Genomic DNA, 288,358 nt, shown 5'->3' with positions numbered 1-288,358 from the left:
TTTGGCCAGAGGTTTTGTGCTATTATCTGTAAATCCTGGTAAGCCACAAGGACAAGACTGAAAATGTAAAGGCGAGACTGTGCTGTTACTTCCTTCACTGTGTGGTAAAAACATGATGTGTTTATCCTTGAGAGCTGAATACGCTCTGCGCAGAATCTGTTATTATGCTTCTATACCTTTGCTTTGGGCACAAAAGACTGTTAGTCAGTACAGTCAATCAATACAGTGACCAATTCCTCCCAGCTTTCTCTAATTTCTCTCATTCTATGGCCGTTTAACTAATCACTTAATGGTACAGTAAATGTAAGCGACAGTATACAGGCCCGGAAGGGTAAGTAATTGCTTAGGGTCAAAGAAAAGCTATTATTTGAAAAATACAACAATATGCTTTGTGTTTCCTCTTGACAATAATTGGAAAGGTCATTGTTCATTCCTTTGGCTCTAGTTCGGTGTTTCGCGTATGGTGGATCAGCAAAGTGAACAGACATGATGAAATAGGCTAAGATGGGCTCTCAGTCATGCTTAAGTACAAACACATACAGTAAGGGGAAATCTTCCTATTTGTTTAGACTGTCACTTCCATCTTCCATACCTCTCAGAACCCTCCACAAGGAGATAATCTCAAGAGGTTTCCCGATTTAACAAGAAGTCAATTGGCATCTGTGTCGTTTTGAGCCGGAATGAAGAATAAATGCCTCTGCATGCATTAATATGCAAGTCATTGAATTTGATCCAGCATGGAACCCTTTGTATCCCCATACATCCTCGGGTGACTGAATTATGGAAATCAGAGCTCTGCAGTTTCCTCATGAAATCCTTTCTTACATGAGCCCAGAACATGTTAGCCTACGTATGCAACCAGCCCATGCACAGTCTGCAGGAAGTATAACCACAGACCTGATCAAGAATTAAACAGACCCCAGCTCCTACAATATTGATAGCCATTTGTCCATGAATCATTCATTAGATGTCTCCACTTCAACTTAGCACGTCTCGAGGAGGAATATTTGCCTCGCATTTGACTTGCTCAACTGCCACATTTTATTTGTCCTCAAATCTTTTACTTCTTTTTTTACCCCCAATTGTATCCCACTTCTTTCATTTCTTTCTCTTTCTCTGTTTTGTTACTGTGAGTGTTTGTGTTTAATTGCCGACACTGTGCTGCTTTGAGGGTTTCTTCTTCTTCGCCGTGCTAATTCCCGGCGAGGCAGTGTGTGGGTGGAGGTGTAAACGCGCACGTCAGTGGCGATGTGTGATGTTGCTAGGGTAGGGCTCGAAACACACGTGCACACACACACACACACACACACACACACATAAACACACACACACATATGCTGAGAGATAACACCAGCCGCAACCACAAACATGCAGCGCTTGACAAATAAAGCCCCTTCCAATCCTTTTTAATTGATAACACTGAATAGATGGGATGTTGATTACCATTTCTTCAGCCAATCATTCCAGTCACTGTTTTTTGAGTGTCTTGGTTGCTCGCCTTTGAAAAAACGGTATTTTATCTAAACCCCTTCCCATTCATCTTCAAACATAATTTTATAGCCTGATCCCTTACATATTCAGGAAAGTTACACAACCTTACACATACTGGTTGTGTCCCAAATGGCACCCTATTCCCTGTATAGTGCACCACGCTGTACAAATGAAGTGCTTTATAACACCAAAACTACTGGCAACTGAGCTGCCACCAACTTAAAGGAGACAATAATCCAATTTTGCTGGATTATTGAAACACATGGTCACATGGTTGTGAGGGAATTGGGAAAGAGTTAATGTGTACGGAAACATTCATCCTGAGGTATTTTGAAACATGACATTAGTAATTCCATAAGGTAAAATGGACAGTATTATGCTAAAAGAAAGAACACAATTTTTTCTAGGATAATGAGCAATGAGTACAAAAATTATTTTTCAAGACACGATTGAAGCTTCAAATGCTTTATATTTTATTAGCAAATTTTCACATGACAAAACAATGAAAGGTCTTGAACATGTTTTTATGGTTAAAGACAATTCAACAATCTGTAAGGTATTTACAGTGTCATATTCTTCAAAATCAGAAATGTGTCATATTCTTCAAAATCAGAAACGTGTCATTATATTTCACATTCATGGGAAAAAAAATACAGAAGTAGCACTCATACAAAACTTGTAAAAACTTCAGCCCAGGGCTCAATACCATCCACCAGTCATCCAATGTGCTAATTTCCTGACCTGAGTCTTTATATTCAGATGGTACATGGCATGGAAGGTTGTTCAGATTAATTGAATCATTGTACAGTTGTGTTAGATGATATGATTGACAGTGGACAGTTCAGTTGTGACCCTGGTTTTGATTGGCTTTTGTTAGGATTGGACAGCTGGTGGGTAACATAGTATGTATGTATGTACAGTACCAGTCAAAAGTTTGGACACACTACTCATTCTAGGGTTTTTCTTTATTTTTACTATTTTCTACATTGTAGGCTGTATCACAACCAGCCGTGATTGGGAGTCCCATAGGGCGGCGCACAATTGGCCCAGCGTCGTTAGGGTTTGGCCAGGATAGGCCGTCATCAGAATTTGTTCTTAATTAACTGACTTGCCTTGTTAAATAAATGTTAAATAAAATAAAATACAAAAGTTGATTTAACGTTGAATTAAAATTGACTACAGTCATCTTTTTTAAAATTCAGTCCATGTTAAGTCTACTTATCTCAAGTCTGAATCAGGCCCCGTGTGATCGCTGTAACAAGGGTGGTTCTGCACAACAGTTAACTCCTGAAGACTGGATTAGTGGACGAAGACAGTGTTTTGACAATAAGAGAACTGGGTTCACGTCCACCTTCTCACATGAATACCAGTGATGAAGGCTCACTTCATACATGTCACCTCTGATATAACTTAGATATCCCTAAACATTTTGATTCTAACATTATTTATAATCTCACAAAGTTGCCTGGCAACTGCAGCCTATAAATAGTACCACATTTTAACCTGGGATAAGTATTACATTCCCAGTGTTTTCTTTAAAATGTTGATAAATATATTTACTGATTATTCAATCAATATTTATGCTATAAACAATTAGCAATTTAGAAACATTTGATTATATGAAAGGCACAGTCACAATTATTTAGATTGAAGAACCACTTTGGACGGCTCAGAATACCATTCTTTTTTGAAATACGTTCAGTGTATTATAACGCTTACATTACATTATAACACCCTCCAAACACAAGGGCTGCGTTTCAAACTCACAAAAGACAAACACCCTCCTCCACGTACCCTCGCCTTATGCCCTTAGGTGAATCCCTGCGCCCATCTTTGTCGTCGGTCCAAGTGATTAGCGAAGCAAGGGAAGTCAGCCCTCGTTTTTGATTGAGTTTGCGAGTGTACAATTATGTTCACTCTGGGGCCTGAAACGCCCCATCATTTAATTCACGATGATTGTACATCTGCTAAGAAAAGTCTGCCAAAACTTAAATCCCAACATTAATATGGAGAATTCAACATACAAGCGGAATTAAAAATGAATGTAAATAAGTTAGAAATGGTGCTGCTAATGCACATGACGGCTCAAACACTTCATAAAAGTAATGATGTTTTTGTTTGGTTTGCTTTTAGATTTACCAGATATTGTTACGGCTGTGTATGGGAGGCAAAGTCGGGTGCAGGAGAGTGGAGTAAATTTAACAGGCGCACTTTTATTCCGGTCAAGAAATAGACACAAAATGACATCAAAGTGCCCAAAAGAAAACACGGAACATGTACAAAAGTATAGCGCGTGAACATCTCACATAACAATAAACAATTACACACAAAGACATGGAGGGGAACAGAGGACTAAATACATGCAGTGGGATTAGATAATGAAAACCAGGTGTGTATGGAAACAAGACAAAACAAATAGAAATATGAAAAATGGAGCGGCAATGGCTAGAAAGCCGGTGACGAGGATCGCCGAACACCGCCCGAACAAGGAGAGGAGCCGACTACGGTGGAAGTCGTGACAGATATGGTAGGATGGCTAACATTCGATGTCTGCAGATGCGTTGTCTTCTAGCCAAGATATGAAATGGAATCCTAATTGAATGTAGAGCATATAAGGCATACACAGCTACTGGTGGTTCCATGATGATCGGCAACACAACCGTGAGATGAAGGAGTGACACGTTTCCGGGCAAGAGAGGCCCATTTAAAATTGGTTCATTCTTCCCTCGCCCTACAAGTGTCAACTCGTCAGACGTCATGATCCGTCGTCAGTTGTGTCCACTTAACTTAAGGGCTGAGAGGAGAGGGTGTGTCTTTTAAGTGTTTGGAATGCAGCTCAGATCTTAGTTTAGGTGCAATACTTTTCATGGTTTTACTACGCAATGATGGAGTCTTTATATTTTAACTGTGTACTTATATACCCTATAGCCCTACACTTCTTTAAAATGAGTATGGAGTAGAAGTACAACAAAGTGTTGTACTTCCGGCGCCGACAGAGATGGCCGCCTCGCTTCACGTTCCTAGGAAACTATGCAGTTTTTTGTTTTTTTTACGTGTTATTTCTTACATTAGTACCCCAGGTCATCATAGGTTTCATTACATACAGTCGAGAAGAACTACTGAATATAAGATCAGCGTCAACTCACCATCAGTACAACCAAGAATATGTTTTTCGCGACGCGGATCCTGTGTTCTGCCTTTCAAACAGGACAACGGAATGGTTCCCATGCAGCGACCCAAAAAAACGACTCCGAAAAAGAGGGAAACGAGGCGGTCTTCTGGTCAGACTCCGGAGACGAGCACATCGTGCACCACTCCCTAGCATTCTTCTCGCCAATGTCCAGTCTCTTGACAACAAGGTTGATGAAATCCGAGCAAGGGTAGCATTCCAGAGGGACATCAGAGACTGTAACGTTCTTTGCTTCACGGAAACATGGCTCACTGGAGAGACGCTATCGGAGGCGATGCAGCCAGCGGGTTTCTCCACGCATCGCGCCGACAGAAACAAACATCTTTCTGGAAAGAAGAGGGGCGGGGGCGTATGCCTTATGGCTAACGAGACATGGTGTGATGAAAGAAACATACAGGAACTCAAATCCTTCTGTTCACCTGATTTAGAATTCCTCACAATCAAATGTAGACCGCATTATCTACCAAGAGAATTCTCTTCGATTATAATCACAGCCGTATATATCCCCCCCCAAGCAGACACATCGATGGCTCTGAACTAACTTTATTTGACTCTTTGCAAACTGGAATCCATTTATCTGGAGGCTGCATTCATTGTAGCTGGGGATTTTAACAAGGCTAATCTGAAAACAAGACTCCCTAAATTTAAATCAGCATATCGATTGCGCAACCAGGGGTGGAAAAACCTTGGATCATTGTTACTCTAACTTCCGCGACGCATATAAGGCCCTGCCCCGCCCTCCTTTTGGAAAAGCTGACCACGACTCCATTTTGTTGATCCCTGCCTACGGACAGAAACTAAAACAAGAGGCTCCCACGCTGAGGTCTGTCCAACGCTGGTCCACACTCAAGCTGACTCCACACTCCAAGACTGCTTCCATCACGTGGACTGGGAGATGTTTCGTATTGCGTCAGATAACAATATTGACGAATACGCTGATTCGGTGTGCGAGTTCATTAGAACGTGCGTTGAAGATGTCGTTCCCATAGCAACGATTAAAACATTCCCTAACCAGAAACCGTGGATTGATGGCAGCATTCGCGTGAAACTGAAAGCGCGAACCACTGCTTTTAATCAGGGCAAGGTGACTGGTAACATGACCGAATACAAACAGTGCAGCTATTCCCTCCGCAAGGCTATCAAACAAGCTAAGCGTCAGTACAGAGACAAAGTAGAATCTCAATTCAACAGCTCAGACACAAGAGGCATGTGGCAGGGTCTACAGTCAATCACGGACTACAAGACGAAATCCAGCCCAGTCACGGACCAGGATGTCTTGCTCCCAGGCAGACTAAATAACTTTTTTGCCCGCTTTGAGGACAATAGAGTGCCACTGACACGGCCTGCAACGAAAACATGCGGACTCTCCTTCACTGCAGCCGAGGTGAGTAAGACATTTAAACGTGTTAACCCTCGCAAGGCTGCAGGCCCAGACGGCATCCCCAGCCGCGCCCTCAGAGCATGCGCAGACCAGCTGGCCGGTGTGTTTACGGACATATTCAATCAATCCCTATACCAGTCTGCTGTTCCCACATGCTTCAAGAGGGCCACCATTGTTCCTGTTCCCAAGAAAGCTAAGGTAACTGAGCTAAACGACTACCGCCCCGTAGCACTCACTTCCGTTATCATGAAGTGCTTTGAGAGACTAGTCAAGGACCATATCACCTCCACCCTACCTGACACCCTAGACCCACTCCAATTTGCTTACCGTCCAAATAGGTCCACAGACGATGCAATCTCAACCACACTGCACACTGCCCTAACCCATCTGGACAAGAGGAATACCTATGTGAGAATGCTGTTCATCGACTACAGCTCAGCATTCAACACCATAGTACCCTCCAAGCTCGTCATCAAGCTCGAGACCCTGGGTCTCGACCCCGCCCTGTGCAACTGGGTACTGGACTTCCTGATGGGCCGCCCCAAGGTGGTGAGGGTAGGCAACAACATCTCCACCCCACTGATCCTCAACACTGGGGCCCCACAAGGGTGCATTCTGAGCCCTCTCCTGTACTCCCTGTTCACCCACGACTGCGTGGCCACGGACGCCTCCAACTCAATCATCAAGTTTGCGGACGACACAACAGTGGTAGGCTTGATTACCAACAACGACGAGACGGCCTACAGGGAGGAGGTGAGGGCCCTCGGAGTGTGGTGTCAGGAAAATAACCTCACACTCAACGTCAACAAAACTAAGGAGATGATCGTGGACTTCAGGAAACAGCAGAGGGAACACCCCCCTATCCACATCGATGGAACAGTAGTGGAGAGGGTAGCAAGTTTTAAGTTCCTCGGCATACACATCACAGACAAACTGAATTGGTCCACTCACACAGACAGCACCGTGAAGAAGGCGCAGCAGCGCCTCTTCAACCTCAGGAGGCTGAAGAAATTCGGCTTGTCACCAAAAGCACTCACGAACTTCTACAGATGCACAATTGAGAGCATCCTGGCGGGCTGTATCACTGCCTTGTACGGCAACTGCTCCGCCCACAACCGTAAGGCTCTCCAGAGGGTAGTGAGGTCTGCACAACGCATCACCGGGGGCAAACTACCTGCCCTCCAGGACACCTACACCACCCGATGTTACAGGAAGGCCATAAAGATCATCAAGGACATCAACCACCCGAGCCACTGCCTGTTCACCCCGCTATCATCCAGAAGGCGAGGTCAGTACAGGTGCATCAAAGCTGGAACCGAGAGACTGAAAAACAGCTTCTATCTCAAGGCCATCAGACTGTTAAACAGCCACCACTAACATTGAGTTGCTGCTGCCAACACACTGACACTGACACTGACTCAACTCCAGCCACTTTAATAATGGGAATTGATGGGAAATTATGTAAATATATCACTAGCCACTTTAAACAATGCTACCTTATATAATGTTACTTACCCTACATTATTAATCTCATATGCATACGTATATACTGTATTCTATATCATCGACTGCATCCTTATGTAATACATGTATCACTAGCCACTTTAACTATGCCACTTTGTTTACATACTCATCTCATATGTATATACTGTACTCAATACCATCTACTGTATCTTGCCTATGCTGCTCTATACCATCACTCATTCATATATCCTTATGTACATATTCTTTATCCCTTTACACTGTGTATAAGACAGTAGTTTTGGAATTGTTAGTTAGATTACTTGTTGGTTATTACTGCATTGTTGGAACTAGAAGCACAAGCATTTCGCTACACTCGCATTAACATCTGCTAACCATGTGTATGTGACAAATACAATTTGATTTGATTTGATGTGTTAGTACCACTACGCTGCTGTGCATTGATTATTGATTGCAATTACCATTACCATTAGTACCTATCTATTTCTCCTGCTACTGGTCACAAATACTCCTATTCACTTGTGCTGTGTATATTACCACTAGTATATTACCATAATATTAATATGTTCCTGCTACCAGTCACTTTTCAGCCCCGTTTAAATGCATATCCACCTATCACGCCTACACTTTTGCACAAACTCACTCACTCACTCACTCACTCACACGCTCACACAATCACTCACTCACACTCTTTCACTCACACATTCACACAATCACTCACACACACACTTATATACACTAATCCACCACTTAGGCTTCTGCCATACTGTTAACTATTGTTTGTATTATTTATCCTGCTACCAGTCACTTTCTCCTAATCCCCACCTACATGTACATATCTACCTCAAATATTTCAGTACGGCATCGATTACAGCCTCAGGTCTTCTTGGGTATGACACTACAAGCTTGGCACACCTATATTTGGGGAGTTTCTCCCATTCTTCTCTGCAGATCCTCTCAAGCTCTGTCAGGTTGGATGGGGAGCGTCACTGCTCAGCTATTTTCAGGTCTCTTCAGAGATATCAAATCAAAAATCAAATCAAATGTATTGGTCACATTCGATCGGGTTGAAGTTCGGGCTCTGGCTGGGCCACTCAAGGACATTCAAAGACTTGTCCCAAAGCCACTCCTGCTTTGTCTTGGCTGTGTTCTTATGGTCATTGTCCTGTTGGAAGGTGAACCTTTGCCTTAGTCTAAGATCCTGAGAGCTCTGGAGCAGGTTTTCATCAAGGATCTCTGTACTTTTCTCTGTTCATTTTTGCCTCGATCCTGACTAGTATCCCAGTCCCTGCCGGAGAAAACATTCCTATAGCATGATGCTGCCATCACCATGCTTCACCGTGGGGATGGTGCCAGGTATCCTCCAGTTCAAGTAGGTTTCATCAGACCAAGAAAGTCTTATTTTTTCATGGTCTAAGTGTCTTTAGGTGCCTTTTGGCAATCTCCAAGCGGGCTGTTTATCATCTATGCATCTATGCATAGTCACTTTAACTATGCGGCAGCGTAGAGCAGCAGGTGGTTAGAGCATTGGGTCAGTAACCGAGAGGTTGCTAGATCAAATTCTGTCTGGCCACTCTACCGTAAAGACCTGATTGGTGGAGTGATGTAGAGATGACTGTCCTTCTGGAAGGTTCTCCCATCTCCACAGAGGAGCTTTGGAGCTCTGTCAGAGTGACCATTGGGTTCTTGGTCACCTCCCTGACCAAGGCTGTTCTCCCCCGTTTGCACACGCCCAATTTTTCAGTTTTTGATTTGTTAAAAAAGTTTGAAATATCCAATAAATGTCGTTCCACTTCATGATTGTGTCCCACTTGTTGTTGATTCTTCACAAAAAAATACAGTTTTATATCTTTTTGTTTGAAGCCTGAAATGTGGCAAAAGGTCGCAAAGTTCAAGGGGGCCGAATACTTTCGCAAGGCACTGTAAAACAGGGAATTCTTACTCAGATTAAATGTCAGGAATTGTGAAAAACTGAGTTTAAATGTATTTGGCTAAGGTGTTACTTAACTTCTGACTTCAACTGTATATTTGATGACAGCTTTGCACAAAATTGGCATTCTCCCAACCAGCTTCACCTGGAATGCTTTTCCAACAATCTTGAAGGAGTTCCCACATATGCTGAGCACTTATTGGCTGCTTTTCCTTCACTCTGCGGTTCATCTCATCCCAAATCATCTAATTTGGGTAGAGGTCGGGTGATTGTGGAGGCCAGGCTCATTTTTCGGGGGACGCATGTCTCGACCTTCGCCTCCCGAGCCCATTGGGGAGTTGCAGCGATGAGACAAGATCAAAAACTAGTGCACTATAGGGGGCCTTTTGGGACTCAGCCAGTGATACACTTGAGACGGTTGAGGACAGAGTATGGGATCCCAGTGAGCTTCATGCTATCAACCCTCAACAAAAGCTCTCAGAATCACTCATGGAATGCCTAATTCAAACGGTGTGAAATTACATTGGAATCCTACTGAATCAGCGGGTGCTGAGCTACAGGTGCAGAGATCAAAACGAGTGTATCTGTCAGATGAACTCATTGTCAAGACTTTGGCTCTCCCACTCTGAACTCTGCCCAGAGGCTAAGAACAAACACCCATACTTCAATCATACTGTGATAGGGAAATATCCGCTGTGCTATGTGTTATAACTATGTTATAAATGTTGTAATAGAAACGTTTTTCTGTTCTTTAGTTCTCCCCCTATCTCGCACTCATTCGCCTTACCTTTCACTATAACTTGCTGTGTATTGATCTATATTTTTCTTAGTTTCTCTCTCTCTGTCTTTCTCTTGTAATATCCCCCTCTTCACTGTCAAGATGAGCAGCCTCCTAGCTGCCTCCAGGGGAAAATTGATGTTTCCCGACACGCTCTTTGAGCGTTCTGTCAGGGGAGACATGGACATCTAAAGGCATCTCGGATCAGAGGTCGGCCCCGCCCCACCCCACCTCTTACTTAAGGCATTTGTATCTTAGCACAGCAATCCTCCCAGACTGTCACTCTGTGATGCTTCTCTGTTGACATTACACTTCATTCACATCTTTTTGGCATTGGAAGGGAATGTACTCCAGCCATGACATCATGTGTATGTGTGTGTGAGCATAGTCTAAATTTAGAGTGCTAATTAATAGTGCTCTCAGTCCTCCACTGGTGGTTCCTGCAGGACAATTGGTTTGTTTCATCCAGGTTGCCCACCGCTCACCCCTAGCTCTTTCGATCCGTGCTGTAGACAGCCCTATATAAATATATGGTTTGGTCTGGATATTGGGACAGCTTTCACCTCCCACAACAAATGTATTATTTAGCAACAGTGTGAAGAGAATGCCACAGAGTCCATTGTAAATGTTCAGTTCTGTTCAGTTCATTTATTTGACCTTTTACAGGAATTTGTCTTGCATACAAGAGCATTGAGTTAAGAACATATGCCATTGTCTAGGTTGAACAACCAACTCAAAGGTATGAGTCTAATGTAGATACATTTTACTGTTATGGATGTCTCCCCATCCGCCACCCCAAGCTCAGTCATTAATTATTCATGTTAGCTCGTTAACGGTGCCCTTGATGAGAAAGGTGACCTTTTGCACCACCTGAAGACTTTTGGTGCCAACTCCAACATGGCAGGTTGCAATATCTCAGCTCATATTTCATATTTAGGTATCATCACACTCTGTGTGATAGCTGTATATAATTTAGTTTCAAAGTTCCTCTCCCTTTTCCTCTGAGCAGTGCAACTCCTCACTGCTTTAAACAAAGTTAAACAAAATTAATTTGAATTCCACGCTCAATAACAAAATGAAAGCTGTGGCGTGCCAAGGGTATTTGATTAGTGGTTGCCTAGCAACAGTGTATCGTGGCCATCTGTTGACTTGTCAGTCAGAAGAGGATACTGTATCGCCATCACGCCTGCATGTCGTTTAGTTAGCAGAAAACACACAGAATGGTAATAAATATATCTTTTACACTGGAACAAAAGTCTAAGGATTTGGTGATGATTTATTTTGTCTCAGCAAATCTCTGAAAACTGAATTCATGTTAGATCGATATCCATCAAATCAAAGTTTATTTGTCCCGTGCTCCGAATACAACAGGTGCCGACCTTACAGTGAAATGCTTACTTACAAGCCCTAACCAACAGTGCAATTTTTAAGGAAAAAACAATAGATAAGTAAAGTAACAATACATTTTTTTTAAACTGTAAAATGACAGTAGTGAGGCTATATACAGGGACAGAGTCAATGTGCAGGGCACCAGTTTGTCAGGCTTTTTGAGGTCATATGTATTGTTTTACCCTTATTTAACTAGGCAAGTTAGTTAAGAACAAATTCTTATTTACGATGACAGCCTAGGAGCACTGGGTTAACTGCAATGTTCAGGGGCAGAAAGACAGATTTTTACCTTGTCAGCTCGGGATTTGATCTAGCAACCTCTCGGTTACTGACCCAATGCTCTAACCACCTGCTGCTCTACGCTGCCGCATAGTTAAAGTGACTATGCATAGATGCATAGATGATAAACATTTGATTACCTGTTCAGGAGTCTTATTGCTTGGGGGTGAAAGCTGTTTAGAAGCCTTTTGGTCCTAGATTTGGCGCTACGGTACCGCTTGCCATGTGATAGCAGAGAGAACAGTCTATTACTGGGATGGCTGGGGTCTTTGACAATTTTTGGGGCCCTCCACTGACACCGCCTGGTGTAGAGGTCCTGGATGGCAGGCAGCTTAGCCCCAGTGCCTTAACGGTCGGAGGCCGAGCAGTTGCCGTACCAGGCAGTGATGCAACCAGTCAGGATGCTCTCGATGTTGCAGCTAAAGAACCTTTTGAGGATCTGAGGACACATGCCAAATCTTTTCAGTCTCCTGAGGGGGATTTGGTTTTGTCGTGCCCTCTTCACTACTGTCTTGGTGTGTTTGGACCATTCTAGTTTGTTGGTGATGTGGACACCAATGAACTTGAAGCTCTCAACCTGCTCCACTACAGCCGCGTTGATGAGAATGAGGGCGTGGTCCTCCTTTTCCTGTAGTCCACAATCATCTCCTTTGTCTTGATTACGTTCAGAGACCCGTCCAGGTCTCTGACCTCCTCCATGAGGCTGTCTCGTCATTGTTGGTGATCAGGCCTACCACTGTTGTGTCGTCTGCACACCTAATGATGGTGTTGGAGTCGTGCCTGATCAAGCAGTCGTGGTTGAACAGGGAGTACAGGAGGGGACTGAGCACGCACCCCTGTGGGGCTCCAGTGTTGAGGATCAGCATGGCAGATGTGTTGCTACAGTACCTACCCTCACCACCTTGCCCGTCAGGATGTTCAGGATCCAGTTGCAGAGGGAGGTGTTTAGTCCCAGGATCCTTAGCTTAGTGATTAGCTTTGAGGGAACTATGGTGTTGAACGCTCAGCTGTAGTCAGTGAATAGCATTCTCACATAGGTGTTCCTTTTGTCCAGGTGGAACAGGGCAGTGTGGAGTGCAGTAGAGATTGCATAATCTGTGGATCTGTTTGAGCAGTATGCACATTGCGATGGGTTTAGTGTTTCTAGGATAATGGTGTTTGAATTGATTCATTACCAGCTTTTCAAAGCACTTCATGACTACAGACTTGATTGCTACAGGTCTGTAGTCATTTAGGCAGGTTACTTTAGTGCTCTTGGCCACAGGGACTATGGTGGTCTGCTTGAAGCATGTTGGTATTACAGGCTCATTCAGGGACATGTTGAAAATGTCAGTGAAGATACCTGCCAGTTGGTCAGCACATGCCCGGAGAACACGTTCTGGTAATCCATCTGGCCCAGCGGCCTTGTGAATGTTGACCTGTTTAAAGGTCTTACTCACGTCGGCTACGGAGAGTGTGATCACACAGTCATCCTGAACAGCTGATACTCTCATGCATGCTTCAGTGTTGCTTACCTCAAAGTGAGCATAGAAGTGATTTAGCTCGTCTGGTAGGCTTGTGTCACTGGGCAGCTGGCGGCTGTGCCTCCCTTTGTAGTCTGTAATAGTTTGCAGGCACTGCCACATCCGACGAGCGTCGGAGCCGGTGTAGTACGATTCTTGTATTGGCATTTTGCCTGTTTGATGGTTTGTCAGAGGGCATAGCAGGATTTCTTGTAAGCTTCTGGGTTAGAGTTCCACACCTTGAAAGCAGCAGCTCTAACCTTTAGCTCAGTGTGAATGTTGCCTGTAATCCATGGCTTCTGGTTGGGGTATGTACGTACAGTCACTGTGGGGACCACGTCCTTGATGCACTTATTGATAAAGCCAGTGACTGATATGGTGTAGTCCACAATGCCATCAGAAGAATCACAGAACATATTCCAGTCTGTGCTAGCAAAACAGTCCTGTAGTTTAGCATCTGCTTCATCTGACCACTTTTTTATAGACCGAGTCACTGGTGCTTCCTGCATCCACACACTGAGCAGACACACATACTGTTTCTTACGAACTTCATTCGTTAGGAGAGCTTTAGCCTCTGTCATAGGCTTTTACCTCACCTTCGTGAGCGAAGCCTAGGAGCTGAGGACAGCTTTGACTGTGAAAAGTTACACATAATAAATCTGTTTTAAACACAGTTCATGGAGGCATCCCGAGTGGCTCAGGGGTCTAAGAAACTGGTTCGCAGTGCTTGCTGTGCCACTAGAGATTCTGGGTTTGAGTCCAGGCTCTATCACAGCCGGCCGCGACCAGGAGACCCATGGGGCAGAGCATAACTGGCCCAGCATCGTCCGGTTTAGGGGAGGGTTTGGCCAGGGTTTGTTTTTGTCCCATCACACACTAGCGACTCCTGTGGTTGGCCAGGCGCAGTGCATGCTGACATGGTCGGCAGGTGTACAGTGTTTCCTCCGATATATTGGTGCGACTGGCATCCAGGTTAAGGGGACATTGTGTCAAGAAGCTGTGCGACTTGGTTCGGTTGTGTTTTGGAGGATTCACAGCTCTCGACCTTCGCCTCTCCGGAGTCCGTATGGGAGTTGCAGCGACGAGACAATTGGAAACCACGAAATTGGGGAGAAAAAGGGTTAAAAAAATATATATATAAAAAGATGCAATTCATGACCAAAGGCATGTGGACACCTGCTTGTCGAACATCTCATTCCAAAATTCTGGGGATTAATATGTAGATCCCCCTGTTTTCTGCTATAACAGTCTCCACTCCTCTGTGAAGGCTTTCCACTTGATATTGGAACATTGCTATAGGGACTTGATTCCATTCAGCCACAAGAGCATTAGTGAGGTCGGGCACTGATGTTGGGCAGTTGGCGTTCCAGTTCATCCCAAAGGTGTTCAATGGGGTTGAGGTCAGGGCTCTGTACAGTCCAATCAAGTTCTTCCACACTGATCTCGACAAATCATTTCTGTATGGACCTCACTTTTTGCACGGTGGCATTGTAGAATGTCATTGTATGCTGTAGTGTTAAGAATTCCCTTCACTGGAACAAAGGGGCCAAACCCGAACCAAGAAAAACAGCCCCAGACCATTATTCCTCCTCCACCAAACTTTACAGTTAGCACTATGCATTGGGGCAGGTAGCGTTCTTCTGGGATCCGCCAAACTCAAATGGGTATGTCAGACTAGTGAAGCGGGATTTATAACTCCAGAGAACGCGTTTCCACTGCTCCAGAGTTCAATGGCGGCGAGCTTTACAACAGTCCAGCCGACGTTTGGCATTGTGCATGGTGATCTTAGTCTTGTGTGCGGATGCTCGGCCATGGAAACCCATTTCATCAAGCTCCCGACGAACAGTTCTTGACCTGACGTTGCTTCCAGAGGCAGTTTGGAGCAGTTCTTGTGTTGATGTTTGGAACTCGGTAGTGAGTGTTGCAACCGAGGACAGGCGATTTTTACGTGCTTCGGCACTTGGCTGTCCCGTTCTCTGAGCTTGTGTGACCTACCACATTGAGGCTGAGCCGTTGTTGCTCCTAGACGTTTCCACTTCACAATAACAGCACTTACAGGTGACCGGGGCAGCTCTAGCAGGGCAGAAATTTGACAAACTGACTTGTTGGAAAGGTGGCATCCTATGACGGTGCCATGTTGAAAAGCACTGAGCTCTTCAGTAAGGCCAAACTACTGCCAATGTTGTCTATGGAGATTCAATGGATGTGTACTCGATTTTATACACCTGTCAGCAACAGGTGTGGCTGAAATAGCCGAATCCACTCATTTGAAGTGGTGTCCACATACTTCTGTATGTAATAATTGAAATCCATCCATACACAGCCGCGTCTCCATACAATTTTTAAAAAGTAGCCTAGTAGTTAGAGAGTTGGACTAGTAACCGAAAGGTTGCAAGATCAAATCCCCGAACTGACAGGGTAAAAATCTGTAGTTCTACCCCTAAACAAGGCAGTTAACCCACTGTTCCTAGGCCATCATTGAAAATAAGAATTTGTTCTTAACTGACTTGCCAGGTTAAGTAAAGGTAAAAAACAATATTTAGCTATCTTTTTTTGTTAGGAGCTAACTTGACTCTGAAATGTTTCACACAATGAACCTGGTTGAATCTTGGTCTCACCAGCTCTTCAGCTATGTCTGCCTGAGTGACACAGGTAGTGTGCTGCTTAGGGTCTCTCATTGGGAATCCATCTATCTTATCCTCTGATGACATGACTCAGTACAGTGATAGAGAGTGGCTGACAGAGATGTACTTTATCATTATTGGATCCCTTTCACTCTTCGAGGTGATAGAGACTAGCTATAACAACGTCTGTTTCTGATCTCAGTGTACACACGTCAGCATCTGTTCCATCAGCGATGGCTTATTGGCTGAACAGAATACAAGCACTCATTAAATTCACCTTAACTGCACTGTATCGACAACATATCTGTAAATCTGGTAACCCGAAAGAGTGCTGCCTGCACTTTATCAATGACATATCTGGCAACCCCAAAGAGCCCTTTCATCATCAGAAGAAAGGGTGTAAATTACCACTCAAGCCTGCAGCCAATTTGTTCAGTTTACTGTGAGGGGAGTACTCTTTTTGCAAATGCTCAACTTTTCTCACGCTAAGAGAATCACAGAGAATCCCTCAGTGCTGAAACGATCTGGTTTCTAAGTCGGTAACTGAAGAGGCGGCTCATGGATGTGGGAGGTGAAATATGAGTTTATCGGAGTTTCATTTAATCTATTTTTAGAACATACCGGAAATACCTCCCACTGACTACACCATGGTTTTATTCTCTTCTTATTACTATTACTTACCTTCAAGAAGATTAGCTAGGCTTCTTTATATATTTTTCAAATGCCTTTTGCTCAAGTGATTCTAACATTTTGACATGACCGTTCCACATTAAATGATCATTGACATGATATCAAACCTCTAAATGCGTCTCGTACGGATTATTATGGGTGCTTAATTGATCAATGTGTCTCGTATTGATTATTACGGGTGTTTCATTGAGGATAATAAAGGAACGGAGGGTCGATGTCACGGAAGATACGCGTGTGGTGCATACGTCTTTAGGCTGTGACAGAGTGACGGCTATAAATTACAGTTTCATTGCTAGAGAGGATAGAGAGATGCATGTTGTCGATGAGGGTCACTGGTCTCTCTGTGGGATCACCAGGCAGAGCCATGTAGATAGCGTTCTCCAAGGAATCCTCTGAGCAGGCACATTTAATCACATCCCTTTACTAGACCCCCCACATCCTCCCTGACAGCTGCCCACAGACACACACCCACCCTGGGGACCATCTCTTCCTTTTCCCCCTGGTCCTCCAAGGTCCACTCAGTCTCTACTGGAAGCGTCTTCTAAATGAAAAAAGACAACACATTGATTTGAAATCTCTTCTCATTCGCAGACCCCCAATGAAGTGTCATGGACAGACCATTGGCTAACACTGGCCATTGACTACAATGGATCCTATCCTTACATCCTCTTTTTGTCTCCTCCAAGCCTGTGTAGGATAGGGTTTACCAATTTGGTCATTTAGCCTCGTTAATGGCTGTTCATTAAAATTCAATTGCTGAGGTGTTTTGATCTGTTTTGTTTTCCAGATCGAACAAGCACAATTAAAATGTAGTCAGTGAATCAATAGACATTATCTCTATGGACCTCTGAAGGGTTCTCGCCAAAAATACTAATTAGTGTCAGATTTCCATTGTATATTTATTTAGCTTTTTCCCCCTCGCCCAGACGAGCTCGGTGATCTCTAACGAGGCTTGTCTGGGCCTGGCGGAGGAGAGGAGGGGAGGGGAGGGGGGGGGGGGGGAGGGGAGGGGGGGAGGGGAGGGGAGGGGAGGAGGTGCAGGTGGCAGCTCTCTAATTACCTCCCGGTGGATGACTACATTTCCCATGATTCCTGGTCCTCTGACAGTGGTAAATTACAATCTTAATAAATCATTTCCTCATCAAGATTATCCATTGGGGAGGAAGAATCTGTTAACTGCGAATTCTTATAAAAGTTAACTGTGGCCTACGCAGATTTGTACATTACTCTCTGACATGTTTACACCCAGTAGTTGTCAATCAAAAGATAATGGTTGATATAACTGTAACCATAGAACATATATGTGTTCTATTTGTTATTGACTGTAATAACATAATTGATTATTGCAATAATAAGGCTGATCCCTGATTTAATCCAAAAATAATACAACTACTATAAAGCTACAAATTGTTGTATAAATGTGATACATTGATAAACAGAACATCTCCCACGTGTTGATGGTCTTTGTTTTGGATGTACCAGATTTGCACGATCCGATAGGGTTCATCGTCTATTGGTTGTGAATGGACTTGGGCCTAAACCTTGTTAGGCCACAGCAGTGTCTCAATGGTGTACTATGGAGCAAGCCGGGCCGTAGATATAGAGCTGCATCATCATCTCTGTAGTAGATGTTCTCTACTTTCTCACTGTGTCTGTGTGTATCCATTGCCTCACTCCAGCAGCATCTCTCACTCCCCTTCAGTCCCAAAATGTATATGTGTATATAAAAAACAATGTATTATTGTGTAGCTACTTTGTACAAAAGTACCATGAATGTAAAATGTGTTTATAATGTACATGTAACAAAAACACTGTAAAAAAAAACTACAACTATTGGAGGGCCAATAAAAAAATTCATGAAATACAAACAAAACCACTTTTTGCCCTCAAAACAGCCTCAATTAGTTGTGTGTCGAAAGCATTCCACAGGGATGCTGCCCTATGTTGACTCCAATGCTTCCCACAGTTGTGTCAAGTTGGCTGGATGTCCTTTGGGTGGTGGACCATTCTTGATATACACAGGAAACTTGTTAAGCGTGAAAAACCTAGAAGCTTTGCAGTTCTTGACACACTCAAGCTGGCACATATTACCATACCCTGTTCAAAGGCACTTAAATATTTTGCCTTGCCCATTAACACTGAATGGCACACATACACAATCCATGTCTCAATTGTCTTCATCTACACTGATTGAAGTGGTTTTAAAAGGTGACACCAATAAGGAATCATAACTTTCACCTGGATTTAGCTGGTCAGTGTTTTGTACACTCATATATATATATATATACAGTTGAAGTCGGAAGTTTACATACATTTAGGTTGGAGTCATTAAAACTCGTTTTTCAACCACTCCACAAATTTCTTGTAAACAAACCATAGTTTTGGCAAGTTGGTTAGGACATCTACTTTATGCTTGACACAAGTAATTTTTCCAACAATTGTTACCAGACAGAATATTTCACTTATAATTCACTGTATCACAATTCCAGTGGGTCGGAAGTTTACATATACTAAGTTGACTGTGCCTTTAAACAGCTTGGAAAATTTCAGAAAAGGATGTCATGGCTTTAGAAGCTTCTGATAGGCTAATTGACGTCATTTGAGTCAATTGGAAGTGTACATGTGTATGTATTTCAGGGCCAACCTTCAAACTCAGTGCCTCTTTGCTTGACATCATGGGAAAATCAAAAGAAATCAGCCAAGACCTCAGAAAAACAATTGTAGACTTCCACAAGTCTGGTTCATCCTTGGGAGCAATTTCCAAATACCTGATGGGACCACGTTCCTCTGTATAAACAATAATACGCAAGTATAAACACCATGGGACCACGCAGCCGTCATACCGCTAAGGAAGGAGGCGCGTTCTGTCTCCTAGAGATGAACGTACTTTGGTGCAAAAAGTGCAAATCTATCCCAGAACAACAGCAAAGGATCTTGTGAAGATGCTGGAGGAGACAGGTACAAAAGTATCTTTATCCACAGTAAAACTAGTCCTATATGTATTTATTTATCCGTTATTTAACCAGGTAAGTTGACTGAGAAATCATTCTCATTTGCAGCAACGACCTGGGGAATAGTTACAGGGGAGAGGAGGGGGATGAATGAGCCAATTGTAAGGAAGAAGCCACTGCTCCAAAACCGCCATAAAAAAAGCCAGACTACGGTTTGCAACTGCACATGGGGACAAAGATCGTACTTTTTGGAGAAATGTCCTCTGGTCTGATGAAACTGTTTGGCCATAATGACTACCGTTATGTTTGGAGGAAAAAGGGGGAGGCTTGCAAGCCGAATTAATACAGCATCATGTTGGCAGCATCATGTTGTGGGGGTGCTTTCTGCAGGAGGGACTGGTGCACTTCACAAAATAGATGGCATCATGAGGATGGAAAATTATGTGGATATATTGAAGCAACATCTCAAGACATCAGTCAGGAAGTTAAAGCTTGGTCACAAATGGGTCTACCAAATGGACAATGACCCCACGCATACTTCCAAAGTTGTGGCAAAATGACTTAAGGACAACAAAGTCTAGTTATTAGAGTGGCCATTATAAGCCCTGACCTCAATTCTATAGAACATTTGTGGGCTGAACTGAAAAAGTGTGTGCGAGCAAGGAGGCCTACCAACCAGGAGGAATGGGTCAAAATTCATCCAACTTATTGTGGGAAGCTTGTGGAAGGCTACCTGAAACATTTGACCCAAGTTAAACAATTTAAAGGCAATACTACCAAATACTAATTGAGTGTATGTAAAACTCTGACCCACTGGGAATGTGATGAAATAAATAATTCTCTTTACTATTATTCTGACATTTCTCATTCTTAAAATAAAGTGGTGATCCTAACTGACCTAAGACAGGATTTTTAAAATTTGGATTAAATGTCAGGAATTGTGAAAAACTGAGTTTAAATGTATTTGGCTAAGGTGTGTGTAAACTTAAAACTTCAACTGTATCTATAAACAGGGATGTTGTGTAGAAGCTGTTGGGTGGCACAGGGGGATCTTCAGTGGAGGTGATTTGTGTGGAGGGAGAGGGGTCCCATCTGTTCGTTGCCTCCCTAGGGGGAGGGGGGGGCATTGGGCTAGCTCGCCCCCGTGCCTCCCATCCCCCCACCACGCCCCTCCCTTCCACCCAAGGAGAGGATAATGAGGAGAGGGAGAAAGGTCGAGAGCGGATCCCTGGGGGTACGTGTGTCTGTGCTCCTGTCTCGCCCCTCTTCCCCATCAGATTGACAACAGGGCCTCAGCTGGCCTTGTGATCAAAGGAACCCCCAAGGCCGACCCTCATTGGACAGGCCCAATATGGACTCATGTCCCATTGGTTGTGCTTGTGCAATGGCCATAGGCATTATTCTGTTCATTCTGTTGATTGCTTTTCATGGTCATTGTTGATATATAACACACTGAACAAAACTATAAATTCCGCATATGAAGTATTGGTCCCATATTTTATGAGATTAAATGACTATCTGTGACCAGCAGATACATATCTGTATTCCCAGTCATGTGAAATCCAATCACATCAGATTGTTTTCAGAGCTGATCTGATTGGTCAAAAGACCAATTAGTGTAAAAAAAGATCAGAAATGGGCTGCCTGTGTGAACACAGAGATGGTATCTGCATGCAGAGGTATACCTGAATCTCCTGTCTTTGCTGCTCTGCTTTTTTCTCAGAGACTCTGGAGTCCCAAAGCAAATTTGCTCCTGCAGCTTTTAACCTTCATTTATCAATAGTTGATAGTTGCAGCGTGGATTACGATGTGATACACAAAGGTAAACCATTTACAAAGAGTGCACACCCATTACAACTCAAAGACCAGTGCTCCTGTTCAGGTTGATGCTCGACTACCTTCTTTTCTTTTCTATGAAAAGTATTATTGGTCTACCCCAGAGGCTGGCCAAACATGATGATATATTATATAGAATTTGTTTTTATTCGATTTGCCATCGTGCATTTCATACAATAATGCATTGATGCCTTTCCCTTTCATCCATTCTGATATTTTTATAACAAATGGATCCTTATGAATCTCTGACAGATGATGCAACTCATTTTGAGTCATGTTTCGACCCCACTGAGTCAGGCAGGATGAATCAGATACATGATGTCAAATTTACTTTGAGAGTTGGGCTTTAAATGAGATCATCTTTACTGTGTAATAGAGAATCAATCAATGGCGTCTCTCCCGCGAGAATGGCCTGGTCTGGAAGGAGTGGGCGTCAGAGTAAACATCGCCTGACATCACCTGACAACGCAGGGAGGGGTCATGACAAAGAGCCACACGGTTTGTGTTCTAATGCCCCCACAGGATGATGCGTTTCAGTTACCTCCTACCTCCTCTCTCAGTCACACATCGTGTGGAAGTCTGACAAAGGTGTCATTTTAAAGGCAAAACAGATCCTGGATCAGCACTCCTACCCTGAGACGATTAATACATACAGCCCCAAGATCCTAATTTGATTTGAAACATCAACGCCTGGACGCTTATTTGTTACAGCATGTTACTTATGTTGCAATTATCTCAGAACCTTGTTATAACCCTCCTCATCTTGTATTGCATAACTGTGTTGGATGTATAGTTTTCAGCTGGGTTGAGGTTTGACACCATGACCACTAGGCTAGCTAGAGCCGCGACAGCTTCACAGCTCGACTGCATGAGCAGATGTTCCCCCCTTACAGTCCCCCCCGATGACTGACAGCTCTGGCATCACACTCTCTGCTGGTCAGAAAACACACACACACGCATGTGTACACATGCACATGCACATGCACATGCACACACACAGACCCATACACGTAGATGTATGCCCATGCTCACACAGACACACGCGTGCACGCATGCGCCACACACGTGCACACACAGACGAACACATTCACCACACACACACACACACACAGAAAGTTCACACCATGTGCCCTTATGGGGTGGCGGACAGACAAAAAGACAGAGTTCCCTCCACCGTCTGTAAATGAGTCTCCTCGACCCCGCCTGCTGAACACACTCTGCTGAGATTTACACGTGTGAATGAATAATGAGTTTCCTCCTGGTGCCATGGCTCTCTCTCTCACACCTCTCTCTCGCCGCCTGTGTCCCAAATGGAACCCTATTCTCTACATAGTTCACATCTATTGACCAGGGTCCATGGGGTTCTGGTCAAAAGTAGTACACTGTGCATGGAATAGGGTGGCATATGGGACGTGTCCTTACTCTGTCACCCTCTCTAACCCTTTCTCTCCCCTTTGTGGTACACTCACTCAGCATTTATCCTATTTTCTAGCTCTGTGGGTAAAATTATGACCATCCCATCTCTCTCTCCATATCTCTCTGTCTCTTTCTGTCTCTCTCTGTCTCTCTCTGTCTCTGTCTCTCTCTGTCTCTCTCTCTCAATTCAATTAAATCCAAGGGGCTTTATTGTCATGCGAAACATATCTTAACATTGCCAAAGCAAGTGAAGTAGATAATATACAAAAGTGAAATAAACAATCAAAATGAACAGTAAACATTACACTCACAGAAGTTCCAAAATAATAAAGACATTTCAAATGTCATACTATGTCTACATACAGTGTTGTAACAATATGCAAATAGTTAAAGTAAAAAGGGAAAATAAATAAGCATAAATATGAGTTGTATTTACAATGGTGTTTGTTCTTCACTGGTTGACCTTTTCTTGTGGCAACAGGTCACACATATTGCTGCTGTGATGGCACACTGTGGTATTTTCACCCAGTAGATATGGGAGTTTATCAAAATCTGGATTGTTTTTCGAATTCTTTGTGGATCTGTGTAATCTGGAGGGAAATATTTGTCTCTAATATGGTCATACATTGGGCAGGAGGTTAGGAAGTGCAGCTCAGTTTCCACATCATTTTGTGGACAGTGTGCACATAGCCTGTCTTCTCTTGAGAGCCAGGAACATAAAATTGGCATAGAATGCCCTTCTTGCTTTGTCTCTCAGATCGTTCACAGCTTTGTGGAAGTTACCTGTGGCGCTGATGTTTTGGACAAGGTATGTATAGGTTTTTGTGTACTCTAGGGCAACAGTGTCTAGATGGAATTTGTATTTGTGGTCCTGGCGACTGGACCTTTTTTGGAACACCATTATTTTGGTCTTACTGAGATTTACTGTCAGGGCCCAAGTCTGGCGGAATCTGTGCAGAAGATCTAGGTGCTGTTGTAAGCCCTCCTTGGTTGGTGTTAGAAGAAGAAGATCATCAGTAGACATTTGACTTCAGATTTTAGTAGGGTGAGGCCGAGTGCTGTAGAAATTTCTAGTGCCCTCGGCAATTCGTTGATATATGTTTTGAAGAAGGTGGGGCTTAAGCTGCATCCCTGTCTCACCCCACAGCCCTGTGGGAAGAAATGTGTGTTTTTTTGCCTATTTTAACCACAAACCTGTTGTTTGTGTACTTGGATTTATAATGTTGTATGTTTTTCCCCTAACACCACTTTCCATTAATTTGTATAGCAGACCCTCATGCCAAATTGAAGGAGGATTTTTTAAATCAACAAAGCATGAGAAGACTTTGCCTTTGTTTTGTTTTGTTTGTTTGTCAATCATGGTGTGCAGCGTGAATATGTGGTCTGTCTTATGATAATTTGGTAAATAGCCAATTTGACATTTGCTCAGTACATTGTTTTCACTGAGGAAATGTACGAGTCTGCTGTTAATGATAATGCAGAGGATTTTTCCAAGGTTGCTGTTGACGCATATCCCACGGTATGGGTCAAATTTGTTTCCTCTTTTGTGGATTGGGGTGATCCGTCCTTGGTTCCAAATATTGGGGAAGATGCCAGAGCTAAGGATGATGTCAAAGAGTTTTAGTATAGCCAATTGGAATTTGTTGTCTGTATAGGGTTAGGGTTAGATAATTTAATTGAGGATACCATCAACACCACAGGCTTTTTTGGGGTTGGAAGGTTTGTATTTTGTCCTGTAGTTCATTCAAGGTAATTGGAGAATCCAGTGGGTTCTGGTAGTCTTTAATAGTTGATTCTAAGATTTGTATTTGATCATGTATATGTTTTTGTTTTTTATTCTTTGTTAGAGAAGTGGTTTACCCATACATCTCCATTTTGGAAGGATAATTCTTTGTATTGTTGTTTATTTAGTGTTTTCCAATTTTCCCAGAAGTGGTTAGAGTCTATGGATTCTTCAATTACATTGAGCTGTTTTTCTGACATGCTGTTCCTTCTTTTTCCGTAGTGTATTTCTGTATTGCTTTAGTGATTCACCATAGTGAAGGCGTAGACTCAGGTTTTCAGGGTCTCTATGTTTTTGTTTGGACAGGATTTTCAATTTCTTATTTTTTTTTATTTGTCATTGTTGTTCATTTTCTTTGGTTTTCTATTTGAGATGATAGGGAAGCTGAGAGGTCAAATATACTATGAAAATGTTCTACTGTGAAGTTTACATCTTCACTCTTACAGTGGAACGTTTTGTCCAGGAAGTTGTCTAAAAGGGATTGAACTTGTTGTTGCCTAATTGTTTTTTGGTAGGTTTCCTTCCATCTATAGCATTTCTTAATATTACTCAGTACCTGTGCCTTTGATGCCTCATGATTGAGTATTGCTCTGTTCTAGTCGACTGTGATTTTGCTGTGGTCTGATAGGGGTGTCAGTGGGCTGACTGTGAACGCTCTGAGAGACCCTGTGTTGAGGTCAGTGATAAAATAGTCTATAGTACTACTGCACAAGAGATGAGCTATAGGTGTACCTACCATAGGAGTCCCCTCGAAGCCTACCATTGACTATGTAGATAACCAGCATGCGACAGAGCTGCAGAGAGTTGAGACCTGTTTTTGTTGGTTATGTTGTCATAGTTGTGCCTAGGGGGGCATATGGGGGAGGGAATGCTGTCACCTCCAGGCAGGTGTTTGTCCCCCTGTGTGCTGAGGGTGTCAGGTTCTTGTCCAGTTCTGGCATTTAGGTTGCCACAGACTAGTACATATCCCTGGGCCTGGAAATGATTGATTTCCCCCTCCAGGATGGAGAATCTGTCTTCATTAAAGTATTGGGTTAAGATCATTTCTTTTTGAATTTCTAGCCAAATGTAAAATTGTCCTGTTTTGATGAATTTAATGGAGTGAGTTAGGTCTGCTCTCTCTCTCTCTCTCTATCTTTACTCTATCATCCTTTCTCTTTCCTGTTTTGCCAGTGGTTTTAGTCATTGACATGTACAAGAGAATTCAAATATCCTGCCTTATCTTGTCTCTCTATCAGTCCGCCACCTAACACTGTTCTCAGAACAGTACCATGTGAACACATTGAAATTAGAGCAGTGGGTCATCATGCCTCTACTGGGTCTGGGGTCAGATCATTATATTATATTATCATATCATAGTATATAATATTATTATCATTATATCTCTCTGTTTCTCTCTCTCTGTTTTTCGACCTCTCTTTCTGTCTCTCTGACTCTCTCTCTCTCTCTCTCTCTCTCTCTCTTTCTCTTTCTCTTTCTCTCTCTCTCTCTCTCTCTCTCTCTCTCTCTCTCTCTCTCTCTCTCTCTCTCTCTCTCTCCCCTCGTTCATGCACACACACACACACATTATGCCCATGCAGAGGCAGGGGAGCGGGCCATACCTACCCTCAGAGGTCATTCTGGGCCAGACAGTGGGAGGAGGTTTTCAGTCACTCCCGTCCCCCCCTAGTGGATTCTGAACACAACACCCTGTGGTTCCTCTACGCTTTAATCAGAGCCCCAGTGCAGAGTTCTCCTACAGACCTGCATCCTCTCACTTGGTGGGGGAGGAAAGGGGATACCTACCTAGTCAGTTGCACAGCTGAATGCATTCAACCAAAATCCTTTTCCCTAAATACACCACTTCGTACAAACACTCAAATCAAATTGTTATTATTTAATTTTTGTGGGGCATTTAACAGACACTCTTATCCAGAGCGGATTACAGTGGTGATTGCATTCATTTTCAGACTTTTTTCCTTACTGGTCCTCCATGAGAATCAAACCCACAAGCCTGGAGTTGCAAGTGAGCCATACGGGACTGTATATTCTTGAGTATGGGCATGGAAAGACTTAAGAGTTCCAATTCAAATTGACCCTCATCTCAACCTTTTATACAGAGATGGTTACTCATATCTTAAGATACCGCTTGAGATATGGCAAACAGACATTCACTTCAAATAAACCTTGAAAATAGGATGCTGTGTGGTTGCTTGGGCTGTTCTACCATCAAGTACATTGAACATTTCAAACTGACCATAATTTCATTCTTTCACACGAAGACTGTTACTAGGTCTCAGAAAGTGCATCAAGACACAATTGTGAAATAGGATATATGTTAATTTTAGACTCTGTGCTGACATGTCCATTCATTCTCCGGCTCAGCCCGCTCAGATAGCCAACTAAGTTGATAATGGCTGACCCTGGCCGTGACCCCACTCTCTGAGGGTGTCTCGGGAAGTTGGTACATGCAAAAAACACATTTCCAATTCCACCCCAAAAAGTCATTTTCCTCTCACTTTCTCACTCGTCATGTGGCATCCTACCTGTGTTTGAACCATAGAAATAGAATTAATAGAATAGTTCTGTGGGTTGAACTCATCGGCTTTCTGTCCAGGAAGGCAAGACAAGGAGGAGGAATACATGCTTCAAATCCATGCTGTGGTCACCAGCGTAAAAGGATCTGATGGAGATTCAATACAAAAAGTCTGCGAGAGGCTATTCAGCACAATTGAAGCAGGCAGCGACGCTGTCCATCTCAGAAATCTTAGAAAGACAGCAACCATCTCACTTCAACTAAAGGAAAACAAACATCTCCATTGTTCCATTGCATCTGTGTTTTGTCTGTGCATTCTGCTCTAACATCCTCTTGATACTAGAGTGCCAAAGCCCTGTATTCATTCATTTTTCGGGGGTCACGTTTTAGTGAGCGCATGTCCTCATAATCCGGGTTATTGGCATAGCTCTCATGTACCAATCAAATGCCTGCTTCTCCTCCCACATCCACTCGAATTCATTGTACAGCATAAAATCTCATTATGTTGTAATGAGTGAGAAGTCACATTCCACCAGAGAATATATGGTTGGTCACGTCACTCAGGAGCTGTGTCTAGATGTGCACTTTTCATTCCTTTTTCTTCTGTAGGACAAAGACAATAGTGTGAAATCAGGGTTGAATAGTTAAAATAGACACAATGACCCAAAAAAGGGTTGGACTCTGTTATTGTAGTCTTTCCACGAGTCACAAATCTACCTGTCTCTTCCCGGGGGAAGCAACCTCATAAAGGGAATCGTCTCTCTGTGTCCCAAATGGCACCCTATGACATCACCAGTCAAAAGTTTGGACACACCTACTCATTCAAGGGTTTTTATTTATTTTTACTATTTTCTACATTGTAGAATAATAGTGGACCTCAACGCTATGAAATAACATATGGAATCATGTAGTAACCAAAATAAGTGTTCAACAAATCAAAATATATTTTATATTTGAGATTCTTCAAAGTAGCCACCCTTTGCTTTGATGACAGCTTTGCACTCTCTTGGCATTCTCTCAACCAGCTTCACCTGGAATGCTTTTCCAACAGTCTTGAAGGAGTTCCCACATATGCTGATCACTTGTTGGCTGCTTTTCCTTCACTCTGTGGTCCAACTCATCCCAAACCATCTCAATTGGGTTGAGGTTGGGTGATTGTCGAGGCTAGGTGATCTGATGCAGCACTCCATCACTCTCCTTCATGGTCAAATAGATCTCACACAGCCTGGAGGTGTGTTTTGGGTCATTGTCCTGTTGGAAAACAACTGATAGTCCCACTAAGCGCAAACCAGATGGGATGGTGTATCGCTGCAGAATGCTTTGGTAGCCATGCTGGTTGTGCCTTAAAGTGTAGCCATGCTGGTTGTGCCTTAAAGTAGCCATGCTGGTTGTGCCATGCTAAGTGTGCCTTAAATTCTAAATAAATCACAGACAGTGTCACCAGCAAAGCACCCCCACACAATCACACCTCCTCCTCCATGCTTCATGGTGGGAACCACACGCGGAGATCCTCCGTTCACCTACTCTGCGTCACACAAAGACACGGTGGTTGGAAGCAAAAATCTCAAATTTGGACTCATCAGACGAAAAGACAGATTTCCACTGGTCTAATGTCCATTGCTCGTGTTTCTTTGCCCAAACAAGTCTCTTATTATTATTGGTGTCCTTTTGTAGTGTTTTTTTTGCAGCAATTTGACCATGAAGGCCTGATTCACGCAGTCTCCAATTAACAGTTGAAGTTGAGATGTGTCTGTTACTTGAACTCTGTGAAGCGTTTATTTGGGCTGCAATCTGAGGTGCCGTTAACCTTTTCTGTCGCGGTCCTCATGAGAGCCAGTTTCATCATAGCGCTTGATGGTTTTTGTGACTGCACTTGAAGAAACTTTTAAAGTTCTTTGACTGACTTTCATGTCTTAAAGTAATGATGGACTGCCGTTTCTCTGCTTATTTGAGCTATTCTTGCCATAATATGGACTTGGCCCAAATAGGGCTAATAGGGCTGGATACCATCCCTACCTTGTCACAACACAACTGATTGGCTCAAATGCATTAAAACCTCTTAGAGCTACCCCCCTACTTTTTTTTACATTTCTGCCTGAAGACATACCCAAATCTAACTGCCTGTAGCTCTGGCCCAGAAGCAAGGATATGCATATTCTTGGTATCATTTGAAAGAAACACTCTGAAGTTTGTGTAAATATGAATTGAATGTAGGAGAATATAACACAATAGATCTGGTTTAGATAATACAATGGAAAAAAACCACATGTTTTTTTTTTTATTGTTGTATCATCATCTTTAAAATGAACAAGATAAAACAAACATTCAGAGAGGATGATGGGGACAATTTCAGTGAAAAATATAAGAGATCAACAGTACTTGTGCAAAGTTTCAGAATGATAACTTCTAAAATGAGTGTGCTACATGACATTTATCATGAAGTCACCTTGGTGTCCCACACAAGTATCCCAAATGTACCCAAGTGGCCAAATTGGTGAAGTTATACATTTTGAAACAAATAACTATATACAAAATGCCAAAATTGTATTCTAACACACCCCCCCAAAAAATTGAGAAAAAAATATGGGAAAAAAAATATGAAGAAAAAAATATATACATTTACAAAATAACATGGGTAACTATTTACACACTTTCAATATTTGGAAGACCCTCAGTCCTCTATCAAATCAAATGTATTTATATAGCCCTTCGTACATCAGCTAATATCTCAAAGTGCTGTACAGAAACCCAGCCTAAAACCCCAAACAGCAAGCAATGCAGATGTAGAAGCACGGTGGCTAGGAAAAACTCCCTAGAAAGGCCAAAACCTAGGAAGAAACCTAGAGAGGAACCAGGCTATGAGGGGTGGCCAGTCCTCTTCTGGCTGTGCCGGGTGGAGATTATAACAGAACATGGCCGAGATTTTCAAACGTTCATAGATGACCAGCAGGGTCAAATAATAATAACCACAGTAGTTGTAGAGGATGCAACAGGACAGCACCTCAAGAGTAAATATGAACAGTTTAGGGTTCCATAGCCGCAGGCAGAACAGTTGAAACTGGAACAGCAGCATGGCCAGGTGGACTGGGGACAGCAAGGAGTCATCATGCCAGGTAGTCCTGACGCATGCTCCTAGGGCTCAGGTCCTCCGAGAGAGAGAAAGAGTGAATTAGAGAGAGCATACTTAAATTCACACAGAACACCGGATAAGACAGAAGAAGTACTCCAGATGTAACAAACTGACCCTAGCCCCCAGACACATAAACTACTGCAGCATAAATACTGGAGGCTGAGACAGGAGGGGTCAGGAGACACTGTGGCCCCATCCGATTCGACCCCCGGACAGGGCCAAACAGGAAGGATATAACCCCACCCACTTTGCCAAAGCTCAATACAATATTGTCTCTTTCTGCTGTAAAGCAGAGGGTCACCAAGCATGTGGCGCAGGTGATGGGGGACTTAATTTTGCAAAGAACACAGCGACGCCTCCATGCTGTGCCCTTTTGGCCCTGAGGCACATCCACAGCCTGTAGAAATACATTTGGGCAGATGAACACCACTTGTGGCAGGAGCTGGATGAACCAGCTTCAGTGGGGGATTGACACCTTGGCACTGGGGGCTCCCATTCGGAGTGAGTGTCACTGTGAAAGAAAATGTTCAGTTTGAATAGTTTCACATATGAGCCCTGTATCAACAGGTATAATAAACAGATATATATGAATATAGAGTACAGGGAACATAAGGTTGAATATATTATTATAGACCTGCTAGATCTACTGTCTCTTTTATATTATGACATTTCAGCTAGATTTACTGTCTCTATTATATTATGACAGACCAGCTAGATCTACTGTCTTTATTATATTACAACAGACCAGCTGTATCTACTGTCTCCATTTCACTTTGGCCATTGTTGTGGGCCTGCCCTCCCCTCAACAGCCTCAAATAGGCTAATTAATGTGGGTTGGGGTGGGGCGGCAGACACACGCATCTCACATTTCATTACATTACATTTTTATAAATTGCTTCTAAAATTTAAAAAAATCACAAATAATATTTTATATTATTAATTTCAAACAAGGGCATTAGCATGAGAAGAACTTACCAGTCCAAAACAATGTCCTCTCCGTTCAAAAAATATTCCTCCACTTGGGAATCGCTAAATGAATCGTCCTACAACTATCTCTGTCTCACTTTCCCAATCAATTTATTCAAAAATTGTGTGTACATCTGTATATCTAGACTTAGATTTAGCTTTCCCTGACTTAGTCGCCATACTGATTGATATATAAACAGCTGAATCTGCACGTTTACCAAAACAACGCTGTGCGTAATATGCGTTGCTCCTTCCGGTATGAAACTTCAATAGCGAATGACTCTCTTTACACCGGAGTTTACTACATGGGTTGGTCTTCCAACACATAACCATTGCATATTGCCGTTTACCTCAGCTCATTGGCTATCTACCCAGCTAGATTTCAAGACGATCAGTGGTCATTGGGTTAAAATACAGTCAATCAATGAAACAGTGGTCATATCATTGGTGCACAGTGATGTCATTACTTGTTGTCTTCAAATCGGTTTCTTTCAGTCAATACATCCCGCAAAATGGCCCATCAGGTTTGGTTGTGTTATAAAACAAACCAGTTGATTGCAATGAAACCAAACATGACTGGAAAAGTCACGTTTTGTGTGGGTATTTACCTCGAATGTGTCGTCGAAAATGGAATGAGACGGAATTCACGACACAAGCGGTTCACAAAATGTTTTGTGTTAGGCTTTTATCAAGCAAAAGATCATTCGTTGTGTAATAATGAGCATTGGGATTGCAAACAGATGAAGATCGTCAAAGGGAAACAATTTATTTTAATGCAGTTTGTGATTTTGTTATGCCTGTGCTGGTTGTTTTTTATGGGGCTCTATTCTTTCGCAGTAAATCCTTTTTTAAATTTGACAATGCAGTTGGATTAGCAAGATTCTATGATTTCGATACATGTGAGACACTTGTATTTTCATGAATGTTTAATATGACTATTTATGTAGCGATCACCGTATGTTGTGGAATTTCAGCCCGCTACCGGGTTCCGTGTGCAGAGAGGTTAAGAAGGAAAGAAATACCCCAAATTAACTATTAATAAAGGCACATATGTTAATTGAAATGCATTCCAGGTGATTACCTCATGAATATGGTTGAGAGAATGCCAAGAGTGTGCAAAGCTGTCATCAAGGCAAAGGGTGGCTACTTTGGAGAATCTCAAATATAAAATTTGTTTAACACTTTTTTGGTTACCACATGATTCCATATGAGTTATTTCATAGTTGTGATGTTTTCACTATTCTACAATGTAGAAAATATTCAAAATAAAGAAAAACTCTTGAATGAGTAGGTGTGTCCAAACTTTTGACATGTTGTGTATATGTAAAATGGTGCCATTTGTGACACATTATCTCTCTTTTTTCAGAGGTAATCCCTTACCCAAGAGTTCCCTGTGACGTCAGTCCAAAACAAATAAGGAAGTAGATTCTTACCCTGCCTTGTGTTCTCAGTGATCATAATGTCTCCTCAACTCTTGTTATGCAGTGGTTCTATGCTTGTGATGGCTCCCTTCTCTTTTTTGAAGAGTGAGGTAATGTGTTCTGCGAGGAACAGTAGACTGGAGAGATCGAGAAAGGGTGAGAAAAAAAAGAAGCCCTGGGAATAGCCACCTACAGATGAAAGAGCTTCTCTCGTTCTTTACATCTCTCAGAGTGAGGGAGGAGTGTGAAAAGAGATAAACTGAAGGGGAGTCTGCTCTTTCTCCCAAGTGGCGCAGCGGTCTAAGGCACTGCAGCTCAGTGCTAAAGACCTCACTACAGACCCTGGTTCGATTCCAGGCTGTATCACAACTTGCCGTGATTGGGAGCCCCATAGGGCGGCGCACAATTGGCCCGGCGTCGTCCGGGGTAGGCCGTCGTTGTAAATTAGCTGACTTGCCTAGTTAAATCAAGGTTAAATAAATACAAAAATAAAAGCTTGCGGTTGACCAGCCTGTGTCCCAAATGGCACCCTATAACCTTTATAGTGCTCTACTTTGGACTAGGGTTCATTTAAGAACGCATCCCGGGATGACTGACACCGGATGAAAAGGTCTCACAGTCGCCGAGGGTCATCGCCTCGGTGATAGCCCCCATTGCTGTGGCTACTCTCCGGTCCCCAGAGAGACGAGTGGTTTAATTCACAGTGCGCTCTCTTGGGTAGAGAGGCACCTCAACTCAAATCTCTCTGTGCTCACAGTGGGAGAGTGTCTAAAATAGAGTGCCTTCAGAAAGTATTCATACCCCTTGACTTATTCCACTCTTTTTGTTTGTTTTACAACCTGAATTCAAAATGGATTAAATATTGTAAAAATTCTCACCCATCATATTTTCACATTATTCTTTTGAAAATTCTTCAAGCAAGTTGGTTGTTGATCATTGCTACAGCCATTTTCAAGTCTTGCCATAGATTTTCAAACCGTTTTAAGTTAAAACTGTAACTAGGCCACTCAGGAACTTTCTAACTTTCTAACTTGGTGAGCAACTCCAGTGTATATTTACCCTTGTGTTATTGTCCTGCTGAAAGGTGAATTTTTGTCCCAGTGTCTGTTGGAAAGCAGACTGAACCAGGTTTTCCTCTAGGATTGTGCCTGTGCTTAGCTCTATTTCATTTATTAGCATCCTCAAAAACTCCCTAGTCCTTGCTGATGACAAGCATACACATAACATGATACAGCCACCTCCATGCTTGAAAATATGAAGAGTCGTACTCACTGATGTGTTCTGTTGGATTTGCTCAAAACATAATGCTTTATATTCAGGACATAAAGTTAATTTCTTTGCCATTTGTTATTTCAGTTTTACTTTAGTTTCTTATTGCAAACAGGATGCATGTTTTGGAATATTTGTGTTATGTACAAGCTTAGTTCTTTTCACTTTTTCATGTAGGTTAATATTGTGGAGTAACTACAATGTTGTTGATCCATCCTCAGTTTTCTCCTATCACAGCCATTGAACTCTATAACTGTTTTAAAGTCACCATTGGCCTCATGTTGAAATCCCTGAGCGGTTTCCTTCCTCTTCGGAAACGGAATTAGGAAGGACACCTGTATCTTTGTAGTGACTGGGTGTATTGATACACCATCCAAAGTATAGTTATATACTTCACCATACTCAAAGGGATTGTCACGTTCTGACCTTAGTTCCTTTGTTTTGTCTTTTGTTTTAGTAGGGTCAGGGCGTGAGTTGAGTGGGTTGTCTATGTGAATTTTTCTATGATTTTCTATTTCTATGTTCGGCCTGGTATGGTTCTCAATCAGAGGCAGCTGTCAATCGTTGTCCCTGATTGAGAACCATATTTAGGTAGCCTGTTTTCGATTGTGTTTGGTGGGTGGTTGTTTTCAGTGCGTCTACACCAGACAGAACTGTTCCGGTTGTGTCTTTGTTGTTTTGTTAGTCAGTGTTCAGTTTATTTTATTAAAAAGATGAACACGTACCACGCTGCGCATTGGTCCTCACCTTCTTCCACCAACGACGTCTGTTACAGGGATGTTCAATGTCTATTTTTTTCTTTTTTTAACCATCTGCCAATAGTTGCCTTTCTTTGCGAGGCATTGGAAAACCTCCCTGGTCTTTGTGGTTGAATCTGTGTTTGAAATGTACTGCTCAACTGAGGGACCTTACAGATCATTTTATGTGAGGGGCATAGAGATGAGGTGGTCACTCAAAAAGAATGTTAAGCAATGTTATTGCACACAGAGTGAGTCCATGCAACTTATTATGTGACTTGTTAAGCAAATCTTTACTACTGAACTTATTTAGGCTTGTCATAACAAACGGGTTAAATACTTATTTACTCAAGACATTTCAGCTTTCCATTTGTAATTCATTCGTAAACATTTCTAAATTCCACTTTGACATTATGGGGTATTGTGTGTGTAGGCCAGTGCCAGAGAATATCGACGTAATCCATTTTAAATTCAGGCTGTGACACAGCAAAATGTGGAACAAGTCCAGGGCTGTGAATGCTTTCTGAAAGCACAGTTTCCATGGACTTATTCTGTACCAGAAGCTGAGAGACAGACAGACAAACAGACAGATAGACAGCAGACAGACAGACAAACCAGGGCAATTTCTGCATAACCAAGGTGACTCACACAGCTACCATCTCCCAGTACAATCAAGAGGTTGAGTGTACCTGTAGTTTTGGATTGAATAGGGGCTGTCTAGAATATATTGTACATACTACAGAGGAGTATATTACTTTACTTCAGGTATAAAGGAAAACCTTGAGGGGAAAAAGGCTTGGTTCTCTTAATTGACAGCCCAAGGAAAGGACCATTTCTCAGGATAAAAGTGTACTTCTGAGATGAGAAATTACAGAGTTTAGGAAGAATCGCTGTGGGGATAGAGAAGTATCTCACCAGGAAAGGAATTGCTCACTCACATCACTCTCTGACACTAGTTCATAAATAATGAGATGGCTGGATTTTGCCCTGAGATTGAGAACTAAATTCGTCCATGATTTATTTACCAACAAGATCTCACAGTTTTACCAATTTGACTTCAGATACTGACGTTTAGCCACGTTTCTTTAAACGTCACATTTCAAAGTGTTTTTGACACCTTGGGTTGACTCCTACTGCTCTGCATAGTTCTGTTTCTCCAATATGTTTCATTTAAGGGTTAAGGTTTTGGATACCTTTGGATCCGGAGTGATTGGATTATTCCGAATGGTTAAGTTAAAGGTTAAGGTTTGGGATAGGGTTAAAACAAAAGCATTTAAAATGAATGTCTACCACTGGGATTGAACACGCAATCTGATGATCTTGGGATAGGGTTAACCTTCGGATCCGGAGACATTGGATTATGCCCGTATACTACCCCTTCCACAACACCCTAGAAAAACCCAAGCCTACTTGACGGTAATAGTGCTCACTGTTGCCCCTAATGGATGGTTTTGAAGGCATTTTCCGATGTCCTTAGGACATGGACAGATGCCAAATTTTTGAATTCAATCTTGAGCGAGCTGCCTTGTTATTTACACCTGATCTGTACTTCCTTTCAGAACCGAGCAAAGGCAGGTGAACCCACATCGATTGCATCTGTAACTACTGGCTGCTTTATTCACTGGGGTCCGCATCAGTCAACTCCAACACATTGTGGATTGATGTGAGGGAAGAGATGACGAACGGCTAGACTAGAAACGGCTTCTTTTTCTTGATTGAATAAAGTGACGCAGAGCTCTTATTTAAAAAGTAAGCTTCCCGCAGCACAACTGTATGGCTTATAAAGGAAAGTGTTTTCCGGTAGGCCTTCTCTCCTTTATCCGCCTATTTTCCCCCCAACTTTTGCACACCAGTAAATTGCTACCTCAGATATCTGTGGCATGGACCATGTGCTGTTATGCTCAGGACTGGGAATGTTGCCCACACAAACAACTCTGTGGATAACTTGATATATGTGTGTTTCTATGAACACACTGACCAAAATGTCTACTTGTAGAGGTGAAGGGCTTCTCTCCATGGCTTCTTGGTGGCAAATGTTTTTGTTTGTGTGTGTGTGTGTGTGTGTGTGTGTGTGTGTGTGTGTGTGTGTGTGTGTGTGTGTGTGTGTGTGTGTGTGTGTGTGTGTGTGTGTGTGTGTGTGCGCGTGCGTGCGTGCGTGTGAGAGTTGTCGGAGAGGACATGGTCTCTAATGATGCAAGGAGGTGACATGTGGGGGCAGCTGACAGCTGGGTAATGAGTACACGGTTCAGTCCCAATCCAGGAACCTGTTCCCTTACCCCTAACCTATGAACCCTGACTGCAATGACGAACCAGCGAGGATAATGTTAATTGGGTCATATCACTGCTCTCTATAAAAAAAAAAATATGCACTCACTATTGTAAGTCGCTCAGGACAACAGCCTCTACTAAATGACTAAAATGTACATGTAATTGAGAGAGAGAGAGAGAGAATCAGAGATATAATGATAATATTATAATAAGATATTAATACGTAATATAAGGATCTGACCGTGGACCCAGTAGAGACATGATGACCCACTGCTCTAATTTCAGTGTTAGGTGGTAAAGTCAGATGTTGGCTGATTGATGGAGAGACAAGACAAGGCAGGATATCTCGAGAAAAAGAGAAATATTGAGTCAAGGCAGTTGGAGAGAGACAGATCGAGATATTAATGTAAAAGTGGTGTTTCAATACTTCAAGTGGCAAGGCTCCGTATTGAACCCTTTTTTGAAAATAATACATTTACCAACACCTCTCCTTCACCTCAAGCTTCACCACGCAGACCCCTGGCAAGATATCTCACCCACTTCTCCTCACTCAGGACTACTAACAAGGCCTACTGTGTCTCTGGAAATGACTGAGATCGCTGCAGCCAATCAGCACCCAAGAACACAGACATGCAAGGAAGCACGCACAGAAGCATACATGCAGGGGCACATCTTTCACTAGGGACGGGGATGGGGAGTCACCCCCCACATTCTGAAATTGCATCCCCCAGTGGTTTCTAAATCCAGAGTGGCATGTTGAATTTGTTTTCTTGCTAGGAACTTAGCGCTAGCGTTTGAACGATTTGGGCTATTAGCCAAATAAGACCCCATCCCTGAAAGCTAAGGCTCTCAGGAACACATATGTGTCTTCTGTTTCCAACTGTTCACAAGTCGCACAGGACTCCGTAGAAACGACTGTGACAAAAACCGATCAGAATGACTGAAATACACTATTATCCTGGTGATCTTCCATCTGCTTTCTGAACTTCCGAATACCTGTCTGATGTGTTTTAACCACTTCAAAGCACATTTCATTCAGACTGAGAATTGGCATTAACCTGATTTGACATATTTTTGTGTTATTTATAAGGCAGATCCAAAAGTTTCATCAAATTATTTTTTACACAGTTGTTTCAGATACCCCCAAGTGTCCTATAATAGACAATAAAATAGTGCTATGGTCCATGTTATCGCTATCTTAAAACAAGCATTTGGTAATTAGGGCAGTAATGTAATACACAAAAAAACGAAGTATTCAGAAGAATGCATTGGACTTGAGCATTGTAAACGTCGGCCATGTCTGCCTCTGGCTTTCACCATCGCTAAAAAGTAGATCAGAGCCCTAATAAAGGTTCTTGTCAAGCCCGAAATACCAAGGTCGTCACAAAATGCAGCCTAAATCACACGAATAAGCCAAGAACTCCTCGTTCAGATAACGGATTATGGGGCGGCAGGGTAGCCTAGTGGTTAGAGCGTTGGACCAAATTTGTACCAGGTACAAATCTGTTGTTCTGCCCCTGAACAGGCAGTTAACCCACTGTTCCTAGGCTGTCATTGAAAATAAGAATTTGTTCTTAACTGACATGTCTGGTTAAATAGGCAAGTCTGTTCTGAGCACATAGACTCACCGTACGAAATGATATGTTGTTTAACTTAAGCTAACGTTACCGAAAAACAATGGCCAAGCTCACCATGTTCAAATTTGCATGACCAAATCAACTCAAAGATTTGGTTTGAAGTTACTTAGAGGTTATTTGGCCACAACGTTTGAACATGGTGAGCTTTCTCCTATCACTCACATTGTTTTGGGATTATTTTGGCTACAGTTCGCTCAAATTGGCAGTGGTTTTTGAAAAAAATTCTGATTCATGATTGTCTATCTCTCCTGGCCCCACAGATTACCTTCTGGGTAAATGGTAAAAACTTGAAATATTCTCTGACTAGCTAAATTGGATGACGTTTTATATTGAGAAAGTCTTTATAAAAACCATCAAAAGTGATATCTTTGTACGTTGCTTTTATTAAGAGGTTAAGGTGTGACACAATAGTCATTATTTAATTACCTTTGTTCTAGTTTGGTAATTCATCAATCAATCACTCAAACATTAATAATGATATCTTACCTAGCTTGATGACTAAGTCCATTTTAGCTTATTGTCATGTTAAATTGTGTAGAAATGCAGGAAAGCCCCCCACACACACATACAAGAAAACGCCCTACTCACACACACAACCCCCACTCCTCACATCGCAAACACAAACACCTCATGTAAGCCAAACACAGCTCTACGTTCCCCAAACACGTTTCCATCCATGCTGCATTGTTGAGCAGTCAGACTGGCAGCACCCAGAGGGAGGTGCTGATGAAAGGGCTGTGGCATGTGGATTCCCCTCCAGAAAGCTGTCACTCAGCCGGCCTCCACATGGCCATGGGGTTCCTCGGGTGGGGCGGAGATGTGTGGAGCAGGGGGCGGGGCGGGTGGGTTGAGGGGGGGTGGGGTAGAGGGGCTAGGCAGAGTGCATGATGACAACAATACTGTAACAACAAAGCAGTAGAGAGCGAGGAAAGACCTTTGTTGATCTCAATCCCCATCTCACTCTCTCTCATCTCGCTCTCTAGCTCTGGCTGTGGTATCTCTATCTCTTTGTATCTTTCTATCTCAATCTCTTTGTATCTTTCTGTCTCAATCTCTTTGTATCTTTCTATCTCAATCTCTTTGTATCTTTCTATCTCTTTGTATCTTTCTATCTATATCTCTGTGTCTTTCTATCTCTATCTCTTTGTATCTTTCTATCTCAATCTCTTTGTATCTTTCTATCTCAATCTCTTTGTATCTTTCTGTCTCTATCTCTTTGTATCTTTCTATCTCAATCTCTGTATCTTTCTGTCTCAATCTCTTTGTATCTTTCTGTCTCAATCTCTTTGTATCTTTCTATCTCTTTGTATCTTTCTATCTCAATCTCTTTGTATCTTTCTATCTCAATCTCTTTGTATCTTTCTGTCTCAATCTCTTTGTATCTTTCTATCTCAATCTCTTTGTATCTTTCTATCTCTTTGATCTTTCTATCTCTATCTCTGTATCTTTCTATCTCTATCTCTTTGTATCTTTCTATCTCTTTGTATCTTTCTATCTCAATCTCTTTGTATCTTTCTATCTCAATCTCTTTGTATCTTTCTATCTCTATCTCTTTGTATCTTTCTATCTCTATCTCTTTTCAGCTTTCTTTCTCAATCTGTGACAGGATTCAGTAATTGGAGGCAGGTTTTCTGGCCACACCCAGACATTGATTGGAGATCAATAAGTGAGTCAGTTAGATATATCTATTACAGAGCTGGAAGCAGGAATATTAAATATGAAAGGGCAAGCGAGAGGGAGCGGTAGCTAGGCAAAGAGACGGGGGAGAGAGAAACACAGTGGGGGGGAGGGAGAGACATGGAGGCTAGGAATAAAAGAGTGATATGCCTGTCACTGTTGAACCATTTAACCATGTTACTGTACACTCCACCAGGTAAAATAAAAAAGACAAATGAGAACAACGATAAATACATTCTCAAACTCCATGCCATAATGAAAGTTTGATCTACACATCCTTATTTTCATGGATTTTTCAGTAAACTACAAGGATATGAAACACTTCGGCTGCACATCAGGCTGGCGGTATAGAAAGGTAACTGTATCTCTGTATCTTATGCCTGTCTGAGCCTGTGTTTGTGTGTGGTTTGATGCTTTTGTCTCATTTTATGAAGCAGTGTATGGCTGTGGTTGTCTGCATACTGTAGTTGTGTGAAGCTGTGTGTGTCTTTGTGTGATTGTGCTACTAGGATATGACACTGAGGCTCTGTGGTGTGTCTGGGTGTGTCTGGGTGTGTCTGGGTGTGTCTGTGTGTGTGTGTGTGTGTGTGTGTGTGTGTGTGTGTGTGTGTGTGTGTGTGTGTGTGTGTGTGTGTGTGTGTGTGTGTGTGTGTGTGTGTGTGTGTGTGTGTGTGTTGTGTGTGTGTGTGTGTGTGTGTGCGTGTGTGTGTGTGTTGTTAGGATCTGGCACTACCTCTCTCTGCCTCTGAGAACCCATTCATCAATAGCCCCTCCCTGCTGCCATCAGAGCTGGTAAAACAGAGCGCGGCCAGCGCCGAGTCCACCGACAAAAGCCATTTGAGTGAAATATATCTAGTAGGATCTTCAGATGTCTATGAAGGCCACCACTGCCCCGCCCAGCTCCACCGCATCCCTAGTGCATCCTACTGTGGCCCGTTGCCTGGCAACACAGGCTGATTGGGTTAGCAGGGTTAAGAGGGGGTCTGGCACCGGGCTAGAGGAATCAGATCACTCCCATTGATCATCCTCTCTCCGCGCTCCACTGAGGTCCGGGGCTGGGAGGGAGGGGGTTATTATGCATGTAGGGTGAAAGGGGGAAGACACACCAGGCTTTATGAGGCTTTGGCGACAACCTCAACCTGACATCCTTACTGTACAGTTTGCCCTGCAGACGGTTTGTAACCGCGACTCCTCAATCTCCCATCGACTTCTGATGACATTTTAATTGAACCATTGTGGGGGAGAAAATGGCAGGTGGAGCAGGGCTGGGTTGGTTGGTCGTAGGCAGAGTCTGTGATGTCTGTGAAAGGTCCCTGGCCGTCCCTGCGGTGGCCACATAAAATGTGGGGGGCTCAGTTTGAGGTCATTAGCTCCAATCCGGCGCGACAGGCATTAAAAAGTTCCGCTGCCGTCCAGCTGGGGGGGTTCATGGTGGAATTCCAGGTACCTCTGAGAGGCACGACCCAGCAGGGGCACCACCTCACACCTCCACCCCCTTCTGGGGCAGACCCAGGGTGCCCCAGAGGGCACAGAGACAGTGGCCTGACACAGGACCCAACTCTGATTAGCATCACCACCGCAGTGGAACACAGTCAGGCCTCGTAATGCCACTCCACTGAGCACTAAGTCAACCATATAGATGAAACTCACCCAGAACACAGGTGTGGAAACAAAACTAAAAAAGGCAATCAACCAAAATAAGTCCAAACAGCATAGTACGTGCTTTTTTTTTTTTTTTACAGCACTTGATTCCTGTGACAACTCTTTTCGTACATATCATGTTCATTCCACACAAATCATGTGGTGCTCATTTTCACTTCTAAGATGGACGTGAAGGTCTGTCTTCTGTTGTCTTCTGCTTTGTTACTATGGGGACTGAGGCACTGGGTGTTCTTGTAGCTATTGTGGGACTGGACCCTTGACAAAGCAGCAACCCACAAGCAGCCTGTTAAGAGCCTGCCTGCCTGGGTATAAAGCTAGAATCCTTCATTTAAACCATAACAAAGCATATCCCTGCCCCTGTTTTGATAAAAAGCTACGGGGTGGGGCTGAATAAATGTAACCACTCTTAGATTCATAGACAGAGCTATGGCTGCCATCCATGAAATAAAATGTGTAGTTGTAAGTGTTTTGAGGCTATACCATGTTTGTTTACACTCACAACGTTTACGAACATTGTAGTCAAACAAGCTTATATTTTAGGTTCCAATGGGGTACGGCAGTTCAGCTGAGCTCATGAGGCATTTATAAGTTATATTCTTCAAGAATCAAAATTACATTACAAATTTAAAAGTCCAAAACTTGATATAAAATCAAAGGGCTCAATTCAGTCTGTATTGCTGTTTAAAGGTAATGACCTATTGAGCCGACATCTACAGCGTTTACCGTGAATGCAGTCTCCGCTAAGGCGGGAACACTGCCTTTAAATTTCAGTCATGAGAGCCCTAACGATTCTAGCTTTAATGTGTATGTGAAGTGAGTCATGTGTCTAAAATACATATTTACAGTTAAGTAAATAGTCTACATGACCAAAAGTATGTGGACACCTTTTTTCAAAATTATGGGCATTAATATGGAGTTGGTCCTCCCTTTGCTGCTATAACAGCCTCCGCTCTACTATGAAGGCTTTCCACTAGATGTTGGAACATTGCTGCTGGGACTTGCTTCCATTCAGCCACAAGAGCATTAGTTAGGTCGGGCACTGATGTTAGGCAATTAGGCCTGGCTCCCAGTTGGCGTTCCAATTCATCCCAAAGGTGTTCAGTTCAGGGCTCTGTGCAGACCAGTTTAGTTCCTCCACACCGATCTCGACAAACTATTTCTGTATGGACCTCGCTTTGTGCACAGGGGCATTGTCATGCTGAAACAGGAAAGGGCCTTCCCCAAACTGATGCCACAAAGTTGGAAGCACAGAATCATCTAGAATTTCAATGTATGTTGTAGTGGCCCCATACCATTATTCTTCCTCCACCAAACTTTATAGTTGGCACTATGTATTGGAGCATGTAGCGTTCTCCCGGCATAAGCCAAACCTAGATTCGGCCGTCGGACTGCCAGATGGTGAAACGTGATTCATGACTCCAGAGATCGCATTTCCACAGCTCCGGAGTGCAATGGCGGTGAGCTTTACACCACTCCAGCCGACGCTTGGTATTGCGCATGGTGATCTTGGGCTTGTGTTCGGCTGCTCGGCCATTGAAAACCAATTCATGAAGCTCCCGACGAACAGTTCTTGAGCTGACGTTGCTTCCAGAGGCAGTATAGCCCCAAGGACAGATGATTTTTACTTGCTACCCGCTTCAGCACTCGGCGGTCCCGTTCTGTGAACTTGTGTGGCTTACCACTTAGCAGTTGAGCCGTTGCTGCTCCTAGACTCTCACACTTCACAGTAACAGCACTTACTGTTTACTGGGGACGCTCTAGCAGGGCAGATATTTGACGAACTGACTTGTTGGAAAGGTGTCATCCTATGACGGTGCCACGCTGAATGTCACTGAGCTCTTCAGTAAGGCCATTCTACTGCCAATGTTTGTCAATGGAGATTGCATGGCTGTGTGCTCGATTTTACATACCTGTCAGCGACTGGTGGGGCTGAAATAGTCAATTCCACTAATTTTAAGGGGTGTCCACATACTTTTTTATATATAGTGTGTGTCTGATTCATCCATAACCTCACACTAAGATATGGAGCAACATGACGTTATTGATTAGTGTTGTGTACGGTAATATTGACTGCTTTGGATGGAGTTTCCAGCTTCGAGCCACCTCAGTAGCTACAGACACTTGTTGGATTGGCTATGTAGTATGCCATCTGTTTGCATACATTTCCATGTGTGTATTGGATATAACTTGTTGGTTGACTGTTTAGCATGTTGAGTTAACTTGGTGTTTTGCTATGTTTGTAAGGATGCAAAATGTTCTCTTTTACTTCAGTTTGCTCCTCAATTTGTGCACCTTGGTTGGAGAGGGAGGTAGTGGCAATGTTCCTTTTCCTTTGCTACGAGAGTAAAAATCTGTTATTGAGAATGGGAGGTATGGTATATACTATAGGCTTTTTAGAGATGCCACCATGGTCTGAGATCTTCGTCCGTGACGTCGTAGTCGGATGCTGGGTATAGCAGGACAGCAGTGGGTGGTACTGGTCGGGTGATCCCTCCCATGTCTGACCCTCCACTGGTGCCATCCCAAGGGAGTCTGGGGATATGGGGGTATGGACACACGGGCAAGTGAAGTGTCAGGGTTTCACAAAATTCACACCAAACAGCAATTTAGTGTTCTCTGATTCTCGGAAACCAGAGCAGAGGCAGCAGTCTGGCTTTTTCATCCTCATACCCATGATTCCTATGGGTAGTGGTATCTTATTGTAGATGTACTATTCACAGTAATTTGTTTATTTGTTTAGTAAGGCATCCACACTCAGCAAGGGAAATTGTTTTATACTTCTAGCAGCAGAACATGGACATGTTTAACACTGGTGCTTTTAGAAGAATGTAGTTATGGACACTTAGTTCCTTCTATATCCATTTGTTGTTTTTGTTTGTTGATTGTTTAAGATAATTATTTAAACCCCTATTTAATTCTGTGATACCCATTAGGTGCCTATTCTTTCATTTAGTCCTCTCCTCCTCTGTAATCTGTCTCTCTTTAGGCATTTTGGTGTGATGGGCTAGTGAAAAAGTACACCTATCGGACGGATGCACCATAATATCTGTGGAGTGGGACTAAGATTGGCTAACAATTACCGTGTATTGTTGTATAGAAATGGTACTGCAGAGTTATCTGTACTAGCATTCTCTCGTATGTGCTCAGGGAAACTACTTATAGTGTTATGTGTTTCAAAGATTAGACAAATTGTGTTGTTTACAAAAATTTATTCATACAAATCTTACAACACCTTTTTATTAGACATTTATAGACTTGACCCTTGACCCTTGCGGGTTCGCCATTTTTTCTTCTTCATTATAATAGTACTCTCTAATATCAATTTTCTACACAATAAATATATGTTTTAAGTTTAATCTTCACGTTTAGTAAGGCTGTTGGCGCTTTCAAAATGATACACATTATGGAGAGAGGGCAATCATGATGTTTGCAACTATCTATCACAATTATCTAAGTCTATGTGCTCTAAAAAAAATCAAAAACAACCACCAAAAGAAATGATCGCGAGCAAGAGTGCTCGGAGACTACACCGAATGGCACTAAAGATCCAATCAAATGTCTGCGCAACACAAAAACAACAACCAAAGGGTGGAATGTAAGCTGATGATGTGCAGCATTGTAGGGCTACTAAATAGCCATCTGTGATTCGTGGCGATTTTAAAGTCGGAGCAAGGCACCACAGCCGCAAGCTGCATCCTGCGTCACAAAGCCTGGAGGGGAATGCAGAATTAAAGAAAGATTGATTTCATACACACAGGCACAGATCGAAGAACTTTGTCCTACTGCTCAGTGTCACAAAGCTCAAACCTAACCTACATTGTCTGTAGAATCTGCCTGTTGCATTATTGGAGTTAGATCTCCCTGCTTTTTAGGCAAGTGGGCTAATGAGGTGTTGGGACCAGGAAGGGGAAGTATACTGTGGGGATTCAGAAGCAACATTTTTCATGATCTTATTAGCTATTTTTTTTATGCTGCCAAAACCCGGGATTGGCTATTACAGAAGTCGCTAACCCAATCATGCTTCTAGTTAGAAGAAGTGTGGCTTGTTCTGTCTGAGTAACCATTGTCTATATGTCACTGATGGGTGCAAGTGAGAAGAGAGGCTAGGTTCTTCTAATGAAGTGTGGAAACCTTTGCCTGGTAACTCCCTTTTAAAGCCAAAGACCACTGTTTTGCTCTCTCAAATTGATTGGTCATGGACTCTCCCCCTTTCTCTGTGTCCCTCTTTCTCTGTGTCCCTCTTTCTCTTTGTTCTCCTCTCTCACACCCACTATCCTCCTTCCTCTCTCTTCTTCCCACTCCTCTCATACTTGGGTCTATCTAGCACTCAACAGGTTCTCTGCTACTCTTCTTGTGATCATTTACATCAACAGCAAAGAGGCAAGTAAACTGAGGAGCTAGTTTGGGATTGGTGGTGTTCAGAATAGTACAGGCACGGTTCATTATGTTTAAGGCTTTATCTAACTGTTGATTAGGTAGAAGTTTTACTGTGCTGCGCTTGGGCTGCCAGGATAGGTCATTAAAAACAACGATCATTCAAGAATTGTTTTTGGCATATATTACATTTGGAATGTAACAAAATCTTGCCTCAAGTCCCATTGAGAAGAGACTAAAAGGACAACATGACAAGACTCTTTCTAAGAGCTTCTCCTCTGCAGTACATTCATCCGAGTTTCCTCGACAGAGGACAGGGGTCAGACGTTCAATCACACACGTTGTGCAGTAATGTTTGGGAAGAACAAAAACAAAACAACATCCAGAAACACAGATATGTAGATACGTCAATCAGTGAGCAAACAAAACCAGCCAATTGCAGTAGTTTGCACAGATTTTGTGGCTAGTGCAATTACTTTAATCATGCAGTCTAGCTTTACATTGGTTCACATGACAATAGAGGGGAAGCACAGTAGAGCAACCAGGAAGGTGCAACACATACGTCTTCAGATTACCTCTGCAATGTTCCTCATGAAAAATAACAACATTTGTGAAATTAAATGAAGCCATATAAAAAGTATCATGTTAGTCGAAACGGTCTGAATTTTTTCTTTCGAGTCTGCTAACATTCTAGGTTATTCTATGTTCATGATACTTCTTATGTGGCGAGAAGAGACATATGGAAAACCTTTAACAGCATTCCAGGTTTTCAAGATCTTTTCAAACACATGGATAGCACTAGAGAGGAACACAAGATAGATACTTTGCACAAAGTTCAAAAGTGTAAGCTTATTTTCGTTAACACTGAAGAAGAACAACCGGAAGAAAAGAAAAAGCTCAAAAGCACTCTGGTCCTCATCTTATATATCGGGGTCGTATAGGGGTCAAAGGGTCATTCTAACAAGTATTTCACTTTCGTGGCTGGATTACCACCATATGTAAGGCTTCTAAAGCCAGTTGGGTCATGTCTGTTTTGGTCTTAAATTATTCATTTCTTTATAATACTGTTTGACATCACATTATTATCCTACAGCCTATGATAGGATATTTATGGGGAATTTAAAAAAATATGTACAGTATATCGACACACGGTATATGTGTATAACATATCTATGCATCTATATTCACGTTCATACATATTCTGTACATGCATGCTTGACATGCATTATATAGGTGTGAATATAGTAGATACAGTATCTCTAGAGAGACAGGAGCACAATTGAGGAAAGGAGGCGATTGGGTTGTAATCAAGTATTTGGAGCGTAAGATCACAGGTTTAGGTTACGGTGAGAAAAAGAGGGAGAGACAGGAGACATCCCTCAAGACAAGGCCTCGGGAAAGAGCCTGGAACTCACCGGAAATTCGGGAGAGAACTGTTTCAGCCAGTCTCCCAAAATAGCCTCAAACTCATCCCCATCTGGGAGGGCATCAAAGTCTATGTCTTGTAGAATATGGTGAAAACCTAAGTCTTCAGGGCTGTTGTAAATAAAGACACTATTCTCTTAATTTCAGTTGCCAAAAATGTACATTCAATACATGAATTGTCTTTTAAACTATTTATTTTCCTCACATTCATATATTTAAATGTTTAAAAGACAGGGTAAAGAGCATATTGATCATTTGCTCATAATTTAATCTTATTTTATAAGTAGGTCTAAAAATAAATAAATATAGGCTATATTTAGGTTGAACAAAAAAGATTGGTCCATAAAGTAGATCTGTGCGTTCTCAAGTGCTAAAGTACAAAAGAAAAACAATATTATTATCAAAATATTCATTTTAATGGCTTTACTTCATACATAAATACATGTTTAAAGAACACAAGAGCGATCCACTGATTGATTGTTCAGTTATCTCAAAATGACTTGATCTGGGCTGTACACACATGGTAGTTTGGGTTAGCAACGCTACAAATACGCTAGCCGGCGTCCTTTGTTTCTATATCTCTGTCTATACCTTTTCCCAAGGACTGCCGCCAGGTATTTCTTGACTGCCATTTGCTTTCGGTAGCGGCTGTAGCTATCTGTGAAGATCCCATCCGAATGTCGCTTTGACAGAGGCTCTGTGTCGTCTTCCATGGTGCTCCCTCCACTAGAAAGGGGAAGAGTAGAAGAGTTCTCTCTGTTAGGAGACGTATACCCTGCCTCGGAGGACTGTAGCCCATAGGATGCGCTGCACAGTTCTGATTTAAACTTACGCTTTTAAATCAACCCTCCGAAATATATTTTTATTTCGATATCATCATGGTTAGGCTGGCTGGTTGAGGATATTGTAGGGAATAATTGAAGCCTATATTTATCTTCAACCCTTGGGACTAATCCACCACATTAATTATTCATAATGAAAAGTAAATGTATTCAGCCACGTGTATCATGTGCTTTGCTCCTTAAAGAGACAATATCAGCACTGAGATTCACCGATTCGATCTAATGCCGCACCCGGATTTGCACTCTTGAAGATTTTATCAAGTCAACCTACTCTGCGCGTCAAGGCGTCAAATTCAGGTGGGAAGACCACACACATAGACACACGGGAAAATTAAACGAAACAGAATGAATATCAGAGTTAAAAGAAAAACGAACACCAAAAAATAACTTAGATCACAAAATAAGAGACGACAACCAAAGAAGATGTCCTTACCCTACACGCTTTGCCATCAGAGAATGAAGATATTTTCTTGCTGATAACTGACCCAGCGCTTTCCTGTAGGCTTTATTAAACATTCCGTCTGCATGCCTTTCCGTTCTGGGATGATAAAACGCCAAACAATAAATGACCACACTCAACACACACCCAGCGTTAAGTGGCAACATTAATGTAGCCTATACCAAATCCAACTCGTCATATGAGCTGTTTTCCAAAATGTGATCTTAAATAGTGAATAGTTACTTTTATGACTTTGGAAATGGCCAGTTCAGATTAAAGGTGTTTCGTTATGCTTACATGTGCTCAGTAAATAGCCTACTTTCTACTACATTATACCACAAAAGCTTTCCGATCAGTTTCGTTGGAATACCAGGGTACCAGTACCACCGACCCCCCCAAAAAAAAAGGTTCTTCAACAAAATGTGATTATTGACAGTACAGTACATTTACTAACACACAACATATAACATAGAATAACAGAAATACGAGCCCAAATAATGAAATGTCTAGCAAGAACGTCAACAACATTACAAACAATAGGTTGAGAATAGTGATAATGATAGTCACCTTTTCTCTGGTGGGTAGTATAAAGTGTACAAGTCGTCAGCCACAGACGGGGGACTTCTTATAGCAATTTGATCGCTGTCAAAAGCCAAGGCCGGTAACGAATTCCCATCCTCGTCATAAACCTCATTTTCAAGTCTGAAATCGGAAATGCATTTGAATATTATATGCTTTTTGATCGTGCAATATCGTGACTAAACCAATTCTGAAAATAAACACATGAGTAAATGAGTAATGTATTTTTTAGATTGCAGCCTATATATTTTATATATACATGTTTGATACAATAGCCAACATGTATCTGCTTAAATTCTAAATAATTGTAATTGCTATCGGCCAATCCTAATTTGGCCACATCACTTTACAGAACAAATTTAGTCGAAACATGGGTTATAGCCCTTAAAAGGCAACCAAACCCCACCCCATCGGAAATAGGAAGAGAAAAACGTTTAATTTAAAATATTTGCCATTGTGAATGAAATAACATCATGACCTGATCTCAAAAAGAAAATGTAGAGTTGTCGTTCTAAAATAAAATGATGCAGATTATGACTTCTTAGTTAAGAGAATCACAATAAATCGATTTTGTTATTCTGTGAATTAGTGGCTCCTTCGTTTGCCTCATTCCTCAGAAAATTACGCCTCTCTGTCATTCCCATGGGACGCGTCTGCACGCAGAGCTACAGTTCTGTATCAGACGCTTGATCTACCAATAGCTGCTAATATGCCCTGTTCCAGTGACATGATTCCAAGTGCTCTAAAGCCCCTCATAACAAAATATTGCGGCATATTGATACTGAAAATAAAACACATTTACCAGTATCTTCCAATGTAGGCTATGGCATTAATTTTATACCCAAATTAATAAGATGCTCTGAAAATGTAAAAAATATTGCGTATTAATTTAGCTATAAACGAAATAAAAATTATACACACATTGATTGAACGAAAAAAAAATGTGTGTAGCATTAAATGGCATAGGTCTATATACCTATGTGGTTGCAGGTATAACTGATAAACAAACTGCTGTGCTCGTCCCAGGCGCTCAGCAGCAGAAACAATGCGTTTGCCAATGTTCAGTTTACAAATCCTTTACATGCAGAGATGCTCAGTTGAAGGAGGGGTGAACAGGTACCTACCTAAGGTTAGGATAGTTAAGCCCGAGAGGTGAGCAGTAGACACTGTAGTGCATTATGATTCCATAGATGAGTAAGGCTAAAGTCGCTTTACTAGACATTGTCCTGCTGTGGAAAAAAAATATCACAACGTTAAATGTGCGAAGGCTATCTAACATTTCCACAGTCAGACTGAGGAAAAACGAAATGAATGCATATTTTAAGAATGGATAGGTTATTCTTCAATTTTGGAGAATAATGTAATAAGCTTACAAAAATGATCAAAAACTCCCCATCTATTCAACAGTGCCTCAAAGTACCTAAAATGTGTTGACCCAAACATTCTAAAGTGTTAAACATTACCTCCAAACATTCTAAAGTACCCAAGCCTGTTGCTGTATTCTCGATTTGTGTGCGTAAAAGTTCGGAAAGCGTCACGTACCTATTGCAGTGTCGAAATAGACGCTGTATGCGATCCGGTTGCAACTACGACTGGGAGAGTGAGATAGTCTCTCTCTCTCTCCCTTTCTCTCCTTCCCTCTCTCTCTCCCCTTGCTTCTTCTGGAAAGCGTCTCTGCCGCCTCCTGTTGCTCCTTCAATTTGTCCAACCCTCCGTGCGGTCACACATAAAACGCGATTCTGGGATCTCTGTATGCACACAACCCCGGGAGAAAGAGGCCAAACATTTGTCTTCACAGAGGAAACTTTTTGTTCTGAAGACTTGCTTCCCTCGGCTTTTTTATTCTTGAATCGAATGGCATGCCTTTTTCACTAGTCACGTTAGGGGATACTATCTACGTCATCGCCCCCATCCTCTCCGAATGTAATAATGTAGTACTTTTCCTTTCCCGTCAATGAGATGGCCGGAGTCATAAAGTGCATATGCATGTTTAGTTCAATCACGTAATTGTGGGACAATGAATGAATGCTAATATTTGTCAACGTGACATAGATAGGCGGTATGCCAAGTGAGGTCAATGTGCGTGGTTCATTTCAATACCTCAATCAAATGACTAAAATCAAATCGCCCCCGTCAAACTTAAAACCAACCTGATCCACCCTTCAATTATAGCCATATATGGTGAAAATGATCAAGGTCAAGGGCGTGCATCTCCATTGGCCCATGATAGGTAGGCAACAGAGCGGGAGATGTCCAGTACTCAGGTGCTGAAACGAGGCAACCCTGGAACTAACAATGGTTGAATGGGCGCGTTTTAACAAGAATATGTGAAGGCTTGGGGTGCTTGTTGCACACAAAAAGTTGATTTGAAACAGGAAAACAGTATGTACATTCTCACTCTCTATTTAATGTTATTCTAAATGTTTTAGGACTTGATATAGCCTCCGTGCCTTCAACGCATTATACACCTAGACATAGGCTTTTCTCTGTTATGCACACGCTCGAACGAGTGGCGCAGCGGTGCTCCCGAGTGGCGCAGTGGTCTAAGGTACTGCATCTCAGTGCTAGAGGCGTCACTACAGACCCTGGTTCAATTCCAGGCTGTATCACAACCGGCCGTGATTGGGTGTACCATAGGGCGTCGCACAATTGGCCCAGCGTCGTTGGGGTTTGGCCGGGGTAGGCCGTCATTGTAAATAAGAATTTGTTCGCAACTGACTTGCCTAGTTTAATAAAGTAAAAAAATAAATAAATATATATATATATAGGGTTACTTAACAAGCCATAGAGGCCTATGACGTTTATTTACCATATGAGAATATTTGGATTTTTAGCATTTATTTGTTTATAAAACAAAGATTCCACAAGATGTCTAAAAAATACAACATGTACATTGTTGTAATTTGGATCTTCTACACAGATTCACAAATATTATTATATTGAAAATGATATCAAATGTTGTATCCAGTTTTTCAATATTATCTATAGGTGCTGAATGGAATTTTATGATGAGAAATAGCAATCAGTGGAAATGATAATGGAGAAGCAACATACTTTGTTTTATACAAAATCCCAAAGTTCCGCATGTTTTCATCATTCATGATTGACCATTGCCTGTCTGTCTATTTCACGCCCATGTCAGGATCATGTGTGGAATCTTTAGTGAATGATTCAGACCCTCACTCTGACGTATTGTGACGAACATTTAAGTACCGCTTGCAGATACTCGTGTACTTTTTGTATTTTTCATTCTAGGGATGAAACGAAAAGTTGCTCAGAAAAACGTCGCTTACATAAAGTGGCCGCTCCAAGCACCGCTGAGCGAGCACCGCTCCCAAGTGGTGATGTGGAGTAAGTGCGTCATAATGAGAAAGGTCGGTCATGAAGTTTGCCAACAATAAAGGCCCAGTGCAGTCAAACACGTGATTTTCCCGTGTTTTATATATATTCCCATAATACTGTGAAATTGTGAAAATAATGATAAAGCCCTTTTAGTGTAAAAACCGTTTGAAAAGACTGCCTGAAATTTCAGACTGACATCACCAGGCAGTAAATTAGTTAGCCTAATAGACAACTAAGAAAAAGAGTTCCAAACCTCTCTGTCAAGAGCTAGATTTCAGTTTCCCCACTCCACTCCCAGACAGTCATAGCAAAATTCTTGCTTGAGAAACTGCTTTTTACAAAGAAGCTATTTTTGTTTCTTTTTTTGACCATTTTAATGAAAACAATCACAGTAAGGTACTTAATTGTTACCCAGAAATGATTTGATATTGATTTAAAAAAATTAAAGGGCTGCATTGGACAGTAGATATTATTTTCATGTCTAATAACTATTCTAGACAGTTTGCCCTATGAATACAATGTTAACAATTAAATATAAGTATCCATGCTAATTCACTGTATGTAGACTATTTTGAACCACATGAAGGGAACATAAATATACTGCAGTTAAATATAATATAATCACTTTATTGTTCCCAGAGGGAAATGTAGATAAAGATATATATATATATATATATATAACAGCAACATTCACACATGACAGATTCAAATGCTATATGAGGCATGTACAACATAAACACAAGTCACAAAAAATCGATCATAAACGAATACTAAAGATAACGTTTCTGATCACCTGGCAGCTGAATACCTTTTTTATCAGAAAGATATAATTCCCAGAAATATCATCCAATTTTAGGAGGGGTGGAATCTAATAACAAGAACACAATCAATAACCCATCATCATTTCAGAAGTGCAGGGATAAAAAAAGGATGTGAATGCCTGTCAGGAAGATTGATGAGGTTATTTATATCCCATCATTTCTGAGTCATGCCATTAAGAGTTTACACAAAGTGCTTTGGCTACTTCCTGTCATAATATGTGGCCACTCTGAAACCAACCCGTTCTCACTTTGTTGACAAAGGTTTACTGTAAGTCACTCTGGATAGAGTGTCTGCTAAATGACTGAAATGTAAATGTAAATGTTTGTTTGGAATATCCACAAATCGTTAAGTGAAGCTAATGAACATTAGAGCCATTCCCAGCTGAGAGGGCTAATTGAGGTTGCAGCTGGCTGTTGTAACCATAAGCTTTTACTGCTACCAAAAACATGAAGTCAACTGTTATTAGAGGACAAGGCCTGACCACAATCTAGAAAACTCAGATGAGTTTGAATAAATGGTCTTTCTTTTGTTTAGAACAAATATAGTATTGTGTTTATACAAGGACAAACCCCTCACGAAAAGATATCAAGGGTGTGTCACAAATATCACCTATTCCTTTCATAGTGGACTACTGTTGACCAGGACCCAGGGGCGCTGGTCAAAAGTAGTACAATGTAGGGTGCTATTTGGTACGGAGCCCCCTGCTCAGCTCTTTCCAGGCTTTATTTGATGTGTAACTGACTCATACATTTTCACAGAGGGATGCAGATTTACTCGTGCTTTCTGATAGGATCAGAGTTTATACAGCCTTCATAACATCTGTAGCCAATATCACACTATACACAAAGGACAGAAGGAGTTTATATGAGGCACGGAACTCATCATTGGACCTGCACAATACCCCCCCTTGATCACCATGTCCACTGTTTGCCTGAGTAGATACACAAACAGTATTTCTGCTAAATCTCAATCTGTTAATGACTATACGACCCACATCCAGGAGTAGGATCATTTAAACCAGGCAATAGGGCACCTCTTATCGTATTGAGTGATAAACAAGGGTTACTAAAAAGGCATATCTGACTCACTGTAATAATAATAATAACCACTTCTGTTGACAATACTAGTGTCTTAATTATACAGGGTTAACAGGTACAATATTTTATTATGCAGTGGGCAGATATGTATCTCACTAGTGTGTTGTCTGTGTGTGTGTGGGTCTGTGTGTGTCTGTGTGTGTGTGTGTGTAATGAGTTTCTTACAGCAGGGGGATTTAATTAGATTTTGATTAAGAAATGTATCTTGATCTTCCATTCTTGAAATTACTAAATAAAGCTTCAATACATTTTTCACTGATAGAATATAGTAGCTTGATCTGTTTTAATCAAAATATCCAAACAGAACACGCATCAATGATAAAAATGATTAGATTAAAGCCAAAGCAAAAACACCAATGATGAAGACATTTCAGAGCAATTTTAAAGCATTATTGCAATTAATTGTTCATTGCCATATTGGTCGTTCCACGAATAGAGTACATTTTTTATTGTGTAACTTGGTAAGAAAAAATGTATTAATTGTTTCACCTAATTTGAACATTCTGTTCATGTTCATAAAAAACATGTTTTCACATCTCAAGGGGTGAAATTTAAAAAATCCGAAATGAAAGCAGTCAATTCAGGAAGGGTTTGAATTCAAAATTCAGAAATAAATAGCTTCTACTTGTCAGTTTATTTAATCTATTGTTTAATTGATGTGTACGCTGAGTGCTCTTTCCATGACAGACTGACCAGGTGAATCCAGACGAAAGCTATGATCCTTTATTGATGTCACCTGTTAAATCCACTTCAATCAGTGTAGATGAAGGTTAGGAGACCTGGTTAAAGGAGGATTTTTAAACCTTGAGACAATTGAGACATGGATTGTGTGTGTTTGCCATTCAGAGGGTGAATGGGCAAGACAAAAGATTTAGGTGTCTTTGAACAGGGTATGGTAGTCGGTGCACCGGTTTGTGTCAACAACTGCAATGCTGCTCGATTTTTCACACTCAACAGTTTCCCGTGTGTATCAAGAATGGTCAACCACCCAAAGGACATCCAGCCAACTTAACACAGCTATGGGAAGAATGGAGAAGAACGCTTTCAACACCTTGTAGAGTCCTGACAAATTGAGGCTGATCACAATATTAGGAAGGTGTTCTTAATGTTTTGTACACACTGTCTATAGATATGGTGGAATTGTTTTTTGACATGTTCATGCAGGGCTAATCTGCAAAAGAGCATCATGCCCTGGCTAAATAAATGTTTGTTTTTTGAATTCACTGAAAATACAACATTTTTGCAGTTAATGAATTGGAATTAGCTTGTTCTGAAATGACTCCCATTGTTCGAATTGACCCAAACCCTGCTATGGTAACAGGGTTGACGTGTTCTAGTATCAGCTCACCGGCTTTTACACTGATTTGACTGTTATGTGTTGCTTTGAAAAAAATATGTAAAGGAATAGTTTCACCGTATTAAAATCCTTAAGAGTACTGACACACCCGTGCCTCAGTCACAGCTTTAAGAAAATAAATACAAATCCACCACATCCTCCTATGTCGACCTTCCGCATCTGCGGTGAAAGGTGGCAGAGTTAGAGCGGAGTTTGTCAGACCATAACCCCCCCCGAAAATAAAGGACTGACCTTCAACTGAGGGACAGATGTAAATGAAACACTAATGACGTTCAATAATAATCTTCAGAAAGGACTTTGACATAGCAAGAACATAACCAGGGCTTTACAATAATGGTGAAAACTTGAAGAAAGTTTGGGTTAAATGGGTAAAAAAAAAAAAAAACTTCCTAGAAGTCGGACCAACATGATGAGGGACATTTATCGACTATTTTGTAAACGTGGATGCTGGGATTCGGGAAGCAAGTGCAGGTGGTGAGTTTAATAAACGGAACAATACAAGAAACACGAGTAGTGTACAGACATGAAACAGTCTATACTGCCTGTGGAATGAACCCAAGGGAGTGTAGAGGGACGGCCCCAAGGATGAGGAGATGGCCGGCAGCGATGATGGAAATCACAGATGACGTTGGAATCCAGAATGTCCTCCACCGGAACCCAACACCGCTCCTCTGGGCCGTACCCCTCCCAGTCCACCAGGTACTCGAGCCGACCCCCACGACGTCGGGAGTCCAGTAGGAATCTTACGGCATAGGCGGGACCTGATGTCCGGGGGGAGGAGGGCGGTCGTAGTGGACAGCATCAGCTAGGGGACCACCGGTCTGAGAAGGGAGACAAAAAGGGACAATACGGTAGTCACTAGGAAGCTGTAACCTATACATCACCACGTTGACCCTCTGGAGAACCTTGAATGGCCAGACAAACCGTGGGCTCAGCTTCTTGCAGGGCAGGCGAAGTGGGAGGTACCTGGTAAAGAGCCAGACGTGATCACCAGGATGGAACACAGGCGCCTCACTGCGGCGGTGATCCGCCTGCTCCTTCTGATGACGAACGGAATGCTGGAGCCTCACATGAGCTTCACTCTAAACCTCCCCTGCGCACCGAAAACATTTGTCCACTGCAGGGGCTTCGGTCTGGCTCAGAGTCCACAGAGCCAGGGCCGGCTGATAACCCAGGACACACTGGAAGGGAGTAAGCCCAGTGGAGGAGTGACGTGATGAATTCAGGGAATATTCTGCCCAGGGAAGGAATCAGGCACACAACCCCTGCCGGTCCTAGCAGTGACTTCTCAGGAACCTCCCCAGCTCCTGGTTCATTCTCTCTACCTGCCCGTTGGACTGAGGCCGGTACCCGGAAATTAGGCTGACCGTGACCCCCAGTTTCTCCATGAAAGCCCTCCATACCCGTGACGTGAATTGGGGGTCCCCAGTCAAAGCCGATGTCCTCCGGAAGGCCACAGTGTCGGGAAGATTTGCTAGAACAGTGCCTTAACAACATGGAGAGCTGTGGGGAGACCAGAGAGAGGAATAAAGGATCTTGAAAATCTGTCTACAACCACCAGGGTGGTGGTGAAACAGTCAGAGGGGAGATCGGTAACAAAGTCAATGGACAGATGAGACCAGAGACGCTGAGGCACGGGAAGGAGCTTCTCTGCTGGAGTGTGCCAGGTGGGGGGGGGTGCTTAGTCTGGGCACACACAGAACAGGAGTTGACGTAACGAATAACATTCTGCGGCAAGGTTGTACGGGTGATCTCATGATGTCCAGCGATGACAGCTGTGTGTGCCCAGTTGAACAGCTGCTCCCTTATCTGTGGGAACATAGTTGTGCTCAGGACGACAGGTAGTGGGTGCCGGTTCCCTCTCCAGAGCCTGGCGAACGTCCACATCTACTTCCCAGACCACAGGGATATGACTCAAGGGAACTAGAAAGCAGGTCCTCTGGCATTCAGGTGACATGTCCATGATTCTTATCCTCGACCATGAGATGATGAGGTTATGGCGTTGGAGCCATGGGAGGCTGAGGAGGATCTTGTGAGCTGGTGCACTAGTGATGGAGAGAAAATTCTAGTGATGGAGAGAATATTCTCCTGATGAATGGACTCCATGGTGAGGGGTGTGGTGTGGTGATGTGTGTAATGGTTCCAGAGCCTACTGGTCGATTATCAAGGGCTTGGACCGGAGAGTGGGTATGAATTGATTGTAAGAGAGGCAAGGGTCTGGTCAAAAAAGTTCCCTGCTGCACCAGAATCGACTAGCATTGTAGAAACAGTACATAAGGGACAGCCAGCAAGTGTGATCGACACTAAACAGGGTTTGCAAGAAAATTATGGGATACTCACACCTGTCCCAGGAGGTGGAAGATCACATGACCGTCCCTCTGCTCTCGTGGATCCCATGTTGGGACGTACTGGACACTGCTGAAGCCCTCCTTGACCACAATAGGGACAGAGCGCCAGTTGTCTCTGTCTACGTTCAGCCGTGGGGAGGCGTGTGACCCCTACCTCCATGGGTTCAGGCTCTGATACAGAGTGGTCACTGAGGGAGGGAGAGAAGCGATGAGGGTACCGACGCTCCCGAAGTAGGTTATCCAGATGGATGGCCATCACGGTTGTCATCTCAACATGCCAGTTCCGTCTGGACCTCCTCAAGCAGTCTGAATAGAGTATGGAGCGCCGGCTCATTCCATCAGTTGGATGCTGCTACAGCCCGGAAGGTGAGCGCGTACTCGGCAGTGGTCTGGTCATCCTGCCGTAGTTGGAATAGGTGCTCACCCCTCTCTCTGCCCTCCAGTGGATGATCAAAGATACCTCTGAACAGAGCCATGAACCCCCTCTGAATCCAGCTCCTCCTCTCTCCCAGACGGCCGTAGTCTACTCCAACGCCTGCCCATTCAGCAGAGAAATAAACGTAGCAACCTTGGATCTCTGGTTGGGGCTCGGTAGAGGGAGCACTGGAGTAAGAAGCCATGGTATTTAGATGGTGTTCCATCATATTTAGGGTCTACTAAGGTACATGGAATTGTTTTAAGAAGGTCATACCAATGATAATTTTGCTATTTGATTTGAATTTTAAGACCCATTGAAGTATCAAAACAATATATAAAAATGTATTTTCTTGCTGCTATTAGCCCATACAAATGCATTGAAGAACAGATTCACTACATGGAACAACAGATCGTCCCCCCAAAAAAGTCAGAGAGATACAGTGGGGCAAAAAAGTATTTAGTCAGCCACCAATTGTGCAAGTTCTCCCACTTAAAAAGATGAGAGAGGCCTGTAATTTTCATCATAGGTACACTTCAACTATGACAGACAAAATGAGAAACAAAATCCAGAAAATCACATTGTAGGATTTTTAATGAATTTATTTCCAAATTATGGTGGAAAATAAGTATTTGGTCACCTACAAACAAGCAAGATTTCTGGCTCTCACAGACCTGTAACTTCTTATTTAAGAGGCTCCTCTGTCCTCCACTCGTTACCTGTATTAATGGCACCTGTTTGAACTTGTTATCAGTATAAAAGACACCTGTCCACAACCTCAAACAGTCACACTTCAAACGCCACTATGGCCAAGACCAAAGAGCTGTCAAAGGACACCAGAAACAAAATTGTAGACCTGCACCAGGCTGGGAAGACTGAATCTGCAATAGGTAAGCAGCTTGGTTTGAAGAAATCAACTGTGGGAGCAATTATTAGGAAATGGAAGACATACAAGACCACTGATAATCTCCCTCGATCTGGGGCTCCACGTAAGATCTCACCCCTTGAGGTCAAAATGATCACAAGAACGGGGAGCAAAAATCCCAGAACCACACGGGGGAACCTAGTGAATGACCTGCAGAGAGCTGGGACCAAAGTAACAAAGCCTACCATCAGTAACACACTACGCTGCCAGGGACTCAATTCCTGCAGTGCCTGACGGGACCCACCGCTTAAGCCAGTACATGTCCAGGCCCGTCTGAAGTTTGCTAGAGAGCATTTGGATGATCCAGAAGAAGATTGGGAGAATGTCATATGGTTAGATGAAAACAAAATAGAACTTTCTGGTAAGAACTCAACTCGTCGTGTTTGGAGGACAACGAATGCTGAGTTGCATCCAAAGAACACCATACCTACGGTGAAGTATGGGGGTGGAAACATCATGCTTTGGGGCTGTTTTTCTGCAAAGGGACCAGGACGACTGATCCGTGTAAAGGAAAGAATGAATGGGGCCATGTATCGTGAGATTTTGAGTGAAAACCTCCTTCCATCAGCAAGAAGAATGAATTTCATTGAAGATGAAACGTGGCTGGGTCTTTCAGCATGACAATGATCCCAAAGGCACCGCCCGGGCAACGAAGGAGTGGCTTCGTAAGAAGCATTTCAAGGTCCTGGAGTGACCTAGCCAGTCTCCAGATCTCAACCCCATAGAAAATCTTTGGAGGGAGTTGAAAGTCTGTGTTGCCCAGCAACAGCCCCCAAACATCACTGCTCTAGAGGAGATCTGCATGGAGGAATGGGCCAAAATACCAGCAACAGTGTGTGAAAACCTTGTGAAGACTTACAGAAAACGTTTGACCTCTGTCATTGCCAACAAAGGGTATATAACAAAGTATTGAGATGAGCTTTTGTTATTGGCCAAATACTAATTTTCCACCATAATTTGCAAATAAATAAATTAAAAATCCTACAATGTGATTTTCTGGATTTTTTTTCCTAATTTTGTCTGTCATAGTTGAAATGTACCTATGATGAAAATTATAGGCTTCTCTCATCTTTTTTAAGTGGAAGAACTTGCACAATTGGTGGCTGACTAAATACTTTTTTGCCCCACTGTATAAGAAAGATTCAACTGGTACTGGGGGACCTTCAAATGAGCCTGTGGGCATTCTAGAGCAAAAGGGCAGAGTGAATCAAGTGTTCGTGAAAGTCTCATATTTCCAAAGAGGGGTCACACCATTGCTGATGCTACAGACGATTTTGTGAGAATAATGCTTTTTGGGATGTCTCATTGTCTGACAAACACCGCTCTAGCTCTCACCTTTCTCTGCAGATGCGGAAGTGCGACATAAACGGATGCGGTGAGAAGGGGGTAGCTGCATCCTGAAATGGCGATCAAAGTATGTGCGAGTGGCTGTGTTGAAGGGTAAAGTAGCGTGTACGTGGAAAAGAGTGGGTGTGTCAAAAGCAATGTAGTGGACGTGTGGGAAGGAGTGGGTGTGTCGAAAGCGCTGTGCTATAGGTTAGAAGGTTTTGATTGAGTATTTTTTTTCTCTTACATTTGAAATTCAGTGTAAGCCAGAGGATGAGTTTGAGTTAGTTTGAGTTAGTTTAACACACATTTTTGTAAATCAACAAACTGAATATTGTTTCATTTTTTATTAAAAGTACACTTTTAGAAAAAAAGGTGCTATCTAGAACCTAAAATGATTATTTGGCTATCCCCATAGGAGAACCCTTTGGAGAACCCTATTTGGTTCCAGGAATAACCCTTTTGGGTTCCATGTCGAAAGAACCCTTTCCACAGAGGGTTCTAAGTGGAACCAATAAGGGTTTTACCTGGAACCAAAAAGAGTTCTACCTGGAGCCAAAAAGGGTTGGACAGCCGAAGAACCATTTTGGAACTCTTTTTTCTAAGAGTGTATTGCTGATGGGGGTACTGTTGCTTAATGTATTCTATGCGTGTATTGTATGCGTATTGTATGCATTTTATATTGTCCAGGTATCTACTTCCCACGTGTTGCCGGACAGCAGTCCTTGTCAAGTTGGAGCGATGGGCACTGTGTCTCAGTGTTGTTTCCGTTCATGGCCTCCCCATTGAGTAGACTGTATGTATCAATATAGTAGACTGTATGTAATCTATATGGTTATCAATATTAGTTATTTATTGTGGAGGCTGCTATCCTACTTGAAATAAAAAATGGCCACATTAGTTACTGCCGGCAACACGGCCGTGCAGCTGCCCAGGAGGGAGCACCTCGGGTCCACAGGCAAGTCGATATAACACCGGTGCACCGGCTTATCCACTAGTTGTACAGCCCAATCAGCCACACAAAACAATCTTAACTGTCAACAAATCTGCCCAATTAGCTGATTCGCTTTCCATACACCCACTCCTTTCAACACACCCACTCGCCCATACTCCGGTTGTCATATTGGGCCGCAGCTACCCATAGTTGGATGCAGTGGGTCGATGCAAAAAAAAAAGATTGCTCTAGCTTAAACTGACAGATTTTTATGGGGATTTTTACATTATGCTAATTAGATTTCCACAGGGGTTCAAACATCGACTTAGAGGTTTAAAATATAAAAGGGATGTGAAATATACTCTAAATATACTCTATTTGTGGAACGACCCATAAATTCACTGGCTTACTGGGGCTCTCTCATGCCGTCCCTGGAAGGGGTGCGTCACCTGAGTGGGTTGATTCACTGATGTGGTCATCCTGTCTGGGTTGGCGCCCCCCCTTGGGTTGTGCCATGGCGGAGATCGTTGTGGGCTATACTCAGCCTTGTCTCAGGATGGTAAGTTGGTGGTTGAAGATATCCCTCTAGTGGTGTGGGGGCTGTGCTTTGGCAAAGTGGGTGGGGTTATATCCTTCCTGTTTGGCCCTGTCTGGGGGTGTCCTCGGATGGGGCCACAGTGTCTCCTGACCCCTCCTGTCTCAGCCTCCAGTATTTATGCTGCAGTAGTTAATGTGTCGGGGGGCTAGGGTCAGTTTGTTATATTTGGAGTACCTCTCCTGTCCTATTCGGTGTCCTATGTGAATCTAAGTGTGCGTTCTCTAATTCTCTCTTTCTCTCTCTCTCTCGGAGGACCTGAGCCCTAGGACCATGCCCCAGGACTACCTGACATGATGACTCCTTGCTGTCCCCACTCCACCTGGCCGTGCTGCTGCTCCAGTTTCAACTTCCACCTGACCGTGCTGCTGCTCCAGTTTCAACTGTTCTGCCTTATTATTATACGACCATGCTGGTCATTTATGAACATTTGAACATCTTGGCCATGTTCTGTTATAATCTCCACCCGGCACAGCCAGAAGAGGACTGGCCACCCCACATAGCCTGGTTCCTCTCTAGGTTTCTTCCTAGGTTTTGGCCTTTCTAGGGAGTTTTTCCTAGCCACCGTGCTTCTACACCTGCATTGCTTGCTGTTTGGGTTTTTAGGCTGGGTTTCTGTACAGCACTTTGAGATATCAGCTGATGTACGAAGGGCTATATAAATAAATTTGATTTGATTTGATTTGATTTGAAATGTCCAACATTGTAACATAAAAACATATTTTTTTAAATAATAAGTATTCAACCCCTTTGTTATGGCACAAGCCTAAAAAAGTTAATCAGTAAAAATGTGCTTAACAAGTCACATAAAAAGTTGCATGGACTCACTCTGTTAGCAATAATAGTGTTTAACACGATTTTTGAATAACTACCGCATCTCTGTATCCCACACATAATATTATCTGTAAGGTTCATCAGTCAAGCAGTGAATTTCTACCACAGATTAAACTACAACGAACAGGTTGGTTTGCCAATGCCTCGCAAAGAAGGCCACCTATTGGTAGATGTCAAATTTTTAAAAAGCAGACATTGAAGAATGTCAAGATATCAAGAATGGTCCACCACCCAAATGACATCCAGCAAACTTGACACAACTGTGGGAAGCATTGGAGTCAACATGGTCCAGCATCCCTATGGAATGCTTTCGACACAATATAGAGTCCATACCCCAACAAAAAGAGGCTGTTCTGAGGGCAAAAGGGGGGGTGCAACTCAATACTCGGAAGGTGTTCCTAATGTTTTGTACACTCAGTGTACATGAGTATGCCATTGTAATTTAAAGTGTTACCAAAGAGTCTGCTACTTTTGAAGTCTGATGTTCACACATTTAAAAATGGCATTTAATAGAAGCCTCTCTAACGTAAACCAAGTAGAGTGCGGTATACCTCAGGGCAGCTGTCTTGGTCCTTTACTGTTTTATTTTTTACTAATGACTGCCTTTGACTGACAAAAATGATTAGAACATTAGGTACATTTTTTTCAAGAATAAATTATTAACTTATCATCATTAACATAATATTTTATTTACAATGTACTAATAAAACTAACGGTTTCATCCAGAGAGCTTATGTATTGCCCAACCCCCGTCTATTTACATGAAATGGTTCGGTCTTGCCCCCAAACAAGGCGCGAACTGTACTTGCTAGCAGTGAATTGCGAGCGAAGAGTGCCGGTGGAGCATCATGTCTCAGCTTCCTAAAGAAGAATCTGGCTTTCAAAAATGAAAAGAAAGACAGGAGAAATAAAAGGGCGACAGTATGTCACCCACTTTTTCACAAAGGAAGGAGGGTGTAGTCGTGAGTGGTGGAAATTAACCTGTTAGTTTAGTCCTAGTAAAATAGGCTAATTTGTCTACCCCTAACATTAGTTACTTAATATCTTCATAGACAATTCTGAGTGTTTACATTTCGCTCCTCTTTTAGCAGACATTTAATCAATGCAGGCAAACTTTTAGCAAGCTATTCATGCTAAATCAAATCAAATGTATTTATATAGCCCTTCTTACATAAGCTGATATATCAAAGTGCTGTACAGAAACCCAGCCTAAAACCACAAATGGCAAGCAATGCAGGTGTAGAAGCACGGTGGCTAGGAAAAACTCCCTAGAAAGGCCAAAACCTAGGAAGAAACCTAGAGAGGAACCAGGCTATGAGGGGTGGCCAGTCCTCTTCTGGCTGTGCCAGGTGGAGATTATAACAGAACATGGGCAATATTTTAAAATGTTCATAAATGACCAGCATGGTCAAATAATAGTAATCACAGTGAACAGGTCAGGGTTCAATAGCTGCAAGCAGAACAGTTGAAACTGGAGCAGCAGCACGGCCAGGTGGACTGGGGACAACAAGGAGTTATCATACCAGGTAGTCCTGAGGCATGGTCCTAGGGCTCAGGTCCTAGGAGAGAGAAAGAAAGAGAGAATTAGAGAGAGCATACTTAAATTCACACAGGACACCCGATAAGACAGGAGAAATACTCCAGATATAACAGACTGACCCTAGCCCCCCGACACATAAACTACTGCAGCATAAATACTGGAGGCACACTGCCTTTGACCCCATCCCCCCATACCCCTGAACCATACTGGAGGCTGAATCAGTTGTCCCTGCCCCGTCTGGTGCCAGGTCCAACAGATGCAGCTTCAGGCTCAGCAGCCCTGTCTCCCCATCCCCCATACCCCTGAACCAGACCTGTCTCCCCATCCCCATACCTCTGAACCAGCCCTGTCACCCCATCCCCATACCCCTGAACCAGCCCTGTCTCCCCATCCCCATACCCCTGAACCAGCCTTGTCTCCCCATCCCCATACCCCTGAACCAGACCTACTCCCAACTGAAGAAGGAGGTGAGCAGCATTGTGTTGAATGACATGTCAGTTGACATAATTGCAGGTACTGCAATGCATTGAGGACAGGAATATAATTCTCCAGTCAGGAAAAATATCACTTGAGACAAAGGCAGGCAATATCAGAGCCTTAAAAGAAGATATGCCGGCTCTTAGAGATGGATGGGAGTCTTTCCTCTCTAAGGCAACACTGATTGCTACACAAATGGATGTTGTACCTCAATTTAGCAAGGAACACAGCCAAAAGAGGAAAGGGAAGAGAATCCATGATGAGACCTCTCAAGAGGAGACAGCTCAGGACAGTGTAGCAAAGGTGTTTCGGAACACAGTGTTTTTTTTTACTGCTATGGCCAACATCATAAGTGACTTGGACACTAGGTTCCACACCACTGTAAAAATTGTAGAATAATCTTCTGCTGTTCTGAAAGTGGGGCAGATTAGTGAGGATAAAGTCCCTTTTGTGTGCCAACCACTGATGATGAAGTATTCCAGAGATCTTACTCCTGAGTTTAAAAATGAAGTAAGACACCTGAACACTGTACATGCTGCCACCTTCCCCCCTAACTTGGTCTCCTGAATGCAATTTGTAAGATGCAGCTGCAAAGCGTTTTTGGAGAAGTGTGGATTGCTTTACGTATATTTTGCACACTGCCTTTGACTGTTGCTGGTGGTGAGAGAGCTTTCAGTAAGCTAAAACTGATTTTTAAAAACAATTTGAGGTCCATTATGTCCCAGGACAGGCTTTGCAGTCTTGCCATGCTGTCCATTGAAAGTCAGTTAGCTAGAAAGCTGGACTTCAAAGACTTCATCAGTGAGCACATTTCTTATATTTTAGTATTGTATTTTTGTAATATTGTACATTTTATCTTGTAAATGTGTACTGGTTTAGCAGTGTAAATATGTATAGTGCACAATGTCTGGTGTGATGTATTGTTATATTGATGATGTAGATGATGTTTTGTTGTGATGTGTTGTTTTGTTCATGTTTGGATCCCAGGAAGACTAGTGGCTGCCTTGGCTGCAGCTAATAGGGATCTTAATAAAATACGAAATACTAATAGTTTGATTTAATTAAATGATGTATTAGGCCTCAGTGCCTCAACAGCAGCAGACAAGAAAAGTCAGTGGGGCGCCCGGTGGATTTTGAGAAGATTGGCCCTTGGCCCCTGTAGCAAAAGATGTAACCACTTCCACACTCAACCACTAATACAGTAACCCAATATTAGGCGATACTGCCAGTAGATGGCGATAGAAGACCAGTTTTGGAGAGAGAATTATATTCTTCTTTAATACACACATTTCTTTAAAGCCACACACACGAAATACAGACTCATTTTTGGTTCCCAAAATAACTTCAACCTTACAATGTTTTGTTTATAGATTTTTGTTTGTTTGTTGCTATAGTCACTTGTGTCTGTGATGATCGTCTAACGATCTCGACACCGGTCTGCAGGATTGATATCTCCAACTGTAGCGTCATTTACTGGAATCGCGTCGGCCATGTTGTAGTGGGGGTTGATGCAAGTTTAGAGGTAGGAAGTGTAGCTACAGGAACTGGGTTAGCCTACTTTTGGTGACTTATTTTGTCATGTCGCTGGATACATTTAGCTGGGGTTTTATGCATTAAGGCGTTCTGTCTGTGTCAACCCCTCTAATCGTTTAATTTCTTCATCCTTCGTTTTGCTTTGATTTAACTTCATTGTTATTTCATTCACCGAGCACAAAAACGATTGAGAAAGACCTGTGTTGGAGGGAGGCGGGATGGGGGCGACTGTGATTTCCATGTTGGAATACTAGCTGATTTTTCGTCGAACCCAGAAATACATTGGAAATACAAACACAAGCGACACAACATCGTGAATTTCTAAAAGGTAAGACTTTTTAAATGAGAAAAATAAGTTGACAATTCAATAGCCCAATGATGGGCCCCACCAGTCCTCTGGTAGGATCGATTTTCCAGAGCATTGTCTGCATATATTTGTTCTGACCCGAAGAATTGCGGTAAATATAGCCTATTGTTAAAGATACATTAAATTCGTATAAAGTGTTGAGTTCAAATATGTTTTTAGACCAACACAGACCTACTGTAGTTCACTCTCTCTGATGTGAGCCTGTAGACTAATTGAAGTTTTAAATGTAGGTTACGGCTTTAACGTCCCCAAAGACAGCATTGTATTTAACGTCTTATATATAAGACGTTATATATAAGATGTTAAGTGAAATAATTCATTTCTCAAACACTGACAAACAATTGTTTCTTGTTGGACAATCAAGCTAGTCCAGTTTGCTGGAGGGTAAGTGTCCGATAACGCAAGACGGCTGTTCCAATACGGAACACATGGAACAGCTAGCTGAAGTAGCAACACTAGCATTGTCTGGACTCTCACCACATGGCCTTGGTCAATTGTAACACATCATATTCCTGATAGTCGCTACTAGTTAATTGAGATAAAGCAACTTAACTGTGTGTTATGGAATGTGATTGTGGTTAGCTGAAGAATGTGCATCTGCAGGCTACACGTAGCCCATGATTGCCAGTACTGAGCGTAAAATAAATGACCTCAAATTATATTTACTTATAGGCCTACAGTAGTGATCCCTGAATGCATAGGTTATTTTGGTAGAAGGGGCTAGAGTACCAACCTCGTAAAAACTTACCAACTCCACACCACGTTACAAAATATCTGAGGCATATGCTTGAGTTTGTTAATAATAACACTTCCACATCCAAGGACACATCCGATGTTTTGGAGTGGTGTCAGTTAATAGGAGAGAACTACGGACTGACTAGTGTTGCTGGGACTAAACCACTGTGTCTAAAAGTTCCAAGGCCTTTAAGCATTGTAATGTCTACGGTTGGCCTCGGGATTCAGAGCAACCTAGACAAGCCCCAAGTGTGACCCCCCCTAGGCTAGAACATAAATCAAAATCACATTTTATTTGTCACATACACATGGTTAGCAGATGTTAATGCGAGTGTAGTGAAATGCTTGTGCTTCTGGTTCCAACAGTGCAGTAATATCTAACAAGTAATCTTAACAATTCCCCGGCAACAACCTAATACGAACACCTAAAGGGATGAATGAGAAAATGTACATATAAATATATAGATGAGCGATGGCTGAGTGGCATAGACAAGGTGCAACAGATGGTATAAAATACAGTATTTTCATGTGATATGATATGAGTAATGTAAGATATGTAAACATTATTAAAGTGACATTATTTTGAGTGACTCGTGATCCATTTATTAAAGTGGCCAGTGTAGGCAGCAGCCTCTGAGTTAGTGATTGCTGTTTAGCAGTCTGATGGCCTTGAGATAGAAGCTGTTTTTCAGTCTCTCGGTCCCAGCTTTGATGTACCTGTACTGACCTCGCCTTCTGGATGGTAGCGGTGTGAACCGGCAGTGGCTCAGGTGGTTGATGTCCTTGATGATCTTTTTGGCCTTCCTGTGACATCGGGTGCTCTAGGTGTCATAGAGGGCACACAGTAAAAATAATTGTTAGTTTAACTCTGATAGAGTTGAAGTCAACACTGTTTTAGAGAACATTTGTTCCCAGTCTACATAGTGTTAAAGTTACTCTACAGGTAGTGTCACATTTTCATTCCACTGAATTGAGTTGAATTTACACTGCAATGACTGCATAATTTTACACTCCGATTTAATTCCGACACGAGTTGATTGACTCCTCATAATGTTGAAAATACTAATCCTGGGTAAATAAAAGTCAACACTGTAATTTTTACACCAACTTTTTTACTGTGCCGGTAGTTTGCCCCCGGTGATGCGTTGTGCAGACCGCACCACCCTCTGGAGAGCCTTGCGGTTGAGGGCGGTGCAGTTGCCGTACCAGGCTATGATACAGCCCGACAGGATGCTCTCGATTGTGCACCTGTAAAGGTTTGAGGGTTTTAGGTGACAAGCCACATTTCTTCATCCTTCTGAGGTTGAAGAAATGTCTGTGTGGGTGGACCCTTTCAGTTTTTCTGTGATGTGTACGCCTAGGAACTTAACTTTCCACCTTGTCCACTGTTGTCCCTTTGATGTGGATAGTGGGGGTGCTCCCTCTGCTGTTTCCTGAAGTCTACAATCATCTCCTTTTTTTAATGTTGAGTGAGAGGTTGTTTTCCTGACACCACACTCCAAGTGCCCTCACCACCTCTCTGTAGGCTGTCTCGCCGTTGTTAGTAATCAAGCCCACTGCTGTTGTGTCGTCTGCAGACTTGATGATTGCGTTGGAGGCGTGCATGGTCAAACAGTCGTGGGTGAACAGGGAGTACAGGAGGGGGCTGAGCAAGCACCCTTGTGGGGTCCCAGTGTTGAGGGTCAGCGAAGTGGAGATATTGTTTCCTACCTTCACTACCTTGGGGTGGCGGCCCGTCAAAGTCCAGGACTCAATTGCACAGGGCAGGGTTGGGACCAAGGACCTCAAGCTTGATGATGAGCTTGGAGGGTACTATGATGTTGAATGCTGAGTTGTAGTCAATGAAAGGCATGCTTACATTGGTATTCCTTTTGTCCAGATGGGATAGGGCAGTGTGATGGCGATTGTGTCGTCTGTGGACCTGTTGGGGCGGTTTACAGACAACGCCATCACACTGGACAAAAGGAATATGTACAAAGAAAGCGATGAACCAACCATGGCTGATCTTGGATGCATTAAGCCGAGTGGGGTCATGTTTTGTACCAACATTAGCCTGTTTGTCAGCTTAATGTCCACTAGTATTCACTGGAGTTGGTTCTTGTGTTGCTCTATGTGATATCGGTTGCACTTAATGTTATGGTATAGAAATGACCAGGTATTTAGGCTACGAAGAAACAGGAGTGTAACCTCACAATAATAACATTTACCTTAAGAAAAATTCCAAGCCACTGTGATTGAAGAATGAGAACGTCTCTCTCTTACAGTAGGTCATGACTGGAGATGCATGGCTGGCTCTCATTCTCTAGACCAGGGGTATTCAACTCGTACCCTACGAGGTCCAGAGCCTGCTGTTTTTCTGTTCTACCTGATAAATAATTGCACCCACCTGGTGTCCCAGGGGAACAATGAAAAAAATGCAGTGGAACTGATTTCTAGGTCCAGAGTTGAGTTTGAGGGCTCTAGACAGTCAGTGGGAATGTGGACAATTCATGCCCTACGCCTGTGCCTTGAAGCCAGAATCTCACTTGGATCTGGGACAGATACTGCATATTGAAGAGTTGAGGAGCATGTGGAAGACCTTCTGTGAGCTGTTGGTAAAAGTTGGGCAATGGCAGAGCTGGGCCGTATGTACTAGGCACCAGCGGGGGGGAAAAGGACTGAAATTGGGAGGGACCACCTGAACTTCAATAAAAGATGCCATCATTTTCGTTCCACTATGTTTTGCTACTGTGTACACTGAAAGATATGACCCTTGTCCTTGGTGATTCCATGGTAGTGTGTGTCTGTTTTGTCTAAGTATAACAGAGAGATAATTTTCAAGTGTGGAACCATTGAAATTGAGTGAACTCACACCAGGGAGACTATTTTTGAAGTATGTAGCATAGGATATAGCTTAATCTTATTAGCCCTACTGCAGTACCACAGTTGTGTACATTGGTGTGACAGAGCGCACACAGTGTGTGAAGGAATGCTTAGTAATGGTGTGGTCACTGAAGTTACCACATCACACATTGGCACTCAGGGCAACCCCTGAGTGAGAAGTAGGCGTTGATAGTTTAAACCGCCTCTCTCTGACTTACTGTGGTCACCTCCCGCTACTAAAATAGCTCCTACACACTCGTGTGAACTCCTGCCTTTAGGTTGTCCTCCAGGGCCAGCCTTATAGAATGAGTCTTGTGTCTACTGTCGAGCCTGAGACATGGCTATGAGTAAGCTTCAGCTAACCCTTGTGTTGGCAGACGCGTAGCCAGGTATTCTGTGAGGCTGGCAGCCTGGTACAGCTCCAGAGGTGGAGAGATGTCTTGCCAACAGTAGGCTAGGTGGTGTTTGAACAGAGTAACACGTCCTTAATCATCACAGCAACATTTTATACTGCTTCTTGCTTTAAAATTAATGTAAGGCCTAGTCTCACATGCCACACTTGTGAGAGACTACATTAGGCCTAATTCTGTATTCATGCTGATAGACTATGGTATCAAAGCAAAGTGATGTTTCAACTTCCTTCCTTTTAATATTTATTGAAGCTACAGTAGCAATAGGCATATACTCTTTGATATTGTACAACTGCACTTTCCCATGGGCAGTGTAACCCTTACTTCGTCTTCCTCCAATGGCATCTGTTGGCAGTTGTAAGCATGGTAAAGCCTTCCCTGTCTGCAGTCTTGGTGTCAGTTGCTAACAGCTGTCCACGTCGAGGGTGGGGCTTACTCACAGTCACAGACCCCTAGTTGCTGTGGAAACTCCCAGCATCAAACCGTAGGGATAGTTCTCCTTGCGTAACAATGTGTCAATCAATGTCTCTGTTACTAACTGATATTTAGCCATGTCTGCATGTTATTTCACCTGCAGCTTTAATTTATGTCAGGCTTCAGTTTTATGTCTAAGTTACCCTGTTTGGTAACAAAATCCATGTCTCAGCAGTTCCAGAACCACAGGGTTGACTGATATCCATCAGCTAACCAGTTTTAGCCTGTTTTCTTTCCCACTCCTTGTCTCCATGTCTATCTCCCTCGTAGGAGGAGCAAATAGAGGTCTGTTGGCTGTACTGAGTGTGTGTGTATTCATCGATGAGTTTCCGTAGCGTGCACATGTCTTTGTGTGTGCGCTGGTGTGTAGGCTATCATAAGTGCTTGCGTTTTTTTGTGTGTGCGTGTTTCTGCCTGCCTGCATTCCTCTCAGTGAAAGCTACAGCAGGTGGTCTGGAACACAAAGGCCCGGCGGAAGGACGTCCGGGCCAGAGGGATCTGTTCATTTCTCACTGATCATCCCAGCACTCCCTCCATTTCAGTACAGGGGATTGATGTCCCTCTTTGCTATGAGCTCTAGCCGGGGTGCCAGTCTGTTTCTGCTCTCTTGACAGTTCCACGAGGAGTTGTCATGCCAAACAATGACAGCAATTGAGTTGGCAAAAACACAGTCCTAGATCTGGACTCAGATCTGTTTATCAGGCCAGTCCTCAAACCGCTCTACCTGCTGTTCTGTCATGACATTTTCAGCAGGATGGACTGAATCCCAAGTACAATTTTCACTTTGTAGTCATGCATTGATGACGTGGAAGTTAGGATTCACCCCAATGTGATCAACTTGTCGAGCGGAAGTCTGATGCAGACTCCAGAGTAGGGTGAAGTTGCCTAGATGCTGATCTTGGGTCAGTTTCCCCACTGGATAAGGTTATGATTTGGGGAGGGGAAGCTGATCCTAGATCTGTACCTGGGGGAAACGTCACCCCAGAGCCAGAACTCCACTCTCCAGGCTGTTTCAGCCCAGGGCCTTTCTGTGGAATTCCCAGTTCTCTCCAACTCAGTCAGGAGAGGAATGGGCCAGGGTGTAGGATACAATACACAGAACCGTTTACTGTAGTTCAGTTTTGCCATGTTCAGCAGAATAAGAGAAGATATCTCATTCTGATTGAATGCAGTTTTTGATACTGTTTGACATTATCTCTACAGAAATATTCAGATTCTGAGATTTAGAGAAAGCACATCAAATCCCTTTGTGCAAACTGACTATGGAAGCGTATTCTCCTCTGTTTTGATGTGGATTTGGGGTGGCAATTTTATTTTTAATCCTCTACAATTGAAACTTTCATTGCGTTACTAGAATCTTTATTGGTATGCATCCAAACATTACTGGAGTAAAGTGAACTGAATAACACAGTGCAGACTACCAACTGATTTAAATCTATACAGCTTTAAATAATAGCCCCTAGCTATGTTACCTCCTCTCCAGCCCTGACCCACCAATCTGTGCTGACCTTTGGTATCACACTGAAGGGTCCCACTTGGGCCCTTTAATCTTATGTGTTCTGTGAGGCCTGAGCCCTAGGTAAGGTGAGCACACCAGGGGTGTGGAGGTCAAGGATCAGAGGTCAAGGAGCCTCAGGTGGAGGTGTAACTTCGGGTCCCTCTGGAATGTATGAAGGGCATACTGTGCAGCTCTACAGATCTAGGATCAGCTTCCCCTCCCCAATCCTTAGTGGGGGGAAATGAAAAACTGACCCAAGTTCAGCGTATAGGGGCAACTTCACCCTACACCAGCCATAGCATTCCAAATATACTAGGGTAAAGTCAGTGCCACAAGATCCCTATGCAAAGCAGGTCTATACTTTTGAGGACAAAATGTGTAGGTTTTTCCTCCGCCTGCTACATAGCGTGGTATTTGCTGTCTTTAGCTGTCTTTTTATTCCTGACTCTTTCGCTGTCTCAAATCACAAATGCTTTTGATTTACACAGACGGAACTATGCACAAACTTTGACCTAGTTTCGAAAGGACACTTCTATTTCAGCATCATCTAACGGACTGTAATGAAACAACTCCTGAGAAGTCTTGAGTTTCTCCCTAATAAGACAAGACAACACTGGTGTGCATTTCCACCGTCTCTCGCTCTGGCTTCGCTCTCTCGCTCTGGCTTCGCTCTCTCGCCCTGGCTTCGCTCTCTCGCCCTGGCTTCGCTCTCTCGCTCTGGCTTCGCTCTCTCGCTCTGGCTTCGCTCTCTCGCTCTGGCTTCGCTCTCTCGCTCTGGCTTCGCTCTCTCGCTCTGGCTTCGCTCTCTCGCTCTGGCTTTGCTCTCTCGCTCTGGCTTCGCTCTCTCGCTCTGGCTTTGCTCTCTCGCTCTGGCTTTGCTCTCTCCTCTGGCTTCTCTCTCGCTCTGGCTTTGCTCTCGCTCTGGCTTCGCTCTCTCGCTCTGGCTTCGCTCTCTCTGCTCTGGCTTCGCTCTCTCGCTCTGGCTTTGCTCTCTCGCGCTCTGGCTCGCTCTGGCTTTGCTCTGGCTTCGCTCTCTCGCTCTGGCTTCGCTTTGCTCTCTCGCTCTCTCGCTCTGGCTTTGCTCTCTCGCTCTCTCGCTCTGGCTTCGCTCTCGCGCTCTGGCTTCAGCTTCGCTCTGGCTTCGCTCTCGCGCTCTGGCTTCGCTCTCGCGCTCTCGCTTCGCTCTCGCGCTCTGGCTTCGCTCTCTCGCTCTGGCTTCGCTCTCTCGCTCTGGCTTCGCTCTCTCGCTCTGGCTTCGCTCTCTCGCTCTGGCTTCGCTCTCGCGCTCTGGCTTCGCTCTCTCGCGCTCTGGCTTCGCTCTCTCGCGCTCTGGCTTCGCTCTCTCGCGCTCTGGCTTCGCTCTCTCGCGCTCTGGCTTCGCTCTCTCGCGCTCTGGCTTCGCTCTCTCGCGCTCTGGCTTCGCTCTCTCGCTCTGGCTTCGCTCTCGCGCTCTGGCTTCGCTCTCGCGCTCTGGCTTCGCTCTCGCGCTCTGGCTTCGCTCTCGCGCTCTGGCTTCGCTCTCGCGCTCTGGCTTCGCTCTCGCGCTCTCTCGCTCTGGATTCGCTCTCTCGCTCTGGATTCGTTCTCGCGCTCTGGCTGGCTTCGCTCTGGCTCTGGCTTTGCTCTCTCGCTCTGGCTTTGCTCTCTCGCTCTGGCTTTGCTCTCTCGCTCTGGCTTTGCTCTCTCGCTCTGGCTTTGCTCTCTCGCTCTGGCTTTGCTCTCTCGCTCTGGCTTTGCTCTCTCGCTCTGGCTTTGCTCTCTCGCTCTGGCTTTGCTCTCTCGCTCTGGCTTTGCTCTCTCGCTCTGGCTTTGCTCTCTCGCTCTGGCTTTGCTCTCTCGCTCTGGCTTTGCTCTCTCGCTCTGGCTTTGCTCTCTCGCTCTGGCTTTGCTCTCTCGCTCTGGCTTCTCTTTGCTGGCTTTGCTCTCTCGCTCTGGCTTCGCTTTGCTCTGGCTTCGCTCTCTCGCTCTGGCTTTGCTCTTGCTTCTCTGGCTTTGCGCTCTGGCTTCTGGCTTTGCTTCTCTGGCTTCACGCTCTGGCTTCGCTCTCTTGCTTCTCTGGCTTCACGCTCTTGCTTCTCTGGCTTCACGCTCTTGCTTCTCTGGCTTCACGCTCTTGCTTCTCTGGCTTCACGCTCTTGCTTCTCTGGCTTCACGCTCTTGCTTCTCTGGCTTCACGCTCTTGCTTCTCTGGCTTCACGCTCTTGCTTCTCTGGCTTCACGCTCTTGCTTCTCTGGCTTTGCTCTTGCTTCTCTGGCTTCTGCTCTGGCTTCACGCTCTCGCTCTGGCTTTGCTCTTCTGGCTTCACGCTCTGGCTCTGGCTTTCTCGCTCTGGCTTTGCTCTTCGCTCTGGCTTTGCTCTTGCTCTGGCTTCTCTCTCTCTCGCTCTGGCTTTGCTCTGGCTTCTCGCTCTGGCTCTGGCTTCACGCTCTTGCTCTGGCTTTGCTCTTCTCGCTCTGGCTTCACGCTCTTGCTCTGGCTCCTCTCTCTCGCTCTGGCTTTCTTGCTCTGGCTCCTCTCTCGCTCCGGCTTTGCTCCGGCTTCTCGCTCTGGCTTCTGCTCTGGCTTCTCGCTCTTGCTCTGGCTTCACGCTCTTGCTCTGGCTTCTCTCTCGCTCTGGCTTCACGCTCTTGCTCTGGCTTCTCTCTCGCTCTGGCTTCACGCTCTTGCTCTGGCTTCTCTCTCGCTCTGGCTTCACGCTCTTGCTCTGGCTTCTCTCTCGCTCTGGCTTCTCTCTGGCTTCACGCTCTTGCTCTGGCTTCACGCTCTTGCTCTGGCTTCTCGCTCTGGCTTCTCGCTCTCGCTCTGGCTTCACGCTCTTGCTCTGGCTTCTCTCTCGCTCTGGCTTCACGCTCTTGCTCTGGCTCCTCTCGCTCTGGCTTCACGCTCTTGCTCTGGCTCCTCTCTCTCGCTCTGGCTTCACGCTCTTGCTCTGGCTCCTCTCTCGCTCTGGCTTCACGCTCTTCTGGCTTCTCGCTTCTCTGGCTTCACGCTCTTGCTCTGGCTTCTCTCTCGCTCTGGCTTCACGCTCTTGCTCTGGCTTCTCTCTTCTCTGGCTTCACGCTCTTGCTTGGCTTCTCTTCGCTCTGGCTTCTCGCTCTGGCTTCACGCTCTCGCTCTGGCTTCACGCTCTGGCTCTGGCTTCTCGCTCTGGCTTCTCGCTCTCGCTCTGGCTTCACGCTCTTGCTCTGGCTTCTCTCTCGCTCTGGCTTCACGCTCTTGCTCTGGCTCCTCTCTCTCGCTCTGGCTTCACGCTCTTGCTCTGGCTCCTCTCTCTCGCTCTGGCTTCACGCTCTTGCTCTGGCTCCTCTCTCGCTCTGGCTTCACGCTCTTGCTCTGGCTTCTCGCTCTCGCTCTGGCTTCACGCTCTTGCTCTGGCTTCTCTCTCGCTCTGGCTTCACGCTCTTGCTCTGGCTTCTCTCTCGCTCTGGCTTCACGCTCTCGCTCTGGCTTCACGCTCTCGCTCTGGCTTCTCGCTCTGGCTTCTCGCTCTCGCTCTGGCTTCACGCTCTTGCTTCTCGCTCTGGCTTCACGCTCTTGCTCTGGCTTCTCTCTGGCTCTGGCTTCGCTCTTGCTCTGGCTTCTCTCTCGCTCTGGCTTCACGCTCTTGCTCTGGCTTCTCTCTCGCTCTGGCTTCACCCCCTTGCTCTGGCTTCTCTCTCGCTCTGGCTTCACGCTCTTGCTCTGGCTTCTCTCTCGCTCTGGCTTCACGCTCTTGCTCTGGCTCCTCTCTCTCGCTCTGGCTTCACGCTCTTGCTCTGGCTCCTCTCTCGCTCTGGCTTCACGCTCTTGCTCTGGCTCCTCTCTCTCGCTCTGGCTTCACGCTCTTGCTCTGGCTTCTCTCTCGCTCTGGCTTCACGCTCTTGCTCTGGCTTCTCTCTCGCTCTGGCTTCACGCTCTTGCTCTGGCTCCTCTCTCTCGCTCGCTCTCTGTGTGGCTTTTCTCAGCTGGCTCTTCTCTGTGCTGACAGTCACTCATGTGAGAGGATTTGGCACAATGTCCCATTCCCAGCCTGTCTCTCTTTGATACACACACAAATACTAATGTCATTTTATCTCTACATTCATAGCAAATGTCTCTCCCTCCCGCTTTGCCATGCAATGGAGTTTTGCTTCGCTTATCGGCATTTGTGTAAGAGGCAGGGCTATAGGGATTAGTGTGCGGGTGAAAGAATGACACGAGATGAAAAACAATCACTTGTAATACTGTACTTGGCCTATTCATGGCAATATGAACCTGCTTCAGTCTCCCCATTTACTTAGGATAGGATAAGTGTTATGCTTAGGCCATGGCGGGTTAGTGAAGGGGCTTTTAAAACAGCACTGGTGTGAATGCTTGGATCATAAGATCATGTTTCCCTCCTCTGCTATCTGTTTATATAAATGCACCAGAGGAGTGTGCGTGTGCGTGTGCGTGTGCGTGTGCGTGTGTGTGTGTGTGTGTGTGTACACACAGTCGGGTGCTGCTGAATATACACTGCCTCTCCAACTTTACATATCTGTGTCACTGCCAGCCCGAAACCGATCCAGTCCGTTTCCTCTGAGAGACGGAGGTCATTATACACTGAGTATATTACTTTCCTAATATTGAGTTGTGCCCTCTGAACAGCTTCAGTTAGCCAGGGCATGGACTCTACATGGTGTCCAAAGCGTTCCACAGAGATGCTGGCCCATGTTGACTCCAATACTTCCCACAGTTGTGTCAAGTTGGCTGGATGACCTTTTGGGTGGTGGACTATTGTTGATGCACACGAAACTGTTGAGCGTGAAAAACCCAGCAGCGTTGCAGTTCTTGACACAAACCGGTGCGCCTGGCGCCTACAACCATACCCCGTTCAAAGGCACTTAAATGTTTTGTCTTCCCCGTTTACACTCTGAATGGCACACGTACGCCATCCATGTCTCAATTGTCTTAAAGGTTAATTAAGGATTTTTAAGTCATCTCCTCCCCTTCATCTACACTGATTTTGAAAGGGGATTTAACAAGTGACCTCAATAAGGGATCATAGCTTTCACCGGCTCAGTCTATGTCATGGAAAGAGCAGGTGTTCTTAATGTTTTGTATACTCAGTGTATGACTGTATGACCAAATGTGACGTAAGGGCAGAGTTGGCAAATGGTTAACTGTGTTTTGAGAGACAAATAAATCTTAGAACAGATGGTCTGTTTTATTGAGATGTCGTAAAAGCTGGGATGCAGGCTGCAGCTATATGACCAGGATGTAGGCCTGAAACTGTGCTTTTATGGTGTGGCAAGTTAAGCGCTGACCCTGAGTCTCTGGGCCACTTCATTCTGATGGTGAACTTCAAACCCCACAGTCAACCAACCCAACCTCTCTTACCCTCCAAGGAGACCAGCATACCATCTCAAGTTAAAGGGGAGAGTGGGTTAGACTCCCTTAAAGTGAGGGCTGGATCCATATTCATGTGGCTGACAAGAATGTCTTGGCCTCCGATCTGAACATCTGAGATTAGATTTATATGAACCGTATCTTTTCGTTTCTTTTAAAATCTCATTTGACTTAATGTAGGCCTATTACCTACGACTGACCACTCTTAAATCAGTTTTATAGAGATCTATCAACACGCCATTCGAACCATAGCATGAAATGTATTCTGTGTACAATTTTTTATTTGAGCAAAATGCCCTGATTTCTTGTGAAGTCCTCTTGCGGTTTGCCCCCGTTTTTGTTGTTTTACTTGGCAGCTCGGCAGCTGAAAAACTCAGTGAACTTCTGCCATTCCCCTTTTCTCTGTCTACTAGACCAGTGTTTCACAGTCATAGGGATGCAAAATTCTTAACTTTACCCAAAATTCCCAGGTTTTCCAGAAAGCTCCGTTTGAATATTGCTGTGGTCAGGAGGGAATGAGCAGGACATTTTGGGGGAAATGTGTCCGTATAAGTGTCCGGGACGTTGCTAACTGACAGGTCCCTCAGATGGTCTGTTCAAACTGATTTTAGTCAGCTCAAGTGTAAATTGAAGTTCTCCTCCAAAGTTATGAATTCATCACACCTTGTTTGCCAGCCCCTAGTTCCCCTGACAGACATTTGTAGTTTGCAAGCAAGCCAAGCTTGAGATTTCGAAAGAAGGTTCACAATTTCGTAGAAGTCTAGCCCACCCCCCTGGTAAAGAAAACGATTGAGAGTCATGGCTGTAACCCTCTGTCTAGGGCAGCTGTTTCCAGATCAGTCAAAACATCCCCTGACTGGAGCATATTTACGTGGCCTTCTCTTCACAAAGGGAATACCTCGGGGTAACACTGGCCAATTCTGTTGAGAGGGAAGAATGAGAACAATGCAGATGGTGAACACGTCAGTATAAAAGTGTTGCTTTTTCGGGACAATGGTTTGACCTAAGAGTTGCTGGTGATTTTTAAGGCATGCGTGCCGATTCTTCACCCTTCTCCCGAAGTATGTAGTCTACTTGCACACTTTCTTGCATGGGTTGAGGCAAGGTGGAAACTCTCTCTCCTGCCAATGCTTGCACCAATCCTATGCCTTTAAATCAATGATGGGGAGTGTGCAAGTGCACACTTCGGGAGAAGTGTGGAGAATTGGGACATAGCCTAATGTACTTTGTTTTTAAATGGCTGGTGACCATGTGTTGCAACCATTATTGTAAAGGTTTGACCCACAAAAAAAAGCAGCAAATGTAAAACATGCGTTTCCCAGAATACTTACTATTTGCATCAGCATGGCTTTTCATCTGCTGTCAGTTGGATATTCATATAATGAACATGTTATCTCCTAAAGTCATACAGATCAACACAACAGCTCTAAACCCACTTATAAAATGTTTAGACTGTCAATCAGTATAACCATGATGTATGTACTTTGCATAGGATACACTAGACTAGTTCTGTCGTATGTGTATGATTGAACCAGGTCCCGGTTTTTGATTATGACCGCGAGTGACGTTCTACAACCAAATAAATTCAGATCAGATTTATGGCTTTAGCCCAAAAAATAAAAGTACATCATATAGTCTGACAACATTTTTTAATTTCTTAAAATTATTATTATTATTTTTTACAAATGTACATTTTTATAGACGTACAATTCTCTCTCATTAATGGAATCCTTCTAACCAGTCTGTATGCTGTAATTCTTAATAATTTGTAAGCTTAGACTGAGTGTGCGGAGGTGGGGGGGGTAGCTAGCACATCTATGCCAACGGTGGCTGACACAGGAGTGAATATTCAGTACTGTACTGTCCTGTGGATTTGTTTCAGTCCTGTCCTGAAACTAAGCTCTTAACTTTTTCTCTCCAGACTTGACCATGGGCTGCATCAAGAGTAAAGAGGACAAGGGGCCTACCATGAAGTACCGCCCGGATAACGCTCCGGTCTCAGATGTCATCGGCCCCCACGTGGGCCACTACGGGCCCGACCCCACCCAGCTGCAGCAGAACCAGCCGTCCTCCACGGGGCCCGCTGCAGGTTTCAACCCCCACGCCATCACCCCCTTCGGAGGAGCTTCCTCCATCATGACCCCCTTCGGAGGGGCATCCACCTCCTTCTCCGGCGCTCTACCCGGCACGTTCCCCGGTGCCGTCTCAGGTGAGACTTGCCTATATTATCCACACGATCCTAACTTGAGATCTTCAAGCATAGCCTACATAAAAATGTTTGCGCAAATCACACGTTGACATCAATGGATGATTTGTGCGATGCGTTTGTGTGCGTGTAGATTTCAAGTGTGGATTTCCTTACGCACCTGTATGCCTTTCTATCGTAACTACAATAAAGCAGAAGGTGGGGGATAAAAGAAAGATTCCAGATTGGCACACATTCAACATCTGTATTGGGGTTGACATCCATACAAGCATTATACTCTGATTTTTACCTCAACATAGTGTGAAATAGACACAAACAATAGCCTAAATGTCTGCAAATTTACTTGGCATTTTCATTGTTTTGGTCTAGTGCCATTGTCCTCTTAACCACATCGATACTATATAAGTACTCTAGTTTGCACAACGTCTTCTATAGTTCCTTCACAAGGACCCATATGCTTATTCCCCACAACAGAATAGCTGCGAAAAAATGAGAAAAAAGCAGCAATAATACTGTTTATTAATTTGAGATGCCATAGCGGGTATACACTTCCTCAAAGTAGTCAGAATGACTCTAAGATAACTCAAGAAATCTGTCATTAATTTTGATGTTTTTGCCAAAGATCTTTTACATCTAACTAAGCTGTTTGGTGCAGTATTTTTCAATGAACAAATGTGCATGAAAATGAGTTCTTGACTTTAATGAAGAATCCCTACTGTTGACCAATCACTGATGAAGGGGCGTAGACTTCGGCTTGCCTCCAGGAAATAATTTGTATGCTTGAACAGACAAAAAACCCTCACTGAATTCATCACAAAATGTCGTCATATAATATATGCACCAACTTTACCAAACTGCCGTTTGGGACACATCCTATGACACCCCCCATGGGGAGCTCATATTCATCGTACCCACTGCTGAACAACCAAGCTGCCAAAACCAATCCCATCATCTGGCCCAGGAACTCAATACCGTTCCACTGTTTCGGCTCGGAAGCACGCAGATGCCTTAAGATGTCCTTCAATCACGTTGTCCATAGGTGTCATTTGCAACAAATCAACAACGATTGATTTTTAAAGTTGGCAGGGAGACTAATCAATCTGATAAGGCCCAAAGAGCAGTGAGATGAGATTGAGCTCTCCTGTTTAGGTGGGATTAGGTTTGTAATCCCCCTCTTTGTTGGATTATCTGCTCGTGTGTGTGTGTAGGGGTGGGGGAGTTACATGGCACGGTATTGAGTTTCTGGACCAGATAATGGGATTGGTAGCTTGGTTGTTCAGCAATGGGTATGATGAATATGAGCTCCCCATGAGGGGTGTCATAGGGAAGTGGGTGCCACTTGGGACACATCCTATGTCAGTGTTTCCCAAAAACGCCTGATTTCAAGCAGGTGTGCTTGTCTGGGGCCGCAACAAAAATATGTACTGTTGGGAGTGCTTGAGGACTGGAGTTGGGGAAACAATGCCCCCATGTAGTGCACTACTTTTGAGCAGAGCCCTAAGGGCACTATATAGGTAATAGGCTGCCATTTGGGACGAACATATAGATATTTATCTGCCAGGGCCAGGATGATAGCAGTATCGCGATACTTGTTAGAATCGTGGCAAGGAAACGAAACACAAAGGGATTTAACTTCTTTAGGAAAACTGCCCTAATGTTGGAAACCAACATCATGATGTTGTCATCCAGAGTCACATGTATTTATTTCCAAAGCTATAGCACACGTTAAAAAATATATAGATTTTTTTTTTACATACAGCAGGTATGTAGGTTTTTAAAGGACCAAAGAGTTGGCCTGCTCTGTTTCATAGTACTGTAATGGTCACAGCCCTATTATCCACACAATCTGCCGTGTCTATTCTCTGCCCAGTAAGCAGAATGGTTTACAATGTATTTATTGACATTACATAACAGCGAGAAGAGATTGACCTGTGCCATGTTCTTATTCATGTCTTGTAACGATGTTCGCTTTGCACCGAGCTGACGTAATCATTTCCTTTAAGACGCTAAGCAAACAACTACCTTGCCGGACCGTTAAATCCGCTCCCTGACTGATTTAGACTCCCTGTCAGAACCGTACCCATCCCACTTCCATTAGTATGCCCTACACAGGGATGGACTCTCTCTTGAGGCCCCCATCATTAGCCATAATGATTTTTTAAAAATCACACACCAAAGACCAGCCCACTGGGCTTAAGATAGACCGACCCATCTGGCATTCGCCCAAACTGCACTATGGCCGGTCCGTTTCCGGACCAACATGACATTATTTCTAATCTATATACTGGCAATTTCTATAGAGTAGAATTACCGACGGTGAAAAATTGTTAGGGAGTGTGCAGGCTAGAGAACACAGATTCTACTCTCCCCTCACGAACATTCACACCACAGACACCAGTCAGTCACGGCCACTATGGAAACAGAACCGCCACTACAGGTCTATATTCTCTGACTTATCTTCCATTGGTCCCTTGGTCTCCTGTCATTTTGATGGGCCTGCACAGCTTTGCCGCAGAGTTTGGTACTGTGAACATTCAGCAACATTGTTTCTGTCAATCTTGGCACAAAGGTCAGCAGGTATTTATAGGAAGTCTTTGTATCTTTTAATAGGCTATTAGTAGCTCTGAATTCCTTCATATTCTAACTGGTTCTCCACCTTATCTCTGCGACTTAGTCAACAAAAACAATTTCAGCCTCTTAAATGGACATACTGTCATGAATTTCACTTGTGCATTTAACTTGAATGTTTTATTTAATGTTTTCTGTGTCTGTATTCAGGTGGGGTTACGTTCTTTGTGGCCTTGTACGACTATGAAGCCAGAACCTCAGACGACCTGTCGTTCAAAAAAGGGGACCGCTTCCAGATCATCAACAACACGTGAGTCCCCATGGGCCCTGGTCAAAAGTAGCGCACTATATAGGGAATGGAATGCCATTTGGGACGCACCCCCCCTCTGAGAACATCATTCATCATGATCAGGGGCTTATTCCCGTAGAGTAGTGGTGTAACGATGACAGAATATCTTTAAGAACACTACCTGTTCTGTACAGTGTTCTTCCTAAATGGGTTAGATTTGTCCCCCCCCTCCCCGATCCTGTTTTTTTTTTTTGACTTTCATTTGATTAATTTAACAAAACCTTTAACATAGATGGTGCCTTAGGTCATATAACTTTCTGCTCTATAATGTAGCCTTGGTTGACTTTGTTCAATTCAAATGAATACTTTGTTGCATGCCTTAATAATATAGCAATAGAATCCATGCATAAAAGACAGCATGTACAAGCTCACTGCCAAGACACAGATAAAACAAGCATACAAGTCCCTTTCATAACCAGACTATCGTTGTACAGACATAGTAGTGATATATCTATCTGGATGATTCTTTATATCTCTGTCTGTATCTGTCTGTCCCCCCCTACAGAGAAGGGGACTGGTGGGAGGCGCGCTCCATCAACACAGGGAAGAAGGGTTACATCCCCAGTAACTATGTGGCACCAGCTGACTCAATCCAGGCTGAAGAGTAAGACCCTTGTCACTCATAACCTTATTTTAAGACTATCCACGGCTACAACAGCAAATAGAGCTAGCCTAATAACTGCAGCGTGACCATTACACCACACAGCTCTCGCTGGAGGCACGTTCACTAGAAGATCTCAGAGCTTCTCCTGTTCTCCTGGGTCCATATGTATCAAGTGTCTCGGGAGTAGGAGTGCTGATCTAAGATCAGGTTCCACCTGTCCAGGTGATCTTATCCATAGTGATCCAAGAGTGGGCACACGCACACAAACAGGAAAGTTGCTAAATCAACCAAAAGGTGCTGGGGCAGCCTTAAAAATGTGTCCGTTGGAGCGCTGCGATTGGTTGCCCACAATTATGGGGTGGGGCTTAGTGAAGGGTCAATTGGAATCAAAACTACATATGGTAGCTAAACACTCAAAGAACTGCAAATCCCGTCAGATCTGGCGCCAGGATAAAGTGACTAAGGGGGCAGTTGAAATCAGTCGAAGGGGCTACATTTTTTGGGGTTTCTTGTGTTGGAATTCTGCTAACATCACGCTATACCATAATAAACCAAGTTCAAATGCAGAGATTCTTAGGTCATTGAGTGCTTGTCAAGTGACATGCTACATATTTCGCCGTCAACCTATCTCCGTTGCGCTGTCTCAGTGTAAAATAGGAGCCTTCTAGCAGTCACAAGGACACAGATTCAGCAGGAGGCTGTCAGGTACCGGTGCAAATTAGTGTTGGATTTATTTACACGGTCACTGGTGTTTTCAAAGATGACAGTGATATTTGCAAATATATACAGTCCCGGTCAAAAGCTTGGACACACCTACTCATTCAAGGGTTTTTCTTTATTTTTACTATTTTCTACATTGTAGAATAATAGTGAAGACATCAAAACGATGAAAACACACATGGAATCATGTAGTATCCAAAAGAGTGTTGACCTTTTTTAAAGCGTGAGTTCCAAATATCTCTAACCATCGCCCCTGCGTGAGTTTTTTTGTTTTGTTTTTTTGCTCATGATGTCGGCATGCTCTCACTGTTCCAAAATGTGATTGTTACACAACAGGACGGTTATCCGCGCTGCCCTCAAACCAAGGCACGCTGCCTGCTAATTATCTATAGGCTATGTTTCAACTTGTCAATTTGTAATTATTTTCAAATTATTTTCTCAAACTGTTTTAATTGGGGTGTGTTCCGCCGCCTCGTTAATTCACATAAGAAGTAGCCCATTTCACTGTTGCGGATCACTTGTGTTTGAGGCTTTACTGAGCCGGCTAATCTTCTCTCTTCAACTAGAACCAAGCACTTCCCTAGTGTTTCCCGAGATCAAGTATGAAGACATTGCGCATCACTAGTCAGAACAGGCCTTGCACAAACATTTTCTGTCTGGCATTGCCTTCATGGTTGTTTTTCCTTACAAATTGGACTTTGGACATATGTGTGTTCCTATCAAAGTAAGTGGCTTATTTTCTGTATATCGTGTTGTCATTTCTGCTATAGCACATGTATGTACAGTGGGGCAAAAAAAGTATTTAGTCAGCCACCAATTGTGCAAGTTCTCCCACTTAAAAAGATGAGAGGCCTGTAATTTTCATTATAGGTACACTTCAACTATGACAAACAAAATGAGAAAAAAATCCAGAAAATCACATTGTAGGATTTTTAATGAATTTATTTGCGAATTATGGTGGAAAATAAGTATTTAGTCACCTACAAACAAGCAAGATTTCTGTCTCTCACAGACCTGTATCTTCTTCTTTAAGAGGCTCCTCTGTCCTAAATACTTTTTTGCCCCACTATGTATGTGAGGTCGACCGATTTATGATTTTTCGACGCCGATACCGATTTATTGGAGGTCCCAAAAAGCCGATACCGATTAATCGGCCATTTTTATTTATTTATTTGTAACCCACCGTTCCTAGGCCGTCATTGAAAATAAGAATGTGTTCTTAACTGACTTGCCTAGTCAAATAAAGATTAAATAAAGGTGTATCATTTAAAAAAAATCGATTTCTGATTTATGAAAACTTGAAATCGGTCCTAATTAATCGGCCATTCCGATTTAATCGGTCGACCTCCTAGTATGTATGTATGTGTCATAATCTTATTTACTGTTTTATTCACCGTTTCATGTACTGGTGACATCATGCATTCCGATTCTTGCATAGATTGTAATGGACACATGATGTGTGTAAAATACTTTTTTTGAATGTTGTACTGATTATAATGAGCAAATGCAAAGCTATTTACTGGCTATGTGTGGCGCCATGTTTGTTGACATCATACAATGCATTCTGCATTGAATTCAGAGTTGGGTGACATCTCAAAACAATTTTTCCCAGTCGGAGCTCACCCCCCCCGACTTCCCAGTTGTCTTGAACGCACTGAAGTCGGAAGTCTGAGACTTTGGTGCCTCAGGGTTGCCAGTCCAGACCCCCCTTTCCAGGGGTTTTATTTTTATTTGGAGTATAAACTTACCTTGTTTGCCACCCATTTATTGATATCCCCAATCATAGTAATATTTTCTGCACCATATCTCCTCACAATACCTTGCCCCATTTCTACACCCCATGGACTCCCCCACAAATGAAATGACCCCCGTAAAATGTTTTCATTCCTGTTTAGCTTTTGCGCTACGGTTAGGCTAGGCAGTAGGTCTGTGAGGTGAACACATTGTATTTGCTTTGTGATTTGTCAAAAATGGTAACGACTTGTCAAGTCATGTGCTTCGGTTCTTGTATACACTGCAACAAGTATATTGACGATTTGTTAAATGCTGAAAAGTTGCTAAACTAAGATCATATTTTTCAGGCAATGAGTGTATCCATCTGAGTTTGTTTATTTGCGTTTTATAGTGAATGGCATTCTGGGATTAAGGACTTTTCGGATAGTCCAATATAAACAAACATGGCAGCCATCATAAAGAATTTAGCTGCTGTTAGCTTAGCTGACACGCATTTATTTTCTAAACAACATTACATTAATCTCTTGTGCTCACCAGAGATGTGGTACATTGTAAACTAGTCTAGCAGTTAGGTTGCTAACTTACGTTTTGTTTTTTTGTCAGCGCAACCTGTTATTTAGACCGGTTTATAGAATTATTTTTATTTTTTTATTTTTTATTTCACCTTTATTTAACCAGGTAGGCTAGTTGAGAACAAGTTCTCATTTGCAACTGCGGCCTGGCCAAGATAAAGCATAGCAGTGTGAACAGACAACAGAGTTACACATGGAGTAAACAATTAACAAGTCAATAACACAGTAGGAAAAAAGGGGGGGAGTCTATATACATTGTGTGCAAAAGGCATGAGGAGGTAGGCAAATAATTACAATTTTGCAGATTAACACTGGAGTGATAAATGATCAGATGACCATGTACAGGTAGAGATATTGGTGTGCAAAAGAGCAGAAAAGTAAATAAATAAAAACAGTATGGGGATGAGGTAGGTAAAAATGGGTGGGCTATTTACAGATAGACTATGTACAGCTGCAGCGATCGGTTAGCTGCTCAGATAGCAGATGTTTGAAGTTAGTGAGGGAGATAAAAGTCTCCAACTTCAGCGATTTTTACAATTCGTTCCAGTCACAGGCAGCAGAGAACTGGAACGAAAGGCGGCCAAATGAGGTGTAGGCTTTAGGGATGATCAGTGAGATACACCTGCTGGAGCGTGTGCTACGGATGGGTGTTGCCATCGTGACCAGTGAACTGAGATATGGCGGAGCTTTACCTAGCATGGAGTTGTAGATGACCTGGAGCCAGTGGGTCTGGCGACGAATATGTAGCGAGGGCCAGCCGACTAGAGCATACAAGTCGCAGTGGTGGGTGGTCTAAGGTGCTTTAGTGACAAAACGGATGGCACTGTGATAAACTGCATCCAGTTTGCTGAGTAGAGTGTTGGAAGCAATTTTGTAGATGACATCGCCGAAGTCGAGGATCGGTAGGATAGTCAGTTTTACTAGGGTAAGTTTGGCGGCGTGAGTGAAGGAGTCTTTGTTGCAGAATAGAAAGCCGACTCTTGACTTGATTTTCGATTGGAGATGTTTGATATGAGTCTGGAAGGAGAGTTTACAGTCTAGCCAGACACCTAGGTACTTATAGATGTCCACATATTCAAGGTCGGAACCATCCAGGGTGGTGATGCTGGTCAGGCGTGCGGGTGCAGGCAGCGAACGGTTGAAAAGCATGCATTTGGTTTTACTAGCGTTTAAGAGCAGTTGGAGGCCACGGAAGGAGTGTTGTATGGCATTGAAGCTTGTATGGAGGTTAGATAGCACAGTGTCCAAGGACGGGCCGGAAGTATATAGAATGGTGTCGTCTGCATAGAGGTGGATCAGGGAATCGCCCGCAGCAAGAGCAACATCATTGATATATACATGAGTTTGGCTGTGGATGTGTTCCGTGTGATGCTTGGATGATGAAGCATTTAAGACCTTTTTTGTTTTCCATCAGTGTACAAATATATTTAGATGCTGTTCAGACAACAGTGCTGTTTAGATGCGTTTGTTGCGTCATATGTTCTGTTGCTACTGTTCCAATCACATATTTGAGATCGTACACTGCAGGGGCTACACAACAATGATCACACGTGATTGTACGCGTACTCTCAACCAGCTTCATGAGGAATGCTTTTTCAACAGTCTTGAAGGAGTTCCCACAGATGCTGAGCCCTTGTTTGCTGCTTTTCCTTCACTCTGCAGTTCAACTCATCCCAAACCATCTCAATTGGTTTGAAGTCGGGTGATTGTGGATGCCATGTCATCTGATGCATCACTCAATCACTCTCCATGGTCAAATAGCCCTTACACAGCCTGGGGGTGTGTTTTGGGTCATTGTCCTGTTGAAAAACAAATGATAGTCCTACTAAGCGCAAACCAGGTGGGATGGCGTATGGCTGCAGAATACTGTGGGAGCCATGCTGGTTAAGTGTGCCTTTAATTCTAAAATCAGTCATCAGCAAAGCACCATCACACCACCTCCTCCATGCTTCACAGTGGGAACCACACATGCGGAGATCATCCGTTCACCTAGTCTGCATCTCACAAAGACAGCGGTTGGAACCAAAAATCTAATTCGGACTCATCAGACCAAAGGGCAGATTTCTACCGGTCTAATGTCCATTGCTCTGGTTTCTTGGCCCAAGCAAGTCTCTTCTTTTTATTGGTGTCCTTTTGTAGTGGTTTCTTTGTAACAATTGACCATGAAGGCCTGATTCATGCTGTCTCCTCTGAACGTGAAGTGTTGATGGTTGAGATGTCTGTTAGTTGAACTCTGCGAAGCATGTATTTGAGGTGCAGTTAATGAATTTAGCCTCCACAGCAGAGGCAACTGGGTCTTCCTGTCCTGTGGTGGTCCTCATGAGAGCCAGTTTCATCATAGCGCTTGATGGTTTGGCACTTGAAAAAAACTTAATTTGTAAAATGTCAAGAACTTAACTGACCTTCATGTTGTTTCCCTTTGTATATTTGAGCTGTTCTTGCCATAATATGGACTTGGTCTTTTACCAAATAGGGCTATCTTCTGTATACCACCCCTACCATGTCACAACATAACTGATTGGCTCAAACGCATTAAGAAGGAAAGAAATTCCACAAATTAACTTTTAACAAGACACACCTGTTAATTGAAATGCATTCCAGGTGATTACCTCATGAAGCTGGTTGTGAGAATGCCAAGTGTGTGCAAAGCTGTCATCAAGGCAAAGGGTGGCTACTTTGAAGAATCTCAAATGTATGTTTTGATTTAACACTTGTGTTATTTCGTAGTTTTGATGTCTTCGCTATTATTCTACAATGTAGGAAATAGTAAAAAAAATAAAGAAAAACCCTTGAATGAATTGGTGTATCCAAACTTTTGACTCGTACTGCGTGTGTGTGATTATATATTTAAGTTCTGACTTAAATGTCAGCATTCAAAAGAAAAAGCCTCATCAGGCAAAACCCATCTTCGCCAATAAAGCACAGGTTGGGTCTGCCATGCTCAGATACAGCCTCTCCTTGAGTTACCCAAAAGTGAACTAACTACAACATCCCCAAACGGGCACTTAAGTACATTTTAGCCACACCTTTTCTTGGTGCACAGGCCAGGTATATCTATTCACACTTAAAAGAGAAATCAGACATATACTATCCAAACAAAGAAATGTACAGTAAACTGATCAATGCAATTAAATAACCCAAAAGTCTTTATTACAAGTGTTTTGCAATTTGTGAGCTCTCCAAACAACATTTCCACTTGGAGAATGGTATGAGTAGACATCAAACATTCTAAATGAATGGGGGAATATGTTGGGATTAGCAGTAACTTTACTGATGAAGATATTGTTTATTTCACAAGGCATTGGATCAACATTGACAAACAATTGGCTCAAGGAAAGAAATAGTATGCGATAGTGTCAGTGCGCAATAGTGGAGAGAGATGTGCCTATAGCGCGTCTCTGCCACGCACCACCTCCCTTTATTCTGGTCTCGACATTTAAACTGATGCTCGAGACACGTTCCTCACACACAAGCAGTAACCTCAAACATTTTCAGGACGTAGCAGTCCTCATTTTCCCTTCAACTGAAATCAGCATGATTTAGTATTTCTCACCACTCGACCCTTAAACGCGCACACACTACCCAAACTAATGGACATGTGACAGCAAGGCGGGATGGCACTTTCTAAAACGGCCACTGGGTACATGATGCATATTCCCCCGCCAAATAAAGGAGCATCATAGCAGTTGGCCTGAGGTAAATGAACACTTTGCCCAGGCCCTAAACACTGTCCTCTAACCTCTTGGCGATGCGTGGGGGCACAAACTTCCAGCATGGGCCTTTGCTGAAGTAAGGGGAGAATTCTCCCCTGAACGATTCATAGTGGACACCGGGGTTGTCTCCATACCCCCAGCGGTGACACAATGTCCGTGCCACCCCCAGGAACATTTTGCGGTGCAGTCATCTCTCCAAGCCCAGAGCACACCCTCTCCAGGCTCCAGAAAAGAGCTCGGTCATAATCAAATCGGTATCAGTCAATGTCAGATGAAAACCTCACACCCCATCATAGGGCAGACTTTGTCCTTGTGTTACTTGGCTATTTAGGCTACGTTGTTTTGTTCACACGCTAGGTTGTTTTTAGTTTGAACTTGCTCAACTGCTAGTGAAGAGACCTCACAGACATGCGAGCCTGCATGCCATGCGAGTGCCCTGTTACCACGCCAACCTGCCACACTTAAAGGGGCAGCTGAACATTTGTCTACCCTCAGTAACTAAATATTTGAGGCATTGTGCTTTAATACTTTTTTTAATCAACTTTTTTTTATCTTATCAATACTCTTCCTAAAATACTTTCATTGTGATCTTACATTTCTTTGTGTTCCTACATTTTTAAATTTAGGAGCACATGTTCTCTGTGTAGAGCCCTGCACTTCATACATATGGCCACAGGGGGTTTCAGCCACAATCTCCTATATGAGCTTAGAGGTTGATCGTTTAGCAAGGAAATTGAATGTTATCCGGTTTGTTAGATTGACCCTGATGGAGTCGATGCTTTATTTCCTCTCGTTGTGTATTTTGAAGTTTGCTAGTATTGATTCAAGTAAAGTTCATAGTAACATAAGCTGGTATTGCTGTAAATGTGGGTCCTTCCATAGAAATAGAATGGTGTGCTAGTTCTGGAACACATAAAATGCTCTTCAAATACTTGGAGCGGCTGGGGATTCTCAAGGACAGATTTGGGAAACTGCTGTACTGCAACATTTTACAAAGGCTCTACTTGTTCTATTTCTGTGTCCTTCCTCAGGTGGTACTTTGGTAAAATGGGACGTAAAGATGCTGAGAGGCTGCTGTTGAATCAAGGCAACAACCGAGGCACCTTCCTGGTGCGAGAGAGTGAAACTACTAAAGGTGAAGACGATTGACGTGCGAACGTGCACGGGCTGCGTCTCTAGTTATACACGCCATTTCTCAATGTAGTGCACTACTTTTGTGTTGACTGGGGTCCGGTATGTTCCAAGCATCTCAGAGTATGACTGCTGATTTTAAGGATCAGTTTAGCCTTTGAGATCACACTGAATAAGACTACATGGACAAGTGGGAACTGATCGTAGGTCAGCACTCTGACCCACTTTGAATACTAGCCCTGAAGTCATATGGTATACCCTAAGACAAAGTCGTGCACTATAATGGGGAATATGGAGTCATTTGAGAAATAGCCAGTGACACTCACATTTCCATGAATAAAGCCTAGGTCTTAATACTGTTGCTTGGATGGACGAAGAATCTGGTCATTGTCTCCAGGTGCTTACTCCCTGTCCATACGGGACTGGGACGATGCCAAAGGCGACAATGTGAAACACTACAAGATCCGCAAACTTGACAACGGGGGTTACTACATCACCACGCGAGCCCAGTTTGACACGCTGCAGAAACTGGTCAAACACTACACAGGTATGTCTTCTACCTCCTTTTATTTATGGTCTCTCGATCTCTCCAACACTCACTTTCTCTCTCAAACTCACTCTTTAACAGGCCTGCTACACTGGAAACGTAACCTTGCTGAGCGTGAGATGCTCCTATTCCTTTCTATGAAACCTGGGCCTAAGCAACACGGCTCAGCGTAAAATGACACTCTGGTTCTATTTTCAAGAGTTTGACGGGTAGCTCACGCAATAGAACACTTGATAAAGTGGCTCACATTCTGTTCGCGCTGGCAAAATGTCGCAGTTAAAACCTGTTTTTCCCAACACCCCCCCCAGTGAAGCTCCGCAGTAACGGTCTTATTCACAGCTTCCTCCCCTTCTCCAAGTGCAGTTTCTGATGATAAATCCACACTCATTCACTGCGGTCTCTCTCTCACATCTGTGCTTCTGTAGTAGCAGGCTTACCTGTAATTGACCCTGTGATTTCCCCAGCTAGATGAATGGCTCACAGATTGAATATTTAATAAAGACCTTCCCTAAATGCCTCCCTTTCAGCAGAAGGAGAGAGGTTAAAACTCTCTGGGAGAGCCCACTTTATGTCTCCGTCACAAATGGCACCCTGCTCCCTACATTTAAAAAAACTTTGCACCATATAGGGAATAGTGTGGCATTTGGGGCAAAGAAAACCTCGCTCTAGTGCACTATAAAAGCAAGAGGTCCCTGTCGTGTTAAATCATCCAATTCTCATTCATATTTAGCTCTATTATAGGCGTGTCTAAATTCAGCCGTATCGCATGTCTGACAGGCAAACTTGTAGTGTTGTGTGAAATGTCCCCTTTTTAAGCTTCGCTGGGTTTCCCTCGTACTTTACTGCTGGGATTCATAAGAATCCCTACATGATTGTTTGTGCCCCCCACGCAGAGCATGCAGACGGTCTGTGCTACCGGCTGACCACGATGTGCCCCACGGTGAAGCCCCAGACCCAGGGACTGGCCAAGGATGCCTGGGAGATCCCCCGGGAGTCCCTACGCCTGGAGCTCAAACTGGGCCAGGGATGCTTCGGAGAGGTCTGGATGGGTAAGACCAAATACTGTTTAGACACAGACGGGCACACACACACACACACACACACACAAAGAACAAATATGCACGCCCACACACACACAATCTGGATGGTCTGAACAGACAGGAAATATATTACACTATTTTTATCCCAGGCCAGGGAATCTTTCACTTCCTTCAGATGCTTCCTCCTTAACTTTTAACTCCGGAGGAAGTAGCATTCTCTTTCAGAGTGAGACACAAGTCCATCCAGCCACAGCTCATAACTACATGTGTTCATGTACCCAAATACACCCGTACTGTATTATGTCGGGGGGCTGCATCCCAAATGGCACCCTATTCTCTATGTAGTGCACTGCTTTTGACCGGGCTGTATAGGGAATATGGTGCCAGAATGTGTACTGTGCTGAACACTACTATTTGTTTACTCCTGTTTTTACACCAATGTCTTGCTTCTTCAGTAAGTAGCAGCATGACCCGGCTCATTCTAATTCTGTAATTCTATTCAGGCACGTGGAACGGCACCACCAAGGTGGCCATTAAGACCCTGAAGCCAGGCACCATGTCCCCCGAGGCCTTCCTCCAGGAGGCCCAGATCATGAAGAAGCTGAGACACGACAAGCTGGTGCCCCTCTACGCCGTGGTGTCTGAGGAACCCATCTACATCGTCACTGAGTACATGGCCAAAGGTGTGTGTGTGTGTGTGTGGATACAGTGCATTTGGAAAGTATTCAGACCCATTGACTTTTTCCACATTTTGTTACATTACAGCTTATTCTAAAATGTGTTAAATTAGTGGGGGTGTTTCTCATCAATCTACACACAATACCCCATAATGAGAAAGCAAAAACATGTTTTTTTAAATGTTGGGAAATTTATTTTAAAAATACATTTAGAAAAATGAAATATCAGTGAAATATAAAAACCTGTTTTTGCATTGTCGTTATGGGGTATTGTGTGTAGATTGACAAAGTGAAAATAGTTGTAAACATTTTTTTGCAAATATATTACAAATAAAAAAACAGAAACCTTATTTACATAAGTGTTCAGACCCTTTGCTATGAGACTCAAAATTGAGCTCAGATGCATCCTGTTTCCATTAATCATCCTTGAGATGTTTCTACAACTTGATTGGAGTCCACCTGTGGTAAATTCAATTGATTGGACATGATTTGGAAAGGCACACACCTGTCTATATAAGGTCCCACAGTTGACAGTGCATGTCAGAGCAAAAACCAAGCCATGAGGTTAAAGGAATTGTCCGTAGAGCTCCGAGAGAGAGGATTGTGTCGAGGCACAGATCTGGGGAAGGGTACCAAAACATTTATGCAGCAAGAACACAGTGGCTTTACATCATTCTTAAATGAAAGAAGTTTGGAACCTCTTCCTAGAGCTGGCTGCCCAGGCAAACTGAGCTATCAGGGGAGAAGGGCCTTGGTCAGGTCACCCTGACAGAGCTCCAGAGTTCCCCTGTGGAGATGGGAGAACCTTCCAGAAGGACAACCATCCCTGCAGCTCTCCACCAATTACGCATTTATGGTCGAGTGGCCAGACGGAAGCCACTCCTCAGTAAAAGTCTAGTCAGGATCCAGGGAAAGCTGAATGGAGCACAGTAAAGAGAGATCCTTGATGAAAACCTGCTCCAGAGCACTCAGGACCTCAGACTGGGGCAAAGATTCACCTTCCAACGGGACAATGACCCTAAGCACACAGCCAAGACAACGCAGGAGTGGCTTTGGGACAAGTCTCTGAATGTCCTTGAGTGGGCCAGCCAGAGCCCGGACTTGAACCCGATTGAACATTTCTGGAGAGAACTGAAAATAGCTGTGCGGCGACGCTCCCCATCCAACCTGACAGAGCTTGAGAGGAATTGCAGAGTAGAAGGGGCGAAACTCCCCAAATACAGGTGTACCAAGCTTGTAGCATCATGCCCAAGAAGACTCAAGGCTGTAATCGCTGCCAAAGGTGCTTCAACAAAGTACTGAGTAAAGGGTCTGAATACTTATAGAAATTTGATATTTCAGTTTTTTGTTTTTTTGCTTGCAAACATAAACTGTTTTTGCTTTGTCATTATGGGTGTATTGTGTGTAGATTGATGGGGGGGTGGAATTTAATACATTTTAGAAGTTGGCTGTAACGTAACAAAATGTGGAAAAAGTCAAGGGGTCTGAATACTTTCCCCGACAGACACAGATAAACACAGCCTCTCCTTCTCCAGTCCAGATGCGGTGACGTATGTGGCTGGCAGCGTGATGTTGACAGATTCCTCACGGCTGATTAGATGTGTAATTAAAACATTATAGCTGGAGTTTCTCTCCAGAAGGGTCCCATACACACACATGCCTGGGGGAGGTGATTAGCTGGCTGGCTCAGCTGGACCTTGTTATACGTGTGTGTGATGGAGTTGGAGAACTTGGTATTTTATTAAATGTAGTGAACGTTGGCCACATGCCAGAGATTTTGATGTCAGTTGTTGCACGACGCCGAAGGTTGTTCAGGCGCCGAATTGATGAGATGTTTCGAAATCCGAACTTTTAGATATCACGCCACAACACACACGTCGTCCTATCGGCATGTATCCCGGACAATTTCCTTAAAGGACCCCATTTAAAATGTATGGCCGTTTTTAATTAACGTACCCTACAGTTTGAAAGTCCTTGGGAATCCCATGTGGGGTTTTATAAGGCCCGAAGCAGAGATATATTTAATTGAGAACTGCAGCAGTTTTGTGGCAAGCTTTCATCTTTCTCAGCTGCAATGAGTCACCCTGTTTCTTTTTTTATTAGTGATTGAACGCTGATGACTCATCCCTTTTTAAATGGACTCAGTGACCCCTGTGTATATATGTATAAATGCACCAGAGGAACGTGTGTGTGTGTGTTTATTCCGTTGGTATCCCCTTGATTCTAATCTTGGTTCAGGGGTCAATTAAAAGAACGATGTCCCTCTCTCACACTGAGGAAATGGCGCTGCCTACGCCCCAAATGGCACCCTATTCCCTATATAGTCTGCTACTTTTCCCACCAGGGTCCCATAGGGCTCTGGTCAAAAGTAGTGCACTATATAGGGAATAGGGTGCCATTTGGGGCACGCACTAGATGTCATTAGGAGCTGTGTACCGAACATAGACAGAAGCTGCTAGCTTCATCAATACCAAGGGAAGGATCATGAATATTTAAGAAGGTGTATTTTAAGAAGTCTTCAGTCTCACTATTTCTATGGTGGTATTTCGCTGTTGCAACATTTAGCTGCAGTCTCTCTGGTACTGTAACTGTCATGTTTTGCTGATGTTGTTTTTGTAGGAAGTTTGCTGGACTTCCTAAAGGAGGGAGACGGTAAATTCCTCAAGCTTCCCTTGCTGGTGGATATGGCAGCACAGGTAAGTCCAAAGTCAACCTCTCAGTAAACATGGACATTTCTACATATGTAGCCTGTAGCTGCCATGTATGTTTCCAAGTGTCTCGCCCCTCTGTGTTTCCACCTAAGGATAGGTTTGAGCTGTTTTTAATGCCCGTAGTACACTGCTGTACAAGAGAACCAATTTAGTGCACTCTTCCGCATCCATCACCAGCATTCTCCCTCCTGTTTGTAAGACTGCATCCCAAAAGAGCCCTGGTCAAAGGGAGTTGACTAAATAGGGAATAGGGTGCCATTTGGGACTTACACAGGACCAACGGCTCTGCTCTCAGAGTGGATCACATCAATTATTAACCCGAGCCTCTGTGATCAAACGGTGTGTTAAATTAATCTGCTTGTTTTCTCAGATCGCTGACGGTATGGCTTTCATCGAGAGGATGAACTACATCCACAGGGACCTGCGCGCCGCTAACATCCTGGTCGGGGACAACCTGGTGTGCAAAATCGCCGACTTCGGTCTGGCTAGGCTGATCGAGGACAACGAGTACACGGCTAGGCAAGGTTAGTAGAGCACCGAGACAGAGGGACTTAGAATCCCAGTTGTTGCAGGTGTGTATGGGTGGAAAGAGGATACCTAGCCAGTTGCACAACTGAATGCATTCAACCCGAAATGTGTCTTCCGCATTTAACACAACCCCTCTCTGAATCAGAGGGGTGCGGGGTGCTGCCTCAATCGACATCCACGTCATCGGCGCCTGGGGAACAGTTGTTGTTTGGGGTGAACTGCCTTGCTCAAGGAGAGAACAGCAGATTTTTCCACCTTTGCCGGCTCGGGGATTCGAACCAGCAACCTTTTGGTTACTGGCCTAGCGTAGATAACCGCTAGGCCCCGAGACAGACAGACAGAGGGCTTAGAACTCTCTGGTTGCGTCCCAATAATCTCTCCTTTCTCCCGAAGTGTTGCTTACTTGTTCACTTCCTGTCATGGATTTGAAATTACTTGTATATTATTGTGTTATTATTAATATATGGAACCTTCCTCTACCCCATGCCCACACCACTACAATGATTTTACATTTGGGGGAAGTAGTCAACGGGTGCACTCTTCAGGAAAAAGGAGAGATTACGGGGACATAGGGCTTAATGTCACAGTCGTTTGAGATGTATATGAGGGGGGCGGAAGTGTGAGGTCACTGGCGTAGATTAAACCCTGTTGTTTCCTACCATGGTAAATTAAGCTAATAGCGGAAAGCAGATGCTCATATTTACTCTGATTAGTTGCGGTGAGTAAACTCTGACTCTCAAGCTGCCTGCTGCTTAACCATTTAAGACCAAAGGTTTGAGCAGAGAAACAGGCGTCCCTGACAATACCACTGTTTTTCCCACTCAACACTAGTCTTAAACCTTATGGAATGTGACTTTTTGTTTTTACCCTGCAGTTCACATACAAGAATCTGTCTTTATTGACAATGTTGTATCTTAGTTCAACCAGTTTCCTTTGCAATTAGATCTGACTTAAACCATTTTTAAAAACCAAGTATGATAGGTTAAAGAAAAATGTTGAATTGTTTTGTTCGAGGTCAATAGTGTAATTGTCATGGCAGACTGAAGCATAAACTTTGATATGGGTCAATTCTCTGGTTCTATTCTCAGTGGTTCTATTCTCAGTGGTTCTATTATGACTCTAGGCTCCCTAATGACCCCTAGTGGAGTTTAATGTTCTGTCTCTCCTTCTCTCTCCCCTCTCTTCTTTGTCTCTGCCCATCTCTTCCCCTCCTGCTCCTGGTTTGTAGGTGCCAAGTTCCCCATCAAGTGGACGGCTCCTGAGGCTGCCCTGTACGGCCGCTTCACCATCAAGTCAGATGGCTGGTCCTTCGGCATCTTACTCACTGAACTGGTCACCAAGGGCAGGGTGCCCTACCCAGGTAAGAACAGACAAAACAATGTTTGTGTCCCACATGGGCCCCCATATCCCTCAAACTCAACTCTGGACCTCCAAACCAGTTCCACTGTGTTCTTTCATTGTTCCCCTCCAATCAGGGACTAACATAGACCCAGGACACCAGGTGGGTGCAATTAATTATCAGGTATTGCAGAAAACGAGCAGGCTTCGGACCTCGTAGGGTAAGAGTTGAATACCTCTGTCCTATATACTGCACTTCTTTTGACTTGGGCTCACATGGAGTGGGCACTATGTAGGGATTACAATGCCTTTTAGAATGCAAATCCCATAACAACAATGGCAGTCTGAGGCTGTCTATCTGGTTAGGATTAGTCAATTGTGTGATCTAGGTGTCTTGTGTAACCAGGAGGAGTCGTGCCAGCACAATGTAAACAAGGAAGTCTTTGTAGCCTAGACTGGTTAATACTGTCCTAGGAAGTGGGCTGGGGGTGACACTGTCGTGATGGCTGTTTTTGTCTCTACGGGATAAACACTGACTGAGGTTAGAGAGAACCATCTGGTAGGGTCTGATCTGGAGATTGAACACCACTCTTGTTTATAACCATCTGTCCCAGACTGATCGGGCTCAGGGGAGAGAGAGGCTGACGGGTGCTGTGAAACACTGACACACACACTAACATTCAGACCCCTTTTTTATTTATGTTTTTCGGGTGGGGTGTAATAGTCGAATGGAGCTATTGGGTGATTTCACAATGCACTGCCATCTCGTGACTGTGACAATGGAAATAGATCACAGACCTTGTTTTGTTGTGGATAATCTTGATTTTTATTGTGACTTAACTCACATGGTTTACTGCACTGTTAATGTAATGGGCACTAAACAGACTGACCCCCACCCTCCCCCTCTTTCTGTGTCTCTCTTTCTCTCTCTGTCTTATTCTCTCTCCACCCAGGCATGGTGAACAGGGAGGTCCTGGAGCAGGTGGAGCGGGGGTACCGTATGCCCTGCCCCCAGGGCTGCCCAGAGTCCCTCCACGAGATGATGAAGCTGTGCTGGAAGAAGGACCCTGATGAGAGGCCCACCTTCGAGTACATCCAGTCCTTCCTGGAGGACTACTTCACAGCCACGGAGCCACAATACCAGCCTGGGGATAACCTATAGTCAGGCCTGGCCGCAGCGCAGCCCTGGACCACTTCACCGTGCAATGTATCTCTCCACCCAGGAGGAGCAGACTTGGATACAGACGCATGGAGACGTAATTCTATGAATAATGTGCTTCAGAAAAGCCAACTGGAAGCTTGGTTATCAAGTTGCACAAACCACTGCTATCGCTGATGATAATTTTTTTTTAAATCTTTTTTAAATTTTATTTTTACGTTCTGTTTATTTTTAATTTCAGGTACTACATATAGTCTTAGTTTGTATGAATTTACTATTTTATTTTGTCCTCAATGATCATGTTCATTTTCAAAGTGACCAATCATTCAACTGTGTAGTTGTTTTAACAAATTTGTTGAACCATGAAAATGGCACGAGAAAGCCCATCAGGTAGAGGCTCTCGGAATGGGAGCTCTTTGAAATGGAGGACAAGAGAGAAGGATGTACTGTACGGCTGCGTTTAGAAATAGGCAGCCCAATTCTGCTCATTTTTCCACTAATTGGTCTTGACCAATCGTATCAGATCTTTTTAAATATTTTTCAGAGCTGATCTGATTGGGTAAAAGATCAATTAGTGAAATTAAGATCAGAGTTGGGCTGCCTGTGTAAACTCGAAGGCAAGTACTGTGGGAATATTTCAAATGAGAATTCAGTTCTGTGTTCAACTGGAAAATGCTTTTCTTTCTACATGTTTTTCTGAATGATCGACTTGAGTGGCGCGGATCAGGGACAGTTGCGTGGGTCCGACTTGTCTGCTCATTTTCTATTTTATTTCTATTAGTTGATTTTATTCTATATAAACTAAGAATTATTCATATCATGGAAATAGTTCTAGGTTCATGTGAAGCCCTCGAGTCCTTCATTAACATGCAGGACATTTCTACAACACTAAGTCCATCCTGTTATGTGTCCAAGACAAACTGTTGCCATGCCAAGTTATATTACCTCTTTAAAGATCACTACAGCGTATGACTAAACCTTGTTTCCCTTGTACTCTGATCTGGAGACAGTTTAGCATTTTCCCTACAAATTCTTTAGGTGAGGATTACAGGAGAGGAAGCTGATCCTAGATCTCTATCTAAGGGAAACTTTACCCCGGAGCAATGTATCACTGTGAGATAGGACAATATTCAGCTCTCACCTGGCAATGCCGACAGCCCTGTAGATCACTAAGCTACATGCCAACGCAGATTGTCTCTGCACATGTCATAGCACTACGCAACAGGAGGCAATATTGAATGGAGCTAGTATAGACTAATGTACATCTAGGACCAGAATTAGAATTTATGGATGCAACCACCTGATTTGGCAGTTACGGGCCAGCAATAACTTGTACACAATTATGTTAAAAAGGACTTGGCCTTTTCTTTCACTTACATGGTTGTCATTTACTAGACTCATCACATGTTCTATTTTCAGACCTGAAGATGCTCGAAAAGGAAACCATTTTTTCTATTATGGGAAAATATTGCCAAAGCACCTAAACACTGTTTTATTTTGACTACATGCGATTTTATAGTGTGAACGGATTTCATTCAGTCAACAGTTTCAGCCTAGATACAAAGAGGATACGTTTTTATTCAGACATTATTGTTTTTAAAGGTAGACTCAGCGAAGTGACGTTGCCACGAGCAGCACCGCAGATATTGCGATGAGCGAGATGCAAGCCTTTGCTCCCTCAGTCACAGACAGTGCTTGCGCAAGGGTTCCCTTCACGCTGTAAGAGCGTGGAAGGTACGGGACCAAAACAGTGGGGGAGTTTAGCCTCGCGCTTCAAAGCTCTTAGTAGTTGCGGAATTTGACCCACTATGCTGTTTATTTTGTGCACCTACATCATATCGCCGAGTCTTCCTTTAATACATTAGTCAGAACCAGTGAACGGTTAGTCATATTTTAAGACCGCAAAATGGAGGAAGGTCATTTTAATGCGTCATGACGCATCCACAGGGGTCATTTGACTCTTCTTTAAACTCATCAGTTAAGTGTTACATTTGATTATGCATACTTACACAGATGGGCAGAACATAGATTGGTCAACTGGGGTTTTAAAGAAGGGCATTGTACAAAATCCTGATTTTATAAAAAGGACAGCAAAGACGGGGGAAAGATAAATAATTTTGGTTTAGATACTAATCTGTGGAATTTGTACAGTTGGAAAATAAACATTTCTGATTCTAATTTGTATGTTATTCTGTATTGAATTCGTGAGATTCATTAGTTTAATACGGACAATAGGCACAACATTTTATGAATCTCGAGCTGTCAGAATGATTCATATTCTTGGCATGAATTGATTTTTGTCAGTTACATTGCAGCCACTATGCATGAAGTCATGTGACAATCACATTATTGCGAGGTGCAGAGGCATTTCAACCAGTCGCAGTGGGCTGGACTCCCTGTTGAAATTGCGATAGTACTACAGAAGGGGCTACATCCCTGTTAGCTTTTTTAAAATTTGAATTCTACAAATATCAAATTGACAGTCAGTGATGTCAGATTTCAAACGTATTTTGAGCATCATTGTTCAGGCGCAATGGTACGTGCATCAATGTAATGACTGATTTGTTGCAGACAAAAGTCAATAATTGCTGCTGCGCTTGCTTCACGTAAAATGTTATACATAAGGTACCACCAGTAGTTCTAACTATTACACAATGCAATAATACATTTGCTTCTTTCATCACCAACCTGGACTACTCTGTCGCCTATGTTGTCATCGAAACTGATCAAGGAATGCGAGGATATGGGTTGACTTTTACTTGTGGGCAGCGGCACAGAAATTGGTCAGATTCTTGATCCACAAACTACACAATTTAAATACATTTTGGAGTATTATAATTGGTTGGCTTTCTGTAACCAACAAACACATGTTATCCACAGCGTCATCTTGTGGTAATATGTGGCTGGCTTTGTATTAATAGGCACAACTAGAACAAATGCAGGCTGACCATATTATTTTACAGATTTATGCAGATTTTATGCTAGTTGTCCCAATGTCAACCTGCCTGCTAGTCTGAGGATAATACTATCTACGGTTTTCAAATGAATCACTAACTTTCACTTTTGTCCCTTCAAACTGCGGTGGTGTGTGCTGTGGAAACCCTGTCAAACCTAGTTGTGGGGAAATCTAGAGGAGATTAGTTATTTCTGTGGATTTTACCTTCTCACCAGCAGTGGGCAGATGTGATGGGTGAGTATGCCTACATATACAGCCACTCCACTAGGCAAGTCGGTTAAGAACAAATTCTTATTTACAATGATGAGTTAACGACTGAGGATGGATCAACACCATTGTAGTTCCTCGTTCAGGTGCAGAACGACAGATTTGCACCTTGTCAGCTTGGGGATTTGATCTAGCAAATTTTCAGTTACTGGCGCAACGCTCTCCCCGCTAGGCTACCTGTAGCCCTTCACTGAAAGGTGTGTGTGTGTGCAGCACTTTTCCCCAATTTGTGCCGGATTGGACCAGAGAAATGATTAATTCAGTTGGCCACAGCGGCGGTCCTGAATGCAGTGTTAAATGTTTTACATTTCAGTAATTTAGCAGACGCTGTTATCCAGAGCGACTTTGTGCATTCCTCTTAAAATGGCTAGGTGGGACAACCACATATCACAGGCATAGAACGTACATTTTTCCTCAATAGCGTAGCTATCGGTAGAATCAGAGCTGCAAAAACATCCAACTAATATGCAGAGTCGGAAGCTTGATGTTGTCATTGCGTGCTAGGAATATGGAACCAAATTCTAAACTTTTGACTACTTTAATACACAAAGTATTCACTTTTTCCTATATTTGGTTGTGTAATTTAAAATACATTAAATTGTGATTTTGCATGACTGGCCTACACATAACCCATAATGTCATAGTGGAATTATGTTTTTAGAAATGTTTACAAATGAATAATTGAAAAGCTGAAATGTATTGAGTCAATGAGTATTCAAAGCCTTTGTTATGGCAAGCCTAAATAAATTCAGGAGAAAAACATAAGTTGCATGGACTCACTCTATTGAATTGATTACCTCATCTCTGTACTCCACACATCTGTGAGGTCCCTCAGTCAAGCAGGGGATTTCAAACACAGAATCAACCACAAAGACCAGGGAGGTTTTCCAATGCCTTGCAAAGAAGGGCACCTATTGGGTAAATGGGTTAATTGAATATCATTGATATAATATAACATTGAATATCCTTTTGAGCACGGTGAAGTTAATAATTACACTTGGGATAGTGTATCAATACACCCAGTCACTACAACGATATAGACGTCTTTCCTAACTCAGTTGTCGGAGAGGAAGGAAAGTGCTCACGGATTTCACCAAGAGGCCGAGGGCTTATAAGTAAACATTATACGGTAAGGTTGTATTCGGTGCATGGTAACCTGTTGTATTCGGCACATGACAAATTAGATTTGATTTGACTTTAAAACCGAGTTTAATGGTTGTGATATGAAAAGACTGAGGATGGATCAACACCATTGTAGTTCCTCAAGTCTCATAGCAAAGGGTTTGAATACTTATGTAAATAAAGTATTTCTGTTTTACTTTTTTAATATATTTGCAAACAAAAAAAACTGTTTTTGAAGAAGGTCCGGGGGGAAAGACCTTCTCCAACATAGTTGAGAAGGAAGTGAGGAAATAGGATGTGAGGAATCACAGAAAGACACATTCAGAAAGAGCCCAGGCCTCAGATCCGTTCCACTTCACCTTATCACCTTGGAGATGGCAGCATGTCCCAGGATGTTGTCGGAGGTGGCTCTTTGATCCACATGGGTTTGTACTCAGCCAGCCTGGTCCCCCAGGTCGCCTATGTCCAACCTCTGGTTGGCATCAATCGTCTTAAACAGAGAAGACAATTGGCAACAGGATGAATTGGTCCAATCAACTGCATTATGTTTACTGCATCCAATGGAATAACAGATTCAATTTACCTGTGTGTTGTTGGGTCCAATCGTCTGCCGTATGTGGCGACTCTAGGTCAGCCGCCACCATCACTTTGAACTTGGTCCATTCATCATTTAGTGCAAGACTGTGGGGGCTGACCTAGAGAATGACATTCGCCAGTGAAGTCTCATACCTCAGATGATTGGACCCAACAACACACTGGTAAATCTAATCTGTTACGCCATTGGATGCAGTAAACAACTATAGGAACATACAGAGAGAGAGAGACAGACTGACGTAGATACAGTGCCTTCAGAAAGTATTCACACCCCTTGACTTATTCCACATTTTGTTGTTACAGCCTGAATTAAAAATGGATTAAATCGATTTCTCTCTCTCACCCATCTACACACAATACCCCCATAATGACAAAGTGAAAACATGTTTTTAGATTTTTTTTTGCAAAGGTTTTGAAAATGAAATATTTCATTTACATAAGTATTCACAACCCTGAGTCAGTACATGTTAGAATAACCTTTGGCAGTGATTACATCTGTAAATCTAAGCTTTGCACACCTAGATTGTACCATTTTTGAACATAATTCAAGCTCTGTCTAGTTGGTTGTTGCTAGATAGCCATTTTCAAGACTTGCCATAGATTTTGTAACTAGGTCACTCAGTAACATTCAATATCGTCTTGGTAAGCAACTTCAGAGTATATTTGGCCTTGTGTTCTAGGTTATTGTCCTGCTGAAAGGTGAATTTGTCTCCCAGTGTCTGTTGGAAAGCAGACCAGGTTTTCCTCTAGGATTTTTCCTGTGCTTATGGCATTTATATGTATCATCAAAAAACTCCCTAGTCCTTGCAGATGACAAGCATACCCATAACATGTAGCCACCACCATGCTTGAAAATATGAAGAGTGGTACTTAGTGATGTGTTGTATTTGCCCCAAACATAATGCTTTGTATTCAGGACAAAGTGAATTTATTTGCCAAATGTTTTGCAGTTTTACTTTAGTCCCTTACTGCAAACAGGATGCATAATTTGGAATATTTGTATTATGTGGAGGCTTCCTTTCACTGTCACTTGGTAATATTCCAGCCACAATGACAAAACAGTCAATATAACCATGACCCCCATAATTACTTTAAAATCCATGTAATTATAACTAATATTTGACCTGGGGTCAGGAGCTGAAATTAAATCTGTTCCAGTCTCTCAGGATGAGCACTTTAAGTCATGTGATTCAGAACACCCACTACATGCCTCCCAAGGTATGTTTTAGTCATAATGATCACAATGGCCATCATTTCTGTTGGTCATTGTTCCATTAGGATCCAGGCTACTCCAGTGAGATGTTGAGACACTGTTACCCTTCAGAAATGTGGAAGAAGCTCCTGGACCCGTGAGGAATGTGGAGTAGGGTGAAGCTGCCCCTAGAAGTGGATCTTGGGTCCGTTATTCATTTCCCCCATGAATTGTTAAGGTTATGACTGGGGGAAGTGTAAGCGTATCCTAGATCTGTACTCTACTGTTCTGTCTCAATAAATTGTTTAATATTAGAACATGTTTCCAATGCTCTGTGCCAACTAAATGTATAAATTCTTTATTTACAAAAATCACATGACAAACAAAATACACAATTAAATCTAAAAATAAAATAAAAAAGGCAACAGGTAGACTGTACCTGAATATTTAAATCAGTTAAAAGGACAACCACCCATATATTAGTTAATTGAAGCCCATTTAAACTGCCATCTGCATTTTGATGGTGGGGTGGGGATTGTAGTCAACAATCTCAAAGTCTTCTGCATGGAAGTCATCTATTTTCTCAACCGTCCGGAGGACCTTCAGCTTGGGGAAGGGCCGAATCTCTCTCTGGAGCTGTAAGGGAAGGGTCATCACGTTTAGGCTGCGGCCAGACATTGTGTCCAAAAACTATAGATTGAGACAATGGTTCTTAAAATGGGAGTCATCTGTTGACGGACAACATCAAAATGGACAATATTATTACATTGTAGAAAATAGTCAAAATAAAGAAGAACCCTTGAATGAGTAGGTGTGGCCAAACTTAACTGGTACTGTATGCATACACATCTCATTGGCTGTAGCATTACACATCCGTCACTGCAGTGTATATCTCAATGTCAAAGTTGCCCGTGTTGCTGTATCGGTCATGAACCTACCTGCACTTTGAGGGGTTCGACGTGGTTGCTGTAGATGTGAGCATCTCCCAGAGTGTGCACAAAGTCCCCAGGCTAAAAAGGGGAAACAAGGCAAGAAATCTTGTAAATTTACTACACCTCTTATTAAAATATCCTCTTTTCTTTTAGTCAAATCAAGGGAGGTGTTGAGAGTAGGATATTTAAACCAGTGTCTGCCCCACCTTGAGTCCTGTGATGTGAGCGATCATGTAGGTGAGGAGGGCGTAGCTGGCGATGTTGAAGGGCACTCCCAAGCCCATGTCCCCCGAGCGCTGGTACAGCTGACACGACAGCTCCCCGTCAATGACATAGAACTGGCACAGGGCATGGCAGGGGGGCAGCACCATGTGGGGCAGGTCTGAGAACAGCACAGGAGTGGGTGTGAGCGATACAAACCAACACTTGACTGTTAAGTGTGGAATACACATTGAAATCATTACTGCAAATGTAATATCTAGACCTGTGCAAAATCAGAATGGAATATATCAGTCAAATACCCTTGGGGTTCCATGCACACATTATGATTCTCCTGTCTTCTGGATTAGTCTTGATAGTGTCAATAACCATCTGTAGTTGGTCCACACCTTGTCCTGTGTAATCTATAAAGTGAAGTATTAGGCAAGAGAATTAAGCACTACAGTTCAAATTGGTTGGATTGAAACACAACATAATCCTACAACACCATGTCAGGGTGATGGACCTTTGTGCATGTCGCTGTATTCTGCACCATAGTGCCTCCACTGGAAACCGTACACGGGTCCCAAGTCTCCCTCCTCCCGGTCTATAAACCCCATTTTGTCCAGGAACTGTCTCGATCCATTTGCATCCCAGATCTTCACCCCTTTCTCTGCGAGCTCCTTGGCATTTGTTGAGCCCTACAGCAAACACACAGAACAAGATCCGTCAAACGTCTCTGGCCGATGTATTGGTATGGCGCGCCATCTAGTGGAAACATTAAATTCAATGCATTATAACAGTGACCAGTTTACATGCATACAGTATTCCGGATAGCAGCTCATGTCGCACTTAAGATCTTATTCAGGAATATCTGTTTACATGAACATGTGATATCCCGTTCACAAGTATCCCTGTATCCGTGAATAAACAGAATATTCCTAATTTAACTTCATATGGGTAAAATGGAACAGAAAACTGAAGTGTGGACGGACACTGGCTGTAGGCCTATAACCTTTCACATGTAGGGAAATATAATATTTACTCTTGCAGAATAATGGATACAACAAATAATCATTTGCTCAGCAACAGGAGTGAAGAAATAATATTGTTCAGCATCTCGAGTGTTATCTTCCACACAGACTGTATTTCAACCACATAAAACATGCGTCCCAGACGAACTGAAGTCTTATCAGAAACGTGTTTCATCGTTCTCAGCTTTTAATTTCTTTAAAACCGATCAAACTGATGGCATTGGACATTTTACACAGGTCCAATCTTTCCACGGTTTGAGTTGTTGCTTTTTCTCCCGGTTCCTAAATGAAAGAGACAACTTCACCGGTGTTAACTAGATTAATGCATTCATTCTATAGATTCATGACATTGTTTTGGTGAGGACTAGTCTTATAAGGTAACAAGTTATGACAGAATAGAAGCTGCATGTATTCAACTATAGTTGACAAACAAATGGCCTAACAAATGTAGTTAATTATTGGGGGTGAAAGTAGCCAGTATGCATTAAGGTCCCGTATGGAATATCAGATAAATAAATGGCATTATTAATGGTGGATCTAACTGCACAGGTAGCCTACTTTTTGAAGTGATTTGTTTGACAGTCAGATGGAAACGTCACCAGACTGCCAACAGTCTATGGTGTTGTGCGATGACGTTTGAATCACGGGTGTTCGCAGTCTAGGGTGTTGTGTGACGATGGCACGATTTATGCAACCGGAGCCTGCGCAGACCGCGTAAAACAGTAAACCGAATAAGATGTTTACATGAGTTTCCCCGTCTAAAAAGCACCATATCCTAGGCATTTTCTCCTAGTTTCACATAACCCGGGAAAGCTTGTATTCCGGTCATTGTTAAGGGGATATGACGTTAATATTAGCCAACTTAAAAAACAGAATACTTGAGTATTCCGAATAATTTCTGGATATTGGTGTGCATGTAAACGTGGTCACTGGTGCATTATTTCGGGGGACATGGCTTCCTTCTTACTTTGATAAACCACAGTAGTTCTTCGAGAATTCCTTTCCAGAAAACCCTTTTCGTCGTCAGCAAAGGAAACTGATCTGGAATGATAAACGGAAAAAAAAAGCTAGTCATTTGAACAGAGGTCCCATGCAAAGCCAGTTAAGAAGGCAACGTTCAACTTAGGTTGTGCAATTCCCGCCATGGCGGGAAAATTACATATGTTTTAATCGTGCATTAACCGTCTACGCACAACTTCCCACACATACTTAACATTAGTTAAATCGACTTACCCCGGAGACTGTATCTCGTTTGTGAACCGAAAACAGAGATGACCCCCGTTCCTGTTCGGTCTCCCTTTCGATGTCCATGTTGCAAAATGTATTCACATTGGTTCAGATACCCGCGTTCATCACAGAAGAGAGAGAACGAACTTTGTCCCACCTGACTATCTGCCTTCTTAGGCTCTTCGTTATTACAAGGTTCCGCTGTGTGTATGTCAGAAGTAGCAGGCATTTTGTTGGTTAGTTTAACAACAACAACAAAAAATACTGACACAATTCATGCAGTGGTAGCACTGGTTGACTTCTTCTACTCCTGTGTTAAATTTAACATTTCCCGGTTTATTTTGGTTTTCCCTCGAAGACACACCTACATAGAAGATATTCCTCCAATCAAGTAAAAGACGAGGGCAAGCGTGATTCTTGGTTTTACAACTGGACCAATGGGAGATTGGGGAAAAAACGCGCAAAAGGTAATCCCCGCCTCTCTATATGCCGCGAATATAGAGACGAGTGATCAGAAACGAGTGATGTATGAACATAAATAAATAAAAATAACCATGGAAATGTTCACAATCACAGTTTAATCATCAGTAAAATGTAAAAGTTGATCAAACACATGTTGCTTACATTTTTTTATTCCATCACTTAGTGTATAGAGTATAGCTCGTAGCTCGACCAAATGTTGCATACAACCTTAAACATAATGCTCCATTCCAAGGAACTGGTAGACACACAATGGTAAATTGAGGCTTATGAATAGCACAGCATGCAAAATCCTCGGATTACTTCATATCTGTGAAAGAATCAGAAACAATGCAGGATACAACCCCTTACTTTTGTCATGTATAACTAGCTTGGGCCTATAGCATACTGTATGAGACATTTAAATTATAAGGAATTGTCTGGGTACTGTAGTCATGGCATGTACGTTTTGCCTAGCTGCAGACTTTATACTTACCTTTGACTGTTTGTAGTGGGCCAGGGCCTCTTGGACCACATACTGAATGAAGGCAGAGTCCTGCACCTCTAGCTCTGCGGGGACGGAGAGGGTTAATAAAGGAGAGTTCAGGATGTTCAACACCACTCTGGTGTCACCTTTAAACCCATTATCCCTCACCTGTAGAACCACCTGGAAACATATTACAACACAGTAATCATGAGAATAATATATATTTTTTCTTTTTCTAAAGGGCTGAAATCATCATCAACAACAACATCATCACCATCAGAGGTACAAAAGGACAACCATTTACGTGTGTCCTGTGAACTTGCCCCGCTCACACCGAAGATGTACTGAGGACCCAGGGTGCCATTGGTGAGCTGCGTCACCCAGCCATATTTGGCCTCCATGGCGTTGAGCCAGGTGCGTGTGTCATCCGTGTGTTTCTGGACCACCTGCAGCATCTCCTCATACTGCAGACGAGACGTGTTGAGCAGCCGGTAGGTCTCCTCCAGCGCAGAGTGGAGTTCCCTAACACTGGGACACTCTGGGGGAACATGATACAGATGTGGGGAGAAATGTAGACATTTCTTACATTTAGCATCAACTCTGTCAAGGGAAATATAGTATTATTTATGACGAAGATGTCTACATGTATGTCAGGATGTTGTGTACCCCTGGAAATAATCAGAATGTATGTAAAACATTACCACTGGACAGGGTAAGTTAAGCCGCCTACACATTTCTGTACTAAATGTAATATTACCACTACCTTTTAAAACCATGTCTATCTTTATTTCCCAAACACAATTCAACACAATCGCGTTTTTGTCTGTTAATCATTTTAAGCAGCTGTTAACACAGGTGTAACTTTTTTTTAAAAACACTTTTAACATAGGCCAGGCCCTGTTGTTATCTCCTATCCCAGCGATAATGCCTTGCGTTACAACTGAGAAGAAAACACTTCAATTTGCTCAACTTGCCATTGGCTCAATTTACCCCAAGGCAAACATTTTGACTATATTAGCCCACACAGTTACAAGGAAGACATTTCATGCTAGGTTTATGTACCTCATATTTAAGTTTATAGAGACCACAACTGATCTAGAGAACAACCTTTAAATGATCTACTTTGGTTTAGATACAAGCATCATGAAACCTCTAACACAATATATTAATTAGACTTGGTGAAAATCAGTTTTTGGACCTAACTTGCTACAACCTTTTCCGTGTGGTTTCTTCCTTCACAAATTCCATGAATTGACAACCTCTTCCTAAATATTTGGTGAAATGAGACATTTTGTATATGGTTTCCTAGAAACAAGGGTAGTTCAATTTACCCATTTTGCTCAACTTACCCCATTCCCCCCTATAACACTGTGCTTGCTTAACAGTATAGCTTCCTTACCTGTCCCTGTCTTAGCTAATTACACTAGAAAAGCTAGTGATTTGCAAATTGAGACCAACTCTGTTACACAACGGCGTGGTCAAACACTTAAGTTAACAGTCTAGAAGCTAGACCGTAGAACACCATTTCATGGGAATCGCCAAGGGGCGCAATGTGTGATTTGAACCATGTGTTCCAATAGGACAGGCAACCTTTTAAATCAATGAGAGTTCAATAATGATCATCAATATTTACCTTTCACCAAAGTGTCCTGACAGGATTCGCACAGTCTCTGCAGCTGCCAGCACTCTGCTACCTGCCTGCGGAGCTGTCTACAGAGATACATGTCTGGGAATGGAACTGGGACCCAGCTCCAGCTAGGGAAGGACTCTGTGTTTTTGGAAAGGGGCACAGCACACAGGAAAACATCATCGGAGCTGTATCAAATTAGAGAAACACCACAATGTGATAACTATAGCACAGAGTTTCTAAACCCAGAGACCCAACATTGAAATTATTTTGGGAACACTTTGCAAAGCAGACTTGACAGACCAATCAGGGGTTTGGGGTTTGGGAAGTCAATGGGAGAAAGTATTGGTTGTTATTTTTTCTCTAAATCTAAAGGCACAAACTAGATTCGAGTCAATGTCTTACGTAGCTGAACATGTTATTACTCCAACCTCATGAAAGGGATGAAGGGGTGCCTCTGATTTGACGGCCTGCACATGAGCAGTTCGGTGCGAGAATGACAGTTAGACACGATGACGTGTTTATGCGCATGAGTTTAGCTAGCCAACGTTGCCATGACATTGCCTACAAACGCAATCTGGGATTTATATTGGAGGAGCAGTTTCTAGGCATCTTCATACTATACAATCGTTGACTATAGTACTTAGATCTTGAAATCTCAACATTATATAATGGTATATGAAATAGATACTGTATTTCCTGACAAATCTGATAATGATCAAATTTGCCAGTAGTCTGAATGTGTATCGAATGGCTATTATCATTGGATACCTCTCTGCTGCCAAGACTCCTCATCTACAGCCTCCTGCATCTCGTCCAAGACATCTGTCATTGCATCGCTGAAGTCTTCCACTACAGCCCGGCCAAAGTCATATACTTCCTCCAGCACATCATCTAGGCCCATGCTGCCAAGGCGGCCCATGCCCATGAAGAAGCCCCCACTAGGGGACTCCTGTGTGGGGGAGAGGGGCTCGGGCTTCAGCTTAGTGGTGAAGGCCACCCAGAAGCCATGGCCAAACTCTTGGTGCATGTTGTCGACCAGCTCTGTGCTCCGGTTGTGCAGGGAGCTCATTTTCCCTTGCATCTGACTGAAGGAGGCATTCAGCCGCACCAGCTCCAGATCTGGATCGTCCGAGTTCTGGATCTGGGTCAGGTTATCTTGGTTCTGATTGACAACCTGGTCTGGAGTTTCCAGTTGGGAGGATAACTTCCTGAAGAACTCCTCCACCTGTGAGCAGAAGAGAACCAAATACCTAAATGGAGCTGAATTTGTACCAATCTTGGGCCTACTTGATAAGACATGGGTCGATGCAGCCGTGGATGTGTAAGGGGCCTTGAAGGCAGAGATAAATGCCTTACTTTGAAAGAGAAGGAGGAGAAGCCTCTCCGGCAGGTGGAGGTGTAAAATGTCTTGCACGTGTCTTCCAGGCAGGGTCGACACTCCATAAAGGATGTCCTTAGCGAATCATGGCACTGCTCCTCCGCCTTCTGAAGCTTTAGCTCCGCCTCTGTGGCCAGTTGCATTGCCCCCTTCAGTAAAATAAAGAGTAAAGTGTAGTTGCCCTTAGATGCAGATCTTGGGTTCGTTTTGCATTTCCCCCCACTAATGGTTAAGGTTAGGCTTGGGAGAGGAGAAGCTGATCCTAGATCTGTATCTAGAGGAAACTTCACTATGGAATAGACCATATTGGGAACTAAAATGCAGCCAAAATTGTAAATTCAATAGCAAACTGGGGTGTTCTTTAGAGGTATTAACAGGCAAGATCAACTGGACTGACTTAATGGAACCACATTTCAATGATCATAACTCTGAAAAAGTACTGTGCTGCATTTTAATATAACCATGCCTAATGGTCCTTGTAACCTCTCCATTTCTTCCTGGTTACCTCTGTACTAATCTCTGTCAGTGTGTAGGGTGAATGTGTGGTCAATGAGGAGAGAAAGAGGAGGATGTGGTTCTGAGGCCCCTTCAGCTCAGCTGTCCTCCTAGGCCCTGGCTCACAGTACCCTCCCTTCTGAACGAATGCAGAACACAGACATAAATCTACAGTCAGCCCATTAATCCTGACTGGGCTGTACTCTACGCCCTCCTTAGGTCCACATCCACAACTCACTGTCTGCTTTGTATGAGCTTTTTTTGTGAGGCAGGAACTATGCGATGGGTGTCTGTGTGTGGGGAAGTCAGAGCGTTGGTGTCAGTGTACGGCATGTAGAAGAGGGTGAGCCTGTTTGCATCCCAAATGGTACCCTAAACCCTATGCAATACATAGGGAATTAGGGTGCCATTTGGGACACAGCCTGTTAGATTCAGGATGATTAATGCTTTTTTGGACTCCAATCTCTCACCGTGGATTAATTTCTTACAGTGGGGTTTATTTTATTGATGATATAATCAGATATGACGTTATTTATTCATTTGGAGGACATTCTTATCCTCGGGGAAGAGCATAACTTACATATTTGTACATATGCTTAATAGAGTTACATTAACGCAAATTGTCTCGTGCCTTAAATGCTGTGGTGTGTTCAACCAAGTGCTATCTTTCACTGCCTAAATCATATGCAGATAATAATCTGTGATTTGTTATTATCATGGTACCTTATACATTGCCTTCGGAAAGTATTCAGACCCCTTGACTTTTTCCACATGTTGTAACGTTAGAGCCTTATTCTAAAATGGATTTTTTTTTAAATTCCCTTCATCAATCTACACACAATACCCCATAATGACAATGCAAAAACAGTTTAAAAAAAATGTGTACTCTACGCCCTCCTTAAGTCCACATCCACAACTCAGTGTCTGCTTTGTGGTCTCTGTATGACCCTTTTTTTATGAGGCAGAAAATGTGTGATGGGTTTCTGTGTATGAGGAAGTCAGATCTGCAGCATTGAAGGTCCCCAAGAACACAGTGGCCTCCATCATTCTTAAATGGAAGAAGTTTGGAACTTGATTGGAGTCCACCTGTCGAAAATTAATTTGATTGGACATTGGAAAGGCACACACCTGTCTATATAAGGTCCCACAGTTGACAGTGCATGTCAGAGCCAAAACCAAGCCGTGAGGTAGAGGAAATTGTCCTTAGAACTCCGAGACAGGATTGTGTCGAGGCACAGATCTGGGGAAGGGTACCAAAACTACAGCGGGATCTGTAGTAATTGCGATGCAGTACCTTTTAGACCACTGTGCCACATTTACACAAGTATTCAGACCCTTTACTCAGTACTTTGTTGAAGAACCTTTGGCAGCGATTACAGCCTCAAGTCTTCTTGGGTATAACGATGCAAGAATGAGTTTCACCCATTCTCTCTGTACTTTTCTCCATTCATCTTTGTTTCCTCTGACCCATTGGTGCGGCTGGCCTCCGGGTTAAACGTGTGCGTGGTGTCAAGGAGCAGTGCGGCTTGACGGGGTTGTGTTTCGAGGGACGCACGGCTCTCGACCTTCGCCTCTTCCGAGTCCGTACGGGAGTTGCAGCGATGGGACAGGACTGTACCTACCAATTGGATATGACAGAAGTTCTACAAACCTGTTTTTGCTTTGTCATTTCGGGGGTATTGTGTGCGGATTGATGAAGGGGGAACAAACAATTTGATCCAGGGCTATGAATATTTTCCGAATGCACTGCATATGTTACTGTATGATGATTTTATGTGCACGGCTTTGTCTGTGAAATGACTTACCTTCCTCTTGTCACTACTTTCTTTGAGGGTCTTCATGAGGTGTTCATGCTTCTCTTGGTTCTTCTCCATCACCTCCTTCATCCGCTTCACCCCAAACAAGGCTCTCTTCATCTCCTCGTCAACATAACGCTCACCATCCCTCGACAGCCCTGGACCCAGAACCAACAGAGAAAACATCTGGATATAGGCCAGACGGATTACCGGGACATGTGCTCAGAGCATGCGCGGACCAACTGGAAAGTGTCTTCACGGACATTTTCAACCTCTCCCTGACCGAGTCTCTTATACCTACATGTTTCAAGCAGACCACCATAATCCTTGTGCCCAAGGAAGCGAAGGTAACCTGCCTAAACGACTACAGCCCCGTAACACTCACGTAGGTAGCCATGAAGTGCTTTGAAAGGCTGGTCATGGCTCACACCAACACCATCATCCCAGAAACCCTAGACCCACTCCAATTTGCATAACGCCCCAACAGATCCACAGACGACGCAATCTCAATCGCACTCCACACTGCCTCTTTCCCTCCTGAACAAAAACTTCCTGGCAGGCCGCCCCCCAGGTGGTAAGGGTAGACCACAACACATCTGCCACGCTGATCCTCAACACACAGGCCCCTCAGAGGTGCGTGCTTAGTCCCCTCCTGTACTCCCTGTTCACCCACGACTGCGGCAAGTACGACTCCTTCACCATCATTAAGTTTGCTGACGACACAATGGTGGTAGGCCTGATCATCGACAACGATGAGACAGCCTATAGGGAGGAGGTCAGAGACCTGGCAGTGTGGTGCCAGGACAACAACCTCTCCCTCAACGTGAGCAACACAAAGGAGATGATCGTGGACTACAGGAAAAGGAGGGCCGAACAAGCCCCCATTCACATCGACAGGGCTGTAGTGGAACGGGTCAAGAAATACAAGTTCCTTGGTATCCACATCACCAACAAACTATCATGGTCCAAACACACCAAGAAAGTTGTGAAGAGGGCACGACAACTCCTATTCCCCCTTAGCAGACTGAAAAGATTTGGCATGGGTCCCCAGATCCTTAAAAAGTTCTACAGCTGCACCATCGAGAGCATCCTGACCGGTTGCATCACCACTTGGTATAGCAACTGCTCGGCATCTGACCGTAAGGCGCTTCAGAGGGTAGTGCGTACAGCCCAGTACATCACTAAGGCCAAGATACCTAACATCCAGGACCTATATACTAGGCGGTGACAGAGGAAGGCCCAAACTCCAGTCACCCAAGTCATAGACTGTTCTCCCTGCTACCTCATGGCAAGCGGTACCAGAGCGCCAAGTCTAGGTCCAAAAGGCTCCTTAACAGCTTCTACCCCCAAGCCATAAGACTGCTGAACAATTGATCAAATGGCCACCCAGACTATTTACATTGACACCCCCTTTGTTTTTACACTGCTGCTACTCGCTGTTTATTATCTATGTATAGTCACTTTACCCCTACCTACATGCACAAATTACCTCGACTAACCTGCACATTGTCTCGGTACCGGTACCCCCTGTATATAGCCTCGTTATTGGTATTTTATTGTGTTAATATTTACTTTTGTTTATTTTATTAAATACTCTGTTTCTTGAACTGCATTGTTGGTTAAGTGCTTATAAGTAAGCATTTCAAGGTCTACACCTGTTGGATTCGGGATGTGACAAATACTATTTGATTTGATTTGATTTTGATTGCCATTATGTGACACCGATAGTCCTGGTAAAGTATGGTCCTTGCAATGCCAGGGTTGTGGGTTCAAGGAATTTGAAAATGTTTGCATGCACTACTGTCAGTCCATTTGGATAAAAGGCTTTGCTGAACGTCACATGTTAGATAAAGGGGAAGAAAGTTGCATGTGGTATAGTGCATTTCAAAAGAGGTCTCACCCTGGAGAACATCCTCACTCAGTTCTGTGGGAGAGGGGTCGGGGCCACAGTGCAGGACCCCAAGAGATGAAATGTAGAGGGTGAGAATCAGCAGTGCTCTCATCTTCACTGGCGTACTCTCACAGGTGCAGCTCTGAAACACAACCAATTGGTTAAATATTAGGACTTGACGTCAGATCGATACAGAAAAACGTGCTCTCTTGACTGGCCCGTAGGCAATGAGGCCGCCGGATGATCGTGGCTCTGCCGGCTGTGGACTTTGAATTGGGCTTTAGAGAGATGACTTCTTCTCACGTAACCTTCCTGGAAGTCATTGATTCATCGACAGTTCTGGATCTTGCCTGATCTTCACAGACAAGAGGATTTGAATAGACACCTGACATGACGTAGGGATCCCGTTGTCTGCCACAAGGGGGTGCAAATATCTCAAGCATTCAAAGGATTGGTGAAAAGATGCCAATGATTTCGAAGCCATAAAGGGCAACGGATGGGTACAATCAATAGCTCGATAGACTATTTATGCTTATTGTTCAAATGTTAGAGATGGGTTATACTTAAAAGATATATGTTCAACTTCACAAAATAAATCATCTGTCTCTCTCCACTGAAATGCAAATTAAGTAACTGAATAGTGGCTGGAAAACGACATGGTAAACTGAATAGCAACCAGGGTTGGGGTCAATTCTGTTTCCATTCCAATCAATTCAGGAAGTACACTGAAATTCCAATTCTCTTCTATGCTTTTCAACAAGGAACATTTGGTTTACTTTCTGAATTGGCTGGAATTAAAATGGAATTGACTCCAACCCTGATAGCCACTCAATACTACATAAAAGATTTTTCCTCCTACTGACAATAATCTCTATTTCAGTATGAGAAAAATATCATCCATAGAAAAGACTGCAACAGCCAAACACATCACAAAACACACCATACCTTTCTCATACCACTAATCAGTTATTTCCAATACGAACAGATATCCTGCATACCAGCATCCATAGTAGCCTACATACATGCCTAATTACTTACTCAATACATACCAGAAACCAATCAGAAAGCAAAGCTACAACACGTGATGGGAACATGCTATAGGATGAATGGCACAAACGTACATTTACCTTGAGAGATGAGAGAAAACAAAAGCAGCAGACTTGGTAGCGCCGTGCGGTCGAGCGTGATGTGTTCGCATTAACCCAAGGATTTGTTCTATTTATATGACTGTAGACAGCAGTCATCTTAGATCCAATTAGCCTATTTGCAATATCGACCATTAAGCCTGCCGTCATCCACACCTTACCTGCACAGCTGACTAGAGATTACCGTTTCAGTGCATACATAACAAAAACAACAAAAAAAACAACAATCTGCTTATCTTTTCCACAGGACTTCAGAGCCTTTTCTCCACAGACTACGTGTCTCAGTGAAACTATTTCCACGAATTGCCCCTATTCACACTGCAGAGAGAGAAGGCCGACCCATGGCGGACATTGGCCCCGAAGTTTGAGTGTTGGCTCTACTCTGAATCGAATCTGTTTGCCATGGCCATCACACATACACAACCCAGGGCCTCACTGTGGCTCCATGCCAGAAAGACCCAAACTCTAAACCGAACCCCATGGCACGAAGACCTCCTTTCCCTTGGGCCCCGTAATATCCACCATGCATGCAACACCGCTTTCGCTTTTGCATGATTGAAAAATGACTGTGCTCTCTCTGTGTGTGTGTGTGTGTGTGTGTGTGTGTGTGTGTGTGTGTGTGTGTGTGTGTGTGTGTGTGTGTGTGTGTGTGTGTGTGTGTGTGTGTGTGTGTGTGTGTGTCTGTGTGTGTGTTTCTGTGTGAATTGGTCTGTGGGAATGTTGTTTCCTTTTCACTTTCTGACCACTTTTACGTCATCCTGATGATATTAATATCGAGCTCTGGCCCAGGGCTTTGGTGCACGTTCCTTGACTGACTTAATGTAGAAATGTGATTTACGCCCTGGAACAGAACTAGTCAATATCTAAACTGTATGGTAGCAGGTTGGTAAATGTGGAACACATTTGTATTGACATATTCCACATGTTGTTGTGTTAAAGCCTGAATTTAAAATGAATGAAATTCACCCATATACACACAAAACTCCATAATGACAAAGTGAAAGCATGTCTTCGTAATTTTTGGCAAATTTATTGTAAATGAAATACAGAAGTATCTCATTGACGTAAGTATTCACACCCCTGAGTCAATACATGTTAGAATCACCTTTGGCAGCAATCACACCTGTGAGTCTTTCTGGGTAAGTATCTAAGAGCTTTGCACACCTGGATTGTACAATATTTGCACAAAATTCTTCAAGCTGTGTCAAGTTGGTTGTTGTATCATTGCTAGATAGCCATTTCAAATCAAATAAAACACAATAGTATTTGTCACATGCCGAACACAACCTTACAGTGAAATGCTTACTTAAAAGCACTTAACCAAGAATGCAGTTTAAGAAACATAAGTGTTAAGAAAGTATTTACTAAAATAAACTGAAATAAAAAATAATTAAGGAGCAACAATAAAATAACAGTAGCGAGGCTATATACAGGGGGGTACCGGTTCAGAGTCAATGTGCAGGGGCACAGGTTAGTCGAGATAATTGATGTAATATGTACATGTAGGTAGAGTTAAAGTGATCATGCATAGATAATAAACATAAATTAGCAGCAGTGCAAAAATGGGGAAGGGGGGACAATGTAAATAGTCTGAGTAGCCATTTGATTAGTTGTTCAGGAGTCTTATGGCTTGGGGGTATAAGCTGTTAAGAAGCCTTTTGGACCTAGACTTGGTGGTCCGGCACCTCTTGCCGTGCTGTAGCAGAGAGAACGGTGTATGACTAGCGTGGCTGGAGTCTTTGGCAATTACAATATTTTTCTTTATCTGACACCGCCTGGTATAAAGGTCCTTAATGGCAGGAAGCTTGGCCCCAGTGATGTACTGGGCCGTACGCACTACCCTATGTAGTGCATAGCGGTCGGAGGCCAAGCAGTTGCCATACCAGGTGGTAATGCAACCAGTTAGGCTGCTCTCGATGGTGCAGCTGTTGAACTTTTTGAGAATCTGAGGACACATGCCAAATCTTTTCAGTCTCCTGAGGGGGAATAGGCGTTGTCGAGCCCTCTTCACAACTGTCTTGGTGTGTTTGGACCATGATAGTTTGTTGGTGATGTGGACACCAATGAAATTGAAGCTTTCAACCTGCTCCACTACAGCCCCGTCGATGAGAATGGGGGCATGCCCGGTCCTCCTTTTCCTGTAGTCCACAATCATCTCCTTAGTCTTGACCACGTTGCGGGAGAGGTTGTTATCCTGGCACCACACTGCCAGGACTCTGACGTCCTCCCTATAGGCTGTCTCATCATTGTCGGTGATCAGGCCTACCACTGTTGTTTCGTTGGCAAACTTAATGATGGAGTCGTGCTTCGCAATGCAGTCATGGGTGAACAGGGAGTACAGGAGGGGACTGAGCACGCACCCCTGAGAGTCCCCTGTGTTAAAGATCAGCGTGGCAGATGTGTTGTTACCTACCCTTACCACCTGGGGGGAGGCCCGTCAGGAAGTCCAGGATCCAGTTGCAGAGGGAGGTGTTTAGTCCTAGGGTCCTTAGCTTAGTTATGGGCTTTGAGGCCACATGGTGTTGAACACTAAGTTGTAGTCAATGAATAGCATTCTCATGTAGGTGTTCCTTTTGTCCAGGTGGGAAAGGGCAGTGTGGAGTGCAATAGAGATTGCGTCATCTGTGCCTACAGACGTGAGTGCTACGGGTTGGTAGTCACTTAGGCAGGTTACCTTCGAGTTCTTGGGTACATGGATTATGGTGGTCTGCTTGAAACATGTTGGTATTACAGACTCGGGCAGGAACAGTTTGTAAATGCCAGTGAAGACATTTGCCAGTTGGTCAGCACATGCTCTGAGTACACGTCCTGGTGGTCCATCTGGCCCTGCAGCCTTGTGAATGTTGACCTGTTTAAAGGTCTTACTCACATTGGCTATGGAGAGCATGATCACACAGTCGTCTGGAACAGCTGATACTCTCATGCATGCTTCAGTGTTGCTTGCCTCGAAGCGATTATAGAAGTTATTTAGCTCATTTGGTAGGCTCGTGTCACTGGGCAGCACACGGCTGTGCTTCCCTTTGTAGTCCGTAATAGTTTGTAAACCCTGCCACATCCGGAAAACGTCGGATCCGGTGTGGTAAGATTCAATCTCAGTGCTGTAATGACACTTTGACTGCTTGATGGTTAGTCGGAGGGCATAGCGGGATTTCTTATAAGCGTCCGGGTTCAAGTCCCACTCCTTGATAGCGGCAGCTCTACCCTTTAGCTCAGTGCGGATGTTGCCTGTAATCCATGGCTTCTGATTGGGGTATGTACGTTTTCAAGTCTTGCCATAGATTTTCAAGACGATTTAAGTCAGAACTGTAACTAGGCTACTCAGGAACATTCAATGTCATATTGGTAAGCAATTCCAGTGTATATTTGGCCTTGTGTTTTATGTTATTGTCTTGCTGAAAGGTGAATTTGTCTCACAGTGTCTGTTGGAAAGCAGACTGAACCAGGTTTTCCTCAAGAATTTTGCCTGTGCTTAGCCCTATTGCCTTACTTTTTATCCTAAAAAATACCCTAGACCTTGCTGATGACAAGCATACCCATAACATGATGCAGCCAGCAGCATGCTTAAAAGTATGAAGAGTGGCAATCAGTGATGTGTTGTGTTGAATTTGCCCCAAAAATCATGCTTTGTATGTATTCCGGACATAAAGTTTTACTTTAGTGCCAAATAGCAAACAAGGTAGATATTTTGGAATATTATTATTGTATCTTTGTAGTGACTGGGTGTATTGATACACCATCCAAAGTGTAATTAATAACTTTACCATGCTCAAAGGGATATTCAATGTCTGTTTGTTTTTTTACCAATCTACCAATAGGTGCTCTTCTTTGCGAGGCATTTGAAAACCTCCCTGGTCTTTGTGGTTGAATCTGCTTTTTAAATTCACTGCTCAACTGAGGGACCTTACAGATAATTGTATTTGTGGGATACATAGATGAGGTAGTCATTCAAAATCATGTAAACATCATTGTAGACAGAGTCCATGCAACTTTTTTAGTGACTTCTTAAGCACATTTTTACTCCTGAACTTATTAGGGCTTGCCATAACAAAGGGGTTAAATACTTAAATACTAAATACTTAAATACTTATTGTACTTATTATAATACTTATTAACTTACTTATTAATACTTATTATTATAATACTTATTAATTTCTGAAACATTTCGAAAAACATAATTCCACTTTGACACATTATGGGATATTGTGTGTAGGCCAGTGACACAAAATCAAATTGGAATACATTTTAAATTCAGGCTGTAAGACAACAAAATGTGGAAAAAGTCAAGGGGTGTGAATACTTACTGAAGGCACAGTATTTCTTGCCTGGTTAATATGAACCCTCTGTACTGCACAGAGCCCTGACACAGCAAATGAGGTCCCAACCTCTAAATGAGGCCCAGCAGGAGTCTGGTATATAGACTACCTGCCACTCAACTGCTTTCTATCAGCAAGCCCTGATCTCTACCTGGGCACTAATACCAACCTGCTGCTCCAATTATAGCCAACAGTAAAAAAAAAATGTAAAAAACATTTTTAAAAATAAATTTAAAAAACAGTTTTGCAGCCCTATGGAAAACACTGGATGACCCCTCAAATTATTTCAGACTGGTCTAGAAGCCGATACCCTCCGGACTGTGTCATAACCCAAGCCCTTAACACTGAGCCTGGGTTAGGGTTGGTTATGGGCTCTTATCCATAAATAAGAAGATTGAGTCCCAAATGGCACCATATTCCCTAAATAATGCGCTATGGGCCCTTGTCAAACAGGATATGGTGCCATTTGGAATGCACCGGAAGCTTTACGAGGTGATCTGTGGCTGCTCTTTAAAGCTTGGGGGATTTTCAGTTTTTCCCTGAAATCGATCTGTTTGTAGAATCAGATTGTGACTGAACGCGTGCCAGAGGATCAGCTTGAGTGCGAACACCAAGGGAGTTTGCCGCAAAACACATGCATGCATGCACCCGCACACAAACACCCACACACACACGCAAATAAGCACACGCACACACACGTACACAATTAATGCTTTGTTCAATGTGCACATAAGCGCTAAACGTAGGTGACTCTATATTATTTTGGGCCGTTTTAGACAAAACAGAAACGCCATGTGTACTCGTATCCCATTGACACTCAGTAAAACATGTGGTAAAAGATACTAATTGCCTTGTTGTCCTAATTAGCCTGAGAAGACCCTGTGTATTTGATCAGCGAACTGCATCTGTAGGGCAATGACATTTCAGGGGCCACAAACCAAAGAGGGTAAGGTCTGTGTTTGGGTTCCCATTAGGCTGAATAAAATGGTCTGGCATTCCTAGCAACATTCCCAGCTGTGAGAGTAGTAACTTCTCTCAAGGGTGATAATAGTTATTGGTGGTAGTGGAAACATACCACTTTATAAAAGAGTGGATGGATATTGAACATTCCAACTGTTTTGTCTAATATCCTATAAATACTACTTGAAGTGAGAAAGAATGCACACAAAAAATGCAGTGCACTGTCTAATGTCCCAGGTTGGTCCAGTGATGTTGGTTGAGCCCCCTCCGCAACCCCTTTGAAATGGTCTTTAATGAGTACCAGATTTTTCACCCAGAGGACGCGATCGCCATCAAGCCAGTAATCTAATCTCATCTCCTGCTAGCAGCTCCACAAGGGTCCCAGAGTTCGCGCTGAAAGGCATCCTCACCTTTTCCCCTTTAAGGAGTGCGAGGAGTGGGGGGGATCGGACAGATGTAGAACACACGTGGTTTGCTGCTAGAACGGGGCTCCAGACGCGGGACTTCCTTTGGCTTTGACATTTTTGTGGGTTTGTGATTGTGGCAGGCGCAGCGTACTGGAAAGAAGACATCAACAACCTAACACTATAGCCACGGGTGCATTTTACAGAGCTACACAAAATATTACGAATACGTGAACTTTTACATTTCTCTCCAACGCACGCTACATATTTTATTCAACTATGTATGCAAATAACGGAACAATGACATTCTAACGGGATGTTCGGGATGAACAAATAGCCTAACGGAGCGGTTCGTGCGCAATCATTACATTTTGCAGTTGGGGGAGCTGAACTTTTTGTGTACACGTTTAGTTTTCTGTTCTCAAAGCAACTGATTCAACTCTGCCCGGTTGGACGGAACTTTGAGATGCGCTAAAAGTGACATAGAGACTCTCATCTCTTCTACACTCCTAACAGATTTATATAACGCCATGAAAGGTACAGTATGTGTTATGCACAGTTATGTTCATCTTAAAATTGAGTTTTGAGAAGTTTGAAGTCGTAGCTAAACTATGATTTCGATGAATTCACGGTTTTCTGTATATGTGTGCGTGCGTGCTTATTTGTGCGTTGGGTTGTGTGTTGCACATCTGGATGAGATTAAGAGCCTGTGGTGTGGAGTTCAGCTGCGTTGGGAAATGACTTGGCCTTTCTCCGCCAGTCGCATCATTCTCTATAGTTGGACAATGAGATAGTGACTGTCTTTGTTTGATAATTTGGTCCTTGGTGATATGCCCTACATGTATGATAGCAGTGATATTTTTGGTCTAGGCTGCAGTAATATTACTCAAGTGAAATTTGAACCATATTATTGCGTATTTGATTATTTTTTTGTGTTTTACACGGATCTGTCATTTTCTCCTTATAAATCGACGTATTCCGTTATATAGTTATGTTGTAGTTATGTTAACTCCCCTGCGAAACACCGTTTTGTTATCTTACCTGTGCGAAATCAAACGTAACACCATAGATGGTAGTACTCAGATAGATGTGTCTCTCAAATTCAAAAGTGATCAGGGAACAATATCACTAACAATTGCTGTAAGTTTCCAGCGAAAGATGTACATAGACCTACTGTAAATCTATATTACAGTACAGTACTGTAAAGAGCAATGCATTATGGGGACTAAATTTGTGCAATATGCTGAAATTGCTCCGCCATTTCTTGGTTGCTAAAATTTGGTTAATTTCAATTGATGTGACAAAACAAATATAGTGTGGAGAATCGTTGTACCATCTAAACCTCTGTGGAATATATTTTTAATAACTAAAAATATTGTATTTTCAGCTGTTTGAAGCTGGGGTACTAAACCGAAAGTAACTTAAGAACGGGAAGCAAAGAAATAGTGCACATAGAACAGATCTACCACTTCTTAAACTTGCTTTTAATGCAAATTACATATCTATAACTCACATTTTTATTTGAATTCGGTCAGGTCACCCCAAAAAAGTTACATATTGCAGCTTTAACCATAAAGTACTGTATTGCTGTGTTGTATATTTTTTTGCAGCATTCTTTAAATTATGGCAAAGGTTTGGGATAAATGTTGTGGGAGGGGAATGAATCGCTAGCTCAACATATTTTGGCGTGACTTGTAAGTGGCTCTACGGTATTTGGTGCATCCGTTAGTGAGAATGCTGTAGCAATTGAACCGATATGTGGTTGAAGTTCCCTAATCATTTCATGTGTAAAGGGGACAGATGAGAGTGGCAGCAAGTCTTAAACCTTTACTGGTTGAGTTTTTTGCCAAGTCCTTTTGGTCTGCTTGGCGCTGTAGTCACAGCCACTTTGGAAGTCTTTGCAAGCGATATAAAACACCAAATATTCATAAATATTCTGTACTATATAAATGCCTAGCAGTCAACCTGTTTGCACCAGTCCCGTGTAATTACAGTAAAATACCAATATTACAATTACAGTAGCATTTACTCTCATACAGTATAGTTGTCACGGGTGTCGTTGGAAGTAGACCAAGGTGCAGCGTGGTGAGCGTACATTTTATTTGTATTTTAAAATGTCGCCAACAAAACAACAAACGAAAGAAACAACCATGAAGCTTAACAGGGCTAAGTGCCACAAACAAAGTTAACTACCCACACTGAAAGGAGGGAAAAGGGCTACCTAAGTATGATTCACAATCAGAGACAACGATAGACAGCTGTCCCTGCCAACACATAGAAACACAAATCATAGAAATAAAGGACAGAAAATGCCCACCCAAATCACACCCTGACCAAACCAAAAAGAGACATAAAAAAGGCTCTCTAAGGTCAGGGCATGACAATAGTAGGTACATTTTTAAGTATTGTACTGTATCGTTGCTCGGATATTACAGTTGCTTGGACATTACAGTAACTTCAAGTTACTGTGAATATTACAGTAACGTACTTTGCACTAGCCAGAGATGGGCAAAGATACATCAAAAGGTACCTTGTTACAAATACAAAATGCCTTGAAGACCAATGTATCCTTAACTACAACAACATTCTCAGTAACTTTTTACATGCTATTATTGTGATAGGTTATTAATTTCATCAACGTCATTTAGCAGACACTCTTATCCAGAGTGACTTACAGTCAGTGCATTGAACTAAGGAAGATCAACAAGAACATATCACAATCATGCCAAGTAAAAAGATGATGTTACCATTACCGAAAATGTTGTTGTCGTTAAGCGAGCACCTTGTAAGTTTATTTTTTGTATTAGAAAATACAGGTATTCAATATAGGTATTGAAAATATGGAAATACCTATATCAAATACATGTAACAGAAATACTGCCTATCGTTGGCCCTAGCTGCCTGGGCTGTAAATCTGCAACAGTTGACTAACCACTGTGCTTCCAGTAAAGCACTGTAAATTCTAGAAATACAGCTTGCTGCTGTAGTCAGGTGGTCCAGTAATATGCTGTAAATTTGTGTTTCAGTAAAGGTCATGTAAATCTACAGTAATTTACTGGTTCCTGTGCTGCTAGTAATTTACTGTACATTTACAGTAACCTACTAGCTACTGTGCTGCCAGTAATTTATTGTAAAACAAAATACAGGAAATGTCTTAGTGTAGAACATCTCATATGTCCATTTTGGACCTCTCTGTCACACAGGCTTGCATCCCAAATGGCGCCCTATTCTCTATGTAGTGTACTACCGTCCTCCTCAACCTCCTTCTCCCCTCCCCCTCACACTGCCCCCAGTCAAAACGGCATCTCTCCCTCTCCAACATCTGCTAGCCATTGTCAGTGATGTCCTTATCTTTCTGCAGCCTCCCTGCGCTGGCTTCTAGTGTAAGTGGAGTGCAGTGTAGTGTGGCAAAGTGTAATTAGGGTTTAAAGTCAACAACCCAGAGAAACCGCAGCTTGTGGCTTTTACAGGCCTGAGTCCTCCTGTCTCCTTTCCACATAGAAAGAGGCTCTTGATGGGGAGTTATAGCCTCTATAACACACCACGATGATAAAGCTATGTGCTGAGTAAGGCCTATATATTCGCCCCCCAGAGAGAAAGACATTTGTGTAGTGTCCTGGGCTGCAGCAAATGCCTGTTGGTGTCCTGCATCCATTTGGTTACCTAGGGTCACGTCTCAAATGGCACCCTATTACCTTTATAGTGCACTACATTTGACTACAGCCATGTAAGCCCTGGTTAAAAGTAGTGCACGACAGGGGAAAGGGTGCCATTGTGGACACATCCCCGGTGCTGCATAATTCTTCAGACATGCCGGAAGTATCATATTATAAACAGTCTGTGTCAGTTTGACTTTTATCACAAACACTGGATTCCCTGTGAAACATGGAGTGCTAACGTGTGTACATATAACAGTCCCTCCAGGATCTTGACATTTTTTTGTTGTGATAGTTAAGGCTGAAAATTCTTGGTTATATCACAAGGTCTCTCAACCAGAGAGAACCAGGGTAACAGAACAGTTACGGGGAGAACATTCGGTCCTGACCTTTGCTGAGGTGGGGTGGGGTACTCATTCCTCTGGGGAGTTGATATATTCAGAGTGTCAAATGTTTTTTGACCAGGGCCCATATACTATAGTAGTATAGGACCCTAATACAGTAAGTAGGGTGCCATTTGGGATGCAATAATGCAGTGTATATGAAGGTTTATAGAGAGATATATTTAGTTGATCATTCAATACACAATACAACCACATCATAACGCATTTAAAATCATTGAGGATGACACAAAAAAAGTCAAAACGTATTTCCATTATGGTAAATGTAGTGACACTTATCACCCCACGCAGTTGATTTCAGTGTGTGATGTGACTGTACCATCTTCTTGATCTATATGGTGTTTTTGTTCTGGAACCAATGGAGTATAGGCTACACGGTCCATTCGTTGCCGTGTGTGATTTCTCTCTCAGACCTCATGGTAACACACATGTCTCTGTTGTCATGCCCACAGACGATTTTGCAGACGAGGAGGAAGTACAGTCTTTTGGATACAAGAGGTTCGGTGAGTAGAGCACAACTCTCCTTACTGTCTTTACTCAATTCTCCACTGAGAGAAATATCAATCTCCCTTATCACCGTCGTGTGATACTTTGCATGCGTTTCACATGACAACTCATTCCCTATGAAGTGCACTACCCATAGGGCTATGGTGAAAAGGAATGCATCATATAGGGAATAGGGACAGACACAAGGCAGTCTGTCTCCCCACTGCCTTTGGGTCAGGGGGGTCAGTGATGCGTTCCTGTCTGGACCGTGCAGGGTTAAAAACAAAACAGCTCATTCTGGCTGACAGCGTGTCCGATCCAACCTCGCCACTGGTCCAAAAGCAGCAATCACAGCCTGCTTAGGTCAGGATGTCACAACTTCATAAACACACATACACTCAGTCACTGATAGACACACACCGTGCACACTCACACTCTCAAACTCACGCCTACATACATACAGAGTAAAAGAGAGAAGAGGAAGACAGAAACACCCCTCAAGGGGGAGAGAGAGAGAAAAACAGATCACAGCAAAATCACAGTCTAACTGAACAGAGCAATCCTCAATCATGAGACATCGAGGTCGAAGGAACTGCACAACATTAAGAAATGCTATAGATGGAAGGAATGTAGTGTAGAAATCTACCAAAAACAAATTCAATCCCTTTTAGAATACTTCCTGGACAAAATATTTCACTCTAATAGTGAAGATGTAAACTTGCCGTTAGAAAGTGTAAACAGTGTATTTGACCTTTCAGCTTCCCTATCAAATAAAAAAAATTCAAGTAGACAACCTAAGAAAATGAAAAACAATGACAAATGGTTTGATGAAGAATGAAAAATCTAAGAAAGAAATTGAGAAACCATTCTAACCAAAAACATAGATACCCAGAAAACCTGAGTCTACGCCTTCACTGTGGTGAATCACTAAAACAATACAGAAATACAGTACGGAAAAAGAAGGAACAGCACGTCAGAAATCAGCTCAATGTAATTGAAGAGTCCATAGAATCTAACCACTTCTGGGAAGATTGGAACACACTAAACAAACTTGAAGAGTTATCTATCCAAAACAAAGATGTGTGGATAAACCACTTCTCCAATCTTTTTGGCTCTGTAACAAAGAACAAAAAACAAAAACATACATATACATTATCGATTGCAAATCTTAGAATCAGCTTTTAAAGACTACTAGAACCCACTGTATTCTCCAATTACATTGAATGAACTACAGGACAAAATACAACCCTCCAACCCAAAAAGGCCTGTGGTATCCTACATGAAATGATAAAATATACAGATCACAAATTCCAATTGGCTATACTTAAGCTCTTTAACATCATCCTCAGCTCTGGCATCTTCTCCAATATTCAGAACCAAGGACTGATAACCCCAATGCACAAAAGTGGAGACACGTTTGACTCCAGTAACTACCGTTTGATATGCATCAACAGCAACCTTGGGAAAATCTTCTGCATTATCATTAACAGCAGACTTGTACATTTCTTCAGTGAAAACAATGTACTGAGCAAATGTCAAATTGGCTTTTTACCAAATTACCATATTCACCATGCACACCCTAATTGACCAACAAACAAACCAAAACAAAGGCAAAGTCTTCTCGTGCTTTGATTTCAGAAATTAAATTTGGCATGAGAGTCTACTATACAAATTGATGGAAAATGGTGTTGGGGAAAAACACACGACATTATAAAATCCATGTAAAGAAACAAGTGTGCGGTTAAAATTGGCAAAAAACACACATTTCTTTCCACAGTGGTGAGACAGGGATGCAGCTTAAGCCCCACATTTTTCAACATATACAGTTGAAGTCGGAAGTTTACATACGCCTTAGCCAAATACATTTAAACTCAGTTTTTCACAATTCCTGACATTTAATCCAAGTAAAAATTCCCTGTCTTAGGTCAGTTAGGATCACCACGTTATTTTAATGTGAAATGTCAGAATAATAGTAGAAAGAATGATTTATTTCAGCTTTAATTTCTTTGATCACATTCCCAGTGGGTCAGAAGTTTACATACACTCAATTAGTATTTGGTAGCATTGCCATTAAATTGTTTAACTTGGGTCAAATGTTTCGGGTAGCCTTCCACAAGCATCCCACAATAAGTTGGGTGAATTTTGGCCCATTCCTCCTGACAGAGCTGGTGTAACTAAGTCAGGTTTCTAGGCCTCCTTGCTCACACACAGTTTCAGTTCTGCCAACAAATTTTCTATGGGTTTGAGGTTAGGGCTTTGTGATGGCCACTCCAATACCTTAACTTTTTGTCCTTAAGCCATTTTGCTGCAACTTTGGAAGTTTGCTTGGGGTCTTTGTCCAATTTGGAAGACCCATTTGCGACCTTTAAATTCCTGACTGATGTCTTGAGACGTTGCTTCGATATATCCACAATTTTCCTCCCTCATGATGCCATCTATTTTGTGAAGTGCACCAGTCCCTCCTGCAGCAATGCACCCCCACAACATGATGCTGCCCCCATCGTGCTTCACGGTTGGGATGGTGTTCTTCGGCTTGCAAGCCTCCCCCTTTCCATCCAAACATAACAATGGTCATTATGGCCAAACAGTTCTATTTTTGTTTCATCAGACCAGAGGACTTCTCCAAAAAAGTACATCTTTGTCCCTATGTGCAGTTGCAAACCGTAGTCTGGCTTTTTTATGGTGGTTATGGAGCAGTGGCATCTTCCTTGTTGAGCAGCCTTTACGGTTATGTCAATATAGGACTGATTTTACTGTGGATATAGATACTTTTGTACCTGTTTCCTCCAGCATCTTCACAAGGTCCTTTGCTGTTGTTCTGGGATTGATTTGCACTTTTCACACCAAAGTACGTTCATCTCTAGGAGATAGAACATGTCTCCTTCCTGAGCGGTATGACGGCTGCGTGGTCCCATGGTGTTTATGCTTGCATACTATTGTTTGTACAGATGAACGTGGTACCTTCAGGCATTTGGAAATTGATCCCAAGGATGAGCCAGACTTGTGGAGGTCTACAATTGTTTTTCTGAAGTCTTGGCTGATTTCTTTGGACTTTCCCATGATGTCAAGGAAAGAGGCACTGAGTTTGAATGTAGGCCTTGAAATACATCCACAGGTACACTTCCAGTTGACTCAAATTATGTCAATTAGCCTATCAGAAGCCTCTAAACCCATGACATAATTTTCTGGAATTTTCCAAGCTGTTTAACAGAGAGTACAGTGGCAGAATACCTGACCACTGTACCTGAACCAAACTTTAGGAAAGCTTTGACTATGTACAGACTTAGTGAGCATAGCCTTGCTTTTGAGAATGGCCACCGTAGGCAGACCTGACTCTCAATAGAAGACAGGCTGTGCACACTGCCCACAAAATTAGGTGGAAACTGACTGGTTCACTTGATTAACATACAAAAGACAAACTGGCACAGAGAGCCAGGAAACACAGGGATAAATACACTGGGGAAAATAAGCGACACCTGGAGGGGGTGGAGACAATCACAGGAACAGGTGAAACAGATCAGGGCGTGACACAGTGTGCCATCACAGCAGCAAGATTTGTGACCTGTTGCCACAAGAAAAGGGCAACCAGTGAAGAACAAACATCATTGTAAATACAACTCATATTTATGTTTATTTATTTTCCCTTTTTTTACTTTAACTATTTGCATATTGTTACAACACTGTATGGAGACATAGTATGACATTTGAAATGTCTTTATTCTTTTGGAACTTTTGTGAGTGTAATGTTTACCATTAATGTTTTATTGTTTATTTCACTTTTGTTTAGTATCTATTTCACTTGCTTTGGCAATGTAAACATATGTTTACAATGCTAATAAAGCCCCTTGAATTGAACTTAATTGAGAGAGAGAGAGAGTACTCTGCCATTGTTCTGTTGATCCAGAAAGTCTGGAGGATGATGCTTCAGTCCAGAATTAGTCATCCACACATAGTGTGACTCAGGTCCATCAGGGAGGATGGAGTGATGAAGCGATAGAGGGAGGAATGGTCCCCCATGTTTATCCCGGCACCAGTGGAGACAAACTCAAACTGTGCTAAAACACAATCTCTCTCATCAAGGTGTCACCTGAGAGGAAGCATCCTGTTTGTGTTTGTGTGAGCTCGCTGCATCGAGAGACGCCAGCCCTCCACTCATTGGATGTGTCCAAAATGGCACCCTATTCCCTATGTAGTGCACTATTCTTGGCCAGAGCCCTATGGAAGATTAAAGGGTGCCAATTTGGTCACATCCAGACTAGACGAGAGCTCTCAGGGAACGAGGCCAAATAGCAAAGGCCAGTTTCGCTTTTACATTTATTTAAATGAACTCTGGACATGTGTAAGGCCTCGTAGGAGCAGAGAAGAGCCAGGCTGAGGAGAGTAGCTGCTGAACTCTGTGCAACCCAACCAGGGAGGGGATTCTGCTCTTGGCCCTGGGAGGACTATGCTAAAAGTAGTGCACTATATAGGGAATAGGGTTTCTATCTGGGACACAGGCAATGGCAGCTGTTGGCCTGGCCTACCATGCTCTTATAGGCCCGTCTCCACACTCTGAAGCTGTTATTGTACAAAATAACTATTTTCATGATGATCATTAAGTGCAGTGCTTGTAACTTTTAAACTATAGTGTAAATGAACCATTTATATTTCTCTATGCCTAGCTTGAGTATTAAACCCCTGAAGCCACCAGGTTCGATGGAGAGGGGTGTCTTCTAAACTGCATAGGGGAGACTCTCAACCAACATTGAATGACTTTACCCCGGAGTTTGGCCTAAAGACATAGACTTTGGTGATTCCAACTATGAGGCCCAAAAATACACTACATGACCAAACGTGTGTGCTCGTCGAACATTACCTTCCAAAATCATGGGCTTAAACATGGAGTTGGTCCCCCCTTTGCTACTATACCAGCCTCCACTCTTTTGGGAAGGGTTTACAGTAAATGTTGGAACATTGCTGCGGGGACTTGCTTCACTAAGAGTATTAGTGAGGTCGGGCACTGATGTTGGACGATTAGGCCTCGCTCGCAGTTGGCGTTCCAATTAATCCTAAAGATGTTCGATGGGGTTGAGGTCAGGGCTCTGTGCAGACCAGTCAAGTTCTTCCACCCCAATCTCGACAAACCATTTCTATATGGACCTCGCTTTGTGCACGGGGGCATTGCATGCAGAAACAGGAAAGAGCCTTCCCCAAACTGTTGCCACAAAGTTGGAAGCACAGGATCGTCTAGAATGTAATTGTATACTGTGGTGTTAAGGTTTCCCTTCCCTGGAACTAAGGGGCCTACCCCGAACCATGAAAAACAGCCCCAGACCATTATTCCTCCTCCACCAACATGTACAGTTGGCACTATGCATTCGGGCAGGTAGTGTTCTCCTGGCATCCACCAAACCCAGATTTGTCCGTCGGACTGCCAGATGGTGAAGTGTGATTCATCACTCCAGAGAACTCGTTTCCACTGCTCCAGAATCCAATGGCGACAAGCTTTACACCACTCCAACCGATGCTTGGCATTGCGCATGGTGATCTTAGTCTTGTGTGTTACTGGGCTACTCAGCCATGGAAACCCATTTTATTAAGCTTCCGACGAAAAGTTCTTGTGCTGACGTTGCTTCCAGAGGCAGTTTGGAACTTGATAGTGAGTGTTGCATTTTTACACGCTATGTGGTTCCGCACTCGGCGGTCCCATTCTGTAATCTTGTGTGGCCTACCACTTCGCGGCTGAGCCGTTGTTGCTCCTAGGTGTTTCCACTTTACGAAGGTGACATCCTAAAGACAGTGCCACGTTGAAAGTCTCTGAACTCTTCAGTAAGGCCATTCTACTGCCAATGTTTGTCTATGGCGGTGTGCTCGAATTTATACACCTGTCAGCAACGGGCATAGCTGAAATAGCCAAATCCACTCATTTGAAGGGGTGTCCACTTACTTTTGTATATATTGTGTGGTATACCCTGGCCCCCCAAAAATACCTCTTCCACTGTGGCACTGGTGTTGTCCTGGTGTTATACTAAGGACATTGTCCTCAAATGGTATAGTCTGGGACGGGGGTGATTTTACAATACGATGTCTCACTGAAAGTGAAAGGGATGATTGTGAAAGTTTTTCTGTCCCTTTTGTTTACCTTGTCTCTCTCAAGTTGTTTATCAGACTTCCTCCTCCTCGAGTATGTCCTTCCGTTAAACCTCTTTTGGGGAATTCCAGTCATTTTGGGACTACAGCTGGCAGCAGTAGTCCCAGTGTTCTCATGAAATGCAGGCTGATCCGTAAGGCAGGTATTCGCAGAGCATTGAGCCAGCCACCCTTTTCTACCTTTTCTCAGCATATCCAAACTCTCTCAGGACAAGATGGCTGAATTTCAGAGTGAGAGCGAGCGGAGTGAACTCAACCTTAGCTCGGGCATTCTTTCCAGCACAAAGACCTTGGGATCGTCATATTAAAAGCTAGAAGGTGTAATATCAATACACATGTCCCACTAACATTTTGTGACCACATGTTGAAATGTGTATATGTGCTTTTGGTGGAGTCTTGACACAAGTACTGACATATGTGCGGAGTCACCCAGATAACCATTGAACTCTCGTTCTCTTTTTTTCTCTGAGTGTTCGAAGAAGCTGAGCGGATATGACCTTGGGTTTATGCAAAGATACATATTCAACAGATACTCTTTTTACTGTTTCTCCTTTTGCCGTCTGTCTTTTCCACTTCTCCCTCTCACACACACGCATGGGCTGAGTGAATTCATATGGTATTCCCATCAGTCTCTCCTCTGCCAAATTGAAGCCAGCTCAAGATTGCCTCCCTAGTCCTCAAGGTTTCGGACATATTTATTTTTCTGTGGGTGGTTGACATAGGATGGCCATTAGCTTTTCGGGCCGAACCCCCACATCTCCGTTTAAATCTGTGGATAAAGGAGGATTTGTCATGGGCCACCTTGGCCTTCAATCACCAACCTGGGCATCAATACCTTCAGATCTTCTGCTGCCAGCTACTGATGTGGATGAGTCAGCTCAGTGTGACTTTTTATTGGTGGGCTTTCATGTGTGAGTTTCCAGGTACAGGAGAGTAAAGGCTGGGAACAGCCAGAGAAGAACACGTAGATAAGTAATTGTTGTAAGCAGCTGTCCCGGTGGGTGGACTCCTGGGATCTGGGGCTTGAGGTCTGAGGTCTAGGTTTGAGGGTTTCTCTTGAAACAAGTCCCAAATGACACCCTATCCCCTAGTGCACCGTGAAGGAAATAGGGTGCCATTTGGGATGAAGACTTCTTCTTCTACCACACATCTGGCTTTCTGGAGTCCTCGCCAGGCGTCCTGCGGATGGCGTGAAATCCAGAGTGTGCTGATCAGTTTCCTGCACTTGTTATGGTTTCACTCCCCGTCGGCACGGCCTGGTACATTCCAGGAGAGCGGTGCGGCGGTGGTGCTGGAGTCAGTGCCCGGGCCCAGCTGTGTCAGCAGCAGCAGTACACCAGCCGTACTGGTGGTTTCACTCCAACGGGACGCACCACACGCAACCCTCCCCTACCCAGCCTCACCCCTTCTCTGACTGCCCCTCTTCCTATCCTCACCATCTCATCGCACAAGTGTCCCTGCCCCACGCGTGGTGAAGTGGGAAATTGAGTTAGTCAATATCGAAGGACATTGACGTGGAATGAGGCGTAGCGTGCCACTGAATCTTTCCCACTGACCCCAATGGATTAAGCTGCGTCATCAATCTGCCGGTGCTATGCAGTGGTAGGCAGCACTATGAAGGGGTGGAATGCACTTTTATGTGGTTTTCGTCTCTTACTGAAGTTCAATCAATCAATCAATCAATGAAATGTATTTCTAAAGCCCTTTTCACATCAGAAGTTGTGGCGTTGCAGTATAACTCCCCTGTCCCCATATTGCTCTCTCTGTTGAAAGCCTATGGTTGGTTTTGATGACCCTTTATTGTTGAAGGAATGCCATAAATGTTCTTGCCACGCCCTCTGCCTTCAAGGGGTTCATTTGTGCCATAGGGGGCAGAGGGAGTCCCCCAGACTCTTAGGTTGTTACTCTTTCAACATGTTCACATCTCTCTTCGTCTCTGTTTTCCCCTCTCTTTTAATGTGCATGCTTTTGGCCCATAATACATTTTGATTGTCCTTTGGTTGTGTTCAGACAGTTTGGAGATGGCTTAATTACATTTACGCTCATTGCATAACTAAAATATTCCATGGCCATGCCCACATTGACACTTTTCCTATGAGAAATATTTTAAATTCTCAGTGAATGTCAAATCAAATCCAATCAAATTGTATTTGTCACATGCGCCGAATACAACAGGTGTAGACCTGGCAGTGAAATTCTTACTTACAAGCCCTAACCAACCATGCAGTTTTAAGAAAATACCACAACAAAAAAAGTAAGACATAAGAATAACAAATAAAGAGCAGTAGTAAATAACAATAGCGGGTCTATATATAGGGGGTACCGGTACAGAGTCAATGTGTCAATGTGCGGGGCGACCAGTGTTGAGGAAATGTAGGTAGAGTTATTAAAGTGGCTATGTATAGATAATAACAGAGAGTAGTAGCAGCGTGGAGGGGGGCGGCAATACTCTTCTAGAATGAAGTAAAAACAATGATGTGGATAACTCTTTGACATAGCGAGAACCATCAGAGCGAAAGAGATGAATGAGAGCCAGGCCAATGTTTCGATTGGCTAGCTCGTGGTCAAACCCTACTAGTAATTACACACATCTTAAAAGACGTTTTAAACCAACCGCTTCACAATGCAAACATTTTGCATAGTCAGACTCTGAGTCTCTGAAACCAGAAAACTAAGACACAGGATTGACCTGAGAGGCCAAAACTACACACTTAACCTGACCTGACCGGGTGACCACGTGACTGCGTACGTACGGTCATCCACCTGTGCACCTCCTGCTAAGTCGTGGTGAAAGCAGGGAGAGATGGGAAGGGAAAGTACTTATGGAAGTCACCCAGGGACACGGCTACAAACCTGAGGCTCAACCTTGTAAAACCTTCCTGCAGGCCAGAGAGAAAAGAGAGGGAGAAGAGAATGAGAGAACAGAAGAAAGAAGGAGAGAAAAAAAAGAGAAAGAGGAGAGAGAGTGCCAGTGGATGAAGAATGAGTAAGAAAGAGAGAAGGAAGGAGAGAGAAAGAGAAACAGAGGGAATGTTTAGTTAGTGGAGGGGGGTGGAAAACCATAAATCTCGAGCTGAAAGACTGAAGCATAAAATGTAAAACCAGTCGTTAGAGAGAACAGGACAAGTTCTTAATTCCACATCTCCGGCTCAGTGCAAAAATATTCAAGGTTGTCCTACGTATTCCTTTCTCTGTCCAGGGAACAGACTGGTCACACTGAGAGAATAAACCAATACGAGTAAGAAGCTGAGGCTGAGGCCCTCATGGAGCCACTGTCAGAATGTATACAAGGACGTATCTGCTCTGGTAAAGGAGAATCCTACACCCGTAGAGAGACAGAGGTATGGGAGAGAGAAAGAAGCATGGGGGGGGGATGACAGAGGGATGGGGAGAGAGATAACATTGATGGGGAGTATGAGCAAGAAGAACAAGAGGTGTTGAGAGGGAGTGGGGGGGCTCAACCCGGGAGAGAGGAAGGGAGTGAAAATGAAGAGTGAAGACAAGTTGAAGGAAAACAGGGCTGATGAAAGACAGGAGCAGGAAGGGAAAAGGGAGCTCTTTGTGGGGAGATAAGAATGTCTAATATCTAGTTACACTCTCTGTGTGTGTGTGTGTGTGTGTGTGTGTGTGTGTGTGTGTGTGTGTGTGTGTGTGTGTGTGTGTGTGTGTGTGTGTGTGTGTGTGTGTGTGTGTGTTAATGTGTGTGTGAGTGTGTATTTGTGTGCGTGTATGTGTGTATGTGTGTGAAGGAGTGAGTGTTCTTCCCTACTTGGGGAGATTCAGCCGAACATGGTGTTTATGTTGATATGAAGCAATGACCTGCAGATCATTTGTCCAGTCACATGTTGCAAACTCTTATACACCGTTCTTACATTTCTAATGCTAAGCTGTGATGTGTAGCTACATTGAATGGACAGAGATGTGCTGATGATTTCCCTTCAATGGCTAAATAGCATTAAAGCGACTTATGTTTATAATGTCTTTATCATCCTTTTTTATTATCTTTCATGACATACTTTGGCTTTCCTTCTCACGCGTTCACATTCTCCCTCAGACAGACACGCTCTCCAGACAGTCATAACTTGCTCCTATCGATTTGGAATCTCCCAGAATGATCGGAACCAGGCATGAGTGCCAAGTGAGAAATGGCCTAATATCATAAAGGACATGAATCTTTTCTTTCCAGAGAGACCTCCACCCATGGGCTCATCACCAAATCAGAGGCTGCATCTGAAAGGGTTCCCTATTCCCTATATAGTGCACTACTTTTGACCACAGCCCTATGTGCCCTGGTCAAAAGTCGTGCACTACACACGGAGTAGTGTGCCACTTGGGACAGAGCCTTCATACCAAAACAGCGATCAAAATATTTTAGGTAGAAGACAACAGTGAGTAGAAAAACAGATTTCTTGGGTCCAGAGACTATCAATTTTGGCAAAAACAAGGTTGAAAGGTTTTCATAGATTTGGCACCCTTTGTCTCCTGTACAACCAAAATGGCCACCAAAAGCATTAGAATAAGCTTATCTTTTGCTCCTTCAGCAGAATTAAGGAGTAGGTGGTGTTAATTGAGGCGTCAAAGTGAAGATTTGGAATTTAGGGAGAACAATGATGTTTTTGCCAGAGTAACACATTAAGCTGATGCTTAAACCTGATTTAAATTGAATTTGGTAATCCAGTGTCAGTGACTCTGGCTCACCTGTCTGTGAGGAAAAGCAGCTTCCCCCTACACACGCACACACGCACACACACGCACACACAAATACACACACAGAGACACACAGACACACACATTCATGCACGCACTGACGAACACACGCACACAGACACACACAGCGAGACACAGGCACATGCACACATGCACGAATGCACGCACACAGACACACACGCACAAATGCAAGAACACACACCATAATATCCCCATCGTGTCCTTGGACTGACCCATGTACATAGATTTTCGTCTTTTTGAATTAGGTTCAATATTACCTCCTTTTGAGAACCATTTTAGAAGTTTTCCATGCAGGGGATCTGTATATCCCAAAAATGTATTTTAAAATAACATGTACTCTCAACAAAAATATAAAGGCAACATGTGAAGTGTTGGTCCCATGTTTCATGAGCTGAAATGAAAGATCCCAGGGACAATAAAAGGCCACTCACAACACAATGCCACAGATGTCTCAAGTGTTGAGGCAGCGTGCAATTGGCATGCTGACTGCAGGAATGTCCCCCAGAGCTGTTGCCAGAGAATTTAATGGTAATTTCTCTACCATAAGCCGCCTCCAACATAATTTTAGATAATTTGGCAGTACGTCCAACCGGCCTCACAACCGCAGACCACATGGATGGCATTGTGTGGGCGAGTAGTTTGTTGATCTCAATGTTGTGAACAGAGTGCCCCATGGTGGTGGTGAGATTATGGTATGGGCAGGCATAAGCTTTGGACAATGAACACAATTGCATTTTATCGATGGCAATTTGAATGCACATAGAAACCGTGACAAGATCCTGAGGCCCATTGTAGTGCCATTTATCCGCCACCATCACCTCATGTTTCAGCATGATAATGCACGGCCCCATGTCGCAAGGATCTGTACACAATTCCTGGAAGCTGAAAATGTCCAAGTTCTTCCAAGGCCTGCATACTCACCAGACATGTCACCCATTGAGCATGTTTGGGATGCTCTGTATTGATGTGTACGACAGCGTGTTCTCGCCCATATCCAGCAACTTCGCACAACCATTGAAGAGGAGTGGGACAACATTCCACAGGCGATAATCAACAACCCGATCAACTCTATGCAAAGGAGATGTGTCGCATTGCATGAGACAAATGGTGGTCACACCAGATACTGACTGGTTTTCTGATCCACACCCCTAACTTTTTAAGGTATCTCTGACCAACAGATGCATATCTGTATTCCCAGTCAGGTGAAATCCATAGATTAGGTCCTAATGAATTAATTTCAGTTGGCTGATTTCCTTATATGAACTGTAACTCAGTAAAATCTTTGAAATTGTTGCATGTTTTTGTTCAGTATAGAAGCCTATTACACTTGGCAAGCAGGCAGTCCTTTGTACTACTACCTGCCTACTATACTGGAAGCCTACATTTTTTTACCTTTATTTTTACTAGGCAAGTCAGTTAAGAACAAATTATTATTTTCAATGACAGCCTAGGAACAGTGGGTTTAACTGCCTGTTCAGGGGCAGAACGACAGATTTGTACCTTGTCAGCTCGGGGATTTGAACTTGCAACCTTCCGGTTACTAGTCCAACGCTCTAACCACTAGGCTACCCTGCTGCCCCAAGTCATACTCTGTCTTTAAAATTATGTAATGCTGTGTGTGTGTGTGTGTGTGTGTGTGTGTGTGTGTGTGTGTGTGTGTGTGTGTGTGTGTGTGTGTGTGTGTGTGTGTGTGTGTGTGTGTGTGTGTGTGTGTGTGTGTGTGTGTGAGTGAGCGGGTGCGGGTGCGCGTGCGCGGCGTGTGTGTGTGCGTGATGATGAATTTGGGGATTCTAATTTCTACTGGTTTAGTAGAAACTACCAATACAAATCCTAAATCTGTTTTGGGAAGTTTGAAACATTAATGAAAGAAAGAAATTGACTCAGCCAGATGCCAAGATCAACTTACTGCTTCCTGGTTTAGAAAAACAGCTGAAGTGGAGAAGATGATGTATATTCTGGTCCAAATCCCAGTCAAACCCATAATGACTATCACATTCTCAGACGTGGCCAAGACTGAGACGGAGAGAATTTTGCAGTTATATTTCCTTTTTCTAAACCCAGTATACCTGTTTTTGCTTGCTCTGCATATTCTGCCACTGCAAATGCAAAGGGGTGGGTTTACGACAATGACACTAGGAAACACAATTTTCAGAATGACAGTCAACATTTTTTTAACGTGAGTTGCCTAGTGAGTTGGCATTTTTCCAAAATCACTTCTTTTATAGTATTGTGTCCTCATCTTAGTCAGATCTCTAAACATCCGGTCAGGCCTCGCCAGCTCTGTCATTGGCTGAAAAATACCACTTATGCATGTAGAACAGAGGTGCATTCAACAAGGGAAATAGTTTGTTAGCGTTAGCTGTTAGGCCGTCATTGTAAATAAGAATGTGTTCTTAACTGACTTGCCTAGTTAAATAAAGGTAAAATAATAATGTTGACAAAAGAAAAGCTAACATATTCCATTTGTTTTGTATTAGCCGCGACCGTTCGCTAACGTTAGCTAACCGTCTGAGAAGATAGTGTGTGGCGAATGTGCGTGTCCAAACTGCCGCTAACTACAACAAGTGGCCATGTAAACTTTCTATATTTAGTAGGAATAGCCAAATCGTTTTCAGTTGGACTATTCTCTAAAAAGCCACAGTAAACATTACAAAAAGTGTCTGTTTGATGTTTCACCGTAACATTTTGGAATGTTCATTAAAGTCGTTCAACTGAAATTGTTACTCTGGCGCAACATGTTCGCTGCAAACAGAAGCCTTGTTGAACTCGCCTTGTTGAGCTCTCAACTTCACAGACTTGTGAGGTCACTTCTGTTACTTATTTCTCCAAAAATGTTATCCTAAAAGGTCAGTGCCCTGACCTGTATACATAAGGCTTGGACATTGTTTTTATCACTGAAAATATTTGTTCAGAGAGTTTAGAGTGAGAGTGAGGAGTGTTCTCTTCAGCTCATCCTTCAACTTGTCCTCACGAATACTAAACTACCAGTCTACTCCATAGTAAGTGATCTAATTTGAACACAATTTTGTCTGTTGTTGATTAGCGTGTGTTCCAGTAAGTGGTATTTACTTGGCATGAATCGCAAGCCCAGATGTCTGACAGTCAGATGTCTGTACTGGTTCCCTCGTCTCTAATAGGCTAAACCAAGGTTTTCCGGCGGAGAGCGTGCCACTCTCTAGTCTGGCGTGTGTCCCTTCCAGTCCAACTAGCTGCAGCCGATGGCTCACTGTCATGGCGACTGACAGGCCACTCCCCCACATCCAGCCACAGATGTGGTAGGCCACCCAGAGAGAACTCCATCCAACTCCATCACCCACGATGCACCAACGCAGACAGGAGATGGCTTCTATTGTTACAGCCCTCAGAATGCAGCCCATGACTTTCACGGCTGCGCCTGTTTTCTTTTGCATGTTGATCTGTTGATGTTGGACGTTTCTAAGATTTTGGAAGGAAAACACACATTTTGGTTAAATATCATCGTCCATGTGGTTTTCTCTCATTCAAATGTGTCCATGTGGAATTGTGCTCCTGCTTTCAACTCACAGAAGTTATCCTAATCTCACTTTTTTATTTATTTTTATTTTTATCTTTCACTTGTAGTTTTTGTCCAACTGAAAGCTGGCCTTCAAATGGACAGTTTTTTTTGTCTCTTTAGTAACAGTTTAATACCACAATACATTCCATTGAGTGAATCTTCTTTCCTTCCTTTAACTTTGAGACTGACACACAACTTCTCTCTGCTTTGTGTACTGACTGTAACGAAGATAAAAAAAAATTTTTTTACTCTGTTTATTAAGTTTTACACACACACAGAGAGACATACAAGACAAGACAAAGCAATATAAATAATATACTCAACTAGAAAAAATACAAATAATACATTTTTAAAAATTGCTTTAAAGATACCATACTTTAGACAAGTTAAACACACCAGGCAGAAGGCTACAAAGGTTAAAGGGCAATCTATAGTACAGGGACAGAGCAAACACCTCACCATTGTTGCTGTAAACAGTCAAGGGATAGGGGTGGAGAAATGCAACCACTCACAGACAGCTATGGCCACAGACCGACCATCCACTGGACCAAAAATAAAAAGTTTACAATGCTTTAAAATAAAAAAATGAATAATAATCATTTTATGTAGGTGTGAACAAAATGTAAAAATAAAAATAACTGGGAAAAACAAGCTCACACTTCAGTCTCTGCCCGGGCAAGATGAACAAGGCATCCGCAGGTCACAATCAATAATCACATCAACCTTAATGCCCCCCCAGACAAAACACAAAGAAAAGCTCATCCAACCCTTAAGTCACAGGGGTGTCAAATACAGACTTATTTTGGTTTTAATAGGAGTGCCATCAGAGAATGGACTGTTTGAAGTAAGACCGGAATGGAGCCCAAGCCTCATTAAACAGTTTGGGGTTCCCCCGTGAATTGAATTGAATTTTTTCTAGTTTCAGAGAGCACAACACATCTCTCACCCAATATTTATAAGATGGGGGAGCTGCCATCTTCCAGTTCTGTAGTATTATCCGTCTAGCTAAAAGAGTTGTATAAGCAACAGTGTCTGACTGGATTCTTGACAGGGGGGTACCTATGGGCAGTACTCCAAAAAGGGCTGTAAGGGGAGACGGATCTATAACAGTGTCATATATAGCAGAGAAACATTTAAATATTAATTCCCAGAAACCTGACAGTTTATGACCCAAAACATATGCAACAGTGTGGCTGGTTCCACTTTACATCTGACACAGGTAGGATCAAAATCAGAGAATATTCTTCCAAGTTTGGCCCCCGACCAGTGGATACGGTGAACCACCTTGAATTGAATGAGGCTGTGTCTAGTGCTTAAAGAGGACGAATGCACCCTGTGCAGCACAGATTCCCAGGTGTCTTCCCCAAGTTCCTCCCCTAAATCCTTTTCCCATCGAGTCTTTAAAGGCACCAAAGAAGGGTTCTGTAAGTCATGAATGATTGCATATACATCTGAAATTGCGCCCCTAGGAAGCTTGTTCAGCTCTAAGATGCCCTCTATAGCTGTATTCGGAGGCCTATGGGGAAATGCAGGTGTGTTAGCTCTGACAAAGTTCCTAGTCTGGAGATAGCCGAAAAAGTGGGATTGGGGGAGGTTGAACTTTTCCTGCAGCTGAGCAAAAGAGGCAAATGTATCGTCAAAGAATAATTGGGCTAGTGAGGAGAGGCCTAGTGAGTGCCAGATGCCAAAAGCCCCATCATTCAAAGATGGAGGAAATAAAATGTTCTGATTGATTGGGCCTGATAGAGAAAAGCCTCGGAGGCTGAAGGCTAAACGGAACTGATTCCAAATTTTAAGGGACTGGGTTGACACACCTTTTGCCAAGGGACACTGGGAGAGACGAGCACAACACAGAGGAAAGTGCAGCAGGTTTACACGATTCAGACTCCATCTGGACCCAGAGTGGTCTAGGGCCAGTAGGATCAGTCTGCAGCCAGTACAGAAGGGCTCTGAAATTTGCAGCCCAATAGTATGTCTGAAAATTTGGTAGAGCTAAACCCCCCAATGACTTAGGCTTCTGTAAATGTTTTCTACCAATCCGTGGTACCTTTCCATCCCAAATAAAATGCATGAATGTTTGATCCAGTGAAATAAAAAAAGATTTTGGACAAAAAATGGGTAAACATTGAAATAAATATAAACATTTGGGCAACACACTCATTTTAATGACATTAATCCTTCTGATAAGAGAAAGAGGTAGCAAATTCCAATAAGTAAAATATTGTTTCAAACTGTCTGCTAGAGCAACAAAGTTTTCCTGAAACAAATTTGAATATTTCCTTGTCACGTTAACTCCCAAGTAGGTGAATTGATCCTGGACAATCCTAAACTGAGAACTTGTAAAAGAGCACTTTAAAGCAGCCTTATTTACAGGAAAAAGCTCACTCTTGCCTAGATTCAGCTTGTACCCTGAGATTGATCCAAACTTTTTAAGAACAGATAAGGCACGTGGCAATGAGGTATCAGGGTTAGAGATAAACAAAAGGAGGTCGTCAGCATATAGCGAGACTTTCTGCTCTAAGCCCGTCCTGATTAAACCTTGAATGGCATCATTAGAGAGTAGTGCAATGGCGAGAGGCTCGATTGCCAAAGCAAACAACAAGGGGGAGAGTGAACAACCCTGTCTGGATCCGCAGCGCAAGGGAAAATAGTCAGAGGACAAGTTGTTAGTCCGTACCGAAGCCATGGGGGAAAAATAAAGAATCTTTATCCACACAATGAATTTGACGCCAAAGCCAAATCTATAAAGGGCAGCTGTTAGGTAATCAAACTCAACACGGTCAAACGCTTTTTCCGCATCAAGTGAGACCACCACCTCCGTGTCCTCCGACGCTGGGGAGTACAGTATATTCATAAGGCACCTAATATTGAAAAACAAATGCCTATTTCTCACAAAGCCAGTCTGGTCAGAGTGTATTACTTGGTGCAGCGAGCCTTCCATACGGATGGCTAAAAGCTTGGCTAGGATTTTGTAATCACAGTTTAAAAGCGAGATTGGACGATAGGATCCACATTCCAGGGGGTCTTTGTTTTTATTTAATAGTAATGAAATTGAAGCCTGATAAAGACTAGGGGGTAGCTTTGAGGTATTAAGGCACTCTGCAAATAGTCGAGACAAGAATGGGCAAAGCAGACCAGAAAACGTCCTGTAAAATTCGGTTGGAAAACCGTCCGGACCCGGTGATTTACCACTTTTCATTGTGGACACTGCTGTTGCAATCTCCTCAGGTGTAAATTCTTCTTCTAGACAGTCATGGGAGTCTGTATCAATTGAAGGCATATTCAAGCCATTAAAGAAGGAATCAATCAGCAAAGGGTCTTGAGGGGATTCAGAGGTGTATAGCGCAGAGTAAAATTGTTTGAATTGATCATTGATCTCTTTATGTATAACTGTGGTGGCACCAGACGGGGTCCTTATCTTTGGGATTAAACGTGAGGCCTCAGATTTACGGATCTGATGTGCAAGGAGTTTACTGGCCTTGTCGCCTTGTTCATACACTCTGTATCGAGCTCGCAAGAGTAACTGTTTAGCTTGCCTGGTAGAAAGCTCATCAAATTCAGTTTGGAGTAGTTGGCGCTCTTTATGCAGATCAGAGGAAGGATCCGTAGCATACTTCTCATCCAATGTGGCTATGGACTCGCTTAGGTCCCGAAGTCGCTGAGAGCGAACTCCGTTTTGGTTGGCTGTATAAGAAATAATTTGACCATGTAGGTATGCTTTGAGAGACTCCCATATGGTAGAGCAGGACATACCTGGTGTTGAATTAGTTTCTAGGAATAAAGTTATTTCAGAAGAACTCCTTATCTGAGAGTAAAATGGGGTTGAGGCGCCATTGATAACACATAGGAGGTCGCTGGGGAAACTCTAGTTCAAGCACTAATGGTGAATAGTCAGAAATAACAATACTCTCGTAAGTACACTGCCGAAGGTTAGGCAGAAGTTTTTTGTTCAAAAAGAAGTAATCACTCCGGGAGTATGTTTGGTGAACATGAGAATAAAAGGAATACTGTCTATCTGTAGGATGTAGGAAACGCCAGGCCTCAAACATAGCATATTTCTGAAGAAAGGATTGAATAAGTAGGGCACATTTAGATGGGCCTGTAGTTGTTCGTGAGGACTTGTCAAGAACTGGGGACATTTTACAGTTGAAATCCCCCCTAAAATCAACAAATGAGAATCTAAATTGGGTATAGCAGACAAAAAGGAAGAAATGAAACTTGTGTCATCCCAATTGGGAGCATAAACACTAGCCAAAACAAGAGGGGTAGAAAACAGTTCACCGGTTACTATGACGTATCGTCCCTTAGGATCAGCAATAACCTCAGAAGCTACAAAGGGAGTAGATTTATCAACCAAAATGGCAGCACCTCTTGATTTACTATGAAAGTTAGAGTGGAACACTTGACCAACCCAGTCCTTACGCATCCTAAAATGCTCACCAGTCCTCAAGTGAGTCACGAAGAGACATTTTACTAAGAATGACATGAACCACTTGAGAAGCTATAGATCCAACAAAAACAAGTCCACACTGGTTTTTAGTTTCACTAGGCAATCCTATGCAAACCATCTTAACATAAGGCTCTGTAAAAGCTATTATTCCTCTGAATGGCAGAGTTACTTATTACAACCTAACCTAAAACCCCCCGAATCAGAGAGTGGCTTCTTCCAGATTGACCAGAAACAATGAAAACCAAACCACGACCAACACCATAGTGAGGTGAGTGAGGGAGTACAGTAACGTAACAGAACATGGGGTCCCATTGGAATGCATGCCTCTGCCTGTGTCTCAAATAGCACCTTATTCCCTATATGATACACTACTTTTGACCAGGCTCAGCCACTGGTCGAAAGCTGTGCACTATAAAGGGAATAGGGTGCCATTTGGGAGACTTCCAGAAGCAGGAAGCAAGTCTTCTCTAATTGGCTCAGCTGTGAGGACATGACTACAGTGACTGAATACTCTATATCTGAGTACTATAGTATTTACTGTAGTGTTTTTGCGGACTGTAGTATACTGTAGTATTTTCTATAGTGTTTTATTATCTATTTTCCATAACCTGTAGGTAGGACTGAGGACTGAGGATTGAACAGGCAGTTCAGCACTTGTGCTCTTTTCTATAATATGAAAGGAATACAATGTATGGTCTGTACTTGGCATGTAGGTTTCTCACTTAGGAGTGGTACAAATTGGAATATGGGGGATGGGAATGGGCAGGTTATATGTACACTAAATACTGTAGTATATACTGTACTATAGTAATTACTGTAGTATTTTTGCTGACTGATTGTCGGGGTAGGTTCCTTGCTCCTTGTCAATCATTGGCTTATTGGTGAAATCAGCAGTCAGACAATATCTTTAAGCAAATCAATCAAAACGGTATTAATGCAATTGCAGACAGAAGTTGACAATGGAAACACAGCATGTATGTCTCAGAGTAAATTCTGCAACCCCACCGGAGGGCGCAGCTGATTTTATACATGTGGTCACTCCCTAGTGGTATGATCAGCTACGTCAATGTATGTATGCAGCAATATGCTGAGGTTACCTTATAAGGCAACCTAGTACAGTAGCTTCTCTGAATTCATTAGCATTGTCCACTGTCACACAAGATCAAAATGTCAAAAACAGACAGTGGTTTCTTCTCTTTATCTAGTTTCGGGCTGACTCAGACCTAGCCTGCAAGCACACTCTTGTAACAGCTAGGGCTTGACCACAAAGGCCAATAGAGATTGCTTGTGCAACGTAAAGTGGCAGAGTTTTTAGACACATAGTAACCGTATCTATTATAAGGCCTGGAGCAAAACATATAAATCTTAAAGTCCCCTTAATCAATAATTGGGAGGGTCTTTGGGACCCTAACCCCTTCAGTATTTACTGTAGTATTTTTGCAGACATTACTCTAGTATTTACTGTAGTGCTTTTGCGATCTATAGTATACCGTAGTATGTACTATAATATTCTACAGTATACAAAAGAAAATGATATACTACACATAATCAAGGGATATTACAATGTGTAGTATACTATTCTAAAGTATACTACAGTTTTCTACAGAATTGTATAGTAAGTACTGTAGTATAATATAGTAGAATTTTTTCATGTGGGAAAGAGGTATGTTAGGTCAGCTCTACATATGGTCCTGTTTCTGAGCGTTACTGAGCGATGTGACCAAGACAGTGATGAGTTTGGCTGATGTGTGTTAGCCTAGGCAGTAAAAGAGTTGGCCCATTGTGACTCTCTCAACCTGCTTCCTGTGAACTAGCCCAAGAATCTGTTCAACACTTTTATGGCCTCATGGTTCCTCATGGTTTTATCTGGACTCCACATCTGCAACACTGAAGCAGACCTGCTGTGTTTTTGGTCTTACAGAACAAATACATCAACTGTACAGTACACAGTGCCTGTAAATGATGACATTACATTGTCGGAGCTGTTTTGGTCGGAGTGTAACAAGCTTTTAGCCCCAACAGTGTACTCACTCACTGTGTGCGTGCGCACACGTGCATGTGTGTGACTGGGGTGATTTGAGTAGAACCTCATGGCTCCTTCTGAAGTTAAATCACTTCTGGCAGAGGAGCTGTGTTAGGAGTTTATTCTCCACCCATCTCTCTGTACCACTGCGTTTAACACTCACGCACACAAACTCAGTTATACACACCATGCAATCAATGGGTCACGCACATACCTGTCTTAAAATCAAACACTCACACACTTTATCACCTTATAACATAACCAAACACGTAATGGGTCTTGGGTTTGACTGGGGCACTGTAAGATACTGTTATCAGTTGTCACGGGTATGTGTCCTAAATGGTCTTGGTCAAAGGTACAGTAGTACACTAAATAGGGAATAGGGTGCAGCCATGGTGGAACACAGTTGAGCTTGCTCCATGATAGATACCCAGCTAGCACATTTGGTTCCTTGGAAGTTGTGGGAACGTATTTTTTTGGTTTCACATTGGTTGTGGGAACGAAGCCATACGTTTCCTGACCGGTAAAACAGAATGTTTTTTTTTAAACGTTTAAATGTGAAAATATTTTTAGGTTGCAGGTAGGGCTGTGGCGGTCACGAAATTTTGTCAGCCGGTGATTGTCGACAAATAACTATCGGTCTCACTGTAATTGACCGTTAATTAACATAAACACATTTAGTATCTTCTGGCTTCCACACATAGCCAACAAGCCACTGATGCTGACCTTTGGAACAGCTACATTTTAAAAAGTCTAATAAATCCATGTAATATAGCCTACACCTTCACAATAAATCCATTATTTATTATGATATGAAGAAAATGTAGTCTATTTCAGAAGAACAGAATAGCATACTCTGAGTTGTCCTTATGTTAGGTCCTAATCTGGCTATGCTGAATGGTTGTGGGCTACACTATTTAATTTAGCAGACAAGATTTGCTTAGAATTCCGTGGCATTATTTTATAGTATGAAGAATACAATTGAAAAATATAAATAAAATAGAAAGGATATTGTCTCCAAACGATTTGAGGGAGTACTTACATGCTATTCTGTGTTGAGCAGTTAACAAAGAAATATGTATTCCTTTATGGTTAATTTCAAGTTTCATTTTACTAAGCAAGTCAGTTAAGAACAAATTCTTATTTACAATGACAGCCTAGGAACAGGGGGTTAACTGCCTTTTTCAAGGGCAGAACTACAGATTTTTACCTTGTCAGCTCAGGGATTCAATCTAGCAACCTTTCGGTTACTGGCCCAACGCTCTAACCACTAGGCTACCTGCCGAGTTATTAATGTAACTTTAGTTGTTCTACAAACATTGGGCTATATGTTTTGATTTTGAATACATTGTAAACCTGCATGATGCGACTCTAAAGATGATTTGAAATTATGACTTGAAAAAAGTAGCGTAAAGGCATTAGCTTGCTTAGTTTTTTTGGGCAGGCTGTACACACTTCATCAGTCACACATTCACAATTTGACAAGCCCAAAAAATTCAAGGCGGCATCCCCTTTGTGTGGCCGTAATGCACCCTAAAAAAATCCATGCCTTTTGAGGCCAGTGGCCGGTGTGCCCTTCTCGCTGAATGCTGCTCGCGCCATCACGTGATTGGGTCTTTCTCACAGGCTACAAGTGAAGACAGACACATCCTTATCAAATTCCAAGGTGCTAATTGAAGATATTGGAAGAACTGTTCACATTTACATTTCATCAGCTAACAATATGAGTAGGGCTAACAAACAGCAAAAGACTGGCCTCCCGGGTGGCGCAGAGGCCTAAGACACTGCATCGCACTACTAGCTGTACCACCAGAGACTCTGGGTTTGAGCCCAGGCTCAATTGGCCTTGTGTCGTCTGGGTTAGGGAGGGTTTGGCCGGCAGGGATATCCTTGTCTCATTGCACACTAGTGACTCCTGTAGTGGGCTGGGCGCAGTGCATGCTGACCAGGTTGCTAGGTGTATGGTGTTTCCTCCGGCACATTGGTGTGGCTGGCTTCTGGGTTGGATGTGTGCTGTGTTAAGAAGCAGTGCGGCTTGGTTGGGTTGTGCTTCAGAGGACGCATGGCTCTCGATCTTCGCCTCTCCTGAGTCTGTGTGGGAGTTGTTGCAATGAGACAAGACTGTAACTACTAACAATTGGGGGTAAAAAAATAAAATAATGAACAGCAAAAGCACTAGCCCATGTCAATCTACTATCCACCATAGTACAAAAGTAGACCTATGCTGTGCGAGAAATAAATATTCCAAACATAGTCTGGGACAGTTGTGGGATGCGATAGATCCCAAATGAATATGATCATAAAAATGTTTTTACGCAATTTTGCTGATGCAACAGATCAGACCATTTAACTTCAAATGTTGATGAACTATGAGGCTATTTCTTCACATTATAAGCGCAGCAATGCACACATGGTAGTCAGCTATAAGTGCCAAGTGCCAATGTTCCATTAGTGGAAAACACCATTATCAACACCATTATCAAAATTGACTGCAAATGCAATTATGCATGTAATGCTTTTATTATAAAGGTGCATTTTTATGGTGAAAATGATCTTCCCCAAACTTGAAACTCACACGCTGCTTATGTATGCCAGTTAGGCTCTACACCTCTTGTGAAGCAGATTAAAGTGCTTAATTTTAAGAAGTTATTTGGCCACTTTTGTTGTGATACAAACCTTATTGAAACTTATAGGCCTATGGGCTAGGCTACATGAGGTGTGCGGGGAGGGAGTAGTATACATCTCCTCTTTATGAGGAATGAACTCAGTCTGGACATGCGAGTGTTGTCATGTTGCACAGGGGGGAGTTCATTTGCACTGCTCAATAAACAGTGGTGTAAAGTACTTAAGTAAAAATACTTTAAAGTACTACTTAAGTAGTTTTTTGGGATATCTGTACTTTACTATTTATATACTTTTTTTTTGTTTTACTTCACTACATTCCTAAGGAAAACAATGTACTTTTTACTCCATACATTTTCCCTGACATGGAAAAGTAATCCATTACATTTTGAATGCTTAGCAGGACAGGAAAATGCACTTATCAAGAGAACATCCCTGGTCATCCCTACTCTGGTGAACTCACTAAACATAAATGCTTCGTTTGTAAATATGTCTGAGTGTTGGAGTGTGCCCCTGGCTCTCCGTAAATAAAAACAACTTTAAAATTGTGCCGTCTGGTTTAATTAATATGAGGAATTTGAAATGATTTAAACTTTAACTTTTGATACTTAGGTACATTTTAGCAATTACATTTACTTTTGAAACATATGTATATTTTAAACCAAATGTTTTTAGACTTTTACTCAAGTAGTATTTTACTGGATGACTTTCACTTTTACTTGAGTCATTTCTATTAAGGTATTTTTACCTTTACTCAAATATAACAATTGGGTACTTTTCCCACCACTGTCAATAAAGCAGGCTTCACATCCACCGGCATTTTGTTTATGGTGTATTAGAAATTAAACGCAAACTTTTGGACACGGAGCGCATAGCTCAGGCTAACAAGGGCTCTGGATACTACCCCGGTTACTGTCGGAGTAGCAGGAAGTTAGGAGAGGAGGAGGGAGAGAAAGAGAAAGGGATTAATAGAGAGAGACAGAGAGAGAGAGCGAAAGAAAGAAAGAAATCACTGGAAGATGCTATTCCCAGTGTAGCCATTACAGATGGTCTAGCAATGGCAACAAAAGGAACCAGTCAGAAAATGTCATGCCTCAAATACCAGCTCATGGTTTATTTTTCCAGCTGTTTGCATCAGAGGATAAATTACCTCTTGTTTGTTTTCTTTCCTTTCCCCCAAATAGTTAAATTTAACTTGTTTGTTTCTGTTTGACATTCTCCCTTGGCTCTATCGTCACTGGGGGTCTTTGTGGCATCTGGGTTAATTTTGATTGCCACCTGAATGATCCAGTAGGAGATGAGACCCAGGGGGACGGAGACCAATGAGATGAGTCGATTTTTAAAGGGGCGGCTACATAGGCCCAGATCCAAACATTACAAAAACACTAAGCAGAGCGTAGAGAAATTGCATGGAAGGTTCTGGAACTCAGCGGGATGGTTATGAAAGAAAGGGGAAAGAGAGACACATCTCTGCCAAAATACTGCATTACTGTTGAAAATGCTGACCTTTCGTAAATAACTGATTCTAACTTTCTCTGATGGAGCTTTTTCTCTAGATCTTTTGAGTTGAGTGTGCACATATTATATTTAAAAATATACTGTACCAGTCAAACATTTGGACACACCTACTCATTCAAGGTTTATTTTTTAATATATATTTTTTTACTGTTTTCTACATTGTAGAATAGTAGTGAAGACATCAAAATCATGAAATAACACATGGAATCATGTACTAACCATAAAAGTGTTAAAAAAATCTAAATATATTTTATATTGGAGATTCTTCAATGTAGACACCCTTTGCCTTGATGACAGCTTTGCCCACTCTTGGCATTCTCTCAACCAGCTTCATGAGGTAGTCACCTGAAATGCATTTCAATTAACAGGTGTGCCTTGTTAAAAGTTAATTTGTGGAATTTCTTTCCTTAATGCGTTTGAGCCAATCAGTTGTGTTGTGACAAGGTAGGGTTGGTATACAGAAGATAGCCCTACTTGGTAAAAGGTATGGGTGGTATACAGAAGATTGCCCTATTTGGTAAAAGACCGAGTCCATATTATGACAAGACCAGCTCAAATAAGCAAACAGAAATGACAGTCCATCATTACTTTAAGACATGAAGGTCAGTCAATGTGGAACATTTCAAGAACTTTGAAAGTTTCTTCAAGTGCAGTTGCAAAAACCATCAAGCGCTGTGATGAAACTGGCTCTGATGAGGACCGCCACAAGAAAGGAAGACCCAGAGTTACCTCTGCTGCGGAGGATAAGTTCATTAGAGTTAACTGCACCTCAGATTGCAGCCCAAATAAACGCTTCACAGAGTTCAAGTAACAGACACATCTCAACATCAACTGTTCAGAGGAGACTGCGTGAATCAGGCCTTCATGGTCAAATTGCTGCAAAGAAACCACTACTAAAGGACATCAATAAGAAGAAGAGACTTGCTTGGGCCAAGAAACACAAGCAATCAACATTAGACCGGTGGAAATGTATCCTTTGGTCTGATGAGTCCAAATTTGAGATTTTTAGTTCCAACCGCTGTGTCTTTGTGAGACGCAGAGTAGGAGAACGGATGATCTCTGCATGTGTGGTTCCCACTGTGAAGCATGGAGCAGGAGGTGTGATGGTGTGGGGGTGCTTTGCCGTTGACACTGTCAGTGATTTATTTATTATTTAGAATTCAAGGCACACTTATTATTATTATTAATTAGAGTTCAAGGCACACAGCATTCTGCAGCGGTATGCCATCCCATCTGGTTTGTGCTTAGTGGGACTATCATTTGTTTTTCAACAGGACAATGATGTTGGACCACAGAGTGAAGGAAAAGCAACCAACAGTGCTCAGCATATGTGAGAACTCCTTCAAGACTTTTGGAAAAGCATTCCAGGTGAAGCTGGTTGAGAGAATGCCAAGAGTGTGCCAAGCTGTCATCAAGGCAAAGGGGTCTACTTTGAAGAATCGCAAATATAAAATATATTTTGATGTTTAACACTTTTTTGGTTACTACATGATTCCATATGTGTTATTTCATAGTTTTGATGTCTTCACTATTATTCTACAATGTACAAAATAGTACAAATAAAGAAAAACCCTTGAATGAGTAGGTGTGTCCAAACTTTTGACTGGTACTGTATATTTTTTAGACCTCCACATTTTTTTGTAGGCTAAGCCAAGGGCTTCTTGACTTCTTTTCTGTTGAAATGCATGTTCTGTGCTTCAGTCGATGTTGTATCTGGCTATGTATTGCTATAGTCATCAACACCCCTTCCAGTTACTGTTATTTATTTTCCTTTTTTGGAAAGTATTATATTAAACTCCTGTCATTGATGGTGGTCAGCAACCTTTGGACCACACGCAAATAGGCTACACACACACACACACACACACACACACACACACACACACACACACACACACACACACACACACACACACACACACACACACACACACACACACACACACACACACACACACACACACACACACACACACACACACACACACACACACACACACACACACACACACACACACACACACACACACACACACTGACAGACTGCTTGAAGGGGAGGGGGGTTAGCTGCAGCTTAAAACCCTTGTTTTGCTTTGTAACCAAAACCCAAGTCATTTCTTGGGCCTCAAATCACCACACTAAAAGGGGCCTTTCCACCCCCTCACTCCACACCATTGTTGATGTAGTTTTCTGGAAAGATGGCCTGTTTGTGGAACTGCTGCAAAAAAGCTGAGTCTGTACAGACACAGGGAGGGCCTCTGATCGGGGTTGGGGTGGGGAGCTAGTTGGCTAAGCAGGAACACAGCATATACTGCTGCCTTCCTCCCTGCCTCCCTCCCTATTTGCTTCCCTGCCTCCCTCCCTATCTGCCTCCCTGCCTGCCTCCCTCCCTGCCTTCCTTCTTCCCTGCCTCACTCCCTATCTGCCTCCCTCCCTGCCTTCCTTCTTCCCTGCCTCCCTCCCTATCTGCCTCCCTGCCTGCCTCCCTCCCTGCCTTCCTTTCTCCCTGCCTCCCTCCCTATCTGCCTCCCTGCCTCCCTCCCTCCCTCCCTTCCTTCCTTCCTCCCTGCCTCCCTCCCTATCTGCCTCCCTGCCTCCCTCCCTATCTGCCTCCCTCCTTCCCTGCCTTCCTTCCTCCCTGCCTCCCTCCCTATCTGCCTCCCTCCCTATCTGCCTCCCTGCCTGACTCCCTGCCTCCTTGCCTCCGTGCCTGCCTGTCCGCCTCTTTGCCTGCATGCCTTAAAGTTGAACCGCAACTAATTTGAGAACAATTCTGGAGGTGTTTATTTATTTACCTCTACTGGATCCTTATCCATGGTGAAGAGTGAGGAATTTGGCCACCTTCATATCTACTGTAGAGGCACCATTTATCTTTATCTCAAGCGCTATTTTTCTTTTTGCAGCCCAGATACACTCCTTTTATCTGTCTGACATTACTCAATAGATCAGAGGGGGTGTCTGGGAGATTTAGAGAGGTTGTTACACCATGTAAAATACATGTACCCGGCGCCCTTTATGAGTACAGAACCAGGGAAATACCATGGGGAAATATAAGCATGCATTATGGGAATTTGAAAGAATTTGAATGATTGTGAGCTGTGTGTTTTACATGGTAGTGTTCTACTATTGAGGATTCTCTTAGGTGACCAGTAAAGGCCAGTTATAGACCAGTAGAGACCAGTAGGTATTAGACACCAGTAGAGACCAGTAGGCAGTAGAGACCAGTAGAGAACAGTATCTTCGGGGGGTTATTCCACCAGCCTTATTAGCCTTTAAAATGTAATTATTTATGACAATACATTACATATATCAAAATATCTTTCTTTGAGGGCCTAGTTATTTAAGTGATAATGCCAGAGAAGACGGTGTTTGGAGGATATGAGGAATTTCCTCGGCATCGAGGAAATTATCACTTTTATACAGCTGGTTACCAACATATTCAAATAATGATTTACATATTTTCATTAAAAACGTTTTTTTGATGAATTTATTCATACTATTTCATCCTTCCACTAGATATAGTCCCTACACAAATCTAGGGTTGCTATCCAAGCTGGCTGGTCATTCGTTCTATCGTTTCGGGTTGCCAGAGACGCGAACCAGTCGTTCAGTCTTTTTGTTCTGTATCTATGGACTCTACTTGGTCATTCATTCTAAATGTTCCATTGCCATACTGGCTTATCCCTTGCTTGCTAGCTAGCCAACTATGGCTAACTTGTGTCATGTCAAACAGTGCAGCCAGAATAACAACAGTAGCAGTATTTGCATTTGTTTAAGCTGTTTTCTAGTTAAATGTATTTGAACACATCCATAACAATGAACTAATGAGATGCAATTTTGCCTCATTAAAATTTGCTCTCTTGTCTGGATGTTCAGAGGAGAAACGCCGCCTGCCTGTCTGTCTGGTCCCGACTCCCGACCCATTGATAACAGCTGGAGATCGAATTTGAATATTGAAACAATGTTGCAAATGTCAGAGAGAAAGACAGCATGGTTTATACAAATCTCTGCTGTTGAAAATGAAATGCTAGTCTTAAAGAAATGTGAGGTAATGTCTAGATGCTTTTTATAGTGGAGATCAAGTTCATAAATTGCCTGGCTGGGCTGATGAGACAGTGGATTGCACTGTCAGATGGAACATCAAAGATTTAGCCGGTGATAACTTGTGGAATAGACACTGGCTGGAATGCAGTTTTAACCAATCAGCATTCAGGATTAGACCCACCCATTGTATAAACTCCTGGTTTTACAGGCCACATCAGACCTGCAAGTCACATTATGTTGACTTGCAAAGTGGTGTTTTATTCCTATTGGAATCAAACCAGAGTTAAGAGATCCAACAAGTGGATATTTTTTTAATCACCCACAACCTACGTTCAGAATTATTCCCAAGGCAGGGAAGATTGAATATTGAGACAACCTCAATTATATAAACTGGAACAATATCTCAGTAACGGGTGCAATAAGTCCAACTACTAACAGATTGGATTAGTTTAGAAAAATGTATGCTATTTATCTCTGTGTAGCATAAAATGTATCAATCAATCAAAAACACAGATATTAAAACAAACAATTCTGAAAATCACCCTGCAATAGAGCATGCTGGGAAATATGATATATGGTTATATGTTGAACCCTTCTTGCTTTGCAAAGAATCTTTCTTGCCTGGAAAAGAAAAGCGGTTCTTAGGATGTTAAAGGTTCTAGGTAGAACCCTTTGCCTTACAAAAACACTTTATCCTCCTGAGTGGTTCAGTGGTCTAAGGCACTGCATCTCTAGTGCTAGAGGTGTCACTACAGACCCTGGTTTGATTCCAGGCTGTATCACAACCAGCTGTGATTGGGAGTCCCATAGGGTGGCGCACAATTGACCCAGCGTTGTCTGGGTAGGCTGTCATTGTAATTAAGAATTTGTTCTAACTGACTTGCCTGGTTAAATAAAAAATCCTCTAAAAGTGGTTCCTCTGATCAAAACTGTTCTTGGTAGAACCCTATCCCTCTGCAAATAACCTTTTTTTCTAAGAGTGTAGAGACCAGTAGGTGACCAGTTGAGACCAGTAGATATGTGATAGAATGACTTTGTGGGTTGGTAGGAGGATCACTGGTTCCATCTATGGGGACGTGGCAGATCCCTATCTCAGACTCTCCTAAGATCTCTGTTACAGTGTCAAACACTTCCTGCCTGGCTCGTCACACTTTACTGTAGTGTGACAGGAGTTACTGCCTGTTCTCTACTGTCACTACTACATCTGCTTTCTCTATGTCTGTCCATGTTTCTTTCGTCCTCTTCTTCTCTCTCTGTTTCTCTGTATCCTCCCCCTCTCTCTCTGTTCCTCTCTGTCCACCCTCTCCACATTTCTCTCCCTCATCCTCTGTATCTCAATCTCAGCATCCCCCTTTCCTCTTTGCCACCCTCCCTCAATCCCTCTTCACTCATAACCGCTCGCATCACCCCCGCCTGTCTCGTGTGGTGGAGGCGTATGGTTTCCATCACATGTAATACAAGAGATGGAGTCTAAATCAGGCCACACATGCAGCAGAGATGGTGTCAGTTTCCTGGGGCCCCCAAGAACGATTGCATGAACTTAGAGCCCTCTGGCCCGCTTGGTTTCTCCACTCGCTATGTATTACGTCATTCACAGGTACAAACTAAGTGAACACAGGGGACATATTTTTGGATTCGATTCAATCCAAGCTGTTAAACAGTCAGTTATTAGGCAGGCTGTACTGCCAGGACCAGAGCTGGACTGAATGGTTGTTTGAGCACATTTAGCTTATTTAGCTTGGAGGCCCAGTTTGGAGCCTGTGCGTAAAGTTGAACCAAGCCCTAAGCCACGGTGGCTGACCTCCCCCTCCCCACAGAGCAGAATCCTGGTAATGGGAAGCAGAGCTGGGTCTCTGCTGTACCAACCACAGTGATACCTCCTAGTCAGTCACACACAAATACTTTAGCTTTATGCATTGTCATTTAATGACAGGATTTAACATTGGTGTAAGTAGGGCTGTTACAGTGACCGTATTACCGCCACACCGGCAGTCAAATTCCATGTGACCGTTTAGTCACGGTAATTAGGCTTTGCCAAGCTCTGATGCTGCTGATGGTCATTAGTAGCCAGCCAAACTTACTGCCTGGTACTCAGCACTCTATTGTCCCTCTAATCACTCTGACATCATTGCAAATGTCATCGAAATTCTAATCAAACACTTCATGAGAGCCCGTGAGCAATTGCGTGAGAACACAAGAGTTTTAATGGGAATTATCTAGTGTAAATGGCCTCTATTAAAAATAGGAGGATCCCATATTTAAAAAGAGGAGGATCTACTATATTTATTTCTCAACTTTCCTAATTTCAAACACATTGCTTATCTTTACAACAGGAGTATAGCCTACCTGGCTGGCATGAGAACCATGGGAAAAGCATCCTCCATTATCTATTTAAGTGCATAGATGACATGTATTTTTTCCCCCTCCCAAGTTTTGAAACAGGTGCATGATATTGGTCCATTCTAAATCAAAACAAATGTCACACATATATTATTTAGTATGTGTAAAGACAAGATTAAATCAAGAATAGTCTGATGGGTGACAATATTCACCTTTCACTTGACTATGCTTGGAATATTAATTTCTCGTGCAGAATAGAGTAGGTCACCTTTTGTACTATGGGGGATAGTAGATTGACATAGGCTGGTGCTTTTGCTGTTTGTTAGGGCTACTCATCTTGTTGGCTGACTATCTTGTTGGATGACGAAATGCAAATGTGGACAGTTCTTCCAACATCTTCAATATGCGCCTTGGAATTTGAAAGGACGCCTGCAGTTGCGTCCCGATGTGTATGTCTTCATTAGTAGCCTTTGAGAAGGACCCGATCACGTGACAAGCTTTGGCTAATAATAATTTAGAATCTGAGAGAGCCATGTGAGAGGTGCTTCAGAGCACGCAGCCAGGAGAAGGGAATTATGATGATTATATTCAGTCCAAGGACACAACAGAAACTGGACACAAAAGGCATGGATTTTTTTTTAGGGTTTTACAGCCACACAAAGGAGATGAAGCTGGGAAATTTGAGGCTGTCACTGGTGTAGAGAGGAGTAGGCAGGAGGCAGTGACAGGTTTAGAACTATTGTATTTAATTAAGCACCATAGATCAAAGCGGGACAAAACCCAAAAGATATTGTGCTCAAAATATATCTTCATAAACAAAAAGGCACAGGATGAACCCAAAGTGCAAAATATAAAGTACTCAGGAAATAGTAGGCAAGATTCCTGTCATGAAAACAAGTAACATTTTCAATGACCGACAAAGACAAATGTCAGAGGGAGTATATATACAGTGATAGAGTGGGGATTGGAACCAGGTGTGTGTAATGATGACGAGACAAGTCCGGGGTTGATGAGTGAAGGGCATTTGCCAGCAGTAGGTTCAGCAGCAGCTAGAAGGCCGGCGACGCTGAACGCCTGAGCTGGACAGGATGGGGAGCCAAAGCGAAGGCTGGTGTGACAGAGTCATTATTAAAAGTGCTTGTCAAATTGTGAATGAGAGACTGATGAAGTGTGTGCAGCCATGAGACTTTTTCAAATCATCATTAGATTCGCATCATACAGCCTTAGAATGTATTAACAATCAAAACATGTATCCCAACATTTGTATCACAAATAAGTTGCATAAATAACTCTAAATTAAGTATACAGGAGGACCTGTTTCTTTGTTAACTGCTCAACACCGAATAGTCGCATTTGCGCACTCCCTCAAATCGTTTGGAGAAAATATGTTCAATTGTATTCTTCATACTATAAAATAATATAAAATAATGCCACGGAATTATATCCAAATTTTGTCTGCTAAATGAAATAGTGTAGCCCAGATCAGGGCCTAGCATAAGGACCAGTCAGAGTATGCTATTCTGTTCATCTGAAATAGACTACATTTTCTTCATATCGTGTTTCTTTAGACCTGTCTAAAATAAATTATGTATTTATTGTGAAGGTGTAGGCTATATTGCGGCGCACAATATGGCGCCCAGCTTAGTCCGGGTTTGGCCGGGGTAGGCCATCATTGTAAATAAGAATTTGTTCTTTAACTGACGTGCCTAGTTAAATAAAAGTTAAGTTTAAAAAAATTATGTTTTAATTAAATGGATTTATTAGACTTTTTAAAATTAAGATTTTCCAAAGGTCTGCATCAGTGGCTTGTGTGGAAACCAGGAGATGCTGTATGTGTTTATGTTAATTAAGTGACAATTACCGTAAGACAGGCAGTTATTTGCTTGACAATTACCGGCTGACAAAATGTTATGACCGCCACAGCCCTAGGTGTATTTCTCAACTTTCCTAATGTGTTTATTCATGCATATTCATTCACACAGAGACATAGGCATAAGCGCACACGCACACGCACACGCACACACACACGCACACACACACACGCACACACACACGCACACGCACACACACACACACACACACACACACACACACACACACACACACACACACACACACACACACACACACACACACACACACACACACACACACACACACACACTTTGTCTCGTACTTTGTACTACTTTATGCCATTGAAGAAGTCAGCGCTACATATGAGTCAGTCATTGAGCCTTCCTCCCCCTCCAAATTGTAAAAAGAGCTCTTGGCTTGGTTTACAGTATATCAAACGATCTTATTAAACTTCTCATTTCTATTTGGAGTAAAGAGCCACAGATGGGCTGCAGGAAAAGTCCAGAATTTAGCCTGATTCACAAAACAAATGTACCATTCCAACCGTATTGTCCTGCTTTTTCGAAAGACACCGTTTTGGTCTTTTGGCACAACAAGGTTCTCCATGACTGTCCATTGTCTTTATGTGCTCTCACCAGGAGTCTATCTAACTAGTCTATTTCTCAACCATCTCAACCATCCGTGATGCCAGAAGTTCACTTTCACATAGCAATGCGATGATTGCCCTCCTGGAGCTGATTTTGTGCTGATTTCTGGAAAGGGTTTGAGTGTGTGTTAGGCAGGGCACAGTTTCAGATCCCTCTTAGCCTAACCTCCGCTCACTGACCTCCTCTTACTGACCTCTGCTCCTCATCGGTGAATACAGCTTTCTCCTCATATTTACTGTAAATGAACCCTGTCTTCTAATGAGCAAGGCTGTACGTTTCTGCTTGATCGTTTGCCCCAGGGACGTCCCGTTTGACATTCTGGCCAAGAGTTTAAAGGGCAATCCGGGATTGGTACATCCGTTTTCGGACTGTGAAATTAATGACACAAGCCATTGGCCACTTGAGCAGTTTTATGTTTTTCTAATCCCAGAGTGACCCTTTAATGGTCGATTTGTGGAAGAGAGCAAGATGATGAGGCTTGGTGAGGATACGGTTCCAGTAAACTGACCAAACGTTAGTCAAAGGCAAAGCTCTGGGACATAACAGCATACTCCGATGTGAACAAGGTAGACATTGTCAGGATGTCAGAACTCAATAACATTAGAAGAACAATAGCATACACTGTTCATCCCAAACAGCACTTAGTTTGGAAAAGAGATTGGTGTTCTTTACTTGTTGTGGAAAACGTTCTTAGTGTTTGGAGCAGCATTGTGTTTTGCTGTGAGCAATAAAAGTGTTTTTGTCAGTCTGTGGTCTCAGTATGGTCTCAGTATCCTGGATGTTGGTTGTTTTGTGGTCGTGGTCGGCAAGGCTAACCTAGGTTTGACCGTGCAGCTGTGGGAAGTGATGACGACCCCACTGTCCAATTGAATGAGTAGCAGCCAGTCTGAAGGAACCATGAAACTCCACAGATAGACAACACAATTGTTGTTAAACTGTGAAGAAGGAAGCGCCGCATTCATTCTTGTCTCCATTTCTCTGGAGTCTGCTCTAATTTCTCTCAGATTCTTCCTCAAAAAATGTGTGTAGTCACTGTAGCCTACAGTCACTTCGTGGGCTTATCTTTCGTTGACAGATTTCGGCCGGAGTAAAATTTCTCGCTTTGCCTCTTCATCTCTGGTAAATTCAAAACCCAATGTTTAAATGGCATCAGCTATCAGTGGTTCTCTACTCTATGTTGCCGTCTGTTGTGTGGATTTGGTTTGGTGATCTGATATGAGGACAGAAGGTTTATGTTTCACATTTTGATTGAATTGTACATTGTACATCTGTCAGATGATTACTAGGCTTCTAACATTCAATAAGGGAATCTGTGGGCCTTTTATCCCAGGTGCCTACGGTATGAACATAACGATGCTTTCCCAGTGAGTGACAATGTTTATTGACCTAACTTTGATGTGACGCAGTCAGGAGTCCAGCATCTATACGGTGTCCCAAAAAGCATCCTATTCCCTATATAGTGCACTAATTTTGACCAGGGCAAATGGCACTTTATTCCCTATATAGTGCACTACTTTTGACCAAAGGGAATAAGGTGCCATTTTAGGACATAGCCTGTGTCTGTTGTCAGACTGAAGGGCCCATCCAGGAAGTCACCCACTGGGCGACAAACAACCAAGCCATGACCTTTGGATCACGACCTTGGACTGAGACTGTCACTGGGATCTCACTGGGGTGCAGAAAAACACAAGAGCCCAACAGAACACAGCTGCTTCATCTGATACCTCCAGCCCCCTTCGCTCTAAACCTGACCATCGATTGGAAAGAATAGGGATGGAATGAGCTGGAAAATGGAGGGGGTTGCAGGTTGCTTTGTTGTTGTGGCGGCCATGTTTGTGTTTTGACAGCTGTCCTCCATGTTGAATACTTGGACAGCTAATCCTGGGAGCTCAGTTGATCCTGTCAACATTGTCTAATGATGAAAAAGTTGGAACGCCTTGTCTGTGTATTGTAGAAATTCATTTTCTAGTGTTTTGATTTACTTTCAGAGCAATAGATGTATAAGAACTCTGTCAACATATTTAGATAGCACTGCTGTTTCTGGCGCAAGGCTTTTTGATGACTTTGAAGTGGTGTTCTCATGTGCATGTTTAGCAGTGGAAGCCGGCATTGGGTTTATACTCCAAACACACGTCAGTCGTTATAAATGTTCGGAAGCTCTGATATCCATTTTGTTTAGCCCTGGCGGCTACATACTCAACGAGCATTGCTATGATCTACAACGATCTATGCATAGAGGCAAACCACAGATTGAAGCGGATCTTTGTCACTGACCAAGACATTTGTCAGCTGCTATTGGACCTGTCTGACGTGATTCTGTGTAACTGACTGCACACACAGAACTTGCACAGTGATTGTAAGAGATATTCTTGGTAGGCGCTAGTCCTTGTTAAGAGACTTTAAGGGGGGCCACTGAGGGGCCAGTTATAGATGGGGGCATCCTAAGCCATGTGAGGGTGCCATTCGTGACTCACTGAGATCTCGACAAGGTACCTCAGCTCCAAAAGGAAACATGTGATGTCAGGATAGCAAGGTGACCAGGTGCTATCATTCATATCTCTCTCTCTCTCTCTCTCTCTCTCTCATTTCTGTCTCATTCTCTTTATTTCCCTCTCTGTCTTTTTCCTCTCTCTTCTTTCTTGCTGCTTCCCAACTGCTATCGCTCTTTGTCCATCTCTACTCTCCTTCTCTGAATTTCTCTTGATTACCTTCTTTAGCTCTAATTACAGTGTGTTCAGAAAGTATTCAGACCCTTTTAATTTTTCCACATTTGTTACGATACAGCCGTATTCTGAAATGGATGAAATGTATATTTTTCCTCCTCAATCTACACACAATACCCCATAATGACAAAGTGAAAATGGGTTTTTAGACATTTTAGCATATTTATTAAAAATAAAAACAGATATCTTATTTTTTTACAAGTATTCAGACACTTTGCTGTGAGACTCGAAATTGAGCTCAGGTACTTCCTGTTTCCATTGATCATCCTTGAGATGTTTCTACAACTTGATTGGAGCCCAGCAGTGGTAAATTCAATTGATTGGACATGATTTGGAACAACACACACCTGTCTATATAAGGTCCTACGGTTGACAGTGCATGTCAGAGAAAAAAACCAAGCCATGAGGTTGAAGGAATTGTCCGTAGAGCGCCAAGACAGGATTGTGTAGAGGCACAGCTCTGGGGAAGTACTCCAAAAAATATCTGCAGGTCCCCAAGAACACAGTGGCCTCCATCATTCTTAAATGGAAGAAGTCTGGAAGCACCAAGACTCTTCCTAGGGCTGGCCGCCCAGCCAAACTGAGCAATTGGGGGAGAAAGGTCAGGGAGGTGACCAAGAACCCAATGGTCACTCTGAAGGAACTCCGGAGTTCCTCTGTGGAGATGGGAGAATCTTCCAGAAGGACAACCTAAAATTTCTAAAAACCCTATTTTTGCTTTGTCATTGTGTGTAGATTGATGAGGAAAAATAAAATAGATCCATTTTAGAATAAGGCTGTAAGGTAACTAAATGTGAAAAAAGACAAGGGGCCTGAACACTTTCCAAATGTGCTGTAGTGACTGTTGTTAAAAAGTAACAGTAATGAAAAGAACAGCTCTCCAGTTGTGTTGTCTTAACATGTTGTGTCATCGAGCAGTGTGCCGACTGCTGAAGTGCTCCATGGGGTTGTTAGGGGCGATGGGGAGTGCATAATTAGCCTCGGTGAGCTAAAGTGAAGTTAGTGGACTGCTGCTTGCTCGGACCGCCAGGGAGTTGAGTCAACATGAATGACTCAAGGTTGGCTAGGAGCTAGTGAAAGCTTGGAGTGTGGAACTGTGTTTGCGTATGCTTTGTCCGTGCCTCAACACTCATTCAGGTAAAGAAAATGTTCACCCTGACTTGGCTGTGTGGACACAATGCATCTTCAAGTCCCACTGCGGCTCTATAGCAGCCGAGCAACCTGACAAACTTTTTATAATCAATTAAAAAAGGATTTCTTATTTACAATGACGACCTGATCACTCCAATTTTTTTCTAATTGGCTAAAGCTAACCCTTGCTAGCTATACCTCTTTTCAACTGTATGGGTGGTGACGCAAGTGCTCGGGCACCAAATGGTTCCAGTGCACTAAAGAAAATTAAGATTCTTAAATGGTTCTTCCTCAGCTCTTAAGGTTCCTTGGAGAACTCTTGCCCGATAAAGAATAACCTTTTAAGAGTGGGGTTCTTTGCGTGGCATATATGGTTCTTCAAAGTTCTAAAAGGTTCTTGAAATGTATGGAAGGCTGCAGATGTGTCCCTTTCATAGCACAGAGCACATTGGGCAGTGTTAACTAGTGTAACATTTCTAGTTACACTAGGCTTAAATGTAGGCTTAAATTAACACTGTAAAGAGTCAAATTAACACTAAGTGGTGTAAAATAACCTCAGTGTTGGTGTTAATAACCATAGCTGAAGCAAAACCATCCCCATCATTATCATATTTCACAGCATGCATTGATTTTTAGAATTGTTTGTTTCAATATCTATGTTTTTGATTGATTAACTAATCTTATGCTACTCAAATATAAATAACTTATATTTTTCTAAACGAATCAAATCTGTTAGTTGGACTTATTGCACCCGTTACTGAAATAGTTGTTCCAGTTTAGATGCTTTAGGTCCCTCAAGCTCAACTCTGGGCCTTGAAGCCAGTTCCACTGCATTTTGAATATTCTTTTAACTGTCCCCCTTTAATCAGGGACTGATTTAGACCTGGGACAGCAGCTGTGTGCAATTAATTATCAGGTAGAACAGAAAACCAGCAGGCTCTGGATCTTGTAGGGTAAGAGTTGAATACCTCTGCTTTAGATAGTATCATACAGTATCTTAGTCCTCCACAACCCTTAGCAGTCCTTCTGAATATAGGTTGCAGGTGAAAACAAATTCAGAATGTTGGTTATCCCTACTCTGTCTGGTTTCTAATAAGAATAACACATTACTTTACAGGCCTGCTGTGGCCTGTAAACCATGAGTTTCAGGTGACCTTGTTAGGGTTTAACCAGACCCTCAAAATAAGGCCTTAAGAAATATAAATTGTCTTTAAAAATTGAGTCATTCAATTAGGATCTCACTTGGCAAATGTGACATGAATAAAAATGAATGAAAGAAACAACCATGTCTCTGTTACTAGAAAACATAGTCATGGGTGGTACTCTAAAAATTCACTTGAAAGGCACCCTGGGGAATATGTAAATAAGGCTAAACACCTTATTTGCATAAAATAATAGGGTGTGTGCTCTTTCTCAAAGAGTCATCCCATTTAAGGTTCTTATTTGGTTCCAACTGGAACCTTTATTTTTAAGACTAGGCTACAATGGAAATCACCATTTCTACACCAATGCTTTTAATGGAAATTATTAGGATATAATTCATTATCATAATCACATTAAACAAAACAGGAAGCTCAATAGGCATATATTTAGCATTGGCCAAGAAGTGTTAACACAAAGATTGCATTGGCACAGGCTGCCTTTGTGTTACCATGGAAATGTCCATGTCTTGGAAGTGGCTTTCCTTGCGCTGAACATGCAAAGGAGTTTTATTTCAGGTACATGGAAAGCAGACCTTTCATTTTCCCCCACTTCCTGAATTCAAATGAAATACAGCTGTGTTCCCGTCAGCACTGCGGATCTCGGCACTCATCTGTCAGGAAAGATATCCTTGGAAAGAAATATTCCAAGAGAATGTAGGAGAATGCTTGCGTGGCTCTGTGACTTTCCCCACTTGAAGGTCCATGGTTTGAATCAGAGGAGGTTGGTGTCATATCTCTTCATCTTATGTGTTTGTTTGGTGTCCCTCACCCCCTCACCAACCGGGCCCTCGGGGGACCAGTGGGCCCTTTAATGTGGCCTCCAGGCTGTTTGTCCAGATGTGTTGATCTGGAGATTCAGACCCAGAACCTGGATAGACCCCAGATTCCCAGCCCACATAGGGCCAGCTAGGCCCCACTCTGACCTCGCTAGCTGCTGTCTCCACATAGCCTGACTCGGCAGCCATCTGAGCCACAATAGACACCTGATCACATGTGTTCCAAATGGCATCCTGTTACCTATATAGTCCACTACTTATGACAATGGCACCCTATCCCCTAGGCCCCTCAAACTCAACTCTGGACTTCTAAACCAGTTTCACTACGTTTTTTCATTGTTCCCCTCTAATCAGGGACTGATTTAAGTGGGTGCAATTAATTATCAGGTAGAACAGAAAACCAGCAGGCCCTTGAAGGGTAAGAGTTGAATAACCCTGCCACAGGCAATGCACAGAGACCCAGGACCTTCATACAATGTAGTAAATGTTTTGGTATGATAACCATAACATCCTTTCACTTCGTGTGGTTACATTGTGAATATTGATGTAGGAAGGAAAGGATGTATTCTAACTATTTTTCCAAATGTTTATTAATCTGCATTTCTCTCCCTTGTGTAGGGATCCAGGAGGGGACCCAGTGCACTAAGTGTAAGAATGAGTGGGCGTTAAAGACCTCCATAGCACTACTCTACGTGCTGTGCACTCTACTCACCATCGCTGTGGCTGTCCTCGGGTATAAAGGTAAGCGGAGACACACATCGATCTGTCAGTCAAAGTGCATGCATGCCTACGTCCCAAATGGCACCCTATTCCCTATGTAGTGCACAACTTTTGACCAGGACCCATAGGGAATAAGGTGTCAACCTTAAAGAGGTAGGGAGAGACATATTTTCATGCTGGTGTGTCTGTCAAAAGGGCATGCTACTTTTGAGACATAGAATAGAAAGTGTATGTCATTGTCCAACCGTGGTGGCTAGCATCGGTCAAACAAACCTGCATGTTGCTACTTGACATATTTCACTGAAGTCGTTTGGTTTGTTGAGAAAGTGATTGTCCAAACTGTGCGTGGGGTCCTTGTTCATATCCTGCCAGGAAATAAGATTACATTGGAGAGTGTGTGTGTGGGGGGGACCAGGCTGTGTGTGTGTTGTGTGTTTGTGTGCCAGTGACCCCTTTCGGTCTGCCCAAACATGACATAGATGCTGTCGGACAATGTTTCATTGTTATTCATTAAGGTAAGTGGAAGAGTCATGGAAACTCTGAGAGATCCCACTCTGCCAGATCATCACAATCTCTGAAACTAAAATAAGCCCTTTTCTCTCGAAAGTAACATTTACACACAGTCTGCCACCCGCAGCCTGCCCCCTTTTTTTTGCTTTTCCACGAAACCTCAGTGCTGTTGTCTGTCCTCCCCCTTGCAACCTTCCTGCACCCCTACACACGTCCCCCCATTCACCCTGTCTCTGTTTATTTAACCAACACCCCCAATCACACCTCCGGGAACCAACCCGCGGCTTTGCTGAGCTCCACTTCCTGCGTTCTGATTTTTCCAGCTTTGGGAAAACTGTCCCGCAACGGTCCGAAGGCCAAACTTAAGACTGTTCCTGTGATAATTGCACTAAACCATTTCCATATGTGTACACGTGTTTTTTTTCTCCCTATTTACAACATCTCAAAATGACACTGGTTTACCTCTCTCGTGGTTATTGGGGGATTCTCAACTGCATTAAAAGTAATGTCCTTTACACTCACAATTGGGTTCAGTCAGTCAGCAGTCAATCCTCATCCTTGCTCCCCGCTGCACATTTTAATGCATCCCTAATTTAGACCAGATGAGCGGTGAACTCGGTGCCACTCTAGCAGAACCCACTGAAATTGGGTTTTTACTGGCAGAGCTGTAGTACTGGGCTGTCCAGGGAACCACAGCTCCACAGCCTAAACATGCAGTCAGGTCCAGATGGTTATGTGGAGTGAGATCCCAATGCTCTATTCACCTCACATCTGTATTCTGTACTGTAGAATACAGCATATCTCTCACCCTGTGCTCTCTATTCTCACCCATAACAATGTCCTCGCTTTGTCTCTTTATCTCTTTATGGTGTGTATGTGGTCTCCACTGAGATATAGAACCTCCATGATATAGGCTTTCCTTGCAGGCAAGACTAGGGCTGCATCCCAAATGTCAGCCTATTTCCTATATAGTCCACTACTTTTGACCAGGGGGCTCTGGTCAAAAGTAGTGCACTATATAGGGGAATAGGGTGGCATTTGAGACACGACCCAGTTTGGATGAGGTAGGGATCAGATAAATATGAATATGAGGAAGGAGAGGACACAGAGAGGGGGATTAGAGGGTGTAGGGGGAGTCTCCCCACTCGTTGTCCTCACTCAGCACTCTTGCCGCATTCATTTATTTTTCCCTTTCTTTCTTTTCCTCTGTTTCTCTCTGTGCTCAGGCTGTGTGCATGGGATCTGCCACTACATTCTGGGCTATAATCAGAACTTTAGCCAAAATAAGGGGAGTTGTCAGGTTGTGTGTATGTGTGTATGCACACATGTGTGTGTGTGTGTGTGTGTGTATGCTTTTGTGCATGCATACTCAGTGCCTGCTCAGTGTGTGTGTGTGTGTGTGTGTTGTGTGTGAGGAAGGGATGACACCCAGAAACCACAGCTGCAGCACAGCTGGCCTACTACACATGCCATAGTAGGGCATAGCTCTTGGCCAGATATTATACAGTGTGTGTGTGTGTGTGTGTGTGTGTATGTGAGTGTTGGTGTGTGTGTATGTGTGTGTTTGTGTGTGTGTGTTATGCAGAGAAACAATGTATAGTAAATGTATGGTTTAATGTGAGTGTGTCTTTCGAGGTCTGTGTGGTACAGCAGTGTATGGTGTCTGGAAATGTGTCTCATTTAGTTTGCAATGGAACATTTCATTCAGACTGGCCATACCTATCCAATCTGAGGTAAAACTACTCTTTCAATCGACAGGGAGTTTTCATAGATCATATGGCTTTCTCAAAACTGTCATAGTTGTTTTTGTATTTCAAAAATATTTTGGGTGGTTAGTCATCTATGAAGGTGAAAATGTAAAACATGCAGTACCAGTCTAAAGTTTGGACACACCTACTCATTCAAGGGATTTTCTTTATTTGACTATTTTCTACATTGTAGAATAATAGTGAAGACATCAACACTATGAAATAACACATATGGAATCATGTAGTAACCAAAAAAGTGTTAAACAAATCAAAATATATTTGAGATTTGAGATTCATCAAAGTAGCTAGCCTTTGCCTTGATGACAGGTTTGCACACTCTTGGCATTCTCTCAACCAGCTTCACCTGAAATACTTTTGCGATAGTCTTGAAGGAGTTCCCACATATGCTGAGTACTTGTTGGCTGCTTGTTCTTCACTCTGTGGTCTAAGTAATCCCAAACCATCTCAATTGGGTTGAGGTCGGGTGATCGTGGAGGCCAGGTCATCTGATGCAGTACTCCATGACTCTCCTTGGTCAAATAGCCCTCACACAGCCTTAAGGTGTGTTGGGTCATTGTCCTGATGAAAAAATAATGATAGTCCCACTCAGCACAAACAAGATGGGATGGTGTATCGCTGCAAAATACTGTGGTAGTCATTAAAACCTCTTAAGGATCCGCCCCTATTTTTTTTACATTTTAGCCTAAAATTACATACCCAAATCTAACTGCCTGTAGCTCAGGCCCTGAAGCAAGGATACAGTGCCTTGCGAAAGTATTCGGCCCCCTTGAACTTTGCGACCTTTTGCCACATTTCAGGCTTCAAACATAAAGATATAAAACTGTATTTTTTTGTGAAGAATCAACAACAAGTGGGACACAATCATGAAGTGGAACGACATTTATTGGATATTTCAAACTTTTTTAACAAATCAAAAACTGAAAAATTGGGCGTGCAAAATTATTCAGCCCCCTTAAGTTAATACTTTGTAGCGCCACCTTTTGCTGCGATTACAGCTGTAAGTCGCTTGGGGTATGTCTCTATCAGTTTTGCACATCGAGAGACTGAAATTTTTTCCCATTCCTCCTTGCAAAACAGCTCGAGCTCAGTGAGGTTGGATGGAGAGCATTTGTGAACAGCAGTTTTCAGTTCTTTCCACAGATTCTCGATTGGATTCAGGTCTGGACTTTGACTTGGCCATTCTAACACCTGGATATGTTTATTTTTGAACCATTCCATTGTAGATTTTGCTTTATGTTTGGGATCATTGTCTTGATGGAAGACAAATCTCCGTCCCAGTCTCAGGTCTTTTGCAGACTCCATCAGGTTTTCTTCCAGAATGGTCCTGTATTTGGCTCCATCCATCTTCCCATCAATTTTAACCATCTTCCCTGTCCCTGCTGAAGAAAAGCAGGCCCAAACCTTGATGCTGCCACCACCATGTTTGACAGTGGGGATGATCTTTTCAGGGTGATGAGCTGTGTTGCTTTTACGCCAAACATAACGTTTTGCATTGTTGCCAAAAAGTTCAATTTTGGTTTCATCTGACCAGAGCACCTTCTTCCACATGTTTGGTGTGTCTCACAGGTGGCTTGTGGCAAACTTTAAACAACACTTTTTATGGATATCTTTAAGAAATGGCTTTCTTCTTGCCACTCTTCCATAAAGGCCAGATTTGTGCAATATACGACTGATTGTTGTCCTATGGACAGAGTCTCCCACCTCAGCTGTAGATCTCTGCAGTTCATCCAGAGTGATCATGGGCCTCTTGGCTGCATCTCTGGTCAGTCTTCTCCTTGTATGAGCTGAAAGTTTAGAGGGACGGCCAGGTCTTGGTAGATTTGCAGTGGTCTGATACTCCTTCCATTTCAATATTATCGCTTGCACAGTGCTCCTTGGGATGTTTAAAGCTTGGGAAATCTTTTTGTATCCAAATCCAGCTTTAAACTTCTTCACAACAGTATCTCGGACCTGCCTGGTGTGTTCCTTGTTCTTCATGATGCTCTCTGCGCTTTTAACGGACCTCTGAGACTATCACAGTGCAGGTGCATTTATACGGAGACTTGATTACACACAGGTGGATTGTATTTATCATCATTAGTCATTTAGGTCAACATTGGATCATTCAGAGATCCTCAATGACCTTCTGGAGAGAGTTTGCTGCACTGAAACTAAAGGGGCTGAATAATTTTGCACGCCCAATTTTTCAGTTTTTGATTTGTTAAAAAAGTTTGAAATATCCAATAAATGTCGTTCCACTTCATGATTGTGTCCCACTTGTTGTTGATTCTTCACAAAAAAATACAGTTTTATATCTTTATGTTTGAAGCCTGAAATGTGGCAAAAGGTCACAAAGTTCAAGGGGGCCGAATACTTTCGCAAGGCACTGTATGCGTATTCTTGGTACCATTTGAAAGGGAACACTTTGAAGTTTGTGGAAATGTGAAAGACTATAGGAAAATATAACACAATAGATCTGGTAAAAAATAATACAAAGAAAAAAACAACCGTTCTTTTGAAATTTTGTTTTACCATCATCTTTGAAATGCAAGAGAAAGGCCATAATGTATTATTCCAGCCCAGGTGCAATTTTGGCCACTAGATGGCAGCAGTGTATGTGCAAAGTTTTAGACTGATCCAATGAACCATTGCATTTCTGTTCAAAATTGTGTATCAAGACTGCTCAAATGTGCCTACTTTGTTTATTAATAACTTTTTCCCGCTAATCTAATTAGCCTACATTAGCTTAACCGTCCCGTGGACAGGACACCGATCCCAAAGAAGTTGTTTAAGTGTGCCTTGATTTCTAAATAAATCACAGACTGTGTCACCAGCAACGGACCCCCACATCATCATACCTCCTCCGTACTTCACGTTGGGAACTACACATGCGGAGATCGTCCGTTCCCCTACTCAGCGTCTCACAAAGACACGGCGGTTGGAACCAAAAATCTCAAATTTGGACCATCAGACCTCATCAGTGCCTTGCGGTCGGAGGCCGAGCAGTTGCCATACCAGGCGGTGATGCAACCAGTGCAGCTGTAGAACTTTTTGAGGATCTGAGGACCGATTCCAAATCTTTTAAGTCTCCTGATAGACAATAGGGATTGTTGTGCCCTCTTCATGACTGTCTTGGTGTGTTTGGAACATGACAGTTTGTTGGTGATGTGGACACCAAGGAACTTGAAGCTCTCGACCTGCTCCACTACAGCCTTGTTGATGAGAAGGGGGGCGTGCTCGGCCCTCCTTTTCCTGTAGTCCACCATCATCTCTTTTGTCTTGATCACGTTGAGGGAGAGGTTCTTATCCTGGCACCACACTGGCCTCTGACCTCCTCCCTATAGTCTGTCTCTTTGTCGGTGATCAGGCTGTTGTGTCGTCGGCAAACTTAATGATGGTGTTGGAGTCATACTGTTGGAGTCGTACTTGGCCATGCAGTCATGGGTGAACAGGGAGTACAGGAGGGGACTGAGCACCCCCTCCTGAGGGGCCCCCATGTTGAGGATCATCGTGGCAGATGTGTTGTTACCTACCCTTACCATCTGGGGCCGGCCCATCAGGAAGTCCAGGATCCAGTTGAAAAGGGAGGTGTTTAGTCCCAGGGTCCTTAGCTCAGGGGTGAACTTTGAGGGCACCATGGTGTTGAACGCTGAACTGTTGTCAATGAATAGCATTCTCACATAGGTGTTCCTTTTGTCCAGGTGGGAAAGGGCAGTTTTGAGTGCAATAGAGATTGCATCATTTGTGGATCTGTTGGGGCGGAATGTAAATTGAAGTGGGTCTAGGGTTTCTGGGATAATGGTGTTGATGTGAGCCATGACCAGCCTTTCAAAGCACTTCATGGCTACAGACGTGAGTGCTACGGATCAGTAGTAATATATGCAGGTTAAATTAGTGTTCTTGGGCACAGGGACTATGGTGGTCTGCTTGAAACATGTTGGTATTACAGACTCGGTCAGGGACAGGTTGAAAATGTCAGTGAAGATACTTGCCAGTGTGTCAGCGCATGCTCAGAGTACACATCCTGGTAATTTGTTTGGCCTGCGGCCTTGTGAATGTTGACCTGTTTAAAGGTCTTACTCACATCGGCTATGGAGAACGTGATCACACAGTCTTCTGGAAGAGCTGATGCTCTCATGCATGCTTCAGTGTTGCTTGCCTCGAAGCGAGCATAGAAGTTATTTAGCTCGTCTGGTAGGCTAGTGTCACTGGGCAGCTCACGGCTGTGCTTCCCTTTGTAGTCCGTAATAGTTGGCCAGCCCTGCCACATCCGATGAGCGTGGAGCCGGTGTAGTACTATTCAATCTTAGTCCTGTATTGACGCTTTGACTGTTTGATGGTTCGTCGGAGGGCATAGCGGGATTTCTTATAAGCGTTCAGGTTAGAGTCCCACTCCTTGAAAGCGGCAGCTCTACCCTTTAGCTCAGTGCTGATGTTGCCTGTAATCCATGACTTCTGGTTGGAGTATGTACGTGTGGTCACTGTGGGAAGGACGCCATCGATGCACTTTTTGATGAAGCCAGTGACTGATGTGGTGTATTCCTCAATGCCATTGTAAGAATCCCGGAACAGATTCCAGTCTATGCTAGCAAAACAGTCCTGTAGCTTAACATCTGCGTCATCTGACCACTTCCTCATTAAGCGATTAACTGGTACTTCGTGCTTTCGTTTTTGCTCGTCAGCAGGAATCAGGACGATTGAGTTATAGTCAGATTTGCCAAATGGAGGGCGAGGAAGAGCTTTGTAAGTGTCTCTGTGTGTAGTGTAAAGGTGGTCTAGAGTTTTTTTTCCTCTGGTTGCACATGTAACATGCTGGTAGAAATGAGGTAAAACAGATTTAAGTTTCCCTGCATTAAAGTCCCATGCCACTAGGAGCGCCGCCTCTGGATGAGCATTATCTTGTTTGCTTATGGCTTTATACAGCTCGTTGAGTGCCGTCTTAGTGCCAGCGTCGGTTTGTGGTGGTAAATAGACAGCTACGAAAAATATAGATGAAAACTCTCTTGGTCTATAGCTTATCATGTGATACTCTACCTCAGGCGAGCAAAATCTTGAGAGAAATAGACACAGACCGCCAACCCTTGTCTTACTGGAGGCAGCTGTTCTATCTTGCCGATGGACCGAAACACCCAGACAGTTGTATGTTATCCATGTCGTATGTTGTAAGTTATCCATGTCCAGTCACGACTCGGTGAAACATAAGATATTACAGTTTTTAATGTCCCGATGGTAGTCTTATCAGAGCTCATCCATTTTATTATCCAAGGGGGATTACTCACTCACCGTCGGATCCTTACAAGGCACCCAGACCTACGTCCACAATATCTCTGTATCTTCTTCATGCGAATGATGGGGATTTGGGCCTTGTTGGGTGTCTGAAGTAAATCCTTTGCGTCAAAGAAAAAGAAAAATGCTTTGTCCAGTACGAGGTGAGTAATCGCTGTCCTGATATCCAGAAGCTTTTTTCGGTCATAAGAGACGGTGGCAGAAACATTATGTACAAAATAAGTTACAAATAACGTTAAAAAAACACACACAATAGCACAATTGGTAAGGAGCCCGTAAAACAGCAGCCATCTCCTCCGGGCGCCATCTTTTACAACTTTTTTGGTTACTACATGATTCCATATGTGTTATTTCATAGTTTTGATGTCTTCACTATAATTCTACAATTTAGAAAATAGTCAAAATAAAGAAAAACCCTTGAATGAGTAGGTGTGTCCAAACCTTTGACCGGTAGTGTACATCCGTCCACCAGGCTGAGAAGGCTACATCCCGAGTGGCATTTGATATTCCATATACAGACGACTTGATTTCCCCCAAATATTAGGATGTCTACTCTGTATGAAGCCATTTTCCATCATAATTTTATGACTTCTCTATGTTTCAAGTCTGGAGACATTTCTAGGAATGGTTGGGAATGTTGTTTTGATCTCTTGTTTCCTGCAATGGAAAGAGTGGGATCCTGGGAGGATTATACGTTCAGAGAGTTTAGGTAGTAAACACTTTCTCAAACATGCGAAAGCAATTACTTCTGAGTTTCACAAACACTACTACATGTCTATGACACCACCCATACCAGGCCCATATCCAGAAAGCGACTCAGAGTAGGAGTGCTGATCTAGGATGATCTTTGCCTTAAATCTTAATGAATAAGAAGGGGGAGGGACCTGATCCTAGATCAGCACTCCTACTCTGAGACGCTTTGTGAATATGGGCCCCAGTCAACACTATCAGGTAGGAGTGCTTCTAAGACCACAGCACTCTTGATAAGACACTCACCTGAAATCAATTCCATCTAAATGGGAAAATGTAATTATAGGCTACTTTTGGGCTGAATTCCATGTTATGCATGCATGTGAATATGGCATGAATCAATTGATTCAGTCTACTCCCATTTTAGCTTAGCACAATTACAGACGAACACATGCAAGTCATTAAAAGCATGCCTGAACTTCTGGGTTTCTATTTCCGCAAGGCATTTGTTGACAATGAGAAAAGTACACTCATCCTTGGCGGGTTTGAAGAATGACACATTGTTGTTTCTCTGTCTCTCATCTCTCATTTCCAAGCTGTTGCCTTCCGTCCTCTCTGTCGTTGTTAGTTAGATGTTCTATCATCACTTTACTTCTTCCTTAATTGGGTTGTTCCGTGAAATGAGTGCCTTTTGCTTCCCTTTGATATTTTAAGTAGAAATTGTGCACTAATATAGAATTTTAAAAGCTGGTTATATTCAATTAAGTGCCCTTTAATATAGACCACGTGGAAAATCCAATAAATTAGCATTTTGACATGCCCCTCTGTGCACCCTCTGTGATTTCCAGGAAGATTTTAACCCACTTAACCCCAACAGTTCTCAAAGTTTTTACCATCCGTGTAAAGCCCTTAGTTATTTCTGAAGATGGATTATTTACTTCATGTGATTAGTGATTCATTTTAAAGTAAAACAAAAACCTGTCCCTCATTTTAAGGTCGACCCTCCCACTTGGCACACACTGGTTGAATCTATGTTGTCTCAATGAAATTACGTTGAACCAATGTGGAATACACATTGAACTGACGTCTGTGGCCAGTGGGCTGTTATGTGAACTGAACTGTCGTTTTAATATGGTGGAACTATCCCTTTTCAAATATTTTTTTTGCAAAAGAAACATTGAACATCTAATAGTCAAATCATAGTGTAAAAGCAGGTGAGCTGGTTCTACTCTTTTTAACCATTTTGTGGTGTTTTGTGTTGGACAACTGAGCGGGTTGAGCGTAACACGTCAACCCTGTTACCCATAGATCGACAGGCTAGAAATGTTTGAACAACAAGCTTCCATTTCCCCTGATTTATGGCCGATTTAAGATGAAATCGACAACCCTGTTATGGTCAACCATGTTACTTTATTTGGCACTTAATAGGCACTTACTGTAGTCATTTTAAAAATGTAACCTCTTAAGATTGGAAAATGTGCCATGCATGAAATGTTACATTTATAGGGCTCTATTTTTGGCTGGTGTTAAGCCAGCACAATTGTCAAATACACACTTGTTTGCAATTTCGATCTATTTAGAAACATTTGTTATTTTCCTGTAACAATTGCTTGTTTTCCATTTGAGTTTTAATTAAAGAACAAGCCCTTGTAGCCTACCCTTACATTATTATAATGAACGCTGGTTCAACAGCAATGTGTCCGGATTCTTTCTAATCCTGACACGCATTTGCCAAGCAACCTATCCATCAAATGTTTTCTAAATGGTACACTCGTGAGGCTTTTGCTGACATGCTTTTGCACTATTCACAATTCACATATGCCTACCTGCAGTGCATACTCCATAACTTTTGTATCCATCCCCATTTCCAAAGAGCGCATTTGAGGTTTAAAAAGTCTCCCGATGTGTGTAATTTACACTTTGACATTTCAGACTTGATTTTCCTTTAAGAAAAATTGATCAACCCCTATAAAATGTCCATTAATTATAATCCACATAATCATTCACATTTCCTGTTGCTGCTGGATTAATTTCCTGCTGTAGCAAACTGGCTCAAATTAAGATGCTACATCTGTACAGATAAACACACTCAGTCAGAACAGTGGGATCTATCTCAGTCAGAAGGAGGAATTGAGGTGCTTGTGCATCTTCTCCTCTTGTGTCTTTATGATCTTTATGATGATTCGACCCTTGGTGGTCTAGAATAAAGTGAATGATGATATCCATTTAAGGGTTGAGCTCGGTGGGGTCTTTGAGCTTGATTAGTTAGTTGGTCTTTACCTGTTTTCTTAAGTGGAGGGTAGAAATAACAGCCAGGGTATAGTTTTCACTGGTTGTAACTATGGATGCACCTATATGACATTTTTGGCCGATATTCAATATTTTCCTTGCCAAAAAACCTGATACCGATAACCGATATGAAATTTTGCGGCCTTTTATGTATTCTAGAACAGTTAAATCGTTGAAACACGCACACGCACACGCACACAGTAAAACATAATCAAAACCTATTTCTTTCACTTACTTGCCGTGCTCTTTTAATAACTTGTTCAGTCTTTTCATTCTACACCAGGATTTCATCATACATATCAAGCAGTGAAGTTTCAGCTCTGTCATGCCTGCTCCCGTTCCCCCTCTCTGGCGCTCGAGGGCCAGGCTGCTCATCATTACGCACACCTGTCACCATTGTTACACGCATCAGCGCTTCATTGGACTCACCTGGACTCACTTTATTGATTGCCTCCTCTTTATCTGTCTATTCCTCAGTTTGATCCTTGTACCTAGCATTGAGCAGGGTGGCAACACAGTAAAGAGGCTCAGAGAGAATGCCACTGAATCGCTTGTTCACAGCCTCTAGTAGAGTACTTTTGCAAGTTTTAACCATACGGTCTGTGTCAGCAATTTTGTGATCAGGCGTTTCAATACCTTGACAGAGGGTATCACGTCTGCTGCAGACGCAGTTGATGAGCTTATTTCTCGAGTCAGTTGTTTCGAATGGAGCTAGGAGTGTGTTCATGTTTACAAGTTTCAAACGTGTTCTCAAATGGCAGAATCAGTATGAGAACCAGCACATTCTCGAGCATGCAATACGGCTTTCCTCAGTATGAAATCTTCGTCCACCCACTGTGCTGTCAGACTCAGCATGCTCATGGGGCTGACATCACTCGTCCAAATGTCAGTCGCGAAGCTAATAGCATTGACGCCCATAGCAAGTAGCTCATGGATGTGCGTTTCAACAATACTTTGTAACTCCGGTAGGGCAACATCTGAAAAATAACATCTACTTGTTAGTGCTTATCGGTTCTTGAGGTGCTCGACCAGTCGGACGAAAGCCAGCATCATCCATGAGAGAGATTAATTGGATTAATTGTCCAGAGCAATGAATTCCATTATCTTGGCATTAATGGATTTCGCCTTTGAGTTGTCTCGCTGAAATGTACTTACTCTCATGTGACTGCTCGACTTGAACTTGTTTAGTTGTGTGCGCTTAGTTTTTTCAGATTTTGTTTTAAGTAGTTGCTGAATGTCTGGGGGTGATGCACTTTCAAGTGAGTAATTAGGTTTGTGGTATTGAAAGATTTCACTTTCTCCCTTCCTCGGGAAATAATAGCAGCACAAACATTGCAGATGGTCTTTTTGTTATCATCCTTTGAAACTTCAAAATAGATCCACACAGCAGACATTGTGGGCTAGGTTAGGAATGCTGTGTTGCACGTGTAGCGCTGTATTCTTCGTGGCGTCATTACGTCATCTACCTACGTTACATAGGTATGCACGTCAGCTTTGACATCGGTTTTGCACATTGGCATTAAACTAGATGCCGATGTTGTCATTTTAGCTAATATCGGCCGATTCTGATATGCGTACCAATATATTGTGCTCTCTTAGTTGTAACCCCTGTGGTCTCCAGTTAGCTGGTTAGAGATGGCTCCCTAGCCTGTGGAAGTGGTGGTGGTGGTGGGGTGATTCCATGGAATCCCAGACACATTCCAGAGGAAATGAAGGGTCCTGTCGCCTGTGGGGGAGTAAAGACCCTCCCTGACACAGCGTCTGTCTCCTTAGGGTACCCTTTGATCCCCCTGTTTACTGAGGACCCCCCTCAGGTTGCTTCCTGTCCCCCAGGGTCCCTCCAGTGTCTCTGTCCTATCCCCCCTCCTCTCCAGACCCTACTCCCTCTGACCACCCACCCACTCTGCGCTCATCTGCCAGTGTCTTCAGTGTCTCATCCTCAGTCTTCATGGACACACCCAGTCATTGAGACATTATTGTGTATTACATGACCATTTCCTAATCCTAAAGCTTGTGATTGCTTGAGGCGACCATTATTACATACCCACCAGACATATAGACATCTTATATATTGTGTCTGAGTGAGGTTTCATAATCATTCTTTCTGATCCCTTTTATACATGGTGTCTGTGATTGCAGGCTATTCTGCCCATCCTTCTCAGACTCGTAATATTGTATGGAGCCCACCACTGTGCTGAAGAGCTAATCCTGAACTGTGTTGTGTTGTTTGTGTTGCAGTGGTGCAAAAGGTTGACAATGTGTCCGAAGGTATCGAGAGCTATGGGGGGAAGATCATTGCTGTGGAAACAGACTTGAAAAAGCTAGGTGAGTTTCCCCACTACCTATAGCAAGTAGACCATGCATAATCCTTTGTAACTTAAGCATGTGCATTGTGTTGAACAATAACAGTTAAGAGTTACTGTTTTTACTGAAGTCTTTGATTGAACTCTCTTTAATCTTTGATTGAAGAGTAACCACACCAACCATTATGTAATCATTTCTTTCACACCATGTCCCCAGATGACCAGACTGGGGAGAAGTCGGAGAACACTACCACAGAGATCCAGGCCTTTAAGAACAACATCCGGGCTCTGCAGCGGCAGCTGTCTGAGGTGGCAGAGAGGAGCAGCAGTAACCGGGCGGCCCTGGGTCGTCTGCAGGATTCTGGCCTGGACATGCAGGGCAGCCAGGGCTCCATACAGGGTCTGCTGGATGCCAACACGGCCACGCTGAGGTCGGTCAATGGCACCCTGCGGGCCTACGGTGGCACCATGGAGGGTCTTCAGGAGGACACGGCTCGGCTGCAAACGGAGCTCCAGGAGCAGGTTCGGCAGCAGAGCCAGGCCCTGCTGAGCATCGGGAATCTTAACCTCACCCAGGCCCAACAGAGGGGCCTGATCTCGGCTTTGCAGAGATCTGTGGACGACACCAGCCAGGCCATCCAGAAGATCCGAAACGACTTCCAGAGCCTGGAGCAGACGGCCAGGCAGACGAAGTCGGACGCTGATTGGCTGAAGGAGAAGGTGCAGAACCTCCAGGTGCTGGCCTCCAACGCCTCTGCCCTGGCCAAGTCCAACAACGACAGCCTGGAGGACGTGGGATCTCAGCTGGCCTCGCTGTCTGGACAGCTCCAGAACACCTCCAGCCTGGCAGAGAACCACGACCAGACTCTTAGGGAGATCATGGACCAGCAGCGCGACCACGACAACCTCACCTCCTCTAAGTTTGACCAGCTGGAGATACGCCTGGACGAGTCAGAGGGGAGCATCGACCGTGTGACAGGCAACATCAGCTTTACTACCCAACTCCTGGGCGCCATCAACCTGAACCTCAACGAGCTGCGCACCTGCGCTGAGACAGTGGGGCGCCACTCCGACTACCTGTCCGACTTGAATGCCACTGTGTCGGACGTGAGGTCGGACGCCACCACACTGAGGTCGCAGCAGGACGACCTGGTGGCCCGCCTGGACAAGGAGGTCACCAGCCTCTCCATCATCATGGAGGAGATGAAGCTGGTAGACAGCAAACACTCACAGCTCATCACCAACTTCACCATCCTACAGGGTAAATCAAATGAAATCGCATTTACATGTGTCTTATACAACTGGTGTAGACTTTACCGTGCAATGCTTGCTTTGTAGCCCTTTAAAAATAAAATAAACTCAGCAAAAAAAGAAACGTCCTCTCACTGTCAACTGCGTTTATTTGTATGAACATAACAAGATTTAACAACTGAGACATAAACTGAACAAGTTCCACAGACATATGACTAACAGAAATTGAATAATGTGTCCCTGAACAAAGAGGTCAAAATCAAAAGTAACAGTCAGTATCTGGTGTGGCCACCAGCTGCATTAAGTACTGCAGTGCATCTCCTCATGGACTGCACCAGATTTGCCAGTTCTTGCTGTGAGATGTTACCCCACTCTTCCACCAAGGCACCTGCAAGTTCTTGGACATTTCTAGGGGGAATGGCCGTAGCCCTCACCCTCCAATCCAACAGGTCCCAGACGTGCTAAATGGGATTGAGATCCGGGCTCTTCGCTGGCCATGGCAGAACACTGACATTCCTGTCTTGCAGGAAATCACGCACAGAACGAGCAGTATGGCTGGTGGCATTGTCATGCTGGAGGGTCATGTCAGGATGAGCCTGCAGGAAGGGTACCACGAGGGAGGAGGATGTCTTCCCTGTAACCCACAGCATTGAGATTGCCTGCAGTGACAACAAGCTCAGTCCAGCCTCTCTCAGCCTATTGCGAACAGTCTGAGCACTGATGGATTGTGCGTTCCTGGTGTAACTCTGGGAAATGTTGTAGTTGCCATCCTGTACCTGTCCCGCAGGTGTGATGTTCAGATATACAGATCCTTTGCAGGTGTTGTTACATGTGGTCTGCCACTGCGAGGATGATCAGCTGTCCGCCCTGTCACCCTGTAGCGCTTTCTTAGGCGTCTCACAGTACGGACATTGCAATGTATTGCCATGGTCACATCTGCAGTCCTCATGCCTCCTTGCAGCATTCCTAAGGCACGTTGACGCAGATGAGCAGGGACCCTGGGCATCTTTCTTTTGGTGTTTTTCAGAGTCAGTAGAAAGGCCTCTTTAGTGTCCTAAGTTTTCATAACTGTGACCTTACTTGCCTACCGTCTGTAAGCTGTTAGCATCTTAACAACCGTTCCACAGGTGCATGTTCATTAATTGTTTATGGTTCATTGAACAAGCATGGGAAACAGTGTTTAAACCCTTTACAATGAAGATCTGTGAAGTTATTTGGATTTTTACTTAATTATCTTTGAAAGACAGGGTCCTGAAAAAGGGACGTTTCTTTTTTTGCTGAGTTTAGTAACACAAGAGGAGTAAAATAAATGACACAGAATGGAGCTATATACGAGGAGTTCCAGTACTAGATCAATGTGCAGAGGTACGAGGATTTGAGGTAGATACAGTATGTACATGAAAGCAGGGTAAAGTGACACTCACACTCCTCTACTACACTTTGAACAGTTGATCAGACGCAGGTTTATATATTTTTTATTGTTTCTTGTTTCAGGTCCACCTGGTCCAAGAGGCCCGCGGGGAGACAAAGGACCCCAGGGAGGAGCCGGTCAGCCCGGTCAGAAAGGGGAGAAAGGGGATACGGGTGGGCCTGGGGTGCAGGGGCTCCGTGGAGAGAAGGGATTTCCAGGACCACCAGGAATACAAGGGTTCAAAGGTCAGCCAGGCTCACGGGGGAACCCAGGTTCAAAGGGCTCCCGAGGGTCAGGGGGCAGGGCAGGACCCCCGGGGGCGAATGGTGAGCCAGGCACTGCTGGGCTCCCTGGCAGAGATGGACAGGCCGGTCCTCAGGGGCCACAAGGTCCGTCGGGAGACCGAGGACAGGTGGGGCCGGCTGGGGCACAGGGACCCAGGGGACCAGTGGGGCCCATGGGGGCCCCAGGGCCACCTGGACTGCCAGGACTCACTGCCCGATCTGCAGCAGCAGCAGCGGTGCCTTTGGTCCCTTTCTCGATGCAGAGTGAGGCCCCCGCTCCTACTGTGTCGGCCCCAGGTGATACACATTCGTTTTTATACACCATCAATATGTCTGTATCACTCTGTCAACACCATCTATGATAGACAGGACATTAGTTCATTGTGATAGTATAACAATAACCGTTCACTGCAGGTTGTCCTCAAGAGTGGGTTGGCTTCAGAGACAAATGCTATCACTTCTCCAAAGAGCTGCACAACTTTGACGATGCAAAGAAAAGCTGTGATGCCCAGACTGCGTCAATGGTGATCATTAACGATAACGATGAACAGGTAAGAAGAGTCATCCTCATAGAGGCCTTTCAAAATCAAAAGCACAACTGTTCAAACAGTCATAAAATGAGTGACATTTCTGACATCATGTTTCCTTGTTTTCTCTCAGAAATGGCTGCAAAAGCAGACCTCTGGAAAGGGCTACTTCTGGATGGGTCTGACAGACAGGGAGGAGGAGAATGCATGGCGCTGGCTGGATGGAACCGAACCTGCCTTCTCGTATGTATAGTACCTCAGTGTCAAGGCCGATGCTAGTCTTTCACAGCCGAGATAATCCCATTATATCAATGCAAGACTAAAGGGGAAGACGCAGTTACATGCATGTGTCTCAAGTTAGGTTTCAGTGTATGAGTGCCCTCTGCTGTGTGACTGTAGGCAGTGGAAGCCAGGACAGCCAGACAACTGGAGCCACGGGCACGAGAGAGGAGAGGACTGCGCTGGCCTTATCCACGAGGGACTGTGGAATGATTTCTTCTGTGAAGATCTCATCAGCTACATCTGCGAGAAAGCCATGGAGTATCCGTGAGTATCCATCTACAGTATCCCTCTGTCTCTTTGTGTGTCTGTTTGTCTTGTCCGTCAAGTTTTCTAAGATGTATATTTTTTTGTTCTTTTTCTAGTCATAGTTGTTTTGTTTGCAAAAATGCGTTTGGTAATCTACAAGCAATGTTGTTTTCTGCAGCAAAAACTCCAGGATTATAGCACCCTCTGTGGAAGGAGAAGAAACAGAGGAGGCATGGTTGAGTCAGAGGCGGTATGATGAGCATCATTAGGCCCCGCCCACAAGTGACACTAGCCATCTGACACCCTATGCATAGACATGCTGTGTGGAAAGATACGAGGGACAAGCTTCACAAGCCTGAATCGAGACTGTGGCTGCATTCACTGAGATTTCCCCCACTGGTAGCCAGATTCAGCTCTCCTCCAATGTGAATCCAGACCACTACTTCCAGAATTTGCATTCCAGCAACATGACAATCAAGTGTTGAGGGGAAGATCAATCTTCTTTTTTTTTTTTTTAATAATCACCAAAATAATTGACTCATATAGATTTGTCTCATTTAATTGTTTTTAAATGCTGTTTTTTGTGTGACGTTAAGTCCATTTATAACTGATTATCTGAATGTATATTTTCATATTGCGGTTTTTCAATGTAGAACATTATTTTACGGCGCCAATGGGACTCACCACAGTGTCTTTCACAGTTGATCGTCTAGTTCCTTCATAATTATGTGAGGTGCAAAATGATGCGCAAAATAAACCAAAGAAATGTCGCCGATATGTCCTTTCTCAAACATCAAGAATTGTCTAGCTATATATAAGTATGTTATTATACACATTCATCTAAATAAATGAAGTATTTACACATAATAACAGTCAGAAAGTCTGCTTGGTTATGAAGTCAAGACTGCACAAGTTTACATGTTAGTATTTCTATATGTATGGTACTGTATATTTGCGTATGGGGCCTGTATGGTGTATAAGTTTGTACTTTCCACAATATAACATGTTCCAGGCTGGTATCAATGCAGACATTGAATTGCATCAACTAATGGTTGCATGCCACATCATCCTGTCCCTCTGGGATATCGCCAGGGATATCTGTGGGCAAAAATGCTTGAGTTTGTCCTCCAATGTGTCACTAAAATGCGGGGACGAGGGAAAAAGGTTGTTGAGATGTGGTTTGATTGAACCATATAGTGCGGTAAATGTACGGTGATTGGTTGAAATTGAGTCCAATTTATGTGCTGCGATGATGGGTCGGTTTTAGTTTTATGTGATAATATTGCAATGATTTTACTGTTTTATGCGGAAATAGTGCAGTGATTTGTCAAATTTGCAAGTATGCGGGGAATTGTTGACGTTTCAAAAAGATGTGCAATCGCAGAATCCTGGAGGGAGCGAGGGACTAATAACCGACAGTGCTGCCGGGCATCAGATTACTATACGATATGATGTGGGCAGCTGTTTTGATAAACACCTTTCCAGGCGTTGTGTGGCATCGGCAATGTAGTCAGCCTGTAACGCTGCCTCTTGCTCATACCTAACAATATCTAATTTAAAGTCAATTTTTCTGCACAAATGGTATTCATGTTCCCTGGTTTTGATAGTCACAGTTACCTTGTGTATACTTTTTAGCCAGTAATTCTGAAAGTAATGCTCACGAGCCAAAAAATATTGCGTACCATGTCACACGTGCAGATATGAACGCCACATCATTGCTCTCACTCGCTGTACTATGTGTGCGTCTTGCTAGCTGTCACTCAAATGGCGAGGGACTGAAGCTCATTGGCTCATAGAACTCGAATTGCTAGGGGGCTGGCCCTAGAAAATGTAGGGAGAACGGCTTCTAGAAAAACAGTTGCATTCAAACTAGATATTTTGTGGCTAATTGAGGCAAGACAGTAATTCTTATCATAGATTATACATGTAGGAACTACACATTGACTCATCCAGCCCAAAGCGGGAAGTGGGTGGGCCTGGGAGGGCATAGGCCCAGCCACTGGGGAGCCAGGCTCAGCCAATCAGAATGAGTTTTTCCCCACAAAAGGCCTTTGTTACAGACAGAAATATACCTCTGCAACCCCTCCCGTCGTCCCGTCCCCGACGTTCCCGCAGGTGAAGAAGCCACACGTGGAGGTCCTGGGATGGTCTGTGGTTGTGAGGCCGATTGGACGTACTGCCAAATTCTCTAAAACGACATTGGAGGCAGTTTATAGTGGAGAAATTAACATTATGTTATCTGGCAGCAGCTCTGGTGGACATTCCTGTAGTCAGCATGCCAATTACGTGCTCTCTCAAAACTTGAGACATCTGTGGCATTGTCTTGTGTGACTAAACTGCACATTTGAGAGTGGTCTTTTATTGTTCCCAGCACAAGGTGCACCTGTGTAATGATCATGCTGTTCAATCAGCTTTTTGATATGCCACACCTGCCAGGTGGATGGATTATCTTGGAGAAATGCTCACTAACAGGGATGTAAACATATTTGTGTACACAATTTGAGAGAAATAAGCTTTTTGTGTGTATGAAAAATGTCTGGGATCTTTTATTTCAGCTCATGAAACATGGGACCAACACTTTACATGTTGCATTTATATTTTTGTTAAGTATACTTAGGGCTCTATTGAAACCGCATCGCGGATGTTCAGCTTTTCAGCATGATTGAAATTTAAAGGCAACTGCATTAGCGGAGACCGCATTCACGGTAAACACTGCATACGTCGGCTCAATTGGACATTACCTTTAAATTTCTACATGTCGCGGAATCTGTAAAGCTATATCATATGATGTGGCGGTTGAACACCTATCCAGATGCTGCGAGTTCTGGCAGTGTAATATAGTCAGGCGAGAACACAGCACGTCTCTCGTGCTGGAGATCTTGCCAGAGGTCTCATTTGCCTTTATGGTGCTAGGAAGTTGATTCCATCCTTGGATCCACATTTTTGTACTTACAGTACTTATAAGATACTGTACTGCATCTTCACATGTACTGTACATTTGTGGCTGGAAAAAAGAATTATTGTCCAGTGATTTTTGACATTGAGTTTTATTGTTTCTTTCTTTCTTGTCTAACCCTGATTCATAGCATTATGTCAATTCATTCAGTACACTGTAGCACGGGGCTCAATATCACAGTGCATATAATTAGAGAAACACTTCCAAGTCGTACATCTTTTCCCCAAAACATTTCACATTCTGTTTTTCCATTCCTATCTCCATCCCTATTCCAGTTTCTCCTTCAGCTGCACAGAAGTTTGAAACGATCTGACACAGTAGCACCTTTTTAGTAGAGGGAATCTAACACTAACTACCAGTACAATACCAACCAGGACAATGGGATCCCGAACATAGATTTTTAAGCATAAAGAACAAAACAGTGACTAACTGAAGACTGTGAGAGCTCAGAAATCATTTCTCTCTTATCTTCTGTCTTCTAAGTTGGCTTGAACTTTTTTAAAAACAAAGAGCTTTTCTGTAAAGTTGTAACCTTTGTTTAAGATGCACACTTGTAAATACATTTGACTGAGCTCTTGGTAAACATTAAAGCAACATGGAGAGAACATTAGGAAAACAAGTTAACAAGTTTGAGCAGTCTCAGCTACACCGAAAGTACTAATAACATTCAATACAAGTGTATTACTGCCTTACAAACCATATAATATTGCCAACCAGGTGATATGTGAATAAATGAAGTCCTTCTTCAAATGATCCGATCTGTGCATAAAATAGCCTACTAATGTTGCTGTTTCACATTGTTTACAAATAAAGTACAACACACATAAACCAAGGAAGCAGCATATTGCGCAAATGTCTGTTTATTGTCGAGGTATAATGCGTCTATGCATAATTGTTTCTATTTTTTTTAAAGCTTCTGTCTAGTCATTGTTGCCACACGCTATTTACGTATAAAATCACTGTGGTGGAAAACGCTTATAAATTTCTACAAAAATAAATAGCCGATTGAAAAAAAAAAAACTGCTCAGGGGACTCAACTATCATCTCTCCTCCTCCATCCTTCCATATCACCATTTCCAGGTTCCCTTGAACTTCTACTATCTTGCACTGAAGGTGGGTGCAGTATGTGTCTGCTGTGTGGTTGACTCAATGCACAGCAGGCGCCTTCCAGTATTTTGTTTTTTTAGCAGGTGTAGAAGGTAATCAGTGCAGTATTATGCTATCAGGTTGCAGGGCTCCAGTGCAGTATGCTGTGGCCACACTGGCTGATGGATTCAGTGCGTTCTCTTTCTGGGGATCTAGATATCTAAACCTGGACAGTGAAGACACAGTGGCAGCAGTACGTTCCAGTTTTGCGATGATAATGATTCCTGGGCTAGAGATTATATTTATTCATTCGTTCCACAATGATGACTATTCCAGTTCTGTAATGATTCCTCTCGTTGATTGATGAGTTTGGTGATGACTGATTCAGTGACGATTCTGATGACTGTTATTCCTGTTGGGTCATGATTTCTCTTGCAGCACTGTATTTAGTCCAGTTGGGTTATTGTGATGACTGTGATGTTTCATTCTTTTTCCGTGATTATAACATGGCTATTCCGGCGATGTTAGTATTCGTCCGACTCTCTCGGTCCATTTTGTTGCATGTGGAGTGCGGTGGAGCGCGGTACCAAAGGTGAATGGATGTGGCGGCAGGGGAGCTGTGCTGACTCGCTGTCCCAAAACGAACGCCAGCTGCTGGACTGTGAGGCGGTTCTACTCATCCTTCTCTACTATGATCTCCCCAAGAAGCACCTTTCTCCTCTGACGGAGCATGTGGAAGTAGAGCTGTGGGAACACTAGGAGAGAGAGAGAGACGAGAGGAGAGGAGAGAAGAGAGCGAGAGCTATTTACCCACCAACCTAAACACTTATCCAGTCCAGATCAATATTTTAACAAAGAGCCTTCAGGGAAGTTCTCAGGGCTGGGATAGAGGTGAGTATTGGGTCTAGATCTAGTATACAACTAGCCATTAAAGACAGAAATGCACTTGAACCTCATTTTTGTTAGATCAAACACTAGGCCCTACTAATTATTCAAAACATCCCGAAACAATTCCAAATGAACAACAGCGGTCACAAACTACTGAACAATTCTGCTGGTCAAAACAAGAGACAGCGAAGACCCATGAGTAACTGACGTCCACCTATCGGCTGAACACACAAACTCGTTGTAGGTAGGCTGCTTACATGGGATATAGGAGAGCATGACGATAACGAGGAAGTAGTAGTAGTCAAAGGAGACGTTATACTTGTTGGGGAGCCTCATGGACAACATTCCGGTTTTGCGAACATATGGCAGAGCAGTGTAAATGGTCAGGAGTTCTCCGGCCACTCCGAGAGGGTACATGATGATAAACATGTTGTATCTGACAGGGAGAGGAGAGTCATTATTAACGCACATAGAGGCATGCACACACAGGTATGTACACACATACACACTATTCAGCTCAGGGGCCGTGCAGCAAAGAACAACTAAAAAACAGAAATTCACACTGTTGGATTACTGCACTGCAAAATGAAGAATTAGGCCACTAATTGGATGATTACCAAAGTGACTGCTGACATGTTTTTATTATCTAAACACAGTGGTTCCCAACCTTTTTCGGGTCACTGTACCACCAATTGAATTTTGCTCTGCTCGGTGTACCCCTGAAGTACACTCTCGTGTACATTTGACCAGTAAGCCTATGCTCTCATGAGTTTCATTAGTCTTCTCCCCAGGGGTTCTAGTATACCTGGTTGGGAACCACTTGTCTTAACACACCGACACCAGAACAACATTAGACATGGTGCTGTCTCACTCGCTGTAGGCTATTCGTCACCTTACACTATAAAACATTTATTGTAATTTTTACAATAAATGACTGGCAGCAAAGTAGCCAGTAGGTTACTGTAAATTTACAGTAAATTACTGGTAGCACAGAAGCCAGTAAATTACTATAGACTTACCTGACATTTACTGTAACCACATTTAAAGCATATTACCTGACTACAGCAATATGCTGTATTTCTAGAATTTACAGTGCAGGTATCTTGTGCCAATGACGGGCAGTATTTCTGTTACATGTATTTGATATAGGTATTTCAATACTTTCAATACCCATTTTGTCATTTCTATTTCACTGGCCTGAACTACAATTCATGCAGCCTATTTTGTTAAAGTTTCATTTAGAATACATGGATTTTGTATTTTCTAATACAAATATATATACTTGCAAGTAGCCCGTTTAACTACAAAATTGTCAGTAATGGTAACATACATTTTTTACTTACTATGACTGTGGTATATTCTTGTTTAATATGTTAATGAGCCGGAGATTATTTTCACCACCCACAACATTTTTCCACAATTCACAGTTTGCTGCTGTAAATATACAGAAAAGCATGTAATACAGGACTTTACTGTAAAATTGTGTTGTAATTTGACAATAGTGTAGCATAATGCTATTTAGCCCCCATAATGTATTGCTCATTACAGTACTGTACTATAGAATTATAGTAGCTAATTGTTAAAGTTTTTCTTTAAATTTTCAGCAATTTGTTACAGTGTATCTTTATGCAATGTCAACTATGGAGGTGTCCCAAAAGGCTCCCTATTCCCTATATAGTGCATTACTCAGGGCCCATATACGGCTCTAGGAATAGTGTGTAATTTGGAATGTCCCCAAAGGATCAGCTCCATTAATGATTTTCAAAGTGTTTTAACATTATTGTATTTCTGCACATCATGAACACTTATTTAAAAATTCTGCACATCATGAGAAAATACCGGTATTGAAACACTGTGGCGCTGTTTCCCGGACACAGATTAAGCCTAGTCCCAGACTTAAAAGCACTTTCAATGGAGATGTTTAAAGTCCCAGTGCAGTTGAAAACGTGATTTCCACACCATGAGGTTGGAATAATACTGTGAAATTGTGAATACATTTAGGTCTAAGAGCTGTTTGAAAAGACTGCCTGAAATTTCTGTTTGTTTTGGAGGGATGGAATTGTCACCAAGCGGCAAATTAGTTAGGCCAATAAGCAAGAGAGTTCCAACCCTCTCTGCCAATAACAGCTAGTGTTCTGTTTTCCCCTCCTCACCAGGCCACTCCCAGACAGTCCTAACAAAATTGTTGCTTGTGAAATTACTCTTCGTCAAGAAGCTATTCTTGACCATTTTAATTGAAAACAAATCACAGTAAGGTACTTAATTGTTACCCAGAAATTATTTGATATTGAGATAAAAACGGCTGCATTGGTTAATAATAATCAACCCAGAAATATTTATTTTTATAACACCACTCTATTCAATTCCAAAAGGCAAACAAACCAGTCGGTTATCAATGGAGAGGGATCTATATATGTGGAGACGGCGGTGCGTAAGAACCCTGAATTTACTCAAGATCGTGGCGGCGGCACTGGGGAGTGTCTTCGGAGGATGTGAGAGAAATGTTGGGCGAGCATTCCATGCCCAAAACAGATGGTCTTAAAAACAGGAGCAGCTGAATATGAGCCCCCCCCCCCCGTATGGGACTGGCTGCTCCCCTCCCTGTGTAAATTAACCCCTTAGAACACTCGGAGGGGAATGGGGAAGGGGAGGAGGACAAGAGAGGGGGAGAACGGGGGCTATACTAACTGATCAAGACAAGGGAAGCAAACCTGCAAACCCAAGAGACCTGTCGCACATGTAGATGAAAAATATCGACTGAACCATACTGCGGTCACAGGAACAAGACCTGACTTGCTGAAGTCACTCAAAAAGCAGGTGTCTCAGTGTCACCCCAATTCATAGCCACTACACAGCCAATAAACGGTGTCTGTCTCGAATCGGATTTTTAGACATTCATATTTTGAACGGAAAGAAGCGTGCTCTTAGCAATAGGATCCCAGAACTATGGGTCGGTCGGATTGCTCCCCACGTGTGTAGTCGGCATTCTTCACCAGTGCTCACATTTCATATGAGGGCCCTCAGATATGCGAGGCTGACAGTTACACATCACTACTGCTCCTGATAGGCCCACGTTATGTCACCAGTCTGCTGACAGCGGCAGTAAATAGAGGTTTTTATGAGTGTCGTGTATAATGACACATGAGAAATTGGCATTTTTACTACAGCACTGCTTAGCTGTTGGACTGGGGTCTAATACAGACACCTGACCCCCTGTCACCATCAGCTGGTACCATGTGTTAAAGTACACACATTAAAATAGTACCAGATTGGGTTTTTTTGGCTTCCATTGCGGAATCGTCTTTAGTGCTATATATATATATAAAAATAAATATCTTTTTTTTGGGGGGGGGTGCTATAAATAACCCTAAGGTTCTATAAAGAAACATGAAAAAAGCTTCTATATAGCAACTAAAAAAAAGGGTTCCACTCTGGTAACAACCCTTTTTGGGGCTATATACAGTAGAATCCTTTTTTTAACGGCTCTTTATAGGAGAATGTTCATACAAAATAACCTTTCAATCTTACAATTCCATGTGTTATTATTTTGTTAACTGACAAGTTGAATCAAGAAAGCTACCTTTGGAACAGCCGGTGGGGGGTCCATGAGAAAAGAATTGACAACCACTGACTGATTTAGTCAACCATTCTTAATTGTCACAAGGCCATACATGAGTCGTTCACAAAACTCTGTCACTAGCCATAGTGATATATAATATTCAATTACATAACACAACACATTACATTAGATCAACTGGTATGAAACTCTCACTCACGGTAGCACAAAAAGAGCTGTGAGGTGCCTCTGCTACATTTGAATTATCACTAAAAGAGCAAAGAATCCTTTTGTGCACTGTAAAGAACCATTGAAGGGCTTAAAAGGGTCACGTTACGTCATTATGTTCCACATAGAACCATCACCCTTACCAAATAACCCAACATTTTTTGTGTGTAGTTGTTTCTGTATGTCAGACTGTAAAGCGCAGATCCGGGTTCAAATACTACACGTAACAAAAATATAAACGCAACATGTAAAGTGTTGGTCCCATGTTTCATGAGCTGAAATAAAATATCTCAGAAATTTTCCAACTGCACAAAAATATTATTTCTCTCAACTCCTGTGCAGAAATTCATTTACATCCCTGTAAGTGAGCATTTCTCCTTTGCCAAGATAATCCATCCACCTGACAGGTGTGGCATAACAAAAAGCCGAATAAACAGCATGGTCATTACACAGGTGCACCTTGTGCTGGGGACAATAAAAGGCTACTCTAAAATGTGCAGTTTTGACACATAACACAATGCCACAGATGTCTCATGTTTTGAGGGAGCGTGCAATTGTCATGCTGACTCCAGGAATGTCCACCAGAGCGGTTGCTATAAAACATTGTTTTAGAGAATTTGGCAGTACGTCTAACCAGCTTCACAACCGCAGACCATGTGTATGGCGTTGTGTGGGCGAGCGGTTTTCGTTCAGTATATTTGAAATCGTTCAAATTATGGGAGCATTTTCGCTAGACTGCTTCAAGAGTCAGATGTGCGGGCTTTTCAGTTTTGGGACAATTCCATTGGTCCATTATAGTCGAGCAAGCTTAATCAAGTGGTAAGGGATCACTATCGCTTTCCAACCAATGTGAATGAATTGAGGAGCAAACTGAAGTATAGAGAAGATTCAGCAACTCTCGGAGGACAATGGAATTAAATAAAAAAGCTTTTTTAGTGTTAAAAGTAGAACCAAAGCGTTTCGGCTTTTGGCCTTCTTCAGGGTTTTTACACAAGTTGATGAAGCTTACATGAAGCTTTTAAACCTCAAGCTAAATCACATTTGAACCCAGGTCTGGTGAAGTGTATGTGAGTGTCACGCCCTGGTCAAAGTATTTTGTGTTTATCTTTATGTATTTGGTCAGGCCAGGGTGTGGCATGGGGTTTTTGTAATTGTGGTGTGTTTGTCTTGGGGTTTTGGTGGTGGTATTGGGATTGTAGCTTAGTGGGTTGTCTAGCAAAGTCTATGGCTGTCTGGAGTGGTTCTCAATCAGAGGCAGGTGCTTATCGTTGTCTCTGATTGGGAACCATATTTAGGCAGCCATATTCTTTGAGTTTGTCGTGGGTGATTGTCCTTAGTGTCCTATGTGTACGCTCTGTTAGTTGGCACCAGATAGGCTGTTTCGGTTTCGTTTATTGTTTTTTGTAAGTTCGTGTTTCTTTGTTGTATTAAACATGGATCGCAATCGACACGCTGCAGTTTGGTCCGACTCTCCTTCATCACCACTAGAAAACCGTTACAGAATCACCCACCAACCAAGGACCAAGCGGCGTGGTAAACAGAGGCAGCAGCAACAGCAGCAGCAGGAGAAGCGACAGGTGCAGCAGGAGCAACAGCAGCAGCAGCAAAGGCAGCAGCAGGAGCAAAGGCAGCAGCAGGAGAAGCAACAGAGGCAGCAGCAGCATTGGGAGAGGCTGCACTCTTTGGATAAATGGACTTGGGAGGAGATCCTTGACGGACAAGGACCCTGGGCAGAGCCATGGATGGAATTGGAGCTGTCGGCGAAGCAGAGTGCTGAGTCTGAGAGTGTGGAGGATGTATTGGACAGAGTAGAAAGAAAGGTGTGGGCTTGGCATAGCATGCACGGCATACCAGTGCCAGCACCACGCATCAGGCCTACAGTGCGTCCCACCTGTTAGGCGCTGCCGGAGCTTTTCTCCTCTACAGCGCTGCTGGAGTCTCCCGCCTGTTCAGCGCAGCCAGAGCCTTTCTCCTCTCCTGCGCGGCCGGAGTCTCCCGCCTGTTCAGCGCAGCCAGTCTACAAGGAGCTGCCAGTCTGTAAGGAGCTGCCGGTCTGTAAGGAGCTGTCGGTCTGCACGGAGCTGCCGGTCTGCACGGAGCTGCCGGTCTGCACGGAGCTGCCGGTCTGCACGGAGCTGCCGGTCTGCACGGAGCTGCCGGTCTGCACGGAGCTGCCAGTCTGCACGGAGCTGCCAGTCTGTAAGGAGCTGCCAGTCTGCACGGAGCCGCCAGAGCTGCCAGTCTGTAAGAAGCCGCCAGAGCTGTCAGCCTACATGGAGCAGCCAGAGCTGTCAGTCTGCATGAAGCAGCCAGAGATGTCAGTCTGCATGGAGCAGCCAGTCTGCAAGGAGCTGTCAGTCTGCAAGGAGCTGTCAGTCTGCACGGAGCTGCCAGTCTGCACGGAGCTGCCAGTCTGCACGGAGCTGCCAGTCTGCACGGAGCTGCCAGTCTGCACGGAGCTGCCAGTCTGTAAGGAGCTGCCAGTCTGCACGGAGCCGCCAGAGCTGTCAGCCTACATGGAGCAGCCAGAGCTGTCAGTCTGCATGAAGCAGCCAGAGATGTCAGTCTGCATAGAGCAGCCAGTCTGCATGGAGCAGCCAGTCTGCATGGAGCAGCCAGTCTGCAAGGAGCTGTCAGTCTGCACGGAGCTGTCAGTCTGCACGGAGCTGTCAGTCTGCAAGGAGCTGCCAGGCTGCAAGGAGCAGCCAGTCAGCACGGAGCCGCCAGAGCTGTCAGTCTGTAAGAAGCCGCCAGAGCTGTCAGCCTATATGGAGCAGCTAGTGCCGCCAGTCTGCCCAGCGCCGCCAGTGCCCCCCGTCTGCCCAGCGCCGCCAGTGCCCCCCGTCTGCCCAGCGCCGCCAGTCTGCCCAGCGCCGCCAGTCTGCCCAGCACCGCCAGTCTGCCCAGCACCGCCAGTCTGCCCAGCGTCGCCAGTCTGCCCAGCGCCGCCAGATCTGCCAGTCAACCAGACTCTTCCAGATCTGCCAGTCAACCAGACTCTTCCAGATCTGCCAGTCAACCAGACTGTTCCAGATCTGCCAGTCAACCAGACTCTTCCAGATCCGCCAGTCAGCCGGGATCTGCCAGAACTGCCAGTCGGCCAGGATCTGCCAGTCAGCCAGGATCCGCCAGTCTGCCAGGATCAGTTAGATCCGCCATTCAGCCAGGATCCGCCAGTCTGCCAGGATCCGCCAGTCTGCCAGGATCCGCCAGTCTGCCAGGATCCGCCAGTCAGCCAGGATCCGCCAGTCTGCCAGGATCCGCCAGTCTGCCAGGATCCGCCAGAAGTGCCAGTCTGCCAGGATCCGCCAGTCTGCCAGGATCCGCCAGTCTGCCAGGATCCGCCAGAACTGCCAGTCTGCCAGGATCCACCAGTCTGCCAGGATCCGCCAGTCTGCCAGGATCCGCCAGGATTCGCCAGAACTGCCAGTCGGCCAGGATCTGCCAGTCGGCCAGGATCTGCCAGTCTGCCAGGATCAGTTAGATCCGCCATTCAGCCAGGATCCGCCAGTCTGCCAGGATCCGCCAGTCTGCCAGGATCCGCCAGTCTGCCAGGATCCACCAGTCAGCCAGGATCCGCCAGTCTGCCAGGATCCACCAGTCAGCCAGGATCCGCCAGAAGTGCCAGTCAGCCAGGATCTGCCGGAACCACCAGCCAGCCAGGAGCTGGTAGATCTATCTACCTGCCTGAGCTTCCTCTCACTCCTGAGCTCCTCTCACTCCTGAGCTTCCTCTCACTCCTGAGCTTCCTCTCACTCCCGAGCTTCCTCTCACTCCCGAGCTTCCTCTCACTCCCGAGCTTCCTCTCACTCCCGAGCTTCCTCTCACTCCCGAGCTTCCTCTCACTCCCGAGCTTCCTCTCACTCCCGAGCTTCCTCTCACTCCCGAGCTTCCTCTCACTCCCGAGCTTCCTCTCACTCCCGAGCTTCCTCTCACTCCCGAGCTTCCCCTCAGTCCGGAGCTGTCCTTCAGTCCCGATCTGCTCCTCAGTCCAGTGGGGTTCTGGGTGAGGACTACTAGGCCATGGTCGGCGGCGAGGGTGGACTATCCAGGGACGAAGGGAGAGGGGACTAAGACATTAAATGAGTGGGGTCCACGTCCCGCGCCGGAGCCGCCACCATGGACAGACGCCCACCCGGACCCTTCCTATTGTTTTGAGGTGCGTTCGGGAGTCCGCACCTTAGGGGGGTTCTGTCACGCCCTGATCAAAGTATTTTGTGTTTATCTTTATGTATTTGGTCAGGCCAGGGTGTGGCATGGGGTTTTTGTAATTGTGGTGTGTTTGTCTTGGGGTTTTGGTGGTGGTATTGGGATTGTAGCTTAGTGGGTTGTCTAGCAAAGTCTATGGCTGTCTGGAGTGGTTCTCAATCAGAGGCAGGTGCTTATCGTTGTCTCTGATTGGGAACCATATTTAGGCAGCCATATTCTTTGAGTTTGTCGTGGGTGATTGTCCTTAGTGTCCTATGTGTACTCTCTGTTAGTTTGCACCAGATAGGCTGTTTCGGTTTCGTTTATTGTTTTTTGTAAGTTCGTGTTTCTTTGTTGTATTAAACATGGATCGCAATCGACACGCTGCAGTTTGGTCCGACTCTCCTTCATCACCACTAGAAAACCGTTACAGTGAGACTCAAAACTAGTGGTGCTACTGGCCACATAAGCTGTGAGCCGACATCAAAGAGGCGTGAATTAATGTTGAAAGTATGAGACAAAAGATTACAACATCCTTATGTCATTCACACCTGGAAAGACAATAACACTTCGACTTACAGTTGGAGGAGTTGAATATGAGGAGTTATACATTGGTTGGGCCTAATCCTTGATGCTGATTGGTTAAAACCGTATTCCAGACGGTGTCTATTCCAGAAATTACCACCGGCTAAAGCTATGATGTTGAAATGTGTATTTACTGTTCCATCTCATTGAGCAATCCACTGTCTCATCAGCCCAGAAAGGCAATTTAGAAACTTGATCTCCCACTGTAAAAAAGCATCTAGACATTATCTCCCCTTGCTTTCGGCTCACATTTGGTTTTCCACAACAGAGATTTGAATAAACCTTGCTGTCTGCAGTGTTGCCAACTTAGCGACTTTGCCGCTATATTTAGCGAGTATTCAGCGACTAGCGACAAATCTAGCGACTTTTTCTGGTGTTATTGGAGACTTTTGGAGACTCTGACGTGAAAGCACGTATCGTTCTTACTCTTCTCAGCGAGCAGCGGGTGCTGCAGCGGGTGCTGCCGTGGACCCCACCCCCGTCCCAAAGCACTCACAGGCGGTCCAGTCCTCACGCAGCAGTCCCTCCCAGCTGCAGTCAGAGCAGGAGATGTTCACCCCTCCGCGTCCAGACTGCAAATGAATCGCGGGATGCCGCCGCTGGCTGTTAACGCCCTGGCTTACATTCAAAAAAATGTTTTACCTGAATTAGGGCCAGACTAGTTACCATAATTTTCTCACATTGCCATTGATAGCTTTTCTATGGTCTCTTTTTGGTCCATTAAGATAGTATACCAAAAAATGTAAAAAATGTTATGGTTAAAAATGTTCATGTTTTACTGTGACTTGTTGTAGGCTCCTAAGTGGACCATAAGGTTAAAAACCAAACCAAATTAAGAACTAAACTAAAAAAAAAAACTTTAAAAAAAAACTAACTAAGTAACTCTGCCAGAGTGTCTCTTTTGGGTGCCTTTTGCCAGTCCCAAGCCCAGATAAAGGAGGAGAGTTGGAATTGTGACATTAAAAAGACAAGAATCAACAGAAGAAAGTTCCTTTGTAGTTCTTAACAAATTTTGGGTGTTTTTTACTCACTTTTTGTCTCTCCCACGACATTATTCCTCTCTCCTACAGCGTCCATCACAATTACATGCATGTGTCCAATTATGCAAATTAGGTAATGACGTCATTAATCAACTTTTAGGACAACCAATAGCTACTTTCCTTACTGAGGAGTTGGCAACACTGGCTGTCTGTCTCTCTGACATTTGCAACATCATTTCAATATTGAAATTCGATCTCCACTGTCCCATTGAGGATTAACAGGTCAGGACGAGATATATTTTCTCAGCCAGTCAAAATCATGAATCATAATTTTTATGGATATATATAAAGAAATGTCAATAGACAAACATGTCACATGAAATGAAACGCAGCTAGTTTGCCATCGTTCCAGCTTCAGTTTGAAGTGATTGTGTTAGCGGTGTAGTTGCCTAACTCCTCTGAACAGTGACGAGGGCAAGTATTCTATGCCATTCAAAATCGCACATCATTGCATGTAACCAAATAAAATGTCAAGAGAAAACAGCTCAAACAAACAAATGCAGCTACTTTGCTGTTATTCTGGCTGCACTGTTGATGCGACTTTGTTAGCCGTAGTTGGCTAGCTAACAAGCAAGGGATATAAAAATGATGTCAGCCAACATGGCAATGGCACATTTAAAAAGAATGACTGGGTTGCATCCATAGAAATAGAAATAAAAGACTGCACGACTGGATCGCATCTCTGGCAACCTAGCCGCTGGCCAGCTTGGGTAGCAACTCTAGATTTGAGTTGGGACTTTATCTCGTGGAAGGATTAAATAGTATAAATAAATTAATCAGAATAAAGTTGAATGAAAATATGGCAGTCATTATTAGAATATGTTGATAACCCATTGTATAAAAGTGATCATGCCCACAAAGCCGGTGTTTGGAGGATATATTGGCACAGTTTGCCGGCACTCGACTTCATCTTGGGCCTAACAACACCCGTGCCAATATATCCTCCAAACACCAGCTTCTTGGGCATTATCACTTAAATACATTACACCCTGCCCCTTCATGATATTGAGGATAATGTCACTCTTCTCTTGACCAGGACCCCAAAGTATCAAGCGTCTCAGAGTAGGAGTGCTGATATAGGATCAGCTCCCCGCTGTCCATGTGCCTTGCAAAAGTATTTATCCCCCTTGGCGTTCTTGCTATTTTGTTGCATTACAACCTGTAATTTAAATGGATTTTTATGTGGATTTCATGTAATGGACATACATGAAATAGTGTAAATTGGTGAAGTGAAATAAAAAGAATACCTTGTTTAAAAAAAAAATCTAAAAAATTAAATAAATAAATAAAGTCTACCTGTGTGCAATCTAAGTGTCAGATGATCTGTCACATGATCTCAGTATATATACACACACCTGTTCTGAAAGGCCCCATAGTCTTCAACACCCCTAAGCAAGGGGTACCACCAAGCAAGTGGCACCATGAAGACCAAGGAGCTCTCCAAACATGTCAGGGACAAAGTTATGAAGAATTACAGATCAGGGTTGGGTTATAAAAAAATATTCAAAACTTTGAACATCCCACGGAGCACCATTAAATCCATTATAATAAAATGGAAAGAATATGGCACCACAACAAACCTGCCAAGAGAGGGCCGCCCACCAAATCTCATGGACCAGGCAAGGAGGGCATTAATCAGAGGCAACAAAGAGACCAAAGAACCTTGAAGGAGCTGCAAAGCTCCACAGCGGAGATTGGAGTATCTGTCCATAAGACCACTTTAAGCCATACACTCCACAGTGCTGGGCTTTACGGAAGAGTGGCCAGAAAAAAGCCATTGCTTAAAGAAAAAAATCTTACGCATTGTGAAAACTGATCCTTAATGAGCATAGATTGACAGTTGATACATGTCCCCGGAATAAATCCGAATCCCTGCACTGATAGTGTCACCACTTTTTCTCCAATCTCTGATCTGTATGCTTATCAATGCCTGATCACCTCCCATGTAATCCATCGATTACCCATAACCGTCTCCTAGCGCATAAATCAAAGTGATAATTCCAGAGTACTAAGCGTTAGCGATTAGGTCAACCAACGTCCATAGAGAATGGCTAACAAGGTGCTAATCAATAAACAACACACTCATGCTGATCACATGCTGTATGGTTATGAGCCAGGAGATACCTTCCCCAGGCTACTACTGTATTCCCTGTGACATCACAATACTGATGTGAAACCAGTCTGTCTGTAGTGGGAAGCATGCCACGGCAAACACCAATCAAACCAGACCAACATTCCAAGAACTGCGACAGCACCGGAAACCCTAGTGCTGGTCCAGGGCGTTTGCATGCGACCCCAGCCCTCCCATCCCCATCTCCACCTGGCCCATTTGATGAAGTATGGCAGGTGGTTGAGCAGATTGAATGTATAGAAGGAATATCTGGTAATCTCTGTAAACGTCCAAACGGCCAAGAAGAGGATTACACTTTCTTCGTTCTGGATCTTCCAACAAAGAATGGGACAAAACAAGGAGGGAGAAGATAGTTAACACTTAAGGGGGTCCATGTTGACCGCCGGGGGGGTCCCCTAGGTGCAGATCTAGGATCAGCTTACCGTCCCCCAATCCTAAATTTAACCATTATTGGGGAAAATGCTAAACTGATCCAAGATCAGTGTCTCTGGGAAACTTCACCTCACCCCAACTCCAAGGCCCCTTACTGTAGATGGTACAAGACACCTCTTTGGTGATACATGAGATAGTCACCTGTTTGATGCTGTTGGTGATGAACCACACCATGAAGATTCGTGAACATACTTGAACCCCAGTCACAATTACAGAGGTCCTCACGATTCCTATACGACGAGAACCATGGAAATCAACATTAACGTCAGAAGTAGGAGATCTGGTTATATTCACATTGTATGGTTGTTATTCAAGACCATACATACCGATTGCACAATGCACCACCTGAAAGACAACAAATAAGAATCAGTGACTCGTGGCCTTGGGTGGTCTAGCGGTCTAAGCCGCTGCCTCTGAAGTACATGTATGATATACCACTGCCAGCAAGGATTCAAATCCGGCCCATTGCACTTTTAGAACTCCATGTCTCTTTATCACATAACCAAACAAAATACTTAAAAAAAACGAATCTGGTGAATTCTTTCTTCTCACTTCTTAGCATTAACCAAGGATCTCAGTATCAAAGCTCAGCTTCAGAGTATTTCAAGCTCACATTAGAAGGATCTTGCCAATGATTTCAACGTTGAACTGTTTTATCATCTGTTTTCATGGAATACTTTGAGACGAGTGTGTGTTTGTGTGAGTGTGGCTACTAGTGAACTATGATGAAATTTCAGAAACTCACCTCAACTAGCGCAATGGTCTGGAAAAACTTGAGTGTCCTTGCTATACTTTTGTACAGACCCTTGTGTGTGCCTTTCTGGATGTAGAAGCGCATCATTGCCATAGCCAAAACCAGCCACCTGGAAAAGAGACAATATTTACAACATCTGAAAAACTGTATTTAGCATTAAAGTAGTAAGTGTACATGAGAAAGACAAAGATGACTTAATAGATACACTATATATGTAACGGATATGAAATGGCTAGCTAGTTAGCGGTGGTGCACGCTAATAGCGTTTCAATCGGTGACGTCACTCGCTTTGAGACCTTGAAGTAGTGGTTCCCCTTCCGCGGCTTTTGTGTAGCGATGGGTAACGATGCTTCGTGGGTGACTGTTGTCTGTGTGCAGAGGGTCCCTGGCGAGGGGACGGACTAAAGTTATACTTTTACATATATACAAAAGTATGTATATAAAATCGAGCACACAGCCATGCAATCTCCATAGACAAACATTGGTAGTAGAATGTCCTTACTAAAGAGCTCAGTGACATTCAATGTGGCACCACCATCGGATGTTACCTTTTCAACAAGTCAGTTTGTCACATTTCTTCCCTGCTAAAGCTGCCTCGGTCCACTGTAAGTGCTGCTATTGTGAAGTGGAAACGTCTAGGAGAAACAACGGCACAGCCGTGAAGTAGTAGGCCACACAAGCTCACAGAACGGGACCAGTGAGCACAAGAACTGTTCGTCGGGAGCGTCATAAAATGGGTTTCTATGGCCGAGCAGCCTCACACAAGCTTAAGATCACCATGTGCAATGCCAAGCGTCGGTTGGAGTGGTGTAAAGTTCGCCACCATTGGAGTCTGAAGCTGTGGAAATGCACTCTCTGGAGTGATGAATCACGTTTTACCATCTGGCAGTCCGACAGATGAATCTGGGTTTGGCGGATGCCAGGAGAACGCTACCTGCCCTAATGCATAGTGCCAACTGTAAAGTTTGGTGGAGGAGGAATAATGGTCTGGGGCTGTTTTCATGGTAGATCCAGTGAAGGGAAATCTTAATGCTACAGCATACAATGACATTCTAGACAATTCTGTGCTTCCAACTTTGCGTCAACAGTTTGGGGAAATACCATTTCCTGTTTTAGTATGACAATGACCCCATGCACAAAGCGAGGTCCATACAGAAATTGTTTGTCAAGGTCGGTGTGGAAGAACTTGACTGACCTGGAATGCCGACTGCGAGCCAGACCTACTCGCCCAACATCCATGCTCGACCTCACTAATGCTCTTGTGGCAGAATGGAAACAAGTCCCGGCAGCAATGTTCCAACATCTAGTGGAAAGCCTTCCCAGAAGAGTGGAGGCTGTTACAGCATATTAATGCCCATGACTTTGGAATGAGATGTTCACTGATGTAGTGTACCACTTTATAGTTAGAGCTCAAAAGTTATTGGTTCAATCACTTTGTTTCCATAGTTAAGGTTAGGGTTTTTAGCTTTTTCGGTCTCAACTTTTATGACCTAACCTACTTGTGTGTGAGTGTTGAGCTATGTAGTTTTCCAGTACTATTGTCAGGAAGTAGCATTGACACCAGCTAAACTTGTATGCCTCATCACCAACGATTCATCCCAAATGGCACCATATTCCTCACATAGACCACTACTTCTGACCAGGGCTCTAGTCAAAAGTAATGCACTATGTAGTGAATAAGGTGCGATTTGGGACGCAAACACAGCGTCAGTTGGGGAAACAGCGAGGGCCAACTCCCTTCTACACGACATCTAAGGCCTTGTACACACTGCAGGCCTTAATACTCAACTCAGTATTGTTTTTCAAATTCTGACTGTCCAAACATCAAGTTACAAGTGATCAAATCAGATTTGTGTGTGTTCAGACAACAGTCATCCTGGCTATGCTAGTTGTCATAGTAACAATGGGTGTGTGCGCACAGTGGTGTAGGCTGATTGGTGGTGGTGCTCATACTTTTTATCCCTCAGAAGTTATGTAGCAAGCTAAGGTGACAACAATGCCTGCCATGGACGTGTCCCAGTTGCTTTGAATGTTCAAAAATCATAGTGTAAGAACACTTGAAAGTTGGATCATATCCTTTGAGGCTTTAAAAAACGAGTCCTTTTTGGCTAGCCACAGCAGTCACTTAGATAGCTAAGTAGCTGTTTCGCATTCGAGCACATTTAGCTAGTTAGCTACCACATGTTCTTGTCAAACATTTCAAACCACTTGAGGGCAAATAAATTAGATTTGACCGTTTAGACGAGTCGCATGGTCAGGAATCACGAAGGTGGTTTGAAATGTGGCTTGAAATATCTGATTGCATGTGTTTTTTGGCTGTTCAGACTGCAGGAAAAATAACAGATTTTAATTGGATATTATATATATTTTTTTTTTTGTCACTTCAAATTGCCAATGTGAACAAGACTTTATCTCTAGCCTGGTACTTCACAATAATCTATTTATACTGCACATCAGTCATTACAGCACAGCTATAAGCCAGACAGAATGTAAACACAGAATGCTTGGAAAAACACTTTTTTTTGGTTACTACATGATTCCATATGTGTTATTTCATAGTGTTGATGTCTTCACTATTATTCTACAATGTAGAAATTAGTACAAATAAAGAAAAAGCCTGGAATGAGATGGTGTGTCCAAACTTTTGGCTGGTACTGTATATGTGAATAATGAATGAACATTTTTCAAGGAAATCACTGTACAATCTGGTGCAGACACCATTTATATCTACAATAAAGTATGTTTAATATGTAGAGCACTATACTAAATACAATGCGATCTTTATTGGTCTATTACAATCAGGATACAACACAAATATGTACGTTTTTGCTGTCACAGTAATAAGACCAATAAGACCAACCTTGTGACCTTTCTGTATAATTATATTTGAATCAAAATACATATTTTAGTATTTACAGTGGGGCAAAAAAGTATTTAGTCAGCCACCAATTGCGCAAGTTCTCCCACTTAAAAAGATGAGAGAGGCCTGTAATTTTCATCATAGGTACACTTCAACTATGACAGACACAATGAGAAAAGAAATCCAGAAAATCACATTGTAGGATTTTTTATGACTTTATTTGCAAATTATGGTGGAAAATAAGTATTTGGTCACCTACAAACAAGCAAGATTTCTGGCTCTCACAGACCTGTAACTTCTTCTTTAAGAGGCTCCTCTGTCCTCCACTCGTTACCTGTATTAATGGCACCTGTTTGAACTTGTTATCAGTATAAAAGACACCTGTCCACAACCTCAAACAGTCACACTCCAAACTCCACTATGGCCAAGGCCAAAGAGCTGTCAAAGGACACCAGAAACAAAATTGTAGACCTGCACCAGGCTGGGAAGACTGAATCTGCAATAGGTAAGCAGCTTGGTTTGAAGAAATCAACTGTGGGAGCAATTATTAGGAAATGGAAGACATACAAGACCACTGATAATCTCCCTCGATCTTGGGCTCCACGCAAGATCTCACCCCGTGGGGTCAAAATGATCACAAGAACGGTGAGCAAAAATCACAGAACCACACGGGGGGACCGAGTGAAAGACCTGCAGAGAGCTGGGACCAAAGTAACAAAGCCTACCATCAGTAACACACTACACCGCCAGGGACTCAAATCCTGCAGTGGCAGACGTGTCCCCCTGCTTAAGCCAGTACATGTCCAGGCCCGTCTGAAGTTTGCTAGAGAGCATTTGGATGATCCAGAAGAAGTTTGGGAGAATGTCATATGGTCAGATGAAACCAAAATATAACTTTTTGGTAAAAACTCAACTCGTCGTGTTTGGAGAACAAAGAATGCTGAGTTGCATCCAAAGAACACCATACGTACTGTGAAGCATGGGGATGGAAACATCATGCTTTGGGGCTGTTTTTCTGCAAAGGGACCAGGACGACTGATCCGTGTAAAGGAAAGAATGAATGGGGCCATGTATCGTGAGATTTTGAGTGAAAACCTCCTTCCATCAGCAAGGGCATTGAAGATGAAACTTGGCTGGGTCTTTCAGCCTGACAATGATCCCAAACATACCGCCCGGGCAACGAAGGAGTGGCTTCGTAAGAAGCATGTCAAGGTCCTGGAGTGGCCTAGCCAGTCTCCAGATCTCAACCCCATAGAAAATCTTTGGAGGGAGTTGAAAGTCTGTGTTGCCCAGCAACAGCCCCAAAACAGCACTGCTCTAGAGGAGATCTGCATAGAGGAATGGGCCAAAATACCAGCAACTGTGTGAAAACCTTGTGAAGACTTACAGAAAACATTTGACCTCTGTATTTGCCAACAAAGGGTATATAACAAAGTATTGAGATAAACTTTTGTTATTGACCAAATACTTATTTTCCACCATAATTTGCAAATAAATTCATTAAAAATCCTACAATGTGATTTTCTGGATTTTTTTTCTTGTTTTGTCTGTCATAGTTTAAGTGTACCTATGATGAAAATTACATGCCTCTCTCATCTTTTTAAGTGGGAGAACTTGCACAATTGGTGGCTGACTAAATACTTTTTTGCCCCACTGTATACTGAGCAAAAATATAAACGCAACATGTAAAGTATTGGTCCCATGTTTCATGAGCTGAAATGAAAGATTGCAAAAATGTTCCACAAAAAAAAAGCTTGTTTCTCTCAAATTTTGTGCACAAATATGTTTATATTCCTGTTTGTGAAATTGTTTGTTTTGCCAAGATAATCCATCCACCTAACAGGTGTGGCATGTAAAATTAGCTGATCACTACACAGGTGCACCTTGTGCTGTGAACAATAAAAGGCCTGTCTAAAATGTGCATTTTTGTCACACAACACAATGCCACAGATGTCTTAAGTTGAGGGAGCATGCAATTGGCATGCTGACTGCAGGAATATCCACCAGAGCTGTTGCCAGAGAATGTAATGTTAATTTCTCTACCATAAGCAGCCTGCAATGTCGTTTTAGAGAATTTGGCAGAACGTCCAACTGGCCTCACAACCGCAGACCACATGTAACCAGGCCAGCCCAGGACCTCCACATCCGGCTTCTTCACCTGCGGGATCGTCTGAGATGAAACTGTGGGTTTGCACAACCGATTAATTTCTGCACAAACTGTCAGAAACTGTCTCAGGGAAGCTCACCAGGGTCCTGACCTGTCTGCAGTTTGGCGTCGTAACTGACTTGAGTTTACAAATGCTCACCTTTGAAATAGCCACTGGCATGCTGGAAAAGTGTGCTCTTCGCGGATTAGTCCCAGTGTCAACTGTACTGGGCAGTATGGCGTTGTGTGGTCAATTGTGGCAGTGGGGTTATGGTATGGGCAGGCATAAGCTACGGACAACGAACACAATTGCATTTTATCGATGGCAATTTGAATGCTGTGAGATACCGTGACGACGAGATCCTGAGGCCCATTGTACTGCCATTAATCCGCTGCCATCACCTAATGTTTGAGCATGATAATGCACGGCCCCATGTTGTAAGGATCTGTACTGAAAATGTCCCAGTTCTTCCATGGCATGCATACTCGCCAGTTATGTCACCCATTGAGCATGTTTGGGATGCTTTGGATCGACATGTATGACAGTGTGTTCCAGTTCCCGCCAATATCCAGCCTCTTCGCACAGCCATTGAAGAGGAGTGGGACAACATTCCACAGGCCACAATCAACAGCCTGATCAACTCTATGCGAAGGAGATGTGAAGCACTGCATGAGACAAATGGTGGTCACACTAGATACTGACTGGTTTTCTGATCCACACCCCTACCTTTTTTTGAAGGTATCTGTGACCAACAGATACATATCTGTATTTTCATTCATGTGAAATTCATAGGTTAGGTCCCAATGAATGTATTTCAATTGACTGATTTTCTTATACAGTATGAACTGTAATTCAGTAAAATCTTTGAAATTGTTGTATGTTGCATTTCATATTTTTGTTCAATGTAATTGAGGGTCCATTTTGAGGACCATTTAAAGCTAATTATCCATAGCTTTAGTCATGGGTAACGATCAGGGTAAACAGAGGTGTGAGAGTTCTTGTACAGAACTTACACAGAAGACCAGGGGCTGTATGTATCATTTGTCTCAGAGTAGGAGTTCTGATCTAGGATCAGGTCCTCCCTGTCCATGTAATCTTTATTATTGGGATCTAAAGGGCAAAACTAATCCTAAATCAACACTCCTACTCTGAGACGCTTGATAGAAACAGTCCCTTGTTGAGCTCTACAGAGGAAACAGACTGTGCTCCCTTTACATTAACTAGTCTACTAGGTCAGCTGTGCGATGGATCTCTGTGAAGGTATGTTTCTGAAGGTGTCTAAGGGTCTCGGCATACAGTTGTTCTTTTCCTCTAAAATAGGTAACTTCACAACAAAAAAATATTATAGGATCACAAACACACAGTATTAGCAATGACTGAGGCCAAATTACATAATTTCCTCAACCGTATCCATTTTTCCACTAAAGGTCTTTGCAGACTGCATGTCGGATCCAGTCATTTACGATTATCCGTCACACTGTGCGAGGTTACCAAATTAAAATCTTCATATCAACCAGGCCAGATTGCACAATTCGCTTAATTTCTGTCATCACATTCTGCGACATTCTACGATTCCAGGTTACACGGAATCCAAACCGGCTGCGCGCGTGCGCTATCGTGCAAAAATGTATTTTGTCCCCCTAAACCAAATGCGATCACGACACGCAGGTTAAAATATCAAAACAAATTAATTTGGGGACAGGTCGAAATGCATTAAACATGTATGGCTAGTTAGCTTGCACTTGCTAGCTAATTTGTCCTATTTAGCTAGCTTGCTGTTGCTAGCTAATTTGTCCTGGGATAAACATTGAGTTGTTATTCTACCTGAAATGCACAAGGACCTCTACTCCGACAATTAATCCACACATAAAACGGCCAACCGAATCATTTCTAGTCATGTCTCCTCCTTCCAGGCTTTTTCATCTTTGAACTTCTATGGTTTATCATCTAAACTTTCAACAACCGGCAACAAAGTTCGTTTTTCAATCACCCACGTGGGTATAACCAATGAGGAGATGGCACGTGGGTACCTGCTTCTATAAACCAATGAGGAGATGGGAGAGGCAGGACTTGCAGCGCGATCTGCGTCAGAAATAGGAATGACTTCTATTTTAGCCTTTGGTAACGCAGACACTCGTTGGCGTGAGCAGTGTGGGTGCAATAATTGAATAACATGGATTTCTAAATGTATTTTGAGACAGTCGCGCACGCGACGTGTCCGGTCTGGTCAGCATGTTAGGGTTTGGCTAGCGTAGGCTGTCATTGTAAATAATAATTTGTTCTTAACTGACTTGCCAAGTTAAATAAAAGGTTAAAAAAATATATATAATAAAGATTTGGCTTGCGCATGTGCCAGCACCAGCAGCACAAGCCTCACTCTCTGCACGAGAAGAGTTCAGAAAAATATATGCATTTTAGAAATAGTTTTCACATACAAACTTTATATGTCCGAACTCGGAAGCAAATAAGCTTCCCCAAAATAACATGGCCGCTGTGGTAGAACGTTTATTTTGTTTGCATTTATAAAAATCCCATCAGTAGCCTGATTTCAGATGTGTCATGTAGGCTAAACAAGTTTATTTGGGAAATCGTTATTCTTTCACAGCATCTAAATGTTTAAATCATACTATTATATTAATCTGACTATTCACAATAATCGTATTGTGTGCATACTCAATGCTGGCCATGTTCCTATTGGTCAGTCACCGAGATCGTCTTGTAACACTGTCACACTAACGTCACACGATAGAGACAAACAAATTCTGACACTGACTGAACTTTGTCGCAGCCTAAGCACGTAGTCGTTCTTAAATCGGCAGACCTAGACCGTCATAATGAACGAGTGAAGATGTCCAACAATCGTTTACGACATAAGAATTTGCCCATGACGTGGACATTTCGTCTGGGATGAAAAAATTGGGGCATAAAATGGCTAAAATTGCAGTCCGCAAGGGCCTCAAATTGAGATCACAATTTTTTTGTCACATTTTGACGTCCCTCATTTAGATCACTGAAAAACAGCTTGTGTAAGAACACAAGGTGAGAAGAGGGTATCTGCAGGAACCTGTAAATGTGTGTGACTGGTAATTGGTGGAGAGTGAGTATTCATGAGTAAACGGGCTCATAGTAGGTTTAGTCCTAGGACATTACACGACGTCATCTAAATCCGACGAGGTGTCAAGTAAATCTCTGCCGTTTATGTGACGTTTCAGAGTGTACCTTGAAGTTAAATCAAACTTTGTGAGACATACACTACTGCCACCGCCTGTTATAAAAGGGATGTGCTGTCTGTTAAACCAGATTGATCTGCTACTTTTGTAGCTACTGCTGTAGCCTAGTGGCTACTGTTCAGTGTTTGAGCTCACATGCTAGGTAGACGTGTCAGGTGCTCAAGCTGTGCAACAAGTGTATTATCTGCTTGAAGACACAATCTGTTTGAAAAATTAACATCATTTAGGACCTACTGAATACAACCACTTCAGTTTATTACCTGAGAGTACATTACTATTGTATTGCAAATATATGATCTCTGTCTCAGCACAATAATTAATTAGGGTTTATTTGATGCTAATTACATCGATATGGTTTAGGACTTGCATAAGGGTTCTGTTACTAACAGTTACTATCATATAAAGATGATTGGATAATATAGGTGTAGGTTAGTGCAATTCATTTGGAGAGAAGGGACAAATGTACATTGATTCCAATAGTCACAATTTTAACACCTCTTTGACAGCTCTTTGACTGTTTGAATCAACATTGGTATATGTTTACTCTGATCATATACAGGGGCGTATAACTACCTCAATGCACATGTCTCTTGAACTAGGTAAATTAACCTAGTTTTCACACCTTCATGTAATACTAAAATACCCATTATGTGAGTAGCAGAGGATGGATGAATGGAGCTACAGTACAATGAGTGTAAGTGGAGAAAACATGGCTCCAACAGCTCCATAAATGCGCATTTTACGCATATCTCCAAAAAGTGCCATTCTCAGTTCAAGTGACCCAGACCAATGAAAATGAACTTAAGACACTATCAACAGCTTAATAAATCATCGAAAACTTGACAACTATTAAATTAAGTTCGTTTTGTGTGTTCATTATAGGGACTATACGAACACAGTGAAATAATTGCGTCATCGCACCCGCGCGCTCTGTAGCGCATAAACTTGCAGTTATTAAAATCTGCTTATTGGGCATTTCACTCGCCCAAACCGAAGCTCCAGTGTCAGCGCGCTGTCTATACTTATCACTGCAACTGTCGAGGTAGTGCTGGGCATGACGTTGACACAGTGTAATCGACCGTATTTGGAAAGGCTGAACCCGCGCCGGGGGCCGCACTTGTACCGCCGTTATTTTCATAAAAAAGATCCACATATTGATTATTTGAGAATTGTCTACTTGGACACCCTCCCTATCAAGTCCTTTACATTTATTTTGCTCACTGTTCAAACTTCATGGGCACTGTCTGTCACTAAATTCGGCAACAGAATGGGCACTTGCGCTGTCAGAGACACCGCGGACCTATAAACAGCCACACGCGCTTGCTCACAGCGCTCTGGTGCATAACGAAGTTTTAAGGGAGTGGCTACTTTATAATCAGCGATAGGGCAGAATAATTGACATACCCGGCCGTCATGGCGATGTTGTAAAATGTAAGCCATGCGACAGCGATGGCACTTTTCGTCCTCTTCTTGTTGTTGTTTTCCTTCTCTTCAACCGAGCCGTCCTCCTCCGTGGACGCCATGGTACGGGGGACAGAGTGGGAAAGTCAGAAACGCTGCGCAAGCGCGACTGGGACTGGGAGCAGCAGGGTCATGCATCCATGTATCCACGACACCCCTCTCGCGGGACTATTGCTTCACAAGTGCGTGTGGTGGCAAGTCCCTAAGGAAAGTCCCACTGTCAGATGAGTCATTCAATCAAACATTTGACCCATAGTGACACTACCAGTAGGCCTTCATTAGAACAATTTAACGTAACTGTAACTGTTCATTAGTTCTTGACTACATTCGTTTGAAATGGTAATTACATACATTTATTATTAAAAATAAAAGTCGTTTTGTAGCCTGATGAACAGTTTGATAACAATAAGTTTGATGTCATTCTAATCCTCTGTGGCATTAATTTTGTCCTTCTCAAATCTATAAATACCAATCAATTTAAATAGCTCCAACTTGTTTTAAGTGTGGATAAATAGATAGGCAATTGGGGCGTTCAACTTCAAAAAAAAAATTTGTCCTTCAACATCACTAATCCAAATGATCTCCACTTTATGTTGAATTTTCTTTCAGATCTCTTCCCAATCTCTGATCTCTTTCTGATTTACAGTAGGGTACTGCCCTCTGCCTTCAGGGGCTAGAAGTAGATTTTTTTATTTTACCTTTATTTAACTAGGTAAGTCAGTTGAGAACAAATTCTTATTTTCAATGACGGCCTAGGAACAGTGGGTTAACTGCCTGTTCAGGGGCAGAAGGACAGATTTGTACCTTGTCAGCTTGGGGATTTGAACCTGCAACCTTCCGGTTACTAGACCAACTCTCTAACCACTAGGCTACCCTCTCAATTGCCTTCTCCTCACGTCCTCTCTCCTTTATCCTCACCTCCTTCTCAAAACCCATTGGAGGAGAAGGTTTATACGAGGCAGGTTAATGTACATCTGGTGGTTCTGTCATATTTAACCTCAAGGTTCGAGGGGCATGACCTCTGGCTTATTCATCCAATGGGTTTTGAGGAGGCGAGGAGAGAGGATGCAAGGTTTTGGAATTGAGATTCTCTCTTGGTATTTTCAGGGTTGCATTCAAAACCCTAAAGCTTTAACTGTGGAGTTTTTAAATGTATTTGGGTTCATTCCCTGCAGTCAAAGCCCAAAAACGCCCTCTAGTGGCTTCATGGGTCGAATGTTATGAATATTTTTCATAATTTCATAATGAATAAACATGTTTTTTTTTAAATTACAACTGAAAATCTGGTGTTTTAGTTTTCTTATATTTCAGTAATATGTGATGTCTAAAAAGTGTAATATTGGGATGCAAACTCAAAATTGAATACATTTCAACTCTATATCTACAGGTGTCTTCTTTTTTATAAGCCCATAACCATGTGTTTGAGGTGTATACTTTTGTAGATTTGTGTAAAACTACCAAGAAACACTCTGTGTGACCCTGATTTAGCCCACTGCAGTAAAAGGTGCAGTGTTGTCACGGGTAAAAGAGTCAGTGTTGGCCTGGGTTAAAGGGACAGTGTTGAACTGGTTTAAAGGGACAGTGTTGGAATGGGTTAAAGGGACAGTGTTGGAATGGGTTAAAGGGACAGTGTTGAACTGGATTAAAGGGACAGTGTTGGAATGGGTTAAAGGGACAGTGTTGGAATGGGTTAAAGGGACAGTGTTGGAATGGGTTAAAGGGACAGTGTTGGAATGGGTTAAAGGGACAGTGTTGGAATGGGTTAAAGAGACAGTGTTGGACTGGGTTAAAGGGACAGTGTTGGACTGGGTTAGAGGGACAGTGTTGAACTGGGTTAAAGGAGTAGTGTTGAACTGGGTTAAAGGAGTAGTGTTGGACTGGGTTAAAGGAACAGTGTTGGAATGGGTTAAAGGGACAGTGTTGGAATGGGTTAAAGGGACAGTGGTGAACTGGGTTAAAGGGACAGTGTTGGAATGGGTTAAAGGGACAGTGTTGGACTGGGTTAAAGGGACATTGTTGGACTGGGTTAGAGGGACAGTGTTGAACTGGGTTAAAGGAGTAGTGTTGGACTGGGTTAAAGGGACAGTGTTGGACTGGGTTAGAGGGACAGTGTTGGAATGGGTTAAAGGGACAGTGTTGGAATGGGTTAAAGGGACAGTGTTGAACTGGGTTAAAGGGACAGTGTTGGAATGGGTTAAAGGGACAGTGTTGGACTGGGTTAGAGGGACAGTGTTGAACTGGGTTAGAAGTGAAGTGTTGGACTGGGTTAGAGGGACAGTGTTGAACTGGGTTAAAGGAGTAGTGTTGGACTGGGTTAAAGGAGTAGTGTTGGACTGGGTTAAAGGAGTAGTGTTGGACGGGGTTAAAGGAATAATTTTGGACTGGGTTAGAGGGACAGTGTTGGACTGGGTTAAAGGAGTAGTGTTGGACTGGGTTAAAGGAGTAGTGTTGGACTGGGTTAAAGGAGTAGTGTTGGACTGGGTTAAAGGAATAATTTTGGACTAGTGTTGTACTGGGTTAAAAGGAGTACTGTTGGACTGGGTTAAAGGAGTAGTGCTGGACGGGGTTAAAGGAGTAGTGTTGGACTGGGTTAAAGGAGTACTGTTGGACTGGGTTAAAGGAGTACTGTTGGACTGGGTTAAAGGAGTAGTGTTGGACTGGGTTAAAGGAGTAGTGTTGGACTGGGTTAAAGGAGTACTGTTGGACTGGGTTAAAGGAGTAGTGTTGGACTTGGTTAAAGGAGTACTGTAGGACTGGGTTAAAGGAGTACTGTTGGACTAGAGCACTCAGTAGTGGAGACACAGCCTGAGAAAGTGCATCACTGCAGGATGTAAAATTAGCTCCACTCGTAGTGCCCAGTAGAAATTTGTGTAAACTAAAGACGCCAGCAAATATAGTGCAGGCCACATAATCCTGATCCAGTAACAAGTGCTCAAATTTCTGTCTCAGTGTTGGATTCAACAATGACACACACAGTGTGTGTGTGTGCTCATGAGTTTGTGTGTGTGTGTGTTCAGATCACTATCCTTTCTTTACTACTCTCTGTGTGTGAATGACATGGAGATCGTGGGCATCATTCACAACTCAGTGATTGAATCACAGACATCCTCCCATTGTTGCAGTACTCTCTTGCCAAGTCTGTCCTTATGCTTAAAGAAGGCATCTGGCCAGATGAGGAGGGTAGGCTATCATCAACTCTCTGAAACTGATAGTCATCAGGGTCTTTCCACAAAAGGAGTGCCTTTTGTGCCCGTATGAATCTTTAAAGATTTATTTTGCACCAACATTGGATTTTCCTCTCTGGGATAGGCGTCTCGCTAGCGGGACAACTTCTGGTGAAACTGGAGGGCGCGCAATTCAGATAAATATTCATAAAAATTATGGATATTAAACATGTAGGTACATACAAGTGTCTTATATCGGTTGAAATCTTAAATTATTGTTAATCTAACTCCACTGTCCGATTTACAGTAGCCATTACAGCGAAAGCATGCCATGTGATTGTTTGAGGATGGCGCCCCACCTCAAAATATTTTTCCACCGGTACAGGTTTCATAAATTCACAAATATCGATTAAATATTCACTTACTTTTTGAAAATCTTCCTCTGATTTGTCATCCAAAGGGTCCCAGCTATAACATGTAGTGTAATTTTGTTAGATAAAATCCTTCTTTATATCCCAAAAAGTCAGTTTAGTTGGCACCATCGAATTGAGTAATCCACTCCTTCAACATGCAGAGAAAGGAATCCAAAATTCTACTGCTAAACTTTGTTAAAACAAGTCAAAATACATTTCCATTGACTCCTCAGATACCCTAAAATGTCATCAAACTATAATATTTCATATGGAAAGAAGTATGTTCAATAGGAAACCGATATTAGCAGGTGCGTCTTGTCTTCCTTGTGCACCCAAACACGAATTTCCAATAGTGTGTCCCAGTACTTACACTCATATTTCTTACTAGTTTTGGAAGAAACAAGCCTGAAACCTTGAACATAGAGTGCTGACACCCTGTGGAAGCCATAGGAATTGCATACTTGGAGATAGATTTTATTATTTCCGTATACTTTCCATTGTAAGACCATGGGCTCTCAAAAAACAAAAGATCTGGTGGTTTGTCTTTGGATTTTCTCCTACCATATCTATTGTGTTATAGTCCCCTACATTATTTTAACATTTCCACAAACTTCAAAGTGTTTCCTTTCCAATGGTACCAATTATATGCATATCCTGGCTTCAGGTCCTGAGCAACAGGCAGTTTACTTTGGGCACATCAGCCAGGCGGAAATTGAGAAAAAAGGACCCTAGCCTGAAGAAGTTTTTAAAATTAAAAGTCTGTTATATTAAAAATGCACTATGCAGAAATTGCTTGCCATTTCCTGGTTGCTAAAATTCTAATACTTAGCCTAATTTCAGTTTATGTGGCAAAACAAGCAAGAGAATCATTGTACCATCTAAACTGTTGCAAAATATACTTTCCATAACTAAAAATATTGTATTTTCAGCTGTAATACCAACATGTTTTTAGCAGACCACCATAGTCCCTGTGCCCAAGAACACTAAGGTAACCTGCCTAAATGACTACCGACCCATAGCACTTTGAAAGGCTGGTCATGGCTCACATCAACACCAATTTGCATACCGCCCTAACAGATCCACAGATGATGCAATCGCTATTGCACTCCACACTGCCCTTTCCCACCTGGACAAAAGGAAGACCTATGTGAGAATGCTATTGTTACGTTCCCCAGATTATGTGTTGTAGTTTGTGTATTTGCATGTGTTTATTTCAGGAAATGGCTTCCTGAAATCCCTCAAGCAGCTGATTGGTCGACTCCAGGGCTAATTGGAGAGCTGACCCCGCCCCCTCGTCAAGACACAGCTGTCTCCAATTACCCATTCCTTCAGAAGCTATATAAAAGCCAGTGTTCTGTTCAGAAGATCTTTTTGTAGAGGATTTTGCTGGAGGTAGATTTGCTAGAGAGATTTGCTAGAGAGATTTGCTGGGAGGTCATTGTAGAGATTTTTTCTAGAGAGATTTTGCTAGAGGTTGATTTTGCTGGGAGTTCATTGCTGAGAGTTGGTATGTTTTGTGAGTTTGTTGCTCAGATAGAACTTATTTGATGTCCTTTGTCTCTTAGTTTGTTTGTGAAATTGTTTAATATTCTGTTTCATTTGTTCCCAGGGGGGAAGGGGAAGGCACCTAGGGAGTGTTTAGGCAAGAGGCCCGCGGGCATACATATACCCGTAGCATATTCGCTGTCTAGGCACACTAGGTAAGACCTGGGCGGACCACCCCTTGTATTTTGGTTAGGGCACCAGGTGGTGCTAAATTAGGTAAGTAGTGGGTATGCAGGTAAGATAGGAGAGGGGGGCTTTGAGATTTACTTTCTTTGCTTTGGTTCCGTCCAGCCCCTTTTCCCCATATTACCGTGTAAAGGAATAAAGTCCTTGTAAACGGTACCACATTCTGCTTGTTGTCATTTTTACTCGCACCTACAGTCCATACCTTTTTCGCTTCACAGAGAGTTTAGTTGTAGCAGGGTGTTGCGTTCCCTCTTCATAGAGGCGTGCGTAACAGCTATTCATTGACTACAGCTCAGCATTCAACACCATAGTGCCCTCAAAGCTCATCAATAAGTTAAGGACCATGGGACTAAACACATCTCTCTGCAACTGGATCCTGGACATCCTGACGGGCCGCCCCCAGGTGGTAAGGGTAGGTAACAACACATCCGCCACGCTGATCCTCAACACAGGGGCCCCTCAGGGGTGCGTGCTCAGTCCCTTCCTGTATTCCCTGTTCACTCATGACTGAGTGGCCAGGCACGATTCCAACACCATCGTTATGTTTACCGACGACACAATAGTGGTAGGCCTGATCACCGACAACGAGACAGCCTATAGGGAGGAGATCAGAGACCTGGCCGTGTGGAGCCAGGACAACAACCTCTCCCTCAACGTGATCAAGACAAAGGAGATGATTGTGGACAACAGGAAAAGAGGACAGAGCACACCCCCCTTGTCATTGACGTGGCTGTAGTGGAGCAGGTTTAGAGCTTCAAGGTCCTTGGTGTCCACATCACCAACAAACTAACATGGTCCAAGCACACCGAGACAGTCGTGAAGAGGGCACGACAAAACCTATTCTCCCTCAGGAGACTGAAAAGATTTGGCATGGGTCCTCAGATTGTCAAAAGGTTCTACAGCTGCACCATCGAGAGCATCCTGACTGGTTGCATCACTGCCTGGTATGGCAACTGCGTGGCCTCCGACCGCAAGGCACTACAGAGGGTAGTGCGTACGACCTAGTCATCAATGGGGCCAAGCTTCCTGCCATCCAGGACCTCTATACCAGGCGGTGTCAGAGAAAGGCCCTAAAATTTGTCAAAGACTCCAGCCACCCTAGTCATAGACTGTTCTCTCTGCTACCGCACGGCAAGCGGTACCGGAGCGCCAAGTCTAGGTCCAAAAGGCTTCTAAACAGCTTCTACCCCCAAGACATAAGACTCCTGAACATCTAATTAAATGGCTACTCAGACTATTTGCATTGCCCCCCCTCTTTTACACAACTGCTACTCTCTGTTGTAATCATCTATGCATATTCACTTTAATAACTCTGCCTACATGTACATATTACCTCAATTACCTCGACTAACCGGTGCACCCGCACATTGACTCTGTACCGGTACCCCCTGTATATAATTTCGCTATTGTTATTTTACTGCTGCTCTTTAATTACTTGTTACTTTTATTTGTTATTCTTATTCCTATTTTTTTTCACTGCATAGTTGGGTAGGGGCTCGTAAGTAAGCATTTCACTGTAAGGTAATACCTGTTGTATTCGGCGCATGTGACTAATAACATTTGAATTGATTTGATTTATGACTAGTGATCCATTTATGAAAGTGGCCAATGATTTCAAGTCTGTATGTAGGCAGCAGCCTCTCTGTGTTAGTGATGGCTGTTTAACAGTCAGCTTCTCTCTCAAGGCAATCAATTTTTCAGTCTTTTGGTCCCGGCTTTGATGCACCTGTACTGACCTCGCCTTCTGGATGGTCGCCGGGTAAACAGGCAGTGGCTTGGGTGGTTGTTGCCCTTGATGATCTTTTTGGCCTTCCTGTGACATTGGGTGCTGTAGGTGTCCTGGAGGGCAGGTAGTTTGCCCCCTTGTGATGCATTGTGAAGACTGCACCACCCTGTGGAGAGCCCTGCGGTTGTGGGTGGTGCAGTTGCCATACCAGGTGGTGATACAGCCCGACAGGATGCTCTCAATTGTGCATCTGTAAAGGTTTGTGGGTTTTAGGTGACAAGCTACATTTCTTCAGCCTCCTGAGGTTGAAGAGGCACTGTTGCGCCTTCTTCACCAAACTGTCTGTGTGGGTGGACCATTTCAGTTTGTCAGTGATGTGTACACCTAGGAACTTAAAGCTTTCTACCTTCTCCAATGTTGTCCCGTCGATGTAGATAGGGGGGGGCTCCCTCAGCTGTTTCCTGAAGTCCACGATCATCTCCTTTGTTTTGTTGATGTTGAGTGAGAGGTTGTTTTCCTGACACCACACTCTGAGTGCCCTCACCTCCTTCCTATAGACTGTCTCGTCGTTGGTGGTGATCAAGCCTACTACTGTTGTGTCATCTGCCAACTTGATGATTGAGTTGGAGGCGTGCATGGCCACGCAGTCATGGGTGAACAGGAAGTACAGGAGGGGGCTGGGCACACACCCTTGTGGGGCCCCAATGTTGAGGTTCAGCGAAGTGGAGATGTTGTTTCCTTCCTTCACCACCTGGAGGAGACCCATCAGGAAGTCCAGGATCCACAGGCGGGGTTGAGACCCAGGACATCAAGCTTGGAGGGTACTATGGTGAATGCTGAGCTGTAGTCAATGAACAGCATTCTTACATAGGTATTCCTCTTGTCCAGATGGGATGGTGATTGCATCGTCTGTGGACCTATTGGGGCGGTATGCAAATTGAAGTGGGTCTAGGGTGACAGGTAAAGTGGAGGTGATATGATCCTTGTCTAGTCTCTAAAAGCACTGCATAATGACAGAAGTGAGTGCTACAGGGCGATAGTCATTTAGTTTAGTTACCTTTGCCTTCTTGGGTACAGGAACAATGGTGGCCATCTTGAAGCATGTGTGGACAACAGACTGAGTTTGGGAGAGATATATATGTCCGTAAACACACCGTAAACACACCCACCAGCTGGTCTGCACATGCTCTGAGGATGCAGCTAGGCATGCCGTCTGGGCCGGCAGCCTTGCGAGGGTTAACACGTTTAAATGTCTTACTCACGTCGGCCATGGAGAAGGAGAGCCCACAGTCCTTGGTAGCTGGCCACTGTATTATCCTCAAAGCGGGCAAAGAAGGTGTTCAGTTTGTCTGGAAGCAAGACGTCAGTGTCCGTGACGTGACTGGTTTTCTTTTTGTAGTCCGTGATTGTCTGTAAACCCTGCCACATACGTCTCATGTCTGAGCCATTGAATTGCAACTCCACTTTGTCCCTATACTGACATTTCGCTTGTTTGATTGCCTTGCGCAGGGAATAACTACACTGTTTTTATTCGCCCATATTCCCAGTCACCTTTCCATGGTTAAATGTGGTGGTTCGTGCTTTCAGTTCCGTGTGAATGCTGTCATCTATCCACGGTTTCTGGTTAGGGTAGGTTTTAATAGTTCACAGTGGGTACAACATTTCCTATGCACTTCCTTATAAAAGGACTCACCGAATCAGCCTATAAATCACTATTAATCTCTGAGGCTAACTGGAACATGTCCCAGTCCACATGATCAAAACAATCTTGAAGCGTGGATTCCGATTGGTCATACCAGCGTTGAATAATCCTTGTCACGGGTACAACCTGTTTGAGTTTCTGCCTATAGGAGCAAAATGGAATCGAGGTCAGATTTTCCGAAAGGAGGGCGGGGGAGGGTCTTGCATGAATCGTGGAAGTTAGAGTATGACATTTCTATGTGTATTTGGTCCAGTGTCCCAAAAAGTTACCTATTGTGGCTTAAAACTTCTACAGGATCGGTGGGTCCCCTGCGGGATGGTTGAGCTAACGTAGGCTAATGCGATTAGCATGATGTTGTAAGTAACAAGAACATTTCCCAGGACAAAGCCATATCTGACAATGGCAGAAAGCTTAAATTCTTGTTAATCCAACTGCACTGTCCAATTTACAGTAGTTATTACAGTGAAATAATACCATGCTCTTGTTTGAGGAAAGTGCACAGTTATGAACTTGAAAAGTTATTAATAAACAAATTATGCACATTTGGGCAGTCTTGATCCACATTTTGAACCAAAATGCAATGGTTCATTGGATCAGTCTAAAACGTTGCACATACACTGCTGCCATCTAGTGGCCAAAATCTAAATTGCAACTGGGCTGGAATAATACATTATCACCTTTCTCTTGCATTTCAAATATGATCTAATGTGTTATATTCTCCAACATTCATTTCACATTTCCACACATTTCAAAGTGTTTCATTTCAAATCGTATCAAGAATATGCATATTCTTGCTTTAGGTCCTGAGTTACAGGCAGTTAGATTTGGGTATGTTATTTTAGGCAAAAATGTAAAAAAAAGGGGTGGATCCTTTTAAATTAAATGCCATTTTATGTGGACCATATGGAGAATTGAATAAATCATATTTTATGTATGAATAAATACTTGCTAAAGTGCCAAAATGTAACATTTTGACAGGTCCCTCAGTGCACCCTCTGTGATTTCGAGGAAGATTTTAACCCACTTAACCCCAACATTTCTCCAAGTTTTCACCATCATTGAAAAGCCCTAGTTATTTTGTTGCTTTAACAAAGTCATTTCTGAAGATTGTTATTTGTTTAATCTGATTAGTGACTCATTTATGTCTGTGTCTCATTTTAAGGTCTCATTTTTTTGGTGAAACTATTCCTTTTAAAAGCTTTTTTTTTACAAGAGAAACATTGAACTAATAGTCAAATCATAGTGTAAAAGCAGGTGAACTGGGTGTAAGTGTTTCAGAAATGTACCAGTGTTTTTTGGTGGGAAACCTTGCGTGTAAACCCTGTTACCAAAAGATAGACAGGCTAGAAATTTTTAACAATTTAACAATTGCATTCAATTGTCACTCCCAGTTGCACACAGCAAACTTCCTTTCCCCCTGTCACAAGGGGATTTATAGCTGATTGCAGATGAAATAATCAACCCTGTTACAGTCAACCCTGTTACTTTATGTAACATAATAAATAACGATTACTTAGAGGTGTATAACAAGGTTGCCCTCTGTCACCATACCTATTTCTATGGCCATTGTTACAGGTAAAAATCAGATCCAATGATAACATTGAGGGGATAAAAATGAGTGGTTGAGACAAAAGTATCAATATACTCCGATGATACAAGTTTGTCTTGGGTCCTAAATACTCAACCTTGAAGGGCCTTATGGAGGACCTGGATAATTTTTCCAGTTTCTCTGGACTAAAACCCAACTATGATAACTGTACTATATATTACAGATTGGGTATGCAAAAGATACAAACTTTAAATTGCCATGTGGTCTCCTGATTAAATGGGTGGATGGGGAAGTTGATGTGCTTGGTGTACACATCCCGGAAAAGACTAATGCTCTTGAAACTATTAACTTTCATAGTAAACTTAGCAAAATAAATAGGATCTTGAAACCGTGGACAGGGATGGAAAATCTTTAGAAATCTACCTGTCCATCTACGGAAAAATTACTCTGATTTATTCCCTAGTGATATCGCAGTTTACATATCTGTTAATGACTCTACTGGCTCCATGAGAATCTTTTTTAAAGTAATGTGAAAAAATAATATATTGTTTATTTTGAAATAGCAAACCAGATAATGTTAAACAGGCTTATTTATATAGTGAACATGAGTTTGGAGGGTAAAACCTAAGGAATATGAAGGCATTAAACCTCTCACTTAAAGCCTCCATTATATCTAAATTATTTCTTAATCCAAACTGCATGTTTTTATTCAACATTTTACTGCGGGCTAAATCAGGGTCACACAGAGTGTTTCTTGGTAGTCTTAAACAAATATACTTTGAAACAAAAGTATAAACTTCACACACGGTTATGGGCTTTATAAAAGAAGACACCTGTACCATGTCAGATACTCTATAGTTTACATTTGGAGTTCGCATCCCAATATTACACTTTATACACATCACAGACTGAAATATAACACAACTGTTTGACATAGAAACACAAGATTTTCATTGTTTTTTAAATAAATAATGTTTATTAATTATGAAATTATCCAAAATATTTATAATATTCTACCCATGAGGCCACTAGGTCATTTGATTGCAGGAAAGGGCTACCCTCTTGAGGTGGGAAAGTATGTTTTTTTATGGACTTGAACAGGTGAAATCACATTTTGTAGGGACCAAGTACACTTCCCAAAAGGCACCGAATTGGTGGAACGACTCATTAACATCAGAACTTGATCGCCAGCATGTAAGCTCAGCAGAATACAACCAGAGAGGTTATTAACTATTGATTGATACAGTGTATTTGTATTTAAGCAGTACTGAATTGGAAGGAGGTATGTTGTGGCATGCTTCGAGCAGTGTGTCGTCACACAACAAGCGAATACCTCACCACCAGTAAAGGGTCACTGGAGAGTAACCTGATGCTTGTAGATGCAATTGGGAGCCTAGTCATATTTGCCATTTGATCCAAGCACGATGTTTGTGTTAGACGGTAATCTCAACGTCTGCCCAGAGCAGACTATATGTAGGGGAGGACCCTGGAGGCAGGGAGTCAGTGCGCATAAATACATCTCATTATTGTAGGTAAACTTGCATGGTTAGGTTCACAACAGAGTGCCCGTCGGATTATCGTTCTCATAGCTTCTTGTATATCAGTCAGATAGAGTTACTCTTTATTATGATTTTATTTGTCATTTACTAATCGCCATTCACAGTCCCCAGGTCCAGAACAAATGAGTGCATGGAACTCCCTTCCATCTTATATAGCGTAAGTGAACAGAAAACCTGGTTTCAAAAAAAACATATAAAGCAACACCTCACGGCACAACGCCGTGTGACCTAATTTTGTGTGTATGTACTGTGTAACTGATCACATACATGTCAGTACAAATAAGATCAAATAATTCAAGACTAACATCATTCCATTTCTCTTCAGTAACACTTGATCGAGCTTGTCTTCAAAGTTGACTCTCTCCCTCTCTTTTCCTCTCTTACACCTCTCTCTTCATCCCCGCTCTCTATTACTCACTCCTTCCCTTGTGCTTGTTCTCTTCCTGTCTCCCCTACACTCACTTCGGTCTGGCCTGGAAGGGGATACATCATCTCTACATCTCTTTTACAGTATCAGAGAACACACTTCTTGAGATTGATGTTTTTATGGCTTTTGGTTGCAGCCCAACACTGTGTTGTGTCACACTGCTGGCAGAGTGTTGCAGAGTACCACAAGATGGGAATGTGTAGTCATGGCATGAATGAACATGCAAAGCACAGGACAGCCAAAGCATGAAGAGCTCTCTTTCTCTCTGCTAATTTAACATGGGACTGGACATGTATGGTGTTATCATTATATTATTCCATATGATTCTGCTCCATAGACCTTTTCCTTTTGGTTTCACATCTCTTCCAAGGCTTCAGCCTCTTTCTGAAAAATAATATCCTTGAAGGGCCAGAGAGAGCGAGACAATTTGTTTTGTATCCTCCATAAAGAGGTTAGAGGGGCAGCCACATCACACCGTCCCGCTGGCGCCGATATAGGTACACAATGCCTAGTGCAGTGTAAGCAAACGGCAGAGCAGTGAGGGTTGTAGCGTGTGGAAAATGCTAGTGGACACAGACAATGCAGCGGGCCAAGGCCTAACCAGCCCTCAGAGGGACAGGGGTCGCTTCACTGCGACAACAGGCACCTCTATCCCTCCCTCCCTCTTTTTTTTCAGTGCCCCCAGCACAGGGGCTGCCACAGCATGGCCTCGGGGAGGACGCTGAAGTTCGCCCTGTGCGAGGTGCTGCAGTTCGCAGGCCTGTGCGTGCCGCTCTTCATCGTCATGCAGAGGTTCGCCCTCATTGTAGCGCGGGTCAAAAGCGTGGCGCAGCCACCCGGCGACGCAAGCACCGCCTACTGGCTCACCGTGGCCTCCTCCATCGCCTATGTCACCTCTGCTGCCCTGCTTGTCTGGGTGCCCATGAAGTACATGGTGTTCACGAATAAGAAGTTTCTTGTCGGGAGGAAGAAGTGGTAAGTGTCTGTCTGGCCTGTCTGGTCTGTGGCCTAGTTGGGAATCCACTGTCTAAGCTAGGAGCTAGGAGCTGTAGCTGTGATATAACAGCACAGTGTTTTCTGGAACAGAGCCTTGGGGTGTAGTAATGGCTGTCGGGTCTTTCTGGCGTGAACCTGACCGGTAGCTGTGCTGTGTCCGATTCTCGAAGGGCTTGCAATTGTTTTTGCAGTATACGTACATTTCCAAATGCATCAATATTTTAATTTTTGAAAACCTCTAGCCTATAACTCAAACTATCCCTCCTTCATCTATCTCATTTTCTCTCTCTCTCTCTCTCTCTCTCTCTCTCTCTCTCTCTCTCTCAGGAGGCCGGTGGCCCTGGTCTATATGATCCTTTCCACATTACCCTGCTTTGCCTTTCTCATCGCCAGCTCAGAGGTAAACCATGTGACCCCAGTAGTATCCATCATTTGTTAATTCTCATCTGTGTGTCTATGTTTGACCATTGACACTCGACCTGTTGGTTACCTTCTAAGTCAGAGGTATTCACTTCCAGGCCTTGAGGTCTGCAGTACTGCTAGTTTTCAGTTCCTCCTCCCCCCAGTAGCTGCTTAATAGATTAATGCCATTGAGCTGCCCGAGAGTCCACTCACCTGATGTACCAAGTCTAAATCCGTCCCTGATTGGAGTCGAGGAATGATGAAAACAAGTAGACGTCAATGTCTGGATTGTACTACTCCACTTCTATGTCATTCTACTGTATGTCTAGATCAGGGATGGGTAACTGGCAGCCCCCCCCAACCCCATTTTGTAGGCCCGCGGACCAGTTAGAACAATAGAATACACAACGTGCAATTTAGAAATTTGGTTGTGCATCAGCAGTCACTCAATTAGCCCATGTCAGCTATTTTGATTTATTTATTGGTAAATTAATCTAGTGGCTAGCTATCTAAACTTTTAGAAAGCATGGTTGAATTATCTACCGGGATGGGGCCCTTTGATCATCAGTTATCATATTAAAATTGGCAAACATTTGCTTACACCTTCTGGCAAAATGTGTAGAATTGCATGAAATTAGTTATAAAATTGCAAAATCTTCTTTCCGCCCTGTGTCAAAATGTTTAGAATTGCAGCAAAATTGCTTTAAAACGGCAACATTATCTCTCTGCCCCATGACAAAATGTGCATAATTGCAGGAATTTATCTTTTTAAGATGTGCCGCTAAAATGTTTTGCTCGCAGGGGGGCCCATTAGCCACTGGGCAGACCGAAGAGCCACTGCGGCCCCTCATGATGTGCTCTGTTTTTTTGTGGGCCCCCACCCCAATCAAGTTGCCCATCCCTTGTCTAGATGGTTCTATGCACATCAAACCCTACTACGCAGAATGCCGACTGTAGTCTACCTACTCCACCATTATGGCACCACCACAGCATTATGAAAGTTCCTTGAAGTGCAAAGTCATAGCGGGGGTCTTATGAGAGAGGAGGGGGTAAAGGTAATGAGAGCAGAGGAACAGTTGGGTTCTCAGGGGAGCAATCTACAGACCTATGGCCAAGGAGCAACTGATAAGCAGCTGAGTTCCTCATCCTGCCCCAGTCACCCTGGTCACATTGGCTGTCTGTCTGGCACTTTCCCACTTCCTGTCTGTGATGTGCCCACCTCCTATTAGCTGTCTATGAAGCACTTTTTAAGGGTTACAAAAGGTCCATGGGTGACTCAGGTCCTTGGTTTATCTGCTCTCTTTTACATAAGAGGAGCCATAAATTCAGCCCAGTCTCTTTTGTTCCGTGTCCTGTAGAGTACATACCAGAGCTAAGTGATTAGCTCACTAACCAAGTGTCACAGAGGGTATACACTGAGTGCACAAAACATTAGGAACACCTTCCTAATATTAAGTTGCACACTCTTTTTTTCCCTTCAGAACAGCCTCAATTCATCAGGGCACGTTCCACAGGGATGCTGGCCCATGTTGACTCCAATGCTTCCCACAATTGAGTCATGTTGGCTGGATGTCCTTTGGGTGATGGACTGTTGTTGATACACACAGGAAACTGTTGAGCATGAAAAACCCAATCAGCATTGCAGTTCTTGACATACTCAAACCAGTGCGCCTGGCACCTACTACCATACCCCCTTCAAAGGCACTTAAATATTTTATCTAGCCCATTCACCCTCTGAATGGCACACATACACAATCCATGCCTCAATCGTCTCAAGGCTCAAAAATCGTTCTTTAACCTCAGCCCCTTCATCTACACTGACTGAAGTAGATTTAACAGGTGACAGCAATAAGGGATCATAGACTGACCAGGTGAAAACTATGTCCTGGAAAGAGCAGGCGTTCCTAATGTTTTGTACACTCAATGTCAAGCACTCATAGGGTTGTATGTAGTGTTTGGAGAAGGTTTGGAGGGGATGTCAAGCTGGTACCTGACTGGCACATGAGGGTTTCATTAGATCACAATCAGGGCTAGCATTGTAGTCTGATTTGAATCACTGATTGGTTTTGATCATTGTTTTCTCTCAGGTGCAGATCAATAACAGTATAAGACAGGATACGTTTGCAGAGCTCCCCGTGTCGTTGGTGCTCTTCTCTCTCATCTGCATCGATATTGTGGAGAGGATCCGCCACAGTCGACTCACTGGACACGGTGAGAATACAAAGCTCTGTGTTAAACACACACTTTAATTGAACATTGGCTAGCTACTCAACCTGGTCTAACGGCAATTCGTTGGATTTGGTATGTAAATGAGTTCCCTCCATTTAGAAAGATACTTTTGGTCATGTAGTGTATGTGGACACCTGCTCGTTTGAACACCTCATTCCAAAATCATCTGCATTAATATGGAGTTAGTCCTCCTTTTGCTGCTATAACAGCCTCCACTCTTCTGGGAAGACTTTCCACTAGATGTTGGAAAACTTCTGCGGGAACTTGCTTCCATTCAGCCATAAGTGCATTAGTGAACATCCGGCACTGATGTTGGGCGATTAGGCCTGTCTCTGTGTTCCAATTCATTCCAAATATGTTTGATGGGTTTGAGATCAGGGCTCTGTGCAGGCCAGTCAAGTTCTTCCACACCGATCTCGAGAAACCTTTTCTGAATGGACCTTGCTTTGTGCACAGGGGCATTGTCATGCTGAAACAGGAAAGGGCTTTCCCCAAACTGTTGCCACAAAGTTTGAAGCACATAATTGTCTAGAATGTAATTGTATGCTATAGCATTGAGATTTCCCTTCACCGGAACTAAGGGGCCTAAAAACAGCCGCAGAACATTATTCCTCCTACAACAAACTTTACAGTTGGCACTATGCATTGGGGCAGGTAGGGTTCACCTGGTATCTGCCAAACCCAGATTTGTCTGTTGGACAGCCAGATGGTGAAGCGTGATTCATCACTCCAGAGAACGCATTTCCAGTACTTGTGCTAACCTTTTAGTCTTTTTTACCCCTTTTTCACCCCAATTTTGTGTTATCCAATCGGTAGTTACAGTCTTGTCCCATCGCTGCAACTCCCGTACGGACTTGGGAGAGGCGAAGGTCGAGAGCCGTGCGTCCTCCAAAACACAACCCAACCCAGCCGCAATGCCCACTTAACCCGGAAGCCAGCTGCACCAATGTGTCGGAGGAAATATTGTGTCAGCGTGCACTGTGCCCGGCTCGTCACGGGAGTTGCTAGTGCGCGATGGGACAAGGACATCCCTGCCGGCCAAAGCCTTCCCTAACCCAGATGACATTGGGCCAATTGTGTGCCGCCTCCTGGTCTCCCAGTCGCGGCAAGCTAGGACAGAGCCTGGACTCGAACCCAGAATCTCTAGTGGCACAGCTAGCACTGCGATTCAGTGCTTTAGACTGCTGAGCCACTCGGGAGGCCCAGAGGCAGTTTTAAACTTGGTAGTGAGTGTTGCAACTGAGGAAAGATGCTTTTTTACGAGTTAAGTGCTTCAGCACTCTGCGGTCCCGTTTTGTGAGCTTGTGTGGCCTACCACTTCACAGCTGAGTTGTTGTTGCTCCTAGACATTTTCACTTCACAATAACAGCACTTGAAGTTGACCGAGGCATCTCTAGCAAGGCAGAAATTTGACGAACTGACTTGTTGCATGACGGTGCGATGTTGAAAGTCACTGAGCTCTTCAGGAAGGCCATTCTACTGTCAATGATTGTCTACGGAGATTGCATGGCTGTATGCTCGATTTTATACACCTATCAGAACCGTGTGTGGCTGAAATAGCCCAATCCACTCATTTGAAGGGGCGTCCACATACCTTTGTATATATAGTGTATATTACTTTACTTTGTGAATAGAATAGCAGTCTTACAATATCATACAAATTAGAGGATGTATAGTATAATACTTCTTGCTCGGTTGTACAGTAGCATATGAATTGGATGACATAGTATTATGCGTCTTTCGCTGAGACCATGTTGCTTGTTGCGTTGTAACAACAAATTAGAATTACTGGGAGAATTTACATTGGTGGTTAGGAGAACTAATGACAAAGGTTAGGATAATCTATGTAAAAGTTTAGGAGAACTTGGTTAAGTTTAGGGAAAGGGTTAGGAGAAGGATTAGCTAAAAGCTACAGTTGTCCCTGACGTGAGTGGAACACGCAACCTTTGGATTGCTAGACGCTCGTCCATCCTCCCGACCAACCTCCCTACTTTCGTTTCTGTCTAAAGTTACTAGACCATCAGTACATATCATACGTCTTGTAGGTGTACAAAAAATACGTGTAGTATGCTTTGTATGGATCTGAGGCCAGGCTGAGCAGCTGTTGCATCTAATCAACCAAACAATACATGATCCACTGAGCACAACCTCTTGTCACATGCAGTGGGACCAACAGTAGTGTAATATCATGACGACAACAATACTCACACTATCAGGGGATATGTTCTCTATCTCAGGAAATGAACAGGAAATGCTATGTATGACCCACCAACTGATTATTGGTAACAGTGCCGAATTGGCAAAAATCATGACGTTGTTCTAAGGGTGGCTGTCATTTCCTTGGAATCCCTTTATTTGAAGAAATGGCCAGATCCAAAACGTTTGTCCTTTTCCACTGATCAGAAAAGCTATTGGCCAAATATAGTGCCTACATAGCCCAGAGAGAAAATCCCTGTGTTTGTGCTGTGTTCTACTTTGTTGGACTCTGGTTAAATCAACGTTGTTCTAATGTCATTTGTCAATGTATTTTGATGTGGAATCTATGTTTTTAAAGTACATTGGATTTGCAAAAAGTCCAACTTTTTTGAAGTTGAAATTTCAACCCTAGGATTATGTAATGCTAACCAATTTTCAACATAGACAAATCTTGTATAATAAAACAACGTTGAATTTGTACCTTTTGAAACAACGTCAGATCTTCAATGTTATTTATATCCACTATCAGAAAAAAAAGCAATAGGCTTGGCAGCACCTCCTACTGGAGAATTGATCTATAGCTGCCCTTTGGTCTCCGATCCAGGGTTTCAACCAAGCCCAGCGTAGCTATTTGACACTGGCTACGACAAATGTGCTATCGTGAGAATGATTATTGAGAATTCTCCACTTAAAATGTTTATAGATTCACTGTTGCTATTGAAGTAATTTCAAAGAGTAAGTTTAATGACATGAAATTAAATGAAACCATACTTTATTAATCATACTGTATATCATGAATAATACTGTTTAGGCATATATAGAACAGATATTGTTTCAATTCAACCCAGGATTCAAGTAAATATAGAGTTTCAAGCTTTGGTTGATTTCAAATGTAATCTACACGTGAGTCATTAATATTTTGGATTCACATCTCCATCTCAAACAAATTTAAGTGAAGAATAGGACTAAATCAAATAAAAATGATTTAAAGTGCATTTAAAGTTTGATTTGATTTAGCGCTGTTTAGTCGTATTCTTTCTTTATAAGGGCTCAGGGCCAGACCCAGATGCAGATGGTTTGAGTGTTTGATATTTATGAGTTCCAAAAGGCTTAGGCAAGAGAATAGTCATGGACAGGTAAAAGGTCAAAACCAGATCAGAGTCCAGGAGGTAGAGAGTGGCAGGCAGGCTCGAGGTCACGGCAGGCAGACTGGTCAGGCAGGCGGGAAGGGAGTCCAGAAAACAGGCAAGGGTCAAAACCGGGAGGACTAGCAGAAGAGGGAATAGCAAAAGCACGGGGAAAAACACGCTGGTTGACTCAAAACAGACAAGGCGAACTGGCACAGAGAGACAGGAAACACACAGAAAAATACACTGGGGGAAATAAGCGACACCTGGAGGGGGTGGAGACAATCACAAGGACATGTGAAACAGATCAGGACGTGACATTCTTTCAGATTTTTGGTTGAGATCCAACATATAACTGATTAATTTCTAGACAAATTGGAATAAAAGCCAGTCTAAGTCATTGGCACAGATGGATCTATCCAAACAGAACATAAACGTTACAGTATATACAAAAGTATGTTAACACACCTTCAAATGAGTGGATTTGGCTATTTCAGCCACACCCATTGCTGAAAGGTGTAAAGTGGAAATGTTTAGGCTCAACAACGGCTCGGAGACCGACGAGTGCTGTAGCGTGTAGCACGTAAAAATCCTCTGTCCTTGGTTGCAACATTCACTACCAAGTTCCAAACTGCCTCTGGAAGCAATGTCAGCACAATAACGGTTTCGTTGGGAGTTTCATGAAATGGGTTTCCATGGACAAGCAGCCACACACAAGCCTAAGATCACCATGCGCAATGCCAAGAGTTGGCTGAAGTGGTGTAAAGCTCACCACCATTGGACTCTGGAGCAGTGGAAATGTGTTCTCTGGAGTGATGAATCTCCCAGGCGGATGGGTTTGGCGGATGCCCCAATGCATAGTGCCAATTCTATGTTTTATGGTTTGGTTTAGGTCCCTTAGTTCTAGTAGAGGGAAATCTTAACAGTACAACATACAATGACAAATTTGTGCAAAAAAGCGAGGTCCATACAGAAATGGTTTGTTGAGATCAGTGTGGAAGAACTTGACTGACCTGCACAGAGCCCTGACTTCAACCCCATCAAACACCTTTGAGATTAATTGGAACACCGACTGCAAGCCAGACTTGATTGCCCAACATCAGTGCCCGACCTCACTAATGCTTTCGTGGCTGAATGGAAGCAAGTCCCAGCAGTGTTGCAACATCTAGTGGAAAGCCTTCCCAGAATAGGGGAGGCTGTTAGGCAGCAAAAGGTGGAACAACTCCATATTAATGCTCATGATTTCGGAATGAGATGTTCGACGAGCAGGTGTCCACATACTTTTGGTAATGTAGTGTACATAACCTTCTAATGTTGAGCTGTTGTTGCATAGACAATCAAACACAATACTATATCACTTTTGCAAAAGAGTAAATAGCAGACAATTTTCTATGTATAAACAAGTTTATGAGTCAAAATATATTTTCATATTTGCGCTATTAATATAAAGTGTATAAATATATAAAACACTTTCAGTGAGAGTATCAGAACAACACTCTGAAGGGAGGCATTTCTCTCAAGCACACATTCATAGCTAAGCTACAACAACATTTCTGACTAATTTTGCTTACTCAAAAGATAATTACTAGAAAAAAGGATGTCCCTGTTTCACAATCATGACAATTCAGAGGAAAGAAATAAGGAAGTGGGCAATCGTGAGGTCATTTGGGAATCTACTAATCACAGTGAGACTGAGACTTCATCAGAAGTGAGATTAGTTAAAAAAATAATATATATATATATAAACATTACCAAATTCAAACAAACCTTCCATAGTTGGCTACTGTAGAAAATCAAGTGTTAGATTGTGAGTCTAATAATGATGAGGCTGTGTGAAAAGCTCTCAAATGGTTGAGAATATGTGGGCTTCATGAAAAAAAGTCAGAATAACCTAGGTCACACTTTACATTACGTTGCACTGATATGTCAACAGGAATCTCTCAACTAAATTGCTCTGCAAATAAACCCATCTCTCTCAGCAAAGTTGTGATTGGATTTTTATCCTATTCTTTGGTTGAGATGGAGACCGAATCCAACATATAATTGATTAAATCGGTGGCAAAGAACTACCCAAGCAGAAGACACATCTCCTTCAAATGTTGATATTTGGTTGTGTTGACAAACAAAACACAATTCAATATCACTTTTGCAATAGAGTCGATAGCCTGTTTACGTGTTAACAAATGATATGTTGGATTCACGTCTGCAACTCTACCAAAAAAAATGAAAGTTAAAGAAGAGGATTAAGCCAGATGAAACTATCCAAGAAGTAGACACATCTCCTTTTAAATGTTGATATTTGGTTGCATTGTCAACCAAACACAATTCAATAATTACTTTTCTAATACAGTAAATGGCCTGAAGAGTAACACATCCATGGCCACATTTTGAAGTTACTGTAACTATAATGTCCTCCTATGTAATCTTAGAAAGGGTGCATAATCAAGATAGCATGCAAAGGTCACAGTTCTGTGGAGATCTTCACAATTGCTACAATAAAGAATTTCAAAGAGCATTGATCACTTGCACTATGAATAGTGTATGTACTTTTAAAGTACTGCAATCCAGGGCATTTGGTTGTGCGATAAGATAAAGCGCAGTGGTAACACATGAACGTAAAAAATAAAATAAAATAAAAAATATCTGACGTATTCCCAATTGAACATTGTTGAAAAAATGGTTGAAAGTGCAGTGATAAAACATTTCAGTGACAACTAAACCAAAAATCAGACACGGTTTTTCCATAAAAATTTGCCTGTGCTTTTAGACGGTTGAAAGCATAGTGATAACACATTTGGTATTCAACAAACTTTTGGCTGTTTTCTTGAGGGAGTGAATGTAGGTTGTAAACTTATCTATCAACGTCTCAACCAAATATTACCCAATTGTCCACGTTGAAATGACGTGGTGTGCTCCATGGTTCTGTGCCATAATGAGATGTTCTGATCTGGGTTGTTATGACATGGCTAACATACCCATGTGCTGTTGTCTTTCCATCCAGCTAACGAATTGGCCCGAGATGCTGAGATCCCTTCCACTCTCCTCACGAACGTAACCCCAGTGACACCGGTAAACCCAGAAAACCCTGCGGCACCCGTAATGCCAGGTGTGCCCAGGCACCCTACACAACCAGGGCAACCTGGTAGTCCAAATGGGCAGGACCAGAACGGGGCGGGGTCTCAATCAGAGGCCAATTGGACACTCCAGGGGATGCCAGGTAACCAAGGCAGACAGTTCAGCATGTCAGGCCTGAGCTCGCGCTCGGCCAGCATGTCCGCAGACCACGGCGTCTCACCATATGCCTACACAGGCGCGTTGCGCTTCTTGTGTGCCAGCGATGCCCGAGCCGAAGTGTTTGTGGACAGCTTTCTGTTCTGGATGGACACAGTGGAGATGGTGAGGGTGGCAGGGCACCCGGCGGTCTACTACTCGGGCTGGGTGTTCCCTATCTACATCTTCAGCTACCTGTCGTGCCTGCGGCTGGTAGTCATGCCCCACAGTCCCCTGCTGTCGTTGCTGGGCGTGGCCCTGCAGGATCTGCCTTTCCTGTTTGTGCGTATCGGCCTCATTGCCTTCTTCGGCTTTGTAACGCCACTCCTCTACCTGATGAAGAACTTGCTTGTTTGTCTGGCCTTCATCTACTTCAACTTCATGACCAAGCTGAGGGTCTTCAACACCGAGAGGATGTTCTGATGTGAGCTGCCGGCCACGTATGAGAAAAAACTATGGACTGTGATAGACTTTATGACAGAGACAAAGGAGTCACCAAACCAAAGGAAGACAAAAACAAGAACAGGCTCACACAGCGATGACAATAGGATGTTATGGAGAACATGAAAAGAATTGGAGAGCATTACTGTGTGCACCACAGCCAAGACAGATGGATCCATTTCATAATGATGATTCTGATGAAAGGAGGGACAGGACGACATTGTGGTGCTTTTTTCAAGTTAAAAGGGAACTCTTCGGTAATGTGTTCCCGTAAAGGGGAGGGAGGACATTAACTGTCAGAGGACTATGTGATGTCTCAGTGTTATCTTATTTCCTCCTTGTTCAAGTGGGATTTTTTTACCCTCCAATTCCCCTTGCCCCCAACCTGAACTATGGCACTTTTGAGAATGTAAAAAACCTGTCATGTCACTTCCTACAGATTTTATAACAGAGAATATATGATTTTTCTATTCTATTACTAAGTGCAGTGAATGTGTAAGAATATACATCAATGTCGTTATACATCCCAGATGTATTTTCTTTGCTAGGTTATGATATTATCCACAAAAACAAAGCGTGAGTTTGTACAAATGAAACATATTTTGGGGGGTAAAAATAATAAAGAAAAAGGGAAAGAAATCTGTTTCAGGACATGATTTCACATGAGCATGGACTGTGTATGACTACATTTACATGTGTGTTTACATTCTGTTCGTGTATTTCTCTGTATGTTAGTACATGATGGTGCATGATTGTGTTATTTTTTTCAGGCCCTCCCCAGCCTCGTTCAGCCTATGATGGTGCAGGGTGACAGGGTTCCATGTTGGGCTTTCCACAATGGGTCTGCACGCTCTGGCCTCCCCTCACTTCCCCTGGCAGGAAGCAGGATATCCTCCCTTCTTCTGTCCACTCTTTTCTGGAGAACCATCCGTGCCCTCACAATTCCTCCTGAGTGGTTATTGTCCCACCAATCCACAACATCAGCAGTCTGTGTGGTAGAGGAGAAGAGCCTGCCCATTTCTCCCCCATCCTTCTCCCCATCCCTCCCCCATCCTTCTCCCCCATCCCTCCCCCATCCCTCTATCCTTCTCCCCCATCCCTCTCCCATCCTTCTCCCCCCTATCCCTCTCCCCCATCCTTCTCCCCCCTATCCCTCCCCCATCCTTCTCCCCCTCGTATCCCTCCCCCATCCTTCCCCCCCCATCCTTCCCCCATCCTTCTCCCCCCCCATCCCTCCCCATCCCTCCTATCCTTCTCCCCCATCCCTCCCCCATCCCTCCCCCATCCTTCTCCCCATCCCTCTCCTATCCTTCTCCCCCATCCTTCTCCCCCATCCCTCTCCTATCCTTCTCCCCCCCCATCCCTCCCCCATCCTCTCTATCCTTCCCCCCATCCTTCTCCCCATCCGTCTCCTATCCTTCTCCCCATCCCTCCCCCCATCCCTCTCCTATCCTTCTCCCCCATCCCTCTCCTATCCTTCTCCCCCCCCCATCCTCCCCCATCCTTCTCCCCCATCCCCCCCATCCCTCCCTATCCCTCTCCTCCTCCCCCATCCTTCTCCCCATCCTTCTCCCCATCCCTCCCCCATCCTTCCCTCCCCCATCCTCCCCCCATCCCTCTCCTATCCTTCTCCCCCCCCCCCATCCCTCCCCCATCCCCCCCATCCCTCTCCTATCCTTCTCCCCCATCCCTCTCCCCCCCTATCCCTCCCCATCCTATCCTCCCCATCCCTCCCCCATCCCTCTCCCCCATCCCTCTCCTATCCTTCTCCCCCATCCCTCCCCCTCCTATCCTTCTCCCCCCCCCCCTATCCTTCTCCCCATCCCTCTCCTATCCTTCTCCCCCATCCCTCCCCCATCCTCTCCCCATCCCCTCCCCCATCCCTCTCCTATCCTTCTCCCCCATCCCTCCCCATCCCTCCCCATCCCTCCCCCATCCTTCTCCCCCATCCCTCTCCTATCCTTCTCCCCCATCCCTCCCCATCCCTCCCCCATCCTTCCCATCCTTCTCCCCCATCCTTCTCCCCCCCATCCCTCTCCCTATCCTTCTCCCCCATCCTTCTCCCATCCCTCCCCATCCTCCCCCATCCCCCCCCATCCCCCCCATCCCCCATCCTTCTCCCCATCCCTCTCCCCCATCCCTCCCCCATCCTTCCCTCCCCCATCCCTCTCCCCCATCCTTCTCCCCCATCCCTCCCCCATCCCTCTCCTATCCTTCTCCCCCATCCCTCCCCCCCCATCCTTCTCCCCATCCCTCTCCCCATCCTTCTCCCCCATCCCTCCCCCATCCCTCTCCCCTCCCCATCCCTCTCCCATCCCTCTCCTCCCTCCCCCATCCTTCTCCCCCATCCCTCTCCTATCCTTCTCCCCCATCCCTCTCCCCATCCCTCTCCCATCCCTCCCCCATCCTTCTCCCCATCCCTCTCCTATCCTTCTCCCCCCCATCCCTCTCCCCCCTCTCCTTCTCCCCCATCCCTCCCTTCTCCCCCATCCTTCCCATCCCTATCCTTCTCCCCCATCCCTCTCCTATCCTTCTCCCCCATCCCTCTCCCCCATCCCACCCATCCCTCTCCTATCCTTCTCCCCCCCTCCCCATCCCTCCCCCATCCTTCTCCCCCATCCCTCTCCTATCCTTCTCCCCCATCCTCTCCTATCCTTCTCCCCCATCCCTCCCACATCCTTCTCCCCCATCCCTCCCCCCATCCCTCCCCATCCCCCATCCCTCCCCCATCCCTCCCCCATCCCCCATCCTTCTCCCCCCCATCCCTCCCCCATCCTTCTCCCCCATCCCTCCCCCATCCTTCTCCCCCATCCCTCTCCCCTTCCCCCTCCCCCATCCTTCCCCCCATCCCTCTCCTCCATCCCTCTCCTATCCTTCTCACTTCCCTGCCACCAAGTCAGCAAAAGTTATTTAATTTGGGGCTACCGTGGCCTTATTCACTTGGCTGATCTGACATCTTTACAGTGTAATTTCCCAAAACAGTTGGCCACTAAATCACTTCAATTCCATTGTTTACACATTTCTCTTGTCTGCTCTCGTCACGTATCATCTACCTCAAGGGCCTTTTTTCGGCATACAGTGAGTATGATGTGGGCAGTGTGATAAAACACACACCAAACACTTTTGGTGCAAACTGCCTCCTACTGTATCTTTCAAATGTCCTGTCTGATGAAAATGTTCCCTTATATGATTTTGCACAATTGATAATGATTTGCCTAAGCACATTTTTTGGTGAATACATTTCTGTATTTTAGCTAAAATCAATAATATGCTAGTGCTAATATGTCATTATGCTAGTGGCACTGTTCAGTAGCATGTTAGCTAGCACAACAGCTAAGGTAGCAACAATATGAACTGACTTGACATCAAAGTAAAACATCACTTTTACCCTTCCCTTACAGGGATGGGATGGGCAAAAATGACCAAACACAATTACAAAATTGAATTACAAAATACAATAAATATCATTCTATCAATGTAAACTATACAATGCTTGTATTTTGAAATACTAAAATACATTTGCAAGTAGCCGGCCTGAACAGCAACAACATTCTCAGTAATGGTTACAAAAACCTTTTACTTGCTATGACTGTGATATGTGATGGTAGAGCTAAAGTGTAGAGCTGCCGCTTTCAAGGACTCTAACCCGGAAGCTTGTAAGGTATCCCGCTATGCCCTCCGACGAACCATCAAACAGGCAAAGCGTCAATACAGGACTTAGATTGAATTGTACTACACTGGCTCCGACGCTCGTCGGATGTGGCACGGCTTGCAAACTATTACAGACTACAAAGGGAAGGACAGCTGCGAGCTGCCCAGTGACACGAGCCTACCAGACAAACTAAATTACTTCTATGCTCGCTTCAAGGCAAGCAACACTGAAGAATGTATGAGAGCATCAGCGGTTCTGGACGACTGTGTGATCACACTCTCTGTAGCTGATGTGAGTAAGACCTTTAAAAAGGTCAACATTCACAAGGCCGCAGGGCCAGACGTATTACCAGGACATATACTCCGAGCATCCGCTGACCAACTGGAAAGTGTCTTCACTGACATTTTCAACCTGTTCCAGACTGAGTCTGGAATACCAACACGTTTCAAGGAGACCACCATAGTCCCTGTGCCCAAGAACACTAAGGTTATTAGGCACAGTCCCCTCCAGTACTCCCTGTTCACTCATGACTGCATGGCCAGGCACGACTCCAACACCATCATTAAATTTGCAGATGACACAACAGTGGTAGGCCTGATCAACGAGAACGATGAGACAGCCTATAGGGAGGAGGTCACACCTGACCATGTGGTGCAAGGACAACAACCTCTCCCTCAATGTGATCAAGACAAAGGACATGATTGTGGACAACAGGAAAAGGAGGACTGAACACTCCCCCATTCTCATTGACGGGGCTGTAGTGGAGCAGGTTGAGTTTTTCAAGTTCCTTGGTGTCCACATCACCAACAACTAACATGGTCCAAGCACACCAAGACAGTAGTGAAGTGGGCAAGACAAAACCTATTCCGCCTCAAACCTATTCTGCCTCAAAATGGCATGGGTCCTCAGATCCTCAAAATGTTTTACAGATGCACCATCGAGAGCATCCTGACTGGTTGCATCACTGCCTGGTATGGAAACTGCCCGGCCTCCGACCGTCAGGCACTACAGAGGGTAGCGCGTATGGCCCAGTACATCACCGGGGCCAAGCTTCCTGCTATCCATGACCTCTATACCAGGCGGTGTCAGACTCCAGCCACACTAGTCATAGACTGTTCTCTTTGCTACCACACGGCAAGTGTTACCGGAGCGCCAAATCTAGGTCCAACAGGCTTCTTAACAGCTACTACCCCCAAGCCATATGACTCCTGAACAGCTAATCAAATGGCTAGACAGACTATTTGCTTTGTCCCCCCTCTCTTTTACGCTGCTGCAACTCTGTTTATTATCTATGCATAGTCACTTTAACTCTACCTGCATCTACATATTATCTCAATTACCTTGACTAACCTGTGCTCCCGCACATTGACTCTGTACCGGTACCCCCTGTATATAGCCTCGCTACTGTTATTTTCGTGTTTCTTTAATTTTTCATTTATCCATTTTTTACTTAACACTTCTTTTCTTAAAACTGCATTGTAGGTTAAGGGCTTGTAAGTAAGCATTTCACTGTAAGGTGTTGTGTTCGGCGCATGTGACAAATACAATTTGATTTGACTTGAATTTACCTAACCTGATATCCTAACCTGCTAGGAAAACAAATCTTCTGTCTCGAGAAACCATCAGTCTCGTCACACCGGAACTGACCAATGGCAGGTATCAATGGGCATTTCCTAATATCAGGGAAAACCCACATCAATAAACGCCCCAAATTGCAGTCTGCAATTACACCATATTCCCTAAACCTGCTAATTTAGAAAAACCTGTTACCCTTCAAGACAAAACATTGTTTTGCGGCGGAGCTCATTAAAATAATACTCAGCATGCTTTGCAATTGCCAATTTTTACATGTACATTTATATTTAGTTCATTAAGCAGACTCTCTTATCACACCAGTGTCATCAGACTTCTGATACAAATGCAGGGTGAAAGGGGGCCACAAAATGGTGAAAATGCAAATTACAGCTCTCAAAAGTACCTTGTTACAAAAAACATTGAGTGTAGTTCAGCCCAGTGTAATACAAATACATGTAACAGAAATACTGCCCATCTCTGACCGTGGTGTTGGAAGAGGCTGCGTTGGGAAGAGGGTGCATCAACACCCTGTAAAGATACTTCTGGTGCACTCACTCATAACAATTTATTGAGTGATAAATGAGTGTATCGTCTTCGAGCTTGATAAGCTCCATGTATTATTCTCATAAATGTAGCCTATACATTCAACCTTTGAAATAATTAGATCTTTCACTGCTTTAAACTAGTAGCTAGCTGTGTCGTGGCTTCTTTCTTTCTTTCTAGAAGGAATCAGTCACAAGGCAAAAAGACAGATTGAGGCCTTCAATCAAACTGAGGAAAGAGAAATATGTGTGCACCAGGTCAAGGTTTCTTGCATACATGGTTTTGAGATGTACACTTAAATGGAAACTGTCATTTAAAAAGTCATTTTGGGGGTATTATCAACAATAAAATACTTGTTTTAGGGCAGCATGCTGTCAATTATAGTACATTGTGGGAAAATGTTGTGGTCGGGGAAAGAATTGCAGTATTTCGAATTCCACCCCACAGAATACAGTACCGTAGCGTATCTTTGGAGTGCCAAAATCCTTTTAACCTCTAGTCTCATGCTATTGTTGTTTCTGGCTCATGAACATATTTTGAGGCGTGATTTGTAAGCAGCAACAATTGTTGCACCCGTGAGTGCAAATGCTGTACAAATGGGCTCTTACAGACAGGCTACATAGTTTCACATGTAGATAATCACATGATACTTCACATGTAGATAATCACATGATACTTCACATGTAGATAATCACATGATACTTCACATGTAGATAATCACATGATACTTCACATGTAGATAATCACATGATACTTCACATGTAGATAATCACATGATACTTCACATGTAGATAATCACATGATACTTCACATGTAGATAATCGCATGATACTTCACATGTAGATAATCACATGATACTTCACATATAATATTGCAAATTTTGAAAATGTGGTTTTTGAGCAAATATCATATTTGTTTTTGGAACACTTCATGTGTGAAACAAAAAGTAAGCTTTATGATACACAGTGTTTATGATACAGAGGGTAGATGAATTCAGCTTTATGATACACAGTGTTTATGATACAGAGGGTAGATGAATTCAGCTTTATGATACACAGTGTTTATGATACAGAGGGTAGATGAATTCAGCTTTATGATACACAGTGTTTATGATACAGAGGGTAGATGAATTCAGCTTTATGATACACAGTGTTTATGATACAGAGGGTAGATGAATTCAGCTTTATGATACACAGTGTTTATGATACAGAGGGTAGATGAATGAATTCAGCTTTATGATACACAGTGTTTATGATACAGAGGGTAGATGAATTCAGCTTTATGATACACAGTGCAGAGGGTTGATGATACAGAGGGTAGATGAATTCAGCTTTATGATACACAGTGTTTATGATACAGAGGGTAGATGAATTCAGCTTTATGATACACAGTGTTTATGATACAGAGGGTAGATGAATTCAGCTTTATGATACACAGTGCTTATGATACAGAGGGTAGATGAATTCAGCTTTATGATACACAGTGCTTATGATACAGAGGGTAGATGAATTCAGCTTTATGATACACAGTGCTTATGATACAGAGGGTAGATTAATTCAGCTTTATGATACACAGTGTTTATGATACACAGAGGGTAGATCAACTTTAATATTGCAGATAGATTGTGGCTTCCATCAATGTCCTGTAATTGTCTGCATCATTTCCAATCCCCCATATATTTTTTTTGTAAATATATATGTATTTATAAATATATTTTCCTTTATTATTGTCCCCTAACCCTACCACCCCTCCCCTAATTGGAGTAAACTAATGGACAACAACACTTAGGCTTCTACTTCCAGCTTATACATACTATATACATTTTACCGATACAGTATATTTTACATTAGTTATCTTGGTTTTTTTTGTCCCTCCCTTCAGCTCCACTCAACCCCTGCCATCGATCTCTGAACACCATCCAGTTTTGATTTCTAGATGCCATATATTTTTGTGCTGTGATGTTTTGAATCCAGTGTAGTTTTGTGCATCAGTTCATTAACCATGTGCCATGGAATCGATCGGAACATCAAAAATCTCTTCCCAACTATTTTGTAATCTATATGGCACAGCTGACAAATTTGTTGTCCTTAAATTAAAATGGTATACTTTTTTATTTATCACAACTTTCTTCAACCAATTATGGTCTTTAATGCAGGGCCGACAGACAAGTTCCTTACTTTCTCCCCCTTCCACTTTCCTCTTCAATTTCTGCGGTAATGCTGCAATTAGTTTGGGTTAGCTGCAGGTGTGACATAACTGCACCAGTCCTATTTATGATATAATTTACAAAGATTATACTGATTCTTTTTTAAATTCTTAAAAAAAAAATGTTTTTAAAATATTTTTTTATATATAAATGTTTTTTTATTTTTATCAATTAGTATATTTGAGTCTAACCATAATATATTTTGACCATGGGGTGAGACATTCTTACTAATCTGATAGATAACAGGTTTGGAGTGGTTAAAACATGCTAATAACGGTCTTCTAAGTACATCAAAAAAGGTTTGGTATACCTCAACTGGGATACCGTCCAGCCCTGGAGTTTTCCCAGACTTAAAGGCTTTAAATGAATCAATATGTTTCTCTGTAATTTGGCCTTCACATGAGTCTTTCTGTACAGCTGTTCATTTTCTATTGTTAGTAGAAAAAACATCTTTGTTACTAATTCTTTGTTTCAGGCCTCCAGAGTGGTGCAGTGGTCTAAAGGCACTGCATTGCAGTGCTAGCTGTGTCACTAGAGATCCTGATTCGAGTCCAGGCTCCGTTGCAGCCAGCCGTGACCGGGAGACCCATGGGTCGGTGCACAATTGGCCCAGCGTCGTCCGGGTTAGGGGAGGGTTTGGCCGACAGGGATGTTTTTGTCCAATCGAGCACAAGCGACTCCTGTGGCGGGCAGGGCGCAATGCACGCTGACACGGTCTCCAGGTGTCTGGTGTTTTTGTTTGTTGATTGCTTTGAATCAATTGTGTTGAGGCTTGGCTGGAGAAAAATATTGTATACTGTTGCTCTCTAGGAACAGTTGCCCACACATTTAAAGGTGGATTTAGTAGGTCTAAGACCAAGTTTATGCTAGCAGCGTTGTTTTTATATGCTAAAAATGATATAGAATTCTGAAAAAATATATAGAATGCCTGTTTAAGTGAGAAGCAGAGCAACATCAAGGCAACTTTGTAACAGCAGACCTTGTTTGTCCAAAGCCAAACCAACCCGGAGTCTACCTTTCAAGACGTCAAAATAGAAAATGTTTTCAGTAATTGAATCCTACAGACGAAGAACCATATATGTGACAATTTTTCCATTTTAAGAAAACAGTTATTTTTATATTATTAATTGTGTGTACCACATTAGGTGTTTCATGGTTGACAAATAATTCACCATACCCATATCTTCCAACAACAATTTATATTTTTAATTTTTAGAATGTGGAAGGACAGTATATCTCCAGTGATGGTTTCAGTTTGTGGAAGAACAGTATATGTGACGTTTTGCATGACTCTTGTAAGATGTCATTTTTTTAACACCTGATATGTTTTAAGTACTTGCAAGTACAGATGCCCTTCATGTAAATAACTTAAATGCAATATGTAGTTAACTCATTTGTATGGAGGTTCAGTTAAAGGTGATCTATCAACTTTAGCACTGATGACTTTTCTTAAAAGTTGAGTCATGAAATCGTAGTCTCATTTAAAATGAAGCCCTCAATGTGAACATACCATAAAAATACAATACAATTAAATTAATTCAATCAAAACAAGCACAACTTGTAAATATCAAATATGGATCAATGTGATGTGCCAATATGCATGTCCATTATGCAGGTCCCAAAGGTCAATATTACAAAACGTTCAGAAAACCATTCTCTTTGTGTTTAACACTATGATAAGCAATTCAGTTTTGAATTGCGTTAAACCCATGCTAAAGGCAAGAAATGTCCTTCTGTACTGAGCTGACAGCAGTAAATAAGTATTAACTGCTTAGAGTTCATGCTAAATGTGGTCACAGAGAGACGTACTGTATATTGTAATGAATAAAAAAAGGGAATCAAGACCAAGTGAACACTCACATACTGTATGTGACGACTTATTTGTTTTTAATTCATTCAGATTAAAAAAGGTTCAAATGATCACACACACAAAATAATTCTCAACAGAAAACATTGTACGTAACATTTTCTACACTAGCAACAACATCTTAAAATTAAATTAATTCAATATATGGTGCTGGTTCAAATCATACACAAATTGATTCAAATAGAAAACACCTACTATACATTTAATTTCCTACAATAGGGGTGACATGTCTTCTGAAATGTATTCAGATTCAACGTACTATACAGGTTCAGGGGATCATAAACTCACAAAAAAATGGTTAATTATGTAGCTTGGTTTAACAACAAATTATTCACTCTGCAGTGATTTATAAAAAGAGCGTGCAGCAGCTGGCAAGTAGTTGAGCAGGTCATCAGATCTTGGTACTTGTTTTTTTTGATGGGCAGAGGGCTCTCATATGCTCTAGGGTAGTGGCTTGCAAAATAGGGAGGTTGAGGTGTAGCTCCTTGTTTTGGTTTGGAGATCAGTCACGATTTCCATCCCTCAAATAGACTGTGGCTCTGTCTGGCGTATAGATTCCAAGGATCCTCAACTGAAATTAGAACAGAAACATTTTAAGTTCCTGACATCAATTAACAACTTCCACAGTCAAGCATTAGGATATTTTATTGTTAGAACATGTCACACTCTGACCATTATTTGAGTTGTTTGTTTCTATGTTTTGTTTGGTCAGGGTGTGATATAAGTGGGCATTCTATGTTGCATGTCTAGTTAGTTTGTTTCTATGTGTTTTGGCCTGATATGGTTCTCAATCAGAGGCAGGTGTTTGTCGTTGTCTCTGATTGGGAACCATATTTAGGTAGCCTGTTTTGTATTGTGGTTTGTGGGTTATTGTCTATGTGATGTTGCATGTTAGCACTCAGTTTCTATAGCGGTCACGGTCGTCTTGTTATTTTGTATAGTTTGTTTAGTGTTGGTCTTCATTAATAAATAGAAGATGTATTCATTTCACGCTGCGCCTTGGTCTCCTCAATACGACAATCGTGACAGAGTAACCCACCAACAATGGACCAAGCAGCGTAGTAACGGCCAGCAGCAGCGGCAAAGAATGCAGGACTCATGGACTTGGGAGGAGATTCTAGACGGCGAAGGACCCTGGGCACAGCCAGGGGAATATCGCCGCCCCCAAAGCAGAGCTGGAGGCAGCGAAAGCAGAGAGGGGCCGGTATGAGGAGGCAGCACGGCAGTGCGGCTGGAAGCCTGAGAGGCAGCCCCAGATTGGAGGAGAGAGTTATGAGGGAGGTGCTGTGTTGGTGCCTGAGGCATGACATCCACCCGACGGAGCGTGTCGGGGATTTGATGTCACCTGGGTCAGCTATCCATACTCGTCCTGAGGTGCGTGCTAGCCGTCTGGTGAAGACTGTGCCAGCCCCACGCACCAGAACTCCTGTGCGTCTTCCAAGCCCTGCACGTCCTGTGCCAGCTCGGCGTTACAGTTCTCCGAGCCGTGCTTACCGTGGCGGGCGTTGTACTGGTCAGGCACTGTGTTATGCGGTGGAGCGCATGGTGTCCCCAGTATGCGTGCTTAGCCCGGTGCGCTACATCCCAGCTCCCCGCATCTGCCGGGCTAGGGTGAGGATCCAGCCAGGGCGGATGGTGCCAGCCCTGCTCTCAAGATCTCCAGTGTGCCTTCACGGTCCGGTCTATCCGGTGCCACCTCCACGCACCAGCCCTCCGGTGGCAGCCCCCCGCACCAGGCTGTCTCTCCGTCTCATCCCTACAGGTGCCCCGGCCTGTCCAGCGCTGCCAGAGCCTTCCTCCTGTCCTGAGCCGCCAGTCTCCCATCTGTCCTGAGCCGCCAGAGTCTCCCGTCTGCCCTGAGCCGCCAGAGCCGCCAGCCAGCCAGGAGCCGCCAGAGCCGCCAGCCAGCCAGGAGCCGCCAGAGCCGTCAGCCAGCCAGGAGCCGCCAGAGCCGTCAGCCAGCCAGGAGCCGCCAGAGCCGTCAGCCAGCCAGGAGCCGCCAGAGCCGTCAACCAGCCAGGACCCGCCAGAGCCGTCAGCCAGCCAGGAGCCGCCAGAGCCGTAAGCCAGTCCAGAGCTGCTCCTCAGTCCGGAGCTGCCTCTCAGTCCGGAGCTGCACCTCAGTCCGGAGCTGCCCCTCAGTTCAGAGCTGCCCCTCAGTCCAGAGGCGCTCCTCAGTCCAGTGGGGCCTTTAATTAGGGTCTTAGACCCAAGGTCGGAGGCGAGGGTCACCACTAAAGAGGCCATTGAAGAGGGAAATGACTATGGTGGAGTGGGGTCCACGTCCCGCGCCAGAGCCTCCACCGCGGCCAGATGCCCACCCAGACCTTCCCCTATAGGTTTAGGTTTTGTGGCCGGAGTCCGCACCTTAGGGGGGGGGTGTACTGTCACACTCTGACCATTATTTTAGTTGTTTGTTTCTATGTTTTGTTTGGTCAGGGTGTGATATGAGTGGGCATTCTATGTTGCATGTCTAGTTAGTCTGTTTCTATGTGTTTTGGCCTGATATGGTTCTCAAACAGAGGCAGGTGTTTGTCGTTGTCTCTGATTGGGAACCATATTTAGGTAGCCTGTTTTGTATTGTGGTTTGTGGGTTATTGTCTATGTGATGTTGCATGTTAGCACTCAGTTTCTATAGCGGTCACGGTCGTCTTGTTATTTTGTATAGTTTGTTTAGTGTTGGTCTTCATTAATAAATAGAAGATGTATTCATATCACGCTGCGCCTTGGTCTCCTCAATACGACGATCGTGACAGAACAACATGTTGCATGTTGATGGGATGTTAGTAAACTATTCTCTGTGCAATACCTGGTACTTTTAACCATCTCACTGAGGTGATCTGTAGTCGAGCTGGTCGCTTGAGGACAGAGTCCGGGAGGTGCCTGAAGTGTTCACATTGCATGCTCATCACCTTGAATGGTTTTGCTGGTTGTGCTTCAAGTATCAACTTTGAAACATCATCAGGTGTATGAAGGACTGACACCTTGCGCCTCTTCTCGATGGTGGCAAAAGATTGATCACAAGGAAGAAAAGAATGACCAGAGTCCGTGAACTTCTGCTCAACTTGGGTAAAGTAACCCATAGAGACGAGCATCGACATCAGATTGAGCATCCGCCAGTTGTCATTCTGCCCAGAGCATCTGTCACTGAAGATGATCAACTTGCGCACCTCTGGTTTGGTGAGTGGCGTGAATTTTGTCTTCACCCTCTTCAACATGTAGCTTGCCACCTCAATGGACCCTAGGTGTGCAATCCCTGCAAGATACAGTGTAACATTACATATAACTAGCTAGCTACTGTTGCCATGTTGAATCATCCGGTGGATGGAGAAAAAGTAGCTAGCTATGTTTCTTCTATAATCTAGCAATAACATTTGTAACGATAATGTAGAAATTAGTAGCCAACGAACTTTAGCTAATATGTTTTCTCTATAGTTACAAATTAGACAACCCAGAACATACATGTTAGTTACTGTACTCTATAGCTAGCTAGCTTGATTGTTTGATATACGGTTCTTCCACATACCTCTTTTGGACAGCTTTTCCCAGTTTTTTTCTTGACCCTTACGATTTGTATAGGGTTTTCCCGCATCCCGTAAGATCTTCCTTTGCCTGTCTTTCCATTCGTTTAGTTTTGTTTTAAGTTTCTTTTCCATATTTCTGCGATTTTCATCAGCAACAGAAAGGTTGTGCGCTTGTCCGTCCATTCTGAGTGGTGCACATAAACGGTTATTCCACCAGAGCCTATCTTTAAATTTAAAATGATTGTTAATTAGTGCGTGGAAAGCTTGTGAAACCGGTTCACTATAGAAAAAGGGTGTCCAATAATGATTTTTTTTATATCTCTCTTTTTTTTATTTTAAATGTCACATATATGGTTCTTCGTCTGTAGGATTCAATTGTTTTCAATATCCTAATGAGGTTTTTGTTTTGTGTTTTCTGATTGTTTCAATACATGCATTCAACAAGCTTTGGATGAAGGACTTCCCCAAGGCCGCAAACTTCGCATGCGCGAAGGCTGCTGCCTCTACTGCGGAGGTCTCGGCCATCTCCTTGCTACTTGCCCAGAGCTGACGGGAAACGCCAGGGCGCCAGGACAGGGGGAGACCCTGACGAGCTGTGCAGTTACTCCCCGGCTACCCAGACACCATCTGTCTCTACCCGTAACCCTCCACTGGGACTGTCAGCAACTGTCAGCACCAGATTCAAGAGAATTTAATTGATCAAGACTTTGCCAGAGAATTACAAATCCACTGAGTAAAATGTCTCATCCTTCTGCAGATTCAAGCCCTCGATGGACGTCCCATTGGCTCCGGTCAGGTGGAATATCAGACTAAGCCCATTCTACTGCAGATTGGGGTTAACCACTCTGAGACTCTTTTCTGTTGATCGCTGCATCCGAGAACCCTCTTATCCTAGGATACCCCTGGATAGCGGTACACAACAAACTAGTTTCCTGGTCCAAGGTACACCTACTAGACTGCGGTAAAGACTGCCAGATGAAATATCTAAGACCCCCACCAAGAGCCTCGCCGTGTCCTCCTGCATCCCTTGAAGACTAAGACTTTTCCGCTCCCCTCCCGAATACTTCAATCTCCGGGAGTCCTTCAGTAAGAGGCAAGCCACCACCCTTCCCCCTCATCGTCCTTACGGCAGTGCCATAGAACTTCTAACAGGCGCTACACCTACCCGAGGTCATCTGTACTCCCTCTCGACCCCTGAAGCAGCAGTCATGGACAATTACATGCAGGAGTTGCTGGAGGCAGGTTTCATTCGCCCCTCTACATCCCCTGCTGGTGCAGGCTTCTTCTTTGTGGGTAAGAAGGATGGAGTCCTGCATCCTTGCATCAATTACAGAGGGCTGAACCAGATTACGATCTGCCCCTGATGTCCTCCACATTGGAGTTGGTCCAAGGGGCCCAATAATACAGCAAACAATACCTCCGCAATACTAACAATGGAAGTGGAAGACTGCCTTTAACACCCCTGGTTGCCACTATGAGTATTTAGTAATACCTATTGGATTATCAAACTCACCGGAGGTCTTTCAAGCATTGGTCAATAACACCCTGAAGGATATGTTGAATCGGTTCATCTTTGTTCACCTTGATGATTTCCTGATCTTCTCCAAGATTTTACAGCGAGGCTGGCAGGGCAGTCATGGAAATCAAGGGACGTTTCACCTCTGGACCCATCCTCGTTCATCCTGATCCAACTCGTCCCTTTGTGGTGGAGGTGGACTCCTCAGACACCGTTCACAGTGGAATGAGGAGGACAAAAAACTGCACCCATGCGTCTTTCTCTCCAAGCAGTTCTGTCAAGCGGAACGCAACCATGATGTAGGCATCCAGGAGCACTTGGCAGTTGAGTGGGCCCATGATGGGTGGAGACACTGGTTGGAGGTGGCACCTAATCCTTTCGTGATCTGGACGGACCATAAGAACATAAGAAAGCAGACGCCCTGTCCCACCAACACCGAGCCCATCATCCCCAGCTCACGCATTGTGGCCCCTGTGATATGGAGTATTGAGACCATGTTCTGACAAGCCCAGACCCGAGAACCCCGGCGATGGACCCACTAACAGACCTTATGTTCCGCGATTACCCCGGTCCCGAGTACTACAATGGGGACACTCCTCTAAATTAACTGGGCATCCAAGGGTTAATCGGACACTGGAGATCCTGAGGCGTAAATTATGGTGGTCCAGCATGACTGAGGATGTGATTTCCTTGGTTACAGCCTGTTCCATCTGTGCCCAATGCAGGTCTTCCGTCAGTGACCGGTCGGGTTGCTCCAACCTCTGCCTATCCCAAGTCGGCCCTGGTCTCATCTGTTGGTAGATTTTATCACCAGGCTACCTCCATCTCAAGGGCCTGGTGGTCATTGATCGGTTCTCCAAGGCAGCCCATTTCATCGCCTTACACAAGTTGCCTTCAGCGAAGGAGACCACTGATCTCATAATTACCCATGTCTTTCGACTACACAGACTTCCCCAGGACATTGTCTCAGATCGGGGCCCCAGTTCGTCGTACGGTATTGGAAGGCCTTCTGCTCCCTGTTGGGGGCATCGTTGAGTCTCTCCTCAGGGTTCCACCCACAGTCGAATGGGAAAACTGAGCAGGCCAACCAGGAGCTAGAGAAGTTCCTCCGCTGCTTCGTCTTCACCCAGGCTAGCAACTGGAGCAGGTTCCTCGTCTGGGTAGAGTATCCTCTTAAAGGTGAAGTTGCGGGAGCTCGCTCCTCGCTACCTAGGACCCTTTAAGATCCTGAGTCGCATCAACCCGGTTACCTATCGTCTCCAGCTTCCCAGGTTCATGAGGGTCTGTCCATCCTTCCATGTCTCCCATCTCATGCGGGTAAGGACCAGTCCCATCTCTCCCCCCACACTTGCTCCTCCGCCCCTCGACTTGTGGATGGCCGCCCGGCCTACACTGTCGGGGGTTTGTTGGAGGCTCGCCACATCCTTCCAGTCACGGACCAGGATGTCTTGCTCCCAGGCAGACTAAATCACTTTTTTGCCCGCTTTGAGGACAATACAGTGCCACTGACACGGCCTGCAACGGAAACATGCGGTCTCTCCTTCACTGCAGCCGAAGTGAGTAAGACATTTAAACGTGTTAACCCTCGCAAGGCTGCAGGCCCAGACGGCATCCCCAGCCGCGCCCTCAGAGCATGCGCAGACCAGCTGGCCGGTGTGTTTACGGACATATTCAATCAATCCCTATACCAGTCTGCTGTTCCCACATGCTTCAAGAGGGCCACCATTGTTCCTGTTCCCAAGAAAGCTAAGGTAACTGAGCTAAACGACTACCGCCCGTAGCACTCACATCCGTCATCATGAAGTGCTTTGAGAGACTAGTCAAGGACCATATCACCTCCACCCTACCTGACACCCTTGACCCACTCCAATTTGCTTACAAATAGGTCCACCTCAACCACACTGCACACTGCCCTAACCCATCTGGACAAGAGGAATACCTATGGAGAATGCTGTTCATCGACTACAGCTCTGCATTCAACACCATAGTACCCTCCAAGCTCGTCATCAAGCTCGAGACCCTGGGTCTCGACCCCGCCCTGTGCAACTGGGTACTGGACTTCCTGACGGGCCGCCCCCAGGTGGTGAGGGTAGGCAACAACATCTCCTCCCCGCTGATCCTCAACACTGGGGCCCCACAAGGGTGCGTTCTGAGCCCCCTCCTGTACTCCCTGTTCACCCACGACTGCGTGGCCATGCACGCCTCCAACTCAATCATCAAGTTTGCGGACGACACAACAGTGGTAGGCTTGATTACCAACAACGACGAGACGGCCTACAGGGAGGAGGTGAGGGCCCTCGGAGTGTGGTGTCAGGAAAATAACCTCACACTCAACGTCAACAAAACTAAGGAGATGATTGTGGACTTCAGGAAACAGCAGAGGGAACACCCCCATCCACATCGATGGAACAGTAGTGGAGAGGGTAGCAAGTTTTAAGTTCCTCGGCATACACATCACAGACAAACTGAATTGGTCCACTCACACAGACAGCATCGTGAGGAAGGCGCAGCAGCGCCTTTCAACCTCAGGAGGCTGAAGAAATTCGGCTTGTCACCAAAAGCTCTCAGATGCACAATCGAGAGCATCCTGGCGGGCTGTATCACCGCCTGGTATGGCAACTGCACCGCCCTCAACCGTAAGGCTCTCCAGAGGGTAGTGAGGTCTGCACAACGCATCACCGGGGCAAACTACCTGCCCTCCAGGACACCTACACCACCCGATGCTACAGGAAGGCCATAAAGATCATCAAGGACATCAACCACCCGGTGTTCACCCCGCTGTCATCCAGAAGGCGAGGTCAGTACAGGTGCATCAAAGCTGGGACCGAGAGACTGAAAAACAGCTTCTATCTCAAGGCCATCAGACTGTTAAACAGCCACCACTAACATTGAGTGGCTACTGCCAACACACTGTCAATGACACTGACTCTACTCCAGCCACTTTAATCATGGGAATTGATGGGAAATGATGTAAATATATCACTAGCCACTTTAAACAATGCTACCTTATATAATGTTACTTACCCTACATTGTTCATCTCATATGCATACGTTGATACTGTACTCTATATCATCGACTGCATCCTTATGTAATACATGTATCACTAGCCACTTTAACTATGCCACTTGGTTTACATACTTATCTCATATGTATATACTGTACTCGATATCATCTACTGTATCTTGCCTATGCTGCTCTGTACCATCACTCATTCATATATCCTTATGTACATATTCTTTATCCCCTTACACTGTGTATAAGACAGTAGTTTTTTTTGGAATTGTTAGTTAGATTACTTGCTCGTTATTACTGCATTGTCGGAACTAGAAGCACAAGCATTTCGCTACACTCGCATTAACATCTGCTAACCATGTGTATGTGACAAATAAAATTTGATTTGATTTGATTTGATCCTAAGGACCCTGCAGTACCTGTTGGACTGGGAGGGCTACGGTCCCGAGGAGCGGGCATGGGTGCCAGCCCGGGACATCCTTGATCCGGGTCTGGTGAGAGACTTCAACATGGTGGTCATCAGGGCTCCGCGGCTGGAGTCACTCCTAGAGGGGGGTTACTGTCATGGTTCCTCCGGGCACCAGAGGGCGGCAGAGACTGCCCTAGAGACTTTGTTACTCAGGTGTTTCTTATCATTTCATTGTTTCCCCTTTAAGAGAGGTGTGTTGTCTGTTCCCTTTGTTAGTTCATTAATTATGTTCCCTGTATGATTCCCCTGCGTGAGTTTTCGAGTGTTTGTTGTTTTTAGTTTTCCTGTATTGTTACGTTTTCCATTTTTTTCCAAGTAAATTATTTACATTTTTTCCAAGCTGCTGATTCCTGGTCTGGTTCATTCTCTGCTCTTGGGTTCACGCTACCACGTCACATTAAAGTTAAATGTGATTTGGTCTATGTAGATACAACATGTTGTTAATACACAAAGTAACAAAAAACATGATCTAAGTTTGCCTCAAAACTACTTTGCATGTGAAAATATGAGCTTGCCAAATATTTGCCACAGCTGTTGGCAAGAAGCCAGTTTTTTTTGGTGAGTTTTCCTGTTGATCTGGTCTTCTGTGCTTACTGTATTGTTTCACCAATCCAGTGCCTTCTGAGAAGTGTAAGTTGTAAAAGAAACATTTATTTCACCTAAAAACATGTTTTTCCATCTCGAAAGGTTACTTAAACACATTAATATAGTAAATGCTTATTAAGTGCCAAAAATAGCAACAGAGTGGCATTAAATCACCTCTTGACAGTGGGAATGGAAGCTTGTTGTGTGCAGCAGGGTGTGGCAATTGACTGTAAGCCTGACTGTCTATGGATTGAAGTGTTATCCCTTACCGCAAAAACACATGAATTTCACGTGATCACATGTGAAGTGTTGTAAAATCACATGTTTTCATGTGATCACATGTGATGTTACGTGAAGTTAATGCGATAACGTGACAACATGTAAAGCAACATGTGATAACATGAAACTACACATGTAGTGATCATGTGAAGTGTTCCAAAAACAAGTTTTTATCAGATTTCACATCAAATTTGATGTGAAATCATGTGATTTTTCCACATGTGAAATCGTGTTTTTTCTGTAAGGGATGCTCAACCTGCTAATTTTTCCAACACAAAACACCAGAAAATGGTCAAAAAGAGTAGAGCCAGCTCACATGAATTTACGCTCTGATTGGACGATTAGATGTTCAATGTTAATTTTTTTTTTTAATTTAAGGAATAGTTTCACCATATTAAAACGAGAGTCCAGTTCACGTTAGAGTTGACCTTAAAAAGAGGGACATGCATAAATGAATCACTAATCTCATTAAATAAATAATAATCTTCAGAAATGATTTTGTCAAAGCAACAAAATAACTAGGGCTTTACAATGATGGTGAAACCTGGAGAAATGTTGTTATTAAGTGGGTTGAAATCTTCCTAGGAAGTAACATGTCAAAATGCAGATTTTTTGCACTTTAGCAAGCCTTTATTAACAAAAAAAAATCTGATTTATTGTATTATCCATGTGGTCTATATTAAAGGGCACTTCATTTAATATATCAGGCTTTTAAAATGCAATATTGTTGCACAATTTCTACTTAAAATAGGGGCGCAAAAGGTCTCTTGCATGGAATATTGTGAAATTAAGGATGTTCCTCTCATCAAAAGGACTTCTACCATATTCTTTAAAAGACGAACCTCTGATGCATTTCGATTTTACAGATCGTCCATAGAGAGTTGCCCTGAGAGCTGGTCCTTGTTTGACTTTTTCCAATCAAAGTGAGTGAGGCCTGGCTCATTGATGCGCTGGCTGATCTCAGACCTGTGGCTCTTCTCGTCCCCTGTGTGCTCCTGATAAGGGAATGAATAGTGGCTGCACATTTCCTCCTTCCCCTCTCCTCTCCTGATGTCAGTGGTTTTGACCGACCCTCCGCCAACCCATGTGACAGGATACACATCGGCTGGATTAAGGGGGCAGCATCCATGTCTCTGTGTCACTGTTCTTCCATGAGATACACCTGAATACACCACAGCCAGATCCCTCTCTCCTCTCTGGACTGTACAGCTACTTTACACCACCTTTTCGCCCCGGGATAGCAAACTATGCACTAGCTACAATGGCATCTAGTCCATCCCTCGCTGTGCTCCTGTGCCTTATGCATGCTCTGCGCTGCACTGCTGAGATAGGTACTGTATGTAGGGTTTTATTCCACTTTAATTGGTTTCATGCAATGGTTAAGCATTCTGTATAATGAAAGTGTTACAAATTATATTTGTTGATATGCTTTACCAATAAACGGAAGACAAGGTTGAGGCTGCTAGAAAGTAACAATATTTTTGTAGACTGGAAATATATATATCCAAAATTTCTAGATGCTTCAGTAAGTTTTGCTTCATTGGCAGACACAGCGAGATATATTGTGATGGAATCTATTCCAGGAGTCACGAGTGAACCATTTGACGAGCTAGATAACGTTTAGAATATTTTAAGCCGTTTTAGATGCTTTCAGATATAAACATTAAAGTGGCCTATTTTTTTGAGTGGCTTAAAAACACAAGTATTTCAATTGTAGTTACATACACTGAGTTCTTAAAAATGATTGAAAATAATTTGAATGCTGTAAACAGGTATAACAGCTGTAAGTACAGAAAATAAGAAAGTACAACAAATATTTATATACACAGGCTTTCTTATGCAACTTACTGTAGTTGGACCTAGATTTGTGTATATTTTTAAATTACAATTCCTGTACAATTAGACACAATGTCACAGTTAAATAGCGTTGCAGTGCTGTTTATGAGAGCAGCTGTAGAGCCTGAAAGAAGGATGAGACCTTGGATAGATCACTTCATTGTCCTTAGTTTCAAGTATTAATGTCACATGTGCAAGTACAGTGAAATTCCTTGCTTGAAAGCTCTAACCGCAACAATGCAGTAATCAATAACAATGTAATACTAAAAATAACAAGGTACTGTAGAACAAAAACAGATACAAAAAATAAGAAATAAGAAGAACCTTATCCCCCGTGCTGCAGACAGCAGCTCCTTCCTGATCTACAACCAGGATCACAACAAGTGTGTGGTGGCGGTGAGCGCCAGTCAAGTCACAGTGGCTCCCTGTGACCACACGTCCCAGAACCAGCAATTCCGCTGGGCCTCACAGTCTCGTCTCCTCAGCATCTCCCTGAAGCTCTGCCTGGGGGCTCAGGACCTGAAGGACTGGGTCAAGGTGCTGCTCTTCCCCTGTGATGAGAAGAGCGAGCTCCAGTACTGGCAGTGTAAGAACGAGACCCTGTTCGGCCTCAAAGACAAGGCGCTGCACTTAAACTATGGCAACCGCAACGAGAAGAATATGATGATCTACCAGGGATCTGGGTCTTGGAGCTGTTGGAAGATGTATGGTACTCAGAAGGACCTCTGCTCCAAGGGCTACCAAGGTAAGTAAGCTACAAGACACACTCACTGTTACTGGAGGTTGATGATTGGAGGTAGGAATCAGAAGTGTAAGATGCTGTTGTCATAAACTTTCTTAAAGCCAGGGAATGAATGTCTGACCTGGGATGATTCATACTGTTAACAATGTATTTTTTTCCTACTAGCACTGACTGATAGCTGATAGCTACTTTATTAAGGAAAAATGCACTATGATTGAGATACAGTATATGGTTGTCCCGCCTAGCTATCCTACGATGAACGCACTATCTGTAAATTGCTCTGGATAAGAGCATCTGCTACATTACAGAAATGTTAAATGTAACAAACTGTTTTGTCCCCTTCATCAGAGGTGTTCACACTAGGGGGGAATGCCTTTGGAAGTCCCTGCCAGTTCCCCTTTCAGTTTGGGGAGAAGTGGTATGCTGAGTGCACTCCGCAGGGGCGCTCAGATGGACAGCTCTGGTGCGCCACAGAGACAGATTACAATAAAGCCAAGAAGTGGGGCTTCTGTCCCTCGAAATGTGAGTCAACTCTCGCAATTCATGCTATGTTTTTTGTCATTTACTGCCATTTTCCAGTGATCAGGAAAAGGGTCAGCAGGTGTCACCTGTAAAAAATGATGAGCCGTATGTATCAAGCATCTCAGAATAGGAGTGCTGATTTAGGATCAGTTTGGCCTTTCAGATCAACATTAGAAGGTCAAGAGGGGACCTGTTCCTGTATCAGCGCTCCTAGTCGGGGATGCTTTACGAATAAAGGTCAAATAAATTTGACTCATGGGAGTACACAAATCTCTAATATGAGTGGCCTATTCTATACTAGACTCTGATGAGTTTGTAAAAACAAGGCAAACGACCAGGGTTTAAGATGTGGGGACGGTATCCAATTCAAACAATGCCATAAAATACCCTGCCAAGCCTGTGATAGGGACAGATTCGTCATTAAAACAGAGGCTACACATGGAATTCTTCGATTTTCCTGTTTTTCCGTGACCTTGCTGGAGGTCAGGACTGGCCAGGTCAGCGCTGAAAGGTCTGGTCTCTGACCTCCTGACAGAAAAACACAAACACATCCTCTAGTTCCTCTAGCTGTGGAGGCAGCTCTGTGTCTCTTTACCCTTCCATCCTGACTGGAGCTCATTTCTGTGTTACCCCTGACACAGCTCCAAAACTGGGACAGGAAAAGGAAGGAAGCCCCCTTTCACTATAGTTCCTGGTGAACTGCCACCATAGTCACAGATATGAGGGGCAGTTCTGTCATGACAGAAAGTGATAGAGATGAACAGAACACTATTTGATTCAGTTCTTGGACTGTTATTGATGCTTTCTTTTTCCCACCTTAAGTGTGTCTTAATGTTTCCGTGTCCCCCTCAGCGTCCTCAGGATGGGACAGTGACCCAGTGACAGGTGTCCTGTACCAGAGAAACACCCAGTCTGTGTTGACCTGGCACCAGGCGAGGAAGAGCTGCCAGCAGCAAGGAGCCGACCTGCTCAGTATAGTAGAGCTCCACGAGCAGACCTACATCTCAGGTATGTACAGTCAGACCTGATCAGACCTACATCTGAGGTATGTACAGTCAGACCTGGTCAGACCTACATCTCTGGTATGTACAGTCAGACCTGGTCAGACCTACATCTGAGGTATGTACAGTCAGACCTGGTCAGACCTACATCTCTGGTATGTACAGTCAGACCTGGTCAGACCTACATCTGAGGTATGCACAGTCAGATCTGGTCAGACCTACATCTCTGGTATGTACAGTCAGACCTGGTCAGACCTACATCTCAGGTATGTACAGTCAGACCTGGTCAGACCTACATCTCAGGTATGTACAGTCAGACCTGGTCAGACCTACATCTGAGGTATGTACAGTCAGACCTGGTTAGACCTACATCTCAGGTATGTACAGTCAGACCTGGTCAGACCTACATCTGAGGTATGTACAGTCAGACCTGGCCAGACCTACATCTGAGGTATAGTCTAACCTGTTGTCCAAGGGAGGACTGGGACCAGGAACCAGCCCAGGCATTTCTGACACACCGGCCCGAAGATGGACCAGGGCATTTGCCCAATGTGCGCTATGGCCAGTCTATTTTGTTTTAATTTTTTTATTTCACCTTTATTTAACCAGGTAGGCCAGTTGAGAACAAGTTCTCATTTACAACGGTGACCTTGCCAAGATAAAGCAAAGCAGTGAGACAGAAACAACAACATAGAGTTACACATAAACAAACATACAGTCAATAACACAAAATAAAATAAAATAGAAAAATCTATGCACAGTGAGTGCAAATGTAGAAGATTAGTGAGGTAGGCAATAAATAGTCAGAGAGTTAAAAATAATACCATTTTCGCATTAACACTGGAGTGAAAGATGTGCACATGATGATGTGCAAGTAGAGATACTGAGGTGAAAAAGAGCAAGAGGGTAAGTAATAATATGGGGATGAGGAAGTCGGTGTGCTATTTACAGATTGGCTGTGTACAAGTACAGTGATTGGTAAGCTGCTCAGACAGCTGATGCTTAAAGTTAGAGAGGGAGATATAAGACTCCAGCTTCAAAGATTTCTGCAATTCGTCCAGTCATTGGCAGCAGAGAACTGGAAGGAAAGGCGGCCAAAGGAAGTGTCGGTTTTGGGGATGACCAGTGCTTTTATACCTGCTGGAGCTCGTGCTACGGGTGGGTGCTGCTATGGTGACCAGTGAGCTGAGATAAGGCGGGGCTTTACCTAGCAAAGACTTATAGATGACCTGGAGCCAGTGGGTTTGGCGATGGATATGTGGTGAGGGCCTGCCAACGAGAGCATACAGGTCGCAGTGGTGGGTAGTATATGGGGCTTTGCTGATAAAACGGATGGCACAGTGATAGACTACATCCAATTTGCTGAGTAGAGTGTTGGGGGCTATTTTGTAAATTAAATTGCCGAAGTCAAGGATCGTTAGGATAGTCTGTTTTACGAGGGTATGTTTGGCAGCATGAAACAGGCTTTGTTGTGAAAAAGGAAGCCGATTCTAGATTTAATTTTGGATCGGAGATGCTTAATGTGAGTCTGGAAAGAGGGTTTACAGTCTAACCAGATACCTAGGTATTTGTAGTTGTCCACATGTTCTAGGTCAGAACCGTCCAGAGTAGTGATGCTAGTCGGACGGGAGGGTGCGAGCAGCAATCGGTTGAAGAACATGCACTTAGTTTTAGAAGCATTTAAAAGCAGTTGGAGGCCACGGAAGGCGTGTTGTATGGCGTTGAAGCTCGTTTGGAGGTTTGTTAGCACAGTGTCCAAAGAAGGGCCCGATGTATACAGAATGGTAGTCTAACCTACAACCAACAATGTAGACCTATGTAGTCCTACAATGCAGTCTAACCTACATCCCCACCTTGATTTAGAGATAAATCAATCTGATACAGTCAATTCCTTATTAAAAATATTACACTACTCTCGTGGACGTATTGTGATGCTTTTTATTAATGCAGGGTTGACCAATATCCTGGGCACATCTCTGTGGATTGGACTGAATAGCCTAGACTTTGAGGCTGGATGGCAGTGGAGCAATGGAAACCCATTCAGATATTTAAACTGGGCCCCAGGTGAGTGCAACTGCATGCAACACATCATACTATACTTTACAGCCTAGGGAACAACTGAGGTTGTCCAAGTATGTTATGACTTCCAATGTTGCAGGAAGACAATTAATAAACACATGGGTCAATATTTCCAAAAGGACATCCATCAACTGAACCCGGGCTCAGCTGTGCAACCCTGAATGCTGGCAAGGCCTCGAAATGGGAGACCAATGAATGTTCCAAGAAGCTGGGATATATCTGTCGCAAAGGAAACTCCACTACTCTGGCCTCTGCCCCTATAGGTAAGAGTTGAATCATACAGTACATAACAGTCATGACCTACACACGATTTTTGACTTAGTTCAAATGCCATGCAACACAAGGTTAACAACACCAGGTCAGGTTGTGTAGGGTAGGGTAAACTGAACCCTTATATATTAGTGCCCATTTTCACTAAGTGTCTCAGAGTAGGAGTGCTGAGCTAGTGTCAGTTTAGCTTTTTAGATTATAATGAAAAAGGTTACATGGACAGGGCGGGCTGATCCTAGATCAGCACTCTTACTCCGAGATGCTTCATGAATACAGACCCAGAGGTTGTTTGGGTCAAACAGATACAACCTTACAGTCTACCACTTTCTGGTTATTCTACCTTCTCTCTGACTATTGAACTTTGACCCCCCTCAGTAGGAAAAGATCAGCCCACCTTCTGCACCAGTCACTGGATTCCCTATGCAGGCCACTGCTACTACCTACAACGTACCAAGAAGATGTGGAGGGATGCCCTGGCCGCCTGCCACAAAGATGGAGGGGACCTGGCCAGCATCCACAACATAGAAGAACAAAGCTTCATCATCTCTCAGTCAGGATATAGTGAGTACACTATCCATGTTGTAGCTACAATTACCTCTATATCTGATAGATCTGTTATGCACTTCAAGGATCTTTCTCATGGGTTGTCATTTCTATCAGTTTTGAAAAACATTCTGAGATGTGTCCCAATAAAAGTCTGGGTATTTGGATTGACAAAGAGTTTATGTTTAAAAAGCATGCGGATGAGCTAGTTAAAAAGCTATTTAAAAAATATATATATAGATCTGGCATCTCCCTAAATAGCAGGCAGCAGATTGTACCGTCAATATTCCTGCCCGATCTTGACTATGGTGACACCATTAACCAGGTTGCAGAAGCCACTAGTCTTAAACGTTTGGATGCCGTCTACCATAATTTCCTTCACTTTATCACAGGTGACAATTTTAATACTCACCACTGCATCCTCTATCAAAACGTTGGCTGGTCCTCATTGAAGTCCTGTAGATCACTTCATTACTCCCTTTTTATTTACAACGTTCCACTACACAAGCTTCTAATTTACCTAGCTTTGTCGCTAAAGTATAAAAGAATAGGCGACCAAACCCGTCACAGTGTTGTTGAAATCTTGAGGCCCCTAAGATCTCTATCTATTTTGGTAAATCCTCCTTTAGCTTTAGTGCCCCCCATTGTTGGAATAACCTGCAAAATTCCTTGCATCTTGATTTCCTGGTGCCGTTAAAGCAGTTTAGGATGCTGGTGTTAAATTCATTCATTGTGAATTGCAGTTGTTTTTATTGATGGTTCATTTGTTGAAATGGTGGTATTGTAACTGTACCTTATCGACTTTTTATTCGTCTTGTTTTCTTTGGAATGTTCATTTTCTTCATTGTGAAAATGTTTGTACTCAGGGCATGATTGTGAATGAGACCCTGGTCTAAATTGTGCTTCCATGAATAAATAATAATAATGTCACCTCAGTCAATTTGATCAGCCAAAGGCAACGATAAGTATATCAGGTGTTTATCACTGTCTTCCTGGCTTTGACTCTTAATGTCCTTCTGCTTGACTTCAGCGGCCACAGATGAGCTGTGGATTGGCCTGAACGACCAAAGGAACGCGCTGCTGTTTGAGTGGACAGACCGATCCCATGTGACATTCAGCCACTGGCAGACAGGGGAGCCCTCCCATGGTGCCAACCTCCAGGAGGACTGTGTCCTGATCAGAGGAAAGGTAACATTCACATTGGTCCCTCAATGGACAGACTAGGTTCATGCTAATGCTAACACTAACGCTAGCACCACAGATTTTGTATAACTAACCCTAACACTCGCTATATGCTAGTGCTAGGTAAATGCTGACGCTAGATAAATGCGAACACTAGTTGAATGCTACGGCTAACAATGGCAATGATGACAACGTTTAACAGTGGTGTCAACACAGTAATAAATGTGGTATTGTGACAATGTGGACTCCATAATCTCTCACAGGATGGGAAGTGGGCTGATAATTTGTGTGAGAAGACCTACGGGTACATGTGTAAGAAAAAGGCCTCCACCAAACCGGTGGCAGGTGCCCCAGAGGAAGATAGTCCAGGATGTAAGCTGGTGAGTGAGGTCATTTCCTGTTTGTTGAAAGGGAGAGTACAGTAACTAATGAATACAGAATTATATCACATGAAATGGAAGCTTGAAAATGATTCTAGATAAGGACTAGAATGGTGTCATCTTGACTGACAAAGATCCACCAGTAGGAGGATAATTGTTTCTGTATTTTTGTCATCAAGGGCTGGATCCGGTATGGTTCTTACTGCTACAACGTTGGATCAGAAACCAAAACATTTGATGAGGCCAAGCAGACCTGCCAGCGGAGTGACTCAATCCTGGTGGAAGTGGCTGACAGGTACGGTATCACATCATGATCATTTTATAAGGATAAGATATATTTGACTCACTTATTTGAGTCACATCCTGGACAAGATAATATCAATAAGTTGTCAGATAACAGATTTAATGTGTGTGTGTTTGTTGGTTTGTAGGTATGAAAATGCCTTCCTGGTCAGTTTGGTGGGTTTGAGGCCGGAGAAGTACTTCTGGACTGGACTTTCCAACATGGCGGATATAGACACGTTCAAGTGGACTACCAGTTCGGAGGTCAAGTTCACCCACTTCAACGTGGGCATGCCAGGTACAGTGTCCTTTTCCCACAATGGTGATTGATTGTAGCAACTGATGACAGATTGTAGCAGGAACTGTCATTGCTATGATGTCTGCGGTATTAGAGGACTACTTTCTCCCACACCTTAACTGCCTGGCAAATGTCAGAACTAAATGAAACTATTAAGTTTTCTCTCGCCTTTCTGTGTGTTTGAAAAAAGACAGAAAACAAGGCTGCGTAGCTATGACAACTGGAATGTTTGCGGGACTATGGGATGTGGTCAGCTGCAGCAACAAGGAGAAGTACATCTGTAAGAAAATGGCGGAGGGCGTCACATCAACAATGGCCCCTCCCACCACCCCGGCACTGAGCTGTCCTTCTGGGTGGTCACCTGCTGCTAAAAGGAATGTCTGTTACAAGGTACAGTTGGGGAACATGCTGTACATGTTCTGTATGTGAAACAAACACTTTGATCAGTCAATTTAAGTGAAGTTTTTTAATATTAATAATTTAATCAATGAGCATGAATTCATTGATAATCCTTAATTATAATAATTAATTAATAATTCATCAATAATCATTTTCTCTCCCCTCAATAAGCTTTACAGAAAAGAGACTGAAAACAAGAAGTCATGGTCAGAGTCGCGGGAATTCTGCAAGGCCATTGGTGGTGATCTGATGAGCATTCACAGTGCCACAGACCTGAACGGCTCTCCGTAAGTCATCCTCATAACTGTCTCTGTTGCCATGAGTATCAGTCAAAACCAGTGTGGTCCTATTAACCACGGTCTGTGGTTGAAGTCAAAATCAGCACGGTCGTAATAACCACTGTTTATGGTTGAAATCCACACGGTCATAATAACCACTGTTTATGGTTGAAAACCACAAAGTCATAATAACCACTGTCTGTGGTTGAAGTCAAAATCAGCACGGTCGTAATAACCACTGTTTATGGTTGAAATCCACGCGGTCATAATAACCACTGTCTGCGGTTGAAAACCACACAGTCAGAATAACCACTGTCTGTGGTTTCCATTCTCTCTGTTCAGGTATCATTCCTCTGATGCAGCCTGGATTGGCCTCAGCAATCTGGATCCTTCTGCAGGTTTCGTCTGGGCTGACGGTTCAGCAGTGAGTAGCCTGCCACCTCATCTTTACTGTGATATTCCGTGATATTGATATGTGATATTTGTGATATTTGATTTGATTTGATTTCCTTACAAGTAATTTATTACTCACTACTCTTGTTTCAATCATTGATTTGCAGTCATTGTCTTTAATGGGAATGAAAGTTCATACAGTACTATGGTGTCCATATAAGGACAGCCTCAGCCTGAGGCTAATATGGACACCATACAATGCTACTGTGTAACATTATTCCAATGTTGTTCTCCAGTTCAGCTATGAGAATTGGGGATTTGGAGAACCAAACGACTACAACGATAATGAAAAATGCGCAGAGGTCCAGTTTTACTACGGACACCACTGGAATGATCGACACTGTGATGCCTACAATGACTGGATTTGTGAGATTCGCAAAGGTACAGTAGACCATATCTGCTGGAGCACTGACTTCACCAGCCACTGGGCACAGACGTCAATTCAACATCTATTCCACGTTGGTTCAATGTCATTTCATTGAAATGACGATTAAACAACATTGATTCAAACAGTGTGTGTGCCCAATGGGCGTGCAGTTCATGTCAGTCCTGAAACTATTGATGAACATAGAATTTTGACCCTCAACCTTGCAGATGTGCTCACCCAAACTTTTTTTGGTATCCACAGGGGTTACCCCAAAGCCCCATCCCACTCAAGTTGAGCCAGGTAATGCATAGGATCTGGGGAATATGTCCAGTTTCCTGTTTCTCATTCCTCCACTTCCTGTCTCCACTTCCTCCTTCTCACTATCCCTGCTCTCCTTCAAGCTCTTGGCCTTTCCCTTAAGTTAAATTAATCACTGCACATAATGTATAGCACACCTTCTTCTATCATTTAGTTTGCGAAGCATAGTTCAACACAAACACTAAGAGAAAATGTACTCTGTGAAAATGTACTATTAAAAATGCCTAACAGGAAATGTACTCATTTTTTACATGCCTTTTCAGTGTACAACACTACAAAGGACGGCTGGATTGAGTACAACGACACTCAGTATTTCTTCAACACTGAGAATCTCCCCATGGACGAGGCGAGAGAATTCTGTAAAAAGAACTTTGGTGACCTGGTGGTCATTACTGCAGAGAGCGAGAGGAAGTTTATATGGAAACAGGTAGACACTTCTATACTGAACAAAAATATAAATGCAACATGAAAAAATGTCAGTTCATATACAGTACCAGTCAAATGTTTGGACACACCTTTTCTTTATTTTTACTATTTTCTACATAATAGAATAATAGTATACACATCACTACTATGAAATAACACATATGGAATCATGTAGTAACCAAAAAAGTGTTAAACAAATCCAAATATATTTTATTTGCTGTTTAGCTCTGTTTAGCTCTGCTGAACATTCCTGCAGTCAGCATGCTAAATGCACGTTCCCTCAAAACTTGAGACATCTGTGGCATTGGGTTGTATGACAAAACTGCACATTTTAGAGTGGCCTTTCCTTGTCCCCACCACAAGGTGCACCTGTATAATGATCACACTGTTTAATCAGCTTCTTGATATGCCACACCTACCTGGTGGTCGGATTATCTTGACAAAGGAGAAATGCTCACTAACAGGGATGTAAACAAACGTGTGCACTAAAATTGAGAGAAATAAGCTTTTTTGTGCGTTATTGAACATTTCAGAGATCTTTTATTTCAGCTCATGAAACATGAGACCAAAACTTTACATGTTGTGTTTATATTTGTGTATATGCAGTCCTGTGACGTCCAAAAAGCTTTGGTTCTTGGGATCTGAAAAAGAGAGGATTTTACACTATGACAGGATGACAACAAGTGTCACTTAAATGTTCAATGTTCAATCTAGAAATGGTTGTTTCCTCAAAGAGTTGCAACTTTTTTCCAGATATCTAGAGGATCCGAGGGACAATATTACATTGGAATGACCGTTGGTTTGGATAAGTCTTTTAGGTATGTAAAATGACTGTTGACTGTTCCCTGGACATTTAAAACAACCTGAAGTCCTACCACCTCTTTTCAGAGATATTTGTGCATGAGCATGTTTTGTTTGTCACAGTCCAGTAAACATGCCTGAAATCTCTGCAGAGTGGAGAAACGTGTGCTTTCAAGGTGTGTAGTTGATTGAATAGATGCTCACAGTTTAGACTGGGTTTGTGTACTGTATGTTTCAGCTGGTTGGATGGGTCTCCTGTTGTGTTTACCGCGTGGGATCAAAACGAACCCAACTTCGCCAACAACGATGAGAACTGTGTGACGATATACAAGAGTATGGGTACGTCTAATTCCAGAGGGATTTAGCAGTTATGCTGCAACGTCCATGGGACTTTCTCTAACATTCAGGGGACGCTCCAAGGATGTCATTTTGTAAGCTGGGTCTATATCGGGTTGTGTCTCTTTGTTTCTCTGCATCTCTAGGGTACTGGAATGACATCAACTGTGGCGTAGAGCTGGCCTCCATTTGTAAAAGAACCACCAGTTTCACTAACACGACCATGGCCCCCACCACTGTACCCAAGGGAGGTTGTGTCCCAGAATGGATTGCTTTCCAGGGGAAGGTAACTGCTACACTACTACAGTACCACCACCACATACTATAAAATCATACCATAGGCTACATACTGTATAACTGTATGGTGCACCAGGAGAGAAAACCTCACACAAACTACTTTCCTTATCATGTGTCAAGGAAAAAAATCAAGTCCCGAGTGATGACCCAATGTGATACTGACCTGTGTGTGGAGAGTTGAGTCATTGCCTGCATCCCAAATGGCACCTTATTCCCCTCATAGTGCACTACTACGATGCATCATGTTTCCACAGTGCTACAAATTCATTGGAGACAGTGATAAGAAGCCGTGGCAGGAGGCCAGGACCTACTGCATTAACCAGGGAGGGAACCTGGCCTCTGTCCTCAGCGAAAAAGAGCAAGGTGGGTGAGAAGTCTATCCCTTTACACCTCACTGCTAAAGCTGCCTGAGACATTGGCATTGCCCAAGGTAGAATGAAATAGAATGAACATTGAAATTCTCGAAAAGTAATTTAGCATAAAACCATGCTATTAAAATTCTGTCAAATTTTGTGTGTTCAATTATATTGAGGATTGGTGCAATTATAAGCATGCAACAAGAAATCTTATAGACATTGGTTAACGAGTGCCAAATAATTGAAATGCTAACCAATGGAACAGGGGTTGATAATCCTTTGCATGTAAACAGTATATATGGATTCACCTGTTGACTCTTCATTGTTCTGACTGGTCTTCCTCCCAGCATTCCTTACCACCCAGATGCTTGGGAATCCTCAGGACATTTGGATAGGTCTGAACGACATCAACTGGGAGATGCGCTTCCTATGGACGGAGGGGAGAGGGGTTTCCTATACCAACTGGGCAAAAGGGCATCCAACGTCAGTGCCAGACGGACGATATTCATTTATGGAAGAGGTACAAGACTTACAGTAAAAATAACTGTTTGCTGAACACAGATTAAGTGACTTCCTGGAAACAGATTAAAAATTGTTCTGAATAGAGAATCCCCCTTGAAAGTAGGTAGACTAAAATCTACTTTCAAGGAAGATTCTTTATTGAGAATTATTTTTAATCCAGAACTGCGCCTTCAATCTGGGTTTAGGAACCTTTACATGTTAGGCTTTGGGATTTTGATTGACTTATTGTCAATAAATCCAAATGCAAAATAGCCTTAACCAGTCAAATGAGAATTCTGAAGAGGGATCTAACCTTTTCATCTCCTTCCCAATCTCTCTTCCAGGTGTTTGACTGTGTGGTTCTGGTAGGCAGCTCTCAAAAACAGACAGGAATGTGGAAGGTCGAGGATTGCTTAGTACCCCGTGGTTTCATCTGCAAAAGGAATATTGGTGAGAAGAAGCCATAGTTCAATGAGGCAGCTCTAGGTTTGCAAAATTCCAGTAACTTTCTCAAAATCCCCAGGTTTTCCAGAAATCCGTGAATCCTCCAAGCAGCATTTCTGGAGAACCTCACAGTTTTTGGCAAGTTATCGACAACCCTAGTGAGGCTGTTCAAATCCAATTCTTCGGTATGTGGTCCAATAGAGTATCCCTCTTTAGGTTCCCCTCCAACAAGTCTCCTTGGGTTTCAGATTCTCAGATTGTGGTCCCTGCCACCACAGAGTCAACGAAGACGTTCTACAAGCTGGGAAATGACTCCTTCAAACTGGTGGTCCAGAAGATGAACTGGGACGAGGCCCGGAGGCAATGTAAAGCAGACGATGCAGAGATGGCTAGCATCCTGAACCCCATCACCCAGGCCTTCATCACAATGCAGATCCAAAAATGCAATGGGCCCGTGTGGATTGGCCTCAACAACAATTTGGTAAAAGAGGAGGAAAGTGGGACACCTAGTCAGTTGTCCAGCTGAATGTATTCAACTGAAATGTGTCTTCCGCATTTAACCCAACCCTTCTGAATCAGAGAGGTGCCTTAATCGACATCCACGGAACCTGGGAGTTAACTGCCTTGCTCGGGCGCAGAGCAACAGATTTGTACCTTGTCAGTAACCTTCCGGTTACTGGTCCAACGCTCTAACCGCTAGCCTGCTATGGTACTGACATTGCTCTATGCCAATCATTTGGGTTACAGAGACTAAATATTCTAAACAATATGTTGATCAGACTAATTATAATTATGGAGCTTTGTGATCTTGGGGCGGCAGTGTAGCCTAGTGGTTAGAGCGTTGGACTCATAACCGAAAGGTTGCAAGATCGACTCCCCGAGATGACAAGGTATAAATCTGTTGTCTGCCCCTGAACAAGGCAGTTAACCCACTATTCCTAGGATGTCAATGAAAATAAGAATTTGTTCTTAACTAACTTGCATAGTTAAATAAATGTAGAATCTTAAAATTCATTTTTACAAGGCACAGCATGTAAAAAATGACCTAATTTTTAGGACTCTGGCTTTGGTTTAAGAGCTAGTGCAGCTCCAAAGAGGACTTAGCATTGATATTGATCTCCCACTGTTATCCATTGGATCTCCTACTCTGACGTGTTTATTTAAGAAACCAAAGCGGTTTTGTGTTTTTAAACCTGTAAATTTTCAGCTGGACCTTGCCCCCATTGTTTTTTGTTGTCTTTGTCTCTGTCTCTCAGACTGAAGGGCATTTTAAGTGGGTGGATAACTGGCCTCTATCTTACACCAAATGGGGTGAAGATGAGCCAAAGAACAATGTGGCCTGTGTTTACATGGATACAGACGCCAAGTGGAAGACAGGCGACTGTAGTAACACCTACTCCTCACTGTGCAAGAGATCACCAGGTCAGACAAGGCCTTTACTCCATTTACCCACAATGTCTGTGTTTAATGCTTGATCAATCCAAAAGTGTGTCTTTTAAAAGTGTTGTATGCAGTAATGTATCAGTTTTACCAACATTGACCATATACATCTCATGTACATCAACTTCAGTATGTGAACTTCTCTGGCCTCTTTTAAAGACATAGCCCCCAGCCAGCCCCCTCAGCTCCCTGGCAACTGCCCCGAGCCCAAGAAACGCAAGACGTGGGTTCCCTTCAGGGGTTACTGCTACGCCTTCCTCAACTCTGTGGTGGACAACTGGGCCCACGCCACTGTGGAATGTCTCCGAATGGGTACACACTTCACCTCCTTTACACCAACTGTCATTCAGACCAGAATGGAATAGCGTCCCAAACGGCATGTAGTACACTACATAGGAAATGGGGTGCTATTTGAGACATACCCAATGTCTTAATTGAATGTAGAGCATATGAACATATTCATTAATTGAATGCAAGAAATTCAAAGTGATTGATGGTGATGATGATGAATACGTGTAGTAAGTTTCTCTGACAACAGGAGCATCCCTGGTGAGTGTCGAGGATCCCTTGGAGGCCAGCTTCATCCAGAAGAACCTTGAGCTACTGCAGGACGGATCCAAGTCATTCTGGATTGGCATGCACAAGAGCCACGAAGGTCAGTACCTATAGTTACAAAATTCAGCGACATTTACCCAAATTCCCAAACAGGATTTCTGGAAAACCAAGGAATTCAGGAAGAATTACCGGAAAATTACCGGAATTACCGGAATTTGGCAAGTACAGTACCTTGCAATTCTAAGATTATGTCCCAATTTCACAACCAATGGAGTAAATGCCTTGTCTGACCTGGTGATCTCCACAGTGGCGTGGGCCCAGTTGTCCACCACAGAGTTGAGGAAGGCATAGCAGTAACCCCTGAAGGGAACCCACGTCTTGCATTTCTTCACAACCATGTTTATCGATTTATAGTTGTTCAATGGCAATGAATCACCTATGTCAAAGGATATAGGTTTGACCCATTGTTCTTGTTCCAGGTGACTGGATGTGGATTGACAACAGTGTGGTGGACTATACCAACTGGAAACAAGGGATGCCAAAGAGTGGAGAACAATGTGTGGAGATCCAGTCTGATAGTGGTCTGTGGAGCACTAACAGCTGCAACCGGTACAAGTCGTACATCTGCAAAACAGCCAAAGGTGAGTCGGACTCAGCTGATAGATTCAAGTATTTAAGATGGGATGATATCAGAGTCATTATTCAAGAAATCCTGTGTTTGTTGTATCAACTTAGAATTGTCTTGCAATTATGTTTTGTGAACAACTTTATCTCTTTCTTTTGCAGTCATCACACCAACAGAGAAGCAACCAGTTGCTGGTGAGTGTCTCACAGCAGATATAATTGGTTAGCGTAAAGAATGAAACATTTAATCAGTTTTGACAGTCAAATCAATGCTTTTCTTGCTCCAGGGCATTGTACTGGGATCAGTTTCCCCTCACCCAATCCGTAACCATTAGTGGAGGAAATTTAAAACTGATCCAAGATCAGCATCTAGGGGCAACTTCACTCTACTCCACATGTCTGAACATTATACAGGGACTAAAACCAATCCCACCAATAATTTTGCCAATAACACTGTGACTTCCTTTCTTCTAGCTCCCCTAGTGGAGGAAGCTCCCCATGGTTATGCCGGCATCGCTGTGGCAGTCGTCTTGGTGATAATCACAGTGGTAGGACTCGGAGCCTTCCTACTCCGCAAACGGATACCTACCCCCGTCCTGGGAGAGTGTACTTTCGACAACACCTTGTACTTCAACAACCCCATCCGCCCAACAGCCACTGTGGACACCAAGGGCCTGGTGGCCAACATAGAGCAGAACGAAACAGCTTAGACAGGACACAAAGAACCACCAACAGGTGAAAACACTTTTGAGACAAGTTTTGATATGAAAAATACCCAAAAAGCATGCTGCTGGTGTTAAGGCCTACCAATTCTGAGATTGCAACTAAATCTGAAACCATTCACGTACTATCTTTGTTAATTTTCTTGCTCTGTAAATAATGGGTGAAAATTATATGCACTTTGTGCATATCAGTCATCAAGGATACAGTCCAGATGTACAGCTAAGATTGCATATGCAACCCCTGCACAAATTATAGAATCAACAACAGTCATTTTATTTGGTTTAATGGAGCCTTGTACAGATTTATTTGGTGTGTGAAACTAAAGTTCAAAATACAACCACTGTACTTTGCTTTGTTTTTGCCAAGTTATATTGTAAATATATGCTCAAAGAGAGAGAAATAAAGTTTTGAAACAAATGTCTTTGACCTTATACTCTTACTCACACTTCTCACACATTGCATGCTAAATCAATACATACTGAATCCAGGGGCATTTAGGGGGTTAATACACCATTTCTGGAACTATATACAGTAATTGAGGTACACTTAATCACAGCTATCATCACTAAGAGGCAGATTAAAGAGGTTATTGGGTCGTTCCACCAATTCGGTGACTTTTAAGAAGTGTGACATGGTCCCAAAACATATTTTTGATTTCCCCTAATTTTATCACTCTGTTATAAAGAGCACATGATCAACTTCATGAATAAATGTTTTCCCATTTCACGAGGTAAATAAATAAAGAAAAAACTGCGGATTGACCGTAACATCTTAAATCAGCCATAAAACTCCTTGTGACAGGGGGAATCCAAGATAACAATTCTAGGGATAGAGAAAGTTTTAGTAATATTCCCCAGATGTTTGAGTGTCCAGTTTTTCGTTAATTATGGGAACATTCTGCGTACATTCTCTTCAGAAAGTATTCACACCCCTTCCACATTTTATGTTTCAGCCTGAATTTAAAATGGATTAAATGTAGATTTTGTGTCACTGGCCTACACAATACCCCAAATATTCCAAACATGCATCCTGTTTGCAACAAGGCACTAAATTAATACTGCAAAAAATGTGCCAAATAACTTTTTGTCTTGAACACAAAGTGTTTTGTTTGAGGCAAATCCAATACAAGACATTACTGAGTAGCACTCTCCATATTTTCAAGCATAGTGGTGGCTGCATCATGTTATGGGTATGTTTGTAATCATTAAGGTCTGGGGAGTTTTTCAGGATAAAACAGAAACGGAATGGAGCTAAGTACAGACAAAATCATAGAGGAAAACCTGGTTCAGTCTGCTTTCCACCAAACACTGGGAGATTAAATCACCTTTCAGCAGGAAAATAGCCTAAAACGCAAGGCCAAATCTACACTGGAGTTGCTCTCCAAGAAGACTATGAGTGGCAGAGTGAAAATCTATGGCAAGACCTGAAAATGGTTGTCTAGCAATAATCAACAACCAATTTGAGAGAGCTTCCTGAATTTTGAAAGAATAATGGACAAATGTTGCACAATCCAGGTGTGGAATGCTCTTAGAGACTCACCAAGAAAGACTCACAGCTATACATCACTGCCAAGGTGGTTATATTGACTCAGGGGTGTGAATACTTATGTAAGAGATATTTCTGCATTTTATTTTCAATACATTTGCAAACTGTTTAAAAACATGTTTTCACTTTGTCATTATAAGGTATTGTGTGTAGATGGGTGAGACAAATACAGTGCCTTGCGAAAGTATTCGGCCCCCTTGAACCTTGCGACCTTTTGCCACATTTCAGGCTTCAAACATAAAGATATAAAACTGTATTTTTTTGTGAAGAATCAACAACAAGTGGGACACAATCATGAAGTGGAACGACATTTATTGGATATTTCAAACTTTTTTAACAAATCAAAAACTGAAAAATTGGGCGTGCAAAATTATTCAGCCCCTTTACTTTCAGTGCAGCAAACTCTCTCCAGAAGTTCAGTGAGGATCTCAGAATGATCCAATGTTGACCTAAATGACTAATTATAATAAATACAATCCACCTGTGTGTAATCAAGTCTCCGTATAAATGCACCTGCACTGTGATAATCTCAGAGGTCCATTAAAAGCGCAGAGAGCATCATGAAGAACAAGGAACACACCAGGCAGGTCCGAGATACTGTTGTGAAGAAGTTTAAAGCCGGATTTGAATACAAAAAGATTTCCCAAGCTTTAAACATCCCAAGGAGCACTGTGCAAGCGATAATATTGAAATGGAAGGAGTATCAGACCACTGCAAATCTACCAAGACGTGGCCGTCCCTCTAAACTTTCAGCTCATACAAGGAGAAGACTGATCAGAGATGCAGCCAAGAGGCCCATGATCACTCTGGATGAACTGCAGAGATCTACAGCTGAGGTGGGAGACTCTGTCCATAGGACAACAATCAGTCGTATATTGCACAAATCTGGCCTTTATGGAAGAGTGGCAAGAAGAAAGCCATTTCTTAAAGATATCCATAAAAGTGTCGTTTAAAGTTTGCCACAAGCCACCTGGGAGACACACCAAACATGTGGAAGAAGGTGCTCTGGTCAGATGAAACCAAAATGGAACTTTTTGGCAACAATGCAAAACGTTATGTTTGGCGTAAAAGCAACACAGCTCATCACCCTGAACACACCATCCCCACTGTCAAACATGGTGGTGGCAGCATCATGGTTTGGGCCTGCTTTTCTTCAGCAGGGACAGGGAAGATGGTTAAAATTGATGGGAAGATGGATGGAGCCAAATACAGGACCATTCTGGAAGAAAACCTGATGGAGTCTGCAAAAGACCTGAGACTGGGATGGAGATTTGTCTTCCAACAAGACAATGATCCAAAACATAAAGCAAAATCTACAATGGAATGGTTCAAAAATAAACATATCCAGGTGTTAGAATGGCCAAGTCAAAGTCCAGACCTGAATCCAATCGAGAATCTGTGGAAAGAACTGAAAACTGCTGTTCACAAATGCTCTCCATCCAACCTCACTGAGCTTGAGCTGTTTTGCAAGGAGGAATGGGAAAAGAATTCAGTCTCTCGATGTGCAAAACTGATAGAGACATACCCCAAGCGACTTACAGCTGTAATCGCAGCAAAAGGTGGCGCTACAAAGTATTAACTTAAGGGGGCTGAATAATTTTGCACGCCCAATTTTTCAGTTTTTGATTTGTTAAAAAAGTTTGAAATATCCAATAAATGTCGTTCCACTTCATGATTGTGTCCCACTTGTTGTTGATTCTTCACAAAAAAATACAGTTTTATATCTTTATGTTTGAAGCCTGAAATGTGGCAAAAGGTCGCAAAGTTCAAGGGGGCCGAATACTTTCGCAAGGCACTGTATTATATTCTGAGAACATGGCACCCATGTTTTCTGTATTTTGGTGGAACATTGATGGAATTCTCTCATAACCCTTAGAAAACTGGACACATTAATTTTCTTGCAACGTTCCCATGAAACATGTCTAGAACATTAATATTGAATATTCTCAGAACATGGTAATCATGTTCTGGGTAAGTTCTATTTGACATGAAGGGAATGGTCTCTTGGAAACTGTCCTTGCATGTCAATTTTAAATAAATTGTTAAATTATTTCTAGCCTGCCTATCTGTGCTTAACAGGGTTGACGTGTTATGCTCGACCCGCTCAGTTTTCCACCACAAAACACCGGCAAATGGCTAAATGGAGTGGAGCCAGTTCAACCAGCTTTTCCACTTTGATTGGACTATTAGATGTTCAATGATTCTTCTGAAAAAAAGGTTTTAAAGGAAAAGTTTCACGTAACAGCTTTGTCCTTAAAATGAGGGACAGATGTAAATGACTGACTAATCACATGAAATTAATTATAATCTTCGGAAAAGACTGTCATTGCAACACAATAACTAGGGATTTACAATGATGGTGACAATTTGGAGAAATGTTGGGATTAAGTGGGTTAAAATCCTTCTATAAATCACAGAGGGTGCACAGAGGGTGCACAGAGGGACATCCTAGAATGCTGAATTTTGGCACTTTAGCAAGTTTGTATTCATATTAAAAATCAGATTGATTGAATTCTCCATGTGGTCTATATTAAAGGGCACTTCATTTAATATAACTGGCTTTTAAAATGCATTATTGGTGCACAATTTCTACTTAAAATATCAAAGGGACGCAAAAGCCACTCATTTCATGGAACAAACCTATTACACATATTTACAAGGACCAGAAGAGATGGAGAGAGAGAGGAGAGAGCTCAAATTAACGTTACCATGAGAACCACAAAGAGCCTCAGAAAGGAGAGCGGTGTGGAATGTCCAGTGTGCCCTTTAGGCTCTTCAACCCTGTCCAACAACACAAAGGAACACACATGGCCTCAAAACCCATTTAATCCTAACAGTCAGCAGGTCCTTAACTACACAAACCAGTTACGGTAATTTACAACCCCTCAATCAGTCACTAAGTCAGTCAGTGAGTCAAGTCATGTTTTTTGTAACCCTAATGTTCTCCTAATATTTGTGTCTAGTTTTCCATTAGAATGTTCCCCTAATTATCTATGTTAGCAAAAACCTTCTGGTAACATTTTTAGCGTGTTTAGGTGTTAAAGTTATGAGACCATTGCCTTAATGTCAAACATAACTTATGCAGAACGTGGTTACAATGTTCTCAGACTATCCAACAATGGTCTAAAAGCTTACTATGGGACATTGCAAGAACATTCACGCGTCCATTTTTCTGAATGTTCCACCACCGTCCCACCAAACATGCACAGGACATGGTTGCCATGTTCTCACAATATAAGATATGAATTGTGAATGGATCATCTTGTCAAAAGCACCCTAACACAGGCGGGAGACATAAAATTAAAGGGCCAGATGCAGTGGTTGTGGTTCCTCTTGTTTTTATATCTTTTACTAAACAGGTCTTCTTTCACCTGAAAAAATAACTCCAGTAGAGGTAAAACTGAAACACAAGCATAACAAAAATAAACATAAACTAAGCTGTTGACCAAAAGGGCATGGCCAAAAAGGGAAAGCAACACAACAAACAGCTACTCCCCATTCTCCCCCAGCTCCTCTCCTGGCACATTATTTCACTTATAATTCACTGTATAACAATCCCAGTGGTTCAGAAAGTTGACCCTGCCTTCAAACAGCTTGGGAAATTCCAGAAAATGATGTCATGACTTTAGAAGCTTCTGATAGGCTAATTGACATAATTTGAGTCAATTGAAAGTGTACATGTGTATGTATTTCAAGGCATACCTTCAAACCCAGTGCCTCTTTGCTTGACATCATGGGAAAATCAAAAGGAATCAGCCAAGACCTCAGGAAAAAAAATTGTAGACCTCCACAAGTCTGGTTCATCCTTTGGAGCAATTTCCAAACGATCTGAAGGTACCACGTTCACCTGTACAAACAATAGTATGCGAGTATAAACACCATGGGACCACACAGGCGTCATACCGCTCAGGAAGGAGACGCGTTCTGTCTCCTAGAGATAAACGTACTTTTGTGTCGAAAAGTGCAAATCAATCCCAGAACAACAACAAAGGACCTTGTGAAGATGCTGGAGGAAACAGGTACAAAAGTATCTATATCCACAGTAAGATGAGTCCTATATTGTCATAACCTGAAAGGCCGCTCAGCAAGGAAGAAGCCTCTGCTCCAAAACCGCCATATAAAAGCCAGACTACGGTTTGCAATTGCACATGGGTACAAAGATCGTACTTTTTGGAGAAATGTCCTCTGGTCTGATGAAAGAAAAAATAGAACTGTTTGGCCATAATGACCATCGTTATGTTTGGAGGAAAAAGGGGGAGGCTTGCAAGCCGAAGAATACCATGCCAACCGTGAAGCACGGGGGTGGCAGCATTATGTTGTGGGGGAGCTTTGCTGCAGGAGGGACAGGTGCACTTAGCAAAATAGATGGCATCATGAGGCAGGAAAATTATGTGGATGTATTGAAACAACATCTCAAGACATCAGTCAGGAAGTTAAAGCTTGGTCACAAATGGGTCTTCCAAATGGACAATGACCCCAAGCATACATCCAAAGTTGTGGCAAAATGGCTTAAGGACAACAAAGTCAAGGTATTGGAGTGGCCATCACAAAACCCTGACCTCAATCCTATGGAACATTTGTGGGCCATTACAAAGCCCTGACCTCAATCCTATAGAAAATGTGTGGGCAGAACTGAAAAAGTGTGTGCGAGCATGGAGGCCTTACAATCCTGACTCAGTTACACAAGCTCTGTCAGGAGGAATGGGCCAAAATTCACCCAGCTTATTGTGGGAAGCTTGTGGAAGGCTACCTGAAACATTTGACCAAAGTTAAACAATTTGAAGAAAATGCTACCAAATACTAATTGACTGTATGTAAACCCCTGACTCACTGGGAATGTGATGAAAGAAATAAAATATTAAATAAATCGTTCTCTGTACTATTATTCTGACATTTCACATTCTTAAAATAAAGTGGTGATCCTAACTGACATAAGACAGGGAATTTTTACTAGGATTAAATGTCAGGAATTCTGAAAAACTGAGTTTAAATGTATTTGGCTAAGGTGTATGTAAACTTCCAACTACAACTGTATCTACAGTACTAAATCCATGTGTATGTATAGTGCGTATGTTATCGTGTGTGTGTGTGTATGCTTCACAGTCCCCGCTGTTCCATAAGGTGATTGTCTATTTTTTAAAATCGTATTTTACTGCTTACGTCAGTTACTTAATGTGGAATGGAGTTCCATGTAGTCATGGCTATATGTAGTACTGTGTGCCTCCCGTAGTCTGCTCTGGACTTGGGGACTGTGAATAGACCTCTTGTAGCATGTCTTGTGGGGTATGCATGGGTGTCCGAGCTGTGTGATAGTAGTTAGAGAGACAGCTCGGTGTATTCAACATGTCAATACCTCTCATAAATAAAAGTAGTTTTGAAGTCAATCTCTCCTCCACTTTTAGCCAGGAGAGATTGACATGCATATTATTATTAGCTCTCTGTGTACATCCAAGGGCCAGCCGTGCTGCCCTGTTCTGAGCCAATTGCAATTTTCCTAAGTCCTTTTTTGTGGCACCTGACCACGCGACTGAACAGTAGTCAAAGGTGCGAAAAAACTAGGGCCTGTAGGACCTGCCTTGTTCATAGTGTTGTTAAGAAGGCAGAGCATCGCTTTATTATAGACAGACTTCTCCCCATCTTAGCTACTACTGCATCAATATGTTTTGACCATGACAGTTTACAATCTAAGGTTACTCCAAGCAGTATAGTCATCTCAACTTGCTCGATTTCCACATGATTTATTACAAGATTTAGTTGAGGTTTAGGGTTTAGTGATTGTTTTGTTCCAAATACAATGCTTTTAGTTTTAGAAATATTTAGGGCTAACTTATTCATTGCCACCCACTCTGAAACTAACTGCAGCTCTTTGTTGAGTGTTGAAGTCATTTCAGTCGCTGTAGTAGCTGACGTGTATAGACACTGGCTTTACTCAAAGTCAATGTCATGTCAAGAGTAGAAATTGAAAAAAGCAAGGGGCCTAAACAGCTATCCTGGGGAATTCCTGATTCTAACTGGAATATATTTCAGAGGCTTCCATTAAAAAATACCCTCTGTGTTCTGTTAGACAAGTAACTCTTTATACACATTATAGCAGGGGGTGTAAAGCCACAACACAAACCTTTTTCCAGCAGCAGACTATGATCAATAATGTCAAAAGCTGCACTGAAGTCTATCAAGACAGCCCCCGAAATCATCAATTTCTCTCAGCCAATCATCAGTCGTTTGTGTAAGTGTTGTGCTTGTTAAGTGTCCTCCCCTATAACCATGCTGAAATTCTGTTGTCAATTTGTTTACTGTGAAATAGAATTGTATCTGGTCAAACATAATTTTTCCTAGAGGGTTACTACGGGTTGGTAACAGGCTGATTGGTCGGCTATTTGAGCCAGTAAAGGGGGCTTTACTATTCTTGGGAAGCGGAATGACTTTAGCTTCCTTCCAGGCCTGAGGGCACATGCTCTCTAGTATTCTTAAATTGAAGATGTGGCAAATAGGAGTGGCAATATCGTCTGCTATTATCCTCAGTAATTTTCCATCCAGATTGTCAGACCCCAGTGGCTTGTCATTGTTGAGACAACAATCATTTAACCTCTTCCACACTGACTTTACGGAATTCAAAATTATAAATCTTGTCTTTCCAATATAGTTGGATGTGTAGTGTCAGCATTTGATGTTGGCATGTCATCCCTAAGTTTGCTTATCTTGCCAATGAAAAAGTCATTAAAGTACTTTGCATTATCAGTGGGCTTTGTGATGAATGAGCCATCTGATTCAATGAGTAAAGGAGCCGAGTTGGCTTTTTCCCAAAATGTCATTTCAGGTGCCCCAAAGCTTTTTGCTATCATTCTTTATATCATTTATCTTTGTTTCATAGTATAGTGTAACGGTTTTCTAGGTGTGAAGGAGAGTCGGACCAAAATGCGGCGTGTAGATTGCGATCCATGTTTAATGAACAAACGTAAACCACGAATCAATATTCAACACTACAAAACAAAGAACGTAACGAAAACCGAAACAGCCTATACTAGTGTAAACTAACACAGAGACAGGAACAAGGACACTAAGGACAATCACCCACAAAACCCAACACAAAACAGGCTACCTAAATATGGTTCCCAATCAGAGACAATGACTAACACCTGCCTCTGATTGAGAACCATATCAGGCCAAACATAGAAATAGACAAACCAGACACACAACATAGAATGCCCACCCAGCTCACGTCCTGACCAACACTAAAACAAGGAAAACACATACGAACGATGGTCAGAACGTGACATATAGTTTATTTTTTAAGTAGTTTAGTCACATGATTTCTTAATTTGCAGTATGTTTGCCAGAGTCAGTTGGGCTGACAGATTATTTGCCATACCTTTTGCCTCATCCCTCTCAACCATACAATTCCTCATCAATCCAAGGTGATTCAACAGTTTTTACAGTCATTTTCTGGGTGCGTGCTTATTAGTAACTGGAATAAGTAGTTTCATAAATGCGTCAAGTGCAGCGTCTGGTTGCTCCTCATTACACACCAGACCAGCAAATATTCTTTACATCATCAACATTTGAATCACTACAAAACTTATTGTATGACCTTTTATGCACTATATTAGGCCTAGCCTTTGGAACTTTGGTTTTCCTAGATACAGTATGGCTATTATATTGTGATCACTACATCCTATGGATTTGAATACTGCTTTAAAGCAAATATCAGCAGTGTTAGTAAAGATGTGATCTATACATGTTGATGATTTAATTCCTGTGCTGTTTGTATCTACCCTGGTAGATTGACTGACAACCTGATCCAGGTTGCAGGCACTGGTTACAGTTTGAAGTTTTCTCCTGAGTAGGCAGCTTGATGATAGCCAGTCAATATTTAAATCACCCAGAAAATATACTTCTCTGTTGATATCACATACATTGTCAAGCATTTCACACATATTATCCAGATAGTGACTGTTAGCACTTGGTGGTCTATAGCAGCTTCCCATGAGAATGGGCTTTAGGTTATGTAGATGAACCTGTAGACATATTACTTCAACAGTATTTAACATTAGATTGTCTCTAAGCTTTACAGGAATGTGGTTCTGAACATCACCTCCGTTGGCAGTTCTTTCTTTTCAGTAAATGTTTTAACGATGTATTGCTGCCACTGTATCATCAAAGGTATTATCTAAGTGAGTTTCAGAGATAGTCAGAATATGAATGTCATCGGTTACAAGCAAGTTATTGACTTCATGGACCTTGTTTCTTAGGCTACATATGTTAATATGGTCTATTTTTAGCACTTTTCTGGGTTGCTTGATTGTTTTTAATGCTTTACTGGAAAGATTATCAGAGGTAGACTTAGTCATGTTATTTACATTGGAGTTCATAGTGCAGGGTGAGCTGCATAAAGTGGTCTTCCTACTGTTGCACAGTGCTAACAGTGTAACTCTGGTTTATAGGCTCATGATTACTGCTTACAATAGCTGTAGGATAAACAGATGTATTCGGTGCAATTAGGGGTACATAAATTAAATTACTTACATTGTGTTTGCCAATGACCCCAAGATCATGTACATTTGATGCAGCATTATGACAACTCATTGTCATAATGGTAGGGATTAACTGAGCTGGTCTTGGATCATTTACCAGTCATTGTTTCAACGCAGCCTTGAAAATCGTGGACAGAGTCCCAGAGCCAAGATGATTTAGATGGATTTGTCATTCCTGTAGAGTATCTTCTCTTTCCAGAAGGTGTCAAAGTCGTCAATAAAACGGACTTCAGCAGAGCTACAGTAGTCTTTTAGCCAGATGTGTATGCCAGCAGTCTGCTAAATCTTTCATACCCGCGGCCCAACAATGGTACAGAACCTGAAATTATTGGCAGTTTTTTTGAGTCTTTTAATGCTAAAATCAGTTCTTTAAAATCAATTTTCAAATTTTCCGAGCTAGCCATCCTAATGTCATTTGACCCCACATGGACTATGACAGTGTCAGCTCTCGGCATCTGTGATAGAACAGTCGGAAGCAGCCTTGTTATGTCCTGTACTTGGACTCCTGGGTAGCACAGGGTTTTTGCCTTGGGGACCCGAGATGTTTCTCACCATAGAGCTGCCTATGATGACAGCTGGTGATGTTGAATGGGTCAGTCTCTCAGGCAGCCTCACGGTCTGGTGAGGCTGGGAGCTCCAAGGATCTGAACCCGAGGTAGAGGCCACCTGTTCGGCCAGCCTTTTCCTATTGTTCACGATCAGCTCCTCTTGCTAACATTGAGGGAGAGATAGTTGTCCTGGCACTACACTGCCAGTTCTCTGACCACCTCCCGATAGAGGCCGTCTCATCGTTGTCGGTGATCAGGCCTACCACTGTTGTGTCATCAGCAAACCTAATGATGGTGTCGGAGTCGTGTTTGGCCATGCAGTCGTGGGTGAACAGGGAATACAGGAGTCGTGTTTGGCCACGCAGTCGTGGGTGAACAGGGAATACAGGAGGGGACAAAGTACACACCCCTGAGGGGCCCCAGTGTTAAGGATCAGCGTGGCAGACGTGTTGTTGCCTACTCTTACCACCTGGGGGCGGCCCGTCAGGAAGTCCATGATCCAGTTGCAGAGTGAGGTGTTGAGTCTCGGAGTCCTTAGCTTAATGATGAGCTTCGTGGGCAATATGGTGTTGAACGGATGTTGCTCATGCACACACACATACACACACACACATTTTACACATGCACCCAGTAACGCAGATTTTATGGTACTATAATCAACTCATGATGCAAAAGTGCAGTAGTGTTTTCATCAGGTTCACCTTTGTATGAATTATGATGTCACCCCAGATCTCAATTATGATGTCACCCCCCACAGAGCTTGGTTGTTAATGTGTACATAATGTTCTCAGATTTGGCCTGTAGTTTGATATCATTACATTATGACGTTTCGCTGGTCTAAATCAAAGCCAGCCATAACTAAATGCTTACAGTAGATTCATGTTTTTAACTGGATCTAAATGGGGCTAAGGTGGTGGGTGTGACAAGAGCGTGGCCATGGGCGTGGCCAATGGAGTGGTCGCTGACTGAACATTTTAGAGGCCCTCCTGTTGGCCGCAGTGACAACATTTGGATGTTTTAAAGCTAATTTAAGCCATGCTTTGTAATGATTCTGAATTGTCAGATAGCTAGCAACAATGACAAGAAGTTGCCATGTGGGGAATTATAGGTGGCTCATTTCAACAAGTTTTATTTTGTTCCTAATAGCATGTCTTGTTTGGAGGTGTTTTGACTGATATCATGTCAATGCTAATATGGCAAAAATTCACTAGCTATCTAACCATCAACTGTAACGATGTATTTGAGAGACAAGTGCTCATTGTGCAAATGAATTAATGTTATCAATAAACATTTAGAGACGAAATACAGTTTTCATGTTGTCAACAATCTAAGCCAACCTTGTCTGTTTTGCCCCATAGTGCATGTAACCGGTTCTGCACTGGTACCTTTCTGCATTGTGTTCTGGTAATTTGTAGGTGGAAGATAAGGCTCTGGACACAATTCAGCCAGTTGTATCTCTTTTAACTTCTTAGTGACAGGGGGGCAGTATTGAGTAGCTTGGATGAATAAGGTTCCCAGAGTAAACTGCCTGCTAGTCTGTCACAGATGCTAATATATGCATATTATTAGTAGTATTGGATAGAAAACACTCTGAAGTTTCTAAAACTGAATGATGTCTGTGAGTATAACAGAACTCATATGGCAGGCGAAAACCTGAGACAAATACAACCAGGAAGTGGGAAATCTGAGGTTTGTAGTTTCATTTAAGTGATTGCCTATCCAATATGCTGTGTCTATGGGGCCGGATTGCACTTCCCAAGGCTTCCAGCAGATGTCAACAGTCTTTACAAAGTTGTTTGAGGCTTCTATTGTGGAAGGTGGTCGAATAAGAGCTGTTTCAACAAGTGGACTAGGCTGTGGCCAATCAGTTGTTTACTGCGCGTTCACGCGGTGCCTTCTTTTTCTACAAACTGTAATGGAACTCTTTTGACTTTTTGTCTGGATTTTGAGCTCGCGCATTGTGCCTTTGGAATAGTGAACTAAAAGCGCGAACAAAACGGAGGTATTTGGACATGAATATGGACGTAATCAAACAAAACAAACATTTCGTATGGAGGTGGGAGTCCTGGGAGTGCATTCGGACGAAGATCAGCAAAGGTAAGTGAAGATTTATAATGTTATTTATGACTTTTGTTGACTCCACAATTTGGTGGGTAACTGTATGGCTTGCTTTTGTGGCTGAACGCTGTTCTCAGATGATTGAATATTGTGCTTTTGCCGTAAAGCTTTTTTGAAATCTGACACAGCGGTTGCATTAAGATCAAGTTTATCTTTAATTCTATGTAAAACATGTATCTTTCATCAAAGTTTATGATGAGTTGTTATGTTATTTGATGTAGCTCTCTGCAATTTCTCCGGATGTTTTGGAGGCATTTCTGAACATGGCGCCAATGTAAACTGAGGTTTTTGGATATAAATATGAACTTGATCGAACAAAACATACATGTATTGTGTAACATTGAGTCCCGGGAGTGTCATCTGATGAAGATCGTCAAAGGTTAGTGATTAATTCTATCTATATTTCTGCTTTTTGTGACACCTCTCTTTGGTTGGAAAATGGCTGAATGCTTTCTGTAACTAGTTGCTGACCTAACAAAATGATATGTTCTGCTTTCGCCGAAAATACTTTTTGAAATTGGACACTGAGGTTGGATTAACGAGAAGTGTATCTTTAAAATGGTGTAAAATACTTGTATGGTTGAGGAATTGTAATTATGAGATTTCTGTTGTTTTGAATTTGGCGCCCTGCAATTTCACTGGCTGTTGGCGAGGTGGGACGCTAGCGTCCCGAACGATCCCAGAGAGGTTAATGACTGCATGGAATGGATACAAATACAAGGCAAAAGTTACTGCTGCAGTTTGGACTCCATACAAGTATATTTGCCTCTTCTCATCACGCTCTGAGCAAACTCTTAGTAAGAGTATCAACAAAAAATACATTGTACAAAATCTACCTGTTCATATTTTCAAAAGACTCATTACATTTTATAAATGTTGTACACCAATACACTAATAATTTGCTAATAGGTGCAAAATATGTGTACTATTGTACCATTATACCTGAAGCATACTAATGGAGCAACAACGCCATTTTTAACATACCCGGGCAAGTAACAAAATGAACGACAGCTAACTAGGCACATTACAGTTTTTCTCAATTGCTAAAACACTAAAACCCATGGGCTGAACAAAGTTCTCAGTTGCCTGGACTCATTTAGCTAATTATGCAGTCTGTTGTCAATACCTTAAACCATTTCACATGGTAAAACACAATTTGCAGATCTCACTTTTCAGCAAAACTCTAAACACATTCTCATTCTCAAAACACATTCTGCACTCTAATGCACATGTCATCCATACTGGTAAACACAAGTGGCAACAATCAAATACAAATAGAGAAAACATGTCAGTGATTGAACACAACCACTCAAAATTGATTTAACCTGTTTCAAATGCTGCGACACAACCAATATCAGCCAGTTCAGAGAGCAAACAGGTTGTTGAAGGTGGAAAGGAGAAAGTCTGAGAATGGATAGAAGAAACTATGTGAGAGGACAAGGACGAGTGCGTATGCGAGGTGGGCGACGAGGAGGAAGAGGAGGGCAAGAAAAAGGAAGACGAAGAAGAAGACAAAGAGTGGAAATATCTGATGAAATTCGAGCAACAGTTATAGACCATGTTCTTGTCCATGGACTGACAATGAGGGAAGCAGGACTTAGAGTGCAACCCAATTTGAGCCGATTTTCTGTGTCCACCGTAGTAAGGACATTCAGAGAAGAGAACAGGTA

At 43.2% G+C, this 288,358-nt stretch overlaps 8 protein-coding genes across 18 annotated transcripts; 4 read left to right on the top strand and 4 right to left on the bottom strand.

Moving 5' to 3' along the window:
- Positions 1 to 45,196: 45,196 nt before the first annotated feature.
- Positions 45,197 to 51,525, bottom strand: adcyap1a (adenylate cyclase activating polypeptide 1a). 5 transcript variants are annotated; one of them, XM_024393018.2, is made up of 7 exons: positions 51,206 to 51,524; positions 50,788 to 50,892; positions 49,652 to 49,786; positions 49,079 to 49,183; positions 48,395 to 48,529; positions 47,794 to 47,914; positions 45,197 to 45,714 (listed from the first exon to the last, which is right to left on the bottom strand). In XM_024393018.2, the coding sequence occupies exons 2-7, from the start codon at positions 50,883 to 50,885 to the stop codon at positions 45,706 to 45,708; spliced, it is 603 nt and encodes a 200-aa protein (XP_024248786.1). In that variant the 5' UTR covers positions 50,886 to 50,892; positions 51,206 to 51,524; the 3' UTR covers positions 45,197 to 45,705. The 5 variants fall into 5 exon arrangements, with proteins under 5 accessions (XP_024248786.1, XP_024248783.1, XP_024248785.1 ...); XM_024393015.2 differs by having other exon boundaries at positions 45,197 to 47,914; positions 51,206 to 51,525; XM_024393017.2 differs by having other exon boundaries at positions 45,197 to 47,914; positions 50,788 to 50,889; positions 51,206 to 51,525.
- Positions 51,526 to 67,004: 15,479 nt separating this feature from the next.
- Positions 67,005 to 102,676, top strand: LOC112227970 (tyrosine-protein kinase yes). Its single transcript, XM_024393021.2, has 12 exons — positions 67,005 to 67,536; positions 80,823 to 81,110; positions 83,886 to 83,985; positions 84,530 to 84,628; positions 92,399 to 92,502; positions 92,896 to 93,045; positions 93,939 to 94,094; positions 94,589 to 94,768; positions 97,382 to 97,458; positions 97,844 to 97,997; positions 99,230 to 99,361; positions 100,293 to 102,676. Exons 2-12 carry the CDS (start codon positions 80,831 to 80,833, stop codon positions 100,499 to 100,501), a joined length of 1,641 nt encoding a protein of 546 aa, XP_024248789.2. The 5' UTR covers positions 67,005 to 67,536; positions 80,823 to 80,830; the 3' UTR covers positions 100,502 to 102,676.
- Positions 102,677 to 106,971: 4,295 nt separating this feature from the next.
- On the bottom strand, positions 106,972 to 110,366 carry tyms (thymidylate synthetase). The gene is made up of 7 exons (XM_024393026.2): positions 110,027 to 110,366; positions 109,761 to 109,834; positions 108,286 to 108,460; positions 108,083 to 108,184; positions 107,768 to 107,943; positions 107,568 to 107,639; positions 106,972 to 107,265 (listed from the first exon to the last, which is right to left on the bottom strand). Exons 1-7 carry the CDS (start codon positions 110,247 to 110,249, stop codon positions 107,128 to 107,130), a joined length of 960 nt encoding a protein of 319 aa, XP_024248794.1. The 5' UTR covers positions 110,250 to 110,366; the 3' UTR covers positions 106,972 to 107,127.
- A 213-nt stretch (positions 110,367 to 110,579) lies between these two features.
- LOC112227971 (clusterin-like protein 1) lies at positions 110,580 to 119,347 on the bottom strand. 5 transcript variants are annotated; one of them, XM_042308496.1, is made up of 9 exons: positions 119,102 to 119,179; positions 118,166 to 118,298; positions 116,275 to 116,423; positions 113,953 to 114,123; positions 113,365 to 113,821; positions 112,600 to 112,734; positions 111,290 to 111,504; positions 110,976 to 111,146; positions 110,580 to 110,810 (listed from the first exon to the last, which is right to left on the bottom strand). In XM_042308496.1, exons 1-9 carry the CDS (start codon positions 119,108 to 119,110, stop codon positions 110,805 to 110,807), a joined length of 1,446 nt encoding a protein of 481 aa, XP_042164430.1. In that variant the 5' UTR covers positions 119,111 to 119,179; the 3' UTR covers positions 110,580 to 110,804. The 5 variants fall into 5 exon arrangements, with proteins under 5 accessions (XP_042164430.1, XP_042164426.1, XP_042164427.1 ...); XM_042308492.1 differs by lacking the exons at positions 110,580 to 110,810; positions 119,102 to 119,179 and adding an exon at positions 119,284 to 119,347 and having other exon boundaries at positions 110,818 to 111,146; XM_042308493.1 differs by lacking the exons at positions 110,580 to 110,810; positions 119,102 to 119,179 and adding an exon at positions 119,278 to 119,343 and having other exon boundaries at positions 110,818 to 111,146.
- A 5,689-nt stretch (positions 119,348 to 125,036) lies between these two features.
- LOC112227973 (collectin-12) lies at positions 125,037 to 187,998 on the top strand. 2 transcript variants are annotated; one of them, XM_024393028.2, is made up of 10 exons: positions 125,037 to 125,515; positions 129,488 to 129,538; positions 169,862 to 169,984; positions 182,725 to 182,811; positions 183,007 to 184,050; positions 185,535 to 186,032; positions 186,150 to 186,286; positions 186,396 to 186,505; positions 186,662 to 186,808; positions 186,969 to 187,998. In XM_024393028.2, the coding sequence occupies exons 1-10, from the start codon at positions 125,509 to 125,511 to the stop codon at positions 187,057 to 187,059; spliced, it is 2,295 nt and encodes a 764-aa protein (XP_024248796.1). In that variant the 5' UTR covers positions 125,037 to 125,508; the 3' UTR covers positions 187,060 to 187,998. The 2 variants fall into 2 exon arrangements, with proteins under 2 accessions (XP_024248796.1, XP_024248795.1); XM_024393027.1 differs by lacking the exon at positions 125,037 to 125,515 and having other exon boundaries at positions 129,478 to 129,538.
- A 1,820-nt stretch (positions 187,999 to 189,818) lies between these two features.
- On the bottom strand, positions 189,819 to 214,498 carry LOC112227975 (very-long-chain (3R)-3-hydroxyacyl-CoA dehydratase 1). The gene is made up of 7 exons (XM_024393029.2): positions 214,276 to 214,498; positions 204,626 to 204,743; positions 204,207 to 204,225; positions 204,022 to 204,110; positions 203,638 to 203,759; positions 191,978 to 192,156; positions 189,819 to 191,587 (listed from the first exon to the last, which is right to left on the bottom strand). Exons 1-7 carry the CDS (start codon positions 214,392 to 214,394, stop codon positions 191,505 to 191,507), a joined length of 729 nt encoding a protein of 242 aa, XP_024248797.1. The 5' UTR covers positions 214,395 to 214,498; the 3' UTR covers positions 189,819 to 191,504.
- A 12,793-nt stretch (positions 214,499 to 227,291) lies between these two features.
- Positions 227,292 to 237,846, top strand: LOC112227589 (transmembrane protein 236). Its single transcript, XM_024392386.2, has 4 exons — positions 227,292 to 227,578; positions 227,927 to 227,999; positions 230,089 to 230,212; positions 236,555 to 237,846. The coding sequence occupies exons 1-4, from the start codon at positions 227,307 to 227,309 to the stop codon at positions 237,244 to 237,246; spliced, it is 1,161 nt and encodes a 386-aa protein (XP_024248154.1). The 5' UTR covers positions 227,292 to 227,306; the 3' UTR covers positions 237,247 to 237,846.
- Positions 237,847 to 257,636: 19,790 nt separating this feature from the next.
- Positions 257,637 to 274,363, top strand: LOC112227976 (macrophage mannose receptor 1). Of its 2 annotated transcripts, none has more exons than XM_042308406.1 (30): positions 257,637 to 257,824; positions 258,673 to 259,074; positions 259,420 to 259,593; positions 260,446 to 260,601; positions 262,545 to 262,658; positions 262,793 to 262,936; positions 263,322 to 263,504; positions 264,517 to 264,674; positions 264,932 to 265,048; positions 265,228 to 265,343; positions 265,480 to 265,628; positions 265,819 to 266,018; positions 266,199 to 266,314; positions 266,648 to 266,729; positions 266,995 to 267,139; positions 267,387 to 267,425; positions 267,707 to 267,870; positions 268,623 to 268,687; positions 268,909 to 269,009; positions 269,153 to 269,292; positions 269,558 to 269,666; positions 270,007 to 270,179; positions 270,505 to 270,610; positions 270,853 to 271,085; positions 271,861 to 272,026; positions 272,204 to 272,356; positions 272,583 to 272,699; positions 273,079 to 273,240; positions 273,386 to 273,418; positions 273,698 to 274,363. In XM_042308406.1, exons 1-30 carry the CDS (start codon positions 257,755 to 257,757, stop codon positions 273,931 to 273,933), a joined length of 4,323 nt encoding a protein of 1,440 aa, XP_042164340.1. In that variant the 5' UTR covers positions 257,637 to 257,754; the 3' UTR covers positions 273,934 to 274,363. The 2 variants fall into 2 exon arrangements, with proteins under 2 accessions (XP_042164340.1, XP_024248798.1); XM_024393030.2 differs by having other exon boundaries at positions 263,319 to 263,504.
- Positions 274,364 to 288,358: the final 13,995 nt, after the last annotated feature.

This window comes from Oncorhynchus tshawytscha, linkage group LG29, assembly GCF_018296145.1.
Source record: "Oncorhynchus tshawytscha isolate Ot180627B linkage group LG29, Otsh_v2.0, whole genome shotgun sequence".
NCBI classification, from domain to species: Eukaryota; Metazoa; Chordata; class Actinopteri; order Salmoniformes; family Salmonidae; genus Oncorhynchus; species Oncorhynchus tshawytscha.
This window is presented reverse-complemented; position numbering and strand designations above follow the sequence as displayed.

Bases quoted from the DNA above. Each gene is read 5' to 3' on its own strand.
- tyms (XM_024393026.2), bottom strand. From the start codon at position 110,249: ATGCCTGCTACTTCTGACATACACACAGCGGAACCTTGTAATAACGAA. The intron at 109,835-110,026 runs GTAAGTCGATTT...TTATCATTCCAG, and splicing joins AACGAGATACAGTCTCCGGG to ATCAGTTTCCTTTGCTGACG. The intron at 108,461-109,760 runs GTAAGAAGGAAG...TGTTTGCTGTAG, and splicing joins AACTACTGTGGTTTATCAAA to GGCTCAACAAATGCCAAGGA.
- LOC112227973 (XM_024393027.1), top strand. From the start codon at position 129,478: ATGCCCACAGACGATTTTGCAGACGAGGAGGAAGTACAGTCTTTTGGA. The intron at 184,051-185,534 runs GTAAATCAAATG...TTCTTGTTTCAG, and splicing joins CAACTTCACCATCCTACAGG to GTCCACCTGGTCCAAGAGGC. The intron at 186,506-186,661 runs GTATGTATAGTA...GTGTGACTGTAG, and splicing joins GGAACCGAACCTGCCTTCTC to GCAGTGGAAGCCAGGACAGC.
- adcyap1a (XM_024393015.2), bottom strand. From the start codon at position 50,885: ATGTCTAGTAAAGCGACTTTAGCCTTACTCATCTATGGAATCATAATG. The intron at 49,787-50,787 runs GTAGGTACCTGT...TTCCGATTTCAG, and splicing joins CTTAACTATCCTAACCTTAG to ACTTGAAAATGAGGTTTATG. The intron at 48,530-49,078 runs GTAAGGACATCT...TCCCCTTTCTAG, and splicing joins CTGATGGCAAAGCGTGTAGG to TGGAGGGAGCACCATGGAAG.
- LOC112227971 (XM_042308491.1), bottom strand. The intron at 113,822-113,952 runs GTAAGGCATTTA...TTCTGCTCACAG, and splicing joins TCTCCTCCTTCTCTTTCAAA to GTGGAGGAGTTCTTCAGGAA. The intron at 111,147-111,289 runs GCAAGTTCACAG...ATATGTTTCCAG, and splicing joins ACATCTTCGGTGTGAGCGGG to GTGGTTCTACAGGTGAGGGA.
- LOC112227976 (XM_024393030.2), top strand. From the start codon at position 257,755: ATGGCATCTAGTCCATCCCTCGCTGTGCTCCTGTGCCTTATGCATGCT. The intron at 268,688-268,908 runs GTATGTAAAATG...TGTATGTTTCAG, and splicing joins GGTTTGGATAAGTCTTTTAG to CTGGTTGGATGGGTCTCCTG. The intron at 270,611-270,852 runs GTGAGAAGAAGC...CTTGGGTTTCAG, and splicing joins CATCTGCAAAAGGAATATTG to ATTCTCAGATTGTGGTCCCT.
- LOC112227975 (XM_024393029.2), bottom strand. From the start codon at position 214,394: ATGGCGTCCACGGAGGAGGACGGCTCGGTTGAAGAGAAGGAAAACAAC. The intron at 204,744-214,275 runs GTATGTCAATTA...TCTCTTTTCCAG, and splicing joins AACATCGCCATGACGGCCGG to GTGGCTGGTTTTGGCTATGG. The intron at 191,588-191,977 runs GTAAGCAGCCTA...TCTCTCTCCTAG, and splicing joins CATGCTCTCCTATATCCCAT to TGTTCCCACAGCTCTACTTC.
- LOC112227589 (XM_024392386.2), top strand. From the start codon at position 227,307: ATGGCCTCGGGGAGGACGCTGAAGTTCGCCCTGTGCGAGGTGCTGCAG. The intron at 227,579-227,926 runs GTAAGTGTCTGT...TCTCTCTCTCAG, and splicing joins CTTGTCGGGAGGAAGAAGTG to GAGGCCGGTGGCCCTGGTCT. The intron at 230,213-236,554 runs GTGAGAATACAA...CTTTCCATCCAG, and splicing joins CAGTCGACTCACTGGACACG to CTAACGAATTGGCCCGAGAT.
- LOC112227970 (XM_024393021.2), top strand. From the start codon at position 80,831: ATGGGCTGCATCAAGAGTAAAGAGGACAAGGGGCCTACCATGAAGTAC. The intron at 97,459-97,843 runs GTAAGTCCAAAG...TTGTTTTCTCAG, and splicing joins TGGTGGATATGGCAGCACAG to ATCGCTGACGGTATGGCTTT. The intron at 97,998-99,229 runs GTTAGTAGAGCA...CCTGGTTTGTAG, and splicing joins CGAGTACACGGCTAGGCAAG to GTGCCAAGTTCCCCATCAAG.